General features: G+C 45.7%; 6 protein-coding genes across 15 annotated transcripts; 2 read left to right on the top strand and 4 right to left on the bottom strand.

Moving 5' to 3' along the window:
• Nucleotides 1–9,950: 9,950 nt before the first annotated feature.
• LOC128840277 (myb/SANT-like DNA-binding domain-containing protein 2) lies at nucleotides 9,951–11,829 on the bottom strand. Its single transcript, XM_054034095.1, has 2 exons — nucleotides 11,156–11,829; nucleotides 9,951–10,003 (listed from the first exon to the last, which is right to left on the bottom strand). Exons 1-2 carry the CDS (start codon nucleotides 11,700–11,702, stop codon nucleotides 9,951–9,953), a joined length of 600 nt encoding a protein of 199 aa, XP_053890070.1. The 5' UTR covers nucleotides 11,703–11,829.
• An 8,926-nt stretch (nucleotides 11,830–20,755) lies between these two features.
• MGLL (monoglyceride lipase) lies at nucleotides 20,756–109,176 on the top strand. Of its 2 annotated transcripts, none has more exons than XM_054034077.1 (8): nucleotides 20,756–21,051; nucleotides 22,462–22,600; nucleotides 48,263–48,369; nucleotides 85,820–85,956; nucleotides 89,157–89,267; nucleotides 95,950–96,039; nucleotides 103,755–103,970; nucleotides 105,841–109,176. In XM_054034077.1, exons 2-8 carry the CDS (start codon nucleotides 22,476–22,478, stop codon nucleotides 105,964–105,966), a joined length of 912 nt encoding a protein of 303 aa, XP_053890052.1. In that variant the 5' UTR covers nucleotides 20,756–21,051; nucleotides 22,462–22,475; the 3' UTR covers nucleotides 105,967–109,176. The 2 variants fall into 2 exon arrangements, with proteins under 2 accessions (XP_053890052.1, XP_053890051.1); XM_054034076.1 differs by lacking the exon at nucleotides 20,756–21,051 and adding an exon at nucleotides 21,478–21,918.
• A 21,793-nt stretch (nucleotides 109,177–130,969) lies between these two features.
• ABTB1 (ankyrin repeat and BTB domain containing 1) lies at nucleotides 130,970–174,802 on the bottom strand. Of its 5 annotated transcripts, none has more exons than XM_054033859.1 (13): nucleotides 174,617–174,802; nucleotides 167,967–168,061; nucleotides 166,144–166,199; nucleotides 165,523–165,643; nucleotides 162,128–162,297; nucleotides 159,331–159,490; nucleotides 158,153–158,198; nucleotides 156,922–157,038; nucleotides 149,321–149,436; nucleotides 141,760–141,858; nucleotides 140,602–140,769; nucleotides 137,068–137,268; nucleotides 130,970–135,229 (listed from the first exon to the last, which is right to left on the bottom strand). In XM_054033859.1, exons 2-13 carry the CDS (start codon nucleotides 168,027–168,029, stop codon nucleotides 135,023–135,025), a joined length of 1,524 nt encoding a protein of 507 aa, XP_053889834.1. In that variant the 5' UTR covers nucleotides 168,030–168,061; nucleotides 174,617–174,802; the 3' UTR covers nucleotides 130,970–135,022. The 5 variants fall into 5 exon arrangements, with proteins under 5 accessions (XP_053889834.1, XP_053889835.1, XP_053889836.1 ...); XM_054033860.1 differs by having other exon boundaries at nucleotides 167,999–168,061; XM_054033861.1 differs by lacking the exon at nucleotides 165,523–165,643 and having other exon boundaries at nucleotides 162,128–162,272; nucleotides 167,999–168,061.
• A 9,852-nt stretch (nucleotides 174,803–184,654) lies between these two features.
• Nucleotides 184,655–228,068, bottom strand: PODXL2 (podocalyxin like 2). The gene is made up of 8 exons (XM_054036081.1): nucleotides 227,420–228,068; nucleotides 214,447–214,740; nucleotides 200,375–201,300; nucleotides 198,511–198,585; nucleotides 192,823–192,979; nucleotides 190,920–190,981; nucleotides 188,663–188,842; nucleotides 184,655–188,002 (listed from the first exon to the last, which is right to left on the bottom strand). Exons 1-8 carry the CDS (start codon nucleotides 227,463–227,465, stop codon nucleotides 187,793–187,795), a joined length of 1,950 nt encoding a protein of 649 aa, XP_053892056.1. The 5' UTR covers nucleotides 227,466–228,068; the 3' UTR covers nucleotides 184,655–187,792.
• Nucleotides 228,069–236,705: 8,637 nt separating this feature from the next.
• MCM2 (minichromosome maintenance complex component 2) lies at nucleotides 236,706–255,435 on the bottom strand. The gene is made up of 16 exons (XM_054034648.1): nucleotides 255,274–255,435; nucleotides 254,195–254,379; nucleotides 253,231–253,406; nucleotides 250,646–250,909; nucleotides 249,433–249,652; nucleotides 248,854–249,061; nucleotides 247,978–248,112; nucleotides 247,503–247,694; nucleotides 245,983–246,076; nucleotides 244,809–245,059; nucleotides 243,751–243,877; nucleotides 243,387–243,499; nucleotides 242,037–242,279; nucleotides 240,922–241,104; nucleotides 239,113–239,268; nucleotides 236,706–237,958 (listed from the first exon to the last, which is right to left on the bottom strand). Exons 1-16 carry the CDS (start codon nucleotides 255,277–255,279, stop codon nucleotides 237,848–237,850), a joined length of 2,664 nt encoding a protein of 887 aa, XP_053890623.1. The 5' UTR covers nucleotides 255,280–255,435; the 3' UTR covers nucleotides 236,706–237,847.
• A 3,560-nt stretch (nucleotides 255,436–258,995) lies between these two features.
• TPRA1 (transmembrane protein adipocyte associated 1) lies at nucleotides 258,996–280,745 on the top strand. 5 transcript variants are annotated; one of them, XM_054034334.1, is made up of 11 exons: nucleotides 258,996–259,124; nucleotides 266,871–267,079; nucleotides 267,232–267,364; nucleotides 270,240–270,326; nucleotides 272,297–272,369; nucleotides 273,381–273,460; nucleotides 274,816–274,926; nucleotides 275,558–275,618; nucleotides 277,134–277,236; nucleotides 278,049–278,129; nucleotides 279,635–280,745. In XM_054034334.1, exons 2-11 carry the CDS (start codon nucleotides 266,883–266,885, stop codon nucleotides 279,867–279,869), a joined length of 1,161 nt encoding a protein of 386 aa, XP_053890309.1. In that variant the 5' UTR covers nucleotides 258,996–259,124; nucleotides 266,871–266,882; the 3' UTR covers nucleotides 279,870–280,745. The 5 variants fall into 5 exon arrangements, with proteins under 5 accessions (XP_053890309.1, XP_053890307.1, XP_053890308.1 ...); XM_054034332.1 differs by lacking the exon at nucleotides 258,996–259,124 and adding an exon at nucleotides 259,132–259,240 and having other exon boundaries at nucleotides 266,876–267,079; XM_054034333.1 differs by lacking the exon at nucleotides 258,996–259,124 and adding an exon at nucleotides 259,158–259,264.
• Nucleotides 280,746–281,759: the final 1,014 nt, after the last annotated feature.

Below are 281,759 nucleotides of genomic sequence, written 5' to 3'. Positions count from 1 at the left end.
TCCCCTGATGTCAGAGGCCAGGTCAATGAAGCTACAGTATACCCATTTACACCAGCTGAGGATATGAGCCAATATAGTTCCACCAGGGTAAAACAGTGTAAATTACAGGAGAATCTGAAGGCCCTCGATCAATCATTTAAATCTTAATGACAGGTTTCAGAGTAGCAGCCGTGTTAGTCTGTATCCGCAAAAAGAACAGGAGTACTTGTGGCTCCTTTATAAATTTGTTAGTCTCTAAGGTGCCACAAGTACTCCTGTTCTTAAATCTTAATATAATTTGAAGCAAGGACAGAAAAGATATATCTTAGAATTAAAGTCACACAATGGATTAATTTTATGCCTACAGTTTTACTTGAAAGGGATATTAAAGCAGGTCTCATGGTACTGAAAATCTTTTTCCCCCTCTTTTTTATTTTTTAAACACACGGTTGATTAATTGTAATAGCTTGGAAAATTGAAACTGAAATATGTTTCCTTATCAAGATTTTTTATTCCGCTACTTGCATTCAGTGGTTTGGTATCGTAGGTTTTTCAAAAGCACCAGGAAGAACACTCAGGCGCACTCAGCTGCTACCGCTGATTTTGTTTGCTTTTAAGATGATTGTCCCATCAGAAAACACATATATAAAAAATTGCCATAGAATTTTCTAGTTGAACTAAGAAAAAATTAAGCTGATAAAATTTTATGCCTGCTCCTCTTTTCTGTTGACCACATTGCATGGATATATGGTTGTATAAATTACTAGATTGTTCTTGTTAAAACTTCAGCTTTATCTTAGAAATAAAAATATCCAGTCTGACACCATATTTTTTTTTTTAGAAGCCAAGAAGGAACATTAGACTGGGGATGAAAAGCCACAGCTGTGATAAAAATGAACCATATCCCCCAATTTGCCTTGTTCCCCTATTAAATGGAACAATTTATAGTATCTTGGTGGTTAACACAGACTGCTTATGTAATAAATTATATTTATTTGAAATCATATTGCTGACAATAATAATCATGTTTCACTTCTGGGTGCATTTCTTGAGCTAATTTGGATAATGAGCCTGTTTCATAAAAACACTAACCGAGGCTTTTAAAACAAATTTATTTTTGTCATTAATGTAATTCTGAATATTTCTGTTGCAATTAATTGAAATTAATCAAGGGGCCTGACTCATCACTATAATACTCTAGTTTTATGCCAGTGTAACTCCACTGAAATCAGTGGAGTTTTACCTGTGTAAAGCTGGAGTAACATAGTGGTGAATCAGGCCCAAGATGTTTCTGCTTAAATTAAAACTCTTCTTCAGTGTAAACCTACCCTGTCTTCCTCTTCTTCATACAATTGAGTCATAATCCTTCCTTTATGAGATCATTATCTGTTGTCATGGTGATTATAAGTATAATATGACTGACTAAGGAGTGGGTGAGGACTAACGTTTTTACTTAACTTCAGCAAATTAGTAATAACAGCAAAAGGAAAAAACACTTGTGATAATAGGACAAATAAGTGATTCTTTTAACATTTTTAAAGTATAAATGCCTTTACAGGAAGGTGCAGAGGTTAGTGTATTATTTGATATTGATACATACATAGAAAGGCAGATGTACAGGTAAATATAAAGGAGTGGAAATCCGGGTTGGGTTTGGGGCTTTGGTGTGGAGTTTTGCATGGCACTGTCCATGTAGTACATACTAACTTCCATGTAACTGGCATGAACAGAGGGTTTTCTTTCTGATCATTGCTCATTAGTGAATACCAAGCTATATGGACCAGATCCTGCCCTCCTTTTTTAAGAAAAACACACATTGACTTCCAGGAAGTACATTTTTCTGAGTAAAGAGAGCAGGATTGAATGCACTATAGTTACAGTTCATCCATGAATAAAAGCCTATTTTGAGTGTAGCTTATTTGCTATACATGCAAGTCTTCCATACATATAGTTTTTCTCTGTGTCATGGTTAGTGACAGGTAGATACACAAGCAACTGTGACTTTTAATTGGTTTTTGTAGTGGGGTTTTGGTCACTTTTTATACCCGCTTCAGAAAATACAGCATAGTTTAATTTCCTTGCCAATCTAGGGTCATGACCATCTGATCACTTTCTTTTACTGCCACCATTCGAACATTCAGACCTACATGCTAGTTTAACCTTGTCTTCACTCATTATCAATCCTGTCATTGCTCAGTGGTTTTGTTCCTGCCAGTGCTGAGCTGACAAATTCATCATTTCACACAAGTGTTTCATTAAACTGGTTCACAAAGTTCTAGCCTAAAATTATAAGGCCCTAGGCTTCCCTCCACCTCTGTGAATGGCTCCCTAGCCTGTCCACTCCCCTCTATAGATCCCACAGAAGACTCTACACGGGAGTTCCTTGGGGCTCCAGATCTGTGGGTTGGGGTGGACTACATCTGGGTTCCATGTTAGTGAACATGGGTCTAAAAGGCCTAAGGAAGTCTAGATGGAGTCTAAATTGGTGCAGAAGGGGCTGCCCAGACTCTCTCCACATGTGGCCCAGGGCGACTGAATATTTTCTCTCTTCTAGAGTTCAAGTCCTTTTCTCTAGGACATGGGGCACGCTACTGCTTCCCCTGGGAAATCATCTACAGCACGATGGCCCCAGTTCAGCAAGGTGCCTAACTTTAAGCAGGTGAGTAATCCCATTGAAGACAATGGACTGCTCACATGCTTATAGTAAAGCACATGTTTAAGTACGTTATTGAACCAGGGCCGGTGTGCACAAGCAGAGTACCTGATGTTGTACCGGAGGCCAGCTGAACAGAGAAGGAGCAAGTCAAGGCAATACACTTACAATGTGAGAACACTAGAGGGTAGCAGAAGGAATGAGTGCGGAAGAGTATTATTATCTATTTGTATCACCACGAGCCTAGTCGTAGACCGGCACCCCATTACGCTAGATGCTGTACACACACAGATGAGTAGTATTAATTATTTATATTACTGTAGAGACAAGACTATTTTGATGAAGATATATTTTAGAGAGAAAGATTACTTGAATGGAGAATTCCAGTTCAATCCTGTTATCTGTTCTCCATTTCAAAGTACAAATACTGATTTTTTTCCCTAAGATAAGTGTTGACCTATACTGTAGACCAAGGGCAATTCTGAACCTGCCAGTGTCTACCAGTCCAGGGAGCAAGACCCCTAAGTCCCTCTGAATTGAAATCTCTTTCTAGCTCTGTCAACTTGATTCCCGGCTTGCCTTGCAGCTAATGTGGCATGCCAGCCACCCGCTGCTTTTTCATTTAAATAAATGAGAAAGTTGTGGCTAAATTAGCACCCCAGTGGTGGTAATAAGGACAGACACAGCAGCTGCCCCGAAGTATGCAAATTGCAGTTCTGCACTTTAGGGCTCGATGTTGTTTCATTTGTAGGTTCTTTCTGCCTATTACATGAAAAGGAGCCTCCATCACATTGAGGTGGCTTTAAAAAAACTGAAACAACCCATGTAACTGCCATGTATAGTAGTTCTTCGGGGGTTTCCTTTCTGAGCATTGCGGATAAGTGATTATTACTGAGTAATATGTGCTGGCTGAGGCTTATAGGCAAAACCTCCATTGACTTCCGCAAATGTGTAGCCTGAGTAAGGAGGGCAGGACTAAACCTTCTGTACATAAAGAAAAGTTTTCCTCTTCCTTGTCCCTCAGCCTGTTTCACGCAGGAATGCCACAATCCAGCATCTCAGCATCATGGTTCTTTCTCTGGAAATGACTTGGAATAGCACAAAGAACTGTGATGTGAGTGAACTAATCAGATAGCGGGAAGAGGCTGATGAGACAGGACAGACCAACTCTTTATATCAGCTGAGGTGGGAAAGGAAATGCAAAGAAGTTTACAGTGTAAGGTTAATGAGTTTTGCAGAAATACGTTTCTGTACATCATTTTTAGTGCTTTTACTATACGAAAGAATAGTATAGCTGCAATTGTATTAGACATATGGGGCCAAATTAAGCAGAACTATATTGAAAGTGGGGAGAGGAGGTGCACAGTCTGAAACAGCAGGAGCTGGAGGCATTATAACTCCAAGAGTGTATTGACTAACTAGCAGCCACTTAGAGTATGTCTACACTGCAAAGAAAAACCGCAGCTGGCCCATGCCAGCCAATTTGGGCTCGCAGGGCTCGGGCCGCAGGCTTCAACTCCACAGGATCCTAGAGCCCAGGCTCAGGCCCAAGCTCAGAAATCTACACAGCAATGAACCAGCCCTGCAGCACAAGCCCCACGAGGCTGAGTCAGCTGGCACAGGCTAGCCGGGGGTTTTCCTTTGCTGTGGAGACATACCCTAAATGGCCCCAGTACACTCTTGGAAGAGGAGTACCAGGAGCTTCCCCCAGCCCCGCCTTCAGTTGGTTGCTGTGGAGTTGGTTGTGATGAAACAGAGGATTATGACCATAAGTCATAAAGGAACAAAGAGTGGTTGTTTGGATAAGGTACAGTTAGGAGACTTGGGGCCAATTTGTCCTGGGTGTAATTCAGTTGACTCCAGTGAAGTTATACTGGGGAAGAATTTGGCCCTGGGTTCTGATCCAAGCTCTGCCTCAGCTTTCTCCGTGACCTTGGGTAAGCCTCTCACCTCTCTAGGCCTCTCTTCCTCATCTGTAAAATGGGGATAATTATACTTTCCTACAACACAGGGATTAATTAGTACTCAGAGTGCTGTGAGATCCTTACGTGGAAGATGCTAAAAAGGGTCTCCTGTATTCTGAAGTTCTGTAGCTACAGCACTGCCACAAAATCCACATCCTGTTGCAGATTTGAGCAACAGACTCTAAGCTTTCATTTTAAACAATACATTTCAAAATGTTGTTGTTTTGAAGGAAAACTACCAAATGTGAACCAAATTGCTGTCTCATCTTCCTGAGTCTGCAAACAGACTGGCTTGAAACAATAGCTCTATGATGTGTGATTTTCCTTAATTGTAGTGATGTGTTAACTCTGAAACTTAATGATGACTTAATTGTCAATATTGTTAACTGTTTCACTGTTGATCATTTCGGCAGCGATATCTAGCTAATTCTGCATAACCATAGTTGTTGATACAGGGGGAACTGGGACAATGTTTGTGTCAAGAGTTGCTGTGGTGGGGAATTAGGCGGGCACATACCATCCCAAAATTTCAAGTCCCTTCCACCCTTGTCCACAAGGAGGAAGAGAAGAAATGTAGCCACTCTCCATTGTGAAAGTCCCAACTGCATCCTGGGTGCCATATGTTCCCAGGTGCCAAAAACTCCAAGTTGCTGCCAAAATCTCTGGCTTTGTTCCAACATACAACTGTGTATTGTCCATACAAAAATGTACAGCAGACTGAAAATCTGAGGCAATGTAAAATTCATTTAAATATCATAAAAATGAACAGCACAAGGGATACTGCAATGAATTCATTATTCATACTCATATTTAAAATCAGTAGAAGTTGACATTAACTGAAGGTGCCACAGAATTTCCAGTTTTCTGCAGAATTTAGGCCCAGAGAACCTCAGAAACCAGGAGACCTTGCTACAGAAATTGGGTCCAGCTTGCCACAGAGTACACAGGCCCTGTATAAAAGTGTATTATGATACTAATTATTCAAGTAAGACATAACCAACAGAAGCCAATGAATTACTGATTTCAAAAACACAAAAATCATGTTTTTATACATATGCTCCTAGTAATAATAAAAAACACCTCCGAATATATATATAGCATACAGGTTTCAGAGTGGTAGCCGTATTAGTCTGTATCAGCAAAAACAACAAGGAGTCCTTGTGGCACCTTAGAGACTAACAAATTTATTTAGTTTCTAAGTAAAAAGCTTTTAAAATGTGTTGCACTGCATCCAGAATTATAATGAGCGCTTTATCCAGCCATCATGTCACTGCTGCCTTCAAAGATCAAAAAAGAAGGGCCTTGCTGTACATAAATGGGTGAAGTTCCAGTATTTCAGCGGAAATTGGTTTAAAAAAAGGTTCTCTTTGGAAGATGCAGGATGGCCCTTAGGCATGTTGAGATTTGGCATATGGTTCTTATTGCACAGACTGTTCAGCTCAAACTCTTTGAGAGGAAAAAATTCATTTCACATGGAATTAAGCAAACCAAAACAGGAAGATAGTGTTAAAACTTAGGGCTATCTGCACAAGTGTGCCCTCATATTATACTGAGACATGCTGGGCATCCTCAGTATATTTTCAAAAGTCTTAAATCCTGCAAACGCTTACTGCTGGGCATAGTGCTTAGACTTTTACTAAAATTACCCATGACTAAATCATAGCCTTAATTATCATTGCCATAGAATAGAGGGTTTTCTGCCCCAGAATTGATGGGTATCTGTTGCATAATTTAGGTCCATTGTGCCTTGGCGTACAAGGGGTCCTATCCATGGAACTCCAGTATGAATCCACATAGAGGCCAAGTCTATAACAGGGTTCAAAAAAGAACTAGATAAGTTCATAAAGAATAGGTCCATCAATGGCTATTAGCCGGGATAGGCAGGGACAGTGTCCCTAGCCTCTGTTTGCCAGAAGCTGTGAATGGGCGACAGGGGATGGAGCACTTGCTGATTACCTGTTCTGTTCATTCCCTCTGAGGCACCTGGCATTGGCTGCTGTTGGAAGACAGGATACTGGGGTAGATGGACCATTGGTCTGACCCAGTATGGCCGTTCTTATATTCTTACGATGTATGCCAACCCTCCAGCCACTGCGGATACTCTGAGTCCAAATCACTTACAAAACTACCTGTGCATTTGCTAGAAGAGTAATCAGAGATTACATCCAAGATCCGATATTCACTGCTAGCATTCTTTGAGCTCACACATACTGTAACAGTAGCTGTTGTTATTGGCAAATAATTAACAAATCGGCTCATTAAAGGAAGCAGTAGAGGCCTAGAGAGGTTTAATATCTGCCCTACTTGAAAGCCCATCTACAAGGCAGAATGATAAGATTTCTAGTAATACAACTGTATATTGTTTTACAACTGAGTAGAAGTCAGTCCAATACTGGAAATGTACTGGGCTCTTGAGAGGTGCTCTAGCTTGTATTTGACTTCAACATTCCTTGGTTAAAATTCCCTTTCTCAAAGGAGAGCTCCAGATTAATTATCACTTGTACTAAGGCAGTGTTGAAAGAATGTCAATGAATACATTTCCCAGGACTACAAATCACACAGTAAATTATAATGAACCCAGAACATTTTAGACACTATATAAATAAGAATGAATAATTTGGGGCCAATACTGCAAATACTCACTACTGAGTGCAGTGCTTACTACCAAAAGTAGTTTCACTTAAGTCCATGGGACTAGGGTAACGTGCCCACCACAATGGGACCCTGACCTAGTTGGCCTCCAGACCCTACCACAATATAAAATTATTAAATAATAATAACCTCACCGGAAAGCAATGTATCTGGTAGGAAGTGTTTGCTGGATCAGGCCCTAACACAGTATCCTACACCATCATGCATCATATCTGAATGTTCCCTGGTTGTTCTGTACCCTAATGCTTACTTTTCCTTTCACACCAGTTTCACACAGGTGTAACTCCTTTGTCTTCAGTAGCATCACTCCTGATTTACATTGGTGTAAATAGGAGCAGTCTAAGGGTATATCTACACTACGGGATTAATCCGAATTTAGATAATTCGGATTTGAAAAACAGGTTGTATAAAGTCGAAATGGATGCGGCCACACTAAGCACATTACTTCGGTGGTGTGCGTCCAAGTACCGGGGCTAGCGTCGATTTCTGCACCATTGCACTGTGGGTAGCAATTCCATAGCTATCCCATAGTTCCCGCAGTCTCCCGCGCCCATTGGGATTGTGGGTTAAGATCCCAGTGCCTGATGGGACAAAAAACATCGTCGCAGGTGGTTCTGGGTACAGCCTCACCTCCTCCCTCCCTCCCTCCCTGCATGAAAGCAACGGACGGCAGACAACCATTTTCGCGCCTTTTTTCCTGGGTGGGTGAACACTGCAGACTCCATACCACGGCAAGCATGGAGCCCGCTGAGCTCAAGACAGCAGTCATGAATATTGTAAACACCTCGCGCGTTCTCGTGGAGTTTATGCTCAGCCAGGACCAGAAAAACGAGGCGAGGAGGCAGCGGCGGCGGCAGCGCAGCAACAAGCATGATGAGGACATGGACACGGACACGGATACAGAATTCAGTGAAACCACGGGCCCCGGAGCTTTGGAGATCATGTTGTTAATGGGGCAGATTCTATCCATGGAACGCCGATTCTTGGCAAGGGAAACAAGCACAGACTGGTGGGACCGCATAGTGTTGCAGGTCTGGGACGATTCCCAGTGGCTGCGGAACTTTCGCATGCGTAAGGGCACTTTCATGGAACTTTGTGACTTGCTGTCCCCTGCCCTGAAACGCCAGAATACCAAGATGAGAGCAGCCCTCACAGTTGAGAAGCGCGTGGTGATAGCCCTGTGGAAGCTTGCAACGCCAGACAGCTACCGGTCAGTCGGGAATCAATTTGGAGTGGGCAAATCTACTGTGGGGGCTGCTGTGATGCAAGTAGCCAAAGCAATCACTCAGGTGCTGCTACGAAAGTTTGTGACTCTGGGAAATGTGCAGGCTATAGTGGATGGTTTTGCTGCAATGGGATTCCCTAACTGTGGTGGGGCAATAGACGGAACCCATATCCCTATCTTGGCACCGGAGCACCAAGCCACCGAGTACATAAACCACAAGGGGTACTTTTCAATGGTGCTGCAAGCACTTGTGGATCACAAGGGACATTTCACCAACATCAACGCAGGCTGGGCGGGAAGGGTTCATGACGCTCGCGTCTTCAGGAACACTACTCTGTTTAAAGGGCTGCAGCAAGGGACTTACTTTCCGGACCAGAAAATAACCGTTGGGGATGTTGAAATGCCCATAGTTATTCTTGGGGACCCAGCCTACCCCTTAATGCCATGGCTTATGAAGCCATACACAGGCAGCCTGGACAGGAGTCAGGAGCTGTTTAACTACAGGCTAAGCAAGTGCAGAATGGTGGTAGAATGTGCATTTGGCCATTTAAAAGGTCGCTGGCGTTCATTATTGACTCACTCTGACCTCAGCCAAAGAAATCTCCCCATTGTTATTTCTGCTTGCTGTGTGCTCCACAATCTCTGTGAAAGTAAGGGGGAGACCTTTATGGCGGGGTGGGAGGCTGAGGCAAACCGCCTGGCTGCTGATTACGCGCAGCCAGACACCAGGGCGATTAGAAGAGCACACCATGAAGCGCTGTGCATCAGAGAAGCTTTAAAAACCAGTTTCATGGCTGGCCAGGGTACAGTGTGAAATATCTGTTTGTTTCTCCTTCATGAAAACCCGCCCCCTTTATTGACTGATTTTCTGTAAGGAACCCACCCTGCCCCTTCCCCCAGCTTTCTTTCAAACCAAATAAAGTCACTATCATTTAAAAATCATTTATTCTTTATTAATAGATTAGAAAAAGAGGGAGGGAACCCGGGTGGTATTTGGGAGGAGGATTGCTGGGAAGGAAAAAGCCACAAAGAAAAGCTTAAAAAAATGACAGCCTTTTGCTTGGGCTGTCTACTGGGGTGGAATGGGAAGGTGTACGGAGCCTCCCCCCCCGAGTTCTTACACGTCTGGGTGAGGAGGATACGGAACATGGGGAGGGGGGAGGGGGGAACAGGGGCTGAAGCGGCAGTCTGTTTTCCAGCAGCCGTTCCTGAACCTCCACCAGACGCCGGAGCAGCCCCAGCGTTGCATCCTTCGTCCTCTGGTCTTCCTGCCGCCACCTCTCATCTCGAGCGTCCTTCCTCTCCTCACGTTGGTCCCTCCTCTCCTCACGTTGGTCCCTCCTCTCCTCACGTTCACTGACTTCTTTCCTATAGTTTGAAACTGTTTCCTTCCACTCATTCACATGAGCTCTGTCACTGCGGCTGGATTCCATAATTTCAGAAAACATCTCGTCTCGCGTTTTCTTCTTACGATGCCTTATCGTGATAACCTTCGGGATGGAGGGGGGAGGCTTGAGGAATTTGCAGCTGCTTTAGGGAGGGGAAAAAAGAGAGAATTGTTTTAAAAGCTACATTTTGCAGAACAATGCTTATACTCTTTCACGGTGACCAACACTATTCACATTACATAGCACATGTGATTTCTGTGCAAGGTTGCATTTTGCCTCTTAATGCTGAGTGCCTGTGGCTTTGCTGCTAGAGATCACAGGTCTGGGCAACAGAATTCGGCTTGCATGCGGCCATGGTAAGCTTCTGCCCTCCTTTCCCACATACCAAGCATAGCTTGTAGAGTGCTGCAGAAGCCTGGCCAATCTAAGCCAGTTTGGGGGGGGGGGGCAATGTGGGGGGGCTTGTCTGGGCCCCTTCAGGCAAGTAGAGTGCTGCGGTTTTTCTGTTAACATTCAGCAGCACCAGAAAACAAACTAACCACCCCCCCCCTCGCCATGAATTCTCTGGGATGATCGCTGTACCCCTCCCCCCCACCGCGTGGCTGGTATCAGGGAAGATCCCTGCAGGCACCAAACTAACCCCCCCCCGCCGCCGCCGCCGCCCCCCTCCCGCCATGAATTCTCTGGGATGATCATGGTACCCCTCCCCCCACCGCGTGGCTGGTAACAGGGAAGATCCCTGCTAGCCTAATGCGAAAAGCTCTGGGCCAATTCCCCCCCTGCGCTTGGCTAACTTCAGGGAAGGATTTCTTTTCAGACACAGGCAAACAGCCGAATAGGAACTGCCACCTCTGTCCCCTTAATTAAGTTCCCGTATTTCAACCAGGTTACCAGGAGTGATATCACTCTCCTGAGGATTACACAACAAGATAAAGAACGGATGTTGCTTGAATGCCAGCAAACACCGGGACCATACGTTGCCAGGCTTTGTCAGGCAATGATACCAGATTACTTGCTGCAAGCATGGCGTGGTCAAGTGTCCTACCATGGAGGAGGCAATAAGGATGCACTGCCCAGAAACCTTCTGGCAAGGCTTTCGGAGTACCTCCAGGAGAGCTTCATGGAGATGTCCCTGGAGGATTTCCGCTCCATCCCCATACACGTTAACAGACTTTTCCAGTAGCTACAGACTTTTCCAGTAGCTGAACTGACCGCGAATGCAAAGTCAGGCAAAGTAATCATTAAAAACCGTTTGCTTTTAAAACAAGTTTTATATTTTAAAAGGTAAACTCACCTGAGGTCCCTTCCATGGGGTCAGAGTCTTGGGTACTGGCTTGGGAGGCTTGGGAGGGTACTTCAGTCAGGGTGAGAAAAAGATCCTGGCTGTTGGGGAGAATGGAGTGCTGTGTGCTCTCTGCAAGCTCATCCTCCTCCTCCTCCTCCTCCTCTACCCCATTGGCAGAATCCTCAGGCGTCGCTGATGAGACTATCCCCGACCCAGAATCCACGAACACAGGTGGGGTAGTGGTGGCAGCCCCCCCTAGAATTGCATGCAGCTCGGCGTAGAAGCGGCATGTCCGCGGCTCTGACCCGGAGCGACCGTTTGCCTCCTTTGTTTTTTGATAGGCTTGTCTGAGCTCCTTCACTTTCACGCGGCACTGATCTGAGTCCCTATTGTGGCCTCTCTCCATCATGCCCTTGGAGATTTTTTCAAAAGTTTTTGCATTTCGTCTTTTAGAACGAAGTTCTGCAAGCACTGAATCCTCTCCCCATACAGCGATCAGATCCAGTATCTCCCTCACGGTCCATGCTGGTGCTCTTTTTCGATTATCAGCCTGCATGGTTACCTGTGCTGATGAGCTATCTGTGGTCACCTGTGCTCTCCACGCTGGGCAAACAGGAAATGGAATTCAAATGTTCGCGGGGCTTTTCCTGTCTACCTGGCCAGTGCATCCGAGTTTAGATTGCTGTCCAGAGCGGTCACAATGATGCACTGTGGGATAGCTCCCGGAGGCCAATACCATCGAATTGCGGCCACACTAACCCTAATTCGAATTGCTAAAATCGATTTTGGCACTACTCCGCTCGTCGGGGTGGAGTACAGAAATCGATTTAAAGGGCCCTTTACATCGAAATAAATAGCGTCGTTGTGTGGACGGTTGCAGGGTTAATTCGAATTAAAGCTGATAAATCCGAATTAAAGTCGTAGTGTAGACCAGGCCTAAGGCCCACAGTTAAATCACTAATGCAGCTGTTTTGCTGAACCAGCTTCCTGGGAATGTATCCAGTCAGCTGTGGATAACAAAACCCAGTAATAAAGATGTTAAAGATTTCATACATTTATTTTTTAACGTTGCAGAGTTACTTTTCCTACAAAATCTGTTATGCAGATGTTAGGAAGTAATTATTGCACATAAATTAAAGAAAATTCACATCTTATACAGCCATATATTGGTATGTGTAAGTGGATTAAGCAAAGAAACCAAATATGAATGCGGGAAAACCTAGAGAGACATCTGATTGTATTCCCACGGCTGGAATTTACACACATTTTTATAGGTAAGAAATAATGCATGGCAAGTTATCCAGCTATACTGATACTAGTGATCCATAAATATGTGGTAAGGACCAAGGCCATAAACCAGTTGTCTTTTTTAAACACACAAGAATGGCTGGTAATTGTACTCACAATTCTTTGGCTAGATATAAGAAGAGCTATATTTAACCCGGCATAAGTGAGTGCAACTTCCATCCACACCAAGGGAGTTTCATCCAGTTATACCAGGAATTAACGTGGTGGATAGTAACAAAAATTATTATTACAGCAGGTATATATGCCGTTCATACTGAAGGATCTCAAAGCACATTAGAAACTAAATGGACTACATTATTTACATATTTATGCATAAATGGAACTACTCACAGGAGTGGAGTTCCTCATGGTTGCCTGATTTGGCTCTGCTTATAGGAGTTATTTCACTATTACTATTATTATTACTGCTGAAATGCATCGACCCCTGGAATGGAAGGTAGCAGCTGTTTAACAGCATGCAGTAACAAACCCCCAAAGATCAGCCCAGAAAGTGAAACTATAGGAAGAATTAGAGGCAGCTGTGGCAGGGTGCATTCTCTAGAGCAGGGGTTCTCAAACTTTTGTACTGGTGACCCCTTTCAAACAGCAAGCCTCTGAGTGTGACACCCCCCCCCTTATACATTAAAAACACTTTTTTATATATTTAACACTATTATAAATGCTGGATCCAAAGCAGGGTTTGGGGTGGAGGCTGACAGCTTGCAACCCCCATGGAATAACCTCGCGACCCCCTGAAGGGTCCCGACCCCCAGTTTGAGAACCCCTGCTCTAGAGCACCGCCTCATAGCATGGAGTGGCCCTGCAGGCACCTCATCCTCAGTTCTTCCTAATACAGTAGTTCTCAACCTTTCCAGACGACTGTACCCCTTTCAGGAGTCTGATTCGTCTTGTGTACCCCAAGTTTCACTTCACTTAAAAGCTTCAGCTTCAGCCCTGCGCAGCGGGGCTCAGGTTTCGACTTTGTGCCCTAGGCCTCAGCGAGTCCAACACCTGCGCTGGCGACCCCATTAAAACAAACTCATCCACAGTTTGAGAACTGCTGATATAATAGATAGAGCAGTATACACAAGTCATTGTCTGTAGGAAATTTTACTTTGTACCGACTTGGCTAGGGCTTTTTACATAGCCTGTTGTAAAACTAGGCAAATATCTAGATGAGTTGATGTACCCCCTGGGAGACCTCTGCATACCCCCAAAGGTACACATACCCCTGGTTGAGAACCACTCTCCTAATAAATCCCACAGTCGAGTACGTAAAACAACACTCCCCTTCTGTCGGGGACAGGACAGGGGATGGCTAATTTACTGAGTCATTACAAACAGTTTTTGTTGGCCCTCTGGGGGCCCCACAGTCCTCTTTCATAGAGCTATGCCTTAACACTCCCTGGAAAAGGGATCAGTAAAGCCCCCCTCTGTAGGTCTGTGACCTCCCCACATCCCTCCTCCATGAGGCTGTACTCTGCTTTAGGCCAGCTTCTCCCAGCTGGCCCCTTTAAATCACCCTCATTCAGTTCCACCTGAACTGTCAACAAAGTCTTTCAAACAAACAGAACACAAAACAAAACCTTCCTAACAAAGTCCTTTCCACCCAGGCATTTCTGGTGGGGTGCAGTCTTCCAACCTTCCTCCATGGCTTGGAGACCAGGTCTCACCCACTCAGTCCTTTCTCCCTTGGGCTGGGATGGATCAGCAGGCAAACAGTCCTTTCCCTTCTACTGTCTTTTTGTTGTGAGGGAAGAGGGCAAGAGGCAGCATATATGGGAGAGTTGAGCCTTGCTCCATCCTTCACTGCAAGGCTCCTGGTCCCGGACCTTTAAAGGAACAGTAGTGTGAGTTTTCCCCCAAATATTCATTATTTCCCTAGGACTATTTCCTCTCTCCCAGTATCTGCCTTTGCCATTTCCTAGGCCCTCGTCAGAACTCCCAAACAGCGCTATGCCATGGAACAGGGATTGGCTGACCCCTAATCCCCATTACCTTTAAGGGGACAGACCACCCTGTTACATCATTCAAACCGTATTTTGGCCAGGACACTGTAGCAAACATCTCTACACTTCCAAAGAGTGCCAGGAGTGCGACAGGGTCACAACATTCATGTTATGTATGATCCAAAAGATGGAGTCTCATTTTGTTGAAATTTACTCCAGGACATGAAATACTGTGATACAGTGAACCAGTCACTGGATTGGTAGCCAGGAGACTTGATTCTGTTCCCAGCTTGCCTCTGACATTAGGAAGTTCACTTCACTGCTCCAGGCCTCAGTTTCCCCCTTTATAAAACAGAGATTATCACATATCTTCTTTTTCAAAGCACGTTGACATCCACTGATAATGGCTATGTAAGAGCTAAGTATTTTAATAAGGCCATATACAATATTGAAGCCTACTTCACATGTATCGCAGAAGCACAACAGAGGGAGATGGAAGCCTCTATTGTGATGATTTTCAGTCATTCATAAAATAAATTCCATATCAGTAATTATGATCCTATAAAATACCATGTCAGTGTTTATGGGCCTATAAAAGGCAATTCCACAGAATCAGCCTTTCAACACTTAAAAATTACAACCCAGCAAGGATGCTTAACATTTCAAGTACAAATTACAGTATAAAACAACATGGGTGCCACTTTGAGAACTGCTATGAAAGCACCAGGCTTGGGTGCATTTGAGAAGCAATAGCATCATTTGTCCAAAAAAAAAAGAAGAAGAAGAAGACGAAGAAGCAGAAGCAGCTTTAACATTTGGGTTGCTAAGGCAGAAACAAACACCGCAGACACATTTTTGCCCTTATGGGGATTCATCAAGGTTGTGCTGTGCAGCTGTTGTCTTAGTAAAAGAAAGTATCGGTCCCTGACGAGAAGAAACTGAAACATAATTATGTTATGATGAGCTGAGAAACATGCAAGGATAAATTGGAATGCAAAACATGATGGATGATGCTTTGTCAATTGGCAAAGCAGCAAGAGAACCAAGCCACACAATAGCACCTCTTCTTCAGTCAATGCTTCCAGTTTGACTACCAAAATAAAGCACCACTCCATCCGCCACAGAATTACCATGTCTTTTTGTTATATTATTTAGTCCTGACACAATTATGCCAGGTTTGTAAAGTGGATTATGTAGCCATCATCAGTAAAATGAGAAAAGAATAGATAGGCACTTTTGAAATACAAGGCTGTACAAAGAGATACAAGAGAATTTACCATGTTATCATATGCTTATTTTTATGTATTTTAAAGTTCAAAGATTAGAACCTTTTCCTTTAAGGCATCTTTCGATAACATACTATGCACTGAAAAACTCCTGTTTCTACTGTTAGGACTGACATCTTATCAATGTACTAATATGGCTATATGAAACCACACCACAGTAACACAGGAAATACCGTCCCAGAACAGATCTGTTAAGCTGTCTATCCTAATAATGGCGGGGACAGGATTTCCCTTCAAGTGCTTCAGTAGTAACATGGCAATTCACTCTCACAATGTGTGTGAATCATGCAGGACAAACAGGCTAATTATATAACAGGAAGCTTCTGTTTAGAAACAAATATTGGTAACGACACAAAAAGGGAAATACTGAGAAAGCACATGACAAAGGAAGGTTGTTAAAATATAGTCTTCAAAATACCCATATGTGCCATGGATAAAGAGAAGCTATTACTGTGCCTCTAGTGCCCAAGTACTTGCAGTATTTACCTCCTGCAACCTCTGAGTGTAACAGTCATGATACTTAGGGTTTGTCTACATGGAGAAATTGACCGGCGTAGCTGTGGCAGAATAAGTATTCCACAATCGCTATTCTGGAATATCTCCCTGTGTGGACAATATTCCAGAATAAAAGTGACTATTCCAAGATAATTACTCCTTCCACAAATCATTTTTATTCTGGAACAGAGTGTCCACATAGGACAGTGATTCTAGAATAACTAAATTATATGGGAATAGTTATTCTGGAATAGCTGGTCAATTTCTGTCAGGGAGACAAGGCTTTGGGGTGGAATTTCAGCCTTTAGCTTTGAATTGTCTATCTTTGAAGGGTGTGTGCTTCATGTTTTCTGTATGCACAATGCCTCTGATTCTCAGTAGGAATATTCTTCTATGGGTTTTAACATTTATTGCTTCTTTCATTAAAACAGCCAGCTCTCAAATTAGAACACTAAGTAGGAGGGGTCACCTTTTAAACATTAATGAAAAAGATTGAAACATATTCAAACTGTGTATTTTTAAACACAAGATTTTTTTAAAATATGTGTATTTAGGGAGACTTAGGGCCAGATCCTGCTCACCTTACTCATATAAGTAGTCCTGTTTGAAGTGAGAGGCTGTCTACATTACAACGCTATACCAGCAGCAATGCTGCTGTAGTGCTTGTAGTGTAGACATCAACAGAAGGGTTTTTTCTATTGATAAAGTTAAACTAACTCTCCAAGAGGCAGCAGCTAGGTTGACAGAAGAATTCTTCCATCAACCTAGCTGCATCTACATCAGGGGTGAGGTCAACTTAACCACAGTGCTGAGAGTGCAAAATTGTTCACAGCTCTGAGCAACATAGCTAGGTTGATCTAATTTTTAAGTGTAGACCAAGCTAGACTTTTGTTGCTGGCTTCAATGAAAGCAGGATCGGACCGTTGGCAAAAAGAATCTCTTCTCTGCTGCAAATACGTAAGACTCTTATGAACACTAATCATTTTCTTTCACAAAATGAGATTACTTTGCTTTCATATCCAGGGTCTTAGAGTGTTTTAAAGATTAAGTATTATTATTCCCATTGGAACACAGAGAGAAACAGAGACAAAGTGACTTTCCTAAACTTGGGCAGCAAGTCAATGGAAGAGCCTGGAAATAGTATTTCTGGTTCTCAGGTCTTTGCTCTAAACCCTCCTTCTAAAGTCAAACTGACTTTGAATTGGTGCATGGGCCCAAAGGACAGCAGGCCAGTGCAGAGCTAGTCTTTGAGGCCATCATTAAGCATGAATTTGATCAACAGAGAGATTATAATTTATTTATTTTTTCTTAACCCAGTTTGCATGGCACCAAGCCTATGTTTTTAATGAATATGGCAAGGAGTTAATATAAATATTTTAGGGTCAAAGAAAAGCAGCTCATCCCAACCCCCTTGCCTCTCTCTGTACATGTCTTTCTTATCCTGTAATAACAATAGTCAAGCTAAAGTAGAAAGCACAAAAGAAGTAGAGCCTGCTGACTAAACTCTGGATAGGGAGGAATAAAGAATTGGCCAAAGAGAGTGGCAAAACTAAAACAATTATTGCAAATTGATTGCATTTGCTACTTTGTCTTCTACTTTGTCTTTTCTCTTGCATTTTAATTTTTCTTCGTTGTCTTCTTTTTCCCCCATGTGCTCTGTTGGCGTACATTTTCTGTTGCGCTTTCCATCTGCTCTCTGTGTATTGTAACCTATGGCATATCTCATCTTTATAGTTAATTCTTTCATATCCAGATATGTCTTAGTTATGTTTTAATTCTGCTTCCCGAGATCCAATTTTCATCAATCATCATCAGTGAAGCTGGCTGTTTTATGATCCTATTCAGCAGAATTGCAAATGGTTTAGCAAAATCTCCAATTAAATCCACTTCTCAAATCAGACTACTCTTTTGCAATTAATGAGGATGTGACAGTCAACTGGAACAGAAGGATCTTATAAAATCTCTTTACCTGTGCATGCTAACAGGAAATAATCCATTAAAAAGTCATTCTGTGACTGGAAGTCTAATAGCAAAGAGAAACTTATGCCCGTCTCTGCTCCAGTGTCACTTTCCCTGCCCTCCATGCGTCCCTTCCTCCATCATCCTTCTCTCCCTCCTAATGTCTTTCAGATCTTCCATCCTCTCCCCTCCATTATCTATTCCTCATTTGTATGTGATGTTTTTCTCTTTCCAGTTCTGGATTCTTTTTCTGTCATTTGCCCTGTTTTAGGCCAAATCCATCTCTGTGTACTCACATATGTACAATTGGGATCAATGGGACTGCTTGCTTCCTGATAGCAAGCAGGGTTTGGCCCTTCCTACACGAAACAACTTTTCTGGTTGCACCTCGTAAATCCGAGCTGTTATCAAGTTACTGTAAAGATATAAACGAGCCTAATTCTATTTTGATTAGGAATTTGATTGCGCTTAAAATATATTTCCAAATTATGCCTCACTCTCTAGACTAGATAAAGCAAACGATGTGACCATCTGGCAATCATGGCACTCTCACAGCTCCCTTTGTTTTCTCACTGGAGACTAGCCTGCAATAATTGCTGAGTTGGGTTCTTCCATGTTGTGTTGATCTCAAACAGGTGGATCCCTCAGTCCCCATCCATGCAATTTTCCTCGGAATAATTTTCTTATTTAGGACTCAGAAGTCATGAGGAATATCAGACAGATAGTCAGATGCTTCTTTTAATTTCTACAGTTACATCACAAGACAGAAGGTGTGTCTACAAAAGAGAATTATCCCCAAATGCCCCAGAAGGCCTGATCCTACATTCCTTGCACACCCAGAGTTCCCAGTGAAGTAGTGGGAATTTGGGAGCATGCAGAGAAGGTAGGATTGGGCCCATGGTGCTGTTGAACTAAATGTCAACTGCTCAGATGGTAGCTGTATATATAATAATAATTTACACTTAATGGACCTTGTACCCCAAAAGATAATAAGATGTTTATATACATAAGATTGGTTCATCCACCCCTGAAGTGGAATGCAACAGCTGCTTAACAACACACAGCAACACTTGTAGAGTAGTTGAGCTAAGAAATCATATGCTATTTGAACATACTGTTCTCCAGGCTCTGAGAAGGCCCCCGCCTCACCTGGAGTCCTGAATCCTGCTCATTATAAACGTCCATGGATGGATTTCCATATATTAGCATTTCCGGAACTATATAATTTTGCCTTTGCAGTTTGTAATGAACAAACTCCTTTAAGGGGTTTAATATAAATGACAATAAGATAAAAATGTGCTTTTGATTTCCTCTTTAATATGTATATGTTTTGGCTCAGAGATTGCTGTATTAGTAGTTGATTATATTTTTCTTTCCTTTCCTCAGCCTTTGTTCCCACTGTGGGATTTATTTGGGCATGTTGCCTAGTTTTTAAACCATATTTTTATAGCTGCTTTTTCTTAAGATGCCAAGAGACTCTTGGACATCCATAGGCCTCCAGAAATTAAAGATTAAACGATGAAGCATAAAAGGCCTGAGTCTGCACTCTTAAGGTAGGCAATACACAAAGTACTCTATAAATGCTAAGTAGGGAGTTTTGCTAGTATTGGAACTGAAGGATCAAGCTCTTAAATTCAGTACCTGGACATTTGCCTTTAAACCCAGGAGATGATTTTCACTCAAGAGAAATTAGCTTTGACTGTTTTCCTAAGCATTTTTTATATACCATAAAGCAGGTTATAATTACAGAGGAGCCAACCAGGTGGTGTTGGGATACTGATCTGGACTCCAGGCACTACTTAGGCTTTTGGGTTTGGACTGAGTGGCTCCAAACGTTTTTAGAGCGTTCAGCCCCAAATGGCAGAAATCTCACAAGAACAGCTGCACATCTGAACCAGCACAACAAACTGGGCTGCTTCTAGTTTGGGATCAGACTAGAACCAGGACCCGGGGGTGGGATCAAAGCTGGGGAAATTTAAAAGGGTATTAGATTCATTCTCTCATTTCTCTTCAGCTTGTGTATCTTTCAAGTTTCCTGTGCATCTAACGTCTGCCTGCCTGTCCATACCAAGTGCATAGCTCTGGCATTAGAGCACCCATTTCTAGCTATGGAGCCTGAAGTAATGGAGGACCTGGCTAATTGCGATGAAAAGCTTCCCACTGGATTTGCTCCTGGGGCAGTTGCATGTTTAAAATGAAATATACACGAGTTAAGAGGGAAGGTACTTTACATCTGGGGTCAGGCTTCGGTTATGGGGGGTACAGGTATGGTTTGCAAGGATGGAAAGATACATACAGATCGCCTAACCTGCATAGACCCAGATTGGGGTGCAAGGGTTTTTAAAGTGTCAGTGGATAAGTGGGCTCGGGTAGCCACCCATGTACTGAGGCGAGCAATACACCGTGCGTGGGGATTGCCTCTTTCCTGGGGTTTCCCTGGCTCGCCTCGAAATGAGGTTAGTGATTATTAATTTATTATTGACTGAACGCCAGGCTGGAGGAGACACAGGCTGCCTTGCCGTCTGGATCAGCGACATGACTCAGAGCGCTGCTTGCGCCCTCGGGGAGATCCCGAGTTAAGTAGCGGGGTCTGGGTCTCCTAGGACCCTGGGGCCTGGCTGCGGCGGGTCCCTGCCTGGCCACACGTGCACCGGGCAGAGCGACCTGCCCTGAGCCGGGATCCTCGCCGTGCCCGGCAGGCTGCTACCGCTCCACCCTCCTCTCGGAGCCGGCCCCAGTGCGCCTGCCCTCCTGGGCCCCTGCCAGCCGGGGTTTGCTCGGCACCACCGCTCGGCTCTAGGATTAACTCGGCAGCGGAACCGCCGCGGATGCGTGAATGGAGCGGGGCGCCGGCGCGGAGCCAGCGAGCTGCTCCCGGGGCCATTGACTCCACGGGCAGCTGCGAACACGCCGCGCTTCTCAGCCACGGGTAACGTCCCTTTGCACAGCTCCCTCGCCCTTCACGTGCCGGGAGCCGGGGGCTGGGGGGTGCAAAGGACCCTGGTGCATTGGAAGCCAGGGGTGTCTGTTGCATTTGAAACCAGGGCTCCTTGATGCCTTTGAAGCCCAGGGGGGGTTTATTTTATTTTGCCTGTGAAACCTTGGCTCTCTTTGGCATCTGAGCAGATTAAATGTCTCTGAGTTCTTCTTCCTCTGCCCGGTCTCGCTACTAGAGAGAGGCAGCTGGGCAAGTTGTGGTTTTTTTCCCACTCGCGATGACTGCAGCAGGGAGCTGAGTGGAGAGCCCCACTTTCTCCCCCCCCCACCCCCCATGCCCCTTCACAGCAAGTGACAGGAAGGAAGTAAAGTTTGCAAGCAACCTGCAGCAACAGTAACTTTCTGTACAAGTCTCCCAGTGCCACACAGCTGCCTGTGCTCAAGGTGCCTTTGATGTGTGCAGCAGCTTCTGGAAAGTGGACTGCAGCTTTCCCATCCCCATCACCTCCCCTCCCACCACCACCTCAGCCCACACATGCGATTTGTTTAAGAAAAGTGATGAAATGAACAAGAAGTGATGAATTACGGGCGAGTTTCCCTAAAGAGAGATTGGAACGAGGAGCTTGGGGGAGCGGATCGCAGCCAGCACAGAAGCTTGCAAGGGGAAGAGATCTCTGTTGCCCTTTTTTTTTTTTTTTTTTGCAACGGAAAGGAATTGATCTGGGGCTGGGGGTGCTGAATGTTTGGCTGGGTGTTAATGTATCTTAGCGGCGATATGCACAAGGCTCTATATGCTTGTATTTGACTTGCAATGCCGGCGTCTCTCTGGGATGCAAACCCTTGCACAGGATGAAAACAGGTTTGCTGCGAATCCTCCTATATGTTTTCCTTTTCAGATGTCAGAAAGGAGCATCATAACCACACAGTGCCACCAGGCACCTCATTACTGCGCACCCTTCGCTGTTCTTTGGAGATGTTAAGAGAGATGAATCTTTTATGCAGCTGTCTCCTTGTATCCATAGTGGTGCTTTACAATTTGCACTTGATTGCAGCTAAATATTCTTTTTAAGAGCCGTTTTCCAAGACGATGTAAAATAAACACAGATGGGAGAAGGGGAAAAAAGCAGTAATGAAGCTGTGTGGTTGGGTTGTTATCTCCCCCCTCTCTAATAATGTGAACATTTTCTCTAAAAGAAATGTGAGTCTTCAGTCTCAGAGCAGTTTCAAGAAGCAGATGAGACTGAGCCCAGTTTTGTGGATCTTTGGTGGGGTGGGAGAAACATTTCCATCACTGTCAGTTGCCTTATTGACTTTCTTGAATGGGCTTACTTAGTAAATCCCTCTGCCAATATCTTTCCTGCCCCTCTTTAAAATATGTCCTGTTTTTTCCAACACCTTATAGGTCAGTCTTCTAGAATGCCTGAGGAAAATTCCCCAAGACGGAGTCCTCAGAATATTCCTTATCAGGACCTCCCTCATATGGTCAATGCAGATGGACAATATCTTTTCTGCAGATATTGGAAACCAGCCGCAACTCCAAGGTGAGCACTTTCAAATGATGCATTTGTTCTCAATAAATAAGACTCCATTAGCGTAACTTAATTATCTATAGATTATACAGTATCATAGGTGTTCATGGCGCTTTAGAGAATCAATAAAAAGGCATATCCCTGCCCCAGAGCGCTTCCAATGTAAAGATTAGAGCCTATAACTCCTTACTCACCCGAGCAGGCCTTACTGCTTGCATAAATGAGGACTACTTACTTGAGTAATGTTTTGCAAGATTTGTACTTACTTTCATTGCATGCTCAGTTGAACAGGGTGACATTTCAGTAGCCTTGGAAATATCATGCATATGATGCATTTCAGCTATAGTAGATATTTTTAATCAGATATCACCAACTTTCAGAGATGTGTGATATACACAGGCTTTCATTGCCCAGCGTTTGTCATTATTTTTAGTGTTAATAAATCAAACACTAGAGGTCTGATTCAGCTATAACAGCGGTGCTATAAATCCCAGTGCAATGACAGGTTTTTACACACTATATGTAATTTACTTCTTACTAAATTTATAGTTGGAAAATTACTTGGCTGGATCTTCCACTTTAAATTGTCTGTGGTTTCAAAGCTTAACTCAGTGATGGAACGTGGACAAATAATCAGATTAAGTAATCTCTTATTTATTCATAATCCTTTACTGTAATGGCTTCTGAGTTAGGTTATGTGTTTTTAAAAGTATGAATATGGTAGTGTGGTAGAAAATTGCCTCTGTATTTCTCTAGTTATTTATGATCTCACTTCTACCTGCCAGTCACTGTTACAAGATGCTGGCTTGATGTGTATGAATGCTAGCACTAGCTATACAGATAGCTACATATGAAAAGACGTCTGTTCCCCTGTTGTTTGTCTTTTCTGCAATCAAACCAGATTTACATTGCATTGCAGGGATAGACATTTGTGGGAAATGGCTGCCCAAGGAATAGCAGGAAGTTAAACTTTTCTGCCCCAGCTGTCCAACTCCTTTGTCACATTTCTGTTTCAGGATCAATCAGTGGGTCTTGCTGAGTAGTAGAAATGTGGCTGAGGTTAACTAGCCTTCTGCTTCAGCTCCCATAACCATTACCAAGCTGGACAGGAGTTATGTGGATGACACAAGTACTCCTGAAGTGCACACGTGGGAAAACCCAGTTTGCTGTCCTTGAAGCAACATCCACTGTTATCCTGTCACCAAACAGGTGAACTTTTGGGGCCTGATCCAAAGCCCATTGAAGTCAATCCCATTGATGTCAACAGTTTTAGGATCAGGCTATAACACAACTGTCTTAGCTTAAAATCACCTGGTCCAGGCAGCAACTCAAGCAGTTATTTCTAACCCCACTGTGTCTTCCAAACAACAGGAGGAAACTTTTTGGCATTGGTTTGTATATAGTTCCGGCACCAGCCTAAAGATTTCCTGTACAGAACAAATTTAAGAAAAACGAGCTGCTTCTGTGAAACCAGCCTGTCATGTATTATAATGCTAATTAATCATTAACTGCCCACAGTGTTCTTCACTCAGTTGTGGAATTGCATTCTCTTTTCATGTTTAATTTCTTAGAAAATTAGTGGGGAGCAGATGAGTCTTTGATCAAGAAATGAAAGGATGATGAAGTGGAAGTTAAAATTTGGTGTTTAATTCCTTGCACTAGCTCATCTTTTCAGGGCTGTGCGCACCAAGTAGTTAATTGAGAATGAGGTTACCCTAGTTTTGTAACAACAAAGTAAACAGGATCAGTGCTGCTCATTTACAAGTGGCTCTTAAGTGTGTGTGGGGTGTGTGTGTGTGTGTGTGTTTTAGCTTTGCTTTGTGTGTATGAGAGAGAGAGAGAGAGTGTAAGTAACTGAATAACAATTTACTACCTAGATCCAACTGTCATGAATTCTCTTGGAATGTATAGATTGAAAGAACAACAGAAAATACATTTATCTCTCTCTTCAAAAGTATTCAAGAGTTTTTCTCTTTTATATGCAGAAGCTCAGTCACTTTTATCCAACTTTAAACATTCAATGAAAATGAGATCAGGAGACCTCAGAGAAGGTTTACAGGCTCGTTAAGAATGTATTCGGTTTCAAATATTGATGAGGGCAACTATTGCAATTATTATTTTAGCTACAATAAATGTAGTGTTAGTCAACTGCTGACTTGCTTTGGGAACCTTAATATTAACATGTGCTGCTGTATTGCTCAAACAGAACCTTTCATTGATCAAATCCCAGCTAAGGGCTTTAGATAGCTGCACATGTCCAAAGGTTAGCATTGACTTGGGTTCCATTGGTAGAGATTTATTACCCTTGGTCCCTTCCCAGGGGAAAGAAACAGGAAATTTGCCAAAGGTAAAATAAAGTAAAATACATTGGCCAGGGGCCATGCTCTAAATGATGGCTAAATACCCCTGAGAACAGGGCCAGGTGACAGTTACTACCCCTTCTAAAGTGCCCATCTGTTACTCCTAGAAACAGGCACATTAAGGTGGATAACAGCTGCAGTAGACTGAAGGGCTGCAGCTTTGTGTCAAATGAGTTGTCAGGAAAATGGGGCGTTTATAGGATCTCTTGCTTAGTGGATAGAAATATATAAGGCCTGGTCCTGTATGGCACTGAGCATCCACAGATCCCCTTGGCCCATACTTGTGCATATGAATGTACAAATGAATGTAGGGAACCGCAAAGGCCAAGGATATAGAGAGTGAACCCCCATCCCCACTGCGAGAGCCTCAGCCAGGTCTGTTGTTTTGTTGAGAAGAGATTTAGGTAGTTACCTCCTATGAAGCAAAGGCACTCTGATGTCACAGTGATGGGTATGGGATAGATAGATTAGATAATAATGGGGCTAGCGAAGGGAGGTGGTGATCTTTTCCTCTCACTCCTTTAGGGTGGGATGTTATTCCCAATGGAGCAGCTTTGGAGTGGGTGTTTTGTTCTGCTCAGCTCTCTCTGCAAACAGCAAGGCAGGTGCATTTGGGTAACACCTGTAAGTTGTTCAACTTGTTGAACCTGTTTTATTGTAAATGAAGCTTTTGCATTGAAAATGTAATTCAGAAGCCAAGTTAACACCCAAGGAAATGTTGGGAAAAGGGTAGGGACATGCTAGTGTGGTTAACAAGATTGACTCAATCATCCTAGCAATACAATAGGCATATCTTGTATAGCATGATAATGGTTAACTCTTTTGCATCAGGTGCTAACCAACGCATTGAAAGTTATAACTGGACTGTGGCTGAGCACGTTCAGGACAGGTCAGCAGTGTTTGGAGTATCAGCTAGTCATTAATACCAGGACAGGTTCACTTCTGCCCACATGTAGGACATCATGCAATAAGGGAATCCTGCCTTAGGCCTTGTCTACACTATGGGATAAATCGGCACTGCTGCAATCAATTTAGTGGGTCTGGTGAAGACACCATAAGTCAATGAGAGAGCTCTCTCCCGTTGACTTAATTAATCCATCTCAACGAGAGGCAGAAGCTATGTCAGTGGGAGAGGGTCTCCCATAGACATAGCGCGACATAGACACTGTAACGTACGTAGCTTAAGTAGCATAACGCAGATCGACTTACATTACTAGTGTAGACAAGGCCTTAGTTAAAAAATAGTGCTTACAGTAAAAAAAACAAAACATAGCATTGTTAAGTCCCCGACTGGCTGTTTGAATAGAAATGAAGGCAAGGAGCTAAGAAACCCATGTTCTGTTCCCAGCATTCACAAATGTGTGGGCTTGAGCTACTCCTATAAGCTGACACTTTTGAAAGCATCCAGAGCAGTGATGGGCAACCACGGCCACTGGGAACTGCAGGGGGCTGTGCCTGCGGACGGTCAACGTCAGCCTAATGTCTCGCAGCCCGCAACCAGATTACCGTGATGGGCCGCAGGTTGCCCACCACTGAGCCACAGGTTTTGCACACCATCACGTTTGCGTGTACAAACTTGAGACAACTTGGGCTTTCAGAAGTGTTGAGTGGATGTAGTTCCCAGTGACTTCAGATGGTGGTAAGGGTGCTCAGCACGTCTAAAAAAAAATCAGCTCCTGTGCTTGTCAGGTCAGACACCCCAAGCCTGAGACACCCTAAGTTAGAGGACACTTTTGAAAATGTGGATCTTGTACTTCTCAATGCGTCAGGCAAAGTCTACATTTAAACGGCTGTAGCTGCACCACGGTCATGTTTCAACATAGACACTCATTACAGCGATGGGCGGGGTTCCTCCATCAGTGTAGGTAATCCAGCTCCCTGAGAGGCAGAAGCTAGGTCGATGGAAGAATTCTTCTGTCAACTTAGTGCTGCCTACACCCAGGGTTAAGCCAGCTTAACTATCTAACTCAGGAGTGTGCATTTTTCACACCCCTGAGTGATGTTGCTGCGTCCACTTAACTTTTTAGTGTAGACCTAGCCTCAGCTTCCACATCAGTAGAATGGAAATAATAATCTATCTAGCTATCTAATTGCTTATATGGCACGCATGAAGCTTATCCACCTTTGAGACGTGCCTTCCAATCTACAGCTGAAAAGAGTTAAATTACTATTAAAAATAACATTTAAAAAAACCAACAAAACGATTTTTGCATTTAATGTTTCTAGAGCCTTTATCCTTTGTAAAATCCCTTTTAATTCTTTCCAGCTCAACAGCACCAAAGGACCAACCCAATGTTAAAATAAATCCCTCTCCCTCTTGGGCTTTGCCCCTGTGGTGTAGAAATCCAAGCAGGTTTTATTTTGAATGGAGCCTTAAATCATTACATATTGCTTGCTGATTTTGGCAGTTCATTACCAGAATTTCTATAGCATTTCCAGAGAAACAGCCCAGCTCACAGCAAGGCCAAGTAATACGGTTTAATGAAACTTTCAGGCACTTACAAAATGAATAGATAAGCAACTAACCAAAGCAGAAAAAGAAAAAAAAGGAAGAATGTGACAGGGTGTATAAACCCCCACCCTGATGAGGAAGGTGCAGGGAAAGCTCCTTGTGCGGCAATAGCCCTGCCTCCCTAGCCTTTTCAATCATGTATTGGTTAGTTCCAAATTCACACTGGGTTCGCCCTCCCCTTTGCACTGTACAGTTTTCTAATGATGCCGTTTGAGCTGTATGGGGTGGAGGTGACCTTTCAGAGGTTAATGGATCAGATGCTCCTTCCACATGGGTGATACGCTGCGGCTTATTTGGACGATGTGGTCAGACCTCCACCATGTTACTCCGGCACTGCAGTAGATTGCCCAAGCAGGCCTGATCACCAACCCGGTTAAGAGCAAATCTGGAAATAAAATAACCATGTACCTGGGCTGTACGGTGGGAGGTGGACATATACACACATCTGTGGACAGGGTGCAGGCTTTGACCAACTACTCGATACCCACGCCCAAAAAGCAAGTTAGACAATTTTCAGGGTTGGCTGGATACTCCAGATGTTTTGTCCCTAATTTTGGCACCATTGCAGCCCCACATACATCCGTGACAAGAAACCACACAAAGTGTAGTGGTCAGACAATTGGGATGCAACCTTTAAAATGTTGAAAGAGACGTGTCATGATCCCGCACTCTTCAATCCAGACCGCTCGAAGGAGTTTATACTTCAGACAGACGCATCAGACAGGGAACGGGGATGCTCTCCTAGATCTCGGAGGGAGAGGAACTCCCCATATTGTATTTAAGTCAAAACCACATGAAAGGACCTTCTCTGTAACAGAAAAGGAAGCCCTGTTCCTTAAGTGGGCCATCAACGCTTTATCTCATGACCTATTAGGGAACCCCTTTTTGCTGCTTACAGATCATGCACAATGAATGACACAGACGTGAGAATCATACATTGGAACCTCTACAACCATACCAGTTCCAGGTGCCTCATTGGCCAGGCAAAGCTACAGTAATATAATATAGCACGGATGCTATAATGCACAAGGAAGGCAAACCCACCCCAGAAGGTGACACGCCTGTGTCATTTTTGGGGGGAGGGTATGTGACAGGGTGCATCGCCATGCTAATGAGGCAGGCACCAGAAAGGCCGTGGGGGAGCGGGGCTAGCCCTGTCTCTCCAGCCCTGTCAATCATGTACAGTAGAGAACAGGCCTTTCAAAAGGAGGAGATTGCAGTCATCTAGGGAAATGGTTCCCAAACTGGGATTTGTGAACCCTTGGGGGGGTCGCGAAATGTTACAGGGAGTCCTCAGGAAAAAATGGCAGACAGAGTTGTCCCTAGGGACCCCGGGCAGCACGGGGCCAGCAGCCCAGAACCCCTGGACTTCCAAGAGGTAAGCAGATCAAAACAAGCATATCTATTACACTGAGGAGATTTAAACTTCAAGACTTCTTATAAGAAATGGAAAGGGAGGTGGATATTTTTTGCTGTTTTTAAAATGAAATAGGCAGCTAGTGTTGTTTTAAAAATCATTATGAAGACCAAGTTTAAGCTTTGTTGTAACCTGCGTTGTTTGCCTGGACTGCTCAAGACCTGAATGCTTGTGTAGGAGGAATGATTTGAGTTGGCTTCTTAAATACCTTCATCCTGTTTCATCTGATACTCCTTGATGAAACATAGGAGCCTTGTCTTATAACAGGCTTATTCAAAGTGATACAAGCTACAAAAGTAAGATCTTGGAAGAGTGTTGCCATTTTCATAATGTAATAAAAATACTGTAATTATAAATAATAACTAGTGTGTAATAAGCCTGTCATAAAACAAATTTTATATTTCCAAGATCACTGCTTTTATCATTTATACTCAGGTAAGGGAGAAAATCCCTGGAAATATTAATTTTTAGGAGGGGGTTCGCAAGACTTGACATTTTAGTGAAAGGGGTTCACACGTTGTTAAAGTTTGGGAACCACTGCTGTACAGGAAAAAGCTACAATGGTATAAGCAGATGTATACTGGTATAACTGTGTCCACAGTGGGAGGGGGAGGGGATTGTGCCATTTGCATATGGTATACAGGTCTGTCTCATCTTACGCGGGGGTTCTGTTCCGCGGTTAGTGCGTAAAGCGAAAACCGCATATAGTCAAAATTACATTGAGTTCAATGGCGGGTGGAATCGCCCGCACTACAGGTACAGTATTAAAATTGTTATTTTTCTCTTGGTTTTTTTTTTGTTTTTGCCGACCACGTAAAGCTGAAATCGCGCATGTTAAATGCGCGTAAGATGCGACAGACCTGTAGTTAAAGCACTGCAACTTTGGTGTGTAGAGAAGGCTTACGGATATGTTCTACACTGCAAAAAAAATGTAGTCTTAAATTGGGTTAGCTAACCCATGCTAAAATAGCAGTGAAGACACAGCAATTTGCCTTGGCAGCTTGAGATCAATCCCAAGTTGCTATAAGCGTAAACTTGAACTCAAGTTGAGAACCCCAGTAACCATGTCTTCATCACTACTAGTTCAGCCCAAGTTAAGAACACATATTTTTTTGCAGTGTAGACACACCCTCAGAGTCAAACCCTACTCCCACACTAGTAATCCCTGTAATGTGAAATGCACTATTTGCATGAGTGAGGGGAGAAAGGTTTAACCTTAAGTCAGGGGCAGAACCCAGAACAGAACTCAAGTCTCCTGACTCCATGTCCTGCAAATCAACTACACAATCGTCCTTCTTCGCTTCTCGTCCTTCCTCCCCTATCAATCTTCACATGGCTGGGGAGCATGAGTCCAAGAATGTGTCAGGCTGGAGGCACCTGGATAGCTAAAATAATTCTGCTTTCATTTCAATTGCCTAAGGGCCAGCTTGGAATCCCATATCTATGGCATTCATCATGGAGCGCTCCTAAAAGCAGCTCCTGCTCTCATACAGGTATCCACAGTGCTGCATTGCTTTCATTTTGCATTCAAGAGTGTTGCACACCTGGGCTCAGAAACTGACCCTACTGGTGCAGGTGTCCCAAAGACACAGGCAGGATAATAATAGCTGCTATTCATGAAGCAGCTTGTTTGCCTTTTTTCTTGGGTCCCAGTGCAAAACAAAGACAGATTTGTTTATGTGGAATATTCTTGTGGTAACTGGTAAAAAATCATCCTACTAATGAAGGCGGTTGGAAACATCTACAGCAAGAATAGAAGCAGCCCTTCTGGCTGTCAAAGAGTCCCTCATATTTGAAGCTGGTTTGTTTTTTTTCCCTTGGAAATGAAAAAAGAAAAAAAAATCTTAAAAGGATGTTCCATTTCCAGTTAAGGTAATTCACCATGGTGCAAAGAAAGTATTAGCATTAAGGAGAAGCATAAATGATTGAGATATAGAAGAGGGAAACATTTAGAAATACAGGCAACAATACAACACTATAGTACATAAAGCCCTGAGTGTTGATTTGACAGTGTTAATCTTTAAGCAAAAATATGTTACTTCTTCTATGTGCTGCATATCATGTATGACAGTGGTTTTCAACTGTTTTTCATTTGTGGGCCCATAACAATTTCAAATGGAGGTGCGGACCCCATTGGAAATCTTAGATATAGTCTGCAGAACCCCGGGGGATGAAAACCATTGATGTCTGGTAAGGTGAGCTGAGTTCAACCCAGGTGTAACTGCACTGACATCGGCCAGCTTACACCAGGGATGAATTTGGCCCTCACATACTTTAGCTAAGGGCTGGTCCCCACTTAGTCCAGACTTCGGACTAAGGTACGCAAATTCAGCTACGTTAATAACGTAGCTGAATTCGAAGTACCTTAGTCCGAACTTACCGCGGTCCAGACGCGGCCGGAAGTCTCCCCCCGTCGACGCCGCGTACTCCTCTCGGCGAGCTGGAGTACCGGCGCCGACTGTGAGCACTTCCGGGATCGATCCGGGATCGATTTATCGCGTCTTAACCAGACGCGATAAATCGATCCCAGAACATCGATGGCGTGCCACCGGACCAGCTGGTAAGTGAAGACTAGGCCTTAGTTAAGTTTCTGTTCTCCCACCCCACCTGTAGAAATAAAACCCTTCCCCTTAGAAAAGTGACCTGTTTGGACGTCTTTAGCACTCAGGTCACCACCTTTTTTAAGAAGCAAAGGACAAAATAAAGGTGCCTAGTTGGTTGTTACCCGACTAATAACAACAAACTCTGCCATTGTAAAAATGAGGAATCTGTTTGTAAACGAGGCCCCTTAGATTTTTCTCCCAGATTTGGGAGACCCTGGCCATGCCAAGTTAGCTACACTGAGTGGCTTACATTGTGGTCCTGCTTTCTTAGTTTTAGCAAGGGAGACCCCGCCCTTTGCGGGCCTTCTTATGTCCCTTCCAGTGTGGGAATCAAAAGGAAAATAAATGTTTGAACACACCAGAGAATAACTTCTTCCTGGAGCTAATTCAGAGGGGAAAAGGTCAGCAGTATCTTCTTACTCCAGAACTGTCTGCATAGCGGTTTTCTAGGAGCCCTTCTGGACGGGTAGCTGAATCAGGCTCACTCTGTCACATACCCTGGGAGTTTGTGGCATTCCCTGTAGGGCTGTGGGCGGCCCCCTGTGGCTTCAGGTGTCGCTCCACCCATTGCCTGCTCAGGAAGATCTCTCCCCCTAGATCAGTGGTTCCCAAACTTTAACAACCTGTGAACCCCTTTCACTAAAATGTCAAGTCTCATGAACCCCCTCCTAAAAATGAATATTTCCAGGAATTTTCTCCTTTACCTGAGTATAAATGATAAAAGCAGTGATCTTGGAAATATAAAATTTGTTTTTATGACACACTTATTACACACTATTATTTATTATTATTTATAATTACAGTATTTTTATTACATTATGAAAATGGCAACACTCTTCCAAGTTTGGGACCCACTGTACAGGAAAGGTAATAAGGCACCTTTATACTAGGATAACTGCATCCACATTAGGACTTGTACTAATACAACTACATCAGTAAAAAAGTCACACACTCCCAACGGACATAGTTATAATGGTACAAAAACTGCTCTAGTGCAGGCCTTTTTCTGCGACCACCCAGTTACTTCACACCTGATCCTGCACTCCCTTACTGGCGCGGGGCGTCCCCGTGAAATCAATGGAACTGTTGTTATTATTGTAAGAAGTTGCTGGTAGTGCTCACAAAAACAAGATTTATTTTACAAGGACCTTTCTACACTGAGTAGTCCCATACGACACGAATCCTCCCACTGAAACCAAAGAGACTCCTTACTTAATGTAAGTCTGGGGAGCCAGGCTCTTCGTTCTTCAAGCAGGGACTTGTCTTCATACATGTTTGTACAACACCTAGCATAGTGATTGGGGTCTCTGGACACTACCATAAAAAAAGATGATGAAGGCACAAAGCCTCAGAAGCTGAAAAGACAAAACAGTCAGTCAACATACAAATAACATGGTCAAAACAGTGATCAGCTGTGTCTTAATACAGTGTTTGATATTGTAGTATTCCGGGGTTCATTTTTTGCAAGGACCTTACATGATCAATGGTTTGCAGGAGTGGGCCCTTAATCTCACCACACCTTAGTTTCCTCATCTATAAAATAGGTGTAATAAGCCTTAGTGATATTGTAAGGTTAAATTAATTATTTGTAACGTGAGCTGATGTCCTTGATGGAAGGTTCTGGAGAAGAAGGGAAAAATATTACTCAGCATTCCCTGAAGGTGTCTTGTTCTTGACGTCCTGTGATTCAAGGTGTGTACTCTACGTTTCAACTAGGGGCCTGTCTACATTTGCAGCAGTGCTGCTGTAGCACTTAGTGAAGATGCTATCTATGTCAATGGGAGAGCTTCTCCTGTCAGCGTAGTTAATCCACCTCCCCAGGAGGTGGTAGCTATTTTGACAGGAGAAGCCCTCCCATCGAGCTGTCTACAACAGAAGTTACGTCGGTATAACTGCATCGCTCAGGGGTGTGGAAATTCCTAGCCCTGAGCAACGTAGTTATACCGACATAAGTTGGTAGTGTAGACCAAGCCTAGGAATAAGTTGCCCGATAGTGATCAGATAAAGGAAGAAGAGCAAGAAGGTCAACAGAATTTTAAGGACTTCAGACACTCATAAGGAGTAAATCAATACAGTAATTGTGTACTCTATTATTGTGTATAGATTGTACCAGCCAGCTAGATAAAGAGAAGGTGCAGTAAACAAACAACACCGTTTACAAGGAAGAAAGATTAGTATTCTCTTTTCAGGAAACTCACTGACCTGAGCTGAACAAGAGGCTATTGTGTATTATCTCCTTCTTTCCTGTTCAGGCTTGAGACTAGGTGGGTGGAAAAGACTGTCCTATCTGAGAATAGAAAGAAGATTTAATTTGCGGTGTCTGTCAGCTCTCTGCAGCTATACAGATGGGCCTTTTTTAAACGTTTTTACCTTTGTTATTCAATGCCAATTCAGTGAGGTTTCAAACTCACCTGTCAAACTCCACAGATCTGTGGTGGCTTAATTTGCTGGGCTGAAGGAGTGAGAAGTGATGAGGAAGCAGTAAGTAATTAAGCTCCTCTAGAGATAACATCTATCTGACTTAGTGGTGAAGCTGTCTTTTTTGTTAATCTGACACGAAAGCTATTTTACAATATTTGGAATATTAAAAAACTGTATTATGAACTTAATTTATAATCTCATTTTATTAAAGGGATATTCAGTAGGTCAACATTTAAACCATCATTCAGGCTGACTATAAGGGATTTTAGCAAGGGACACCATAAACTTAAAAATACCTTCTATTGTAAACAAGTACATTTCCCTTTCTACATTACTAACACCACCATCGGTTATCAAAACAGAAAGACTTATAAAAATACATTTTGCCATTCGCTGTGGCCCAGTGGACAAGGCATTGGACAGGAACTCAGGTGACCTAGAGTGAAATCCTGGTGCCATTGAAGCCAATAGCAACACTCCCATTGACTTTAGTGGGGCCAGGATTTCACCTCTAGATTTTATTTCCATCTGTGCCACTGCTCTACTGTGTGACCATGGGCAAGGCATTTCACTTCTTGTGCTTCAGTTTATCCAGCTGTAAAATGGGAATAACATACTTTCCTCTTTTGTAAAGCACTGTGAGCTCTGTGGATGAAAAGCACCATATGGGAGCTAGCTGTTATTATTTATGCTAGTTGTTTACTGGTTGCATGCTCCCAGATAGGGCAATGGAAATCAATGAAGAGTTTCACTTTTGTTTATCTCCAGTTTTATTTTCAGGTTCTTGCAGCAGTGGTTAGGGAATGTTTATTTGTTTAAAAACTGCAGTTTCTGCTTTTACTGCTGCCCACCTTTTGGAGTTTGCATCAGGAAGGAGAGTCATGTCACACAGAGTAGTGTTGTCATACAAAATAGCATCACATTGTAATGCAACATTAAGACTGCATAACATTTTGCCAGCCCCAAATCATTTTCAGACTGAGAAAAGTGTCCTGCTTGCCAGACATGCATTGGACAATTCTACAACATTGGAGACAGATGGCAATCCTCTGGCCCTTCCAAACCTGGCGTGAGGCAGACTCCCCAGTGCTATCCCATATACTAACGATGACATGTTGGTATGCTGGCAGTCCTAAAGGAATGCTCCTTCCTTTCACCACAGCACAGAAGCTGGAGCAGAGTCCAGCAGCCGTTGAGTTAACAATCATAGTATTTTGATTGATTGCTTCTGACATTGTTATAGTTTTTAAAATGTGCAAAGATGGGCAGTATATCTCAGTTTCTAATGAAAGAATGCACATAAGACACAGCATTCCCTCAGCAGAATAACAGCTTGCCATTTCAATAAGTGTTGTTATTTCTGCTTTGCTGTAGCTGTGCATGTATGTTTTGGTTCAGTGATTGCCAGATACTGTAAATGAGTATTGATTTCCCTTTCTATTTAAAGCCATACTGCAGTAAATGCATCCAACGTGCCTTTAGCTTTGCTTGCATGTGCCCTAAGTAATTGCAACTCAGGGATTGTCTGCACTGGGCTTTTTCCCCATCATTGCTATCACTAGCTTTAGTTCTACCAGTGGAGCTTTAATGTGGACAGTGCACCATTCAGCTGCTGGTGTTCTAAGCACTGTAGCTAACCCTGTAGAAAGCCGATCTACCAGATCAGTGCTTAAAATGCCAATGGCAACTGGCTCCTTCTTTACTTAGTGTTGCCACCATTGTGACCACAGGTAAAGCTGACGTGGTGTTAGCAATGGTGGAAATGTTTAAGGGAACAAGTCTACAGTAGCTAGTCTTAGCTAGGTAGATAGCTGTGACCAAGGAATAATGCCGAGCTAGACTGACGTTGCAGTAGGCAAAAGTATGTAAAGTTTTGTTAACTGTAAATCAGCTGTAGATGGACTGTAATGTCTAATGTGCCAGTAACACAAGCTTTTGTATACCCAAAGCATGGAAAATGACTCAACACAGGGGTCGGCAACGTTCGGCTCGCGGCTCGCCAGAGTAAGCACCCTGGCGGGCCGGGCCAGTTTTATTTACCTGCTGACGCGGCAGGTTCGGCCGATCGCGGCCCCCACTGGCCGCGGTTCGCCGTCCCGGGCCAATGGGGGCGGCGAGAAGCTGTGGCCAGCACATTGCTCCCCCGCGCCGCTTCTCGCCGCCCCCATTGGCCCGGGACAGCGAACCACAGCCAGTGGGGGCCACGATCGGCCGAACCTGCCGCGTCAGCAGGTAAATAAACTGGCCCGGCCCGCCAGGGTGCTTATCCTGGCGAGCCACTTGCCGAACATTGCCGACCCCAACTCAACCCATAAAGCACATGTTTCAGTAATCACTGGCTTAACAGGATTATAAAATGTCACATTTAACTATTTACACTCAACAGTCTCCTCCTACCTCTGGTTTGTGACAGACATGGAGTATTCAGTTAATTGGAACATACCCAGACCTTTGGCACATGCTTTGCTGATGACATTACTAATTTCCCAATAGATCGGTTCCTAATATTGTTTTTGACACAGCGTGTAAAATACCCTTTCACTGAAAAGATTCTTTTCATAGATGACCAGGGCTGACATGCAGTTCTGGAATATGCTGAGAGAGAATTACTCATTTGAAATTACTGTGCTTAACCTCTAGATATTTTAAAAATACATAACTGCCTTACGCTTAAGAAATAAATCAGTCCTTCAAGTTCGGTCTCCAAAGCATATGGGATTCCACGACCTTTCCCTATTGCTTCTTTGAAATCAGTCCAGGAGAAATTGGATACATGGGGATTTGTATTACCCTGGAAATCTATAGTTTATAAAAAGTAAATTATCCACCTTGCTTGAAGATAACAGATGAAGATTTGTGTAGCCAGAGAGGACTGCAGACTAAGTTGGATTGGAAGGATAAATGGGAGGATGGATAACTGAGCCTATGCAGGAAATAATCAAGAGTTCTTTTTGCACATTGTGATAGAAGTTGCCTAGTTACAAACTGTACTGTTTGGTCCAAGTATTATAGTGCATTACATTTATATGTTCTACTTCAAACTGTTGCCACTGGGTGGGAATTGTGCAATCCTGCTTTATAAAAAAAAATAGATACAGACACTTTTGAAGTTCACAGGGGACAAAAACGTGAAATTCTTACTTGCTCAGAACTCAATAGGACAGCTTGCCTGAGTAAGAACTGAATAAATGACCACAGCACGTCCAGGGCCGGATTTCCAATCAGGCACAGTAGGCACGTGCCTAGGGGCACCGGGGTTCTGGGGCGCCTTAGCTCTCTAAAACTGTATGCAACACGAAGGTCAGTTGTAGGCAGGGGGGGCACTGAAGATGCTGTGCCTAGGGACGTGTAAGGTGTAAATCCAGCCCTGAGCACGTCCCCTGGACACACTCAACTACTGTGACAACAGGCTGCCTAGCGCTCTTGCCTACTCTCGCTGCACATGTGCATTTCAAGCACTTTGGCGTGTTAGGACAAACCATTCCAGACAGCTATACTCTCCTGTAATAGCTCGTCATTATTGCTTCACCAAAGGGTCAGTGGCTGCCATTCACTAGCTGAGATAAATGACAAGCAACTGAGTTCATACGCTTTGAACCCCAGCTGTGTGCAAAAAAAAAGTAAGAACCTGTTGATTTTGTAAAATGGTGTTTTTTCAGTGGGCTATAGCTCAGGATCTCCTTGCTTGGATGTCCAAAGTTTGGACCAATAGCCCTACACAGGTTCCCCGTGAGGCACAGAAAATTTCAAGCCAGTACAATTGCATTTTAGAGCACTTAGAAAAGTTAACCTTTAAACAGAAACCACTGCTCAACCTTAACTGTAATGGACCGAGCGATAGCACTTCAGAATAATTAACCGGGCATTTACAAATTACCAAGTGCTACCATTGGAATGCCTTACTGAGGGATGTGGTGGATTCTCCAGTGTTTGAAATCTTTAAATTAAGACTGTATGTAGGATGACCAGATAGCAAGTGTGAAAAATCGGGACAGGGGGTGGGAGGTAATAGGAGCCTATATAAGAAAAAGACCCAAAAATCGGGACTGTCCTTATAAAATCGGGACATCTGGTCACCCTAACTGTCAGGGCCGGCTCTAGGTTTTTTGCTGCCCCAAGCAAAAAAAATATTTGGCTAAAAGGAGCAAAAAGGAGTAAAAACTTATTTAGTAAGACGAGTCAGTAGAAATGGCTCTGAATACGCCCTGCCAGCAGATTGGCTGAGTAAAAAAAGGTCATTTTTACAGTCACTTCTCAGAACAGAACAACACTTTTAACCAGCAAAGCTTTTTGTCTGGTTATTAAATCAACAGGTTTCAATATTGAATTTGATTGGCAAAAAAACAAACTAGCCTTAAATATTAGTGATTTATTGGCATACAGCTTCTGGCCCTTTAAATGTAGCTTTCTCATGCCCTGAAAACTCAGCCTTTTTCATTGCATTATTCTTACTACTTCCTGGGCATCTACTCAGCTGGCACCCATTGCATTTTGATTTTAAGAATGAACCACTAATAAAGCTGACCCGCTGAACTGCAAGTTCTGTCCTTTCACAAACCCTTCAAGGCTGGCTACAAACCTCTTAGAAGAAGGAGGCGGAGGGGTTGGGTCAGTAACCTTCTGGCAACTATAGCTTTTACCCATTGCATGTGACAGCTGTTAGCTAGCTCTCACATTAGTCCTTTTCCATGGCATTGTGGCCATGCAGCTACCTTTCATCCATAACAACTTCATTTTAAGTGAAAATGAATGTGGCATAAATGTGATAGAAAGTTGCTTGTCATATTGCCTGTCAATGGGACTTATGTGCCTCAACCCCTCAGGCATTTTTGAAAATTTCCCCCTACATCTTAGTACTAGTGACAGGTCTCTGGGGAAGTTCAGATCCAGAGCTGGATTTTGCAGGTTGAGCCTATCTTTTACACTTGGTACATATGTAACAAGGTCAGCAGCCACCTCTCACAAGCACCCCCTCTGGTGGGATGTGTCTGCTTTCTTTCAGTTCTAGTGCTTTTGGTGGTTCTCAGGTGGTTTTTTCAGCAACTGGGCCCTTTGGCTGAGTCACACACTCTGCATAAGAACCAGAACAGCCCCCTTCGGGGGTATACAGTCCACTAGGGCCTATCTCAGCACCCCTCTGGTGATGTCTCTCTAGACCTCCCTGGGCTCAGTTTTTAAGTAGTCCCAGACCTGGCATGGGGCCATATCCCCAGGGCTTCCTCTCTGGAGACACTATCATCCTGTGGCCCTTCCTGGGCTCAGTCCCTACTTAGTCCCAGCAGCCAGTGAGGAGCTCCTTCGTTGCTCCCCCAGTCCCTGCTAGCAACTGTCTTAGCTCAGTTCTAGCAGCCAGCCAGCCAGCCAGCATCTCTCTCAGTCCCTGCCAGCAGACTGTCTTTGGTCCTGTTGCTCTTCCAGCCAGGCACATGGTTCTTTCTTTTCCAGCTCCAAGCAGCAACTAACTGTTGTGCTCTTCTGCAGCTCCTTATATATAGCTCTCCTGGCCCCCAATTGGCCGTTCTAGTAGCCCGTCTGATTGGTTGCTTCCCTCCCAATCACTCTAGGCTGCTCGGAGGACCTCTCCCACTGTTCCTTTTTGGGATGGGTGTGGCAGAACCCTGAGGCCTCCCTCAGGGGACCTTTAGGCCTAGTCCAGCCCATCACAAGATATCTATAGCCTCTTCCATCTGAGGCTCTCAGAGTGCTTTACAGATGTCAATGCATTAATCCTTATAGCACTCCTAGGAGATAGGCAAGTACGCGATCCCCATTTTACACACTGGGAGCGGGAGGCTGAGGCACAATTTGTGCCGCACAAAGAGGTAAATTGACCTGCCCAGGGTCACACAACAAGTCTGTAGCAGAGCAAAGAGTAAAACCCAGTACAAAACTGAATCCAGTCTGGTTCATAAATAACCAGATCCTGATGGGGAGGGATGGGTTAGTAGTACTGGTACAAAAAGTTTATATTAATGCACTTCTCAATTGTGTATGACCTGAGCCTGCATTTGTGTATTTAGATTTAGGATCCCTGATTCTTCTTTTAGTTATTCCAATGAAAAACTAAGGACTAACCCCATTGCAATCAGTGGAATTACAACAGCATAAAACTGGTGTGAGAGGCGTCTCAAGCACAAAGTCTTTTAAAATTCTGTCTATGCTGTCTGCGTTTCCAAAGAGCCCATCAGTCTGCCAGGTTTGGGGCAATGGACCTTGGAGTCTGTTCTGCTGCGGCAGATCCCACCACCTTGGTGGGGAAATGGTGGAAGGGAGAGTTGGGGAAGACTTTGTGACAGGATCCTTGTGACCCCTTCTTCTGGGTTTACCCTGGAATGGGATGGGAAGGGAAGATTAGGCCTAGGAATTTTACTTTACAACGCCACATAATTCACCTCAGACTTAAGCCCAATGTCTCCTAAAAGATAGTATCCTTTAAACAAAACATCTGTTATTAAAATGTTACATTGCAGAGATCTGCATGGAATCACTCTACTCATTCAGTTGCAGTGTCCAGAGAATCCTTCCACCGTTTGTTTCAGCTCTTTGCATTTTTTAGCTGATCAGTTGTGAGCACAGTGATGTTTTGCATTTTCAAAAGGCCCAATAAATCATACATTCCAAGCTGTTTCTCTGCATTGTTTCATGCTGGCTCTAGATGGATTCCGGTGGAGCCTTTTGTATGGAAATCTATCTGTACTGTGCAATTCTGTCTCAGCTCTATTGATTTATAACAACACCACTTTCTGGTATCGCTGAATAACCTATCGACGTTATTCTACTCTGGCGGTCGTGTCTGCTGTAAAAATCTCATCCCAACACTATGTAAATGAAGGAATTGTTGCAATCCTGGGATCCAGTATGATATTAGATCTGCAAACCCTTACTCGTGTGTAGTCCTATGAAAGTCAGAGAAACTGCTCATGTATGTAGAACGTTACACGTGTAGAATTGGGCCTGAAATTTCTATCATGCCAGGGGACTGATCTTACAGGGTTCCATGTGCCCTCAAAGTCCAATAAATCAAGTGACGCTTCGGGCAGGGAGAGTGTAGCTGCAGCCCTTCGATGGTGGAGTTTGTAGGTTTTTCACATATTCATAAAAATGGCTCTGGGGCATCGTGAGAGGGATTCTGGCCCCAAAACATTTCTTTGGCGAAGCATAGCAGCCAGAGGCGTCTCCCCCTGCCCCACCCCACATAAGAGCTGTGTGGGGATTCCATAGGTGGCCCTATGTTGGCACTCCATAAACTCCAGTGTAGGGGACAGGAGAGTGGGAGGCTTGCACCACAAGCCAGGGGCAGCAGCAGAGAGCAGCCCCTTCAGACTGCCTAAATTATGCCAAAGGCCATTTCGAGCCCCAGAATCAGAAGGACAAAAAGGTTTAAAGCTACCTTTGTCCCTTCTTCCCCCTGGGCTGTGGCTTGCATGCTGCCCTTCCTATAGGTGCAGTACAGACTTGAACTACATTTGCCTGACCCAGGCCTGTGCAAAATGCATATGGAGATGCCTATGAATAAGTAAGCTATTGCCTGTTAACATAAAATCAAAAGTTACTTACTCCGATGTAAATCTGGTGTGATTTCATTGGAGCCAGTGAATGACTCCAGAAGTGTACAGATATGAGAGCAGAATTTGGCCCACAGATTAGAATAAAGATTTCAGGGGATAACACTGCAGTATTTCACCAGTTTTGTTTACAATCCATATTCCTAAAATTCCTGTGTCTAGAGCTACAGGATCATATATGTCAAGACGACACCATGTCAGGGTCAACATTATTTCTGCCCTGTCTGCAGCTGCATGAGGCTATTCAGACACCGCACCACATATGATAAATATATATACACAAACGCTGTCTTAAACAAACGTGTAAGCTTGCACAGCCAAGCACTCAAAAGTTAGGAAATTCCAGAAATGGAAATGCTTGTGCAATCTTAATTCAGCCCCCTATGCATATGCATTATGATACAGTCTTTAAAGACATGATCACATGCCATTTTTGCACAGGCTTCTGTACACAAAATGGATGGCGCTCACTTAACAAGCAGCTATTTAATATTTTGTTTTATCCTCATTGTTCACTGTATGGCCCCAGGTCTTATTTACTGCGCCCTATTGAAACCCTGCTCCGAACACAGAATTATTAATTTCCTCGTGGGCTTTTCAATGGCACTCATCACTATAGTACCTGAGTGCTTCACAAACATTAATTAATTTATTTGCACAACATCCCTGCAAAGTGAGGGGGTGGTGTTATCCACATTTTACATAAGGGGGTTGGGGAGAGAGGGAGGGCTCAGGCACAGAGAGAGTTTGGACAAAAGTATCCACTGATAGTGTGTGCCCAATCTTAGATGCCTAAGATCTGATTTTTTTCAGAGTACTTAGGATGTAGTACTTTATATGTTCAAAGCACAGTTCTCATTGAATTCAGCTGCAGCTGTGAGTGCTCAGCACTCTTGCAAATCAGACCGCAAGGTATAAAGTAAGGCACTCATAAAATGAGGAACACACAATTAGTGATCACCTGGAAAGCTGGGTTTAAGTGACTTGGCCAGCATCACATAGAAAATCTGTAGCAGAGGCAGGGATACACTCTAGTTCTCCAGGACAGCATTCATCTGCCTTAGCCATGGGACCATCCTTTGTCTTCCTGCATTCCCCTGCCGCATTCACTACACACCTTCCAACCGGTGCCTCATATGATCAGACCTCCAGGTCGAGTTCTTCTGGGAAGTTCCCACTGACTCCTTAGACAACTTTGAGAAGTAGTGGATGCTGTCAGGGGTTTTCTTCTTGGTGTCCCCTTCTGGATCCTTGATATTCAAGATTTGACCTCACTCCTATTCCTGTTTTTCCATCTGTTGCCCCACATACTCAACTGCGGCCTGGGCCTAACTCTTCCTCCCCATTAGTTGAGGGGGTAGGTCTTTAGTCTTGAACAGGCCTAGACCCACCTGTCCCAGTCTTGCAAATAAGACATACCTTCCAACCTCTTCAAGAAATGAAGCAGGAGTCCTACAGACAACAGCTTCCTTCACTACACAATCCTAATTTATCTCAGAACAGGTCCATCCCGTTCACTGAATGAGGCAGGGGTCCTTTGGTAAAAACACTATGCGATCATGGAATTAACGACTGTATCACAATGGCTTATGCACCAGGACACTAAATTAAGGCTACCCAGACAACCTTAGTTCTAGCATTTCCTAACTCTTGGGTGTTTGATTTTGCAGCCTTAATAATGTTCTTTTAGCATAGCTTTTTTGTGTAATTTCGTAGGTTTGTAAAAAAGCAAACTGAAGAAATTCCATCATGTGGCATCATATTGACATCCACCAGGTTCATTAGCCGGGTTGGAACCTTTAGATCCACCACACAAACCTCTGCCACTTGAGCTACTGATAGTGGTAGATTGTTATTCTCTGTGTGGATTGCCTTAGAGGGGGAATGGGACACTTTGCCAGTGGACTTCACCGATATTTGCTGATAGCAGAAGAATGATGAGACTCAGGAATCTTGGGTTCCATTCCTGGCTCTGGAGGGGAGTGTTCGCTAGGATGAACTGACTCTTCTGCTCATTCCTCCCCCAGATATTACTCCTTCTGCCCTCTACCCTCCAACCTGTCCCTATCTTCTCTTCCCCACCCTTGGCTTCTCATCCCAGTCCCATTCTCCTAACCTAACCAGTCCTAGGCTCCACTCTTCAAGCTTCTCATACCAGTCCCATTCTTGACAAGTAAAAGGCAAATCCCGGACACAAAGGCCACCCCCTGGTCCAATTTCAAAAGCTTTCTCCAAAGGATAGGTGTTCAGAATTTTTTAACATGGGCAAATCAATGTATTTTTCATTAGCCTTGTTCTTGGAAATAAGTTTCAAAACAATAATTCAGCCTGCAGTTGACAGCCAGCATGGAAAATTTCAGCTGAAAACAGGGTCTTATAATGGGAAGTGTTAAGCAACCTTAATAATAGGCAATGCAACCAACCTCATCTATAGTAGGGCATGGAATGTGTCTTACCATATGTCTGTAAATTAACATGCAAATTTATGGTGCTATAAGTGATTTTAATAACATAATAGTAGAAAATATAGAAAAATCTAATAGTCTGTTTAAATAAGTTAACTGTTTGCACACTGCAGATATACATATGTATCCAACTAACTATTCACTTCTTGGGTAGTCTAGAAAATGCCATTACTGTAAGGTTTAATAAACATGAGTTTTAACTGTTCTTTCCACTTCTAAGAGGCAGGCTGATGTCAACTATGAAAGGGTTAATAAATCAGCTAAAGCAGTAAAATTAAATCTAGTATTTCCTTTCAGTAATTTTCCAGCATACCAGATAACTCTCTGGTTTCTGTTAGTTGATTTTGTATCTCATTAGGGGATTTAATTTCAAAGTTTTCAAACTGCAAATGTCAGTTAAACTGTTTTAAAGTAATTTTGGTTATGGTGAAAATGTATCTGATATATAGATATATATATAAAAGACAGACTTGTCTAGCATGGATTAACATGCCATAAGCTCAAGTCAGATGGGCTCTGATTCAGGAAAGCAGTTATGCGTATGCTGCAGACCATCATTATTCAGGACAGCATTTAACTATGTGCTTAACTTTAATCATGTGCTTAATAAGTCCTACTAACTTGAATGGGGCTTAGGCAGGTTGCTAAAGCATGTAGTTAAGTACTGCCCTGAGTAGGAATACTTTCCTGAATTGGGGTCTTGGCTTGTGTTTTTTCTGATAGTATAAACAGGGGGTGAAATTTTTCTTCAGATCACTGGTCTAGTTTCAGGGCTTGGAGACATTTTCTGGTCCTAAAAGAATGCGTGCCAGTCCCACTAAAATGCCTTTAGCCCTGTCTGGTCACAAGATAACAGATCTTACAGTCACATCATTCTGTTTACAGTCTTGCTTCCTCCCACCCCATCTAGTTCATACTTGTAGTGGTCTCTATCGTGATAAATAAAATAATACAAGACAGTAAATCTCATGGCCCAACTGGACTTGAATCCCAATTTTCTAATGGTATGAAACATTTATTTCTAGCCTTGGTAGAGGGTAGGGATCACAAGACACCAGCCCTTAAAACAGTGCCAGTCTCTCAGTATAGCAGTGTTTTCTTGGCACTGATCCAGGACTGAATACATTCCCTGCAAACTGCTCTCCTCTGGCACAGGGATCATAGTGTCCTAGACTTGAGACCAGCATAATTTAAATTGCTGGCTAAGAGTAAGAAATAACATTTTACAGGACGTGTAATTATAATGGTAAGTATACAAGTGTTCAAAGCGTTGAGAGCTGAGACCTCCTTTTGCTGTAATGGCTACAAAAATATGCCAAATAAACATTAATTTATACATTTTAAAAAATTCTTGACCAAACATGCACCAGCTTTCTCTGAGTAATGGCACAATCTTACCACTACCATCCATAATGACCCTGATTCAGCAAGGTACTTAAGCACATGTGTAGTCTCATTGATTTCATTGGGACTACATCCATGTTTACAGTTTGGCATCAGTTTAGGTATCTTGCTGAACTGAGTCCAAAATGATGTTTAATCACAAAGTTTAGCAACTACAGATCCCACATCCAGAGTCATTTGAAGCATCCAAAGCGCCACAAACATTCCTCTGGCTGAGCTCATGGAGCCCATGAAATTAACATGGTTCAGGCATAACTGAGTCTTCAGAAAAGCATTTCAAGCTGTGAGCACTGGCTTCTACCCGAGCCATGTCACTTCCAAATGGTCTTGTGGGCAGAATGACAATTGGAGATGAAGGTACATGCTAAGACCAATTTCCTAGGAGGCCAACCCTGCAGTTGTTGCTTGCCAGGTCCATAGACACTGCAGTCCTACAAAGTGCTAAAGCCTGCAGTTAACTTTAAATGACACAAAAAAAGGAACATTAAGATAAAAACTGAAAACCGTTTCCTATTTGCTGTATTGTATTTCTTCCCTTTCACAAGCATTATGATAGGAGGGAGTCCACGGTGATTCCAGAGCCCGGACTCCAGCCCGCATCTGAACATCTACACCACAGTTTTATAGTCCCAAAACCACAACCCCCCCGAGCCTGAGTCAGCTGACACAGGCTAGCCACGGGTGTTTATACCCTCAGATGCATTTGAGAATTTTATCCATGATGCTTTGCAGGCAAATAAAAGACAAGGTCCCTGCCACCTGACATTTAAGGATCCAATTTTGGAACTCCTATATCCTAGTTCCGTTGCGGTCATTTGGGACTAAGAATTACTTGTGAGTAAAGGCTGCAGGATCAGGCCCTATAGCCTTAATTTTGTGAAGCATTGAACTCCCTCTGTTTCCACGTATTTCAATAAGGTGCTCAGCACCTTAGCTGATCTGGTTCTAAGTCAGTGAGGCTGCATGGGTATGAATGAGAGCAAAATTTAGCCTCCAGTGTAATTGCAAGATAAAGTAGCAATTAATGTCTTCCTACAAGGCTCTCACTTTACCAGCTTGCTCACTTCACGAGGGATTTCATACCATGAAGGTCACCTGGTATGTGATTTTAAATGACTTGTCATCTGAGAAACTACATGTTGTGCCTGGAGACCATGGTGAGGGACACCTTGGAAATGCCTGATATAGACAGGCAAAAAATTCTCCTTTTTATTCCTTTACTTTGGTTTGGTGTTCGATTTGTAGACAAGCAAAGCAAGCAGGATCTGAAGCATATGCATTAGTCATCTTGAGTTTGCTTCAGAATTCTCCCCCACCCTACACCCCTTGTTCTGAAGGCTTAAGATCTCTTAGCCTTTTCTAAGGGAAATGTTAACTCAAGGCATTACTGCTGTATGACAGGTCATTTTGGAACCCCTAGTGTGGCCTATCAAATGCTCTCCAACGCCATGGGCTAGGGATGCTACATTTCCTGGACTTGTCATTACTGATTAGCGTTAATGAAATGTCAGGGTAACCTTATATAGCTGTTAGAGAATCTACTCTTTGCTTTGTGAAGCCTGTCTAGTTCAAATGGATGGTCTGTCAAGTTGCCTAGCATTAGCAATTATTTTGCAATCAGTGTTAATCAAAGAGATGGGGCAGTAATTACTACAGCATCTAGCATCTTCTCTAAGTTTAAATATAACTAAGATCAAAGCAGTTTCTTTGTGTGATTACATCTTTTACAGATGTATCAAAAACCCTTGTAAAAATAGAGTTGAAGATTTCACTAAATGTAAATTGTTGTTACCATTTATTATTAGTTCATCTTGGGATTTTTTATATATACTGAAAAACTAGAAGTATCAGTCTCTGGTATGGTTACAAGTGTTCTGACAACAGATTGCACCTTTAAATGAACAACTCAGATTTGTGACACTAAAATTTAATAGGGGTGAAAAAAGACCTATCAATCAGAGCAAACTTCACTCGGCCATAATTATTTTTACAACAAAATCAACATTCTTCGTAAATGTTGTCCAGTAAAGACACAGGAAAATTTCTCTGAACTCAAACCATTAATTTCATTATTTGATGATATTCCTCTGAACAGGTAAGAAATTTTGTAAAATGTGAATACTTAGTGATAGCGCCTTTCACGCAGCAGGATCCTAGAGTGGTTTACACTCTGTGAGCCTAAGGTTGCTGTAACTGTTTAGGAATCACTTCACTCATCTCTGTAATGCAGCTATTTCTGGGTTGAAATTGGAAATGGGTAAAACATTGATGTTGGGATCAAGTCCAGCATTCCCCAAACTTCGACTCAGGTCCTGGGTTCCGGTTTGCATCATATTTTTGTTGAAATCCAGTAACCATTTAACAGTGTGTGCAGCAATATAAGTCAGAACAATTTAAGTCAGAAAGTGAATAATAATATATCTGGGTGAAACTACAGAGAGAGGTCCTAACCTTGATCCCACTGAAGTCAATCGCAACACTTCCATTGATTTCCATAGGAGCAAAGTCCAGTCCAGAATGTAATTAGACTGATAAAAGAGAGTTACAGAGACCCACCTACAATATTGACCTGTAGCTTCCCATTGTGGCAGCCTCGTGCTGAGCCAGGTGGAAAAGTACAGTACATCCATCCAGTGTGCAACTGGCTCACATCTAGCTAAAGGCCTGCCGCCATCAAGCCATCTGTTAGAGGTTCGTTTGATGTTATTTCTTCTCATACGCTCCTAGGTCTTTATGGACAATCTGCTCCCTTTCTCACCATGTTACCATCAGTTAAATGCCACTTGGGCCCCACATTTACCTGGCTTGAATTTGTTGACGTCTGAGGTGCTTGTTGATAAAATGATGATGCTGTTTTTACCCACAGCTCTGGTGCCTTTCTAGGCTGATTTCCAAGTTAATGCTTTATACCTTGATGCTCCATTTAGGGCCCTCGTGTTTATCGCTCATGGTGCTGGGGAACACTGCGGCCGCTATGATGACTTAGCCCAGATGCTGACAGGACTTAACTTGTTTGTATTTGCTCATGACCATGGTGAGTATTATAAAAGAAACAGCATGTGACGTATAGCAGATCAGGGCCGTAGCAAGGTGAATGGAGTTAAAACTGTTCAGCAGGAAGAAAAAAAGAAAATCAATTAATTATATACCAGCGTAAAAGGGAAAGAATTGATTAATGCATCATGTAGTACTGCCTGTCTAATCTAGCCTATCAAATGGCCACACCAGTTCCTTGGGTTTTCTCAGCCTTGTCCTTATGGAGCCACCATTTACACTATTTTTATCCTCTCCTTATGGGATTGTCACTGTTGCGCCTTGTCTCTGGTTGTAGTGGGGATTTTTGCCCCTCCCTCTTAGGGTCACCATAGCTACTATCCTGAATCACCCCAAGTTGATGCTGAAATGGCAGTGTGTCTTTCACACTCTCACTGAACCTGAAGGCCTTCCCTCAGGACACAAACAGACAAAGGGTGAGTGACCTCTCTAGCAATCCCCAGGAACTGGGACAGCCCAACAATATTTTAAATGATTTGTTTCCTTGTCCTGCAGCGGTCCCCTCCTGCCTTTTCCTGCACTCACAGCTTGCCATTCTCCTGTCCCTTTAAGCCTTTGTTTTGTTTTTATCATTGCATACAGCTGCCTCTGTGATAGCTGCTATACAAATCAGCAAAATAAATAAATGGGATTGATCAGGGCAGTGGATGAGCAGCAGTGAGGCCAAATTCAGAGATGGGTGGTAGGAGAAGTGGTATGAATCTACGCTGATGTAACTTGGGCCTGGTTTGCACCTAACATTTAGGTTGTCCTAGCTACTTCACTCAGGGCTGTGAAAAATTCAGTGTAGATACTGCTAGGTATCTTTGGCTTTTCTTGACTGAAATCAAGACCATAATTTGTCCTGTAGTCCCCCGCCCCTCTGACACACACTTACTGACGTGTAAATTACATCTCTGTACACATTACCTCTGAATTTAGCCTGAGATGTCTCACAAATCTGACCACTTCAGAGTTTAGGAAATTTGAGATCCAGCAGAGACCCATCTGGTCTTCAAGAACAATGGTAAAACCTCAGCGAGACCCAATATCCACATTCTCCCTTTAGATATGCACTTGAGACTGTCATTGAGTTTCAGCACTGGCATCTCAGAGCAGAAATGGGCCCTAGGTTTCCTTAGGATAGAGATAGTCTGGTAGTCAATTAAATTGTCATATTTTTACAAAGCTGTGATTGTATGAAGAGTGAATGAAACACCACATACAGGGTTGGCTTTAACAACAGGCAAACAGGCAGTTGGCCAGGACAGAAAAATCTTTGCAGACAGTATGGGCCTGTTTCTCCTTTCACTTATACAATTTTAACACCACTGTAACGCCATTACTTTCAATAGACTTCCTTTTGAGTTACACCTGCATAAGTGGGGCTAGTCAGGCTTTATATATGTAGTTATCCAGGTGGAAAGTGTTTCTTTTTCTCACGTGGCATAAAGTTGATGAGAAAGATCATATAGTGTGTTGAGCAGACTCCCTATTGTATGTGAGGCTGCCTCTGTAGCCACCCAGATTTCTGCTATTATTCCACATACGAGCGATGCAGAATTTTAGTGCACACCTAAGTGATTTGTTTGAATGCCAGAGCTGTAAAGATCTGGGCACTCTGGAATGTGGGGCTGTTGTTGCTTTTTTACTTTAGTTCCTTATGCTCCTCACAAGAAAACTTTTAACAAGATTGAAGTAGCAGATTTAAAAAAATAATATTTAATGGGATGGAAATGGAAACAGCAACAAGACACAGCACTTTATAGTGTAAATTTAGTAGGGAGAGAATGCCACATCTTGAGACAGAAAAGGAGCTTTGAAAGCAAAGGTACCTGTCAGGAGTTATTGCACTATATAAAGAGAAGCGTATTCACTCTGTGTCGCCGTGAATATCTTTTAGGCTAGAGAACTGCAAATATTCTTTTATTAACAGAGAACAATTCCATTCTTTTCTTACATTCTTTGAATAGCAGTATCCAAATTAGAGCATCATTATTGACTTTGCAACCGGTAAAGATACTCAGCTAACTAACTGTTCTGAGAGAGACCAAATTTTGTTGGTGAAAGAGACAAGCATTCAAGCCACACTGAGCTCTTCAGAAAAATAAACCCAGAAACTTTGCCATAACATTTTCCATCCATAACAAACAGGTTTATCACATAAAGGACCACAAAAATCAGATACTGGAGACAATGTGGAAAACCTTTCTATATTACAAAGGAACTCTGTTTTTCCTTTTCCTTCAGAAGAGCTCTGTGTAGTTCAAAAGCTTGTCTCTCACCTACAGAAGTTGGTCCAATAAAAGATATTACCTCACCTACCCTGTCTCTTTAATATGGCTACAACAACACTGCAAATAACTGTTCTGAGTCAGGTTATATTATTTGGGCATACTCCCCAGCAGAAGTTTCCAAACACAGTAACAGACTGCTTTAAATGGTAAAAAATGTCCCTTATTGGAAAATTTCCCCAAATTGATGATAACTTAATGCCACAAGAATGCTTAATTCTCCATTACATCTCCCAAAATAGTCAGTCAAACATTACTTTGTTTTGAGCCTACGATAAAGCATGAGAGCATCTGGCAGAAGAAAAACAAAGAGTTCCTTTGTAATATAGAAAGATTTTCTCCATTGTCTCCAGTGTCTGGTTTTTGTGGTCCTTCATGTGATAAACCTGTTTATTATGGATGAAAAATGTTATTTCAAAGTTTCTTGGTTTACTCAGGGCATCACAACATGGGGCAGAGTTAAGGTTGTTTGGATGACCTTGCTGTGCATTTCTAGATGTTCATAACATTTGTGTTTCTTTGAAATTTAATCTCTGAATTTAATTTAAATTCTGAATTTCCAGAATTCAGAGTGGTTGGGTTTTGGGGTTGGTTTTTTTGATAGTTGTTTTTGTTTTTAATAACTGCAACATTCTTGTAAGGTTTTTGACCCTTACAGTACTGATTTGTGCTCTCAACCTTCCCTCTCACTTCATGAAGTTATTTTCCAAGTCCTGAAAAGTTTTCTGTGTTGCCTTCAGTTTAATTTAAAAAGAGGAAACCTATTTTTTTGTGAAGCTCTGATGATAGTAAAAAAAAAAAAAAGAATATGTCTACATTGGTTGTCCTGGAAGGTCTTTGATTTATTGGGGACACACTGAAGAATCACTCATCAGCAACAAATTTATGTTGGAGATGTTATGTTTTCTGTGGATTGGGGCGATTGCTGCCTGTTTTGGAGACATGCTTTAGATAGGATGTGATAGCCTTAGGGATCCATGAAACTAAGAGCCAAAGAAAATGAAGCTGAAGGATAGAGAACCTGGCTTCATTTTCACATGCAAAGCACTTTAATTTATTAAAGTTCAAAGTGTTCCATCCACTCTCATTGTAGACCCTATCCTGTTTTGTCTGTTGTGGTGAGTTTTATATTTACTTTGATTGCGTTACATGACCAGAGCCCAAAAGAACTACTATTTCACTTTTATAGATGGGTATCAACTAATAGCAGTTACCACGGTGTTTACATTTTTGTAGATAGCAACAGAATCTTGTATTTACTTATCTCTTATCCCTTTTCAGTATGTTGCAATATTTTTTTCCTTTTACATGGACTTGCTAGTGCTCCTTATGAGTGTAACATAAGTGGCTGTCATTAGGAGGAAGGATGAAATAATCTGCCCCCTCCCTCCATCCCCACTACGGGGAGGTTCCTAGCCACTCGGTTTGCTTAAGCACAATGTCAGTATCCAGTCCCTCGGTGCTTCTCGTCTGTGCAGGTATATTCAGAGCTCCCATAAAGTCTCCCCTTTCTGATGCACAGAATGTGTAGACACCTCCCAGTCTTTCACCCTGCTTTGAAACTTAGAGGACCACCAGGTGAATTGCATGCTCTAAATTATCTGTAAAGTCAGATCAAAATGAAGGGAAAGATGTTGCTCTTGTAGCTTATATAGATTCTTTAGAACTTCCTAACTGAAGTACCCTGCTGCTACTTTGTACGTGGTTTGCTTCTGTGGTGAGTTGGAAGTCCCCTCAGACAGAGATCCACTAATGCTTATGCTTTCCATTAATTTTCTCATCAGATTCCAGACTTGATAAAACTCTTACTTTAAAAAGAAGAAACCAGCTGGAGCTGTAGATTTAAAAATGCATCAAATGTTTGGGATTTTTCAGCAGGGTCGCTGTTTTGTTCTTGCAACTGTTGGTGAGTTGCAAGACCCTTGTTGGTGAGAACAGAAATATTCTATTTGTTCATAGCACTGGGAAGGATTGATCTATAAGGAAAGGTTAAAAGGACTAAATACATACAGGCTGGGGCAGGGGGGCGGAAATGATAGAGTGTCAGTGTTAATAAGAGCAAGGATTAGGGTGGTTCTGCAGGTGAGAAGCAACAGGTCATGTAATAAAAGGAAAGGAAAATGTCTGGCTAGCAACGTTCCCTAATAATAAGGTCAAGCAGACTCCAGTCTGGTCCCACACAGGGATGGTGGAAGCCTGGGCAGGAGTTTAGAGTTGGTTTGGACAAAGCGCTCAGTTCTGCAAGGAACAATCTTGCTATGGTTGTGGGTGAGCTCAGTGAGCCGTAATGGTCTGGTCTGTCTCTGATTTCTATGACTCAAAGACTGCTCAGTAGAAAAAAAAATATTGGCTTCTCTGCAGCAGGAACTTAAATTGCCATGAGGCGCAGTCCTGTATTCCCTCTGACAGTAGCTACTGTAAGATTTTTCATGGGAGGCTGTTTTGAACTCCAGAATGTTACTTGGACATTGCTGGGGGGGGGAGGAAATGTCTTTGTGATCCCAGCTGGGGACAGCTTGTGCCCAGAACTGTTAGGATTCCTGGTACCCAGTGATTTTATTCTCAACAGCACACCATAGAGGGCAACATTGGCAGTGGGCCAAAAGAGGGGGCACAAGGTCTGCAATTATGCAAATCAAGTGGTCTTAACACAGTGCACAAGTGGCATCAAAGGGCTGCAGACCTTGTGTCCTGATCTCGCTTTGTATTTCCCCGCTATCTCCATGCATTCCATCTGTATACAAGTATCAGGGGGTAGCCGTGTTAGTCTGTATCTACAAAAACAACAAGGAGTCTGGTGGCACCTTAAAGACTAACAGATTTATTTGGGCATAAGCTTTCGTGAGTAAAAACCTCACTTCTTATATACAGGTGAAGTTAATTTCACACCCGGATATCTTTCTTTTAATAACTTTACTAATGATTTGATTCTGGAAGGTCTCCAAGTCTACAGAGTCACAGAACTCATTCTCCTTTGTCAGATAGGGTCTATGGCAGGGTCATTTTCTCCTTACTCCCTTACTTTGAGTTGCTGTCTGCATAGTCTGGTAAGAGAAAAGTCTTATGAGCTTCAGGTTAGACTTTTCAGTATAGTCTGAGGGAGAAATAATCTTTATTCTTCAAATTACCTAGACTTGACTTGTCTCTAAATCTTTTATGATCACAGGATCATTTGGGTTGAAAGGGGGCTGCTAATGTGTTATTAATCCAGCCCCTGGGATCAAGGCAGGATGGATTTATGAAACCATAAATGTAAATCGTACCTCTTATAGCTATAAGAACTACAGCATAGAGAGCTTCTTATGAGAGCAATGGTAGTCTGAATATTTCCTCAGCTGCAAAAGCTCTTCGATAATATTTTGAATCTCCAGCCATGTTATTCATTATATGGGAGCCATACAACTCTCCCTGCAATTCACCACTGCAGCTCATCCATCCCCCTCCTTGTAAGTAAAAGAAAGACAGCCAGAAACATTGCTGCGCTCTTGAGAGGGCGGCAATGTTGTCTACTAGCTAGGACATAGAATAGGCAGTCATCCCCAGTTTCATTCCAGTTCTGCCACTGATTCATAGTGCAAGCATAACTTCCTTGAGCCTCACTTTCTCCATCTGTAAGATTAAGATAACAATACTGACCTGCCTCACGGGGGGGGGGGGGGGGGGGAGGCATTCTGCATGATATTTAACATATGTAAAGCAGTTAGAAATCATGGGATGAAAGGTAAACATGGAAAGCATGATCATCGCATGGCTCTAGACTAGATATTACAATAGATCATGCCATTTCTGGTTTGGAGAGCTAGAGACAAAAGGGCCCCTTGGTAATAACCTAGACTAAAATCCCCTGCTATTTGTTAACTCTCAGTTATGGGGACTCAAGCTGTGAAAGCTTAGCAAAGCTCTGAAATCCCCTAGAGCTTGGCTGAAAAGCTCTAAGGGATACATCTTGCCTAGCATGTGGCAAAACCAGCAGCTCCACCCAGGGTCCTTCCCCACCCCATGCAATAGGGTTTCAAGTGCAGTGTAGAGTCCCTATCCAGCAGTTCTTGTAACTGCAAGAGCAAGTGCACCCCTAGCGCAGCTCTGCAGATGCTGACTATTGGATTCCTCCCTCCCCGGCCTGTGTGGAAGCTCTAGGTCTAGCCAAGTGAATGAGGATGGGAGGAGGCAAGGATTTGGCTAACTGATTTTGATTACAGCAGAACCTCAGAGTTACGAACACCAGAGTTACAAAGTGACCAGTCAATCAATCACACACCTCATTTGGAACCAGAAGTATGCAATCAGGCAGCAGCAGAGACCAATAAAATAAAATAAATAAATAAATAAATAAAAAACACAATACAGGACAGTACTGTGTTAATTTTTTTAGTGGTTTACATTTAAGTTTTTAAAAAAAGATTTTGGCAAGATAAGGAAACTGTTTCTGTGCTTGTTTCATTTACATTAAAATGGTTAAACGCAGGATTTTTCTTCTGCATAGTAAAGTTTCAAAGCTGAATTAAGTCAATGTTCAGTTGTAAACTTTTGAAAGAACCATAACATTTTATTCAGCGCTACAAATATTTCTGAGTTATGAACAACCCCCATTCCCCAGGTGTTCGTAACACTGAGGTTCTACTGTATTTAAATATTAATTTTAAAAGTCCAACTTTAAAGTAGAGACTTGACCATGTCAGAGGTGTAAGAATGTCCTTTTCTCAGAACATAGTAGTAGCAGACAAAATTGAAGGAAAAAAAAAAAAAAGTTAAATTAACCAAAGATGATTTTGGAAGCCAGTTGCCTACAGCTGATGAGCTCCGGTCAGAATGAAACCTGTCATGCCTATCTCCAGCTGCTCTGGTAAGTGGGGAACTGGGTTTGTTTGACCCCCAAGCACAATTTAGAATGGACTTTTCTGGTACTTTGTACTTCAGCAACTTTGGACAAATAGAATTATTTATAAATAGCAGAGATGGTCCCAAACAGCCCTCGGATGCCAAGAGAGCCTAGACTTTAGCATTATGTTTCACTCGGCCCAAGCCAGGGCCACACTGGCAATTTGTCAGGAGTCTAAGGCCACGCCTAGTGCTCAATTCCCATTGACTTCAAGGCCTTTTATTTGAATGAAGTGGAGCATATGGCAGCCACCCTCCTCTTTAATACAGTGGTTCAGCCCATAGAGCCCACAGATCCCAGCATGCATTGGGTCCATCTTCTGTGGACATGGAGGTAGCCTCTCCATGTTGCACTTTTATTAAAGAGGTCATCTGCAGGCCACGTTCTAGACCTGCATACCCAGCTTCTTCTGGAGTACGGTTATCTCAATAGTGAATGTGTCTTTTAGCATGAGCAGTGTATAAGATCTGAATATGACCTATCAGGATCATATAATGCAAATTCCCTGCCTACATAGGATTGAGCCCCACAGTGTATTTTACAGTGCTTCCATTTGAAGAAGGTTACTGTAAGACAGAAGGAAAATACTTGATGAGTCATGAAAGCAAATACTTACAGCGTTTCTCATGCTGGAAGAGACCACATATTAATAGAGAAATGCAACTGTGGTTTTTATTTTTGGCTCAACCCCCTGTGAAGTAAGATGCAACAACATTGTCATACCAGGAACCCGTTGGACCACACTGAACTAAAAACCGACAACGAGACAGCATACAGCTGACAGTGCTGGCACAGGCTGCAGTGGAATGCTTACCTTGAAGCATCCAGATTTGGAGCATGGGCATAGATTTACTCAACATGTTTTGCCCCTCCGTTACTTTAGGGAGTGAAGTGAGGATTCACCTCTCAGTCTCCTGTCCAGCTGTTAGACCCAGGGAGTCTGATTCTCCTCTCACTCTGGTGAGAAACTAGGGTCACTCCATGGACTTCAGTGTAGTTACTCCAGAATTACACAGATGTAAATGAGAGGAGAATCAGTCCCAGGGACTGTTTTTCAGTCCAGAAAGATGCAAAATTGCACACCAAGGTTGCATGCAGCGTTACCACAAATGCACATACAACCAAGGGAGTGGAACATGTCAATTAAACATTAACATGTTCTTTTTTAAAAAAAAATCAGAAACAAATTTAGACATACTGTCAGATCTGGCTGGCCTGCCCCGGTGTTCATAGTTAATTGACTCTCAATAATGAACAAAGGAAGAAGTGTCACTAGGTTGTTCTATGAGGTGATGTATTTTCTCAAGAGCTGCTCCCTGGACATAATCACCTTGCTGTTGGTGCTCACACAAGGATGGCCAAAGACTGTAATACCAGATACTATTTAAAAAGGGGGAAACAACAACAGAAGAAACAAAGTACTGTCTTTTTAAGGCACATACCTTTCACCAGAGAGCCCATGGCTGCTGGCTAACTTCCAGACCACACTTCTCAACCTGCCATTGCCCCAATAGGGGGCACACTGCATGACAAAGATCCAGAATGAGGAACACCAAAACATGATTCATGCAGGACACTCAAAGGGATTCCATCTTTCCATGTAAAGAACTCCCTTCAACCCCAGCCCCAGGATTCTTTATATCTGAGATGAATAACTATCAGTCGTAAGATTAAGGGGATACCAAGTTTGTATGGAACACAGGCACCTTTGGGAATAAAATGAGGGAAATTTGAGAGGTGTGGGCCAGAGGGGAACTTGGGCCAAAGGTGAGAGAGCACTGTCAGACCCAGGCAGGCTCGCTCCAGCCAGGGGTAAGCAATATAAAAGGGAACTAAACAGTTGTAATTTAAAGCTTTTCGTGAGGAGTACAGTCAAAGGCATGTTTCTGTGGTCTTCCTGCCTTCTGGTCAAGGAGTCATCTAGGAGTCTCCTAGCCCTGCTCCCTCCTTCCCCTAGGACACTTCCTTCCCATTTACAGAACTGCTTTGATGAACCAGATGGGCGTCCTCTCTTTCCTGCTGGAGCAAATGCCCTGCTCCGTTCTCTTGGGAAGCAGTTAACTCCATCCCTGCCTGACACAGTGTGTGGGTACCTACTTCCCAGCATAGTTCTCACAGGCTCAGACAGGTCATGATTCTCAGAGCCAGGGGCTAAGCCTGAAAAGGGCTGAAGCTCCATTCCATGCTATTGTACCACGTGTGCAGTCAGGAATTGCGCGTTGAGCAGTGTGCCAGAAGGAACTGCCATGACACCACTCATCATGCTCCTAATCCTCAAGTGGAGATTTGCAAGTTACAAAACAGAACACTTGACAGCAGCAAAGGATGCTCAATTTTCTTTTCTAGAGGTTGATTTAATAGGCTTTTAAGTGAAATGTTATAATGCAGCCTTCTCCCCTGAATTGCAATACTACCTTGCCAGTGATACAAATCAAAGGCCAGATTCTGATCCCAGTTACTCTGGTGTAAATCCAGAGAACTCCAGTGAAGTCACTGAGCCTAATTCAACCTCTTACACCAATAGAGACTCTATTGACTTCAGTAAACTTGAGATCACATTCTGAGTCCAAATATGGGAACCCCCCCCCCCCATGTATGTAAATACAGTAGAACCTCAGAGTTTCAAAACATCACAGTCACAGACTCATCAGTCAAACACACACCACATTTGGAACCAGAAGTACACAATCAGGCAGCAACAGAGACCAGAAAAAGAAAATACACTACAGTGCTGTGTTAAATAAACTACTAAAAAAAATAAGGGGAAAAGCAGCATTTTTCTTCTACATAGTGTGGCAAGGCACCTTCTCAGTCTCCCCAGCCTCCACTGCTTTTAGCCCTGGCAAGACAGGTTTGGGTAATATATTCCCTCTTGGTGGCAGAGGGGAAGTCCATTCCTTCTCTCCACCAGTCTTTTTAGCTTCTTTTTCTCCCTTATAGAAGGGAAAGTAGCCTTTCCTCCTGGTGAGGCTCACTGTCTTGCTGCTCCTAACCTCCTGGAAGCAGAACTCCTTCTCTCTCTGCTCCTCTCCCTTCTTCCCCCAGGGGAGGGTTTAAAAAGGTCTCAGGCAGCCCTTAGTTGGAATCAGCTGATCCTAATTAACCTCAGGTAGCTCCCTCTCAGCTGATTCTAATTGATACTCTGGTAACCCCATCTCAGGTGAACCTGATTGACCTGTAGTTACCCCTCCTCAGTTGATAGGGAGGAAGGCCTTTTAACCCTCTGAGACTGATTTCTACCCCGTCCTGTCCCCCCTGCAGCTGTCTGTCCTGAATTTATCACAATAGTAAAGTTTCAAAGCTGTATTAAGTCAATGTTCCGTTGTAAACTTTTGAAAGAACACCCATAACGTTTTGTTTATAGTTATGAACATTTCAGAGTTGTGAACAACCCCCATTCCTGAGGTGATTGTAATGCTGAGGTTCTACTGTACACTGGCTATGACTCTCTTCTCATGTACAACAATATTAATTAGGTGAAACCTACCACTGAAGACATCGCAGATCCACCCACACAAAACTCATGTAAGTGAAAGGAGAAGCAGTTCCATTTAATTTTACAAGTTGTTGGTTTCAGGGAACCTCAACAATGTTGGCGCAAAGAGCTGGGCAAATGCCACAGTGTTGTGTTCTGGAGAGACCCCTTCAAGATGTAAATCAATTCCCATAGCAATTCATGTGCACTGGTGCATATCCAGAACAACTCCACCAAAGTGTCACAGAGAGTAGATTTTTCCCCATAATTTGTAACTGTTCCACATTTTACCATTAGCAAAGTACAGTTGACAGCACCTTGTCATTACATTTTCAACAACCCCCTCCCCGCCCCAAAATAAAACTGCACGGCTAGCTTCAGGAATTCATCTGCATGCTCCCATTAGAAGATGGAAATACAAGAGCCAGATGTTTCTGTTACTGGAGCTGCAGATGATTTAACATCACTAATGTCTGCTTCCCTAGGTTACTGTGCAGATGTCAGGTTTGCCATAAATTATCAGTCTAAGGGCTGGTGTGAATCAGTGTACCTGTATTGACTCTAAAGGTTTGGCTGTAAGAGTTTATTCAGAAGGACCTATAGCTTCAGACTAAAAAGGAAAGAAAAAGTCATAGGGCAAATATGGCATGTGCCCTGTGTAGCTTCGCAGATCATTCCAGTAGCTGGCAACAGGCACTTTATTTCCAAATTATATCTGAATATTTGGGGGGTGTAAGGAAGTGAACCCCTTAAAAATAGTCATTGGTTGTACCCATAATCATGGCAGATCCATTTTCAAGGAGCTGTTTTGAACTCGATTTCTTACTCGTCTGGAGTGTGGTATAGAAAGAAAAGTGTATGTGTTTTCACCTTTACCAGGACGATTTTTTCCATACCAACAGCATTTCATTAACATGATCAACTGACTGGTTTTCCTATTGTTTACTTGTCGGCCGTGTCTAATTTGAAAGGTTGTGTTTTATGAGGCAATTGTGGGTGACTCCTCCCATGTAAATGTATCTTTACACAGATGTTCAGTTTGTCATCTTAGCCCGGGAAAACTGGCTGCACTAGTTCCTTCTCTGTGTGTTGCTGAGTATCTCTTGCAGGGCACCGAGTACCCTCAAATCCCGTGGTGGCTGGTGGGAGCTGAGGGAAATCTGAGCGCTTTTTGGATCAGCCCCCCACTTATCAGCAAACTGAGGAGTAAAATTATTAGAGGGTCCCATGAGTGCTTTGTTATTCGACACAAGCAATGGAAAGGGAAGGGCTACTCCATGAAGCAAAGTTAAATGCTTCCCCATTGATTATATGGGCAGCTTTGCTGTTTCATCTCAGTTTACATTTTTATGGTTATTGTACCCTATGCTGGAAACTAACGGGTAAAACTAAGTTTTTCTGCAGCTGAACTGAACCACCACCACACTAAGGGAAGGAAAGTCAGGGGCGGGATCACATTTGAAAAAAAAAAAAATGGAAGATACACCTCTTCCCCGATATAACGCTGTCCTCAGGAGCCAAAAAAAATCTTACTGCGTTATTGGTGAACCCACATTATATCGAACTTGCTTTGATCCGCCGGAGCGTGCAGCCCAGCCCCCCCGGAGCGCTGCTTAGCACGTTATATCTGAATTCGTGTTATAGCGGGTCACATTATATCGGGGTAGATGTGTATTTTAGATTTCTTTAATTACAAATCAAAAGTCTGACCTACCTGCTCCTCAAAATCCAAAACAAGATAAATAACCAACAGTCATAGGTGGAGTCAGATCCTCACTAACCTTTAACTCGCTAAGCCCTATGCTTTAGAATTTGTGTAAAAATGTAGCAATCTCACTCACGTCACAGCAAGTTTTTAACAGGTGTGTGGTGTGATAAGACTTCATTGTTTTTTGCTAAATACAGTACATTAGCCTTATGAAGTGTTATCAGCAGATGAAAACGAAGGCCCCAGCCCTGTATTTGGATCCATGCAGACGGAGTTTCAAACCCCCACAGAGCTCTGTTGACTTCAAACAGGTTCTCTTCTCAGATATAATGGTCTTCCCACACAGATCCGATTGCAGGGTTGGGGCCTGAATTGCAATTGTCAAAATAAATGAACCCAAGCACCCTTTATTCTGCAGTGGCTTTGGGGTCTATTTTTATTGTTTATTGACTGGCTCATTCACAAAATATGACACATAGCTATAGGGCTCCCAGTCCTGAGTCAAATAAGTCAGTTTATTCTGTAAATAGCAGCCCAGAACTGATTTTCTATAAATAGTAACGTCTGTTAATTGTCATGAGAGCTTTTGAAGGGTCACTGATTTCAGATTTGCCCCCAAATTGTATTTTTTTTAAAACAAACTTCTACAAACCCTAAAACCAATAGAAATGTTTCATATTTTAAAAAACTGGAGACGGTTATTTTAAAAGAAATAAATATCCCCCAGCAGTATCTGCAAGCCAAGCACTGCACTTTGACCCCCAACCCCTCAAAACGTGACCGACAATAAACAAAAGTGAAATTCTTCCATTTTATAATCAGAAGTGAATTCTTCTTTTTTTAATAATCCTGGGTGCTGTTAGTAACACAGAGGACATTCATTTTGTTACAATGTCTAATTTTTAGGTTGACAGTGTCCCTTCCATTACTCAATTACTTTTGACTGTTAAGAAATAGAAATGCCATTTGTTTGTTTTATTAAATGTATTCATTGTTCCTTGGATGAACTTGGGCTTCTGGTTTAGATTGTCATCACAGCTATGAAAGGTTAGAGCAGGGGTCAGCAACCTTTCAGAAGTGGCGTGCCGAGTCTTCATTTATTCACTCTAATTTAAGGTTTCGCGTGCCAGTAATACATTTTAACGTTTTTAGAAGGTCTCTTTCTGTAATATATAACTAACCTATTGTTGTATGTAACGTAAATAAGGTTTTAAAAATGTTTAAGAAGTTTCATTTAAAATTAAATTAAAATGCAGAGCCCCCCAGACCGGCGGCCAGGACCCGGGCAGCGTGAGTGCCACTGAAAATCAGCTCGTGTGCTGTCTTTGGCACGTGTGTTAGAGGATGCATTCTAGGCACAGCCCAGCACAAAGACACCAAGAGGCATTCTTCTTCGGAGGGGCTGGCAGCATGCCCTCTCTGAGCTCCCCATGCCTGCCACTACACCTGTTCATGGCATACAGCCTGTGCACTTGCACCTCTCCCTCCTGCCAGCATGTGGAGGTCAGCCATCCCAGGTACCAATATGGCCCCCATGACCATGGTACCTGAGCACCTCAGAGTCTTTGATGCATTTAATCTCACAACATCCTGTGGGGCAGAGCTATTATGCAGATGGCAAACTGAGGCACGGGGAGACCACATGATTTACCCAAGGTCACACAGGAAATCTGTGGCAGAGCTGTTACTTGAACCTGTGTCTCCTGAATCCCAGAATACCACTCAGGTTCATGGCCCTGCCTTCTCTCTTCTCCCCTTGGGTCACCATGTGCCACCTAGGGAGTAGAGACAGAGCAGTACCTGCACTCCACTTATCACAGGGACTGCAAATCTGCCTGACCCTTATGCAGACCATGGAAGCGGTAGGAAGGCTTTTTGCACCATCCCCAAGTACCAAGCATGATTCTGGCCTTAAGCGTTTGCCACTCTCCAATTATGAGTATGGATTTTTGTACACACAGCTCTAAAAATCCAGGCCCAAATACTAACGATCTCACTAGTAAACAATGTACATATGCTGTAGACATTTTTAGTAGCAAGTGCCTTGAGGCAAAGTCTGCTCTCTTTTAGCGAATTGTAAAGTTCAGGTAGCATGAAGTCAGTAGAGCTAGCCTGGTCTTGTACATTATGAACAAAAGCAGGGATTGGCCCATCTATTTGAATGTTTCACTTACAGTTGAGATGGACAATTCTTTCTTACCCTATCCCTCCATCTTATTTTGTCCCAAAACCTGAGACCAGATGATAGGGATGTCACCTGATAAAGTTAATGGCTTGTAAATTTAGAAGAAATAAAAAGAAACAGTCTCACGCAGCATATGTTCAACTTATGGTACTCACTGCTGCCTTCAGTTAGAGTCAATTACCAGTCTGTGGAGGACTGTTTCTGAACACTAATAATATTGGGAAGATGGAAGCTGATAGCCAGGTAGATCAGGAAGGAATTTTTCTGCCCTGCCAACCTTTGCACAGTCAGCAGGTGCATTCTGGAAGAGGGTTTTTTGCTTTCCTCCAAATCATTGAGTTTTGAGGATACTGGACTCACTGGACCAATAGCCTTACCCAGGATAACAAAATTTATTTTCCCTAATGCTCTTAAAAACACATACATTGTCCCTCTTAATTTCCAGAGGGCCTGTTTCTGCCACCCAATTACATCAGGTTGGAGTGTCACCAGACAATTCAATTTGACTAGGGGGCAGCCTTTAGTTGCACTGCTGAGGAGCAGGGCAGGAACTAGATTGCGGCTCTGAGAATCACAATCTGATCTATGCTTGTACCTGTTGCTCCAGGAGGAAGGAATCTGCCCCAGCCCTTTTACTGGTGCAGATTACTTCCCCCACTGTGTCAGATGAGCTGGGCACAGAGGGAGATAGAAGGAGTCAGGGTTCTGCACTCTCCTTGTCTCTGCCTGCTCACACGTATGGGGATGGCTGTCTCCCTCTTATACAGGCTCTGTGGCACACACAGGGGAATAAAAAGCCTCTCTATGCTCCTATAATCCCCAGATCAGTTATGCAACCCTGCTCACGATCGAGCCCACTGAGGAGTGGTTTATACCATAAGTAGCCTCGCTGAAAATGGGCTGCTTGCAACGTAATGTGCATGAGTGAGGGCGGCTGAATCAGGCTCGGTGGGGTTTTAGTTATGAGATTCTTACTTGGGGGTCATGCAGAGAGTTTGTACTTTCAGGGCCAGAATGGATGAAGAGCACTGATCCACATAACCCTTTAGGAAGCCCCGCAGGTCACCAGTAGATATCGAAGAAGCCTTGAGATCCATATTTGAGCTTAAATTTGATAAATATTTACAAAGAAAATTGTTATAGCGTTTATAATGTAGGGTTTGGGGTGGTTTGTATTTGATTCACCTAGGTAGGCATTGTTGCTTTCCTAGAAGGTGAAATCCTGACCCACCGAAGTCAAAGGGAGCTTTGCCATTGACTTGAGTAGGACCAGGATTTGATCCAGGGATTACAATGTCTATTCTGTTATTTAAGAAAATAAACAAACATACTTCTTTAAAAATGTAGAAAAAATCCTTTATTTCAGTTGACGGAGGTGCACAGGCCGCTTTGAGAAACCAGGTTACGTTTATTTTAAAAGTTGGTTTGATGATTTGGGAGAGAGATTCCTGAAATTTTTTTAAAGTCTAATCTTCATTTTTTAAAGCTTTTGACAGTGAGAGTATCTTCATTTATGAGCCCATTAGTGACACTGAACAGAGCATCTGGTTAGCATCTGGCACACTTTCTAACCACCTGCAAGTTTCCAGCATCACAGCCACATTCTTTCTAGCCTGGTTGTACCTCCCTGTTCAATAGAACAAGAAAGTGAAATTGCGAAAGAAAAACATTTGATCTCACTCAGGCAGTGGCCAGATGTGATAAATCTCATTTGAAGGTTTATGCTGCCCCACGTTTTGAAATCTCCCACCAGATCAGCTGTGAGGCTGCCTATTCTGGTGGCGAATTTTGGGAAGTGGAAACCTGTTTGTGAAGTACTGGAATGAGAACTCACCAGCTCATTTCACAAAGGCCACCACTCATCCATCCATCAGATGACAACACTTTTTGGTCAGTCCCAACCAGGGCCAGCCCCAGTCTAATGATTCTGAGGTTGAAAAGCTTCATAACTCATTACTAGTCCTCTCAGTTGCACAAGTAGAACCTTATCCAAAGTCTATTGCAGTCAATGGAGAGATTCTCTTTGACTTAAAAAAATAAAAAAAAGGAGTCCTTGTGGCACCTTACATTACAGGTGCCACAAGTTGGAGACTAACAAATTTATTTGGGCATAAGCTTTTGTGGGCTAGAATCCACTTCATCAGATGTATGAAGTGAAAAATACAGGAGCAGGTATAAATACATTAAAGGCTGGGGGTTGCTTTTCCAAGTGTGAGGTCATTTGAGGTAACAAGATAAATCAATTAACATGATACCAAGGGAGGAAAAATAACTTTTGAAGTGGTAAGAGAATGCCCCATTATAGATAGTTGACAAGAAGGTGTGAGTAACAGTAGGGAGAAATTAGTATTGGGGAAATTAAGTTTAGGTTTTGTGATGACCCAACCACTCCCAGTCTTTATTCAGGCCTAATCTGATGGTATCCAGTTTGCAAATTAATTCCAGTTCTGCAGCTTCACGTTGGAGTCTGTTTTTGAAGTTTTTTTTGTTGAAGGATTGCCACTTTGAGGTCTGTTATTGAATGACCAGAGATATTGCAGTGTTCTCCTACTGGTTTTTGAATGTTATGATTCCTGTTGTCAGGTTTGTGTCCATTTATTCTTTTGCGTAGAAACTGTCTGGTTTGGCCAATGTACATGGCAGAGGGGCATTGCTGGCACATATCACATTGGTAGATGTGCAGATGAATGAGCCCCAGATGATGTAGCTGATGTGGTTAGGTCCTATGATAGTGTCCCTTGAATAGATATGTGATCAGAGTTGGCACCGGGGTTTGTAGCAGGGTTTGGTTGCTGGTTTGGTGTTTTTGTTGTGTGGTGTGTAGTTGCTGGTGAGTATTTGCTTCAGGTTGGGGGGCTGTCTGTAAGCGAGGACTGGCCTGTCTCACAAGGTCTGTGAGAGTGAGGGATCGACCTTCAGAATAGGTTGTAGATCCTTGATGATGCGCTGGAGAGGTTTTAGTTGGGGGCTGTAGGTGACGGCTAGTGGCATTCTGTTACTTTCTTTGTTGGGCCTGTCTTGTAGTAGGTGACTTCTCGGTACCCTTCTGGCTCTGTCAGTCTGTTTCTTCACAGAAAGATTTAAGAACGCTTAAAACTGCAATACCCACCTGGTGAAGTCTAAGTTTCTCCAGCTGTAAAGTGAGGAAAATGATACTGACCCACCTTTGTAAAGAGCTTTGAGATCTATAGATGAAAAGCACTGAGTAAGTGCTGAGCATGTAGCCTATAGATATGAATGACGTTTCAAAAACCTTAAAACAAGATATGGTCCCTGCCATAAATAGTTTATCGCCTAGGATAAATGAAATACAAATATTTCAAGGATGCAAGAATTACAGTAAAATGTTTAAGAGCATTACTCACAGTGCATCTCAGAACATCTAAACGGTAAGATTTTAAAATAATGTAAGCATGCAACTGCATGGAAAACATGTAAGCAACTGCATGCCCAACCTGTATGTGTAATTATCCAGATTACAAGAATGCATCAGGTAACTGCACGTACAAATGGTTGGTGAGATGCACAATTGGTTATTTACCTGCATGCCTACCCAGTGTGTTCATATAATTGCACCTCCATGCCCAATTTGTTGCAAACCAGGCACTAAAGTTATTCGGTGTTTTATTTGAAATGTGTGCTTTGGGCCTGGCTTTCTTGCTCCCATCTTCAGCTTTCTTTCCCCTGGGGTAAAATAACTAATATCAATCATTGGGCACCAGAGGGCAAGATTTCTCAGTGCGTCAAACAGATGTCAAAGAGATATGCCAACCCATGGCATGAAGGGGTTAATTTCTCGAAAGAGACTATCTGCTGATTCAATTCATAGGGAAAAGCTGTTATGCCAACAGCATCTCTAATGCTGTGATTTGTTCAGTGTTTGGCAGCAGTCTGCAATTTGAAAATCCTTGTTCAGCCTGGAAAAAAAAAATTGCTGAATTGTAGATGATACAAAGACTAATGTTACCAGCCGAGATCCCTTAAAACTGTCATTCTTTAAGCTGCATTTATTTTCTGGAGCTGAATAAAAAGACAAAGAGCTTTGGGAAGCCCTGGCATCTTGTATAATACTAAGGTAGAGAGGGCCAAGAGCCTCAGCTGTGCCAAGTTTATGCTCAGTACAGCTATGAGGAGGGAAGGGGAAGGTGGCTCCATGCCACCTTTCCAGTCCCCAGATCTGGGGCCATAAATAGCTTCTGGTGTAACTTAGAGCAGCCTGAAGGCTATTCTAAATTGCACTGGCTGAAGCAGTCCATTGGGACCCCATTCCCCCCTACCCTCGCATGCCTTTTCCCACACCTAGCATACAACTTACTCTGGTGCAGAGAGCAGCAAGATGAGGAACCCCCCTTTTATGGTTGTTATGGTCTTGTGGCATGGCTCTGGCAGCACCGAATAACAACATACAGGTCCCTGATCTTTGACGGTTCAAAAGCAGTAAATGTGGGTTTTCATGGTGCATTAAAGTAGCACAGTTTTGTTAGGTGCTATTCATTGTCTACAGCAAACCAACTGTGGTTTTAATTTGAGTTATAGGTCAGGGAAAGTTGATAATGTGTCTATTTGAGCCCAACTCTTCCGGTAATTGTATTGCCTGAGCATATGATGAAGTATTCAGAATCACAGGGAAGAGGTTTGAAGAGAAAGGAAATCAAATGCTAAAGACTAGAGGGAACAGTAGCAGTGAGATCAATCAGCTATAAGAAAGGAAGACAGTTTTGTTACATGACAAGGTGAATTGAGCTATTTTCTGCCATTCTGGTTCCCCATGTATTTACACAGTGAGAGGGGAATATTTCCAGACACCATTGTCTAATTAATCCAACTGCCTTGTGTACTCAATGAACTTGTGCAAAGTGAATATAAAATGCTACCAGCTCAGAATAGTGGTGTTTTACTTATACCTAATTCCATACTTACTTTGCACAGGTGTAAGTGACAACACAAGGTGCCAGGTAGTAGAGACTCAGGTCCAAAATTCTGGAATTTGAAAATGTTGCCCGGCGAACATACTTTTGGTGGGTTAACATATAAACTACTTTGCAATGCCCTGCAGCATTTTTTTGTTTTAAAAAGCATAAAAATTATTTACTAGTTGTTAAAATACCAACAGTGCTTAAGGCACACAAGATACACTCCCAGCCCCAAGAATCTTACCAGCAAAACAGAATGTACTAGGAGCCCTTGTTCTATATAAGCGCATGTGTTTATTTTTTAAAAATAAATAGTGTGGGTGAGTGACAGCTTTTTACTGATGTGGGTTCGTGTTGGGTGGTCTTCATGGAAGGAGAATTTTTTGACGAGGGCTTGAAAGAAGGCCCGAGATATTTGCATAGGGCAGGTGTTCCAAGCAGAGAAGGCAGCATGGATGAAGTTATTAAATGTGACTCCAAGTCCTGCTTTCTGTCTCCTCGCCTCTTGGTGCCTGTTCTGAAGTTTTAGCGGAGAAGAATCAGGACTGTCTTTCCTGAGATAATTGATTTGCATGTTGTCTCACTCAAAAATATTTGAGGCCCATTTATGGAGTCTGCGAGATTAATAGAATGCAGAAGGCCTAGCAATGCACTGGGCCGGGCTCCCCCCTCAGAGATCAAAAGGTAGGTCTTTAACTTGCAACTCTATTAGGTTGTACAGAACTCTCAGGCAGGGTGAACGAAACAGTCTTTAAGCAAACAGAAGAGTGAGAAATGAATGGCTTTTGTTGAGGAAAAATGGAAATGTTTTCCAGTTAAACAAGCTGTCATTTAGGACTTAATAGCATGCGCGTGTCGGAAAGCAGATCCACACACCAACAATGGCTGGGAAATAAAGGGGTGGTGGTGATCATGAAGTATAGTGCACAGCTCCACTACAGCTCTATTTTTTTTTTCCAGAGGAAACCCTGGTGTTTTGAGTTAGTACCTCAACTGTTTTTAAAGCACTTTTGTTTGGATTTTGACCAACAAATTAATGCAGGTAGATTTGTTTTCTCCTTATTTATAAATAGAAAAAAAGACATGCACCCAATTATGTTGCATGTAGTTCTAAAGCAACAAAAAAACTTGTCCTTTGTGCATTTTTTTCAGGTGCTTTTCTGGCAATCTTTCTAGATTAAAAATAGCAAGGAAATTTTGTTGGCTGCTGCAGACAGACATTCATTTTCTCTCCCTGTGGGTGTGAAACTCTCACGCCCATGAATGGAATCTTAACTCATGTGCAGGGAAAACAGAATATAGACCCCCCCCCCCACTGTTCATAAGAGATCTGCAGCATAGGGGCCAAATTCTGAACTGTTGTACCCAGTATGAAGCCAGAATAACTCCAATAAAATGTTCCTGTGTAACAGTAGAAATTGGTCCTTGTCACATGGGATGACAGGGATCCAATGAAGGTTGCCCCCTCTACTGCAGTCACAACATCTAATGCTATGGGTTCTCAGAGCCACCCTGTCCTTCAGGGCAGCAAGGCCTAGTGGAAAGTGTCTAAGGCAGTAACACCTCACATCAACAATCCACGGCTGTTGCGTTTAGTACCAATAGTCTCCAGCAGTAGCATTTAGCATCAGCAACCGCAGGCAGTAGAACCTAGTACCAATTGTGCCCAACTGTAGTGCCTACTGTCAACAACCCCACGCAATAGCAGCAGTATCAATAGTCCAAAGCAATAGCGCCTAGCACTGACAGTCCCTGGCAGTAGCACGTAGGTGCAGGGAGGGTAGGGGAACCTGGGCCCACCCTACTCCACTAGGTTCCCACCCAGGGCTCTGCAAAACCAGTCCCCCTGATGCAGGGTTTAGGTCTCTGTGTCACCCAATGTGTTCCCTGGGTTGCTTCCTACCCTTATGCCTGTCTCAGGCATCTCCTCAGCTGAGAGTGGCTTGGCATCCCCTTCAGTCCCCCCAGCCAATGGTTCTCCGCAGCACAGTCAGGGTTCCCCGCCTTGGCAATCTGGAATCTTGGCGGTTCTTCCCCAGAAGCCTGCAGCAGGTCTAATCTCCTCCTCAGCCAGCCCAGACTGAGTAGAGCTGCTTCCCTTTATATACTCTCTCCACCAGGAGCATGCCCAGGAAGGGCGAGGGGGTGTGGCCTCCTGGGCCCAAAGTAACTAGTGAACCCCTCCCTGCCTATTGCAGGGTTGGTTGGTACACCCCATCACAGTCCTGTGTCATCTTAAAGTTCCCAGGGTGATAAGTCATTGAAGACAAACTTGGGGGGGAGGGATAGCTCAGTGGTTTGAGCACTGGCTTGCTAAACCGAGGGTTGTGAGCTCAATCCTTGAGGGAGCCACTTAAGGATCTGGGGCAAAATCAGTACTTGGTCCTGATAGTGAAGGCAGGGGGCTGGACTCAATGACCCTTCAGAGTCCCTTCCAGTTCTATGAGATAGGTATATCTCTATATATTATATTATTTGATATTAGCCACTGTCACCCTTCTACCCTGGAGGCAATCAAACACTGTTCAGTTAGGAGGAATAAATCTGTGACATTCTGCTGAAGCAACAGTGAAAAATTGTTACAGGGCCTATAGTACAACCACTTAATGCCTGGATATATAGCTCCTTAGATTACACCCTAATGAGTGCATCGCTGATTATAGATCTTAAATTTATATAGAGATTTTCTTCCCGAGGAACAAAATATTTGATAGGAATCCCTTCACCTACTACTGAAATGCAGCTTCTTTTGGGGTGGAACTCAACAGCTATTTAACCACACGCAGCAGCATTACATAACAGTTTAGGACAACTGATCACAGTTAACGATAGACTTGGGCATCCATTCCTGTCAGCCTGTTGCCTTAATATGCGTGAAGGGAATGGGCTCAGTGCTGGCCTGAGAAACTACATTTCAAAAGTAGCTGAATAAAGAACTGCATCTCCCATGAATGTGAAGGGATATACTGGAAGGAGATAGAACAACATCTGCCATGACCCCTTCACAAGCCATTCAAAACTGTGCAAAGATTTTGCAGTGAATGTCTCAAAGGCAGGGCTGGTACAAGGACTAGCCAGCTAAACGATGCTTTTCACACCACCATTGCGTCCCCCATATTACAGTGCATTGCAGGAGTTAGTTTTAATATTTCCAGTTCAATTGTAGTTCTGTTTGCAAGTGAACTCTTCAAAGAACCTGTTACTTTGCAACATGCTCACTTTGAAGTTTCGCTGTGGGATTATCAATATCTACTTCCAATAATGTCCTTTAAGAAAACACAACTCAGGGCCGAATCCAGCCTTCCTTTTAGGAGGGACAATTCTACTGAACTCAAAAGAGCGTGCCTGCTAATACCAGAGCTGAATTTGATCCTTAACATTGACAGACATTCAGAACTACAGTTTACCTTGCTGGACTAGCTGTTGGAATTAACAGCTATTCTAATATACTAGGTCATTTTGTTTATCATCTGAGCACAGAAAAGACTTTAAATGGCTTCACAGGAGTTCTCAGATCCCAAGGAATAAGACACTAATAATTTTAGCCTAGAAAATTGCCCGTTTCCAATTATTTTTTTGCCAAGGCAACAAATAATAATGTATGTGTGCATGCGCTAGTCTAAAAATATCCTGGCTCTGCAAATGTGTGTCTGATGTGGGAGGAGAAGGCTCACAGTGTACTGCAGTGTTTGTGTGAGGAAGGAGATGGGAAAAAAAACATCCTGTAAATGCTGAAAGAAAATGGATCATCCTGATCCCGTAGGGGAAAACCCACTGTATTATAGAGGATGGATGGGACACATCTCCTATGTTCTATGCAGGTCACAGGCAGGATATCCTTGGTGTGTACTGTCCAGAGGATGAGTGGGATATTCCTAGTGTCTCTCTCCCTCTATGATCTTATAACATGCCCATCATCATAGCATCTGAGAGCACTGATATATTAGCGATGTGTGTGCGAGTGATAAGCTATACCAGGTGTGTTCTGTGCAGGTGAAAGATGACACCGTTCATTAAAATTGGGCTTTGAGAGACATTTCAGAACTAGACTGTTCAGTACACTAAGCAAGAAGAAAGGAAGGAAGGAAGGATGATCCAGTGGTTAGGGTTATAGCCTAGAATTTTGGAGACCTGCATTCAGTTCCCTCCTCTGCCACCGACTTCCTGCGTCACCTTAAGCAAGTCACTTAGTTTCTTTGTGCCTGGGTCCCCCGCCTGTCCAGTGGGGATAATAGTACTGCCCTACCTCATGTTGTGAGGATAAACACATTGAAGATTGTAAGGTGCTCAAATACTAGGGTAATGGGGGCCAATTAATTACCTAAGCAGACACTGGGGGAATCTCTTGCAGGGAACAGTCCTGCCTGGATTGTTGGAAGGTGGATGGAGAACAAGTTCACTTTGTGTTTGTTGCTAAGAGATGGTTCCCAGCGTGAGGAAGCTTGTTTTGCAGCTCCCCATCTTTCTGGTGAAGTCTGAGCTGCTTCCTGTGTGTGTTTGTTCTGTGAGTGTCGCCTTTGCTTGGCGTGATATGAAGGATATGGAACAGTCTCTTGACTTTTCCAGATGTTGATTGTCCTGCTTTGATGTTTGTTCCTGCTGCTTTAGTTGTTTGTGTCTGAATGGCAGATGAGGTATGTGACTTGTTAAACAAATGATGAAAACAGCATCAGGAGCTTTATGTTTAATTAATGAACTTTGCTCACTCAATAAAAAGTATCTACTTGATTCATTTTTAAAGAGTGGGTTCTGCTCTGTTCTGATGTAATTTCAAATGTTTACTAGTACATTTGGTATGTTTCCACATAAACCTTAAAAAAATAGGAAAGCACCAAGTCCTCACACAGCCCTTGCAACCTACATTTATGATTTTGTCTTTTCATTTTCTCACCCACATTCACTACCTGCGTGCCTCCTCCTGCCTCCACACAAAATGTGCAGCCTTAAATCTGATCACGTCATAATTATTGATTAGTTGTATTGCTGTGACACCTAAGGGCCCCAGGCAGAGTCCAGGTCTCCACCATACTAGGTGCTGCACACACACAAAAAGACAGCCGATGCCCTGACAAGTTTTAAATCGAAGTACAGATCATCTAAATACAGACATCAGATACTAAAAATACCCTACTTCTTCATAATTCCATTACCTAAATAATTCAACTCCTATGACTTCCAAAACTAACAAACACTTATGCAAACTATTTCCACTGCTATTGACAGTTATCCAGCATGACTCACTTCAGCATAACCATCAGCTAAAAATCTACACATTAACCATCAACTTCAGTACAAAACCAGTTCAACACTGAAAAACCAGAACACCTCAATTTCTAGCCACTCCACCTGGTCGGAGTTGAAAGTCACATGTTTGGTGTGGAGGTGGAGGGAGAGGCCATGTTTTGGGAGTAGGTGGATGTGGGCAAGGTAAAGTAGAGAAGAGAAAAATAATGGGTGTAGGTTGCAAGAGATGGGTGAGGACTTTACCAGTGATTTCATAGCTTTTTGATGGCTGTGTTGATGCTATGTGTATTTTTTTCATAATTATCGGTAATTCAGTTTCTGTTTGGTATTAGCCTGTCTGACTGCCAGGAGTTAAGTTCAAGGAGGCTGTTAAGGCGGAAGCAAACAGGAAATGAAACAATGGCAAAGATAAGGAAACAAGTGGGTTCCCGGAGGAAGCTATTAATTGGGGAACACCTTTGCCTGGCTCCCACCAGGCTAGCATAGTTTACTCCTTCCAAGGCTGAAAGCCAAGGAGGATCAAAGGGGCTCCTAAACCTTAAAGATGCTGACCTAGGGAGGAAGGGGGACTGAGTGGCTAGGGATGAGCCTCTGGCAAAGGGAACAAGACAGAAGCTGCAGAAGGGCAGTCTGATTCACTCATTCCAGAGATGGAGGTATCTGGGCTGAGGAGAACTTCAAAAGCTTGAAAGGTCAAGATTAAGGTGCAGGACTGTAGGTAATACCCAGGCATCTAGACCTTCCTTGTTTTTACCCTTTTATCTGGGTGCTATGTACCTTGGGTGAATAAATAATGCTCTGTTTTGGAGAGGCTGTTTTTTAGAGTCAATTTAATCAGCTGCTGTCACATGTGCCCAGAGGAAACAGCTTATGGGTGCCTGGGCCTGTCAGATAAATGCAGTTGGTAAACACAGGGCTGCTGTGCAGAGATCCAGTCTAAGAGTGGTTGGACCACGTGGTTCCACCTAGAGTGAGGTGCAGGAAGCCAGGCCTGTCCCCTGACGGGGGCCGCTCAAGGGAGCCTCAAAGGGGCAGCACACCCGATAACTGCGACAGCAATTTTAACTGGGTTTTAACCCTGCTTTTTGTTGCGGGGGGGGGGGGGGAATCTAATAAGGATAACGTGCTCCTACCCCCATAGGGTTTGGATATTCATCCACTAGATTACTTTGTAAGAAAAATGCCTCCCTGCTGTTTCTTTGGGTTCCCGCATGGGCTTATTGAGCCGAGAGGCAGTGGGGTAACTAATGAGTCGTACAGTTGGAACTTGGTTTGAGCTCTAATGAAACACCCTCCTTTGCACTACACTGAGAGCGATGGCAGGGTCCTCTGTAACGTACCTGCTGCTATGGCCCAGCTAGTTCTGAAGCAGTAAAACCGCCCTTTCTAGCCTCCAAAAGGCTCTGTTGGGAATTGAAAAGGAGCTTCTCAGCTGCACTCCAGCTTATTAAATCAGCCACACTACTGCTGCACTGAATCTAATTTCTGCCTTGCTGAAGGCCTTGTGGCATAATTAATAAGCATCCCTTATGTGTGGATTCTGCTTTATGGGAGATGCTCTTGACTATGTGGGTGATGACAGAGTTTTCACCTTTAACTACCTTTAAAAAAATCTCTGGATCCAAGTTTCTTTTTTAGTGCCATTTGGATTTAATATTTATTTATGCTCGGAGTGAGAACTGAGTTCTAGCTACAGGCAAAGCACTGCTTGGGCTGGTAGACTATGATCTTCTCCCTCCCTCCTTCATCTGTTAATAGCTTTCCCTTTGAACTGTAGAAGCGATAAGCCTAGAGGTTAGAGAAAGCCTAGTGGGAAATTGTGACCTAGAACATGAGTAAAAGGAGAGACGTATCTTCTTATTCTTTCCCCTTATTTTACAACCTATTGGATCAGGGGGATGTCTACACTGGCAGTGGAGGTGTACTTTCCAACTCAAATAGATATAGCTGCACTCGCTCTATTTTTAGTGCACTAGCAGGATCAAAGTTTAGCGGCAGCAGCATGATCAGCAAGATGGGGGAGCCACCCCTCGTAAGATCCTGTGTGAAATCTTAGGTACATATTGGGGTGGCTAGGCCATCCCATCACTCACACTGCCATGACTACACTTGTATTTTTAGCAGACTGGCTCAATCAGAGCTAGCATGGATATGTCTCCTCAAGCTGGAAATTACACCTTCCAGCTCCAATGTAGACATACCCTTAGGGACAGAGCTCCATCAGGGAGCCCTGTGATAATATCCTGCTCCCTGGTCGCTAAACAGCCTTTGTCTTAAGTAAAAATGGATGTAACCCAGACTCCCAGACCTGACCTCCACTGAACTTTGGATCCAGATTCAAACACCGCATCTCAGCTCCTCTCTAGGCTGAAGGTTTTTCACCCCATGCTTCCCAGTCTCATGGTTTTTCAGTGGTAAACTGGGAGTGAAGGGATAAAGGGCAGAATATGCCCAGAACTTCTGATCTCACTGACACCATTTCAAATCTGGAGTGATTCCACTAAATCAATGGATTTACCCCAGCACAACTGAGAGCAATATCTGTCGCTGCATTTTCCCTGACCACTTAGTCCTCCTGCAATGAAATGTTCTAGATAAAGCTGTGAAACGCGATTCACTAAAAACCAGAGTTAGGCTGCTGCCTTTATCTTAGAAGGCTTGATTTACAGGAAAGGATTAAAATAAATAAATATGTATGGCTTGTAAGTAAGTGATGATGAAAGTCTATAAATATTTGAGGGGTTTAAGCACCAACGAGGGAGTGTACACATAGGAATGCCTTAAGGGAGATAACAGAGGAATAGGATGAAATTATGATCGTGGGATCTTTTGGACTGTGGAATAATCTCCCAAGGGAAATAGTGGAAGCATCATCATATGAAAAACATTTAAAACTAACGAGAAAACTAACAGTCGTTTGATAAAGAACAATCCTGCATCGGGGGGAAAGTGGGCTGGTACGGGCCAGTACGGCGTACCGGTAAGAAGCTGGTACGGGCCCGTACCCAGCCGATGTTAAAGTGCTGCCGTGGCAGTGCTTTAACGTCATTGCCCCTTTTGCCCCCTCCCGGGCCACCGACAAAGGGGGCAAAAGGGGCAGCTGACCCAGGGCCGACAATTTAAAAGGGCCTTGGGCTCCTGGCCACCGCTACTGCAGCAGCGGCCGGAGCCCTGGGCCCTTTTAAATCACCACCGGAACCCCGGGCGGCACGGGCCAGGCAGTGCGGATGGGCTGGCTGGGGGAGGCTGACCCCCAGCCCTGCCCCTTCCGCCCGAGGCCCTGCCCCTTCCGGGGGCCCAGAGCTGACGCCCATACCGGTAAAAATTTAATATTACTTTCACCCTCTGTCCTGCCTGGACAGGGAGCTGATCTGAAAGACCTAGTGGGATTTTTCCATCAATAATTTACATGATTCCAGGGAGATTGGAGCCTTCCTTCCCCCAAGAAGAGATCACTTTGTGATGTGGAGAAGAAACCAGGTTATAAAAAGCACCAGCGCATTGCCTAGTTCTCTTTACTCCTCTCTAAGTTTGAAATGAAAGCTGCTAGCACCTTTTATAAAAAGCCTTTCAAAGGACCTGGTCTCTCCAGCAAACTCTCCACATCTTGACCTTGATGAGGTTTAAACAGTCTTCACCAACCCTTTAATACATCTGTGAGCTGTGAAATAATGTGACAGAGGCCCTAGGACCTGGGAGAGGCGAAGAGCAGACGCTACCATGATATCCACTGTGGCTAATGCCCTGCTGATCTAATTTACTGTATTTAAAGGCCTGATTTTTCAGCCATGCTGAGAACAGCAGCTCCCATTGACTTCAAGGAGAAGGCATCATGCTATATGTTAATTATCCCCAGGCTGTCACCAGCAGGAGCGTCAGGTGAAGCACATATAGAGTGCCCAGAAAGCAAGTAGAAGAACAGGAGTACTTGTGGCACCTTAGAGACTAACAAATTTATTAGAGCATAAGCTTTCGTGGACTACAGCCCACTTCTTCGGATGCATATGTGGGCTGTAGTCCACGAAAGCTTATGCTCTAATAAATTTGTTAGTCTCTAAGGTGCCACAAGTACTCCTGTTCTTCTTTTTGCGGATACAGACTAACACGGCTGCTACTCTGAAACCTGTCAGAAAGCAAGTGTGAAAAATCATGACAGGGGATGGGGGATAATTGGCGCCTATATAAGACAAAGCCCCAAATATCAGGACTGTCCCTATAAAATTGGTCACCCTAAGCACATAGCATGGTTATCGTTGTGGGTGATGGGTTAGTTCCTTCTAGGGTGACCAGATGTCCCAATTTTATAGGGACAGTCCCGATTTTTGGGTCTTTTTCTTATATAGGCTCCTATTACCCCCCACCCTTGTCCCGATTTTTCACATTTGTTGTCTGGTCACCCTAGTTCCTTCAGTGGTGGCAGTGCAGGGCTGTGCAAGTTCCTTGAGCTTACTCATCAAGAAGTGTCAGAACATAAGAATGGCCGTACTGGGTCAGACCAAAGGTCCATCTAGCCCAGTATCCTGTCTTCTGACAGTGGCCAATGCCAGGTACCCCAGAGGGAATGAACAACGGGTAATCATCAAGTGATCCATCCCCTGTCACTCATTCCCAGCAGGGCTGGCTGTAGGCACCAGCAAAACAAGCAGGTGCTTGGGGCGGCACATTTGCAGGGGGCAGCATTTGGGCCATCCTTTTTTTTTTTTTTTTAAACTCACTTCCTCCCCTCTCACAACCCTGCAGAAGTGGAGCCAGAGAGCAGCTGGGGATCCAGCATGGGAGCTGAGAACCCACGGGACCCTGGGAGCTGTAGTTCCTTGCCTGGCTCCCTGCCTATAGAGCCAGCTCTGGAGCAGGGAAAGAACTACATTTCCCAGCAATCCCTTGGCAGCTATCAACAGGAAAGGGGGGGAGGGAGTGAGGTAGCTGAGCCATGCTGCAGCTTGCCATGAGTTGAAAGGGGTGGCACTGTGAATGGGAAACAAGTGTGCCCAAGGAGTAGAAGGCTTTACCCCAGATATCCCCTTCAGAAGACTTTCCCAGACTGGATTAGGGATACTGGTGTGACCTCACCTTGCAGCCCCCAAAGAAGGAATTGAGTGGACTAAATGGACAGTGCCCCTCTCTATCTGAAGCCTAGCAAGGGAGGTACGTGGATCCCACTAGAATTTAAAATGAAAAGTAAGGGAGGGAAGACTCTGGACCTGGGCAGCTTTAGATACAGTACCAGGCACTTAGGAGGATTTCCACTTCTGAGCCCTGGAAGCAGAAATTTACTTTTCCTTTCCAGCTATAGCTAATATTCAGAACGGGAATCTAGCACCTGCCTTCCAGATTTGAACACCTCAAAATTCAGGAGTGCTCAAGCTCAGTTTGGGCAGCTGTTACTTCATTTCTCCCAAATCAAATATACTGATCCACTGTAACTTGCTGTAGAAAAAGTAGGATAAAATTGAGCAAGCAATGCTTCCCAGTGGTTATTAGGACTGGAATTGCTATTTTCAACAGCCATTGCCTTTTTTTTTTTTTTTTTTAGTTTTATTTGTTTAAAAGGAAGACAGTGATATTGCATTGGCAAATTCCCCATAGAAAGAAAGAGTGGAACAAAAGAATAATAAAGGCACCTCAACTTTTCCTCATTTATGTAGGACAGTCTTATAATATGCATCCAGAGATCCTCCAATCACACAAGCTGAAAATTGTTCCACTTTACTGCAGTTCTGTAACCATATGGGAACCAATCCTGTCTGTGTTCTGTGCACATCCAAAATTCCTGTTGAATGACCCGCCCTGGGAGCGAGTTACCAGTGACCCAGGGCTGGGGCGGCAGAAGGGTGCAGGTTGGGGGGGAGAGCCCAGGGCTGGGGCAGCAGGGGGTGGGGGGGAAAGGGGAGTGCCTAGCGCTGGGGCAGCAGGGGGTGTGGGTGGGAGAACCCAGGGCTGGGGCACCACGGGAGTGCGTGGGGGGAACCCCAGGGCTGGGGACCCCAGGGCTGGAGTGGGGGGCAGCCAAACATTTTTTTTGCTTGGGGCAGCAAAAACCCTAGAGCCGGCCCTGATTCCCAGCTACTGGCAAACAGAGGCTAAGAACACCATCCCTGCCCATCCAGGCTAATAGCCATTGATGCACCATTCACCCTGTATTAAAGTGTGTAAAGTTACACTGCATTTTTGCTGAGCACCTCGGCAAACTTGCCAACGTGTCAAGTCTCCTAAAGAGCGTGAACTCATAGCAGCTTGAAGGGCTTTGCTGACTTCACCTTGCAGTCTTTTTTCAAGAGCAAGACTCCATCAAACCCAGGGTTGTGAGTTCAATCCTTGAGGGGGCCATTTAGGGAACTGGGTAAAAATCTGTCTGGGGATTGGTCCTGCTTTGAGCAGGGGGTTGGACTAGACGACCTCCTGAGGTCTCTTCCAACCCTGATATTCTACGATTCTATGAAAAATCACATCAGGGAGCTGGGGGTCAAAGCAGGCAAGGCACTTGTAGGATGTAGGAGCAAGCAGAACTGCGCAAACAATACAGGCAGGATGAATATTTTAGCAAATCCTTGCTTATATGGTGGTAGCTCTCTTTCTCTTTCTCTCTCTCTCCATACCCCCAAATGCTCCCTCTTCCATCCCCCCACCCCCACCTTCCAGCAAGGCTAGTCAGCAGTTCCCCTTCTGCAAAGATGTGTAACAATGAAGGATCTACACTCCACATAATAGTTTAGGCTCCTGAAAGCTGTAATACTTTGGTCTAATTTTGGTTGTTGGCAGGGCTATAACCAGGATGGGGCGAGCGGGGCACAATGCTGAGGGGGCAGAAAAAAACGGTAGGGGATGCAAATATGCTTGCTTGCCCCAGGCGCCAAAATGCCTAGTTATGGCTCCGGTTGTTGGGTTTAGTGTGCAGGTGCTGGTAGCCTGTGATATTCAGGATGTTGGAGTAGATGACCTGGTGGTCCCTTCTGGCCTTAAATTCCATGGCTATGACTCTTGGCTGAAACTCATGTGCCCAAGGCCCCATTCAGACATGGTTGAGTTTGTCACCCACTCCTCTTGCTGTTTTGGTTTTGGACTCTAAGGTATCATTATAATCTGAACAGACTAGGTTAGGGAACAGTCCTGCTCTGGCCATGGAGGAGGATAAAATGGCCTAATGCTTATTTTCCTTTTCTAATGTCAGTGGGCCAAATCCTGCAATCCTCCTTCAGTCCTTACTCAGGCAAAACACCACAACATTTTGCACGGGTGCTTTTGCTGGAGTAAAGAAGGCAGGATTAGACCCTCTCATTTTAGAAATAACAATTTAAAAAAAGAATAGTGGCCTGATTTATTTAAAAAAAAACACAACATGCATGCAGCTGTACACTGAGTTTGTGCACTTAGTTACAGCCATTGCATTGTCATCTCTCTGGCTATTTGCATATGCAATAGTAGTGGTTGAGTAGGCAAATTAGACACACAATTGTGTAGGCATAATTTGGAAAATCAAGCCCGTGTTATAGAATTTGTGTGGTGATTACGTCTCTTCCATTATCAGCCCCTTCAGCTAAGCGTCTTGAAAGGCTTGTCATTAAAATGGCTGTCTGTCTCTGTACATTAGACAAAAGTTCTGAGCAAGGTGGCTTACTGGATCGTGTATTTTGGTATTTCTCGCCTCAAAGACAAGCTGTCCAAATCACAGAGCTTTGGAGCTTGTGGCGTTTCTGTGACCCACTATTGTGCTCCTCGCTTTTGAGCATCACTTGCTTAGTTTCATCCTCCAGACGTTTCACAGATGTAGCTTTTTTCTGCACCGACTTTTGTGAAACTGGCTTTTTAGAACCATTAGGCCAGATTCATCCCTTGTGTAACCCCATTGCAGATATTGGGGTTTCATCAGGGATGCATTTGGCCCCTTTACTCTCTCACAAACTCTTCCGAAGTCTGTAAAATTTGAAGGAAAAATATCAGCAGTCTTTACTGTATTGATGTTTGGTTGTGCCACCTCCTTTCATTTAGCTCAGAAGGTCTCAGCTCCCTGCCCTGAGCAGTTGTCAGTTGGGAGATTCTAACTTTTAATGGACTCATTACCGTTCAGAGCAGGTTTGGTTTCTCAGGGAGGAAAAGATAAAAGTGCAGTGACTGCTCTGTTAAAATAAAATGAAGGGGGGAAAAGAATGTCTTAGTGTAATCTACACATACTCTCTCATTAACACTGCTGGATCGCCAATTATAGTATCAATGCCAAAAATAAAAATATATTAACAGGGGAAGGGGGAGTCTGTTCTCCCTTTATTACACATGCATCACTCCTGTCACAGGCAGGGGGAAATCCCCCTAATCCGTTGTTTTATGAGATCTGAGAGAGGAATGCTTGTCTAATGGGTGAAAACAGGGGGAAGGGAATCAGGACTGCTGGGTTCTATTCTTAACTCTGCCATTAAATCACTGTGCCAGCTTGCAGAATTCATTGAATCTCCCCATGCTTTTTCCTATCTGTAAAACTGGAAATACTGACCTGGCTCGGGTTCCCCTCAGAGGTGTTATGAGAGTTCATTCCTTAACATTTGTGAAGTGCCGAGACGTCTTTGGATTTAAAGGTACCATTTCAGTGCAATGTGTTGCGACTTTATATGCATCATTAAACAAAATGCCATGCATGCCACTAGCTGTGTATGTAGAGGCGAAGATTCTCAGAGGCACAAATGGCAGTGGGGTGTCTAACTTCCTCTGAAAGTCAGTGAGCCCTAGACATCTAACTGCCATTTGTGTAGCTGAAAAATCTCTCCATAATGAGCAGTGGTCAGTTAGGGCACGTCTACACTGCAGCGTTATAGCAGCACAGCTACAATACCATAGCTTGCCGCTGTAGCATAGACACTTCCTACATCAATGGAAGGGGTTTTCTGTTGATGTGGTTAATCCATCTCTCCGAGAGGCAGCAGCTAGGTTGATTAAATCATTCTTCTGTTAACTGCATCTACGCCAGGGGAATCGGTCAACCTAAGGACGGCACTCAGCGCACAAAGTTTTTTACACTCCTGGGCGACATAGCTAGATCAATCTAGTTTTTAAGTATAGACCAGGCCTTAGACCAGGTCTATGCCAGAAAAGGTTTGCCAGGATGGCTATACCAATATATCTAGACCTCTGACTCTCTGAGCATAGACGCAGCTTATACCAAAATAGTGCTTTTCTTAGTATAGCTTATGCCAGTTCCCTGAGTGAAATATACTATACCAATGTAAGAGTGACTCACTGGCTGGCATGCCCCCCCTTGTGGCTGGGCACGCCATAGCAGGCTCTCCTACTGTAGAGCCCTCTGCAGACAACCAATCTGGCACTGCTGTGGTGGGCTTTGTTTTGTGACTCGCCAGATCCCCAGCCAGTTGACTTTTAGTCCCAGCCCGTCCCGGGTAACAGAGTCCTACAAAACAATAGTCCAGTGATCTTATGCCAGTCGGTCTTCGGCCTGACTTTGGGCTCTGTGGTCCTTACACCCCTTATATCAGGGCTTACATGCCACCTTCCTCACAGCTGGTAGGGAAACCCAGGCCCTCCTTGTCCTCTGGGTTCCTCTCCAAGGACCCTGTAGCAAACAGTGAACATCTGCTGCTTCAGACTCCTTGCTGCCTTCCTCAGCCTGTCTCTAGGTCTTTTTCCCTAGCCCCGACCTGGGCTCACTCATCCACAGACCTTCACCCCTCCCCAGGCTCTGCACAGTTCTTTGCAACTCCTGACCTGAACAGTGCCTGCCAGGGCTTTTGCCGTGGAGACCTGGCTCCTGTCTGCTTCTCCCAAGGCCCTCTGTGCACCTCTCTCTTTCCTCCTGAAATTCAACCTCTGGAGTCTTGTTCTTTTGTCAAGGCTCACCACAGGAGCTCACGTCATCCCCGTGGCTTCCCGGTATCTCTCCAAACCCTTTGCCAAAGCTCCCTTCTTGAGACAGGATCTCAAGGCCTACTCTGTCCCTCAGCCTCCCGATTCCCTTCTACTGCCCTGAAGGCCTTCCTTTATTAGTGACCATGGCTCCTCTCAGATGGGACTAATTAAAGCACCCCCACTCTGCTACAGCTGGGCCTAATCTTTAATTGGCCTGACCCATCCTTCAGGTGTAACTGAACGCACTAACTGCTCTCTGGCTCCACTGAATTCTTCTTGTATCACTGGGGTATGTACATCCCATTAGAATCAACAAAAGCATTTTTAAGCTGGCATAACAGCATCTACACTAGGACTTTTGCCAGTATGGAAATGTCATTAAAAAAAATAAGTCACACTCCAAACCAAGATTACTATAATGGCAAAAATTTCTAGTGTACACCTGGCCTAAGTGTGGTAGCATGCACCATGTGCAAGGAACTTTCCAAACACAGAATAGAAGATTGTACGCTATTCATGGCAGGATCTAGCATAAGAGAAAAAAAAATTAACTCCACATAATAAAGAGGGGACCCTCTGAGGGTCTGAGCCTTCAAAAGCCACCAAGCAATTCAAGAAATTCAACTCTTAGTACTCTTAGTAATGCCAATGAAGTCAGTGGGGCTACAGTACCCACTTAAGTGCTTTCCTGACTCTGAGACCAGGGCAATAAGCACTAAAATCAATAGTGTGTTTGCAGGATCAGCCCACGTGTTGGCAACATGCCAAATATATTACAAATGACATGGTACAGTACATCACTGTGCCATTTGTAGAGACAGTAGCAAGCATTTAGCATATTTCTCCCAAAGTATCTTCCGTACATCAGTGGACTGAAAACAGCTTTAAATGACCAATAAATATTAAAGTAAATGCAGAATTTAATCTTTTGTGGAAATGAAGCCATGTATAGAGTTAGTGATGAGATTTATTTTAAACTGATGTTTTTAAGAAAGAATATGGAATGCGAGCAAGTGCCTTTCCCAGCCTGCTCTACAAACACAGTCCACACACTGTGTGGAAGCCAAACTCGCCCTCTGCCTGGTATTTGATTTCAAACACAGAAATTAATAAGATCATATAAAGTGTTGCTCACATCTTTTCCCTAGACTTGGCTACTCCCAGGATTCCTCCTTCTGGCTTGCTCAGCCCACACCTTAGATCCTCTCTTTCTAGAGAACCTCCTCTCCACCTCCCTAACATCCAGGGGAGGTAAGAGACACCTGCATCACTGAGTCAGAAGGGCCCACTTAGCATTTCCCAGCAGGAGCAACACCTGCGAAGAGGGTGGGTGTTAGAGGCAGACATGGCCAGCCTGTAACATGGAACCAGTAATTTTTATTTCCCCCAAATCTCCTTAAATGACAAACTATATTGAACAGAAACAGCAAGGTTCTTTTTTGGGAAAAAATAATTATATTCATTATATATATCACACAATGTGTGTGGTTATGATAATCATCATATATACGCTGTTGTTTCCACAATGTGTGGTATACGTTTCTAACCTTGGCATGCTAATAAATGGACTTTGTACAGTGCTTATGGATGTCACTAATCCCTCCCCTACTAAAGATACCATTGTTTCCATAGTAACTAGTGTACTTCAAAGAGGAAAAAAAGGCAGAGGAGACTAAAAATTGATCAAAAACAAGACAAATGCTGTGTGTAGCATAAATAGACTGTCAGGGTGGGAGGCTGGGGGTTTGTGTTACCACTTGTTTAGGAGGAGAGCCTTGTTTACCCTCCCCACGCTTGTGGCCCTACAGTAAGCTGACATTTGAACTCAGCTCTCCATCGATGAAGGCTAGTGCACTAACCCATTGCCCCCAAACAGAAGAAGGAGAGGACAAGGCAGGTCTCTCCAAATATAAAAACTGTTTCTGGAACAGACGTGGCAAAATCAAAGACCAGAGTCCCAAGAGCCCCAGAATTCGGGAAAGTTTGTACACAAGTCTGAATTTTGCAGGAGACCTGCTATGCCTATAATAGTCTAATCCAGCGGTTCTCAAACTGTGGGTCGCGACCCCAAAGTGGGTCACAAGTTCGTTTTAATGGGCCTCCAGGGCCATCATTAGACTCCGTGCTGCCCGGGGCTGAAGCCGAAGCCCAATCAACTTAGCTTCGTGTAGCCCCTTGTGGTATGCGGCCCCAGGAAATTGCCCTGCTTACCGCCCCCTAATGCCAGCCCTGATTCTAGACTCTAGAATCTAGCGTAACACAAGGGACTGGGGTCACATAGTAATTTTTGTTGTCAGAAGTTGATCACAGTGCAATGACGTTTGAGAACCACTGGTTTAATCCAATATCTAAAATTATCTGTCTCTCTATGTGTATATACTGCACCCCTCACCATGGCATCTGAGTGGCTGCATCTTAACGTCCACAAATTCTGGGCAACTTTGGATCAGGATCAAACTCTGAACTTGGCATCTGCCTTCTGTCTCTATAATAGGCCAATCCAAACACCCAGAACTGAACAGCCCCTGAACTTGAGAGTAGTCAGAGACTAGATCTGAACTCTGTTAGTCAGGCCTATCTCTAGTGATGGGGAGCCAATGCATACGTGAAGAATTAACAACGCTCTTAGACAAGACCTAGGCAGCCATAAGCTTGCTTTTCTGTCCTGGGTGTTGTACTGCGTATTTCTACAGGACATTGAAGTTATCCATTATAAGGTATTGGGGAAGGAAGCTGGGTGGGACCGGATTTATGCAATACACAGTGTGTGTGGGAACTAGAACGTTGCTCACCTACTTACTTGTCTATCGCATTTCTGATGCACCCATATCTGGAGTATCTAGGTGCCAAGTAAAATGTTAATATTGTTCTGTGTAGAACAATGTTTTCCTTTCCCCCATACAGTTGGCCACGGGCAGAGCGAAGGTGACCGCATGGTCGTGTCAGATTTCCATGTTTTCATCAGAGACAGCTTGCAGCACATTGAACTCATGAAGAAGGATCACCCAGACATCCCAGTTTTCATTCTGGGGCATTCCATGGTAAGCATGATACACAGAACCTCAAAATTACAAACACCAGAGTTACGAAATGACCCGTCAACCACACACCTCATTTGGAACCGGAAATACGCAATCAGCCAGCAGTAGAGACAAAAAGGCTCCCAAGTACAGTACTGTATTAAATGTAAACTATTTTAAAAATAAAGGGAAAGTTTGTTTCTGTGCTTGATTCGTTTAAATTAAGATGGTTAACAGTAGCATTTTTCTTCCACAGAGTAAAGTTTCAAAGCTGTATTAAGTCAATGTTTAGTTGTAAACTTTTGAAAAAACAACCAACACATTTTGTTCAGCATTATGAATATTTCAGAGTTATGAACCACCTCCGTTCCTGAGGTGTTCATAACACTAAGGTTCTACTGTACAAGCTTCCCCTCACTGCCTCACCCCTAGAGGGAACTTCAGTCTCTGTGACCCATTCAGTCCTTGGCCTTTCTGTTGAGATCAGGATGCTAATTAGTGCCATTTGCAACAATGGGCTAATTCATGATGCACATCCCTACCAGCCCACTAGGAACCGGACTGAGTTCCTGCATTCCTCATGGGGGGGCACTGAACAACTGGCAGATGGTAACTTCTTTCATTCACCAACAACCAGGCTTGTATTTGAACCGGTAACCAGGAGGTAATACACTCTGTGGCCTTGTGAGTGGAGTGGGAATAAAACATGGCGACACACTATAGCCTCATTCAGTTACACAACTGTACTGGACAGTGTTTCAAGGATTAGGGATGAAAAACAAAAGAAGGATTGGTTTTGTGAGCAGATTTTAAGTGGGATTCTGACACCAGAGGCCAAATCCCGTGGATTCAGTCAGGCAATATTCCTATTGGTGTCACAGTGATTGTCCCTGCGTACAAAAAATGAATAAGCACTTCAGGATTTAACCCCATGTTCCAATAAACAAGAATTCTGATCTAAAGCACATGGCATGCTTTTAAGAGTTCACTGTGCTCTAAGCCTCTGTAACAAGGAGCTAATTTCCAAGTACCAAGCCAAATAAGGTCATTGAGATTCTTTTTGCTGCTGCTCCATTTAAACAAGCCAGTGGTTCTTCAGTAGCATGTAAGTTCACCAAGCATTTTCCTTAACAACTAATCCTCTGTGATCTTTACTGAGCAAGCGAGCCAAGCACCCCAGTTCCTACAATTCTCACACAGTTTCTGCAATCCTGCCAACACTTGGCTTGAAACTACATGGGAATGCGCCTCTGTTTAACTTGCAGCCCATGAGTAGGTTGTTGATTGTAGAGCTCTGTAACTGTTTGCTCGGGGGGGGGGGGGGGGGGGGGGGGGAATGAGGAAAGAGACATTTGCAAGAGGATAATTTGGGGCCTACAGTAATTATCCAAACTTCTATGGTTTCCATTCCCAGGTGACAATACTTTGTTACCCATGGATACCAGTATAACTCGGAAATACTGGGTAAAACTACTGCCTGCTTTTTCGCTATCTTTGTGTCCCATTCCTGCTCATCTCCACCCCTTCTGTCATGCAGCCCCCTCTCTGCTCCAGTCCCCCAAGTCCCCACTTCTCTTCCTTCATGTCTCATGTGAAATTTATATTACTTCCAAGAGACCTTTAATTTTTAGTCCTCCCCACAGAGGCTTGTTCAGGCCCTGAACCTGCAAATTTTATGCACATGAATAATCCAGTAAATTCCTGGGACTGCTCATGTGCATATAGTTAAGCACATGCATAAGTGTTTGCAGTACTGAAGCCTAGCTCAAAAAAATATCCTACCTCCACTCTCCAAAAGCTGCCCCCCCCCCCAAAAAAACAACCAAATCTACCCCTTTGCTTCTAGTTATTCCATCTTTTGCTTGCACAAAGTGTCTAGCTAATTTAGGGTTACCATTCGTCCGGATTTACCCGGACATGTCCTCCTTTTTGTGCTAAAAATAGCGTCCGGGGGGAATTTGTAAAGCACTCACAATGTCCGGGATTTCCCCCCTCCCCCGGAGCGGCTGGGAGGGCTGCAGGAAAGTCCCGGGCTGGACTCCCGAGCAGCTGGAGAGGAGCTCCGCCCTGCATTCTGAGCAAGTGTCTCAGCACAAAGTGCAGCCCTCCCCTTTTGCAACTGGGAGCGGTTACTGCCATGCAGCGTAGCAAAACGGGAGCGAGAGCACTTTGTGCTGATACAAGGGCAGCTCTCCCCTGCAACCCGGTCCGGGCCAGGGACCGGGTTTTGTTGTGCAGGGCCAGGGACCGGGTTTTGTTGTGCTGGGGAGCTTAGCCACGTGTCCGGCTCACACAGAGCCGAACACCCTGTTCTGAGCAGCAGGGTAAGGGGGGCAGGAGAAGGGGCAGGGAGGTTCTGGAGGGGGCAGTCAAGAAACGGGGGGGGCTTTTTGGGGGGAGTGGAGAAAGTTTTGGGCAGTCAGGGTACAGGTAGGGGGTAGGGTCCTGGTGGGCAGTTGGGGGGGGTCTTAGGAGGGGGCAGTTAGGGGACAAGGAACAGGGAGTCTTAGGTAGGGGGTGGGGTTCTGGAGGGAAGTTAGGAGCAGGGGTCCCAGGAGGGGGCAGTCAGGGGACAAGGAGCGGGGGGGTAGGGGGCTGGGAGTTCTGGGGGGGAGCTGTCAGGGGGCAGGAGTGGGGAGAGGGATCGGAGCAGTCAGGGGACAGGGAGCAGAGGGGTTTAGATGGGTTGGGAGTTCTGGGGGGGGCTGTCAGGGGGCAGGAGTGCGGAGAGGGATCGGAGCAGTCAGGGGACAGGGAGCAGAGGGGTTTAGATGGGTTGGGAGTTCTGGGGGGGGCTGTCAGGGGGTGGGGAGTGGTTGGATGGGGCGTGGGAGTCCCAGGGGTCTGTCTGGGGGTGGGGGTGTGGATAAAGGTTGGGGCAGTCAGGGGACAAGAGGCAGAGAGGCTTAGATAGTCCTGGGGGGCAGTTAGGGGCAGGGGTCCCAGGAGGGGGTAGTCAGGGGACAAGGAACGGGGGGAGGGTTGGGAGGTCAGGGGGGGCGGGAAGTGGGAGGGGCAGGGGCGGGGCTAGGGCGGGGCTTCTCCCGTCCTCTTTTTTGCTCGCTGAAATATGGTAACCCTAGCTAATTAGAAGCTCCCTGGAGCAGAGAACCTTATTTTGTACCTGCCAGTAAAGTGCCCAGCACATCACCATCTGTACAAATAATAAAGTATGATCATCTGTATTAGTGCTCAGGCTGCCTCTCACTTTTGTATTGCAGGGAGGAGCCATCTCCATCCTAACTGCCTGCGAGAGACCAAACGAGTTTTCAGGCCTGGTGTTAATTTCTCCTTTAGTTGTAGCAAGCCCAGAGGTAGCGACGCCTATCAAGGTAATAGCAATGGATGTAAAATACACACACACACACACACGGCCATCACTTTCTTCCTCCATCAGCCCCTGTTTCTAAGCAAATGCTACTTATTCAAAAAGGAGAATGAATTGTGGCCTCTGGTTCAGAAAGTTGTTTTTTTTATTAGTCAAATTGGAAAAGGGAAAAGTGATTTAAAAATCTAGATGGTTAAATTCTTCCTGCGCTGGAGCGGGAGGAGAGTCTGTGATGAGAACAGAGCATGCAAAGGCAAATGACTGGAGGCCCAATCCTGCCAGGCACTGTGTACCCTCAGCACCCAATGAAGTCAGCGAGAAAGGAGGGCTCTGGGCTCCCCATAGGACACACAGCACCTTGCACAGTAAGGCTCTAAAACTCTAGATGGAAACAAAGAAAAACAATCAGGTAATTTGTCTGCTCTTCTCCTCAGGAGCGGCTGAAAGTAACAGTGGTGCTTATAGCTCCTTGAGCTGTTATTACTTGTAGTGCCCGAACCTGCTCCCTGGTGACAGACCAAGGGCCATCACGCTCATCCTCTTGTGGCAAGAAGAGTTTGACGTGGCCTAGGTAAATAATGATCAGAGGGAACATCAGAGGGGCCCAGATCCCCCAGACACTGCTGCCATAGAACAGAGCTTAACCAGCCACTAGCATGTTAGAAGAGGGGAACAGAACAGTACTGCACCCGGGACAGCACCTGGAGGCATTCTGGCTGTGGAGGACAGAGTCAGGCAGAACAGCTCAAGGGGTGCTGGGGGAGCACATGCAGGAGTGGCAGCCACTATGCACTTTAAAAAAATGCAGCCGGTGTTATCCCCGTGTGCTCTATGACTCCCTCACACAGAGAATGAAAGCACCCGGCTACTCAATGCACAAGTGCACTTTACTCCCTTCTTGCTCACCTAGGTAAGAGCAGCCAGAATTTGGCCCTGTGTTTCCAAGCATGTGCAGGATGTAAAAAGCAAGAAGGCAAGGGATTATTTCTGGTGGCACGAGGAGATGGAACCAGGGAGAATCATGTAGAAGTATGGAAAGAGAAATGTAAGATGAATAATAGAAAGCATGTCCCTAGTAAGCCCTGGAATCTGTTTGCGTCCGAAGGAGGCTGCATTGCTTGAAACATTTATACCTGGGTGGAATAAACCCCTAGAAAATGTTCTGTAAGAAACAATCCCGCACTGGCCTCCCAGGAGAGGATTAGATGGGACCCAATGAGATTTTTCCATCTCTAATTTGTATGACCTGTGTTACAATTCTCCATTCCACTTGGCCTTTACTGACCAGGGCCATTCACTTTTCTTTGTGGCTGGATGTCAGCTGGTCCCAATAAACTTACAACTTCTCTGATCACTCAGGCCTTATTTTCACACAATAAAATTTCACTGGTTTGCTTAACTTTAACTAAATCTGTTTTAAACATGATGTAGTTGAACTGGGGTAAAACCCTGTGTAGATACTCTTATTTTGGCTTAAGAGTGGTTTGTTTCAGTTTAATTTAAACCTGTTCCTAATCAATTTAAGATAAATCAATATAAGACACGTATATATTGGTTTAGGCGTTCCCGCAAAGCCTTTTGCAACCAGGTTAACGAAATTGGTTTTAAATCACACTTCTAGTTAAAAACCCATACGGACTGGTGTGTAGCAAGCCCTCAGACTCAAAACACCTTTTTCCATCTCAATCTGGGATCTCTCTCTTACAGACTGGGGTGGAGAAGGGTAAGATTGAATGGTTTGCCATGCCTGAATGGATGTACTGTTCACTTCTCTTTTGTCCCAGACCAAAACTGCCTGATTACCGTCTTCTCCATTTTATTGAGTCTGGCCTGCCAACTACTCCCTAAATAATCCATATTGCATCACCTGCTGCTTCAAACCCGTTGGGAGATAAAATCTTCAGCTATCAAATGTAGCTAGGGTGTTTAACAACACAGTATTTTTAATTAAAAGCCCATTGTGTTATAGACCATCACCATGGCCCTCACAAAATCAATGATGCCACATTGGAACCTTTTGACCCTAGAAGCTCAGGTTTATAACATGAAAGAGTATTTTTCCAGTGGCAATGACCTTGGCTCTTAGAATTGTTGAGCTATAAGCTGTATTGACTGATGCCCCCTGCACTAAATTTACAAGGGTAATGTGGCTTTTCACATATATCTGAAATTCCTTATGAGGACGGTGTCCGAGTACCTCCTTATCACTGTCAGTCAGTCATTTTGACCCTAAGATTAGTGATATCTGTACATGAGTAATATTTGTGTATATGCGCACACAGAGGATGTGTGTGTGTGCACATGCACAAACGTACATTCACACACGGCCTGATTCTTCTCTCATGCAGTTGTAAATGAGTAACTCCACTAAAGTCAGGGAGCTGCACCAGTGTAAAACTGGAGGTTTGTGAGATCAGAACCAGGCCCATTCTAGTTCTGTGCTGGTTTGTTGCTATTGAATCAAGTTGGCGAGAGTTCCAGAAATGTGTGAAAGCTTTGAGAACATGTCCAGAGCATGTACCATCCTCAGGACGGGATGCAGAGATAAAGTTTCTTGACACCTTAAATCACTGCTTCTTGGGCCTGGTCTACACTGGGGGGGGGGGAAGAAATCGATCTAAGATACGCAACTTCAGCTACGAGAATAGCGTAGCTGAAGTCAACGTATCTTAGATCGACTTAGATTGACTTACTTCGCGTCCTCATGGCGCGGGATCGACGGCTGCCGCTCCCCCGTCGACTCCGCTTCCGCCTCTCTCCCTGGTGGAGTTCCAGAGTTGATGGGGAGTGCGTTCGGGGATCAATGTATCGCGCCTAGATGAGACGCGATACATCGATCCCCGATAAATCGATCACTACCCACTGATCCGGTGGGTAATGTAGACATACCCTTGGAGCAGCTAGTCCTGGAACCCACAAGAGGAGAGGCAATTCTTGTTTTAGTCCTAAGTGGAGCACGGGATCAGGTCCAAGAGGTGAATATAGCTAGACCGCTTGGTAATAGTGACCATAATATAATAAAATTTAACATCCCTCTGGCGGGGAAAACACAACAGCGGCCCAACACCGTAGCATTTAATTTCAGAAACGGGAACTACACAAAAATGAGGAGGTTAATTACACAGAAATTAAAAGGTACAGCACCAAAAGTAAAATCCCTGCAAGCTGCATGGAAACTTTTTAAAGACACCATAATAGAGGCTCAACTTAAATGTATACCCCAAATAAAAAACATCGTCAGAGAACCAAAAAAGAGCCACTGTGGCTAAACAACAACGTAAAAGAAGCAGTGAGAGGCAAAAAAATATCCTTTAAAAAGTGGAAGTTAAATGCTAGTGAGGAAAATAGAAAGGAGCATAAACTCTGGCAAATGAAGTGTAAAAATATAATTAGGAAGGCCAAAAAAGAATTTGAAGAACAGCTAGCCAAAGACTCAAAAAGTAATAGCAAAATAGTACATCAGAAGCAGGAAGCCTGCTAAACAACCAGTGGGGCTACTGGACGATCGAGATGATAAAGGAGCATTCAAGGACAATAAGGTCATTGCAGAGAAATTAAATTAATTCTTTGCATCAGTCTTCATGGGTGAGGATGTAAAGGAGATTCCCAAACCTGAGCCATTCTTGTTAGGTGACAAATCTGAGGAACTGTCCCAGATTGAGGTGTCATTAGAGGAGCTTTTGGAACAAACTGATAAACAAAACAGTAATAAGTCACCAGGACCAGATAGTATTCACCCAAGAGTTCTGAAGGAACTCAAATGTGAAATTACAGGACTACTAACTGTAGTCTGTAACCTATCATTTAAATCAGCTTCTGAACCAAATGAGTGGAGGATAGCTAATGTGACGCCAATTTTTAAAAAGGGCTCAAGAGGTAACCCCAGCAATTACAGGCCAGTAAGCCTGACTTCAGTGGTTGAAACTATAGTAAAGAACAAAATTTTCAGACACATAGATGAACATAATTTGTTGGGGAATAGTTTTGGAAATCATGTCTCACCAATTTACTAGAATTCTTTGAGGGGGTCAACAAGCATGTGGACAAGGGGGAATCCAGTGGATATAGTGCATTTAGATTTTCAGAAAGCCTTTGACAAGGTCCCTCACCAAAGGCTTTTAAGCAAAGTAAACAGTCATGGGATAAGAAGGAAGGTTCTCTCATGGATTGGTAATTGGTTAAAAGATAGGAAACAAAGAGTAGGAATAAATGGTCAGTTTTCAGAATAGAGAGAGGTAAATAGTGGTTTGCCCCAGGGATCTGTACTGGGCCCAGTCCTATTTAACATATTCATAAATGATCTGGGAAAAGGGGTAAACAGTGAGGTGGCAAAATTTGCAGACGATACAAAACTACTCAAGGTAGTTAAGTCTTAGGCAGGCTGTGAAGAGCTACAAAAGAATCAAAACTGTGTGACTGGGCAACAAAATGGCAGATGAAATTCAGTGTTCCTAAATGGAAAGTAGTGCACAGTGGAAAACATAATCCCAACTATACATATAAAATGATAGGGCCTAAATTAGCTGTTACCACTCAAGAAAGAGATCTTGGAATAATTGTGGATAGTTCTCTGAAAACATCCACTCAATGTGCAGCGACAGTCAAAAAAGCGAACAGAATGTTGGGAATCATTAAGAAAGGGATAGATAATAAGACAGAAAATATCATATTGCCTCTATATAAAACCATTGTACGCCCACATCTTGAATATTGCATGCAGATGTGGTCGCCCCATCTCAAAAAAGATATACAGTATTAGAATTGGAAAAAGTTCAGAAAAGGGCAACAAAAATGATTAGGGGTCTGGAACGGTTACCATATGAGGGGAGATTAATAAGACTGGGACTTTTCAGCTTGGAAAAGAGATTACTAAGGGGAGATATGATAGAGGTCTGTAAAATCATGACTGGTGTAGAGAAAGTAAATAAAGCAGTGTTATTTACTCCTTCTCATAACACAAGAACTAGGAGCCACCAAATGAAATTAATAGGCAGCAGGTTTAAGACTAACAAAAGGAAGTATTTTTTCACACAATGCACAGTCAACCTGTGGTACTCCTTGCCAGAGGATGTTGTGAAGATCAAGACTATAACAGGATTCAAAAAAGAACTGGATAAATTCATGGAGGATAGGTCCATCAATGGCTATTAGCCAGCGTGGGCAGGGATGGTATCCCTAGCCTCTGTTTGCCAGAAGCGGGGCATGGGCAACAGGGGAGGGATCACTTGATGATTAACTGTTCTGTTCATTCCTTCTGGGGCACCTGGCATTGGGCACTTTTGGAAGACAGAATACTGGGCTAGATGGACCTTTGGTCTGACCCAGTATGGCCGTTCTTATGTTCTAAAGATTAGGTAACCACAAGTGTGTGGAGCCATGACAACAAAAAGTGAGCCTCATTAGAGTAGCATGTGCTCACATGTGGGAAAATTCAGATTTACTCTCTCTTTGCAAGACTCCCATCATGAGGGCATAAATAAATACACACACACACAGAGCAAATAACAATGATTCTTAAATTAAAGAAGGCTAGAGGAAATTCGCTCCATCCCTAGGTAGGAATCTTATCTGAAGTTATGAGCTTGTATTTATACCCATGGTGACAAATTCATTCCTGGTGCAACTTCATTGACCTCAATGAAGATGAATTTGGCTCATGGGGTTGGAGTACCAATGGGGTATTCAGAGTACAAGGTGAAAGTTACATGATTTACATATCCCCCTAGGAATGGGGTTTCCTTGATATTTCCTATGAGCCTTCACTGCTTCCTACTCTTGGAGAACTCTAATTTCAGCCTGGTAATTTTCCTTTGCATAGTATCTTTGATACAAGAGTATCAGACAATCCTATGTAATGAATTACAGTCTATGCTTTCAAACACAAGCAGCGTATGCAGATTACAAATTAATCTTGCAGGTAGTATCTGTGGGTACAGTAAGACAGTACAAAGGCCAATTACACATTGTCATCTTTTCTACGCGGTGACCACTTAATTAGAAGACAGTTATCAAAGATCAGAGAAGAATCTTGCATTGGGCGCGGGGATTGAGGAATGTTACTGAAATAAAGGATATCCTTTCTCATGCTAGTGCTTTCAAGCTCAGGCTGCTGAACGCTTTTGTGTTTGATTCCCAGGAGACAAGCGAGCAATAGATTTCCTTAGTCAACGCATACACATTTTACTGTTGTTTATATGCAGACTCCCTGGAGAATGTGCTTAGCAAAGAGAGTCCAGCCTAGGCAAGTACTGTAAATTGCACAGAATATCACTTAAGTGCTGCAGCCCGAAATCAGAACTGAGCGATGGTAGGAAGGGGCAGCAGCAACAGCGATACCGCCAGCTCCATAAAACAATGGCTCTTAGCAGGGTCTTAAGCCAGGCCTTTCCCACATTGACGTGATCTCTCATTTGCAAGGGGAAGAAATGCAGAGAGTAGTGTCAGGGCAGTTGTGAATATTTCATAGTATTGTGCCCATTCTTGTAATTGATGCCGATGGATATCCAAATTCTTTGGTTTTGTGACAGTTTTGTAATTATAGGGCCAGCTCCCTAGCTTGTGTCAAATCGGGACACTCTATTGACTTCAGTGGTGCTATGTTATGCCAGTTTATGCTAGCTAAGGCTTTGGCTCACATATTTCTTCTCCTTGCTGCCCAGTTAATTCATTTCATTCATTTCCCACAGGTTTTTGCAGCTAAAGTGCTCAACTTTGTTCTACCAAATCTGACGCTGGGAGCTATAGACCCAAATGTGGTTTCCCGGAACAAAAAGGAGGTGAGGATGTTAATATCATTTTAAGTCACTGCTGGCCCTCTGTAATGGTGTAAACACCTCGAGCCAAATTCTCTGCTGGTGGAAATGGGTGAAATGCCCTTACAGTCAATATCTGTGCCCATTTACACCAGCAGAAAATTTGGCTCATAAACTGACTAGTCCAGTCTGGAACCATTCAGTCACCAGTTCAGTGCACGCTGCATCCATGTCCTGTTCTGGGAAGGAGATCTAAGATCTGGGCTGTGTGATGGTCACTATGGCAAAAAAAATGGGACCCATAATTCACCACCAAGTGCAGCTCCAATAGGGCAGCAGTGATAGAAGCTGTAGTTTAGGCAGGGCTCAGATACTTTGAAGACCATGTTGTCTAAATCTGCTTTTCACACAAATACAGTAGCAAAGACGCTTGAGTCTCATCTACACTTACTATTATTTGTATAGTACTGAGATAGTGGCTAGGAACTCCAGTCATAGAGTAGGACTCCATGGTGCTAGGTGCTGTACAAGGATGGTCCCTGCCCCATCGTTTAACCACTGTAACTAACTAATTAGAGCTTCTACCATTGTGAATTGTAGGCCCCCATTTTTGCCAGTCTAGACAAGGCTTGTGGGACCAGGCTGCTGTGTGGAAAAACAACACCCCTTCTCCTGCTTATAGACAGCCTGGTTCGGCAATACTGGTAAAACCAGATGTCTTGACAACTGCTGCAGCAGCACAACTAAAAAGGCTCCCACATCTTTCAGTACAAAACAGCCACATGTAGGCTTAGGTTTGTATTTGCACTGCTGAGAAGGAAAAAAGGGAATGAAACAGCTGTGTCTGGGAAGGGATCACAAATCAGGATTTTAGTTTTATTTCTAAGATCAACTGGAATGACAGAAGATGGCACCCAAGGGTCTCTAAAAAGCAGGAGCGCTTTGTAAGTGTAGTGAATGCTTACTTCTGTGGCAGCCCACGTGCCCCCGAGGCGTGCTGTAATTTTTCAATGTCTCTGACTGGTTAGATGAGCTGGATTCTTATTTTAAATAGATGCTAATGAATTCCCCAGCTGTGGGTGGCTAGGCGGGTCCCTGTCCATGCTGACATCAGAATGCAGGCTGACTAGATAAGGAGCAAAGAGGGTGTTAATACATATTTAAAGTACAGTCCACTTAACTTCTGTTTGCACATTCAACTTGCCAAATTGCCCTTTAGGTAAATTGGAAGGAAGACTGATCTTGTGGATAAACCACATGGACGCCTGGGTTCTGTACCTGGCTCTGACACAGATTTTCTGGTCAAGTGACTTATTCTTTCCATGCCTCAGTTTCCTTGTCCCGTAAAAGGGGATTAATACTTCATGGGGTTAAAAACATCACAATTGAAAAGCCCTTTGAGATTTTTCAGCTAGAGAAGAGAGAATTAGATAGGGCAAATGCAGCGATTCCATAATACTGGACACAGTATAAGAACCAACATAGAAAGCATTAGTATACATCCACTTTGTAATGTATATGTCCTCAGATATTTTGGTAAGCCTTATCATAACAAAAATGTACAAAACATACATAAATAAATAAATACGGTCAGATTCCATTATTATAGGAACACCATCATACGCGCTAGTGTTCCATCATATGGAAGGTGTTACCAATAATTCTCTGTGTAAGTAATAACAGGAGAGAAAAGGTACAATAAAATCATATGAAGGAAGAATTATATTCCTAGGTTGTAAAGGATAAGTGATACCAGGTTTATAAAGTAAAAGGCCTATCAAAGCCACAGCCTATATATTAGGAGACAGTGTGCCTTGGCTGTTACAGCAGGGACTCCTGGGTTTCCCTGCCTGGTTCTGCCACTGACTTATTATGTAACTACTTACACTCACTATGCCAAAGTTTATCCATCTGTTAAATGGTTGTAAAAATACCTACCTTGAAGGGGTTTGTCCTCAGATGGAAGATGCTAAGAACATGCTAAATATTGTTACAGCATGCTTAGTATTGTGCAAGATGGAAAGGAAAGATGCAGCCCCTGCCCAGAAGAAGAGCTTACAGTCTAAATAGATGGGCAACACCAAATGCACCAGGAGACCTGGTGGATGGTTCTGTCTTGAAGAGAATCTTTTAAAAAAAAGAGTTGGCAGTTGTGATGGATTCTACAGACCCCACTCCGAGCCAGGGCTGGAAAGGATCAATGGACTGAACTGGATCCAAATATTTAGACCAGATCCACTATGCAGACACTGTCCAAGGTATCTATCCTGGAAAGCGGGGCCCTGCTAGCTGTAACTAAGAACGAAGGAAGAACAGGAAACAGAGGAAGGAGGCAGAGGTGACCCAGGGTTTCCTAAACAGAGAGTGCAGACATGAGAGTAGGAGAAGGCACAAAGGAAGAGATGAGTCAGGATTCGCTGGCAGAGCGAAGGTGGACAAGGGGGGAGTGTTAAGAAACAAGAGCAGAGGCTGAGGTGGACAGCGTGATGTGGAGCCTGGAAGGTCACCCCAGTTTCTCTTATCCCTCCCTACAACTAATACTCAGCACACCCAGCGTTCTAGAGAACATTTCTTTAAACCTCATCCCCTACCCCATTACGAGTTGCCCTGCTGCACAGCGGAAGGGTTTCCCCTTTTCTCTACCTTCTTTTGAAGGCTCAAGATAAAGCCTTCTCCCTTTTTCCTCCTCCTTTCACCAAGGACTTGCCCTGTGCAGTGCGTTCGCCCCATGCACAGATCATTAACTTTCCGATAAGGATTGTTTTTCATTAGCTGTTTTTATCCCTCTCACAATGTCGATCATTCTCAAAGATCCCCCCATCTACACAAAAGATTTGTCTGCTGTTCAGTAGCTAAAAATTCCTTGTTTGGGGGGGGGGGGGGGAGGGGGAAGAAAAAGAAGAAAGAAACCCATTAGGCCATCTCTTGGCATTTATGGCACTACACGGGGGTGGGGAAGGGGGCAGCTCATATGAATTAATCTACATTATTTTACTCCATGGGAAGGCAACGTCTGTCAATCCAGCCACCCACCCCTCTTGATTTTTTTCCCGGAGTCCTTCATCTGTTGCTTTCAGTAAAAAAACAAAAACCCCTCAAAGCTGTGTTGCCTTAGTGCAGTGCTGTGACACAGCTCCAAACAAATAACTCCCAGATTAGGCTGAAGCCAGTTGCTAAGTAGCCAGAGGAACCCTGTGCTTTTGTTTAAATTGCAGATGAAAAGTCAATGGGTTTGGGTGAAAATGTCAGGTTACCAGCTGCTAAAGTGAGAGTTGACAAAATTAGATGCACTGGGTGTTCCAGAAGCCAGAGTGTAACTTTTTCCATGAGCCCGTTCACAGGCAGGGCGGTTCCTTCTCATGAAAGGCAGCCTTTCGGGATCGAGGCAGTTTACAGAACAGGACAGATATTTAAAACGAGCAGGGCTATATCTCACGAGAGTGTAGTCCCACTGAAAAAGGCTGCCTGCCTGTAGGGGATGCAGAGGAGGTTAGAGGTACCTACAGCAGCCATGGTGCCACCTTAGAGCTGTTCTAGAGAAGACTTCCAGACACTGAAGAGTCTGTGTGGATACTGACTGAGGGCCAGCTCAGCACGCTCAGCTCCTATTGACTTCCTGGAAGTCGAGGATGCTTACCACCTCCTCGGATCAGGCCCTGACAGCTCAACCTCAGCCAGCATTTCACCTGCCCGGGGGATCTTCCAAGCATTTCCCAGGGGCTAGATCTCAGACCCTCAGGGTGGGTGTGTCATCAGGATGAGGGGAGCCATACTGCATTTGTCTCCCCTCCAGTAACTGCCCCTCACTTTGGGATCCACTCCAGCATGCCCATAACTTGAGTTTCCAGTAATGGGGATTATGGACCTGCCATGGCAGGGGAAATAGACTAGAGCCCTGCACAGGACGAGTGTAGAGCCCTGCAACGGGTCTGGAATCCTATGGGTCTTGCAGGACCCGCTGCCATAATAGCGGGAGCGGGATTAAAAAATAGTCCTGTGCGGGGCTCTAAAAGAGACCCTTTGCTGCCTCCAGCAGAGTATGCTGTTTGAAAGAAGTTTAAGTGATTCCAGAGGAGAAGCCAAACTGCACCAACATGGTCAGGACAAGGATCCCATACTACCAGTAAAGTTACACAGATGCTGGCGCTCTTAATTAATCCAGTCAGAGGCTTGCCTCTGGGACAACCAGGGACAACACAAATAAATGGGCAGGGACCTCGCGGTCTGACTGATTCGCTCTCATTTCCTATAACCCATCAGGACAGTTGCAGTGTGGGTCACTCTTCTCAGTTCCTGGGGCTGAGCTCTCCAACCTCTGCAACATGGATGTCTCAGTGGCAGGACCATTCCTATGAAGCCTGCTCCCTGCAAGGGTCACCCAGAGCCCAAGTTTGGTGAGCTTCAGAGCTCCGAGTAAGACTTCTCTCTCTGGCCAAGTCTGTAATCACCCTCCAGACCATCAGCACAGCAGAGAATGAGGATTCTTCTTAGGCTATGTCTACACGGCGTACCTTACAGTGGCCTAGCTGTGCTGCTGTAAGGTCTCCCGGGTAGCCACTCTTTGCCAGTAGGAGAGAGCTCTCATGCCAGCAAAATAAAACCACCCCCAATGAGCAGCAGTAGCTTTGTCGGCGAGAGAGGGTCTCCCACCGACAAAGCGCAGTCCACTCCAGTGCTTTTCATCAGTAAACTTTTGTCAGTCGGGGGGTATTTTTTCACACCCCAGATTGACAAAAGTTTTACTGACAAAAGTGCAGTGTAGACTGTTTAGTTTGTGAGAACTCAGCTAGGGGAAGGAAAGGAAAAGAATCACCCTGCTAATCTATGGAATTAGGCTCAGTCAGCAAACGAGTAGAGGAGCTGCTCCTGTGTTGGATACTGATGGCAGATTCTCTCCTGCACTTGGTCCAGCCAAGCAGGGAGCATCAGGTAGCTAATTACATCTCCCCAATTCTCTGGGCCAGCCCTGGCAAAGATTAGCGCAGCCTAAGGGCCACTCTAACTTGTGCCTGCTGGATATGCTCCTCTAAGGACCACCCATCAACTAGGGATTGCTGGAGTGCATTGTGTCCTAGCTATTCTGTCCCTTCCCCAACGCATCTTTTGTGCTAAGAGTGGTGGGGAGGGAGGCTGGCTCTACATCCACTGGGGACTCCCCCCACACATGGGCAGTATCCAGAACAAGGGTGATGGTTTCCACTCCCTTTGTGGCACCTGAGCCCATCAAAGAGACCGGATTGGGAAAGAGAGTCAATCTCTGAGCCTTCTAATGCTTGGATGTGGTGTCTATGTAAGCACAGTAAGGAGGGAGTTTAGACTAACCTGCGTGCTCGTTGGAATTAGTGCAGGGTGCAATGGGCACATTTTAAAACAATTCATCAGTTAGAATAACTATCTTTGTAATGGACTGACTTTACGAGGGGCGTGTCAGCTGCCAAAGAATTCATTGGTTTCAGAGTAGCAGCCGTGTTAGTCTGTATCCGCAAAAAGAACAGGAGTACTTATGCATCCGAAGAAGTGGGCTGAAGTCCACGAAAGCTTATGCTCTAATAAATTTGTTAGTCTCTAAGGTGCCACAAGTACTCCTGTTCTTTTTAAAGAATTCATTGTATGTTGGTGTCTATTGAACTGTTACCATAGGAGGTTGCTGTGCAGGGTGGGGGAGGGGGGTTATTTTTGAATGGTCTCATACTAATCCACCAACTGCTTTTTGTAGGACCCATCATTAAACATAGGCACCCTCCACCCTGGCATTACCCCCCTAATCCAGGCCTGGTGCAGAGAGAGGAGAGGAGGCTAAGGGTGTACAAAAGCAAGCCTGCCCCACACAGAGCCCACAGTGACGGTTCCTGCCCCACAGGGCTGGGTGCAGCTCCCTGCTGAGAGCATGGCAACCTGGCACATTGCAGCATCACTCAGTTTGGCCTGGCTGCCCTTTCGTCATGGAGGGGCAGCCGTGTGAAACCCGAGTGGCGCTGCGACCTCATGCACTAGGTCTCAACGCCCAGAGTGGGGAGCGATGCCCAGCCCCGCAGGGCAGGCGCTATCGGTGCGGGGTGAGAGTAGGGCAGGCTTGCTTTCGAACACCCCCCCCCCCCCCCATTGGGGTCTCCCTCCGCACCGAGCTAGGAGAAGTGTATGTTTGCTTTGGGCCAGGGCCCGGTGATTGGTTAATCCAGCCCTGGATGTGGCGACCCATCTAGAACCTTCCTGCGACCTACTGGTGGCTCAGGACCCACCATGTGGGAAACGCTGCCTTAGAGAAGAAAAATTGGGCTTCCTTCAGCCAACCTACAAATAAATTATGATTTATTTTTTTTAAAACCGCGTCAGACTTTAGAGGAATCGGCGGCTGTGCCAGGGATCCACCTATAATCAAAACGCTCTGGCAAAGATTGAGCTGGTAAAGCCTGCGTAGGCGGCCAACGCTCGTTTCTCTATATACAGCATACAAATATTTACTGTAGATATGCCTGATGCAGTAACTACCCGTTCCTAGCTCCCAGACCCTGTGCTGATTAGTCCAGTGCCTTGTTTTCAGCACTCTCATCACTTCAGGTTATTCGTGCTGACTCTCCGCTCTTAGCCAGCTTGTAAGAGAAGGATACAAATTTGCAAGTGAAATGCTGGGGTATGTGGTTTTTTGGGTTTGGGTTTTTTTTTTTGTTTTTTTTGGGGGGGAAGGAGGGTGGCTCCTGGCACTTTATGTCATAGTTTAAACTAAGGAAAACTTTGCCCAATCAGGAGCTCAAGGCCCATACATAGTGAGCACATAAAGTATGCAGATTGAAGTTACCTTCATCTTTAATCCAGAGGGGTGGTCCCTGGAGACTACAGGCCCCAACAAGCAATGCTCCAGCGTGAGCAGAGCAGCCTCCATTGGGCTCAAGGCAGCACGACTTGTCAAGATCCATCATCTTTGCAGGCACCATCTCCACATACACACACTTAACACCAACACAGACCTCCTCATCTTAGTAGTGCTTTGGAAGCAGGAGCTAATCAGTACCGTCAGCCCTCCTGCAAGACAAGTAAATATCTTTATCCCCGTTTTGCAGATGGGGAAACTGAGGGAACGAGAAATAAAGTGACTCATGGCAGGGCCACTCAGCACCAGAGACAGAACTGGTACTCGGGAATTGTTTGTATCAATATCATCTTTGCAATAAAGCAGAATGAAAAACTGCCTATGGGGGAAAAAAGGCTGCCATCTTTGAGTAGTAGGAGACCAGGGCAGAGCATGAATAAGTGCAAAAAGGAGCTCTCTTGGGTAAAGTCTTGTTGATGCTGCTTGTTTGCCTGCCCCAGCATTTTAGACTCATGAACATTTTTCAGTGGTGTAAGTGAGGAGTTTGGAGTAGCCCAGTTTCCAGTTGCACAAGAGGTGATGGGCCCTGGCTGCTAACTGGGGTTATCATTCTAGGTGCAGGGGTAGTCAATAGGCAGACCCTGGGCCAAATCTAGACCACCAGGCACTTTTGAATGGACCTCAAAATCTATTTATTTATTATTATTTTCTCTGGAGTCTGGACCTTGACTGTACCTTGACCAAGAAATTTGGACCTTGACAAAAAATAATTGACTCCCCTGATGGAGGGTGAAATGGCACAGGAGCCCACTGAGGGTGGGAAATGGGTAGCCTAAGCAATAGATAGTAACAGACTCATCACACATGAAGGACTCTGCCTTGCATTTTCAGAACAGACTGTTGCTGACAATGATTTTTCCCCTCCCAATAGGTTGAATCTTACACCTCAGACCCCCTGGTCTACCATGGGGGCATGAAGATCTCCTTTGTCATCCAGCTGATGAATGCCGTTGCCAAAATAGAGCGATCCCTGCCTAAATTGACTCTGCCAATCCTGGTGCTACATGGTTTGCCCGACAAGCTCTGCGACATCAAAGGTTCCTACTTACTGATGGACACCGTGCAGAGTCAGGACAAAACACTCAAGGTCACCTTGCTTCTTGTATTTGAAGGGTGTAATGTTGTGCAGATCAGGTTCTGCTTTGCTCAGTGTAGGCTTAAGGATTTGATTGAGTCACTGTCAGAGCAGGTGCCAGGTGCTGTTGACAGAGTGCGGCGCATGGGAAAGTGTCCGATTCTGGGAGGTGCTGAACATCCAAGGGAATTGAAAGAACTTGGCACATTCCAGGATTGGGCTCCTAACCAGGTAACCCAGTGCCCCCAAACTCTGCAACAGGGCAGGCTGCTTTCACGCCAAGCCCAGCTCACGGCGTAAAGGTACAGCGAGAACGTTCCAAAAGCAACTGAACAAAAGCCATTCCACATCTGCTCATTTGGAGAGAGCACACAGCTGATTAACCAATTGTTAGCACATGAATGAGCTTGAAAGGGAGACGGGGAGACCAAGCAAAAGCTTTTGTGGTCAGAAAAATAACTATCTATACCAGGCATCAAAAGAGTGAAATTACACACGGGGTTGTGGGAACGCCTCCCGTTGCGTTTACACGCCAAGGGTGTGATTAATATTTCCTGCCTTTCGTTGGGTTGCAAGCTTGATATGCTACAGTTGGCTCACTGGATACACGGACTGGGAAGGCGGGTGTGAGACTCTGAGGGAATGGTTGTATCCACTGCTTAAATGCATGAAAGCAGCCCTCGCAAGAGACTTGTGCTTCTCAGCATACACACTGTATAGGGATTAAAATAAGAGTGACAATGGATCTGCATGGCTTTGATTCCCTTACTAGAGGGCACTAGGCAAAGGAATGTTCTGCCTGGGCACGGCAGGTCTAGGTTTGATAACATCACTGCCATCTCCAGAGTTTGCACTATTAAACTCCTCTTGCAACGGAGGGTGTGGAGCAGCATGGGGCACTCTCTCCTCTTGAAGCTCTTCCACTATGGATAAATAATCAAAGAGAATGATGGGAGCAGGGGGACTGGAGCCTGGCTCTCCCCTCTCCCAGATGGGTGCCCTAATCACTGGACTACAGAGTTATTCTCACTGTCTCTCTCTGGCCCAATGACTATTTAAGTATTTATCCACAATGGAACAATCATTGGGCCAGAGAAGGAGAGGGAGGGGGGGAATGACTCTGAGGTCCCATGGTTAGGTCACCTACCTAGGAGGTGGGAGACTCAGGATCCAGTGTTCAGAGGCCGCCTACAGGGTCAGGTCCTGCATGCGACTTAGACAGCCCAACACCCACCTTCCCCCAGTTTGTGAGTTGCTCCGGGGCTCAGGCAGGAGCTAGGTGGACGGACGCCTAGCGTGAGACAGCAGTGCAAATGCCCAGAGGCCAAAGCCTAAGCACAGAGGAACTTGTACCTAGAAACTTAAGCACCAAATGAGTTTAGGTGTCTAAACATTTTTGTGGCTCTGGGCCCTGGAGCCTGGTTTTTCAAAGGTGATGAGCACTCCCAACTCCAGCTGAAGTCAGTCAGTGCTTCGGGTGCTCAGCATTGCTGAAGAAAGGTGTCTCAAATCAGGAACCCAAAATCAGAGGCCATACATGTGAACGTGTGATCATATGTCACATTCTCCTGTTGGTGGGTCTTCCCTGCATGGTGAGGGGAGTGGAAAGAACTGCAGGAGGAGAAGGAATTGTGATTGCAACACCGCAAACGTGTGCAGGGAGGACAGGTGTGAAACAGGATTTCCCAGGTTATCTCCCTTGCTGAAACAGACTAGATCTCAAGTTGGTGGCGTCCTTTAATTTTCATAATTCACCATATCTAAGAAATACAGGAAGTCCGACGAGACGTGTGCAGGACATGTCAGGATTGCGGGTACCAGCGAGTGGGCTGCTTTGTTCTTGAGGGTTTTGTCTGAACCTGTGTTCTTTCTCTGATTGCAGGTGTATGACGAGGCCTATCATGCTCTCCATAAAGAGCTGCCTGAGGTCAGCACTGCTGTGTTTAAGGAAATACTAACATGGATTGGTCAGAAGGTCTCAGCAGCTGGGGGACCCAGCCACACTTGAGCCGCCTTGTTACCTTCTCAATGGTCTTCTGGGGATGGAAGTTTTTGGGGGTTTGGGGTTTTTTTTTAAAGTCTCTCTGGAAAAGATTTAACTTAGAGGGACTCTTAGGATACTTTGCTGTCAATAGACATTCCTGTCACATAGGAGGGAGCCACCACTCAGTCATTTAAAGAGGCCATTGCCCTAAAGCAGGAAAGGGGGTTATGGCAGCAGAAGTTGTCACTGAAAACTTTCCAGGTTGGTTATTGTACTACAAGGCTCCCGTTCAGAAAAGCCCCCTCGCCACCTCCCATGTTCTTTGTTTTCTCTGGAATTCCTGATGTGCCAAGGCTGTTTTTATTCTGCAATAATCTTTGGAATGTTCAGTAGTTCTGCATCTTTCATTTCATTCCATTTCTACTCCTGCGGAGTATGGTCCCCTTCCCTGCTCCCACAGTTGCAGAACATACTGTATAAGAAGTCTTTATCCTTGAGAAGGGAACATTAGAGAGAGTTAGCAAAGAGAGCTTGGGGATGGGGAGAGAGGAATAATTCCATTCCATACTTGAAGGTGAAAAGCTAATTTTCTAGGTCAAACCAATATGAAGCAACCTCTTTTAGCACATGAGGCCTGAAGGGTAGGGTCCTACCCTACCAGTTTGCACTCTAGAAAGACATGTTGTTTAACAGCTGTTTAATTCCCAGCACCAGAGCAGAGTTCACAGAGGAGAAGGACCAATGTAGAATAAGATACTTAAAACCTACTAAGCACACACAAACCGTGTGACTTCCAGATACCAAACCCTCTCCCCTCGGCAAGATGAGCTACTCTGTAAATATTCCTAGGGGCTGCTTTTTTAAAAAAATTACTTGTGCTACTGATACTTAAGATGTAAAGTCAAAATTTTATTTAAGAGGAAATATTAATATACTATATGATGTCTATCTCGGCGGCTCAGAGAGCTGTCACTGAGGAAGGGAGCAGAGTCTGAAGAAGGAGCTAACTGTCCTCACCCCTGCACTGTGGTAGCCATGGCAAGGTTGTCCCACCATGGTCCATTCCTCTCATAACTACTCTACAGCAATCATTTGGCCTTTTCCCCTCATCAGCTGGAGATGGCCAGAAATGCTAGTCAAGCTCAGAACATCTAGTGAAGGGAAGGGCATTGAGATGAATGACATGTACCCTCACAGTCCACTTATTTACTAAGAGCCTCATAATGTTATTAGGTTCCCCTGCAAGCACTTCCGATTCTGTGAAATGGTCATTTCTTGGGTGATTCTCCTAGACTTAGCAGCTGTGTCTTAGCTGGGTGGCAATGAAGGATCACACTTGCTTCTGAGAGGTAGGTGGGCAGTTAAAAGCAGATCATAGAGCACACTAGGTAGCCAAACATCTGTATCTGAATATTGGGGCTACATAGAACAAGCTGTACGGAAGGATATTAATGAACTACCACGAGGACAGCTGCCACCAGAAAGTTTGTAAATCCAGCAGATTCTGATATTGGTTGGAAGCTACAGATCCAAATGCCAGAGCTGACTGGTCTTTCATACCAGCAAGGCAAGAGGAAGACTTCTAGGAGAACTTTCCATGTGCAAACTCACTCACATGGCAAGTGAGCTTGCATCAACCTGTTAGCCTGTCTTCTGGTAGTTGTGTTACAGCTCGTCTACACAGGGAAATCTACTGCCAAAATTATACGGTTATACCACTGTGGTTATGCCAGTGTAAACTCCCTGTATGGACATACAAGTGTCCACACAGTTATACCAGTGGACACTCAGGGGCTAGGTCTACGCTACCCGCCTGAATCAGCGGGTAGAAATCGACCTCTCGGGGATCGATTTATGGGACGCGACAATCGATCCCCGAATCGATGCTCTTACTCCACCAGCGGAGGTGGGAGTAAGCGCCGTCGACAGAAAGCCGCAGAAGTCGATTTTGCCGCCGTCCTCACAGCGGGGTAAGTCGGCTGCGATACGTCCAATTCAGCTACGCTATTCACGTAGCTGAATTTGCGTATCTTAAATCGACTCCCCCCTGTAGTGTAGATGTACCCTTAGATCAGTTATACTGGTATAATTATACCAGTATAGTTTTGCCAGACAATGCCCCATGCAGACATGCCCTTAGTAATAGGCCTCTGCCCACATGCAGGTGGGAGTTTAGCTTTTTCCTCCCACTCCCTTACGTGTTCCAACAATAAGTCCATCAAAGTTCTGCAGAGGGTGGGGGAAGCATTTCACCACAGAGAAAAGCAAGTATCCTCCATGGCTCCCATTGTAGAGGGGGCATATACAGGCATTATACAGCAGCTGGAGCTATCACAGGTCCTCGCTGCTCCCTTTCCAACTCTGCCCTGGAGGAGAATAGGGCAGTATTCCCATCACGAGAGATTGCTGCTGCTTCAGTGGCTTGTAAGGCAATGTACCACTATTACACCAATATTTCACTTCCCCTTGAAACCCGTTCTGGCAGGACTCAGGAAAGGTAACCTTGTGCAATAACAATAATATTCAGAGACTGACTTTCATGACCTCAGACCTGTTCTCTAATAAGGGTTTGAGAAGTTAATGGAAGTCATCCTTGTGCTTGCAACGGTGTAGTGCATCTAATCAGAAATGCTGTTCTTTACAGATTGGCTCTGGCATTTGTACAGCTCTGGCTTCCTGGCTACAATCTGAGAAATCACTATAGATCTCAGGAGTTCAGCTGGACTTGAATTTAAAACCCTGTTCCAGCCAATCAACTGCTACCACCACCAATTGTAAACCCCTTCCAATGGCTTTTGGGTATCAACACAAGGTGAAGCTCACGCACTGCATGCTCCGGAGTTTCCAGTGAGCTGGCTTGTTGCAACATTGTTCTCCTATAGGTCGGTCCCTCCCTCCCGCACACACACTAACCATGAGATGGGGAGCATGGAGACATTACAGTGGTGGGAGACCCTGCCTACCTCTTAGGCCTCGCGCATGCATTAGGGTAGATGTAATCATACAGGGATGTGTGCTAGGGTAACATGGGGAGTACTAGACGTACTTATTTTATAAATAAAAAGAGGTGATTAGACGGTATGATTTTCAAAAGCTCCCAATGTTGTCCTGAGTCTGCTACCATTGACTTAAAGTGGAGCAGAATTAGTTGAGTGCTGAGCTCTTTTGGGGGGGGAGAGGAGAGAATCCTAAATGAACAAGCACTGGAAAAAAAGAACTAACCCTACAGCGTGATGGGCATACTAGAACCTGTATGTGGCCATAGGCAGGCCTGGGGTCAGTGCCTTTGATCAGTTCTGTTCTTTAGCCTGAGAGAGAGCTGCTTTCCTCCTGAGCTTGGAAGCAATATACAAGAAGCAAATGAGTCTGATGAAAGGAAAACCTGTCCTTCTGTCCAGCTAAGCTCAGCGAGGTCACAGGCAGGGGAAACTGTGTTTGAAAATAAAGTGTTCAGATGACATTTGGCACAGCTGAGCTTGCTGCCGCTTTCAGACAGTTTTCTGAAGCATTATCTTTTGGGAAATTGGGCCTCGGGCAGACCTAGCCGAGAAATTGAGGGCCAGTTTGTAATAGACTTGAACAGAACTCAAATCTCACTGTTTAATACAGAAACAGAGCCAGACCCTCAGCTGGTGTAAATCAACCTAGCTCTAGTGAGGTCATTTGTGCTACACTGATGGACAGCAATTAGGGATCCGCCCCACATTTAAACTCTTGCTGCTATGGTTCATCCATTGCCACGGGTCCAAACTGGCTTAAACGGGCACATTTAGTCTCCACTATGTCCTGGTAGAAATCCTTTCTTGAGCCACTTCATTAGCAGCAGGCAGATCTGCCACCAGCGGAAATGTAATTAAAACCTTTATTTTCAAATACCATGGACACTTTAGGGGGAGCACTGCTGGCCTTATGAACTTCCAGCTTGCTCTGCTGAGACAAATGGGGATAGTTTCCCTCTGAGAATAGAATGCATTTATGACAGAGCAATAGTATGTAACTACTGTATATATCACCACACGTACCAAGCGTAGCATCAAAAGACCATACTCATAATGTGTAATGCACACAGTTTTCTATTTAGCCTGCTCTTTTTATATTGGTCACCCTAGCACACCGTCAGCATAAACCTGTAGAGATCACTTATTTTTCCAAGTAAGTTCTGAGCCTGTCATTCCATTGTGCTCCAGTTTAATACAATATAGACATGTGCATACATGTATTTTCAGTGGGAAAAGTGTGTACAAGTTTAGGATTCTTTAAAGAAATACAATGTATATTGCAACTAATAATAAAGTTATGTTTTCTGAACGTGGTGTATTTGGGAGCATTATTTGCTGCTGTCATCAGATTATATTGAAAGAACAGTAGAAAGAAGGGAGGTTATTAAAACACTTCAGCTTTGGGGGGGAAATAGCGGAGCCACCGATATATTGCTGAACAGCAATCTCCAGTGTAGCAACATAGCAGGTGCAACCAACCTTACCACTTGTCATCGTGTCCTAAACCTGCAATGTAAAGGCCAGTTTATACTTGGGGTGGGAAAGTCTGTACCAGTGTAGCTATACCACAGTAAACCTAGGGACTTGGCTACACTTACGAGTTACAGTGCATTAAGGAGCCCTGGGCGCACTAGCTCACTCCCCGTCCACACTGGCAAGGTGTTGCGTTACTGTGCTCTGATTGGCCTCCAGAAATGTCCCATAATCCCCTTAAGGCAAGTGGCCACTCTTGTCATTGTTTTGAACTCGCTGTAGGAATGTGGATATGCCCTTTCAAAGCTCCATTTCTGACAGCCCGCTGCTTATCTGCTCTGGGACAAAGGAACCATTACTGAGGAATGCTGCTTGCTTTGAGTGAGTGAGACAGAGGCGTGGGGTGGGGAGGCAGGTCTGCTGCTGGCTGAACTTACAAGACAGCATGCTGACATGCTCTCAGCCCCCCAAAAACCCACTCTCTCTCCCCCCACATACACACAACACACTCCCTGTCACACTCCACCCCACCCCCATTTGAAAAGCACATTGCAGCCACTTGCATGCTGGGATAGCTACCACAATGCACTGCTCTTTGTGGCATTGCAGAAGCTGCTAATGTGGCCACGCCAGTGTGCTTCCAACTGAGAGTGTAAACACTCGGCAGCGTTTTCCCTGCTGCGGTCTCCGAAGGCTGGTTTAATTCCCAGCGCTTTACATCTACAAGTGTAGCCATGCCCTAGGCCTGGTCTATACCTAAAACTTAGACTGACCTAGCTACATCGTTCAGGGGTATGAAAAATTCACACCCTTGAGAGTAGTAGTTAAGTCAGCCTAAACCCCAGTATAGACACCACTAGGTTGACCGTCAGCCTAACGATTGCCTCTCGAAAGGGCAGATTTACTGTTGACAGAAAAACCCCTTCCATCACTGTAGTAAGTGTCTACACTACAGCGGCTGTGCCACTATAGCATGGACCTACCCTCAGGTTTGGATCAGAGACGCTTCACTGATGCAAGGAATCCATGTGTAAACAAGCCCTGAGCATTCCAGGGCAGGGCCTGGCCTTTTGTTACATGTTTGCACACCCCCTAGCACCCTGGGGACTGTATCCTGATTTTGTCCCTGCCACTACTGTAATTCAATAACCTGCCCTAATGCCTTCACTACACAGCAGTAACCCTCACTGAAAGGGACTGCTCATCTTTCCCTACAGGCCAGTTTTCAAGGGTTTATAAAAAGCTTTAAAAATATGACTTGGGCTGAAATTTACCAAACTAGTTTTTAACCCCATGGGAGCTGTTATTCTACCAATACTGAAAGCAACCTAGAAGAGTTTGTAACATTACAGTCACAGAAATATTTTAAACACTACCTTTGGCCATGGCTGGGACTCAGAACCATGCTTTGGAGACCAGGGGGTTCTCCTTTGAAACAAAGTTTAGGAGGCTGGAAGTTCCCAAGTTGAGGTTCACTTGGCCCCTTGTATTTGTTTACATTCCAGGGGCACCCTCAGAGCGTTAGGGGCTGCCCTCACACATGAAGATACAAGCCCTTCCCCCAAGGCCCTACCCATCTACTTGAGCGCCTCCTTTTGATAACAAAACCCTTTATAAACTAGGGCCCCAACCGGTTTTCAAGTCTGGTTGAAAAGAGGACCTGATGGTGTAAATCTGACGGACACCCAAAATCCAGTTACTGCAGGCAGAGGAGGGGGGAAGCACTGAGTCATCACCCATGCCATACCCTACTCAGCCAGGGTCACCTCCTACTGCATCAGGTGGCTGCAGCTCCCAGCCCTGGCTCTGCAGGCGAGTCCCTCCCGCCCCACACAGGGAGGGGATGGAGAGGGGAAAAGCCGTGAGCAACGGAGGAAGGGGGGAAAGAGGAGCGAAGGGGGAGCGGGGCAGCAGGGGGAAAAGGTGGGGCAGGGGAGGTTCTGGCTCTCCTGCTGGAGTGTCTGGTTCTTAAATATTACAGAGTTGGCAACCCTAGTTATTATTGCTGCTACTGTAGAAAGGGAAGTGCTGAATCAGCATTCCTAAGAATTCAAGGCTCTGGTTTGAGTAGTCGAAATATTTCAAACCTGATTTGTGACCGGGAACAAGTCATTGAATAGTTCTGGGCCTCAGTCCCCAGTCTATTAAATCAGGGTACTCCTGTTCCCTTTCCCCAGCCCCTTGGTCAGTTTGATGGGATGCCAGCTCTGCAGGACAGATACAATGGCTCATTGTGCATATGTGCAGCACCAAGGGCAGGAGAGGCCCGGCCACGTTCCAGACCATAGGCACTACTAGCCTACAAAGAAATAATTAATAATAATAATAGACCTTCACGTTCGCAATGACCATAGATCATAGAATCATAGACTTTAAGGTCAGAAAGGACCATTATGATCACCTAGTCTGACCTCCTGCACAACGCAGGCCACAAAATCTCACCCACCCATTCCTGTATCAAACCTGTGTCTGAGCGATTGAAGTCCTCAAATCATGGTTTAAGGACTTCAAGGTGCAGAGAATCTTCCAGCAAGTGACCCGTGCCCCACGCTGCAGAGGAAGGCGAAAACCCACTAGGGCCTCTGCCAATCTGCCCTGGAGGAAAATTCCTTCCCGACCCCAAATACGGCAATCAGCTAAACCGTGAGCATGTGGGCAAGACTCACCAGCCAGAGACCCAGGAAAGAATTCTCTGTAGTAACTCAGATCCCACCCCATCTAACATCCCATCACAAGCCACTGGGCATATTTACCGCTAATAGTCAAAGACCAATTAATTGCCAAAATTAGGCTATCCCATTATACCATTCCCACCATAAACTTATCAAGCTTAGTCTTTTGCCTCCACTACTCCCCTTGGCAGGCTGTTACAGAGCTTCACTCCTCTGATGGTTAGAAACCTTTGTCTAATTTCAAGTCTAAACTTCCTGATGGCCAGTTTATATCCATTTGTTCTTGTGTCTACATTGGTACTGAGCTTAAATAATTCCTCTCCCTCCCTGGTATTTATTCCTCTGATATATTTATAGAGAACAATGATATCTCCCCTCAGCCTTCTTTTGGTTAGGCTAAATAAGCCAAGCTCTTTGAGTCTCCTTTCATAAGACAGGTTTTCCATTCCTTGGATCATCCTAGTAACCCTTCGCTGTACCTGCTCCAGTTTGAATTCATCCTTCTTAAACATGGGAGACCAGAACTGTACACAATATTCCAGATGAGGTCTCACCAGTGCCTTGTATAATGGTACTAACACCTCCTTATCTCTACTGGAAATACCTCGCTTGATGCATCCCAAGACCACATTAGCTTTTTTCACGGCCATATCACATTGGCGGCTCATAGTCATCCTGTGATCAACCAATACTCCGATGTCCTTCTCCTCCTCTGTTACTTCCAACTGATGCGTCCCCAGCTTATAACAATAATTCTTGTTATTAATCCCTAAATGCATGACCTTGCACTTTTCACTATTAAATTTCATCCTATTACTGTTACTCCAGTTTACAAGGTCATCAGATCTTCCTGTATGATATCCTGGTCCTTCTCTGTATTGGCAATACCTCCCAGCTTTGTGTCATCCGCAAACTTTATTCCCACTTTTTGTGCCAAGGTCAGTAATAAAAAGATTAAATAAGATTGTTCTCAAAACCGATCCCTGAGGAACTCCACTAGTAACCTCCCTCCAGCCTGACAGTTCACCTTTCAGTACGACCCACTGTAGTCTCCCCTTTAACCAGTTCCTTATCCACCTTTCAATTTTCATATTGATCCCCATCTTTTCCAATTTAGCTAATAATTCCCCATATGGAACCATATCAAATGCCTTACTGAAATCAAGGTAAATTAGATCCACTGTGTTTCCTTTGTCTAAAAAAATTTGTTACCTTCTCAAAGAAGAAGATCAGGTTGGTTTGGCACGATCTACCTTTTGTAAAACCATGTTGTATTTTGTCCCAATTACCATTGATCTCAATGTCCTTAACTACTTTCTCCTTCAAATTTTTTCCCAAGACCTTGCATACTACAGATGTCAAACTAACAGGCCTGTAGTTGCCCGGATCACATTTTTTCCCTTTCTTAAAGATAGGAACTATGTTAGCAATTCTCCAGTCATACAGTACAACCCCTGAGTTTACAGATTCATTAAAAATTCTTGCTAATGGGCTTGCAATTTCATGTGCCAGTTCCTTTAATATTCGTGGATGAAGATTATCTGGGCCCCCCGATTTAGTCCCATTAAGCTGTTTGAGTTTGGCTTTTACCTCAGATGTGGTAATATCTACCTCCGTATCCTCATTCCCATTTGTCATCGTACCAAGTTGTTAACATTTGAAAATTACCCTTCTGCCCACGTGCAGCATTGTCCTGACATTAATAGAGGCATTAAGATCCTGACAGTTTCACAAAGGAGAATTAGGGCTCGATCTTCAGCTGGTGTCTGTCAGTGTAGCTCCATTGTGCTGATGGAGACTAGAGGAGGAGCCATTGTGGGTGATTAGGCACATCATATGCATTTCAGTGTTTGAAGTCAGATGTTCAGACTTGCGTAAGAGATGAGACCAGACCTCTGAGGCTAGCAGGAGTGAGCACCCTTTAATACATACCAGAAGAGCAATTCACCCATAAAAATGCTATAAGAAAGGAACATAAGTGTGCTAGGCTCAAGGAGTTTAGAGTAAAGGCAAATGCTTCTTCCTGAACACTTCATGTAAGGCCTTGGCAGGAGGACAAAAGGGAAAAGGCCTTTAGCTAATGGGAGATCACCGGAGGGAAAGCGACATGCACACTCAGCAGGCGCCAGGCCAACATCCTTTTAAACTTTGTGAGGAGCTAAAAGCACTACTTTTTTTTTTAAGCCAGTGACCATCACTGCACATAGATTTGGAGATTTGGACTACCTAGCAGGGCAGGGTGTTAGCATCCCTGCTTATTGAAGCAATAATGTAAAAGCAAAGGCTTGCGCCATGTTGCCACACACAGCACAACCCAGGCATGTGGATATGTGTCTGCTAGTCAGTTTTCCTGTGAAACTGTCCTGCCTGTTTCTGTAACACATTTATGAAAAATGTCTACACCTCAGGCGACCTCACTTCTGTTCCCAGCTCTGTCCTGACTTGTGATCTTGGGCAAGTCCCATCACCTCTTTGCCTCCATTGGAAGAAGGAGAATAATGCTGCTGACACAGCTTGACAAAGCACACGAAGAGGCTCAGCTGAAAGGTGGCATAAGCACTAAGTGGTATTATTGCACATTCAGGATCTGGGACACCAAGTCAGTTGCCTCTTTACACAACGCTCAGAGTCTCCCAACGTTTATTCCCATCTAGCAGATACAGTCAGACCTAGCTAACAGAAGTCAATTTGCAAATTTCCAGTTTTACAGAGCCTAGGGAAAAGCCAACTCTTTACTGATGCATTCAATTGCAACCTGATGTGAGCAGGAGGATTGGAGAATAGCTCAGAGTCCTGACATCACGCATCTCTGGCCTGCACAGCACACACCTGGAGGAGACGTACAATCGTTTAACAAAGCTCTCTGAAGCCAGGTAGGAAGTATCAGAATCATAAACTAACCTCTAAGTGCACGGGCTTCTTACCATCAGCGAATCCCCCATTCCTTCCCTAAAGGTGTCATTATGCTTTTTCTTCACCTTGTGTAGTTTCCCCATCAAAGCGTCACAGCACATAATATGACCCATCTTATTCGTCACAGCTTGGGCCTAAACACAAGCGTACAGTAATTAGCTGACAAATGTGCACAGTGGAGTGGGAGTGGGGAAAAGCTGCTTTTCAACTGCAGTGACAAGGAGGGCACTGGTTGTAGTGATCTCAGCTGCAGGGGGTTACAGCTTTGCATGCTAGAGTAGGGCAACAAAGAAAGACGTTAAAATCCAAGCCTGCTCGCACCACCAGAGTATCACCCCACTCAGTAACCCAGGTGTGCTAAATGTACTGACCAACATAAGAGGAAGCGCCTCATTCATTGAAGGGCAGAGGCTGGGGAACACCTTGAAAATGAAACCAAGTTCAGGGCCTCACCTGGGATGACTGTCCAGGCGTCTAAGCTGGTTTCAGAACACACATCACAAAAGGTGTGTTGAGGTCCTTTTGGTTTTGGATTATGTCCAGCAAAACCCTTTGTTTGGCTAGGGGGGGGAAAAAAAAATCTACCTGTAAAATGCTGTCAGGAACCCGGTATGGTCTCTTGTGTTGGTGAAGGCTGGAGAGAGACTGGGAAGAGAGTTTAGGGGGGAAAGGGTCAACCCAGTAAAATGTCTGGGATCTGTAAGGCATTCAGAGCCATTTTCTATCTCGCCTTTGCTAGTGAGGCAGCCCCCTGCATTCCAGTAAAAGCCCTTTCAGACCCCACTGAGAAGTCATGATGCGGATTTTCACTGAACTCGCCAGGTTCAAAGAGAAGATGGGCTGGGAGAGAGCTAGCCCACATTTTGTGTTTGTGTGTGGGCGTGCGGGCAGGGGAGGAGGACACTGCTGCGAAGGAAATATGTTGTGTCTCAAGGCAAATGGTGCACATGGGATAGCTGTTGTGTGATCCCCACTGAGGCAAAGCTGGAAGATTCCTGACAGGTTCCACTGGGAACCATGTAGCACTAGAAGGTCAATCAACCTGACTCAGACACCTCAGTGAAGAGATCAAAACTAAGAGCAAGTAGAGTGGGTGATTTCTATGGTTTCTGGATACTCACTACTTAAAGGACTAGACTGTGACCTTAGACAAAGCCCTGGGAAAAGGGGAGCACATGAGTGCATCACACTTCGGGGTATTGTGAGTCTGACTCACTCCTCTCTCACTTCCTCCTTACTCTAAGAAGGAACTATTTGCAGATGGTTTATATCACATTACAACCCACCCCACCATGCTGACTCAGTTACGCTGGCCAGAAGTAGCAAGGGTCAGGTCATAGGTTCTACATTCCCTGAGCACATTTCAGGGAGCAAGCAGGCAGGTTGTGAAGCACCTCTTACTTCTGTACCCAGACCCAAGGTCCTCACCACCCACACAGGGGTACAATGTGCACAGGGGCAGTTCTGACTCTGCTGCACAAGTGTTTAGTCCAAGTAAGAAGCTTGGTCTCCATGAGAAGCAAATGGACAGATACTGAAATCTGGTAAATCCAACCCCTTATGTCATCAGCCTGTCTAAAAAAAAGCCACAGAAAGTCCCCAAGGCCTGAGTCCAGGAGAGAATCCCTGAGCGAGCCAGATTCCAATTGATTGTGCTCATGTAAACCTGTGGAAACTGGAATCAAGGCAGGATCCAGATCAGACCTTGGCAGAATCCACACCACCATCTGAAGTAGATGCTCTCTAATAAATAAAAATTATAAATATGGAGATATACCTACCTCATAGAACTGGAAAGGACCCTGAAAGATCATTGAGTCCAGCCCCCTGCCTTCACTAGCAGGACCAAGTACTGATTTTGCCCCAGATCCCTAAGTGACCCCTCAAGGATTGAACTCATAACCCTGGGTTTGGCAGGCCAATACTCAAACCACTGAGCTATCCCTCCCCCTAAAGGACTATGAAAGGTCAACTGCTGTGTGGTCCTCTTCTATAATAATCTCTAGTATTGGTGCAGTGTCAGTGTGGGCAGGGAGTGTTAGTGTAATAGGCACAGTGGCACGAACTGCCCTTCTGTCCCACCACACTGCAGGCACTGCTGAGGTGCCGGTCTGGCCTGTTTTCTCCACTCTATGCTGCATATGCTATTGAGCTCAGTTGCGTGCTATTTTCTCAGCATCCACAGAACTGCCCTGCAATGAACTCCTTCAGTGGCCAGCGTGAGCATCTTGCTGGAGCAGGGTGTCACTTGGTTCAATAAGCATTACGGGGGGGGGGGGGGGGGGGGGGGCGGGGGAGAAATCAAGGGCAGTGTGAGGACACTGCGTGAGCTCTGAGCTCACTGCAGACAGACAGAACCAGAGGGGCTGCTCCCTCTTCTGTAATCTTAGAAATCTAAACAAGAAACAAGTGGCTCTCAGCCAATAGCCTTCTCTATAAACACGTGAGGTTGCACACCTGCCCCCCACAAGCAGGCATACGTAGAAGCCGCACTCTCAGAGAGGAAAAATAAGTTCCTGATAATTGTCCAAGAATTAGAAAGGACAGGACAGGAGCAGAATGCACATGCAAAAGCCTTTTGTGCTTTGCAGTTTTTCCAGCAGGCAGGCATGACACCATCACCACCTGGGGCTGTGCAATCTGTCACCTAATTAACCCTAGTTTTTTTTCCCCCAGCCTTTCTAATCTGATCACTGAGCCTTGATGCTTAACAAAAAAACAAAAAACAAAAAAAACCTATTTTCTCTTATTATTTTGATACATATTTTCTCTTTAGGTTCCTACAGTTAAAACAGCAGCGGCGATACAGAGGAGTTAAGTGTTGTGCCACTTGATATTAGACTATAAACCTTTGCACTACTATAGCACCAATCTTTGAACTGCCATATACATGTACATTAAACCTTTCTATGAGGTGGGGGAATAGGTTTTTCCCCAATCATACTTACAGGACAACTGAATCAGACCCCTAGTCTGTGTCCTGAAGGTGGCTTGATCAGCACAAGATCAGGTCATAAGCATCTTGCCCAAAGTCACACGCCACGTAGAACCCACAGACTCTGCCAGAGAACTGCTCTGATCACTAGACAAACATTTTTTTCCCTGTCACAGGTGGCTTCTTTGTTTACCACACCCCTCTGAAGCACAATGAAGCTCTCCAGCGTATGGCTAATGGAAGCTCGATGTTACCCATTTCCAAATGGACGCAGAGCATTTGACCGTTTACAACATTTCAGATTGCTTTGAAAAGAAGGATTGCCTCATGTGTTGTGTGGGGCAAGGCACTGCTCCTGGGCACAGGTGGAAGAGAAGAGAAGAGAAGAGAGCTCAAAGACACCTATTAACCCTTCCATTGCATACTGGAGTAGGGTTCTTCTGTCAGAGGAAATGCAAACTACACAAGCAGCTGCCTAATTATTTTGAAATTAGCTTCAGATTCCAATTACAGGCACAATTCTGTGATGGTAAACAAATTAGCAGGTTCTCCAGGGTCACTGGCTCTCACTTCCCAAATGAGGTTTTTAAGTACACAGTAGCAGGCAAGTTACGCATGCAAGTTCATTGACACAGCTCAAGGCTGCCCACTGGAGCCCCCAAAGCAGAAAAAAGGCAATGCACCAGGGTCACTGGTATGCCTGGCTCTGCTTTCCCACTTTCACTACCCAGACAGCGTGCACTGTTGCACATACCACACGGGGCCTGGCTCTCTACTTCCACAGGCAGAAGGAGCAGGAGCGTTCAGGGGCAGCGTTGCCCAGAGGATTCAGGGGGCTTGGGGCAAAGACATTTCAGGGGCCCCCCATAAAAAAAGTTGCTATACTATAGAATACTATATTCTCATGGGGGCTACTGTGGCAGGGCCGGCTCCAGGGTTTTGGCCACCCCAAGCAGCCAAACAAACATACAAACAAACAAAAACAAAAAAGCCGTGATCGCGATCTGCGGCGGCAATTCGGCGGGAGGTCCTTCGCTCCGAGCAGGAGTGAGGGACCGTCTGTTGAATTGCCACCGAACAGCTGGACGTGCCGCCCCTCTCCGAAGTGGGGCCTGGGGCACTGGATGGCCCTGAATCAGGGGACAAGCAATTGAAGAGAATTTGCCAAATTTTCCCAGGTCAACCGTGACAGAGTCATTGCCTAGGGACAGCTGTCAGGGGGCTTACATGAAGTGCTCTCTGTGCGGTTCTTTGCGGGACATCTGCCCACATCACAGAAAGTTTCCCCCACAAGTGATACCTTTATTGGCAGCCAAAGCAGCTGGGCAAATGAATGAATGGGCCAGAGAGAGTAAACAGCTATCTGGTGCCTACAGGTGATGGGGGTGTATCTGCTGTGAAGGACACTTGTACTCATACTGTGTGCGCTAGTCGGTACTTATCCGCGGATAATAGACAGCTGGCATGCTCCAGGAGGAACCTGCACAGAGGAAGAGGGGTTTCTGCAACGGTGGAGTCTTTTTTCTGGGCCCTTGTCCATTTAGACACCTGGGCAGAGTTCCACTGGATGGCATCTCCTGACTCCTTGGACACCTTGCAGCAGTGGGCCTTGTCTGAAGTTTTCTGCTCCATGACCCCTCCTGGTTCCCTCATTTTGATCCGGAGACTTGCACCCCCTCATTGTCTATACTTTTTTGTCTGCCGTGATCTGTTGATATCTGGGTTCTGTGACCCCTCGCTCACCCAGGGGGAATGTCATTGATTTGGTGAGCTCCACTGACCAGTCCCAGTCAAAGAGACTGGCATTTTGGGGGAGCATTACAAGTGTGCCATTAGAGGGGGGAGAGAAACTCCCCTACAGAAAGTTCAATTCTATTCCATTTCTCCTGCAATGTCCAGCTATAAACAGTATCACATGTACCTTATTGCCTATTTAAAAAAAATTCCCAGCAGCTTCTAACCCTCACTAAAAAGCATTTTAGTTTTCATGGTGTTCTCTCACCCCTGTACTTCCCCCCACCCATTAATTAAAGTCTGAACTCTGCCCACAGCTCCCAAGAGGAGTCCTGGGACAGAAGAGAAACAGAGGGAGGGCTAAGACTTTGTTCACCTTCCCCTAACGGGCAATTTATTAGAAAACTAAGGCAGCCTGGGAAGTTAGTCAGGGCTTTCTATAACGGCTAAGGGTTTCTGAAAGCCACACCCCACAGCTCTAGGGGTGAGGACAGCATCTGTAGATCTCACAGGCTGTTCACTTTGGAGCCCAGAGAACATAGCATACCCCCATGAAGTGTCATATGCATATTATAATTAGGGCTGTCAAGCAATTAAAAAAATTAATCGTGATTAATCGAGCTCTTAATAGAATACCATTTATTTAAATATTTTTGGATGTTTTCTACATTTTCAAATATATTGATTTCTATTACAACACAGACTACAAAGTGTACAGTGTTCATTTTATATTTATTTTTATTACAAATATTTGCACTGTAAAAAACAAAAGAAACAGTATTTTTCAATACAAGTACTGTAGTGCAATCTCTTTATCATGAAAGTTGAACTTACAAATGTGGAATTATGTACAATATATAACTAGGGCTGTCGATTAATTATAGTTAACTCACGCGATTAACACAAAAAAATTAAACACGATTAAAAATTTAATCATGATTAATCGCACTGTTAAACAATAGAATACCAATTTAAATTTATTAAATATTTTGGGATATTTTTCTACATTTTCAAATATATTGATTTCCATTACAAACAGATTACAAAGTGTACAGTGCTCATTTTATATTATTATTTCTGATTACAAATATTTGCACTGTAAAAATAATAAAAGAAATAGTATTTTTCAATTAATCGTATACAAGTACTGTAGTGCAATCTCTATCATGAAAGTGAAACTTACAAATGTAGATTTTTTTTTTTTTGGTTACATAACTGCACTCAAAAACAAACCAATGTAAAACTTTAGAGACTACAAGTCCACTCAGTCCTACTTCTTGTTCAGCCAATCGCTCAAACAAGTTTGGTTACTATTTGCAGGAGATAATGCTGCCCCCTTCTTGTTTACAATGTCACCTGAAAGTGAGAACAGGCATTCCCGTGGCACTGTTGTAACCGGTGTCGCAAGATATTTATGTGCCAGATGCGCTAAAGATTCATATGTCCCTTCATTCTTCAACCTCCATTCCAGAGGACAGGGGTCCCTGGTGATAATGGGTTCTGCTCAATAACGATCCAAAGCAGAGCGGACCGACACATGTCCATTTTCGTCATCCGAGTCAGATTCCACCAGCAGAAGATTGATTTTCTTTTTTGAGGGTTCGGGTTCTGTAGTTTCTGCATCTGAGTGTTGCTCTTTTAAGACTTCTGAAAGCATGCCCCATACCTCATCCCTCTCAGATTTTGGACGGCACTTCAGATTCTTAAACCTTGATCGAGTGCTGTAGCTACTTTTAGAAATCTCACATTGGTACTTCCTTTACGTTTTGTCAAATCTGCTGTGAAAGTGTTCTTAAAACAAACATGTGCCGAGTCATTATCCGAAACTGCTATAACAGGACATATATAGCAGAATGTTGGTAAAACAGAACAGGAGACCTACAATTCGCCCCCAAGAAGTTCAGTCACAAATTTAATTAACACTTTTTTTTTTTTAAATGAGCATCATCAGCATGGAAGAATGTCCTCTGGAATGGCGACTGAAGCATGAAGGGGCATACATACGTTTAGCATATCTGACACGTAAATACCTTGCAACGCTGGCTACAAAAGTGCCATACAAATGCCTGTTCTCACTTTCTAGTGACATTGTAAATAAGAAGAGAGCAGCATTATCTCCTGTAAATGTAAACAAACTTTTTTGTCTTAGTGACTGGCTGAACAAGAAGTAGGACTGAGTGGACTTGTAGGCTCTAAAGTTTTACAATGTTTTGTTTTTGAGTGCAGTTATGTAATAAAAAGAATCTACATTTGTAAGTTGCACATTCACAATAAAGAGATTGCACTACAGTACTTGTATGACGTGAATTGAAAAATACTATTTCTTTTGTTTATCATTTTTACAGTGCAAAATTTGCAATAAAAGTAATATAAAGTGAGCACTGTACACTTTGTATTCTGTGTTGTAATAGAAATCGATATATTTTAAAATTTAGAAAAACATCCAAAAATATTTAATACATTTCAATTGATAGTCTATTGTTTAACAGTGAGATTAATCGGATTAATTTTTTAATCACAGTTACTTTTTTTGAGTTAATCACATGAGTTAACTGTGCTTAAGCGACAGCCCTAAATATTACTGCGTCTCTTTTGCATATGTTTTTCCATTCTAAGCACCCAAAGGGTACTGGCATTTTTTAAATTTACCTGGAATTCCAAGGGTGTTTCTTTGTTATTTATCCTCACGTAGGAAAGGAAAATAGGAAGGAAAGGTTAAAAAATAAAAAATAAAAAAAAGATAGTGTTACATCCCTTCCCACATTTCTTTACATTGTAAGCCCCGTAGGACAGGGCCTGGTCTCACCTGTCATAAAGCACCATATGCACCTGTAGTGTTGTAATAAACAAGCAAGCAAATCTCTTTGATGCTGAAAAGCACAGTGGAGATGTTAACTAGGACCATCACACTGCTGTGGGGACCCAGTGCTTAGCTCAGTTGCTCTGTGAATATCCTCTTTGTAAATTCTATCCTCCAGTTTCATTACTAGCCAGATCTAAAATGAGAGCAAATGGCATCTTTGGTCCATAAGCGAGAGTTTGCTTGACAGGTTGTCAAGCATGCGACATGGGGAGAGGGGTGACAAGAGACTGACAAAGTAAAGGACAAGAGGAAGGATGATCCATTGATTAGAGCACTTGCCTAGTACTTAGGAGATCTGGGTTCAAATCAGCCTCTCTGTGCTTCAGTTCCCCGTTTATAAAATGAGGATGCCTCAGAGGGGTGCATACATTCATGATTGTGAAACATTCAGATACTATGGTAATTGGTAATGGAAGCCATATAAGTACCTAAGATAGGCAGCCTGGTGAAAGGTCTGAATTGCCACCATCTTTAAACATTGATGGAGCATTTTAATCTAGAAGATTCACCTATCATATGATATAAACCAATAACACTATACAGCAGCAAATCGTTTTATATATAGATATAAGGGCTGTCAATTAACTGCCATTAATGTGTGTGATTAATGCACAGCACAATTAACACGTTAATTTTTTTAAACACATGTTAAATCGCAGACCCTCTGGGCGGGAGGGCAGCATGAGCTGCTCTGGAGAACCTATGTCTGGTCAGGCACAGTAACTCAAGCCACCACTGGAAAGAGAAGAGGCTAGAGAAAGACGTGGTTCTCATCCCAGTTCCAGCAGAAAAGTAGAGATCTTGACACACGCACACCCCAGGGTGACCATATTTTTTAAAGTAAAAACAGGACGGCCAGGAGCTCGGCCAAACCACCCCCTGCCTTGCAGGGCTCGTCTGAGCCACCCTCCCCATGCCTCCTGGGGGTGGGGTTGACCCCCCTAGCCCTGTGCCGCTCGCAGCTAGGGTTGACCCCTTCCCCCCCCCCCATGCTGCCTGAGATTGGCCCCCCCAAGCTCAGGGGCTGACCCCCACCCCGAAGCTCAGGGGCTGACCCCCACCCCCAAGCCGCCCACAGCTGGGGCCACCCCCACAGCTCCACGCTTCTCACGGCTGGGGTTCAGTCCCCCCCCCCGTCCTGTGCCACCCACAGCTGAGGCTGATCTTCCCCCTGCAGCTCTACACCGCCCAGGGATCAGCTCTGAAACCAGCACTGCCCACCGGCAGCAAATTTCTCCACTTTCCTGCAGTGCTGCCTTCAGCTGACCCTCCAGCAGCAGCCGCCACTCTCTGCTCTTCCTTGCAGCCAGGACAAATGCCCAGTTTTGGCAAAAAAGTAGGGACAGCCGGGACAGAGTTGAAAAAGGGGTCAAGTATCAGGGGGTAGCTGTGTTAGTCTGTATCTACAAAAACAACAAGGAGTCTGGTGGCACCTTAAAGACTAACAGATTTATTTGGGCATAAGCTTTCGTGAGTAAAAACCTCACTTCTTCGGATGCATAGAGTGAAAGTTACAGATGCAGGCATTATATACTGACACATGGAGAGCAGGGAGTTACTTCACAAGTGGAGAACCAGTGTTGACAGTGCCAATTCAATCAGGGTGGATGTAGTCCACTCCCAATAATAGATGAGGAGGTGTCAATTCCAGGAGAGGAAAAGCTGCTTCGGAAGTGAGCCAGCCACTCCCAGTCCCTATTCAAGCCCAGATTAATGGTGTTGAATTTGCAAATGAATTTTAGTTCTGCTGTTTCTCTTTGAAGTCTGTTTCTGAAGTTTTTTTGTTCAATGATAGTGACTTTTAAATCTGTAATAGAATGACCAGGGAGATTGAAGTGTTCACTTACTGGCTTATGTATGTTACCATTCCTGATGTCCGATTTGTGTCCATTTATTCTTTTGCGGAGGGACTGTCCCGTTTGGCCAATGTACATGGCAGAGGGACATTGCTGGCACATGATGGCATATATGACAGAGGAACAGCAGAACTAAAATTCATTTGCAAATTCAACACCATTAATCTGGGCTTGAATAGGGACTGGGAGTGGCTGGCTTATGTATGTTACCATTCCTGATGTCCGATTTGTGTCCATTTATTCTTTTGCGGAGGGACTGTCCCGTTTGGCCAATGTACATGGCAGAGGGGCATTGCTGGCACATGATGGCATATATGACAGAGGAACAGCAGAACTAAAATTCATTTGCAAATTCAACACCATTAATCTGGGCTTGAATAGGGACTGGGAGTGGCTGGCTCACTACAGAAGCAGCTCTTCCTCTCCTGGAATTGACACCCCCTCATCTATCATTGGGAGTGGACTACATCCACCCTGACTGAATTGGCACCCTCAACACTGGCTCTCCACTTGTGAAGCAACTCCCTGCTCTCCATGTGTCAGTATACAATGCCTGCATCTGCAACCTTCACTCCATGCATCCGAAGAAGCGAGGCCTCCACTCACGAAAGCTTATGCCCAAATAAATCTGCCAGTCTTCAAGGTGCCACCAGACTCCTTGTTGTTTTTGAAAAAGGGGGACTCTCCTGGCCAAAACGGGACGTATGGTTACCCTCACATAGCCCAGGCCTATTGTTCTCGGCCGGTTCCTCACTCCTGGGACCAACCCCCTGCGCCATGCCCCATTGCCCTAGCCAGACAGCTTTCTCAAGCCAAAGTACTGTTTAATCTTAACCGTTGAAACAAAGCACACCGTAAGAGAAAAAAGATTTTAACACAATAAACAGGCTACACAAACCTAAAGCCCCATCACCCTGTGGCATCTGGCCAGGCAGGTTTTGCTGCTTCAGACCCTCCAGCAGAGTCTGTCTGTCTCAGTCGGTTCTCCACAAACAGCTCATCAACAACTGCCTCAGCCTCTCTCCAGTGAGTGACTAACAGTTTAGTGTCCTTTTGATCTTCTTACCTTCAGCCCTAGCAACACAAATCTTGTAACTTTGGCTAGAAACATTATCTTTTAATGACCCCTCCCATGTTTAGTGAGAGGTTGTTTATCTGGAGCTATTGTGGTGCCTTCCTGCTTGATTCTTAACAACATGACTATTCAACTAAGTAAGCATTCCAGTAATCCAATACAGCCAAACAGTAACTATCCCAATAACCAGGTCACATACAGTGTCTATACATCACCCCCCTGCCCTTCATGGCTCCGAGAGAGAGAGAGTTTAATTTAGGCATTGGATTAGCTTTCTCTCTCCCTGGGACTAAGTCAGGCTGTGGACGCTCTTCAACGCCTGGACTATTTCCAGAAATCCAGATGAAAAAATTCCTAAGAGATCAATTAAGAGTTTGTCTGAATCTCCTGATATGCACTAATGTCTAAGTACAGGAAACTTGGCAAAGAAATCTATTTAGCCCAGAAGGAGGTGAATAGTCCAGCTGAGGAAGCATTTACTTCATCTCCCAAGAAAATGTCTGCAGGGGAGAAAATTTAGTGAGGCAGCTAAGGCTACAATAAGAGAGAAGTTTTTGCTAATAAGAGAGAACTGTCAGGACAATGGCCAATACTATTCCTTAAGTATTTTCAAGTTTTAAGAAAGTTTCCCTAAATAAGAGAGAATAAAACAAGACTCAATCACTCAAAGGCTATGGACCAAATGCTGGTATCCTGAGTCAAAGTTACCCATCAATTCAATAGAACTTTAGGTTTACTGAGAACAGCAAGATTTGGCTCTATATTTCTTTCCACAATTCTTGTTTTTAATTTGAAAACTGCCTTTTCCTCTAGAAAATGGTGAGACCTGCACAGCTTTTCTAAAACCAAGGAAGCACTCTGAATAAGACTTCCAATTCGGAATGGATTATGTGCCAGATGCAAGCTCACATTACAAATATATTATCATTTGAAGAAGTTAGTGCTTTGTTCACTTTGGATTAGAGGGTTGGTTTTCTGGCAGGAAGCTTCACCACCGCGAACACCAATGGAGCTGCGTCTGCATTAACAACATTGGGATCCCTAATGGAGATCATCTCCACCACTCACTGACGTTTTTACCACTGGCTTCTAACCCTGCTCAAAGCAGGTGTATGTGACATGGTGTTAATGTCACTGGCTGCAGGAGCTTAGTCTGCACCGGTGCTCACACAACCTCAGGGGGGCTGGAACAATTTTTCCTAGTGGGGAGGCTGAGAGCTATTGAACCAAACTATAAACCTTGTATAGAATGGAAACCACTTCAAGCCAGAGGTGTGGCAACACCCACCACCCACCCCTAGTTCCAGTTCCTATGCACAGCACTCACCTGTAGGGGGGGGTACTGCACCAATGGGAATTTTTTTCCAACCCCCCCAGTGGAGACAAGGCCTTACCCACCAAGTTCTGAATTCAAGATTCTTACTGAGAGCACGATCACCACTTTGCAGCAGAGTAGGGGAGAAATCATTTTCTAATTCTGTTCCTTCGGAAGTAGAACATGACAACGGTTTAGCTAGCAGCATACACCATCACAACAAAGCAAGTTAGGTCAGGGAGTGAGGAATGCTGTGCCTACTTGACCCTCTGTGGGGAATCCAGGGACACACAATTTCAATTTCACAAGAGTTACCCAAGTTAAAACTTGTCCAGGACACTAAGCTCAATACACTCATCTCTTGCAAAAAGCATTCTAAAAATCTTCAATTACCACCAGTAATCAGGATCTGAAAAGCAAGAGCCCCTCTGACTCTCCTGTCCATCTTGTGTTGTGTTCTCAGTTTCTCAGCAATAGTGTTTTTGAGAAGAGGGGAAGGGAAATGAGGCCACTGATAAGTTACGTCTTAAAACTACTTGGTCAAGTTCTTCTGGTGTGGGGGCGGTAATCCATTCTAGAGCAGCAGAATGCTGGCTCCACTGTTATGGAAGCATTTTAAATTAAATTAATAGAAATATTAGTTTTTGTGCTGTTCTGTGCCTAGATTATATTAGAATGCTCACTTCTTTAGATGTTAGTTATTGGAGATCAAAGCTGATCTTTCCAGTAAGGGCTAAGATGATCCTACCATTCCATCTGAGCAGAGGATTTCATTCTACAGTATTACTTTATTTGCCTGAAGTGCAGATTTCTCTGTGTACAGATTCTCTCAGTTGATCAGTGTCACTTTTCATGCAATTCCCTGTCACTAACCATAATGGCATCAGGATGCTCCTGTCCACCCAAAACAATGGGATAAGAGACCCTCTTCATCCCGTCCCTTAACAGGGTGATTTTTACACCCTAACCCAGACCAGCTCCCCCAAATACACGATACAAATCCCGTTTCTTCAATACAAGAATACATACAGTCCAAATAAAAGCTTATTCAAGTATTTCCTACAAGTCTTACCTCCCAGGGTCTTCTCAGCCCAGCAGACAGCACTCTTCCTGGGTGCAGTTCTTCCAAGCACTAGCTGAGAAGGAGAAGAGCCTGAATTATAAAGGCCCAAGACTCCTCCCCTTTCCCAGCATGCCTAGCAAGAGCAGCACAATGGCCAGGCCTCCCTTCCCCCACTCTTAGAGGAGTGATTCAGACAGCCTCACCTGGCTTTCTCCTCTCTTTCCAGTAAAGAGCACCTGTTTTGAACCATGGCTTGAGATCAATGTGAAAAGAGCCTGGAGCTTTCCCTGGACTTGCTTCTTGATCTTTTCCAGTCCTGGAGCCTAGTCAGCCAACACTGGGGGAAAAGGGCAGCTCTCTCTTACACTCCCTCCTCTCAGAGATTGTCTCAGGAACCTGCCAAACAGACCCTTGGGAACATGGCTAGCTCATTAGCTGGCATTGAAGTCCCTTCCTCGAGTCCCCTTCTTTATTTTCCAGCGATTGCTTGCTGTCACACTCCCTTCAAGTCTTACTAACCTCAGTGTATTATAGGAGAAGTGCCTCATCAAAAAAAGCATGTGTAATACTGCAGGGCTTTTTCCCCCCCCCAAAATGTTGATCATTCTTAACTGCTGTCCTCTCTCTAGGCACCTCTGATTTCTAAGCTTAATTTTTCCTGTGCATTTAATGCTCATGAAAGGTGCTGGATTGAGAGTCCTGGAAACCAAAGTCCCGTTTATCTGCCAAAGAAGTAGAGTATGGCCAGGTAGGTATAGCCAAGATCTCTCTCTCTCTCTCACACACACACACACACCCCCCTCTCTATTTGACTCTGTCTTTTTTTCCAAGACAAACAGTTTGGAAAAGTGTAGACTCCTTGTTTAAACTGTGGTTCTACTCTGACAAGTGGGTCCCGGTGTGGACTCTGTCTCTTAACTCCATGTCAGATTTGTTTTGCTTCCAAGAACGGCTCTAACTGCCAGCCCCCCAAACTCCCTCTGGAATCTGGGAGTCAGAGCTCCTTCTGCCTTTAACTTCATCATTGCAGACTCCGCAACTAGAGTACATACATCATCCGCTGAACTGTTAACTATGTTTAACCCAAAACTGAATCCCGCTCCCAAAATTTATGGACTTTGCAGTGCAAATAGGAGCAAGATATAGAGAAAACTTCCTTTCAGTCAATAGACAGAGCGGAGGAATCTGTCAGCACACAGTGAATGAGATCTGTTAAGTGAGAACGTGCCATTTTTAAAATGCACCAACACAAACTACTCGAGCAGGTAAAAGATAATCCAATCCATGGCTTTTATTCCTGGGTCTCAGCAAGTTCCACTTTCCCCATGAATAGCCTTCTTAAACACTGTTGTCCTGCTAGTACAAATCACAAACTGAAGACTGATCACTGTCTGAACTTTTCAAAACTAGGTCCCTTCTGTCAGTTTCAAGTCATTCAAAGGCTTCTGTGCTTCTCCCAGGAATACTGTACGTTCTTACATAGAACTACCTAGCATGCTCTTGGGTCTTTACTTCTAGGTGCTGGGTACCCACAACTCTCACTGAAGTAAATGGGAGCTGTAGGTGTTCAGCACCTTTACAAGTCAGGTCACTACCATTTGCTACAGAAACAACATTCTAGCCATCTAGCTGCATATGGGGTCTGAATGGGAGACAAAAGTCTGATCTATTCTTAGAGATGGAGGTGGATGTGGCTGGGATACTTCTGTGATCTTGAGGTTTCTTCTGTGAAATTATTTGTGCCTCAGGGAGATCCCTCAAAGTACATTGTTGTCAAAAATCATCTCTGGCATAATTCAATGGAGTTACACCAGGGATGAATTTGGCACAGGCAGTGCAAAGTAATAAGGCAAGACATTCCAGGGATGGGGAGAAGAAAGCCCATATGTGGAGAAAAAAATAAAAACAGTCTCAATTGTTTGCTGTTGTGTTGTATCAGGGATTATCTGACTGGCCCACTCGGGAGTGGAAAAAACACGTTTTCCCCCATTGCTCGAGATCAGAAAAAAACTAGCTATTTGATGGGATGGGGAATGCAGGCTAAATGTATCACCTGGGTCTTTTCAGAAATAAAGTCATGCAGACATCATTAGGGTCATTAACAAACAGGCAGCAGCAGAGACAAGGCATAGTGAAATATACATTTTTTTATTGCTGCACACATGCTCACACATTACATTTTTAAATATTTTTATTATAATATATTGCTGCTCTGATAAACTTTACAATTTTCTTCTTTCAACAAATTGCTAATAGTAAATGAAGAAGATGGGGATAGCAGAACAGAACACAAAGAGACTAACAGAAGAGAAATCCTAATTTTTCATCTGGCAATAAAATTATTTGCAACACTAAAGTGAGTTCAACTCATGTTACAAACTAGTTTATTTATTTTTCAATTAAGGAGCTTGTTCTGTATGTTAAGCACATGCTTATCTGTTTTTCAGAGAGACGAAGGAGCCCTAGATACTCAGTAATTTGACAATCCAGTTTAGTTTAGAGATTTAGCCACTACGTACAGCTGGATAGAAAAGGTGTTCTGAATTCAGCACGTTTAACAGAACTGCATTACCAGAGAGGAAAATAAAAAGGCCACATTGACCTTTAATCCCACAAGTTACAACCTTCTAAGTGGTTCCCCACTTAAAGGGACAGGAATGGACACATTTAAGAACAGCCACATGGAAAATACTTACAAACTGTGTGGCTGCCATTTCACCCATTTTTGTACCACTGTCCTTTTTACTTTAAGAGTTAAGATACCTGCATGGAAAAAGGATAGTGTGTTTCTCAACAGTCCTGCTCCTGAATCTTACTTCCAACACACACCATGCTTTCAGGGCAAAGGCCAAATTCACTGCTGGTGTAAATCCATCTAAGTGGTGGCCCGTAGTCTTCTGGGTAGGACACGGGGCGGGGGAAATGTCACAACAGTTGCTGTGAAAAGGAAGGTTGTGTTGTAAGAAGGGTGATTAAGAAATTTATACAGCAGGAGCAGAGAAGAGGTGATAAAAACCTGAGCATCATGCTTATATACAAAGTCATCTTTAGTAATAAAGGAAGGAGAAAGGCAGGTGAATCGTACCAGTTTAGCTAGAAGGGTGTTTCTGAATAACATGTTTTGCGGGATCTTTAAAGAGCTTACACCTCAGAGGGTGAGACAACACTCACTCCTTCCCCTGACACAAAATACAAGGGATTTAGCATTTGTCCAACCAGCCCCTCCCCCCACATCTTAAATTGAGACACGCTTCACCAGCTCAGGTTACTTTTGGCTCTCAGAACTTCATTGTCCTGTCATTCTGTCCTTCAGCCAAAGCTAGTCTGTGCTCTGTAGATGGACGCTGAAGTACACAGACCTAGGGTGTTCTTAAATACACACATTTACGGAGCAGAACATACAGTTCCTCTTTCCAAGTCACTATTCTGATACAGGACCAGGCATGCACGCACGCACACTATGGAACCAAGATACTGGCACCTGCCTGCAAAAAGCAAGCCAGAAAACTCACCTGTTTCCCCAAAGGAATTTCTAACAGAAATAGAGGCAGATACTGCTCGAATAGCTCAACACCCTCCAGAGACACCCTCTTCCCCAAAGATGCCTGGTCTGCAGGAGACACCACATAAATATGGATAAGAAGAATCCGCTGGGGGTTGGGAGAGCCAGTACATAGCTGAAAACTCTCAGCTCTGACAACGCATCTTAGTCCTGACTGGCTACTCTATTCTTGGGCTTCACTCTGCCAATGCAGCTCAACCCACTACTCTACCGACACTGAGCCTTTTTGGAGCACAGTCTCAGCCAAACTATGTATCAACTTCACAATCATAACTAAACCAAGACCATCAACTGTGATTTCAGTAGCTGTCCAAGCCACTTCAGAAGCCAGGCTAGCAGACGGGAAAGGACACAGCATAAAGCCCACATAAAAGTCCTTGCCATACAGGCGAACTTAAATCCGTTCCCTTATGATGGAAAAATGCTACCAGAAGCGTGGCCAGAGGAGCTGTTGGGGACCCAGATCACCTATCTGCATGAGCAATGCACAGGGCCAATACACGAAAGCACAGGTCACTGGGGTGTGGTTTTAAACCCCCTGTATCATGCAGTTACTGTAAACAGCAACATCCACCAGTGACAGCAGCACCAACATTTTGATAGGATTCCCCATGCAATTAGTACAGCCCAATTTTCTCCCTCCCAGGCCCCAAGTACTGCAGAAAGAATCCACTTCCCTTCCCCTGACAAATCAAGACTCATGTAGTACATAATTCTGAGGAGACTTGGTAACACAGAGCACGCGAAGTCCTTGGCAGCATTAGATTTCCAACATTACGATACTTGCTCTGTCTCCCACCATTAAGCCACCTGCTTTCTATGACTCTCTAAAGGGTCAGAGCAGTTAAGTCTCCATGCTTTGCTCTCTGGGAAAACCTGACAGTGAATCCTTGGGACTCTGACGACAACTCTAGAAAGTCTAGCAACCATAGTGCATCTTTGTGACAAGAGGCAGGAGATTTAAGAAGAAAGAACAAAATCTGGGTGCAGGCAAGATTTTGTGACTGTAGATCCCCCTTCCTTTCTTTGGCCAACACCAAGAAAATAGCCTGACCTCACTCACAAGTTAACAAAGAGAGGATGTAATTGTCCTGCACTCTGGCAATACTGTCTCTTTGGAGTATCACCCAGTATCAGCACACAGAACCACTGAATCCAACTTGAAGTCATTTCATAATCCGAACATCCTGTAAAATTGCAACTTCCAGCCATGCTGTCACACAAAACAGAACGACAAGTAAAACTCTTGCTACACTTCCACCTCCGAGGGTGTCTAGAAACAAGGCAACACTAAAGAGGGATATCTAGTGAGACGGGATGGGTTTGTTTACAGGGCAGGGCTGTAACAGCAAGGGAGCAGGGTGTGGAGAACTAGTCCATATGTTTAGGTGTACTTAGTGCAAGAGTTGTAGCCCGCTGACTGATGTTGAGAAAAGAGGAAAAAACCAGCACCATCCCTCTCTAAAAGCCAAGGGACACTGGAGTTCTAAAGATAATGATATCTACTGCAGAGGAAGAATCCTCAAACACATTTGCAAGGATGAACAATTAGCTTCTTGAAGAACAAGGAACTCAAGGTTTTGAAGCCTGAAGAAAGCCAGAAGACGAAAGAGCAGGGCAGATGAACTGAGAAAAGCCTTGTAAAGCTCCCTTTTCCTTGTCACCCACCCTTAAACTTTGATAAGTCTTTCCTTCATCCTGACACAACAGGCCAAAAAAAGAATACGTGGCAATTCTGAGAGGAAAGGAGTTGCTCTCCTGTTAGAGTGAGACAAGGGCAGTACCTCTTCATCAGTGCCTTTGAAAAGTTACTGGCTCTTTAGGAGACTGGGTCTCTCTCCTGCTGCTCTCTAATGTATTCCTAAAGGTTTATATTTGGGACATGCATTAAACAAAGTATCCAGAAAAGAAATCATTCAATTTAGCCATGTCCCCCTGATCAAGGATACACTGTCACAATCTGTCAGAATATGGACTTAAAACCTAAACTTTCATACTACACTGAGGGTGTAAATCCAGGTGTCAATACTTGGAGGATCCCAGTAGTTTGTGACTGAGAAACAAGAAGAGCAGGTGAAGTCAGCTAGTGCCCCATAAGGCTACATTCCTGTGCCCCATTAAAATGCCATCCTCTCCGCTAACTCCCCATAATACTGACAGCGAAAGACCAGCCAGTTTAATTCTAATAGATTCCTTTACACTCAGTATAATCCATTTTTGTTCCCTTGATAACTATACAAGAACCCTGGCTTGAACCAGTTTCAGAAATGCATTGCTGGCTAAGAGAGTGGGGCAGCTCCTGGGGCCAGATGTTACAGAGTCCGTTAATACAGCTCCATTAGCCACATGCTTGTCAGTTCCCTCTCAGTGCTGTATCGTACAAGCAGTAACTATCAAACTGGGCTGCACTTTGGGATCCTATTAACAGAAGGAAAAAAGCAAACATGTGAATGTCCAGCCATGAATGAATTAAAAGGAAACCATGCCTGGGGGTGGGTGGGAAGGAGGAGAGAAAAAAGAAAAGTCATTTGACTAAGACTCATATGTTCTTGCACTCAGAGGCAACCCACTGGAGGTCACACAAGCTGCTCTCTGCATCCAACAGCAGGATTTACAGACTTCAGCACTCGAGTCCTATACTGGCCAGGAGGTTTTCCAGTGCCTCTAGTTTCTGGTTGGCCTCCTCGATGGCACTGTAAGTCTGCACATTGCTGGTGATGTGGAAGCGGATGTCATCCACCAGGGGGATGGAATCAGTCTCCTGCCGTTCCTCCACTGCCTCAGCATTCTCCTTCACAGCAGCCGCAAACTCCTCTAGCTCCACCAGCTGGAAGGATGAAGACAAGACATCAATTAGGGGAGCTGCAAGGCTGATGGGAAGTGGCAAAGTGACGTTCAGCCTTTTACCACTAAGTCGCCAGTTCAAATCTGGCTCAGGCCGGTAATGGGTGAAAGTCTGGAGAGTTCAGGAACCTGGGTTTGTGAAATGAATTCTCAGCTTAGTTACCACAGAGAAAATGACCAAAACAAGGTCATCCCCATAGTTGGCCTTTCTGATGAGACTTCCAACAAGGGGGATACAGAGTGCCAAGGACTGAATTCCCCTTTCACACTCTAGAGGGATCCTTCCAGGTTCAGCGTGAGGCACACCAGCAAGGGGCAGCCCATAGGAAAAGTTTGTCCTGCCATTGCCAAGACTGTATCTGCTCTACGGATAAACACAAGGATCAGTCTTCAGGGCTGTCAATCCTGCACCTTTAACCAACAGGAAAAAGACTCAAACGTTTAAAGAGCAGATAAAACCTGTCAGTAGGCTGCAGCCCTCCCGCCCCTCAGCGTATTATTATAAACGCACACTGACCAAATGTCTATCACTGAGTGTTTGGGCACCATTTACATGAACTCACAATATTTCCCCCAAAGCAGAGAGAGAGAGAGAGAAACCAGGAAACAAACTCCCACAGGGAAAGCCAACAGCTCCTGTCACGGCAGAGACAGACAAGAGATGGCCATTTTGCAATGGAACTTTAGGCCTGGTCTACACTACAGTGTTTTGCCAAGAACTTCCCATCATTGCCCATACCAATTCAGCTCTCCTAGAGAAAGCGCTACTGCAGACAAGGGACTGACATCTGCTGGCAATCTAACTACTGGGTCATCTCAACTTGCTCTGTGCACCACTAGATGACACAGTTTGCAGTCCCCTGGAGCCTTCCCTGTACCCGCACTTCCACCATTCTTAGCACTAGTAAAACAATGGGGGAATGCCCTAAAATTCTTATCTTATGCAAAGCCCCAGTGGCAAGAATTCAGTGTTCCCGATCACGGCTTGTACAGTTCATTCAGCCATTGGATAAAATCCCCTTTCCAGAACCCGGTTCTGGCCATATGCTGATCGGTTGGTTCCCTAATTTATATTGATCAATGGCACTTTTGAATGAGAAGAACTGTTTGGAAATTATTTTCTTCACTGTTTTCACAGGCAGGAAAGAGTTTCACACCTTTCTCCGAGCCTCTCAGCTGCAGGTAAAGAATATTACAGCTCATGTGGGAGTGTTAATTAGAGCCATTTATATAAAACTACTGACCCCGCTAGGAACCAAAATACTTAGTAGAAGAACTGAACTGTCTGTGCCATATGATCACTGTTTCTCTGCAGACATCACTGGCTCCTGGATCGCCAAGCAGCCGTCAGAGAGAACAGAGAAAATAGCAGTGGGAAGGAATGTTCAAATTGATCCTTGTAAATAGCATTCCAGTGTAATAAGATTTGGTATTTAGCTAATCATCAGTAATAAGTTTTCCCTATGGAAGCCCCTATAATCTGCTTTTGGGGGGTTGTAATGAATTTGAGGCTACAGTACAAGAGAACTAATTGCACCAGGAAGAGTCATGTATGGAGATGAATACTCCCACATACCCCCTTCACACAGCAACCCAATGCACAGCAGTCATGATCTGCTATTCCATACCTGCAGTCTTCTTCACCAGTCAAGTCAAACTGCCAGGTGGGTCCTATTGAGGACCAAAGTGTGACTACAAAATTCATTTCACTTATGACCCAACATCTTCAGAAGTGAAAAGTGCATACATTAAACCATGTCAACACTTAGATACACATTTAGTAGTCGCACCTGAAACATCTTAGGGAAGGGTTTTGCATACCTTCTCAATGATCTTCGCCATGTACTCCGTGCACTGGTCCTCCAGTCGGGTCAGCTGGAACAGCTTTGCAATCCTCCAGATGTTGACAACATTGTCCTCATCAAGTATCTGAGCCAAGGTTCTTCCGCACAAGCGTTTGAGGCCAGGCAACAGGTACATGTCTGCTACACACAGCACGTCATAAGCATTCTCAGGGGACAGCTGGTAATGCAAAGAAGAGAGTCACCATAAAGAAAGTCCTGCCTACACCACGTGCCTCTGGCACAGAGAGATTGCCCTGAGATTTAATTTCAGACATAATTTCTTGCAGTTAGGGGAAAACCACCAGCGCAGAGTACTAACCCTGAGGAGAGTGCTCTATGCCACCATTCGAGAGACTGAGGCTATGGGAAGTTTTAACAAGTTTACAAACCCTTGCCATGTAAATATGGGAAACAAAACAATAGTTACAACACTTGTCTTTTTAAACAAAAGCTATTATACACATATTTAGCAGACTAGGCACGTCAATCAAGATATTTGGTTACCTTTTGTTCAATACTCAGAGAAAATACATTCACCTGCAAAAATAAACCCAGCATACTGGTCTAATTTTTTTTTTTAATTTTAAACACTTGATCGTCATGCCCGGGCTGTGTTAAATATGTGTACATAGAGTTTTCACTCAGTTTAATGAAATCTCTAGAAATGAAGTGTTGTTATGATGCTTACTCTGTAATATGGCAACAGATGGTTAAATAGCAAGGTCTGAGGACTATATTCCTGTAGAATGTCTTTTTAAACAAAAGAGTCACATTCTCTTTTTTTCCTGGCTGGTCAAATCCTTGACATTTATTTTAATCAATCATCTATGTCACTAATCTGGAACTAGAGTTCTCTTCTGTGCAGTTTTGCTATTGCCAATATGAAAGGAATTGTGAAGAGCACTATTACCCATCTAGATTTGTGGGACATGGCAGGCACATGCTTTAGAAGAGCCCAGGTCACATAGGATTCTGAGGAGAATGAAATCTTGTGTGTTTATGCTAAAAATCTTCACAGGTGCAAGTTGCACAGGTGCAAGCTGCAGTGCCTCCACACGAGCCATTCTGGGCCAGGTGCACTGCTGCCCACATCCACACACAGATACAGATGATTATTTCAAAGTGGGGTTGCACTAGAAGGATTAATTGCACCATTGCCGCTGCAGTGCTTGCATGGCTATCCACACTGGTACTAGAGTAAACAAGATCACTCAGCGCGAGTGTGAATTGGAATGGGATTGGAAAGTTTGCCACAGTGCACAACTGTACATAAGAATGCCAGGTGCATTAGGAGGCACGTCAGAGGCTTGCAACTGTTGTTAAAGTGCTGTAACAAAGCTATGCAGCAGAAGCAAGGTTGTCAGGGTTATTCATGAAGTGCTGTTACAGACGCAGGTCTCCCAGATCTGTGCTCCCTCTCACTTTACTTACAGTCCAAAGCCATGTTTATACCTTTCTCAAGTTCATGACTTTTGCACATGAGGCTTGCACATCACCTACCCCCTTCCTTAGGAGAATTTGACCACACACTGCTTGAGTTTCACCCCCACAGTAACTGCAAGTCTCTCTACTGTAGCATCTAATACGATGCTTTGGGAACCTATAAGGTCATGAGCATTTGAATTGGACTGAATTGAAAACACCAATGCTCGATTGATCACTGTCCAATAAGAAAACAGAATCAGTTTGATGTTCCTTTTCAAACTTCCCATATATACACAAACACACACACACACAAGTTCCACTCAGCTGCTTATTTTTTCCACTCAGAAACCACACGAACATGGATAACACGGGCTGCTGTGACAGACACAACAGTGACAGAAATGTCAATCCTTTGAAAAAGGTGAGGTCAAGAAGCATGGGGACACTGGTTATGTCGGCACTAGACTGGACTTAAGCTTGGGAAGAAAAAACACTGTACGAAGTACTGAACTTTGAAAATCTGCCAGGAAAAATAATGAAGACAACGTTAATATAATTTTTCAAACAGATGGCCTCTTTCCACAAAAGCTCATTTGGCTTGAGACTCAAATAGCCACTGGAAAATATGAGTAACGATTTTTTAATGACAGTAAATTGTTTTTACTGAGGTGGGCCATCAGGCATGTGCACTGCACAAACAGGTAGCATCCAAAGAGCCATCTGAAAGGAAAGGCTGCAGCTACAGCTCTGGTTTGGAAACACTTCTACTTAGCAACAATAGAGAGCTAGCCAGATTCTGGAGCGTCAAAGAGGTGCAGCAGAACTGGATCAGGCTGCAGGGCTGTGACAAGATTCTGATGTGCCTTAGGGCTCCTCACCTCCCACTCCACCTGTCCTCCAGAGCGCAGACAACAGGAGGCTGTGAGCAGAATGAGTTAATGTGAGGAAGTTCTACAGGGTATTAATGACAGCCTCAGCAGGATAGCCAGTGACTTCCTGTCTGATAAATCATCTCCCTGCCTACCACAGATTCTATATTGCTGCCTGTAGCCAAGCTGGTCAGCATGAATAAGGTCACAGCTGTGCAGGTGGTCACAGCAAACCAAAACCAAAGGGTAACCCAGAGTAGGAATGGTACAGTCTCACTCATACAGGAAAGCCTTAAGCTTTGGAGAGGACACAAGCCAGCTCATCAGCATCATTAATCCCTTCAGTGCTGCCAAAATAATTAATAATAATAATTATAATTAATGGAGATATCCCATCTCCTAGAACTGGAAGGGACCTTGAAAGGTCATTGAGTCCAGCCCCCTGCCTTCACTAGCAGGACCAAGTACTTATTTTGCCCCAGATCCCCAAGTGGCCCCCTCAAGGATTGAACTCACAACCCTGGGTTTAGCAGGGCAATGCTCAAACCACTGAGCTATCCCTCCCCCCCCGATGTATAGTGTAAAAGATGTATAGTGCTGGCTGCACTTTTAATTAGATCGTTAGTTCTTTGAGGCAGGGGATGTCTTTTTGTTATGTGCTTAGCACAACGGGTCCCTAATCTCCGAGTGGAACATCTAGGCATTCCAGCGATGCAAATAATTTTTGTTTTAAATGCAAAGATAGGCTGTAATGCCAATAGTAAATGAACAAGCCTCCTAACCTTAGCACACGGGCAAATCTGTTTTCAGCCGCCATCTAGTGGCAGAATTCTGACTGTGTGCCATTGAGAGCAGTCAGTGCTGCACAATAGCATTCAGTGGGGAAGAATACACAGCCACACAAATCATGCATTATGTATCTGGCCTAAGTAACATGTATCCTAATTTACAGGATATGAATTTAGGATGAAAGATACACAAATGGCATATAGGAGCAGTTGCATTGATATATTCAGGAAACAAAGTCCCACCCTAGCCTACAACATGGATAAAATGGAGATACCAATATTTGGGTTACTGAGGTTCTTCAAGCCAGGTGGGAGAATGGGGGAGTGATATTTAACAAACCAGCAGTAGAATGCTATAGGATGACACTTCTGCAAAGACATTTGGGCATAACTTGAAGGCGATGAAAGGAGAGAGTAGGCTGGTCTCACCTCAGTGTCATCGCTGTAGATGTAGTAGAGGACCCTGATGAAGATGTCTTCTGAGATGTTATGAAGGGTCACCACAGGGATGGTGGGCTGAGTCTGCAGCTCCTCGCTCTCACTGAAATGATCCTCAAGGAGGGCTTTGAAGTAATCACTGCGGCCACAGAAAAATGCCTGCAGGGGATAGGAAAAATCCAACACTAGCATCTCCCTTTTCTGCTGCACTGAGCCAAACAGCACTAGGCAAGGGATCAACTTTCAGGAATTCATTAAGCAAGTTCCAAAGCACCGAGTCAGTAGCATATCCTCTGCCGATGCTCTGTGCTTTTATCCCTAAACTCTGATAAACTTGTTTTTTTTCTTATTTCTTTCATGTCTTATTTTTACACATTGCTGCCCTCAAAGCAAAAAAGAGATATTAACTAGAGTGACAGGGGGGAGGGATAGCTCAGTGGTTTGAGCATTGGCCTGCTAAACCCAGGGTTGTGAGTTCAATCCTTGAGAGGGCCATTTAGGGGTCTGGGGCAAAAATCAGTACTTGGTCCTGCTAGTGAAGGCAGGGGGCTGGACTCAATGACCTTTCAAGGTCACTTCCAGTTCTAGGAGATAGGATATCTCCACTAATTTAATTTTGGGGGGAGGGATAGCTCAGTGGTTTGAGCATTGGCCTGCTAAACCCAGGGTTGTGAGTTCAATCCTTGAGGGGGCCACTTGGGAATCTGGGGCAAAATCAGTACTTGGTCCTGCTAGTGAAGGCAGGGGGCTGGACTTGATGACCTTTCAAGGTCCCTTCCAGTTCTAGGAGATGGGATATCTCCATTTTTTTTTTTTTTTTTTAATCTAGAGTAGCAATATAGTTCTAGTCAGGATTCCTGAGTTCTGTTTCCAGTTCCACCCTTACACTGAGTCATCCTGAACTATTAAGGATCCAACACTTCCAATGACAGGCTCAGATTTGTTGCTGACAGCATGAGACACAATGTAGATGCCTCTTACGGCAATTCACGAATCTCCTTACCCTGTAAGGGAGTCAGGCTGGGTTGTTTCATTAAGAAGAGTGCTTTAAGTTTAAGCTTACCCCTGCAGTATATCTAATTATCTCGTACTAAGAGCGTGGGAAGGACATGTACATGGACCTTGATGTCTCTAAATGTATGCGCATACCTTATGGCATAAAAAGTTGTAATCCGTCACTCGAAAACACACATCAGGACAGCTGCTAAAGTTGTCAGTGCTATCAAACGGCAACTCCCCAAAACCCACCTAGAAAGACAAGTTAAAAGATAAGAAATGTCTGCAGTTAGCATCCATGGTATAAACATTAGAGGTGTTGACATTGATCTATAAAGTCCTGTGTGTCTTGTCTATCTGAGACACCCACTTTACCCATTTACGCCTCAGCAGCAATGGAGATCACCAGAGATGCCCTTCCTGACTGATCCTAGATTTGAACATCTGGGAGCTCAATGCCTGGTATTCTCAGTGGAGAGGCTTCTGAACTGAAATTTCTCTTCCCAGTTTGTCCAGCAGAGCCAAATGGCCTTCAAGCCAACATTGGCAGGCTCTAACTCCTCTCGGACTTCTAAATGAGGAGGTGGATTGCTGGGTGGGTATTTAGTTTACATCATGGGATGGGCATCTTCATATTGACACCAGTCAAGGAAAGGCATGTTATTTTAACCAGAGTATATGTTAAAAGTCATTTTATAGCTTAAATAAAGGAATGCACAGATCTGAAACAATCTAATTGAAACTACAATCTCATTCAACACAATACAAAGCTTCCCATGCACAGTTCAATTTCTTGTCACTTTGCCGTCTAAAGAAATTAAAGTTAAACTAATTCACTAGACTATTAACACAACTCCCTCCAATCCAATGTGCCAAACAAACCAGCATAAGTTTGTGGGCTTGTTTTTTTTTTTTTTTTTAAAAGATAGCATTATGGACACAAGGGAATCAATTGTGTGAATCTATATTCACAGCCATATAACCAGAGCAATTATCCCCTGAAAACAAGAGTTTCCTCTGGTTTCTCCTATCTAGGTATATACCCTGAGCAGCCTGGGATGAAAAGTTTGATCCCTACCATAAGTCTTTCCTCCGAGCAAGTCACATCAAAAACTGGCTCTAGGTTTCCCCAGGTGCAAGGGCTGGAAGCCAGGATGTTCAACATCCAGTGGAAGAATGGCAAATATTATCTCCTACCGAACCGCACTAGCAGAGAGCATTGGGTATAGTGGGGAATTAGTGAGATGTATCAGGCTCCCCCGCCCTGCAATCTGACTCAGCAGGAAACAAACAGAACTACATGCTGCTTTCAGTACCATCAGGCAAGCTCAATTCATACACAGTGGGGATTCTCTGGCACTCCTGGTCCCAGGCTGTGGTGAGCCACTGAGCTAGCAAAGGCTCTGAATTTCACAGTACTTCGGAGCATGGCAACCTGGCCCTACTCTCTGGGCTCTCTGTCAGTACTCATCACGATTTGGCAGAGTGGTTTCTAATTATAGTACAACTAAGCCTAATGATAGTCACAATTTCTGGGTGATTAAACAGCAAAGCCACCTTCCCAAACTCTGCAGCAACCCTGCTTGGTCTCTCTCGTCTATGACTTTAGTTACAACCTATTTACTCTTTCTTTTTGTGGGGAGCAGGACAAAGGGAATTTTTACAGCTCCTGAAAGTAAAAGATCTGTAGCACTTCAGAGTTTCTGTCTCACCCCATCTTATCCCCACGGCTTTTCACTTGCTCTGTTACCTGCTCTGTATCTTATACAGCACCAGAGGAGACATGCGTGGCACTTCAAGAAAAATCGGAAACCTAAGTTCCTGCCCCAAAGAGAGTGCTTCTAAATTCAGACAAGAACAACTGGCGGGGACAATAACGTGCACAACCAACAGGGAGAAGCAATTTGCTCCTAGATAGGAATAAGCAGAGTAGAAAAATTCAGCCGTAAATAATTTATGACAACCTACAGAGGTCCATTATACCCTAACAATCCATAATGGGATTACCAGCGGAGAATCAGACTCAAGATTTTATATCCAGCTGCATGTTGAGTCATCAGGGTTCTATGACACAAGGAACAAATTAGAGCATCTACAAAAGCACAAAGCAAAGCACCAGAAAATGTACTGTAGCAACAAGCCTACACTGGTCAAGGGAAAGACTAGGTCTTTTGCATCTCTAATTTCTAGGAATTAAAAAAAAAAAAAAAAAAACTAGCACAGTGGCCAAAGGTGTAACAGATGTTCACAGCTCACCTGCAGCACCAAGCTGGGTGGAGAAAAGGGATTTAGTTTCATGGAGGATTTCAATATTTTGAAACTTGGCTTTGTTCCAATCTGGAATGAAAACCAAAATTTCAAAATCTTCCAGGAAATGGAATGGAGCCCCACTCCGAGACAGTCTATCTGGCAGGCTGACCCAAAGCAGCAGCCCCTGAAAGCGCGGGCATTCCCGACTCTGATCGGCTACCCTGGAGCTGGGCATGTGAGCTGGCAGCAAGCTAGGCAGGGTTCCATCAGAGTCTTGCCTGGGTACTGCTGGAACTTGATCAAAATTCAACTACTTCCGTAAAACGTTTAGATTTAGATAAGTCAGCAAATTTGAGTGACAAAATGTTTCCTCTGAAGTTTTCCGATCACACTGGTCTACAATTTTGAGAAGTCATCTGCTTCAGAGATAAAATGTGCAATTGTGTATTTTGATGTGCTGAATTCAAATATGACAATTAAAACAACTGATTGGCTACTGTTTCTAAGATATTTAAGTTTTTACATTTTATGTCTATGTATATTGTGTAGATAGTAGTGTTTTAATCAAATTGTAAACCTAGGTCTTTTCATGTGTTTATGGTTGCTTTACATGATAATATTTCACCTGTCCTGTTTATGGAACACTTTAAAAATCAGCAAAAGGGTTATATAAATAAAATGTATTATGAAACAAAACGGCAAAAAACTATTATGTACATAGTTTAGTCCTATTCAGTGTCTACTCAGCGCTTCTTGGCTTGTCTCTTGTATTCATTAAAATGGAGCATCTCTTGTCACTGTCCAGCAATAGTCTGCAAGCATTGATGGCTCCATTTGCCCTGATAGCGTTTCTCCATTGTTGCAATGTCCTGGTGAAATCGCTCGCTGTGCTCGTCGCTCACTGCTCCGCAGTTCGGTGGGAAAAAAATCTAGATGAGAGTGCAAAAAAAATGTATCTTTAGTGACATGTTGCAACCAAGGCTTTTGTATGCCTTGAGGAGGTTTTCCACCAACAACCTGTATTTGTCTGCCTTGTTGTTATCGAGAAAATTTATTGCCACTAACTGGAAGGCTTTCCATGCCGTCTTTCCTTGCCAGGCAGTGCATGCTCAAATGCATCATCTCGAAGAAGTTCACGAATCTGAGGACCAACAAAGACACCTTCCTTTATCTTAGCTTCACTTAACCTTGGAAATTTTCCACGGAGGTACTTGAAAGCTGCTTGTGTTTTGTCAATGGCCTTGACAAAGTTCTTCATCAGACCCAGCTTGATGTGTAAGGATGGTAACAAAATCTTCCTTGATTCAACAAGTGGTGGATGCTGAACACTTTTCCTCCCAGGTTCCAATGACTGTCGGAGTGGCCAATCTTTCTTGATGTAGTGGGAATCTCTTGCACGACTATCCCATTCGCAGAGAAAACAGCAGTACTTTGGGTATCCAGTCTGCAGACCAAGCAAGAGAGCAACAACCTTCAAATTGCCACAAAGCTGCCACTGATGTTGGTCATAGTTTATGCACCTCAAAAGTTGTTTCATGTTGTCATAGGTTTCTTTCCTATGGACTGCATGATCAACTGGAATTGATGGCAAAACATTGCCATTATGCAGTAAAACAGCTTTAAGACTCGTCTTCGATGAATCAATGAACAGTCTCCACTCATCTGGATCGTGAACGATGTTGAGGGCTGCCATCACACCATCGATGTTGTTGCAGGCTACAAGATCACCTTCCATGAAGAAGAATGGGACAAGATCCTTTTGACGGTCACGGAACATGGAAACCCTAACATCACCTGCCAGGAGATTCCACTGCTGTAGTCTGGAGCCCAACAGCTCTGCCTTACTCTTGGGTAATTCCAAATCCCTGACAAGGTCGTTCAGTTCACCTTGTGTTATGAGGTGTGGTTCAGAGGAGGAGGATGGGAGAAAATGTGGGTCCTGTGACATTGATGGTTCAGGACCAGAAGTTTCATCCTCTTCCTCATCTGACTCAAGTGAGAATGATTCTGGTGCATCAGGAACCGGCAGTCCTTCTCCATGGGGTACTGGGCGTATAGCTGATGGAATGTTTGGATAATGCACAGTCCACTTTTTCTTCTTTGACACACCTTTCCCAACTGGAGGCACCATGCAGAAGTAACAATTGCTGCTATGATCTGTTGGCTCTCTCCAAATCATTGGCACTGCAAAAGGCATAGATTTCCTTTTCCTGTTCAACCACTGGTGAAGATTTGTTGCACAAGTGTTGCAGCATATGTGTGGGGCCCACCTCTTGTCCTGATCTCCAATTTTGCAGCCAAAATAAAGGTGATAGGCTTTCTTAACCATAGTGGTTATACTGCACTTTTGTGATGCAAAAGTCACTTCACCACAAACATAGCAGAAGTGATCTGCACTGTTCACACAAGTACGAGGCATCTCTGCTCACTTTGGCTAAACAGAAATGTGTCCCTTTGCAAAATCAAACACTGACAAATAAGAGAGCACGCCACTGTATGATTTCTAGAGCTGATATAGGGCAATTTGTTCAGCAGAGTGATGTAAGCTTCGTTATGATTGTATCATCCATGACTTCTAGGAATAACATGATGCAATTCATATGTATGACGCAATACCAGCTTCAGATTGCATCATTCATTGTTTTGCCTAAAAAGCAAGTACTGTCCAAACCCAGTCATAGATTTATTCATAGATCCTGTCAAAGATGTATTTTAGTCATTTCTGGTTTAAATTCAGATCCCTTCCCTTTATAACTCACTTATCCTCCGCCATTCCCAAGTCAAGGGTCGTATATACTGACCCAATAGCATATCTTGAAAACTAGAGCCAATCAACAATTTTAAGCATCATTTTCGTTCTCAGTGACCCAGAATTAGTAAAGTTAGACTACATTTATTTCAGAAGCATTTTGGCTGTAGAGCAGTGTCATCGTTAATCACTACTGAAAACATCACGTTTCCATACACAAAAAGCAATGGAGAAAAGGCAAATTTCAAGTATAAGCAGAAATGACAATCTAAGACATCAAGATTTTAACTGCATTTAACTTGTAGTGACTTTGTTTAAAGAAATTGCTCTTATGGTTTACCAAACTATAAAATAGATGGGTGTCTGAAACAGCCTTCCAAAAACTAATACACCCCACAGACAGCTTCCATATATTCGTATTGTGCAGTGCCATGAACTGTACTAACACTACACAGCACTAGAGCAGATGTCTCAAGTATTGCAGCAGAATTTCCAGGTATTACTGTTTTATATAGAGAGAAAATTGTGAAAGCTCAAAGAATAGACAGTTTTCACTTGAAAGACAGAAAAAACATATGTGGGATTATAAAATCCTACATTTAATGTCCAATATCAGAGTATTATTAAAACATTATCTGGATCAAAAGTTCATATAACACAAAGCTGCCTGCTGTCTAGTGACTCAGAACTTTGCTTTTGTGATCAATCCTGTTTGTTGCTTAAAACAAATTTGGTTTGTATCTTATAACCATGTATTGTTTGTTGTTTCACATATTCCAGGAAGTGTTTGGTAACTTATTACAAGAAACATCATGTTTGTGACTGACTGATAAGTGTTCTTTGGCCTCGTAGAATAAGTTTTTTGTATTATATTATTTGTATGGTATCAGAATCTACTAGTGAGGTTGCAGAATCGCTGCTCCTGGGACTCAAATGCCTATTTCATGGGATGATCCCAGTAAACGAAGATTTAGAAAAGATGTAAATGATAATTAAGCAGTAGAAGGCAGATTAAAAGGCTACAATCCTGTCTTTAGGATCTTTATAAATGGCCAGGAAAAAGAGCTTTTAAAATTATCATGTTAAAACAAGGCAATTAGGGGTAATATGAACCCTGATTCCATGGTTATGGGTGCCATGCAGATGCTCTAATAATTTTTTTCCCATTCCTTCCTAGCATTCATGAAAACACACACAAAGTAGGACAGTAATATCAGTGCAACATGTTTAGATTGGATTATAGTGTACTTTTTTCTAAGATACATAAAACAGCTGGAAAAAAAAAATCAGGAAATTTCAGCAATGCTAACTCATTATTTTATGCAGATTCTCATGATATTTGGGGTTTTTCTTCCTTAAAGAACCAGTTCCCATACAACTATGGAGGAATCTCTGTTTTCATTTTTAAATAAGTGTGTTTCTAGCCCTTACGATTTTGGAAAAAAGCTTGAAAATGTGACCCAAGTGCACCCTAAAGGCTCAGAAACCAGAAAATAAAAACAAAGAACCTGATTTTTTTTTTTAATTGCATGATTTTTAAGTCAATTTCATTGTATTTGGGCACCCCACACATGATTTTTAAGCGCTTGGGGTTGACACTACTGGAATTCATTCTACACTACTCTCCGGTTTTTGATTTTTCCAAGTACCTAATGATAAACAAAGAAAACCACAACAAAGGTATACAAAAAAAGCAGCTTTCTGCCTTGACAGAGGGAACATCAATGGGCAGAATTCCCTCTTTAAATCCCTCAGTACTTAGAATAACTGGATCACTAAGAGCCAGCACAAAATACCTTGGCACATCTTGCTTAAGAAACCTAAGCCACCAGCACATAAAAAGACACATGACAGAGTTTCTACCTTGCTTCAGACATTTCCTTGAGCTCTGCATCAGGCAGTTCTATTTCGTGCAAGAAAGCAATAAGCTTTGTTACACTGTTCAGTTACACAGCCCACAGGCACAGAGCTGCTTAAAATGAGTCTGTTATTAGTTTTACTACTCAATGTGAAGAAACTGGGACAAACATATTAAAGGAAGGAAAATATAAGATGCAACTATCGGTATTACAGAGATGAACAAAGGCAGGAAGAACTGGGGTCCACCAATATCTGCCCTGTTCACTTGCATCGCTGGGAATCGATTGTGTGGAATACACATAGCTGAGTCTAGTGGGTAATCCTGACTCAATGCTTCTGAGAAAAGTAACAAACCAACTCCCTGCACTACCACGGGGGTCTATTCTTAACCAGGGATCAGTTAAGCTCTGTGGACCGATAACCCCCATTAGGCATCCCATTCCATCTATACATATCCGAAGGTACTGCTGTCATCCAAGGAATTTTTCCCCCCTTTCTTGCATTCCAGTAATATATTTAACTAGGGGCTAAATCTTGTCCCCATTGAAATCAATGGGGAAACTTTCATTGACTTGGATGAGACCAGGGATCTGACCTCTACAAATCTCTGAGGGAGGAATAATCTCGCTGCAAGAATGAAAACCGGCAGCCTGGTTATGAGATTTACAGCATCTCCCTGTGCTATACATGGCTTCAGTGTTTGGAAAGTCAGTTTGTGCCATTACTACCAGCAAACAAGTGACCACAGAACCCAACAGAGAAATTGAGCCTAAATGTGTGTGAACATACAGCTCTCCCTGTGACTCAGTCCGAAGGTCCCAGTGGAGTGTGGGAAGAAATAGAAACACTCCCTACCCGCAGTTCAGCCGGCAGGGCGCAGTCTGCTAGTAGAGCCAGATCCTCCTGCAGCCGGCAGTTACCTGGAGGCTCAATCGTCAGCACTTTCACACAGGTCCCTGGCTTGGAAGAGACTGGAAAAGGCAAAACAAAAACAACAAAACAAAAAGCATAGATGCCTAGAAAAAACTAAATCTAAAAACTTTCCCTCCTGTTAAAAAAAAACTCTCTCTGAGGAATGTTTGTTTGTTTTGTCTGGCTCTTAGTTTCCTTCAGAGAGACATACACACGCATGCACCTGCTAGCAGTGATCAGGGCTGTAACTACCACTGGGGAGGAAGAAAGAGGACACAGATTCCACCGTTTCCCCTCTTACAGCTCCACTCATCCCTCGCCTCCAGAACATCAGTTACAGAGACCATGGTGAGGAAAAGGACCAGCTATGTGCCTGTTCTGTCCTCCCCTCTGCTTCCCCTCCCTACAGACATGATCGAGAACTGCCTTATGGAGGCTGCTTCCCAGCCGCTGGAGTCGGCCCTAGGTGACACAGTAATAACAGAAGATACATCCCTGCTAGGCAAGGGGGCGAAGCGTATTTAACTACAGACACGCTTCCACACCACTGGTGCCCCCATTGATTATTTATTTAGAGTGAAGTCTGGCTTATGCTTTCCCTCTGCTGCCCCACAACTCTCCTGGATCAGGTGCTAGTAGTGCTGCTGTGATTTAATCCCATGGAGAAGAGGATTTATAACCTTTAAGACCAAGTTCTTTGGGGCAGAGACTGTCATTTTCTATATATTTATATAGAGCCTAGCACAATGGGGACCCTATATCGATTGGGGCCTCAAGGTGCTACTGCAATGTAAGTCTTAAATGCTAATAATAGCCACCAGCAGCAAATAAAGAAAAGACTAATGAAGAGTAGGTCTGGGACGCTCCTTCTCAGTTATCCTCCTGGCTAGAAACCTCAGTTTCTGGTCCTGTCAGGGTAGCTAGTTAGTCTACCACAAGGAAACACAGTAAGTGCTCCCCATTTTGGGAAACTATGGTATTCCCTTGATCCAAATCATACAAAGGGCTCCCAGACAACACTGCGATGGGCACCTTATAGGCAAAGGCCACAACAGGAGACTCAGTTGAAGCTAGTCTGGATTCCCTGTAGGGGTTTAATTTAAAATCTCTCCTCTGGCCCTTCTTCTCCAACAGCTTTGTCTCTTTAGAAAGAGCTGCCTGCCGTATCTTTAAACTTTTTGTTCCACTGGCAGGAACGATGAATGCAAGTAGTATGGCAGGTCCCTAGCAGAACAGGTAAAATTAAAGGTCTCAGAGGTCTTCACAACCTCTTTCAGGTACAGCTGTATGAGCACAGATGGAAAGGAAAGGCTTTTAAAAAGTTAGAAGCACTATCAAAGTGTGTACATGCATTACTGTGTAATCTTTCCTCTCCATGATCATTTATGAACCTCGTTTGCTGTCTCAAGTCCAATTTAGATTGGCCTTTGCCAGATTTTGAGAGCTTCTTTAGCGGGGAATGCTTGTAAAACACAAAGTGCAGTTGAAACTATGAACGTTGCTGCAATGAAATCTTATGGATTCCATTGGAAGCATAATGAAAGAGACGTTAACAATCTGTGATTAAAGAGTTAAACTGCACTGTACTGGGTGTTACAAAGGCTTTTTGACAGGCGTGATTCACTGCATTAAAACCCCTCTCTTCTCAGGTGAATCACATCACCATGAGACCTCATTTTTCCTGACATTTTGCTCATCATTACATGGGCTTCATCAGATGACTCCATCAGATGGTGGGCGAAATGAGACCGAGATGTGCCACAATATGAATCCTCCGCCCCCACCGCCAAGAAAGCATTGCACCCATCAAGACGGGCCACCATGACACCTGAACTGGCTGAATATCCCAAATGGTACTGGAAACAGTAGGGTGCATAAAAACCCAATCCACCAATTAAAGAGACTATTGATTCTATGATCTATATCCAGAGAGGTGCTCTGGAGAACAAGCTATGCAGTTTCTATTTATAGGACTGAATGCAGATGCCCTTGTCTTCAGCAAACAACCATACTTACTAGAGGGGCAGGACAGGTTTGGCATAGACCCAAGCCGAACTGACAAAGCTGTCAGAACAGAGTCCCACAGAATTACAGATCCGCATAAGCAACTGAGAACACTTTGTCCCTTTAAGGTAGGTCTTCACTGCAGAATTAACACAGGCTCTTAATCAGGTGTTTCCCCTAATCCCCCTGCTGTCCACACACAAAATCTTCTCACCCAAGTTCAGTGATGCTTACAGACTGGGCTTGCTGGCTTGTCTGGGGCTTGCTGGCTAAAATTCGAGAGGCACTTTCACTCAGACTGATAACCCACCCACTTTGCAGTGACAATGCAGGCTAAAATCATTAGAGTGCCAACACTCCTCCAATGCCTTCCCACAATTTACCTGCCAAATGTGCCTAGAAGGACAGACAAGATCTTCCAAAATTCACTGGCAGAGAATCAGAGTGGCTCATCTTATTGCAGCACAAAGAACCACGGGATAGGCCCCCAGAAGTCCTAATACCACACATGGGTAAGTGTAGCACCAGTGAGGACACTGTAATTCTGGAACGGCTACACAGCGTGGCTGCTTACGCCCAGCCCAGGCTAACTCAGGTGCTCAGACCTGGCCACCGATCACCCACCAATCACCCACGTTAACTCTGCAACTGAAGACATACACTTAGACTAGATTTCTACTCCTCTGTGAAGACAGGTTACGGGGACTGTGTGATAATAACGATCTCTTCTATGGGTGCCTTTCATCAGAGGCTCTCAAAGCACTTTCCACCCATCAACCTTTGATGGACACAGAGGTCTTGTCTAGACTAGAATAAAAAAGTTTGTTAGAGCATGTTCACTCTTTTTACCCTACTGTAAATAAGGCTGGCAAGAGCTTTGTGCTAGTTTAAAGCAGAGGTTGTGTATGTAATTGCTCTAAAAACATATTTTGTGGGCGTCAACCTACCAATCCCACCCAAGAGACATCTGGAAACAGCAAGTGAGATTAAAAGGGTCAAACAGAGAAACTATCTGAAGCTCCCCTGTAACTGAAGAACTCAGACACCATGGTGAAGGGCACACTATAAATACTTGAGAGGAAGACAGAATTGACCAAGAAATCCTTCCCTCACACACACAAGGCTCATACCACATCAGATGTGCCTACTCAGGGTTATCACCAAGAAATATGGCAGACACAATGGTAAGTATCCACACCCTAGGTTCTCCAACATAACTAGGCACTTCCATAGAACTTGAAAGAATCTCTGATGAGGCTCACACCAGAAACAGTGGGTTTTGGATGATAGTGTTGTCCGTATAAACCAATTCAGACACTGCATATTTCAAATGCACGGGCACAACATTCCACTGCTACAATTTTTTTTGCTTCTAAAAGGATGAAAGAGACAAGATGAAAGAGACAAAAAATAGATTGTTGGCAGCCGCAGGCAGGAGGGGCCATCATCTGATGTTTGTGAAATGCAAGAAATGCAGGGAATACAGAAGACAGCAAGACAAATAATAAAAGGAGCTGGAGCGACTTATCTAGCTAGGAAGGAAGATTAAATGAAGCAAATCCATGTGTAGCTCAGCTAAAGAAGAACAGGAAAGCATGCTAACCTCCTGCAAACGTTTGCCAAGTATAAGCACCAAGGAGGGACAATAACCATTTAAGGCAAGCTAAGGAATTGTAATAGGTATGAAATGAAGCAAACAAATATAAATTGAGTATTTGGGAGGAGAGTTGTAGAATGGTCTCAAGAGAAGACACTCAAGTCTAACAAAAAGGTAGGCCAAAGCACTGGCAAGTACACTGTAGGGAATAGTCCTGCACTGCCTGGAGGGAATATACTGTTTAGTCATTAAACTCCCTTCTGGTACAGCTGCACAGTACATCACTGACTGCTTCATAATCGGTCTTTGTTCTCGACTAGCTTAATACTTCTTTGTAGTCTTTACTAATACACCACTGGTTTAGCTGGGTTAAAAGAAAACTTTCCAAGATCATACAATACATGGACATCTGCATTACACATGCACTTGTACAATGCTGTGCATAACCACCGCCACTGGCCCTTTAGATCAGGGACCTGAGGTCTGAAAATAGGTGTTCACAAATCCAGACCTGAATTCTTATGCTTTGCAACATACAGAAAATGCTCCTGAACTTTTTTTTTTTTTTTTTTTTTTTTTTTTTTTAAATGCCTCCAGTTCCATAGCAAGGATTATGACTTAATCTGGACAAATCCTGTCTGAATTCTTCCAAATAGTGTAACAGGTTTTTGTGGCGATATCCAGAGCATGCAGGAAGGGAAAATATGGAAGTAATTACGCTCAGCATAGCAGATGCCTGTCTGCCGGCTGGCCTCAGATATAATGGAAGACATCAGACCAGTTCCTGCTGCTGTTGTTGTCTTTTTAATACTCCTCCACAGCATCAAGATACAAGGTGCTTTAGAAATATGGACTAGACTTAGATAATGAGACTAGAGAGAAGTGTCTGCCGTGCAATTACGCCCTGGAACTGCACTGGCTACAGTGTGCATTTTTGCTTACATTAAACATGTTGGATATATTTTTGTACCATGGATGGTGACACTGGACCCTGACCAGTGTAATTAGGCCAGACACCCAGATGGTGGGGTGGGGTGCGGTGATAGCTCAGTGGTTTGAGCATTGGCCTGGTAAACCCAGGGTTGAGAGTTCAATCCTTGAGGGGGCCACTTAGGGATATGGTGCAAAATCAGTACTTGGTCCTGCTAGTGAAGGCAGGGGGCTGGACTCGATGAGTCCCCCTTCCAGTTCTAGGAGATAGGAGATCTCCATAAATTTATTATTTATTTGTTTTACCTGAACCAGGTGCCTATTTTCTAGAAAATATTCTGAGCAGAAACTTCTAAATATACAATAGGGAACAATAATGTTTTGGCAAGTAAAGGACACCAGGTGACCCAACAGGGCTTTCCCATCCCTTAACTTCTATGATTCTTTCATATTAATTCTCTCCTGGGGATTCAACACTAGTTCCCCTGGTTCACCTAGAACATGTCTGATTTGACAGGCACACATTTAATGTTACTAACTACAACGCTGCCAATTCACCACAGTCCTGCTCTGCCACAAACACATAACCCCTATCACTTATATCAGTGCTTTGCAAACACTGATTAAGCCCCACAATACTCTTGTGAAATAAAATCATCATCCCCATTCTACAGAGGGGAACACAGAAGTTAAAGTGATTTGCCCAGTGCCATATAGGAAGCTTACACCAGGGTGGGATTAGAAACTATAACTATATATAACTATATCACTCATGATTTTATATACCTCATCATATCCCCTCTTAGTCTCCTCTTTTCCAAGCTGAAGAATCCTAGCCTCTTTAATCTCTCCTCATATGGGAACCATTCCAAACCCCTAATCATTTTAGTTGCCCTTTTCTGAACCTTTTCTAGTGCCAGTATATCTTTTTTTAGATGAGGAGACCACATCTGTATGCAGTATTCGAGATGAGGGCGTACCATCGATTTATATAAAGGCAGTAATATATTCTCAGTCTTATTCTCTATCCCCTTTTTAATGATCCCTAACATCCTGTTTGCTTTTTTGACCGCCTCTGCACACTACGCAGACATCTTCAGAGAACTATCCACGATGACTCTAAGATCTTTTTCCTGACTTGTAGCTAAATTAGCCCCCATCATATTGTATGTATAGTTGGGGTTATTTTTTCCATTACTTTACATTTATCCACATTACATTTCATTTGCCATTTTGTTGCCCAATCACTTAGTTTTGTGAGATCTTTTTGAAGTTCATCACAGTCTGCTTTGGTCTTAACTATCTTGAGCAGTTTAGTATCATCTGCAAACTTTGCCACCTCACTGTTTACCCCTTTTTCCAGATCATTCATAAGTAAGTTGAATAGGATTGGTCCGAGCACTGACCCTTGGGGAACACCACTAGTTACCCCTCTCCATTCTGAGAATTTACCATTAATTCCTACCCTCTGTTCCCGGCCTTTTAACCAGTTCTCAATCCATGAAAGGACCTTCCCTTTTATCCCATGACAACTTAATTTACGTAAGAGCCTTTGGTGAGGGACCTTGTCAAAGGCTTTCTGGAAATCTAAGTACACTATGTCCTCTGGATCCCCCTTGTCCACATGTTTGTTGACCCCTTCAAAGAACTCTAATAGATTAGTAAGACACGATTTCCCTTTACAGAAACCATGTTGACTATTGCTCAACAGTTTATGTTTTTCTATGTGTCTGACAATTTTATTCTTAACTATTGTTTCGACTAATTTGCCCGGTACCGACGTTAGACTTACCGGTCTGTAATTGCCAGGATAACCTCTAGAGCACTTTTTAAATATTGGCGTTATATTAGCTAACTTCCAGTCATTGGGTACAGAAGCCGATTTAAAGGACAGGTTACAAACCTTAGTTAATAGTTCCACAACTTCACATTTGAGTTCTTTCAGAACTCTTGGGTGAATGTCATCTGGTCCCAGTGACTCGTTACTGTTAAGTTTATCAATTAATTCCAAAACCTCCTCTAGTGACACTTCAATCTGTGACAGTTCCTCAGATTTGTCACCTACAAAAGCCGGCTCAGGTTTGGGAATCTCCCTAACATCTTCAGCCGTGAAGACTGAAGCAAAGAATCCATTTAGTTTCTCCGCAATGACTTTATCGTCTTTAAGCGCTCCTTTTTTTGTATCTTGATCATCCAGGGGCCCCACTGGTTGTTTAGCAGGCTTCCTGCTTCTGATATACTTAAAAAACATTTTATTACCTTTAGAGTTTTTGGCTAGCTTTGGCAAACTCCTCTTTGACTTTTCTTATTACATTCTTGCACTTAATTTGGCAGCGTTTATGCTCCTTTCTATTTGCCTCACTAGGATTTGACTTCCACTTTTTAAAGGAAGTCTTTACCTCTCACTGCTTCTTTCACATGGTTATTAAGCCACAGTGGTTCTTTTTTAGTTCTTTTACTGTGTTTCTTAATTTGGGGTATACATTGAAGTTGAGCCTCTATTATGGTGTCTTTAAAAAGCACCCATGCAGCTTGCAGGGATTTCACTTTAGTCACTGTACTTTTTAACTTCTGTTTAACTAACCTCCTCATTTTTGCATAGTTCCCCCTTTTGAAATGATTCAGGCGTTTCTAACATGCAGAGAAAGCATGAGCCACCACTGTAACCCACTAGCTCTCTGATTATAGGGACTTTGAAACATGCTCCTCAGTGCTCTGTTGTGGTTGCTGGACTACTCAATAAACCCTTGCTGCCAGGGTCCCCACTACTATGATGTACACTTGTTCACTGTTCAGACACGGAGCACTACAGAAGTTGCCCCACAAGGAAGTGAAAGACCTATTCTGCTAACAGCTGTGCATAGAACTACTCGGGGTTTCCCCCCCCCCCCCCTTAGTTTATGAGTGCCGCAGGTGCCCCATTGGTGGAACGTCCATTGTCATGATCTCCCTTCCCACTCCAAAAGGAAAAACAAACATAATGAAGAGACGCAGCCATTAAAGGGGAGCTCACCAAATTCATAGACCTTTTTACACTTGATCTCCAAATCCTCGATGAGATCCTGAAGCCGACACTGTTTGGCTAGTCTCTTGCAATCATTCACATATTCTACATCAATGTCTAGACGACCTGCCAAAGAGAAACACCAAGATTCTATCAGCCAGTTCCTTGACCTCGCACCAGTCACCATTTACTTACTTAGGCATAAAAATGGCTAATCTATAGACAAGGGACTGGATTGCCTGACGGAGTGCTAATGGGCTATGCAGTCTCACTTCTGGATCACTGGTATGAATCTAGCTCAAGTGTCATTACAGCAGTGCAAATTACTATCTGTTGACTGCTGAGTGGCTGAACCAAATTTGGTGAATATCAGCTCAATTCCTCAGTTGTCCACACTGCAGCTGGACCCACACTTGACAGTCTCAGCAAAGAGGCCAAAAACTGAATGGATCTCGGAGACAAAATTTCATTTTCTCTGGAAGAACAGAGATGAGGGGCAGGGCGGTGGAAGCTTGCATTGCTGCTGCCATCATGTTTTGGCGTGAGAAAGGACTTTGGTCTCAATCTTTCAGAAGCACCAAATTTACTAAAAAGCATTTTAAAGTGCGCACTGAGGAAAGCTAACCCTAAAGAGATAAGCAGTTATTGTTTTCTGGTGAAGAAACTCAGATGCCTTAGTAACATTTCCCTTACAGTACATATTGGAAGTTTAATTTAGGGCACCACCCTGTGGTCTGAGGGAATATTGCACTTGCATTCCCTAGAATACAAAATACTTGGTTAATACTGGCTGAAGGTTTAAGAACAACAACTTCTGCTGGAACAACAGTAACAAGTTGTAGTCAAACCATTCAGCAGTCAGGACTGCCAGTTACAAAATGCTCACAAGCCAGTGTACAAAGGGAAGATCATCCGCTTAGATGGCACACGTATTTTTATTATCCTAGAGAAGGTACATTTCCCACATCTGTCCACTCAACCAAAGTTGATTTTTATTGACTCCCCAGTTACTGGCAGAACCACAACTGGTAGGAGGTACAAATATGCATTTACACCAGCTTTCCACAACAACATGGAATTGCTCATACTCCTTATATCTGCCAGAGATTGTGTCTAAGCCATGATTACCCACCCAAACAAGCTTGTCTAGAAGCCTTTGCCACCCAAACAGTGCCATGGCAAAGAGGCGCTGACTACTGCATTCCAACATGCATGCACATGTCAAGCAGCAGCAACATACCTGTGTAAAGATACTGCAGGAGGGAGCCAAAGGCCGCTGGGTTGATCTAAAATAAGACATGAAAAGGTCACCTATATAAAGCACACACATTTATCCAAGGAGCTTGAAACGTCAATACAGATGTATATATATGACCTAACTAAAGTGATAGTACATTACACACTAAGGTAAAGGTCAGGGGATTATGTTCAAGAAAAGGACTCTAGAATGCAAGGGAGGTAAGTGAGGATGCCTCCTTTGTGGAAACTCCAACTAGTGCAATAATAGCATTTTGATTACACACACCATTCCTCTGCTCCCTCACATAACTAGAATTCCCTCTCTATCCAGCTTACATAGATCTGTAAATATATTAACTTTTTGCTTTACCTACCCCCACCTCATGTTACACATCAGAGAATGAGGTTTCTTGCAGGGAAAGGCACAGAATCTGTGCCTGCAGAGTTGGCAGGTAACAGAGACATTGCGGCTCACATCTAATAAGGCAACTACAGTAGAAGCACTATCACAACAAGTCATCCATTAGTCCCCACCACTTCCAACCTCCCCAGTTAAAGAGGAACTCAAGTTACAGCCTAAAGAGCAACATGGCTGGAAGGTGATGAAAACTAAGGTTGTCCTGAGAAACAGGAAGGATGTTTGCAACAGGACAAAATCTGAGGTTTACGACAGACAGCCAAACCACAAAAACATATGCTGGAGAGCGTTGGTAATGGACAAGCAAAATCCACTTATGGCCTATTTAATCCTTAGCTTTTCTGCTGAGGCAACAAGTGGGAGCCAATTAGTGCCAATTACAGTGGTGATTTCTGTGGTGTGGACCACCTGTCTACTGGGAATTAGACAAAGGCTCAACTCATTTCACATAAGGGTCACCAAACAGCTGGCAGACCGTAACAGCTCTTTTATTACTGACCTGAGCTGAATTTGAACCAATGCCAGAGGTGAAATGAGAGGAATCTGACAGCATACAGCCTACAGCTTTCAGTGTATCGGAGTAAGAAGCCATTTTAGTGCACAAAGTGTTCCATCTCCCTCTGAGTTCTGGAACTGTTCTGTGTTATGGAAGGAGTCAACTATGGAAATTACCCCTGAAACTTCCTTTTCAACCTCACTTTCCTCAGAGAAAAAATATCTAAGATGTGGGGGGAAAAAACCTGAAGCGTGGTTCTCCTCACCAATGGGTGCTTTAATGCTATCATGTTCTTCCCTTTCCACTTGGTCTCAAACATTTCTGCAAAGTACACGCTGCGGGCACTAAGGATGCAGCGGTGGGCACAGAAGGATTTCCCATGGACGATGAAGACAATGTCGCTTTGGTAACCCTGTTCCAGAAGCCTGGAAGGGAAAAAGAAAGAGGGGAAGATAAAATCGGCTGCACCGAATGAGGAAGGAGAAAAGTGAAGGAGGAGAGGGAAGCTTTCACACACTGGGGAAACAGGCAATTTGTGAACATCTTGCTCCTTAAGGAGACACTGTTAAGATTAAGAGTGTTGCAGTTTTTCTTCAGTACTTATATAGCCCTCATTATCATAAAATCTGAGTGTCTCACAATCTGTAATGCATTATCCATACAACATCCCCACAAGGAAGGCATTATCCCCATTACAGATGGGGAACTGAGACAAAGGGCTGGTCCACACTAATCCCCCACTTCGAACTAAGACACGCAACTTCAGCTACGTGAATAACGTAGCTGGTCGAAGTATCTTAGTTCGAACTTACCGCGGGTCCACACGCGGCAGGCAGGCTCCCCCGTCGACTCCACGTACTCTTCTCGCGGAGCATGAGTACCGGCGTCGACGGCGAGCACTTCTGGGATCGATCCGGGATCGATTTATCGCGTCTAGACAAGACGCGATAAATCCATCCCAGAAGATCGATTGCTTACCACCGGACCCGGAGGTAAGTATAGACGTACCCACAGAGAGGCAAAGAGGCTTGCCAAGTCCACACAGGACACCAACCATTGTACTGTCCTTCCTACTGATATCTCACCTAAGTACAAATGAAAGATGAATGAATTTACTTTTCAGCATTATTGCCATTTGTTACAATTTTAACTTTAGCTCCATTTGAAAAACGAATGTGGAACGTAGCCGGTTTCACCCTGGTTCTGGTGAATTAGCTCAACAATGCAACATCTGAGATATTTAAATCAACTTTTCAAAATTGTACTTACCTGGGGAGAGTAATTTTTTGCAAAAACAATCAAGCTATTTTTTCTGGTTTCCCTGCAGGGTTAAAAATGGAAACTAAGGGGGAAATTCCCAGCTCCCAATGGGACTCATTTGCTTCCAGTATTTGAAGGTACCGACTTTAAAATCATGATTTTTTTTAAAAGTCTATTAAAATCTATTTTAGATCAGTTTTAGACATACTTATGGCTCCGTTGAGCCCCTTGTAATTGGATTCATTGTAACTAAAGTAACATAATATATAGAGACTATTAAAAGATTTTAAGATTATTGTACATTCTTTTTATGTTCTGTAAAGTAAATGGCATACAGCGAACACATAACAGTGCAGTATGAAGGTCTTATCAGCTGGTTGGGGATGCGTGGCTCACTTGTGGATTGCCCATTTCCCCACTAATGTGAGAATCCCAAATTCGTGCTAACAAAGCCCGTATGCCACATCTCATTATAATGCATTCCCTACGTTTTTTGTATTTAGCGAAATGGGAGTACAAGGTGCACTTGGGAACTTTTAGTGTGTAGCAGCAGGGTCCACACAGACACTTAGGCTACATCTACACTATGAGCTGGGGGGGTGAGTGCCGGTGTGCAGAGACATACTTGTGCTAGCTCTCATGTGAGCTAGCACACTAAATATAGAAGTATAGCTGCAGTAGCACAGACAGTGGTGAGCAGTGGTACTCTGAGTACTCACCCTTCTGAACCCCAGGGGTACGTACTCAGCACAGCTAGCCTGTGAAACTGCTCCCCATGCTACTCCAGCTATGCTATTATTTTTAGCACACTAGAGCTTGATGAGCGCTAGCATAGGTATGTCTATAGGAGCTGGGAACCCCAACCCTAGCTCTACCACGGATACAGCCTTAGCGCACAGCATGCTACAGTGGGGAAAATTTACACCCCAGCTTGTCATGAACTAAGTGTGTGTACAGACAAGCCTTAAGCATTTCCATTCTAATTGGCCTTTTTCAGGTGCTTAGAACCTTCATTTATCTTTGAAGCTGAAGTTTTCCCCATGTTTCTTCTCAGCCCAAGAGCTATATTTTTTGGAAGACTGAGCAAAGACAATTCTATCATTTTTTAATACAAAAGAGAGTGGGGAAAATCCCACACATTTGCCATTCTAAAACAAGCTAAAATTTTTTGTTTGTTTGTTTGTTTGAAAATTTAGGCCAAGATTTTCAAAAAGGACTCCTGATTTTGGCAGCCCAACTGGAGACATCTTAAAGGAGCCAGATTTTCAGGAAGTGCTTAGCATCTTCTTTCTGAAAATCAGGCTTCTTTAAGAGGCCACAAGTTGGGCACCCCCAAAATAAGGCACTTCTAATCACTGCTCACTAGTGAAAATATTGGCCTTATTACCGCAGCAGGTTAGGGGCGAAACTTAAATTTGTCTGCCACATCGTTCCAATTCACATATGCGTTTCTTGGCAACCTGATGAAAACGTGTTTTGATTTGGCAGTCAAGGGTTCAAAAATGTACGTTGCATATGTCATGCTTTTACTATGCTCTCTCAACATTCCACTGGCCCTGCCTCTGTGTGTGTATGTAAGCTGATGGAGGTTTCTTTCAACACCCAGATGTATGTGGTAAATGATCCGTAGGGTATGTTTTAAGCTCTGCCTAATTTGACAAGATATGTAAAAGTGTGTATAGAATGAGGCAGGGCTCTGATCAACCTGCAAATGGTTTAAGCCAGAATAGCAGATTCAAGTGGCCTAGCTGACATACAGGCTGGGATTCTGAAACGTGCTGAATACTGTCCCATCACCTTACCGTTGCAAGAAGACATCGTAATAATCTCTCTTCATGCACTTCGCTGTGATCTGCTTGTATTCCTTCAACACACGTCGGATGGCATCACTCAAAGCCCCATACAAACAACGCTCCCCATCAAAAGTGTTTGCTTCACATTTTGCACCTGCAAAATGGCAACAGGTGTAACACTGCAAGACAGACACAGCACATACACCTCTAAAAGATGGCTCCCTCGCTAAATAGAGGGAATTGTCCTATGGCTGACTATATGATTTATGAGAATCATCATCCCATACAGAACTGGAATTCAATTGCCAAAATTAGGCTCCCCATCCATCCATACTCCAAGTTTCACCTCCCACCACTACCGCACCTTCATGAATGAGCCAGGAGATGTTTCATGTATCTTCTGTGACAGCAGGATCTGGGCCTCAGCCCTGGCATAACTCCATCATTCAAGGAGGAAGAAACTCACTGTGTGAATGGTGCTATTAGCCACAGGATACTTAAAGACCAATTTTCTGTTTTACACAGAAAGCAAGGGACCCTTTTTAAAGGTGAACCACAAAAGTTTTATTAAAAAAGAGAATTAGAAGGAAATTTATTAGATTTCAAGAGAAATTAATAAGCTGTTTAAGTGCATTAAGTGTTTAAATACAGCATTAATGACAAATCATCTCCCTGAGATCTTGAACTGCAAGTGCCCTGGTTTGTCTGCCAGAATGAGGGATGTGACGGGTGCCTTAGTACTGAATGGACAGTCACTCATTTTGGCACAGAAAGCAGGAAGTTTGAAGGGTGTTTTGGTTTGTTTTTAAGAAAAGCTTTTGCATTTAGACTTTGGGCTTGTCTATGCTGCCTGCTGATCCGGCGGGCAGCGACTGATCCAGCGGAGGTCGATTTATCACGTCTAGTATAGACGTGATAAATCGACTGCTGAGTGCTCTCCCGTCGACTCCGGTACTCCACCAGAACAAGGAGCGCAAGCAGAGTCAATGGGAGAACATCAGCTGTCGACTTACCACAGTGAAGACACCACAGTAAGTAGATCTAAGTATGTCGATTTCCACTACGTTATTCACATAGCTGAAGTTGAGTATCTTAGATCGACCCCGCGTGGTAGTGTAGACAAGCCCTCAGACTTGCAGACTTTAAGGTCAGAAGGGACCATCGTGATCATTTATTCTCACTTCCTGCACATTGCAGGCCACAGAACTTCACCCATTCCTGAAATAGACCCCTTACCTCTGGCTGAAATCCTCAAATCATGGCTTAAAGACTTCAAGTTACAGAGAATTCACCATTTACACTAGTTTAAACCTGCAAGTGACCCGGGCCCCATGATGCAGAGGAAGGCAAAAAAAACAAACCCAGGGTCTCTGCCAATCTGACCCAGGGGGAAATTCCTTCCCAAACCCAAATATGGCAATCAGTTAGACTCTGAGCATATGGGCAAGACCCACCAGGCAGATACCTGGGAAAGAATTCTCTGTAGTAACTCAGAGCCCTCCCCATCTAGTGTCCCATCTCCAGCAGTTGGGGACTTTTGCTACTGGCAGTCGCCGATGGGCCACATGCCATCATAGGCAGTCCCATCATACCACCCCCTCCATAAACTTATCAAGCTCAGTCTTAAAGCCAGTTAGGTTTTTTACCCCCACTGCTCCCCTTGGCAGGCTGTTCCAGAACTTCACTTCTCTGATGGTTAGAAACCTTCATTTAATTTCGAGCCTAAACTTGTTGATGGACAGTTTACAGCCATTTGTTCTTGTGTCCAGATTGGTGCTTAACTTAAATAACTCCTCTCCCTCCCTGGCATTTATCCCTCTGAGGTGTTTATAAAGAGCAATCATATCTCCCCTCAGCCTTCTTTTCATTAGGTTAAACAAGCCAAGCTCTCTGAGTCTCCTCTCATAAAGTAGGTTTTCCATTCCTCTGATCGTCCTTCTCTGCACCAGTTCCAGTTTAAATTAATCCTTCTTAAATAGGGGAGACAAGGATTGCACACAGTATTCCAGATGAGGTCTCACCAGTGCCTTGTATAATGGTACTAACACTTCCCTGTCTCTACTGGAAATACCTCGCCTGATGAATCCTAGGACTGCATTAGCCTTTTTCATGGCTACATCAGATTGATGGCTCATAGTCATCCTGTGATCAACCAATACACCCAGGTCTTTCTCCTCCTCTGACATTTCCAACTGATCAGTCCACAGTTTATAGCAAAAATTCTTGTTGTTAATCCCTAAATGCATGACCTTGCACTTTGCACTATTAAATTTCACCCCATTTCTATCACTCCAGTTTACATGGTCATCCAGATCTTCTTGTATGATATCCTAGTCCTTCTCCGTATTGACAATACATCCCAACTTTGTATCATCTGCAAATTGTATTAGCACACGCTCACTTTTTGTGCCAACATCATTAATAAAAATGTTAAATAAGATTGGTCCCAAGACGAATCCCTGAGGAACTCCACTAGTAACCTCCCTCCAGCCTGACAGTTCACCTTTCAGTATGACCCATTGTAGTATCCCCTTTAACCAGTTCCTTATCCACCTTTTAATTCTCATATTAATCGCCACCTTCTCCAATTTAAATGATAATTTCCCACGTATGTCTTGCTGAAATCCAAGTAGATTAAATCTACTGCATTTCCTTTGTCTAAAAAAATCAGTTATCTTCTAAAAGAAGGAGATCAGGTGGATCTGGCACAATCTACCTTTTGCAAAACCACGTTGTATTTTATCCCAGTTACCATTCACCTCTATGTCCTTAACTACTTTCTCTTCAAAATTGATTCTAAGATCTTGCATACAACTGAGGTCAAACTAACAGGCCTGTAGTTTCCTGGATCACTTTTTTCCCCCCCTTTCTTCAAAATAGGGAATATATTAGTAATTCTCCAGTTATAGGGTACAACCCCCGAGTTTACAGATTCATTAAAAATCCTTGCTATTGGGCTTGTAACTTGATGTGCCAGTTCCTTTAATATTCTTGGATGGAGTTTATCTGGGCCCCCTGATTTAGTCCCATTAAGTTGTTTGAGTTGGACTTCCACCTCGGATGTGGTAATTTCTACCTTCATATCCTTTTTGCCATTAGCCACCCTGCCACTACCCTTAAGCTCTTCATTAGTCTCATTAAAAATTGAAGCAAACTATTTGTTTAGGTGTTGGGCCATACGTAGATAATCTTTAATCTCCACCCCATCCTCAATATTTAGTGGTCCCACTTCTTCTTTCCTTGTTTTCTTATTGGTTTTAATTCCCTTTGCAAGGTCAAACCCTGCTTGGCTTTTGGCAGGTCTCGTTTTATCCCTACACTTTCTGACCTCTAAGAGGAAGCTTTCCTTGCTGATCCCTCCCATCTTCCATTCCTTGTAGGCATTCTGCTTTCTCTTAAGTCACCTGTTCAAGATGCTTGCTCATCCAGCTTGGTCTGCAACCCTTCCCTATGAACTTTTTCCCCCTTGTTTGGGATGCAGGCTTCAGATAGCTTCTGCCTTTACATACCGTGTCTGGAGCAAAACTTCAACAAAACAAAACAAAACAAAAAAAAGAAAGAGTAGAAAGCCACAAAGGAAGAGAAGGAAAAAGCTCACCCAGGTGATTCATTGACTAAGGTGCAGTTCTGACACGATAACAACATTACACTCCTGCAAAAGTCTGCTGTAACTGTAGGCAGCCCTCACTAGAGCCTCTAACTCACCAGCTTCATGTGGTGAACTTACTGCCACCGGGAAAACATCCCCCACCCCCCACACACACACACACACAAAACCTTCCCTGTAGGAAGCCCAAGAGGTAAGTGGTCTGTAAAGGGGACATTAGTAAGTTCAGCCTGACTATGGAGTCCCACAACAGTCAAGGTTTTTTAATCAGAGGTTTGATTATATTATGATGTGGCTCTGCAGGCAACAGTTAAAGTGATACAGGCTTCTACACACATCAGCAGCAAATGATAAACGGAAAGCTAGCAATGGGACAGATACTTGAAGAGAACAGCATGATCTCAACACCCTCTCTTACCACTGGCTAGAAGATAGGATACAAGCTCCTCGTGTCCACAGAGACAAGCGTAGTATCTGTTAATTAACAAGAGAAAGAAAGTCAGAATTACAACAAGTGAAACCTTTGTTGCTTTGAGAGTGTATCACAATGCCTCAAGAGGCCCCTATTTTCCCCAACAGGCCCCACACTGCACTAACCTGTCCTTCCATCAGTGGTGGGGTGCTTATGGCTCCTTCTGGGGTTAAACATTGGTCCTCTCTTGGAGCGTAAGGAGATTGCTCAGGAATGACCCCAGGTGCCCCCTCCATACAAAAGGCTGGACAGGTTCTGTTCTCAGCACACTCAGGTCCTCTTGGACTGCCAGGAGACCTCAGGGTCCAAACCCTGACTCAGCCCCTCGTAATGCCTCTAGGCTGCCAAACTTGATTCATTTGTTTATTTCACGTGCACCCAGCAATTCCATGCCCCACTGCCCCAAACACACTCCTGCTTCTTCAGCAGGCACATTCATTATTGCATACTTAGAATGCTGTAGGCTCAACCCCATATGTCAGATGTACAGTAAACCAATGTCCCCAATTCCCTTTTAGGATGGATTTATTTTCCTTTTGGCATCTTTTCACAACCCAAGTATTTTATGCTTCTCTTGCACCTTTCAGTTGAAGATCTCAAATTGCACTATAAATATCAATTAAGACTATAACCCCTCAATGTAGTAGGTATTATCCCTCTTTTACAGACAGATAAAACTGGCCCTTATAGAAAAGTCCTATAGACTGAAATACATGAGAAGCTTTATATAGGTGTTTTGAACTATCCAAAAAGCTACTGAAGAGATCTCAGTCTCTATTCAGTTCTACAGATCTTACAGTCATTTTAGAATCCTACTGGTGGTTTGGTCCCCATTGAATTCTAGAGGACTTTTCCATCAGGAAAGCAGGGAGACAGGAAATGACTTATCCAAGGTCACACAGCAAGTCCGTAACAGAGCTGGAAATTAAACTCGTAAGTCTTGACTCCTAATTCCCCAATAATCACTAGACTATGCACTCCCACTATTTCACGCTGATCTCCACATCATCTTCCATGCCCTGTCTACCATGCCTCTGCTCTTTTCCCTGGAGTCCCTCTGCAAGCACACTTCTGCCAGGAGGCCTGTAAACCTTCATCCTGCCTTCACAAAAACATCCAAAAATAGTTCTAAACTGTCATGGAACAAGACACATGCTTAGCCTCAACTCGCCTTCATTCTTATTGCATCCCATCTCCCTTCCTTTGTCTATATGTTGCCTATTTGGACTGTAAACTTTCAGGGACTCATGTTTATTACGAGTGTGCCTGGGGACCAACTGAGATCATGTGTCTCACACACTTTGGGCACTCAAACACCACCACCTCCTTCATCTTTACTGGTTAACTTTTGTACAAACTTTCTGGAAGATATTTAGTCTTCAGAATACACTGCAGATGTCTCAAGGCACTTTGGAATCAGCATATTATGTGCACAGCGCTCCCACCAGACTTCAATAGTGAACATGGTATTCTTCACTCCCTGTCCCACACTGATGTGCAGAGTTCCTGTACACCTCTAAATCAGTCACTACGCCCCACTCCAGAGGCGGAGGCAGTGATCCATTGTCTGCCTTGGGATTCTTCTGACACTTCCATAGCATGTCCCATTCAGATTATTATATCCACTGCCTCAGTGGCTAGACAAGGAAGCACCTGGCTGCACAAAATGCACAAAGGGGAGAATAAAATATTCAGCAGAGCATCCAACCAGGCAGGATTCCTAGAGATTTCATATATGTAATCTCCCACCTTCCCCCCCACCCAAATACCTCACACTGGAGCTCTAGTCTGTAACACTCACAAAGGGGTACTGTCCCATTTATCCCGAACATTTATTTCCACATCTCTCTGTTCAAGAAGATATCTGAAAGAGAAGAAAGAAAAAGCTCGTAAGTTATAACTTCTTCTAGACACTTGTTATGTCACATTTTCCCCTCTAGAAGATGTAGCTTTGGGTTTGTACAGTAATAACTATCAAAAGGTTCCCTGGATTCTTTAACTTCCAACTGGGCAACCACTAGAGATGGTTAGAAAGGATCTCAGTTTAACACCCCACTTGAGGGACAGCAGCTGTACCCATGCAGTCTGTTTCAATGATACGGCATTGTGGTGTCAGTGCTGGCTCTGACTTGAAGTTCTGATAGTGGACTCAAATCCACAACCTTCTGAGCCTAAGGTGACAAATCACTGACCAAGCCAGATGATTTAAAAAACCACCTCCAAGTTCTTCTGCAACAGTTGTTGCTGAGCAATTACTTATAACTGAACACACACACACAAAATCTTAAAACATAACATAGCCAAAACAGAATTTATTTTCTTCCTGCCCACTTCCAGAATTCTCTACCACAGTTGACAACAATACCATCCTCCCGGTCACTAGGGGTTATAATGGACTCCTCTCTCCCTTGCCCCACACATCCAGGCCATAGCCAAATCCCACCACTTCTTGCTCCTCGACATCTCCAAGAGCGGTCCTTTTCTTTCCATTCCCACAGACACACCTCCTATTCAGTGTCCCATTATAGCCTGCCCCGACTACTGCAACATACTCCTCTCTGGCCTTCTGAGCACACATCGGCCCCCTTCAGTCCATACAAAACATTCAAGTCATTTTCCTTGCCCATCACTCCTCTCTTTGATTCCTTCCATCTGCTACTGCACCAAAAAGTTGATTCCTCTAACCACCTTCAAAGCTCTACATAACTCTGCCCTTCCTTACTTAGCCACTACTGTAAAGCTTCACATTACCTCCTCATCTGCTCCACTCTGCCAGCATTCCCAGCCTGGTCCACTTCTCCCACAACTGCCTCCATGCCTTCCTTCATGCAGTCCCTGAACCTGGTACAATTTCCAAGAGCTCATCTGGAAGGCCCCACCACTGTCCACAATTAAGTCTCTCAAAGATCCACTTCTGCTGCGCTGCTCACAGTAAGGTGTGCTAACTTGCATACGAACGGTCTATTCTTGTTTCCCTAACCTCTGTCTATTTGCCTGTTTGTCCTTAGATTGTGTGCTCCTCAGAGCAGAGGTCACCCTTCTGGAGCATTTGGAAATGACCTACGACATCCTGGGTACTCTCATAGATAAACAATAAAGTAGAACTGAAAGACATGAAACAAAATTATGGACTCAACTCATAATCAGTGCTGTTACAATCCATAACAAAATGTGGACCTATGGATTTATCATTATTTATCATTACAGTAAGCAAGGAAGGCAAAGCGTCATGAGAGCTGGTAACAGTACAGAATGCTTCCTTTGCTCTCCAGCTGAGCCTGGCTCTTAAATTAACAAGTTTCAGAGTAACACCTCCTACAAGACAGGCCCAACAAAGAAAATAACAGAACACCACTAGCTGTCACCTTCAGCCCCCAACTAAAACCTCTCCAGCGCATCATCAGAGATCTACAACCTATCCTGAAAGATGATCCTTTACTCTCACAGATCTTGGGAGACAGACCTGTCCTCGCTTACAGACAACCCCCCAACCTAAAGCAAATACTCACCAGCAACCACACATCACTGAACAAAACCACTAACCCAGGAACCTATCCTTGTAACAAACCCCGATGCCAACTCTGTCCACATATCTATTCAAGTGACATCATCATAGGACCTAATCACATCAGCCATACCATCAGGGGCTCGTTCACCTGCACATCTACCAATGTGATATATGCCATCATGTGCCAGCAATGCCCCTCTGCCATGTACATTGGCCAAACCGGACAGTCTCTACGCAAAAGAATTAATGGACACAAATCTGACATCAGGAATCAAAATACTCAAAAACCAGTGGGAGAACACTTTAACCTGTCTGGTCATTCAGTGACAGACCTGCGGGTGGCTATATTACAACAGAAAAACTTCAAAAACAGACTCCAAAGAGAGACTGCAGAGCTAGAATTGATATGCAAACTAGACACAATCAACTCCGGTTTGAATAAGGACTGGGAATGGCTGAGCCATTACAAACATTGACTCTATCTCCCCTTGTAAGTACTCTCACACTTCTTATCACACTGTCTGTACTCGGCTAGCTTGATTATCACTTCAAAAGTTTTTTTTCTCTTAATTAATTGGCCTCTCAGAGTTGGTAAGACAACTCCCACCTGTTTATGCTCTCTGTATGTGTGTATATATATCTCCTCATTATATGTTCCATTCTATATGCATCCGAAGAAGTGGGCTGTAGTCCACGAAAGCTTCTGCTCTAATAAATTTGTTAGTCTCTAAGGTGCCACAAGTACTCCTGTTCTTCTTAAATTAACGTATCCTCTTCTAGTTTTGTCTAAGGCTGAACAGTAGGGTGAACTGATTCACAAGGTACTGTGCTATGTAACTGTTTCATGTACAAGGGAGCAGATTTACTTTCAGAACTAAAGTAACTGACTTTAAAACTGCTTGCTATAGAAACCACAGACTCTTCTCCATCCCAAATGTTTCTGCTGGGGATTAAAAGGCCTGTTCTCTTTTTTACAAGCATAACACATGATTTAACAAGAACGTTGTTGTTTCTGCTCACGAGATTAATAAATTATCCATTATTTATATTACAGCAGCACCTAGAGGCCCCAACTGAGACCAGCACTCCATTGTGTTAAGCACTATATATATACAAAGTGGGAGACAATTCCTGCCCCAAAGAGCTTACAATGAAAATACACAAACCGAGGGAAAACTGGAGGGGAAACCGAGGCACAGAGTAATATAGTGCCTGGCCCCAGGTCTCCCAGCTGGTCAGCGGCAGAGCCAAGAAAAGAATGTTGGTCTGCTAACTAGTTCTGGGTCCCCTGCCTAGACCACACTGCCTCACTACAGGAGAACAGACTTGAGCAATTTCCCCCCAGGTCAGATTGGCAGAGATTCTGGAGGGGGGGTTGCCTTCCTCTGAAGCATAGGGCATGGGTCACTTGCAGATTTGAACTAGAGTAAATGGTGGATTCTCTGTAACTTGAAATCTTTAAATCATGATTTGAGGATTTCAGTAACTCAGCCAGAGATTCAGTGGGTGGGTGAGGGTCTGTGGCCTGCAATGTGCAGGAGGTCAGACTAGATCATCACAATGTTCCCTTCTGACCTGAAAGTCTATAATTTTGAATTTAACATTCCAATGCTTCACAGAGTTACTCATACCATCAGCAAAGCAAATATTCAGCCTTTTCTTTAGATAATGGGACTGTGTTATTGATCATCATGCAAATATCCTAATAATCATTTTCCAATATTGCAGTAAAAAGTAAATTATATTTGCACTGGTATGAAATTATTCTAGAAAGAGACCAGCTGGAGAGAAAGAGAGGACTACTACAAACGGCTGCCATAGATTGGTTGCTTGTGAATGATGCACACTAGGACCAGTTGATCTGATGAGATGCTTGATCTTTAAAGAAATATATCAAACTAAAGCTAAGCCAAATACATTAGAATAGAAAAACACAGTACACCCAACAACTTGGGAAAAACTGATCTTTAAAGAAATATATCAAACTAAAGCAAAGCCAAATACATTAGAATAGAAAAACACAGTACACCCAACAACTTGGGAAAAACATGTTTATAATTTTAAAAAGTGACTTTCCCCTTTGCATCCATCTCTCTCTTGGTGTTTTGACTGCTATCTAAAGTCATCAGCTGTTTCAGGCTATGAGGTCTAGCTGATATCCAGGGCTAGATAAATTAAGAATTCTCATAAATGCTAGCGCCCATACTCTCCTGACCACAGACCCAGTCAGGAAGCAACATGGTAATGGTATATTACAGGGGTCGGCAACCTTTCAGAAGTGGTGGGCCGAGTCTTCATTTATTCACTCCAATTTAAGGTTTTGCGTGCCAGTAATACAGAAAGAGACCCTCTAAAAATGTTAAAATGTAAGTCTGTAATATATAACTAAACTATTGTTGTATGTAAAGTAAGTAAAGTTTTTAAAATGTTTAAGAAGCTTCATTTAAAATTAAATTATAATGCAGAGCCCCACCCCAGACTGGTGGCCAGGACCCGGGCAGCGTGAGTGCCACTGAAAATCAGTTCGCATGCCACCTTTGGCACGCGTGCCATAGGTTGCCTACCCCTGGTATATTACAAAGTCAGACTGTTAAATTTAGGCAGCCCAATTAAATGAGCATTCAGTAATAAAGGGAAAATGGCATGCTGTGTAATAGGAGAAAGAACACATTTCTTAGTATCCTCTTACAAAATTCCTGGTCCATTTTAGAGTTATTTAATTAAAGCAAAACTATTAAAATAGAGAGGTGTAGAGAGAAAGTCAAACATGCTCATGGTAACAAACTTTACTGTTACATGGAAACTATCCTAGAGCACTTTTTGTAAAGGAAGCACAACTCTGGTTCTAGCTAGCAGGGATAACACTGTTACAGATGCAAGGAACTCCTTGGAAAAGAGAACACAATCACAAGAAGTTGTTCTATTTACACACCCATTCTTCTTTGTTGTGCATGTGAATATTTCTATATTAATATTTTGTGACATATCTATTTAATTAGAATCTTCTTTAGCGCCTCTCATCAGATATCAAACAGTTCATTCCTCAAAACCAGTGGAAACTAAGCAAGTATTAGCCCATACAAATAGGTAAGACACAGAGTGTACATCTATACTGAGATAAAAAACCTGCAGCATGGAGTCTCAGGTCTATATTGCAATTAAAAAACACATGGCTGACCCATGCCAGCTGACTCGGGCTCACAGGGCTCTGGCTGTGGGACTGTTTAATTGTGATGCAGATGTTCAGGCTCGGGCTGCAGCCCAGGTGCTAGGACTCTGCAAGGTGGGAGGGTCCTGTAGCAGGGGCTGCAGCCCAGCCTGAGCCCGAACATCTACACTACAATTAAATAGCCCCACAGCCCAAGCCAGCCGCAGGGTTTTTAATTGCAGTGCAGAGATACCCTGAGAGCCTGGGTCAGCTGACTCAGGTTCAGGGGGCTCAGGCTGTGGGGCTAAAAATAGCAGTGTACACATTCAGGCTCGGGCTGGAGCCCATGCTGTGAGACCCACTCCCTCAAGGGGTCTCAGAGCCTGGGCTGCAGCCTGACCCCAAACATCTACATTGCAATTTTATAACCCCACAGCCCAAGCCCTGTGAGCCTGAGTCAGCTGCGACCCTGCTCCTGGTCTTTTATTGCAGTGGAGACATACCCAAAGGGATTAGATGTCTTCTCCAAGGTCACACAGTGAGCCAGTGTCAGACCTGGGGTAAGTACTCAGAAGTCCCTCTGCCTACCCATCGTACCTCAGAGACAGCATGGGACTAGCAGCCAGGATTCTTGGGTACTAACCCCAGCTGTACAACTGAATCACTGGGGGTGACCCTGGGCAAGGTATTCAACTTTTCTGCGCCTCAGTTCCTGGGCTGTAACAGGAAAGTGTTGATGCTGACTCCCTCACAGGATGTCAGGAAGTTAGTGCACATAAAGCATTTTGAAGGGATGAAGTATTATAGAAATGCCTAGTAATATCATACCACTGCTTCAGCTCAGCCACCTCCTACTCCCTGTGCAATGCTCCCACCTCTCTGATCCCCAGCCTATTCCCAGAGGCACAGGGAGTTGATACTGGTTTTACAGAATGGTGAAAAGTCACATAACAGGAGTGTGCCACACACCTACCCCCTCTTGACTCTATATGTGGGGGAGGTGCTCACAGCTATCCCACAGACCAGCAGAACTTACTGGGAGCAGCAAGCGGGACTGCTCTCTCCTGGCCCGTTTCCAGCTGTCTTTGCCACCAATAATCCCAGCTCCCTATTGCTCTTTGCAACCCCTACCTTCCATTTTCTGCTGCCTCTCCCCGCTTCTTTCTCTATGACGCCCCCGGCCCTGCCCACCCCATGTCCTCTCCCCCTATTACCCTTCAGCTCCAACTTCTGCCCCTCTCCGTGTGCCCCCAAGGCCTTGCCTGTGTCCCCCGTGCCCTGGCCCATACCGCTCTCCCTGTGTCCCCGCACCCTGGCCTTTATCCCATGGGCCCCTCTCCCAGTGCCCCCACGCTTTGGTCTGTATCCCCTGTGCCCCTCTCTGGGGGCCCCCACAACCTGGTCTATGTGCCCCTCTCCCCGGGGCCCCACAACCTGGCCTGTATGCCCCTCTCCCCGGGGCCCCACAACCTCGCTCATATGCCCCGTGCCCCTCTCCCCAAGGCCCCATAACCTGGCCTGTATGCCCCACTCCCCGGGGTCCCACAACCTGGCCCGTATGCCCCGTGCCCCTCTCCTCGGGGCCCCATAACCTGGCCCGTATGCCCCAGGCCCCTATCCCTGGACCCCCCCACGGCCTGCTGGCCTGTATCCAAGTCCCAGCCCCACGTTTCCTGCACCCCCTTTTCCCAGCCTCCCCATAAGGCCCGGCTCCCCGTGCCCTTCCCCCGACCGCTCCGGCCCCGGGCCCTGCCCAGCCTCACCGCACTCGGCTCACGTCCCCCTTCTTGCAGCTGGTGAACAGGTCGCTGGTGTCCATGGCCGGGGCGAGGGGCGGCGGCGCCGCATTGGCTCTGCCTGGGGGACCGGGCCGGGGACAGGGACGGGACGGACCAGGCCAGGGCAGGCGAGCGGCGGCGGATGTAAACACTGCGGCGGGCGGAGGGGCGCTGACACCGCGAAGCCCGGCCCCGCGTCCCGCCCCCGTCCCGCCCCGGCGCTCGGGCGGAGCGAGGAGTCCGAGAACCACCCCCTCGTCCCGGGGCGGGCGGTTCTAGAACGACGCCGCTCTAGAACATGGCCGGGGGGGGCCTCCCGGTTTGTTCTAGACCGTGCGGGGCTGCAGCGAGCTCTAGAATGGGCTGGGAGCGTTCTGCTCAATATCGTGCCCCGTGGGAGGGGGCATTGCTCTGGAATGCCTTCTGTTGTACTGGATCTAAAACAACATACCCCGCGTGCCTTCAGCCAGCTGTAAAGAACCACAGACGTTCTCGAAAATGGGGGAATGGATGGGTCTGCTCTAGTCCATGATGTGGTCTCTAGACATGCTCTAGATGAGCATTTGGGCTCTACTCGATCTCCACACAGTTGTCTGCTCATTGGGTTAGAATATGCCACACAGGCGCTCCAGGCAGCATTCTAGATAGGGGTTCTGTGTAAATGCTCAGGAACATGATGTTCCCAAAAGGCTCTATACAGGTTTCTCATGCGCTGTGCTCCTACAAGGCATATAGCTGCAGTCTATATAAACCGCAGCTATCCTGCTTCACTCGAAGTTGATCTTTCAATACCCAAGATCTGACTTTGCTTTGATACCCAAAACTTGTACTCTCTTTAACTGTACCATTATAGTTAAACCGTACAGCTCCCCCTAGTGTGGTCACAGTTATGTCAGTGTAAAAGTGCTTATGTGGGTTTAACTTATTCTAGTATGGGAAGGGGAATAAATTAACCCAGGAGTATGTCTACACTACAGAGACTACACTGGCATAGCTAGGTTCCCAGAGCTATGCCAGAATAATCCTGTAGTGCAAATGCAGTCTACAAAGACAGAAGAGGTGGGTTTTTCCTTCAGTGTAGGAACACTACCTCCCCGAGCTACTATAACTACATCAACAGAAGCATTCTTTCATCAACATAGCTGCATATACACTGGGGGTTAGGTCAACATAGCTTCAGCACTAGGGGTGTGTGTATTTTTCACACCCCTGACTGGTGTCGCTATGTCAGCATAATTTGTAAGTGTAGACTAGGCCCTAGTGCAGTGGTTCCCAAACTGGGGTTCGCGAAATGTTACAGGGGGTTCTTGGGGAAAAAATCCCTAATGGTGGACAGAGCTGTACCTAGGGACCCCGGGCAGCACGGGGCCAGCAGCCCAGAGCCCCTGGATTTCCAAAAGCAAAGCAGATCAAAGCAAGCATATCTGTCACACTGAGGAGATTTAAACTTCAAGACGCCTTATAAGAAACGGAAAGGGAGGTGGATATTTTTTGCTGTTTTTAAAATGAAATAGGCAGCTAGTATTGTTTTTAAAATTATTATGAAGAACAAGTTTAAGCTTTGTTGTAACGTGCGTTGTTTGCCTGGACTGCTCAAGACCTGAATGCTTGTGTGGGAGGAACTCTTTGAGTTGACTTCTTAAATACCTTCGTGCTGTTTCACATCTGATACTCCTTGATGAAACATAGGAGCCTTGTCTTATAACAGGCTTATTCAAAGTGATACAAACTACGAAAGTGAGATCTTGGAAGAGTGTTGCCGTTTTCATAATGTAATAAAAATACTGTAACGATAAATAATAATTAATAATAAATAGTGTGTAATAATCATGTCATAAAAACAAATTGTGTATTTCGAAGATCACTGCTTTTATAATTTATACTCAGGTAAAGGAGAAAATCCCTGGAAATATTCATTTTTAGGAGGGGGTTTGTGAGACTTGACATTTTTGTGAAAGAGGTTCACAGATTGTTAAAGTTTGGGAACCACTGCCCTAGTATGAGTACAGTAACTGTGTCCATGCTAGAGGTTTTACCAGTGCAACTATTACTCCTGTGGGAATTCTGCGCCACTGCACGTGCACATAATTAATGAGCCGCACATATTTTTAATGTTTTGCACAGATAAAAATTTCTGCTGGAAAGTTGCCCACCAGAGGGAGCTGTGGTGCTAGAACAGAGCAGCCTCCCCCTCCAAACCCAGGAGAAAAAACTTCGGCTGGAAAGTTGCAGCAATTCTGCCTTTTGCCCAACAGAGGGCGCTGTGGCAATAGACCAGAGCAGCAGCTACCGGCCAGCTAGGGAAGAGAAAGAGCCTGTAGTGCAATGGTTCCCAAACGGGGGTTCGCGAAATGTTACAGGGGATTCTTGGGGAAAAAATTCCCTAATGACGGACAGAGCTGTCGCTAGGGACCCCGGCACAGGGCCAGCAGCCCGGAGCCCCTGGACTTCCAAGAACTAAGCAGATCAAAGCAAGTATATCTATCACACTGAGGAGATTTCAACTTCAAGACTCCTTATAAGAAATGGAAAGGGAGGTGGATATTTTTTGCTGTTTTTAAAATGAAATAGGCAGCTAGTATTGTTTTTAAAATATTATGAAGAACAAGTTTAAGCTTTGTTGTAACGTGCGTTGTTTGCCTGGACTGCTCAAGACCTGAATGCTTGTGTAGGAGGAACTCTGTAAGTTGGCTTCTTAAATACCTTCATGCTGTCTCACATCCGATACTCCTTGATGAAGCATAGGAGCCTTGTCTTATAACAGGCTTATTCAAAGTGATACAAGCTACAGAAGTGAGATCTTGGAAGAGTGTTGCCAATTTCATAATGTAATAAAAATACTGTAATGATAAATAATAATAAATAGTGTGTAATAAGCATGTCATAAAAACAAATTTTATAGTTCCAAAGATCACTGCTTTTGTAATTTATACTCAGATAAAGGAGAAAATCCCTGGAAATATTCATTTTTAGGAGGGGGTTTGTGAGACTTGACATTTTAGTGAAAGGGGTTCACAGGTTGTTAAAGTTTGGGAACCACTGCTGTAGTGCCTTCTTCACAGCGCCTGTCAGGCCAGGGCAGGAGACAGGGGCTATTTGGAGACAGACAGCATGGGTCTGCTGCAGGGTCAGACAGGGGCTCATAAGGGGTAGTGTGGGAAGAGAGACTGGGTCAGGGGCTAAATGGGCATGGAGGTGCAGGGCCACAGGGAGAGGCAGGTGCAGGGCCACATGGTGATGGGGGGAGAATGTGCAGGGCCACATAGGGACAGGGTGTGGCTGAGTGGGGGCACAGAGACACATGGGGACAGGGGCAGAGGGTGCAGGGCTATATGGGGAAGGGGGGAGTGGGTGTTTGAGTGGGGGTGGAGGGACACGTGGACAGGGGGTAAAAGACACATGGGGGTGCAGGGACACATGGGGAGAGGGGCAGATGTGCCTGACTGAATGGGAGAGGCTAGGGGTCAGCCAGGGTCTGCATGGGGGAAGCTCCCTAATAGTTCATCCCCGCCCTCCAAAAAAACCTTTCCATACTTTTCCCACCCATACCCAACAACCCCTCCAAATTCACACCCACGCTCCTTCCCAGCAATTACTTCCCTCTCCCTCAGCTCCTCCATTATCCCTGACTCCCCCAAGTGTTTGCACTGCTTCTGAGGGGTGCATGAAATACGGTTCTGTATTGTAGTTTAAATGAATTATTACTCAGCGTTCTGTATCAATATGACTAGTAAGAAATCTGTTTGTCAAAAAACATTTCCTGAATCTTTTTTGTTGTCTGTATTGTTACAGACATACTCACTGACAGGTATTTTGAAATAAATGACCAAAAATAATTGAAACTGGTGTGATTATATTGTGTTATTTTGACAAATAAAATATGCAGAATTTTACAGAATTTGAAAATATTGCATGCAGAATGGCTTTTTTCTTTTTGGCACAGAATTCCCCCAGGAGTAAACTATATTGGTTAAAAAAAATCACACTCCTAGTTGGCAGCGATAGTGTCATAAAATATGTGCCTAGACCAGGCCTTAATCTCCAGTTTAGCTTTCCCTCCTCAGAGCACTTAGGCTGGCCAGTCTCCCTACATTTTAATTAAAGTCTTTTTCTCTGAGGGATCATAGTCTTTTAGTAAATTCCCTTAATGAACATACATTCGTAGATAAGCTGATTATAGAATCATAGAAATTAGAGACAGATAAGATCTAGGTACTCAGATACAAGAGTGTGGGAGCCATATAAACATGTAGATAGGTTGGTCAGTTTATCCATCCCCTGGCCAGTACAGGATCATTCTCTACAGTATACTCTCTAGTGCTTTGTCCTGTCCCATTTTGATGGATCATCCACCACTTCCCCTGTAAGACGCTGTTCCAGACTCTGTTAGATCTCATTAGTAGACATGTTTCATGATGGTCTACATTTTCCTTTGCTTATTTTAGTTCCATCACTCCTAGTTATAGCCTCTGGGCCTTTCTAAATTATTCCTTTAGCTCCTGGATGTTGCGAGCCTTCAGATATTTGCAGGTGGGTTTCTGTTGTTTTTTAGCCAAGCAATAAACAATGTAACATACATGACATACATACATGTGCAATATGTATGCACACAGAGGTGTGATACACATGTTCAGATCCAGAATGATTCCCCTATGATTATGAACTGAAACTTTGGAAAACCACAGATGCAATGAAATTCTATGTTTTACAGTTTATTCCAGAAACTGAAAAATCCACTTGCCAGTGGTGAGTAGGAAACTTTCCCTTGTAAGTGGGATAGAATTTAAACTTTGATTAAAAAAAAAGATATCTAGCCCTTATGATTTAGAACATTGGCTCTCAACCTTTCCAGACTATATAAGTGGGTAAAACAGATCAGGAGATATAGAATTCTTCCCCAAGGAGTTCAGTCACTAATTTAATTAACGCATTATTTTTTTAACTAGCATCATCAGCATGGAGGCATGTCCTCTGGAATGATGGCCAAAGCATGAAGAGGCATATGAATCTTTAGCGCAGTGGTTTTCAAACTGTGGGTCACGACCCAGTATCAGCCAATGGGAGCTGATGGAGGCAGTGCCTGCCGGCAAGAGCCACGTGGAGCCACTTGCGCGCCTCCACCGAGCCAGACCTGCTGGTGGCCGCTTCCGGGCTGCAGTGTGGTCCACGGTGCCAGGACAGGCACGAAGCCTGCCTTAGCACCCCCGCTGCACCGCTGCCCGGGAGCTACCCGAGGTAAGCCCATGCCCCAATCCCCTGCCCCAGCTCTGAGCCCCCCCTAAACCCGGATCCCCTTCCTGCACCCCAAACCCCTCATCCGCAGCTCCACCCCAGAGCCTGCACCCCCAGCCCAGAGCCCTGACCCCCTCCTGCACCCCAACCCCCTGCCCCAGCCCTGAGCCCCCTCCAAACCCAGAGCCCTTGCCCCCGCACCCCACCCTCTGCCCCGGCCCTGAGCCCCTCCCACACCCCAAACCCTTCATCTCCAGCTCTGTTGAGAGTCACGGGCATCAACAATTTTCTTCAACTGGGTCACCAGAAAAAATGTTTGAAAACCACTGCTTTAGCGCATCTGGCACGTAAATATCTTGCGACGCCAGCTACAACAGTGCCATGCAAACACCTGTTCTCACTTTCAGGTGATGTAATTAAGAAGTGCGCAGCATTATCTCCCGTAAATGTAAAAAAACTTCTTTCTCTTAGCAATTGGCTGAACAAGAAGTAGGACTGAGTGGACTTGTAGACTCTAAAGTTTTACATTGTTTTGTTTGAGTGCAGTTCTGTAACAAAAAAACCCTACATTTGTAAGTTGCGCTTTCATGATAAAGAGATTTTACTACAGTACTTGTATGAGATGAATTGAAAAATACTATTTCTTTTGTTTATCATTTTCACAGTGCAAATATTTGTAATAAAAAATAATATAAAGTGAACACTGTGTATTCTGTGCCTTATTATTATTCTGTGCTTTGTATTCTGTGTTTTAATTTAAATCAATATATTTGAAAATGAAGAAAAACATCCAAAAATATTTAATAAATTTCAAATGGTATTCTATTGTTTAACAGTGCCATTAATCACAATTAATTTATTTAATTGCAATTAATTTTTTGTTAATCGCATGAGTTAACTGCAATTAATTGACAGCCCTACTAAAAATACAAAAAATGTCACAGCACGTTATTACTGAAAAAAATGCTTATTTTTTCATTTTTATCATAAAATTATAAAATAAATCAATTGGAATATAAATAATGTACTTAATATTTCAGTGTATAGTATATAGAGCAGTATAAACAAGGCATTGTCTGTAAGAAATTTTAGTTTGTACTGACTTTGCTAGTGCTTTTTATATATCCTGATGTAAAAGTAGGCAAATATCTAAATGAGTTGATGTGCCCCCTGGAAGATCTCTGTATACCCGCAGGGGTACATGTACCCCTGGTTGAGCACCATTGGTTTAGAAGAAAATCTTTCAAATGAGACCATGGAATTCTGTTTTCCTGAGTCTGCACACAGGCAGCTGCAGTGTCTCTGCTCCTGCTCATAACTTTCCCAAGAAGCATCAGTTTGATGTTAACACCTTTGTGGTGAGTTTCAGTGCTCTGATATTCAGACCAGTATGCAGCAAGGAAATTAATGAGAATTATGTTAATTTCACTCTGCAACTGCTACTTTAGAAAGCCCGGAGCAGGATCAGACACTGAAGCTATTCATGAGAAAGAATGACCCAAAAACTGAAGGCTGAGGAAGAGCAGTGCCATATAGACTCTCTCTGTAAGGAATAATAGGCAGACAGCTAAAGGAACAATAGATTAGCAGAGACACTCTGTACTTATTAGCAGCCAGGAGGCCGGAAGAGGATAGTATAGTTATTCTTCCATCCCAGTAGATAGGAGGCTGGGAACATTGGTGGGGTTGAGAGAGCAGCACTTCCACCCGTGGGAGAGGAAGGCTTTATGTTTATCAGACACCTATGAGCTGGAGACCCATATGAAAGATAGAGCCCCTGCATAGGATCCATGAACAGCACCCTGGTAGGAAGTGTGACGCCGTCTCCCTTCCCACCTGGTGGGGAGTAAATTGAATGGGCTTCTCACTAGAACATTTCCACAGATTGTGTTGATGTGTCCCATTCCCTTATCTTTTATCCCGGACTCTGCCTAGGAACATTAGCCCTCTGGTTAATAGGTGGCTGGTAAAAAATTTTCAACATGTACATTCTGGCCAGTGAGACAGGGACCCACAGAGATTTCTCCATTAGCCTTCTGATTCTGGAGATCCCGTTTGAAATCCTGAAATAAATTTGGAAAGGAGTTTACAGGATCATCCTAATCCCTGGTCCTGTAGATATCTGTCCACACCATAAAGCCACTCCAACAATATACAAATATCAATCTTTACGTGAACAGGTTCAGGCCCCCTGTGATGCTGCAGTCAAAGCAGAAGTTGTGTTAGCAGAATAGCGCAGAGGGGTTTGCTGAAGAGCCGCCTCTCTGCTCTGTAGTGGGCCTGGGCTCTACCTTTTGTGTTTGTCACTCCCACAAGAATTAAAGTCACTCCCACATCTTCTTCACGTTAGTTTACAGCTGTGCTTGAAAAAGAGACCAGGTGGAGACATTGCAGCAGCATCTCTCAGCTTCTGGTGTTGGGGTGGCTGGAAGGGGTGAGCTAACAAAGGAAAACAAAGAAGTAACCATTGTAAAGTTAGTTTATTTAGTGGAATGGTGAGAACACAGGAGAGCAGAGATGAGAGCTGCAATGCAAACCACAGTCCAGACTGTGCATTTGCTGCAGATGATCATAATCCCCTGGAATACAGGCAGGGAAAGGGTTAATGTTACCAGCACCCAGAGACCCCCTTAAGTCAGACCTTCCAAGCCATGTGGCAGAGCAGATAGGAAAATCCCTTTGCCTGGTGAAGGAATTATAGGATGAGAGGCGTTCCAGGCAAAGTTGTATGGACAGAGCCATATATTTGTGTTTGAGGCATGAGAGTTAGACTGGATGGTCCAGTAGGTATCTTCCCACCCTATCCCCTAGAAGCCAAGCCTTTGAATAAAAAGGATCAAAGAGCAGAAACAGTGTACCTAGCTTTGAGGGTTAGTTAATGTAACAATCGTTTCAGCTTAGAGGAACTAAGATTTGGGTAGCTTTATTTTTTGTAAAGACAACGGGTGTATGTAAATGTCTGTATGCAGATGCAACAGAAGCCAGTTGAAGCCGGGGTGATCAAACATGGATTCTCACACCCTTCTAAGTGTTCAGACACCCGGAAGGTATTTTTATTGTGTTTAATAAATAAACAAATCACCGCCACAATCCTGCCCATTTAAGGGTCAGCCCCAAGGGCTTCTCAGGGTGTGTCTACATTACAGACACCATATTGGCATAGCTATATTGGCATAGCCCCATACTGGAGGTACAGGCTACACCAACAATAGTTTTTCTGTCAGTGTAGGAACACCACTTCCCCCAGCAAAGCCAGCTGTGTTGATGGAAACCCTCTTTTGTCAACATAGCTGTGTCTGGGGGGCGGGGGGGGGGGAAGGGAGGGATCTGTTGGCATGGCTGTGTTGCTCACAGAGGGGTGTGGTGGTTTAGGTTTTTTACACCCCTGGCTGATGTAGCCGTGCCAATATAACTTTTCAGTGTAGACCAAGCGTAAGCTTTCTTCAGCCACGGCCCCAACAAATACAAAGGGTGGCTTGCTTCAGCCAAGTCCAGCAGGAACAATGAATTTGAGAACACTCACTGCTGTCTAAGCTAGAGGCTGTTGGCCCAATTTTCAGTGGTGATGAGCACACACTGCTCCCACTGATGCAATGGGAGCTGAGGGTGCTCAGCACCTTTGAAAGTCAGGCCCATGAACCCCAACCCATTGCACAGGAGAAACTCTTGCTGCTGTATTGCCGGGAACTTTGTCTGTGGACAGGACACAGGTTATTGCCACAGAGAACAAGCAGCAAAGGGTAAAAATGATCCATTGTTGCTCTCAAAATAATCATTCTAATAACTTCTATAATAATATCCCTACGTTTTACGCAGCATTGTTCATCCAGAGGGTTCTCAAGGCAATTTACAAACTATAATTGCTGGCTCACTACTCAGGGCCGGCTCCAGGCACCAGCTTCTCAAGCAGGTGCTTGGGGCGGCCGCTCCGGAGAGGGGCGGCAGGTCCAGGTATTCGGCGGCAATTCAGCGGATGGTCCCTCACTCCGCCTGGGAGTGAAGGACCTCCCGCCGAATTGCCGCAGCAGATCGCGATCGCAGCTTTTTTTAGATCACGATCGTGGCTTTTTTTTTGGGGGGGGGGGGTGGTGTTGGCTGCTTGGGGCGGCCAAAACCCTGGAGCCGGCCCTGTCACTACTGGATACCTTCCCCGCACTCTACACCTAGAGATGTAGCCTATAGCTATGACAAGTCTTAGCATACATCTTGATCCATTTGGTTTCATCTCTAGCTTAAACAACATGGTGGCCGCAGGTCCCATTCCAGACACCCCTGGCCTACATTTGGCTAGAGGCCTGTACTTTGACTCCCCGCCCCCAAATTAGATTTTACCCCACCAAATATACAGGCTGTAGCTCATTATGTTTCTGGATAGCCATTCTTCTTTCTTCCTTCCTACTTACCCATCACTCCAGTCAAGCACCAACTCACATCTTTTCTTCATGTATGCTGTTCACCACCAGAGACAGCTATTTTAAAAACCTCCTTTATTTCCATGCAGATGCATCTCATTTATGAGTATGTGTCCTGTGGTGTACTGCAACATCTACTGCTGTCTATAGATCTCAGCTCAGAATTCTGCACTGTGACCCCAAAGAACAATAGATCAGCTCCCTGTTGCTTTGCAGAGGTAAAGCAGGGGTGTGCTTACATAGCATTTGTCTCACTTCACCTCATACCGAACCCTCTGATCACAAGTGATTTCAACAGCTACAGAGTATCAATAAGATGTGAGTGGGTTATCAATTGAAAGTGCTAATAAAAATCACAGGAAAAACGAGCATTCACAGGTAAGAGAAAACTGTCCTTTTTATTCATTTAACCTATAACTACCAGAAGCCACCAGGTGTCAGTGTAACCTAATACGTGGCAGACAGGACTACAAAGAAACCTTACTGAATGCGAAGTAAGTTTTTCAACTGTCAACTTATCCTCTGTCCAGTTTGGTGCCCAACACTGAGGGTTTACGGTAAAAATAGAAGTGTGACAAAATTATATGAACAGAAAAGTTTCCATGATTTAAACAAATAATCAATTAAAAAAAAACAAATGTTTCTTTTCTTCCTTTAAATCTCCCTTTGCAGCATTAGAAACCCAAAACACAAGACCCAGAGTAAAACTGACTAGGAATACACGGCCAAATCCTGCACATGGATGTCAATAAGAGCTCTTTGCTCATGGAAGGATTACAGGATCAGGCCCATGCAGTGTAACTGATGCATGAAGTTTCACCCCCCCCCAAGATCAGCCAAATGCAAATAGTAAATTAAGTGGGGAAGGTAAATTTTAAAAATTTCTCAGTTTTAATAGTAAAATGCTATCAGCCACAAGACCTTTGGAGACAAGCTGGGATTCCAAAGCCAAGCCACACCTCCTCTGAGACGCTTCCGAAGCAAGTGATCTGGCCACTGTGACAGACATCCAAAGACCACTCTAGACGTTTGGAGAAAGAAGAACAGGAGTACTTGTGGCACCTTAGAGACTAACAAATTTATTAGAGCATTTGTTAGTCTCTAAGGTGCCACAAGTACTCCTGTTCTTCTTTTTGCGGATACAGACTAACACGGCTGCTACTCTGAAATCTAGACGTTTGGAGAGCTCCTAAACCTCAGAATTTGCCTCCTGAGATACAATCATGGTGCTACTCTAACCATAAGGAACTGGAGTAGCAAGCCACCAGAGCTTGGTAGCTGGCAGCTTTCACAGCTAGAGCTGCTAATTAATAAGCCTCGATGACAAACCTTTAACAATTTAAAGTTTGGTGGCTCCCTGCCATCTCAACAAATGGTGACTTATGTCACCATTGGACTTGAGTATTAGCTGACCAGCTCTCTGCTGTCTCTGTACATGGTGAGAGGATATGAAACAAAAGTGGCAAAGCAGCCCAGCACTGAAGTAACAAGTGAGGGAAACCAACAAAGGAAAAATGTATTTTGTGTGGGTGTCCTAATCCATGTTTGATTTAATATGATTTTTTATAGTAGCTACTGAATATTAAACATATTTAATAAGGATTAGTGGCTATATTATTAATATTATACTGTGGGCTGCTTAAAGGCCACAGGCAGGTTAGCCCCATTGTGCTAGGTGCAGTATAAACACATAACTGAACTCAATGTTTTATTTATTCACCATATAATGTCTTACATTTTATATAGCATCTCTTCAGCCTGAAGAACCTCAAAGCATTTTAAACATAGTGGTTCTTGATTCCATAACATAAACTGATTATAGTCCTGCATTATTCAATTCAGTTGATTTGGGAGTCAGTTTGTATGGAAGATGCTATGCAAAAAGGAATCTGTATTAACAAGATCATTTATATCCTCACTTTCAGCACTCTGATATCAGTGATGAGCATCCTACAGACATAGATAGATAGATAGATAGATAGATAGATAGATAGATAGATAGATTTGAATTACAAGTTAATTGCTAATCCTCATTAAATACATTTGGATCTTTTTGTATAGTTATTCCCTTAAAGACCAAACTTTAATAGCATCTTGCCGCAGGCAGACAGCTAGCCTGAAAATGGAGATATGCAAAACAGGGTGAAGAGGGGAATTTCTTATGTATTTATTTTGGACCCAAGTCCATGAAACAACGAGGAGAAAAAAAGGGACAAAACATTTCAAACTAAAGAGCAGTAATTTTGAGCATCATGATTTAGGCAGAGCTGGGAGCATAGTTATGAATGTTCAAGTTCATTTTATCACATCCTCAGGGAGATGGGGCCTTAAGGTTTGCCCAAGGCATGCCTGAGAAGCACTCGTATGCGTGTTTTTAGGCTTGATTCTGACCTCACATTGACTTTTATACTAGTTTAAATGCAATAACTTCAGTGGAGTTACTCCTGCTTTATACCGATGTGAGTGAGACTAGAATCTTCTCCCTTGAAACAGATCTGGTAAGGTCCCAAATGGAAGGGGGAAGTTTTCAGTCTCTGGATCTTATTTTCTTTCATTAAGATGTCCTAGCTGCTCTGTATGTTCATCTCACAAGATCAACCACAGCTGGAGGCCACAACCATGGAAAATGGGATAGGAGCAGAAAAGGCCTCCTACTCTGTGATTTAGACAAGGGATCCTTTTGCTGATGTGACCTCCCAAGCTGCCAGGAGGCAGGTAATTGTCCTTTTCAGGTGAATTCCCACCCCACACTGATGTACCAGCAGAGGCTCTGCAGTGCAGCACTGAATTCTCTGCAATCATCCAGCCAAACCAGGCTAGGTTAAAGTGCTCAAACTTTTCAGGTTCAACGTGGTGCTTGTGGAACCGAAAAGGGATTGGGGGTATTAGGCAGAGGTGAGAGCTCACAGGAAAATGTTTTCATCTGAACAACACAACAGCCCATCCCATCAGAAGCTAAAGCAAGGGCACTAGAGAATATCTGACCTTCATACATGCACAGAATGCAAACTCTCTGCCCAGGACATCAACTGAATCTTTGCTTCCCAGATCCAGAACAAGACACAGATTTTCCTATTGCACCTGCTGGGACAGATTCTGATTCCAGCTCCAGGAGCCAGTGAGGTCAGGGTCTGGCCTGCCATCTCCCTGCTGGGCACCCAGTGTGAGTTGACTCCCCAGTCACTTGGAATCCATCTTAGCCTCATCATTTTATTTCTCAAACCCAGCCATTCTCAACCGCAACCGGAGAGCTAAGTAAGTGCATTTAAAAGTGATGAAAAAAGCATTGGCGCTACTGATAGCAAAAGACACATACACATACATACCCCAGTGCCCCACCCGCCTCCCTCCACTCACAGTGACCCTTCTCGCTCCAGGATTCGGACGCAGCCTCAGGACCACAACAAGAAAGAGTCGCTCTGTCCCAAGCCCTATAAGAGGTTCCTGAGAAGCTGCCCCTCACCTCACAGTCCTTAAGTCAAGATAGGATAGACATATATTTAAGCTGTTTCTCTTTTTAAAGATGTGTATCTTCCTCAAAGACACCTGCGTCCTCACTCGCCCGCTTGGTGATCAGGACATCCCAGCCGTCGGGGCCATTGATGGCACCTCCGCCATTCACACTGGTCTTCTTCTCCTGCATCTCCGACTGGCTGTCACTGGCCACGTCCAAGGTGGGGTTGTCATGGCAGCCGTTCTCCACAAAGCGCAGCTCCTCGCCGTGTGACTGGAAGGGGGAGGAGGAGGAGGCAGGATGGGACACAGAAACTGAGAAAAGATCCCGATGCTGTAGAGGCGCAAGGCCAGGGCCAGATCTTGCTCCTGTTCAAGTCAATGGAGATTTTTGCCATTGTTTTCATGGGAACAGGACTGGGTGGAGTTTGTTCATGGCCCCATGTGAAGGTCAACTAGCCCTCGTGGTGGAAAGGAGGTGGCACATGCCAGGAGCCCAAAGGCTGCACCTATTCTATATAAAATGGAGCCACCTGAAGTCATAACTTTAATATCAAGGGGTAAATTATGGTGGATAACATTGTTGCCAGCATGCAATGCACTCAGGCTGCTTGAACCAAGATGAAGCATGGCATGCTGGGATCTGCAGGCAGCACCTTCATATTAAAGATGGAGGTGACTGCACTGAAGAACTCTTTGAGCTGGATCTGGCCCACTTCAGGCTATGCTTCATGCTATTGGGTTAGATCCAATAAGAGAACACTATCAGGGTCCCAAATTCTAATCTGGACACGGCCATTGACCCATGGTGATCTGGTCCAGGTGCTTCTACCAAACTCATCTAGAAAGATGGACATGGAGAAGGAACCACTCCTTCCATCCTAAGGGATAAGAGCCAAGTCCAGATGTCTTCCCCCACCCTCCATGTGCTCACCATGTTCTTCATCTTGGGCAGGCGCCTCTGCCAGCAATTGTAGATAAGCCCCATGATGATGATGATGGCACAGATGGAACCAATGATGACCAGCACCACAAAGAGTTTCCCATAGTCGCTGTGGGTCTGGCTGGGCCGTGACTGGCAGCTTGTGGTGGTTGAGTAGTTCTGGATGCCAATCTAAAATTAACCGAAAAGTAAGGCATGCTCAACCACTTGGGGGTTAATGGAGCTGCAGTCACTGTCCTGTGCAGAATCCCAGAGCTCTGGCAGTGTGCACAGGCTCACTGTGACCAACAGGGACAAGAGCTAGACTGGTGGGATCCGCTCTGGGATTGTGCTGCACAGTTGGAAGGAAGGAAGCACATCTCAGTCTAATACTATCTACAAATCTTCCACCATGAGGTCATAACATCTTCCTTCTAGGGAGTGACAGTGGGAAGAAACCAGCACACCAGGTGTTAATCCCTGCTCTGGGCTCACATAGGTGTGCAGAGTGGGGTAGCAAGGCAGGGGCTGTGGCTCAAGGCCAATCAGAGGGAGGAAATGCTCTAGAAACAGCTACCTAGCGGGCAAAGGGGAGGAAAGCCTGTGGGGGAGGCAGAACTACTCACTCAGCTGAGTGTAACCTGGGGTGGGGCGTTACATGTTTAAGCACCAACCTGCTGTTTCTTTTGCTCTAACTTGGGCTCACAGGAGGGCAGGAATAAAGTTTTGGATAAAAACCTCCTTCCATGGAAGACTGGCGTTCTGTTCCTACGCGAGTGACCCACTCCACCAGCTTCTACATGGGATACTGAATATTATAGAGGCCAATCAGACACATGGGGTCTCTAAATTATAGCTGGGAGCGAGCCTCCCATCCCGGGCAGACAGACTGGTGCTAGCAGCATTCGAGCTAGCACGCTAAAAATAGCCGTGTGGAAGGTGTGGCTCAGGTGGAGACTCGTGCAGCCCACCCAACTCTGCCTACCCGGGCTGGGAGGTTTGCTCCCCACTGCAGTGTAGACACACCTATGGAGTGTTCACAGAAATGATCTTAGCACATTAAGACTCACTTCAATCTACAAAACTCCTTGGTGGCAGGAAAGGCCCCACTTTACAAGGGAGAAACCCAGGTTAAGGGTCTTGCCCACAGTCACAATGGCAGGTCAGTGTCATAGTTGGGATTAGAACACTGGATTTCCCGACTCCCTGTCCTGTGATCACTCCCCCAGGCCACACACTGCAGACAAGCATGATACCAAAACTTTAAAAAACAAAACCAAACTTTGCCTGCTAGAAACGGCATGTCAGCAAACGAAGCTGAACATTGCTGATTGGTCTCAGTGACTTGGCAGATTTCAAAAAGGTTATGTATCAATTCAATAGTATATATGAAGAGTGTAAAAGAATGTCCTCCCTCTTTCTTCCAAGCTTATGATTACACAACGTCTCTGTGATAAAGAGTCTGTTTCATTATTGATACGGCTGGAGAAAGAATTACAGGTGCTGAGGTACAATATAGGTTGTGTAAGATCTCTGCAGGTAGCTTTATTGTTCTCTCAAACAACACCAAGCAAGCCTTGAAGTCTCCTCCCATGTTTTCCATGGAAAGGACAGTTCAGGGTGCTAGTACCTTGTTTACACAATTTCAGCAATGCCCCTTATAGGGCTTTTAGCACTTTCTCTGGTGTAAGCCAATCAATACCACATTGAGCACTTATTTTGCTTTGTCTAGCTGCACTGGGTTGTTAGGTTAGGAGAAGACATGCATCTGCCAACACATTCTGGTCTGACTCTTCCCTAGGAAACAGAGGGCTGAGAAACCCTGGAGGGCATTCTGCCCAGTGCGGGAACTCACCGGGACTGTTCAGCAGAGGCTGAGCAACTACTGGCAAGAAGAGCTCTAAGTGGACAATATGGGGAGCTGGACAGATCTCAGGTCTCATCTTTCTATAAAAAAATCCTACAGACAAAATCTGCAACCCATCCTGGCAGATGGTGGTGTGGGGAGCAGGGAAGGGATTGGTCTATGCAGGATCCCCGAAGTGTGGACAGCAACTTCAAAGAAGCCTTCCAGAGACAGCAGATGACCCCATAGCCAGTCACTCTTAATGGGAACTGACATCTGATCATTCTGCAGTCATCAGGGAGGGAATAGGGGGTTCTGGCAATTTGCTTATGAAGGGTTCAGAGCCCCCTTAGACTGAAGCATGATCCCATTTTAATTACACTGGCTGCCTTCAGCCTGTAGGTTAAGCAGACAGGTTCTTACCTCGGCTAAGCTCCTCTGAACATACCCCAGTGCCATCAGGACATCTTTTGTAGGGACGACACCTGGTGAGAGGAGGAGAACCAGACAGAAGCGGTCAGCCCTACATGCTCTGCTTTGGTTCACGCATTCAGCACATCAGCATTCCCTGGGAATTCCAGGGCAGGATGTGGAGGAGAAGGGGACACACGTTTTATTAGTTTACAAACTATTTTATGCGGTAAAAGCAATGTTTGGCCAGGAATTCCGGGTGCATGCAAGTGTGATTGAAAGTGTGGACTAACTGGAATCCAAAAATCATGGGGCTAAGCACTGTGCTACTCACACATACCTCCGCTAATGCATTTCAACCCTGACTTGCAGCACTTGCTACTCCTGAATGCTTACTCAGCTCTGTCAATACACCTCTCTCCTGACCTGCAGCATCCTTAAGGACATGTGTTGTGCTCTGCAGGGATCCCTAGCAAGGCAGCCTACCAGGCATGACACAATTGACTGTCAGGAGGCATATTGCAACAACTTTGTTCCTGGCAGAAAGAAATCTGCAAAAGCCTCCCTGCTAGGGAGTCACTAGCCATCACTGAGTGGCCCCCAAGTGGCTTCCTTCCCACATAGCTCACAGGATACTCTCCAAGCTGGCAAGCCAGAAAAGCATCACCTGTCAGTAGGATTTAGAGACCAAGGAGAATTGTTCCCTCTCCAGATGCCTCTTCAGTTCGGTCCAGCAACAGAGAGGGAACCTAACAAGAGCCTCATTCTTCACAGCAGAAAATGATTCAGCCCTTGACGATTCCAGGGTTCCTAACTGGGCACAGAACTCCATTTCTGACAGTTGCCCAGCCTGGCTGTGCTACTAGCATTACACAGCCCAGCTTCTCGTTCCCAAGGGGATCCCCTCCACTAGAAAGAAAGGTTTACATTAGGGCCGCATGTGCTTACAAGAGCCTTTTAATGGTACATGGCATGGTCCACAGTGTTGGGAGAAACACACTAATTTAAACAAGCACGTAGAAGATACCTCTTAAGTATCAACATTATTTCCCAACATCTGTGGTGCATTTTATAATATTACTTCTTACTTGCCCTGGCATTGGCCTGCTAAGCCCAGGGTTGTGAGTTCAATCCTTGAGGGGGCCAGTTGGGGATTTAGTTGGGGATTGGTCCTGATTTGAGCAGGGGGTTAGACTAGATGACCTCCTGAGGTCCCTTCCAACCCTGATATTCTATTCTATGATTCACAGTTATAGGGCCTTCCCCATCAAGCCTATACCCTAAACAGACTACAGAACAGAGACAGCCCCAGCTGATTGGAATGTTCCCATTGGGACTGCTTTTCAATGGACACGCAATAGTTCTTCTAACCCTCACTGGGTAGCATTGGCAGGCTCTGCAGATCTGAACAAAAAGCAGACGATCTCACCTTCTGCAGCAGAAGAGGGAGGGAGACACAGAGGCAAGCATGGGAAAAAATGCACAAAGATGAATGTGTGCAAGGATAAAAAGGGAGGGGGTGAAGCAGGAGGCCCTGAAGGAGTGAAGGGAGGAGAAAGATGAGAGCAGAGTCTTGAAGGTCAGGAGGAGAAGCTGGAATCTGATGTGACTAGCAAGAGGGAAAACCACCGCAGGACTGTACATGGGAGGTAACATGGTGTGTGGTGGGAAAGAGGCTTATACTCTATGTACACACCGACAAGCCTGCAATCACCAGATATAGCTAACAGAGGCAGCATTGTACTGTATAGCAGGAGAGATTATGTCACTATAACCAGGAGAAAAATTGGGGGTAACAGGGCAGAGAAAGCGCTTTCCAGCATCACTGGAAATCTCCACTGGAAAACAATCTTGAAGCCAGATACACCTCTTCCCAGTTCTCCCACCACCACTCCGCTTTTTTACCAACACTTACCCTGCTCCCCTGCCAAGGTCATTAGCAGGTGCTTGTCATTCTCATTGGGTTTGCTCAGAGAGATCAGCCACTGGGCCTGCAGTCCATCTGTCTGCCTGGAGAAGGCATCCTCCACCAGAGCCAGCAGCTGGGGACCCTTCTCCAGCCGAAACTCCTCCTGCAACAAGGAACGTTGAAGAGCATCTTACCCTACTTCGTGGCAAGGTAGAGTAAAACCAGTGGAGTGGAAAACCAGGGACAAATGAAGACTTGGTGTAAGTGAGTGCAATGCCACTGACTTCAATGGAGTTAGACCTGTTTACAGCAGGGCTGAATGGGGCCGTTGGTGGGATTATTTTGTGGGTGGTGGGAAGGGAACCATATAGGCTTGAGGGATGGTTTAAATGTACGTGTAAATTAAGTCAATTTAGCACTTCTGAAAGCAAACCATCAATGTGCTTGTTCCACGTCCAGATCTGCAGTAGCTCTTCAATCAAGAATCACAGCGTCTCCTTTCAGTCCAGTCCTGGCCCACATAGTTGTGCTGAAGCACCTCTGTCCTAACCTGTACCCTCACTTTGAGTTTGTCTTTGTAGCATCCTCCAGTCTCAACTGAGCCCCTCCCTGCAGCAGGCAGGGATCCCAGAATCACTCCCATGTGCAGAGCTGTTTTCTTAGCCTAAAGTAAAATTGTTTCAGAAGCCAAGAAAAAGTGCCAGATCTGAAGGGAAGGCCTCAATTCTCCCAGCACCCGGCACCGGGTCAGGGGGGCCCAGCTCTGCCTGACATGTGCCATTGCCTGGCAGCTCCTCTGCCACTTTCCCACTCCTGTGTTTCTATTCTTGTCTGCAGTTGCCATGCCAACCCAAAGGCCACCCGGATGATTAATAAATGCTGGCGCTCCTGGTTGCCATGGCAATCCCAAGTGCTCAGGGCAGGCACAGGCCTGAGCAGTGAATGGCCTAATTGGAAAAGACACCTAGGACTCAGGCCTGAATCACAAGAGCCCATCAGTGCCATGTCTCATCAGGCGAGGGTTATGGATTTCAGCTGAGGGAGCGTATGCAGCCAGTCAGGAGAGGCATGGGAAGAGGGCACGGGTGGGAAACTGCTCCACAACTTTACCGCAGGGGCCTCCTGCTCAGAACCATGCACAGGGGCCATGCAGCCATCACTGTCCTAGTGGCCAGCTCTCCGCATTGTGACACAACCACCATCTATGGCTCAGCAGGGGCCTGGGGATGCTGAAGGGAGGGGTAGCACGCTCAGCCTGAGAAGAACGGGGGGGGGGGGGACGCAAGTAGCGGGGGAGAGAATATTTAAAGTAACGGAAGCAAATGAGACAGAAGAGGCCCCGACAGCCCAGGCAGTTCTCCTTGGCTGAAAAGACGGCGGCCATGACATAGTTTTAATCCAGCAAAAGGATAACTCGCAGTGCTAGAGAGACTTCAGGTTCTGTGAATGGAGGCAGGGCCCTGAATGGACATGCATCATTGTTAGGTCCAATCCTGCAGTCCTTACTCAGGCAAAACTCCCACAGACGTCAATGAGAGTTTTGCCCAAATAGAGACTGGGCACTTAGACCCCATTAGAAGGATAAAGGGACCAAGCCAACTTGGGTCTACAATGGAGATCTTGGTAAATGTGTGTTTGTGGTAACGGGTACAGAATCCTCGGGCCCAATCTTGCAAGATGCTGAGAGGTGCCCATTGATGCTCAGCACGTCATAGCATCAGGCCCTTAAAACAAACAGAAATATCTGCATGTTTTTTCTAAACTAATTTAAAATATATCAATAAATCGCTTAAAAATGCAAACACACTCCTGCAGCATTGAAAACCCAAACAAAACCCAGCAGGGACCTAGTGTACAGGAGCCAGAAAGCAAAACTGATATACTCAAGGGAAGCCAGCCTGTCTACTTCCACTGTCCAACCTGAATGAAGTTCAACAGACAGTAAACAAACTGCAGCAACTGTGATGGCGGGGGAGGAGGGAGTTTGACTTAAACAACAAAAATCCTTTCAGTTTCAATCATATAAAACACTAATACAACACAGGGAAGGGAAACATTTGTGTTAGATATTTAAGTTGACAGGTGTTCCTTTGAATAAGGTTGAAGACAGCATAAACCACTTATTGGGAATATTTGTTTTGAAACATGAAGTCAAGTAGAAAAACAGTCCAGTCCTGCCTGCCCAAGGGCGGCATCTATGTTTGGCAAGGGAATAGCCGAGGATTACACCTCCAGTCCCCCGCACTTTTGCTTTCACTTTTCATCTCCTTCCAATGGTTAAAACTCAATGATTGCAAATGGCAACAGGAAGAGATGAGAGCTATTACATACAGCAAAATTGCACTTGTGTAGTACTCAGATGAAATGGGGGAGAGAGGGATGATGACCGAGGTGGATAGGAAATGAGCCATCACAAGCTTATTTTCAAGCGCTGATGTTCTGAACTGTAAATGTTAGTTGTGACAGAAGCACTTAAAATGGTATGAAGGACAAACAGTTCTCTGTTTGAAGGGGCAATGCTAACGTCAGGAGGCTTACTGAAAGGAACATATTTCTTATACCCCTTTAGAAAGTTATCATCATTCATTCTCTATATTTATTGTTTCTAAACCAAATCCTTCAGGGTTTCTCTTTTTTAAAAAAAAAAAGACCAATGTGCATAGATCAGCGCTCAAGAGCAATCCCGCAAGAACAAAAACAGCACGCTTAGTCCAGTGCAGGGACCTATGATAAAAAAAAACAGATACGCAGAGAGGAGAAAATATTTCATCAGATAAACATTGTTTCAAATTTCTAAAGTAATCATGTATTTTAAAAATCAGTTTAAAAATCACAAAGGACAACCTGACCCTGTCCTCTTGATAACTGGTCTTTAAGAGTTTGATAAATGGCCCATGGGAGGTTCCAAACGTGAATGGGCCCTTTTACCAGAGATACCCAAGGGGCTTTGGGTTCATCAATTAACTGCAGGTTTCAGGGATTGATGGGTGAGTATTGGATTAGCAGAGCACTTCTGGTTAACAGAACGAGAAAGAAAACAAGATAAGGGGGAAGCGAGGGGGACAAGAGGAGAGGCACTTAAAGAAGATTTAGTGACAGTCTGAACCTGTTTACTCTGGAAACAATGAGTCTTTATTTGCAGAATCATCAGAGAAACATGAGCAGAGACATCATACCCCAAAAGTGAGGAGAAGAAAAAAGTCTCGGTCTTGGGATCAGACCCCAATCTTGCCACTTCATTGCATGATTAGGGAATGCAGTGTTACAGGTACTGTCCTGCAGATGAGATGGAAAAAAAAAAGGCTCCTTCCCATCTGGTGGTCATCCAGGTGGAAATTAAAGATCCCAAACCTGGTGCTTTAGGCCATGTTCCTACCTGCAGTAAAATAGGTTCTGACCTCTCAGGCTGTATTAGAGCTATTGCTAAGCTAAGAACAGATGCTGTGCTTGCTTCCACAGTGACTGCATTGTCAGCATAGAACCCAGTATGGCACACTGGTTTAGAAGGTATGAGTGTGAAAGAGAAATATGACCTAGTAGTTTGAGCACTGGACTTCTACCCAGGAATTATTGTGGTCTAAGTCCAGATCCGACACTGAACAAAACACTTTCGCTGCCAACTCTTTCCCCATCAGTAAAATGGGAATATTAACCTTCTTCCCATGGGGGTTGTGATGATTAGCAGTTGTAAAAAGTCTGGAATATGAAAATGCAAACCAAGGGCTATATATTATAAACCCAATTTCTATCCTTCTGGATGGATGGGCTTGAGGCTAAAAGCACAGGATTGTGAATCTGAGATCTACTCCCAGCTCTGCCACTGACTTATTGTGTGTCCTGAAGCAAGTCACTTCACTGCTCTGTGCCTTAGTTTCCCCAGCTGTAAAACTGAGATAATGCTTACCAACAACACTGGCCTGTTGAGAGACTTGATTCAATTAAAGGAACACAGTCAATTTAAAACATCACATTTCTCTCTGAAACTATTATACCAAATCTAGTTACAATGAACATCCAAGATCACTAAAACTGAAATACAACAAAAAGCTATTTTCAAATTTATATTGATGATACACAAAATGTTATTGAATGGACATATCATTGTTCTCTTGTTTAGCCAGTTAACAAAAGAGAAACTGCCTCACTGAAGAGGCCCATCTAAATAGCAGAAAATAATCTATAAAATGTAAGGAATATATGTATTTTAATTTCAGGCACTCCTTAGTACTTAAAGGGGTCGCTCTATTGGAAATTGGATTTAAAAAATCAATTAAAAAAATTCAGTTTTAAACTGTCCAGTGAATTTCTGAAAAGTAAAGTGCTTTGAGATCCTCCAATGGAAAGTGCGATGAACATGTATCAAGTATCATAACCCAGGGAGGATGGCCTCAGTCAAGGTTCCCACTCTCCCTACACAAATTTCTAGTTATGTTGACTGAGAAACAAGAGGAACAAGTGAAGGCTGCACATGCAAAACTTGCAGACACTTTTTTAAAAGCCCATTTGAAGATCTGGGACAGACATTCTATGAAAATCTGGGTTTATACCTAAGCCTAGGATCATCTTGATTCCACTATCTTGCCTGCTAACCCCCAGAAAAAGAAGAGGATGGAAAATGCACATACAGGTGCATGCAACACACAAGAGCTGCAGTTTCTTGACAGCAGTGCTGATGATAGGATTTGTGCTGGCCCTAGAACAGAGGTGGGCAAACTACGGCCCACGGGCCACATCCAGCCCGCGGGACCCTCCTGCCCAGCCCCTGAGCTCCTGGCCCAGGAGGCTAGCCCCCGGCCTCTCCCCTGCTGTTCCCCCTCCCCCGGAGCCTCAGCTCACTGTGCTGCCGATGCAATACTCTGGGCGGTGGGGCTGTGAGCTCTTGATGGGCAGCGCAGCTGCAGAGCCGCGGCCTGATGCAGTGCTCTGTGCTGCGCGGTGGCATGGCTGGCTTCAGCCGGGCGGCACAGCTGCCTGTCCTGGTGCTCTGGGTGGCATGGCTGTAGCACCGCCAATGTTCCAGGCAGTGTGGTAAGGGGGCAGGGAGTGGGGGGATTGGATAGAGGGCAGGGGAGTTCGGGGTGATGGCCAGGGGGCAGGGGTGTAGATAGGGGTCAGGGAGGTCAGAGGGCAGGGAACAGGGGGGGTTGAATGGGGGAAGGGATTCCGGCGGGGTAGTCAGGAAGACGAGGGGAGGTTGGATGGGGTGGCGGGGGCAGTCAGGGGCAGGGGTGGTCAGGGAGAAGGGGTGGTTGGATGGGGCAGGGGTCCCGGGGGGGGGCAGTCAGGAATGAGAGGACGGGTTGGATGGGGCAGTGAGGGGCAGTCGGGGGGGGAGGTCCAGGGGGCAGTCAGGGGACAGGGAATGGGGAGGTTGGAGGGGGCAGGAGTCCTGGGAGGGGTATCAGGGGGCAAGAAGGGGGGGGGTCAGATAGGGGGCAGGGGCTGGGCCACGCCTGGCTGTTTGAGGACGCACAGCCTCCCCAACCAGTCCTCCATACAATTTCGGTAACCCGATGTGGCCCTCAGGCCAAAAAGTTTGCCCGCCCCTGCCCTAGAAAATGTCCTATGAATCCTAGGATCGGTCACACTAACAAATATTTTGCTGCCCTGTATAGCAGAGCCAACCCCCATGTTAGTATTCTAGCTATTTCCCATTTACTCTCATTCTATTCAGGTCTCTTGTGTCTGACTTACGCAGTCGATGTTATCAGACATGTTCAGAATGATGTAGTTTTTCCCTGCCAGGTTACTCCAGTCCTTGCAGATCACCTGAAAAGACAAGACACATACAGCTGGGTTTGGAAGGAGAATGCAGCTTCCTGCTGACGGCACAAGAAGCTTGAGCAGAGCAAGTGAGGGGTTGTATTGTACGCTGAGCAGGGGTTTGAACTTTTGGGAAAGCTCTGGAGGAACTGCATGTTCTCCAATATGGAGGGGATTCTCCAAAGACGGGATACTGCAGGACATGCCCCATTCTCCAGGCTGTGACATACATGCATAGAAAAGAAATGTCTTCTTTTTCATTTGAGTGCTAGTGGATTTCGGTACTGTACTCTGTTAATCCACAGAGCAGGGACAGTCCGATCAGTGGCCGGGTAAGCTCCCTACAGGCTGCCATGCCAATCAGCCTTGCTATCCTGAGGCTATCTAATGGTGCATTCAGTCCTTGGCTCCCTTATTCAGAATAAGAATGGGGGAGGGGACAGGCAATTAGTGCTAACTGCCAGACTGATTTGTGTGATAGGGACACCTGTTTACTGCGTTATATCGTCCAAATGGAGCTAGACACTCTGTTAGCTGGATCCGCTGTTTAGGTGGCCTGCATATTATCACAACAGACTGCATCCAGAGCCTCACGGTCCTTAAGAAGCAGCTCTGTAGGCAGGCTGAAATGGAGCCCTTCTCCTCAGCTGAACTCCTAGAAACTGCAGATGGTTTCAAAACTAGACAAAGTCCAGTTCCACAGCCATCAGATAATAATGACCTGGTCACCTCACTCACTACCAGCTTGAGTGGCACTGAAATTGGCTGACCTAGTGGTGAAAAGCTCTGGATCTCTTTCTCCATCTACCCCTTACAGAAAATTTTGCAACACAGGAGAAGCCTCAATAGACCTCAAAGCAGGTGCTACTGCACAGGTACCCTGCAATCGCACAACCACCGGCAATTTTACTGTACTGCTATCTTGTAACCTCCACCCCCATCTATCTTGGCACTTATACGGCCTCTATTACCATAATATCTTTGCACCTCACAATCCTATCCTCACAGCATCCCGTTGAGGCAGGAAAGCACCATGATCTCCATTTTAAAGATGGGGAACTGAGTCACAGAGAGACTAAGTGACTTGACCACGATCAAATGGGATGTTTGTGGAAGAGCAGCTATTGAACAGGTCTCCCACAGGCCAGGCTAGTGCTCTAACCACTGGACCATCCTTCCTCTGAACCCTCCCTGCAACTCTATTGTATGTCTGTCCTGCAATTCCCTCCCTGCAATTCTCCTGTACTAACCTGCTGACAAAGATCAGTGTACTGCTGCCCTGCTCCACGTGCCCTGCATTTGTCCAGGCACCAACAGTTGCAGCGCAGGTAGCGATGCAGGTACTGGTGATATAGGCACCTCCCAGAGTTGTCTGGGGCCATTCACGCACTTTTATTTCCAATAATGCAACCTGAAGAAATATCACTGGACTTGAAAGGAGCTAACTATTAACCCTTTCACTGCTGTTTTCCGCCCAAAGATTACATTAGATATGCATAGACAGCAGGGTAGGAGCAAAACTGTGTGGGAAGGTTTCTTGGTGCATTGACCCCCCCACACACACTCAGTATCTGAGATGTCTCCACAATGTGCCATGAAAGAGGGAACAATCCCCTACAACCTTTAGTGAGGTCATGGGAAAAGTCCCAGCAACTATTTCCACCAGACTGATGATGGGGCATTTGAAAGCAGGGAGAGGTGAGTATAAGTTAATATCCACACAACATTGGGGGAAGAAGGGTTAATACCCAAACATATTCCATAATGAGTCCCCCTCCCCCGCACAATGGGATACCTGTGCCGAGTTCCAGGGCAGTCCTGTTGACAGCACATCCAGGTGGGTGTCCCCAGTCTGTGGCACAAAGCTCCGCTCTGCTGCCGTGGTCTCAATAGCCAGCTTCGTGCCATTCTGAGCAGGAGTTGCAGCTGGCTCGTCAGACCCATCCAAGGAAGCCGCCGAGGAGCTGGCATTTGTGGGGCCATCACCACTACCAGAAACAATCTTGGGATCTTGGGGGCTGCCTCCAGGAGATGTTACCTCAGGAGCTTCCTCTGTTTGCTCCATTCCAGTTAGCACTGTGGGCCCCATTTGCTCCCCACCCTCTCGTACTGTGGACTCAATGAGCTCCCCTCTCACTGGGAGCTCTGTGGTCTCCACTCCAGCTCCCACCAGGGTCTGTGTGGACTCTGCTGTTGCCACGGTCCCTGCTCGCTCCATTCCTACTCCCACTGTAGCCCCAATATTTTCTGAAGTCACCTGGATGGCATGCTCTGCGACACCTTGGGATCCTGCAGTGGTGACCGACAGGATGGAGGACACAGGCAGCAGACTTGGCCCTATGCTGCTCCCTAGGTCAAAGCCCAAAGAAGTGTGCTCAGGAACAGAGTCCTCCTCTTGCCTTTCTACAGCTGCCTCAGTCACAACACCCAGTCTGCTGGAGGCTGTGGAGAACAGGAGGGAGAACAAGGAGTCCTCCTGGCCAGCTGCTTCTGAAGATATGTCCTTTGGCCATTGAGTCTGGCTGCTCTGTTGCCCTCCCTTAGAATGGTTTATGGGGAGCAGCCCTTCCTCTTCCTCCAGAGCACCGGAGAAAGGCGTATGTGGGTCAGGCTCCACGGAATCCGATGACGGCTGAAGGGGGGCGGTTTCCCAGTTGTCTTTAACCTGCGTCCTGTTTCCCTTGGGCAGGGCCTTATGAGAGGTGACTGGAAAACTGTAGTCTAAAACAAATCCAAGATGCTTCATGTTAGGAGTCTATCACAAATGATCATGAACGCTGAAAGACTGGGGGATGAAAGCAGAGAGGAGGGAACAAGCCCAGGGTCTATCTACTTAGGGACACAGATGACAGAGGTTGGAGGCCCTATGAGAGTGTCCTGGTGTTTGCCACCAAAGAGGGAAATGGGTTCATTTAATAGAGTTAAGTTCATATGTTAGCGAGAAGAATATGATTGGCAGATGCAGCTTGGGCAACAGCAGTGCAAGCTTCCCATGCATTCACCACCAGGCCTGGAGGAACCCTTTCAGGGATGACAGGCGAGTTCAGACTTCACAGACCCTTCTGTACCAGGCCTCTCCACTGAGCCTGCCAACCCAGGGGCCAATCAGTGCCAGTTCTGTTGGCAGTGTTCATGAGGTGCGTTTGCATGCTCTAGGAACTAAGCTGAGATCCTGCAATTCATTTAATACAGGGGCCCTCAAACAGATACCAGTCTGTACCGCCATTTAGCCACTATCAGACTAAGGTGGAAATGATAGAGATTAAGGGGGAAAGGAACGACAGAATGATAGGCCTGATTCTACTCTCAGTTACACACAGGTAACGCCACTGAAATCTGGATTGACTCGGATGTCACTGAGAGCAGACTCTGGGTCAGGAAAGCATCTCACAGCATAAAATCACCTCACAGATGGTTCCTGGGTTTCCAAACCACCAGGTTATTGAAGAAGCTGTTTAGCCGAGGGAATAAAGGACAGAAACAGGGACTGAGCTAAATCCACACATCCCCAACCGAAGGCTCACTAACTGCAGCATGGTGCTGTTCTGGAAGGCCAGCATGTGCGGGGTTTTGAGGGGAATCCAGCAGCTTGTGGAATATGAGGGCAAGGGAGCACTAGGCCTCACAGCAGGAAAATCAGACCAGTCAGTGGCTCCTCTTGGAAGCCCAGCAAGGACCTCTAAGATGTCCTGGACTGACACAGTAACAGCAAGATCAGCTACTGACAATTGACAGGCCACATGCTCCAGCCACACTCATCCCTGATGCCAATGGAAACCCACCATCCTTATCAAGAAGCTGCCAATAACAATGCTGCTGAGTACTGGGCCGCCCTCCTGAATAAGTCCCCTTTCCCCCACGCCTAGCGCAGTGCACGCTGGGAGCCAGAAAGCGGTCTTGCTGCAGCCAGAAAACACCGGCCCTCCCACCTCCCTGGGCTGTGGTTATTCTTCATAAATAAATAAGCGATTGTCCGACATCCCCAAGCCCATGTTCTTGCCTGGCTGCCAAAGTGGATGCTTCATTAAGCACGGTGGGAGGCAGCCGTCTGGATGCCTTACAGTGCGCATCTGTGAGAGGAGCCTCCGAATGACACCCGTCCCCAAACCACCGCTTACTGCTGCTGCGTCTGGAGCTCAGTTGGGGGGTGAGAGCGGGGGTGGGGAGAGTGTGTTGTCAGCAAGAGTCGCTTGGATACTCCATAGCAGGCAAACCTCTCCATGCTGCCAGAGCAACTCATCGGTCTCAGCCCCCATAGTCCCAAAGCAGGAAGCAAGTGGATCCTTTCACCCCTAACGGTGACCACAAACGTGTCACAGACAAATTCCTACCCAGCTGGTGGTTGATTTACATGACTCTCCCACATCAGTAGCTTTATATTAAAATCAGCCCCCAACTCTCCCTAAGGCTACTTTATATGCCTGTGATGGCTCAGTGCTCCCCACCCCCACTGCGACAGGGAGCTCGTGACTTTCTCCTGATGCTTTCCTTCAAAGTGAAACCAGAGCCTGTCAAGCTCCTCCAGGCTGCTGTTAACTGGGCTCCCATGGGGCCTCTCCCACCTCTGGCCCCATACAGGGCACCGGGATCTATTGTCACTTGGGCCACCTGGGGCTCTTAGGCTCAATCCGAGCTCTGAAGGGCATATGGCATAAATCCATGTTACTGGGCAAGTGCCTCTTCACTAGCAAACGTGCTCTAAAACCCCTGAAACGGGTTCGATAGACTCAAGAGTTCCAAGGGCCAAAGGAGACAGTTGCCACCTGAAGCTCTCCACCACCGCTCTTTGGCTAGCAAAGAGGTTATGCCCTGTCATGCAAGGTGGCTGCAAGAGCAGTGAGCTAATGCCCAGGCAGAGAAAACCTCTCCCTGGCTGCAGTCTGGCACCAGCCTTTCCAAGTGCCCTGTCGTCATCCTCCTGTCTGAAGGTATGCAGCAGCCACTGCCTCACTAGCCAGAGGCAGGAATGACCATGGGATTGAGGGCACTGGGCGGGGGAGGACTAGCCCACCTCACCAGGCTCTCGGGCTTCCGCTTCCATTGAAACGCTTGGCATTTGCATTCCATACAGTAGCCCCATTGAGAACTGTAGGAATTGCGCCTGCACAGATGCACTATGGGTGTGGAAGGGAGGATTGGCCTCCCCCGAAGCGTAAGGCATTGGGCACTGTCAGAGATGGGACACTGGACTACGAAGACACGCAGCAGGAAAGCAGGCAGATTCCTTGCACAGGGCTGGAACTGGCCAAGTAGCAAGCAAGAGCACTATTCCCTGACAGCTGGAAACCCTCCTGGCACATCAGCCTCCCTTGAAACCTGCAACTGACCTTTTCTTAAACTGTTAGAGCACCTGGGAATTAGCCAGTTCCCTAAGGGTTAAACCTCCCACCTGAGTCAGCCTGCCTGCTATCCTCTGAACAGAGAGCACTCAGGGTGAGCGAGCCCTCAGGGAAGCTGATGGATTGCAGCCTCCTGTCTCACCACCGAGATCAAAGCTGAGAGAGAACTGATCCTGCACCTCCCAGCAGGCTCCTGTTTACAGGGCAGCCTACAACTGAAACCTGAGCTGCTTCTCTCCAGCAGTGAGTCAGTGAGATGGAAGCAGAGGCAGGAGTCCTCAGGCTCAGTGCTAATCGATTTAACATTTCCACTCCCCACCAGCACCACCTCCCTGCATGCTAAGCCCAGGGTCCTACTACATGTCTGGCCCAGCAAGAACCTGACATGGATTAAAACCTAAATGTTCCTAAAATCCTGCAAAGAACTCTGTTCTACCAGTTACTTTACAGATGAGCAAAATTCAGATCTGGCCTCGGACTGCCCCTAAGTTCAGGGGTTTTTAGATCTGGCAGGCACTGGTTTTGCCCATTATAAAGATATTTGCAGAATCCCGATCCCAATCGGGATTCAGACACCTCTAGAATTCAGGGATCTGGAGTGATGGTTCAGCCTCTCTAGTTAGTGTACATCAGGACCTAGATCTTCAAAAACAACTATTGATTTTAAGTTCCCCACCTGAAGCACTTCAAAGGAGTCTGATTTTTTAGAGGGCAGGTGTCCAGCACTTTCTGAACATCTAGACTTGATTTTAACAAATAGGGAGGAACTTGTTGAGAATTTGAAAGTAGAAGGCAGCTTGGGTGAAAGCGATCATGAAATCATACAGTTCACAATTCTAAGGAAGGGTAGAAGGGAGTACAGCAAAATAGAGAGAATGGATTTCAGGAAGGCGGATTTTGGTAAGCTCAGAGAGCTGATAGGTGAGGTCCCATGGGAATCAAAACTGAGGGGAAAAACAACTGAGGAGAGTTGGCAGTTTTTCAAAGGGATACTATTAAGGGCCCAGAAGCAAGCTATTCCGCTGAGTAGGAAAGATAGGAAATGTGGCAAAAGACCTCCTTGGCTTAACCACGAGATCTTGCATGATCTAAAAAATAACAAGGAGTCATATAAAAAATGGAAACTAGGACAGATTACAAAAGATGAATATAAACAAACAGCACAGAAATGCAGGGGCAAGATTAGAAAGGCAAAGGCATAAAATGAACTCAAACTGGCTATGGGAATAAGGGGAAACAAGAAGACTTTTTATCAATACATTAGAAGCAAGAGGAAGACCAAGGACAGGGTAGGCCCACTGCTCCGTGAGGAGGGAGATATTGTAACAGGAAACTTGGAAATGGCAGAGATGCTTAATGACTTCTTTGTTTCGGTCTTCACCGAGAAGTCTGAAGGAATGATTAACATAATGAATGCTAATGGGAAGGGGGTAGGTTTAGAAGATAAAATAAAAAAAGAACAAGTTAAAAATCATTTAGAAAAGTTAGATGTCTGCAAGTCACCAGGGCCTCATTAAATGCATCTAGAATACTCGAGGAGGTATCTGAGCCTCTAGCTATTATCTTTGGAAAATCATGGGTGACAGGAGAGATTCCAGAAGACTGGAAAAGGGCAAATATAGTGCCCATCTATAAAAAGGGAAATAAAAATGACCCAGGAAACTACAGACCAGTTAGTTTAACTTCTGTACCAGGGAAGATAATGGAGCAAGTAATTAAGGAAATCATCTGCAAACACTTGGAAGGTGGTAAGGTGATAGGGACTAGCCAGCATGGATTTGTAAAGAACAAATCATGGCAAACCAATCTGATAGCTTTCTTTGATAGGATAACGAGTCTTGTGGATAAGGGAGATGCGGTGGATGTGGTATACCTAGACTTTAGTAAGGCATTTGATATGGTCTCGCATGATATTCTTATTGATAAACTAGGCAAATACAACTTAGATGGGGCTACTATAAGGTGGGTGCATAACTGACTGGATAACCATACTCAGAGAGTAGTTATTAATGGTTTCCAATCCTGCTGGAAAGGTATAACAAGTGGGGTTCTGCAGGGGTCTGTTTTGGGACCGGCTCTGTTCAATATCTTCATCAACAACTTAGATATTGGCATAGAAAGTACGCTTACTAAGTTTGCAGATGATACCAAATTGGGAGGGATTGTAACTGCTTTGGAGGATAGGGTCATAATTCAAAATGATCTGGACAAATTGGAGAAATGGTCTGGGGTAAACAGGATGAAGTTTAACAAAGACAAATGCAAAGTGCTCCACTTAGGAAGGAACAATCAGTTTCACACATACAGAATGGGAAGAGACTGTCTAGGAAGGAGTACGGCAGAAAGGAATCTAGGGGTTATAGTGGACCACAAGCTAAACATGAGTCAACAGTGTGATGCTGTTGCAAAAAAAGCGAACATGATTCTGGGATGCATTAACAAGTATGTTGTGAGCAAGACACGAGAACTCATTCTTCCGCTCTACTCTGCACTGGTTAGGCCTCAACTGGAGTACTGTATCCAGTTCTGGGCACCGCATTTCAAGAAAGATGTGGAGAAATTGGAGAGGGTCCAGAGAAGAGCAACAAGAATGACTAAAGGTCTTGAGAACATGACCTATGAAGGAAGGCTGAAAGAATTGGGTTTGTTTAGTTTGGAAAAGAGAAGACTGAGAGGGGACATGATAGCAGTTCTCAGGTATCTAAAAGGGTGTCATAAGGAGGAGGGAGAAAACTTGTTCACCTTAGCCTCTAAGGATAGAACAAGAAGCAATGCACTTAAACTGCAGCAAGGGAGGTTTAGGTTGGACATTAGGAAAAAGTTCCTGTCAGGGTGGTTAAACACTGGAATAAACTGCCTAGGGAGGTTGTGGAATCTCCATCTCTGGAGATATTTAAGAGTAGGTTAGATAAATGTCTATCCGGGATGGTCTAGACAGTATTTGGTCCTGCCATGAAGGCAGGGGACTGGACTCGATGACCTCTCAAGGTCCCTTCCAGTCCTAGAATCTATGAATCTATTAATCGGGTCTCTGTAAGGCACCTCAAGCTGAGACCCAAGATCACCTTCTCTTGTAGTCTGAGTCACAGAACTTGGATTCAATAGAACTGTTAGGTGATATCTTGTCCACCTCCCCAGTGTGCCGAGCTGCTAGACTGCCCCTGCCCCCGCCAGAGTGCTACTGAGATTTCTACAGTAACTGCATCCTGTCACCCTGCATCATGGAATATGAAGTCCAGATTGACTCAAGTTACTTGCACTCACCCTGGCGAGGAGGTGCTGGGTATTATGTTAACAGGATGGGTATTAGGTAGCTGGCTGCAATGCCAGATTCGTCAGGCTGGTTTATGAGTGCATCATATTTCAACAGGGAAGTGGAGACCTGTTTATGGAATAGAAGGATGCAAGAGAGAGGGGAAGAGAAGAGGTCAGAAGTGAGCAAGCTGCAGTCTCATCATTAACCCCTTCACAGCTAGATCTCCGTTCTACCGACTGTGCTGCTCTGCTCTATGGGCATTCCATTGAAGTCGGTGGTAGATTAGATCATACCTGGGTACATATGGGCCGTGTTCAAAGATGAGTTTTTCCTTGTGGAAGGATCTACTACATTTACCAGTAATGAAGATTTAAGAGACAGTAGAGCAGCACAGCAGGGTGAGTGACACAAAAAGGCAGCCGCCCAGAAGCCTGCTGGTTTTCAGCCTGCATGGGACCCCCCACCTGTATCCCAGAGGAGAATGGAACAAGAGGACAGCATGTGGAGAGGTCTGCAACTCCAGTTTGAGGATGCTAACATCTCCAGGTAGCAGGACTTACCCAGTCTGGCTTGGGGCCAATTTCACCTTCTTCCCCAGTTAAGAAAGCTTCACACAGCAGGTGCTTTCTCAGTCACTCTCCCCTTTTAGGAGTTTGGTTTATTTTGCTTTATCAGGTCTTTATACATGCGGCTGTGGTTCATTACAGTGGCATATGGCACTTTAAAAAACCTTTTCTAATTTCCCACATATTCCCTGCTTAACGGAGACCATTCCTAGAGAGAGAGGATGCTGGAGGGTAACAGGAGAGACAGGCTGGACACTGTATTACAATTATAAATTCCAACTACACAATCAGGGAATTAAGGTCTTTCCCACCTCATCGCCCTTTTATTAAGAGCCCCCTTTCTCCTGAGTGCATTAATTGCCCTCCGCCACAGCTATCCCCTCCTCTCCCCTCCAGGCACCAGGCTCATTGAAATGAGCCACCTCCCGTTCCAGACTGACAGCAAATCTACAGCTCTTAATCCCATCTTCAGCCAAGGCATTAATGCAATGGAGCACCTGGTAAAGACCATGTGTAAGAGGCTTAGCGCTGACCAGCCTCCTGCCTGCACTCAGCTCCGGGATGCCGCTTGTTTACGTCCTGGTTTAACGTACGCTAACATGTTAAGCGACCCTTCTCGGAACAGACTTTGCTGCTCGGCAGCCGGGGAGCACAGAGCTGTCCCTGAGCCAGAAGGTTGGGTTGGCCCAAACTGGAGCCTTGGCGGGAGAGGAACAGATGGGGTAAGTGGAGGATTTTAGAGGCCTACACTTCCCACCACTGGGAAAAAAATCAACAGGAAGGGCAGTGGGACTGATTCTGATTGAGCCTAAGAAGAACATATCGATTTGTGATCCAGGCAGACACACCAGGGATGGATATGACCCAGTGCAACTCTACTGGTGTCAATGAAGTCAGAGAGGTCAGTGGGGTTACACCAGGGATGGAGCTGAAGCCTTTTTTTTAAAAAGCAGACCCCATTCTTCTTTCTCTTAAGTTAGCGAGGAAACCCCATTGCTTGCCATGGAGATGCAATGCCTTAGGAGGAAACAGGAGGGGATAGAAGTCATTTGGGACCCTGCTGCAAGTGCCTGCAGGAGTCACTCAATCCAATTTTACTGCAAAGGAGAAATTAAAAAGTCAAACCCAAATGACAATTTGAACAGCTTCTGGTTTCCTCATGAGCTTTGGGGATACCAGGTCATCTAGCATTAACCTGACCAATGGAGGTGACCAGGAGGCAGTTGAGGACAGCTGGGGAGGGAGGTCATGCCTCCTGGTCCTTTAGTCTGCAACATGCTGTCATAATTCAGAGCAACTGTGCCTGTACTCCTCTCTGTGGTCCAGCAAGGGCAACCACTCTAGGCTTCCAGCTTCTCTGCCATCACCTGTCTTGGGCAGAGACCTGCATCTCTCCCTCCTGATCACAGTTTTTCCAAGCAGCACAGTCCCCTGTGAAACTGTGCATTCCCCTATAAGTCAAACTGCCTAAGCAGGTCTGCTTTGCTTTCTCCTCAGAGGCAATAAGCAGCGTAATTGCCCACATTTAGAAGGTACCGCCCAGCCCTTTCTAAGCAAGCACATTTATTCATAAGGTAAAAGCATTATATATTAAAACAACCAAAGAACCTACATGAATACTAATAAGCTTACCAGAGGTCACCCCCCAACTCCAAGATGGGCTCTGGGAGGTGATCAGTCCTTCAAACCCCACCCAGGGTTTTTTCTGTGGTTACAAGTTCATAACACCTTTTGCTCAAAACAAGAACACCCATGCATCTGTGAGTTGCTCCTTCATACAATTGGAGTCTTTGATCTTGGGACCCCGGGAACAGATGATGAGCAGACAATGGATTTCTCCTCAGGGTCCGGAAGTGGGACTTTGCCTTCCTCTCCTCTCAAGTATGTTGTAGGAAACCCACTCAACTAAAAGTTCATTCTCATCTGGCACATTGTTTAAAAGAGTCCTTTGAAGCTCATAACACTTCCCAGGGTTACATTAGTCATGAGACATTACACACAATCCCACAATAATACAGAAACATTTGCATTTTTAATACAATGAACTCATAAAACACTTAACCTTAGTTCAAAAGGGTTTGTCCAGGATATTACAGGAAATTGTCATATATACACATGCCATGTGGAACACAGCACAGTCCATTCACCTCCCCATGCTTACAACAGGACCAAATCAATACTGTGTTACACACAGAGCTTTGCTGCTGACAACAAGAAGGAAGCTCCAACATTACAAGGGCTCCTCCTCCCTTGTCTATCTTTCTGACTTGAGCACTAGCCCTGCCCTGACTCTTCCTCCACTGGTCCCTCCTTGTATGCTAACATCTGCTCTCCTTAAGTAATCCACCCCAGGGGTGATCTGCCTCCAAGTCTCTGCTCTGGTCCTTGGTCAGCCCTGTAATGTGACTCTCATGCACAGCACTGACTTCTTCTTCCCTGGGCCAGAGTATCAGCTGCATTCAGAAACAAAGACAGAGAAAAAGGCCAAGCACATCATCCTCGAGGGAGAGTTTTAAACTTCAAAGGTCAGATCCTGTTCCCATTGAAGTCAGTGACCGAAGTGCCAATAACTTTAGGCCTTGGGTGTACTCATCCTCTGGCTGGGGTGCCATATGTTCTACTGCATATACATATCAGTCACCCTAATATCATAGGAAGACCCCCAATGCTTCCCAAGACATTCAGAATCATTTAATCATGCCTTGGAGACCATTTACAGCCACCATTCCAGCAGGAAGAGACTCATTCTGCACTTGGGAGAAGCAGGAAACTCTGGACTCAGTCTCCAAACACCCTGCGTTGAAATATTCCCCAGTCCTCAGTGAGGCACTGATATATTACAAATTCTCTTTACTTTTTTCTGCACATCCTCTGTGGGGTTTTCAAACTAAGTCAGATAATTAGCACTGGTCCTCACACACACACACGCAATGAAATACCTTCACACTGATCCATGCCCCTGCACTAGCCCCCAGACACCTCTGTGCTCCCCAGCGTACCTGCCAACCCACTAAGCAAAGGCTAAAGGGGTGACACTTTTGGTGCTGTGGGCTGAGACTCCAGCCACTGCAGGGCTGCTGCAATGGTGTAAATCCAAACCCCATCTCATGCACAGCCCAACAGGCAAGGCACAGATGTTGCTCCACTGTGCAGGAAGGCTGGATTCAGAGAAATCATGCCCCCTTCCCCATCCCCCATGCTCTGCAGGCCATTTGCCTCAATGCATGTACGTGGAGAGGGTTTTGAAAGCAGGGCAAGGAAGAGTTAGGGGCACGCCTAGTGGGTCCACAAATACGTGAATCTGCCAGTCAAACCTTCCTGTGCAATTGCTGCAGTCGTAGCTGTACAGCAACTCAGCTGCTGCTCCTTGTCCTAAGGAAAAAGCATTCCAACGCCCACCTTGACCCCCACAGAAACCCCTGTGCCAAGCCCCATTAATTTATCTTGTAGAGTCGAATACTGAGTAACTGATGGGTAATGGATGTGCATATATAGAAAACACAGGGGGTGCCAATGGGCTAGTGTGGAGGACTGTGCATTTCAATGCACAGTCATGGAGGAGGAGCATGGATAAAATGGATTAAAATCCAAGACAGTATGAGACAAATCCTGAGGTCCTTACTCAGGCAGGGACCCACTGAAGCCGATGTAAATATATTGGGGTGTGGCATGAAGATTTTAATCAGCAGGAGCGTGTTACTCAGGAGAAACAAAGCCACAAGGTGAGTGATGCCAGCCGTCCCAAACAAGTACCAGGTGTTCTCTACGTCACGTGTTTGCCACGAAAAGCACACATGTTTTAGGAAAGTTTGAGAACATTACAAAGAAATGTATTGGGATTACATTTTGTATCCCCCACCTGCAAAGCCACAAAAAGGCTGAGCTAAGTCCAAGTCTACAGACTTCAGAGGGGAAAAAATTAACACAGCTTTGAAATCTCTAGAAATCTGGCCTATATCAGACTGTTAATTTGAGGCCCAATATCTTTACACTTTACAGTGAAAGAAGCAAATGTTATGTGTCCTGTTACAAAGCTGGGAATCATTCCTTTCTAATAGTATCTCTGACCCATTTCTAGCCTTGATTGATACTAGACCTCAGACCTGTCACTGCTCCAGAAATGGGCCTTACTCCACCGTAATCTTGGGAGGAAATTTTACATTTGGTGAATGAAACAAACATTTCTCTGGCAGGTTGGTTTAAAAAAACAATAACAATCCATCACTCATGGGTTGGTATGTTAGAAGTAACATAATAAATGCAACTGGTTACACAGTTCCATAGGGAATCACATGGCACTTCCATCACACATGTGGCATGTATATCATAGACTTGTAGACCAAGTGTGATTGGGGAAAGCTTCCCGTTTTAGGGACGCTATTACTATATCCTTTATTATGAAATGACACACGCCAGGTTTCTAATTAAATTTTAAATAGAAATGAGCTCCCGAGCTGTTGAATAATTCAAGGAGTTGTATTAACTGAGGTTCTGAGATGCGAGCTGCACAGAGCAGTGGCTGGCAGAAGGCCAGCCCTCAGAAGTACTGCAGCTGTTTGGTGGTGAGTCGATAAGGACGTGTGTGTGTAAAGAAGAGCAAAGAGAGAGCGTGTGAGAGACTCTGTGTGCGAGAGTGGGAAGAGGGGGTGTGCTCTGCATGATGAGTGTGTGCATGGGATGAGGCTGTTTTTGGTGCTCTGTGTTTATTGCTGTTAATGTGCAAGTGTGATGAGGAGGTGAGATTCTTTGGCTAGATATACAAAAGCCAATGGGGATGTGAGGGGTGTGTGTGTGTGTGTGTGTGTGTGTGTGTGTGTGTGTGTGTGAAGCTATTGTGCGTGCTTACACATGTGTGAAAGTGCTTCTGAGTGACAACGAAGCGTGTTCTCTATACATGTGAGAGGCTGGGGGCTGAGCATACAAGAGATGGGGCGGTGGAGTGTAAACGTTTGTGTATCTCACCATGAGCACAAGTGCCTGAGGAGCATCTGCATGATCCATGAGTGTCAGAGGGGGAGTGTACATGTACAGTGTGTGATGTGTAGGAGTGCCTGTGACTCTGTGTGTGTCACCATGTGTGAGACTAGGGCCTGGTCCCCACTAAGTCCCCAAATCGGACTAAGGTACGCAAATTCAGCTACGTTAATAACGTAGCTGAATTCGAAGTACCTTAGTCCGAACTTACCGCGGTCCAGACGCGGCAGGAAGTCTCCCCCCGTCAATGCCACGTACTCCTCTCGGCGAGCTGGAGTACCGGCGCCGACTGTGAGCACTTCCGGGATCGATTTATCGCGTCTTAACCAGACGCGATAAATCGATCCCAGAACATCGATGGCGTGCCGCCGGACCAGCCGGTAAGTGAAGACTAGGCCTAGGATGTGTACAGAGCACAATTAGTGACCATGGTGATTTCAAGTCCTAAGACAATGACATCCATGCCCCAAGGAGCATACAGTCGAGTACAGTGCATGCAGGAGCAAGAGTATGAGCACGTGTGTGTACTGGCACAAATGTGTATTTACCACTGTCAATTAGATTGCTGCTGCTGCTTGCTCCACGCTCATCCCAGTAGAAGCGCACGTCTTTTTAAGGTCAGAGGAATCAGTGCAAAGAGAAGACTAGAAAGACTTCAGCTTTCTAATTCCAGACCTCAATCAAGCCAGGAAAGTGCCTACTGAGAAAGAGTTGACGACACAGGATGTGGTGGGGGGGCTGAAGGTCAGTCTCCTGCACTGTATTTAAACATACCCAGCCTGGAATTTAGAGCAGGATCATGTGGGATAATCTCATAAGCTATAGGAAAGCCTGCAAAACACTCCCCCTCCCTATCCCGTCCCTCTCCCAGTGGGCGTCTCAAAAGTTAAGTCGTCTTCTGCTAAGAAGCTCAGGGAGATTGAGGAGGGGGCTAAAGTAGGAGCCATGTTTACATAGACAAACACAGGCAGGTTAGTTTCAACTTGATTTTTGTAATGTCAACAGAGAGGAAGCTCAGCTTGGATACAGCAGTGGGTTCCAGTGGGCCTGGAAGGAAGGCGGGGGCGTGTATAGATTTATGTTCTCCAGGGGAGGCTTAGCCCAGGCACGGCAGTGGGTTCCAGTGGGTCTGGTATGGGGGTAAGTGGGAGAGACTGTGTATATTACATTCTCCAGAGGAACTTCAGATCAGACATGGCACCCAGTTACAGTCAGAGGGTCCTTGCTTTTTGTCCCAGTTTTCCAGCTAGCCTGACAGGCTGCCCAAGAAAGTTGGTTGAGTTACTTGACAGGACACAGCCAGCCCATACTCTGGCCAAACTACTACTGAAGTCAAGGCTTAGAATTGGGCCTAGTGAGTTCAGCTGGGCCTCAAACCCAGGGCCCTGCCTGGATTCCTCAAGGCTTATGCTCAGAGGACTGGATTGCACTTAGTTTAGTTCACAGTTGCAAGGGAAAAGAGAGAAAGGTGGTTGAAGGGAGAATAAGAGACAGAGACAGGAAGGGGGAGGATGAGGTGAGCAAGAGACAGAGATAAAAGTGATTCTTTCCTCACACCTTGTTTTTTAATATCCGCCCATGCCCAGGGTTCCCTAGGGACACATCAGATACTGAGGTGAGATAACAGAGTTGATGCTTAATCCCAGCTCCTCTTAGCAAGAATCATGTCAAGGGAGGAGAACAGAGTCTCCCCCAGAGGAAGGAAGGGAAGAAAGGGATAAAAATAACCTACCTGTTGCTGGTCCCAGATCCAGGCTGGAATCGTTGAGATCTCCCCCATCTTCCCAGAAGTACTGGGGGGGCTGTAGGATCTTGGACTCCTCATTCTCCTCACTAGCAAAGCCTGATCCCGCGGAGGCATGCAGGGCACTGAGGACGGGGTCAGGCTCCGTGGCCTCTGGGTTGCTTTGCTCGCTGGAATCCAGTAGCTCCAGATGGGACATCATTGTAAACTCCACCAAGGAGGTTGAGGTGAGACCCTCAGCGGTGGGCTCCTCTGATGAAACAAGGCAGAGGCACAAGGTCCCTACACAATGACAGGGAGACCCATGTCAGAATAACAGAGTGAGAGGCAGTAGTGGGAACTGATGAAATGAGACACGGGTTTTGATCTCACCACAGGTTCTGTTGCTCCAGACACAGCTGTACTGGGTCAGACCAACAAGACCATCTAACCCAGTAACCTGCCTCCTGTCAAACCACATCAGCCCATCTAGCTTCCTGATGCAGTCTCTGAAATAGCCCCCTCTCCCCCCTCAGGCTGAGGGCACTGTTAGCTTAGGACAAAAACAATCATGGCTGTTTAAGAAACATACACAAGAAGCTACACAGATAGAAGTTCACCTCCGGACTCAGCTAGTGTAGAGCAGTGTCACTCTGCTGAGGTCAGTGGTGCCCCAGGCACTTACCCCAGCACAGCTCCATGGACTTCAAGGGAACTAGGCCGATCTACCTCAGCTGAGGATCTGGCCCCACTGAATTTATCAGACGCAATGTGGCTGGGGCCAAAGTTGCCTGACTGCAGTGGACCCAAAGAAGACTCTGTGTGGCTCAAAAGCTTGTCTCTTTCACCAACAGACATTGGTCCAATAACAGATATTACCTCGCCCACCCTGTCTCTCCAATATCCTGGGACCAACATGGCTACGACTACACTGCATGAATGCAGTGGCAACATTTAAAATCCTCAGCCCATAAGAAGGCTCATGTTCTGGGAGCTTGTGTGTCTGGTTTTTCTACATTCGTTTTAAGTCAGTTTTATGCTAAATGACAAATAAGCAGGGAAGGGATAAAAATGCAACGCAGTTTGTCTTGGGCCAATGGATCTGAAGAGAGGCTGATGCAGCCATCAAGTTCAGAGCCCCATGTGGTGGTTGTCTGATAACCTAGACAGGTTGGAAACACAAACTATATTGCTTCTGCAGTCCTACCCATTTTCTAAATAATACCACCATATGTTATATCCCTAGAGGGTCCTCTGTCTCAAACGGCTTCCTATGCTGTACAGAGACAGCACCTCTGAAATGTACCACCTCTAGGGCAGGTTGCGTCACCACTTTGAACAGCGGGAAGGATGGGGAGGGAACAGTTTATCCAAAGGCTCCAACTTAAGCCAGGGCATCTTGGTGCATGTTACAGAGACTGACAGTTTTACGATCTTCCCTCAACTGCACGAAGCTCAGTTATTTATGAGAAGGATGAATGGCTGAGCTGACCCAGGCAGTGTTGAACCTGTGGTTCTAGACATTACCAACCTAGGGCTTACCCTGCTAAGCCACCCTCTCGAGGGAACAGTTCTGTTAATGCATTCACTTACTGCCCAGCCCCACCAAAGTGTGCCCCTGCCTGCTCTTTATTAAGCACAGAAGCATCTTCGGTCAGATATAAACCTGCAGTCCTGGAACCTTAAAAATTCCATTTGTCCTGAAGGGACTCGGTGTCGGTGGAATCTCCTAACCAGGCTAAGAAGTGCCCAATACTCTGAATATGAGATAACTACCTTCATCACATCAGGTTAGAGAAGATACCAGTCATTATTTACTCTGTGGGGGTGAGAGAGATACATCCTCTGCATGTGTATATACCTCTACTGGTGGATCCCCAGGAGATGTATACAGCAAACCAAAGTAACTGCATGACCTTATGATTGTAACCCTCCCCTTCCTTTTCCCCACCCCAATTGCTTGTATCATCTGCTGTGCTGCAACTACCATTAGACTGGGAGGTATTCAGGGAAGGGAACATGGCTGTTTTCATTTGTCTGCAGGGCCTGTGGCACACTGTGGTCAATGACTAAATAAATAAATAATAAGGGGATGTCCTGCCTTGCAGGCTGAAATCGATCGACAAACCCTGAATTCTTGTTAAACACCCTTCCTGGAGAGGAGGCAGAATTTTAAACACTCGGGGTAAAATCCTGGCTCCACTGAAGTCTATCGGAGTTTTTCCATTGACTTCAACAGGGCCAGGATTTCACCCCAGGTCTGACTCACTGACACTGACACTCTCTCTCTCTCTCTCCTAGGAGCACACTACGTTGTACAGGGGCATGTTACACATATAATTCAACTCACTCACATGAGCCTTATACAGCTCTCTCGCTCACTGCTACAGCCCTCTACAGAAGCTCAGCTCTTCCCTATAGGAACAGAGGCAAGGGGCTCTTCCCCGTAACTGAATGAGCGACCCTTCTATTTTGAAACACCTGGGGAGTGGAGAGCTAACTGCCATTCACTGTACCTACATGGAACAAAGATTTTGTGGGGGCACTGTACACAGGGACCGAGATGCTCTCAGATTTAGGGTAGAAGAACATATCCAACATGGGACCTTGTCAGTTTCTCTTTCATACTTTTAAATACAGACTCAGCCTGTCTATAGTGATGGTCATGTTCCATGCACTTCACAACCATCTAGTTAATTAATCATCACTAGAGCTTTGGGAAGTGGTTAAGTATTATCCCCATTTACTTACAGGGAATCTGAGGCACAGAGGATGTATCACTTGGGGATATTCCCTCTAGACTCCAGATCAGATCTCTGGAACAACCAAAGACAAGGCCAGTCCTGCCCCAAATTCCATCCACTGAGCCCAGTGCATCCTGGGACAGGACTCTGGGCCTTTAGCCAGTGCTATATGAATACCCATCTAGTGCACAGGGGATCAATGAAGCCCAGAATCATTTACTAGCTAATGAGGCTCTGTACTTTGATTTAAGGAGCTCCTAGAAACACAGGTGACTTGCCCAGTTGAGTGCTCAGACCACCCCTCCCACTCCTGTACAGAGCTCTAGAATGAAAACACTTGCCATTGTTGCTGGGAAACTTGGGAATGACAGGCTGCATTTCTCAAGCATGCTGCCTGTGTTTGGCCTCAAGAGTCTTTTCACTACTGATGTAGGAAATATTTATTCTCTCCCCCCACCTGTCCCCAAGCGCTGCTTGGTTTTGCTAATTTTGTTCTATTGATCTAAGACAAGATCAGCTCAGCCCAGCACAGATAAATGGAAAGAAACTATGATAGAAGCAACTGCATTATGGAAAGGAAAGCTACTGCAGCATAATGCAGCCAGTGGAGATACTTTTCCAGGCATCCCAAGGGATGGGCAAACTCATCGGCATGTGGCTGAGTCACTCAATGGGACTGAGACATCCTGAGCTTTGCAGCACAAGCCCAGACATGGGATAGTCCCTGACAGGCAATGACTTCACGGGTTCAGTTCTACTGGAGTGCTCTCCCCTTCTAAAGAGCTTAAACTGACACAATTTTGTTCAGGATTTTCTTGCTGTCATGCAAAAACAGCTGGTAATTTATTATGTGTATTAGAGTAGCACCTTCAGGCCTCAGCTGAGAAGGGTATCCCACTGTGCTAGGAGCTGTACACACACACAGTAAAAAACAATCCCTGCCCCAAAGAGCTAACAATCCAAATGGACAAGACAGTCACAGAGTGGGAGAAAGGGAGTGTTATTTTCCCAGTTATAGAGGTGAGGGAGCAGAGGTGCAACAACATGCCCAAGGTAATGCAGTGAGTCTGTGGCAGAACTGGGAAAGGTACCCTGATCTTCTGAATTCCCACGCACTGCCTTAACCACAAGGCCACCCTTGGTATCTCTAATGCCCAGGAAGTTCTAGCCTGGTACACACGTGGTTTGCTGGGGCAATACCAAGAGGAGGAAAGCACAGCTCCTTTTTTCCATAGGTCCCACAAAAATGGCTGCTATTTATTTGGAGTAGAGCATTTCCACCCTTCCCCATTACTTTTGCTATAGCAAAATGGTGGTGGCAGATAGACATTCTTGGACCTTCCCCACTAGGTGGCTATAACTAGGCTGGGCAGGATTTGATTGAAATCATCAGTAGTTGGTAAACATCGACTTTATCTGACACACAGAAATAGGGTGACTATTTTCTCAAAGGGAAAACGGGACACTGCACAGGGCCAGCCTGAGGCCCCCTGCCCCCGCATGAGCCTCCTCCCAGCCCTCCTTGCCACCCACGTGGGGCCGGCCTGAGGTCCCCCTCCCCTTCCTGAACCCTCCTGCCACATGCCCGCACGGCTGGCTGGAGTCTCCCTGCCACCCACCCTGGGCCAGCCTGAGGCCTCCCTCTCCCCCTTCCCGCGTACGAGACCGGCCCGAGCACCCCCACCGCCCGCTCTCCTGAGCCCTCCCTCCTGTGCAGGGCTGGCATTGCTGCTTGCTCCACTCTCCCCCGCATGTTCCTCCACTCCCTGCTAGGGGTTGCACCCCACTTTTTTGGCAAAACTGTGCAGGATGATCAATTGGCAAGCGCAAACAGGACAAATGCCCAGTTTTGCCAAAAAAGTCGGGACGGCCGGGACAGGGCTAAAAAAGGGGACTGTCCTGGCCAAAATGGGAGATATGGTCACCCTACACAGAAATCAATGAACAAAACATCCATCGACAGCAGCCAGCAAGTGCAGCCTCCCTTGCATTTGGTGCCCTCAGGGATCTGGTATCCGGGTCCCGTGGCCACACAGGGGGCCCTCTGCAGCCCCACTGTCACGGCCCCATTTACTCATTAAACAGCTAGGAGTGCAGGGCTGTCCCTGCGCCGGAGCCGTTCAGTGATAGGGTGGTCTCCCTCATGGCCAGGGACTTGTCCTCCTCCTCACAGTCCTAGGCAGGGAGGGTTTCTGCTCTGCCCCACCAGGGCCACAGCCTGCTCTGAAACTTGCACTTGCAGGGATCTGGTGTCACCAGCCCCACAGCGAGCCCCCTGCGACCCTGCTGTCATGGCTCTGCATCCATGCAAGGAGCTCCCCATAGCTCTGCTGTGAAACTGTGAAAATGTATTAGCATTGTTTATTTTTAACCTTTTCTTCCAATTGTTATCACTGATCTTAACTGTGGAATTTACCAAATAATAAAAATCAAATTCTGCTGAGCCCAGAGTTCCACTACCCTCAGCGCAAGATGAAATTACTCTGTCCCAAACTCTGCAGTGAGTTGTCAGCAGAGATGGTTCCTGTGGGCACCACCCACTCTCTCTAGGGACATCTGCCAAATGCAAGTGCGCCTCTGGGTCTGTCAGAGAGCATGGCAGCGAGAGAAGTGACTTCATCCAGCATCAGGTGAAAGACCAAGTAGTTGCTTTAGTCCCTGGGAAAGCTCCGGGTCTGTTGCAGGGTGTTTACTTTTGTAATAGTGTCACAGAGGGGTTAGATGGAGGAATGGGACTCAGGACACCTCCCAGCCCTGGCACACACTCGCAGCCTAGTTCTCTGCTATCCTGCATTTCTTGTATTCATTTACACTTGCGCATAGTAAGTATAAAATGCAACCACCTCACTCACATGCATGGGAATGTCTTACATCCACTTTGCACAGATGAAAGGGGCAACACAAGGGGCAGGGGCCTGGAGAATCAGGCCCAGGATGTCTCTTTGGAATCTTTATTGACACACCCCTCACATTCTCCCAAGTGCCTCATAGGGAGACCCATGGCAGTTGTCAAGACAGGCAATGGATGACTCAAAGCAGAGGCAGGAGCATACCTTGAAGGAAATGGACAATGGCTGGAGTGGAGATCCAACACCCAACAAGGCTGTTCCTAAGCCAGACTCCTTTGGAGAGCAAAGGGGGAACAAATGATTTCCATTTGGTGTCAGTTTTCTGACACGGTACTTTAAATATAGATCAACTGATAGGAGAACAACACACACAAGCAAACAAAACACCATGACTGCAGAAGAGATCGAGTGGGGAGTGTTAGCCAGTTTCTTCAATAGGGGCATGTCTCTGACTGGCAGATTCTGTACCATAGCCTCCCAACTGGGTGTGTGACAGGCACCACAGAGGGTCAGGAGGGTCTCAAGTTGTCCCCAACCAGAAAGGGGGCAGCCATGACACAGTGAAGGAAAATGAAGTATTCAGGGCTCCAGCCGTGTTTGGTCCTGCTGCTGTCCGGCTTCCATTTCAAGCTTTACCCCAAACAGGTCCAAGGGTTTGCCCAGCAAATGTTATTTACCAGGGTAGCCGGGTCAGGAAAGGGTCACTTACTGATAATCAGTTAGGACAGGAGCACAATGACTGGTGGAGGGAAGCATCTGCCAGCGATGTCCCCTCCCCCTCCAATCCAAAAACACTGTGTAGTCTGGAATAGCTGAGGGAGCGAGGCCCAAGGGCATTAAGAGAGGAGGGAGGTGTGGGCACAGGGAGCTGAGGAAGGAAACGGATCTGGAATTAAGGCTAAAACTTACAATGTCAACCAACTATTGTCTCTGCTCAGTGCCCAGCTATTATCTGGGTTCTTTAAAGCAGCGTGAAACACAGAATGAAAACTAACTGAGAAATCACAAGGATCATTCTGATCCCAGGTACTGATGGTGGAGGAAGAGAAGGAGAAGGAACGTGACGCTACTCTCAGATGCTCCCCTCTATCATCTGCATCAGCAGCAGCCCCACGGAAACTCAGTGACTTGCACTAAGAAACATACGAGAGGCTCAGACCCCAGCCAGAGTTAATCGGCCTGATGTGTGCTCATTGTTACAGATTATCTGACCCCTGCTCCTTCCCCCTACAAGATTCCCTGCCTCCCCCCCTCACTCTATCCCTCCCCCTTGCTGTGTCGCTCTCATTTACTAGTGGAACATTTTAAATTGAATGCTGGATTAGGAAGCCATGGGGAGCTATCACTTCTAATTAGGGTTTCGGAAAACACAGCTTGAAGGCTGGCATATCTCTGGCACAGTCCAAGGGGTAAGCACACAGGTGCCTTACCAAGGGCTCTCTCTAACACACTTATCTTCCCTGGACTCCAGTATGTTTTCTGGACTATTGCGATGGATGTATGTGTGTGGGGAGGCCGGGGTGGTGGTAGTTTAATGACCCATCATGGGAACAATTCTCCATTGAGTGGAGAAGGATGAGCAAGATGTGGCCTAACAGGTCTTTGTGGTTGGAGAGTTCTTTGCGGGGAGGTTATAGAGGATGCAGGAGCTCTATGGGAAGGGGTAAATCTGTACCACCATGCTCCTTTTCCACACCAGAGCCACCAAACCAAGACACCAGAGCCACCAAACCAAGCAAGACGGGTGCTCTTGTTCTAAGACGACCTTGGAATGCTGGGAGGGATTTGGGGGAGGGGGCACCGCAGTTAACAAAGAAGTGCACACCAGAAGGTAGCGCCACTGCTGTTTCAGGGAGGATGCAGGAGAGAATCTAGGCCTACACGTGGCAACTGGTTCTGCTCAGGCACTGCTGTAAATTGCCTCTCCTTGGGCAGAGGCTACCTCGCCTCAGAACCAAGCGGCCCTGATCTTGGGGGCTCATTTTCAAAGTTGCTGAGGACCCTCCCCGCCCCCAGCTCCCATTGACCTCAACTGGTTGCAATTTTCAATCCGCAACACAGACGCACAGCCCTTCTGAAAAGCCAGGTCCTTAACACTGACCAACTATGAAAGGTAGGGAATGCGCCCATCATCAGCATGTGTCACTGATGCTGAGCAGACCATTGCCCAATGCCTCCTCACACATACAGCGAAAACTGATCCCATCCACCAGCATCGAACAAACCCGCCTCGCCTCCCTCCCCCACCCCATTCATTCCAGGATCTAGATCAGGACTTCTCTCCTTGTTTTCAAATCCTCACAGACCTGGTTTCCTTCCCCCTTCCTGCTCCTTCCATTCTTCTAGTAGCTGCCTTTCCACCATCTTCCTTCTGCACCTCCCGCTGTCTGAGAAAGCCCACAGATCCTTCTGCTCCATCACCATTCCAGGGCATTTCCACTATCCACTGAAAAATCTCTCTTTGTCCTGGCCTCTTATTTTTTCTCACAGTTACAGCATAACCCCTCCAAGTGTTATATGATCTGTGGTGTACCAAACAAAGTTGCATTATTGGCTCCAACAGCACAGCTGTTGCAGAGCCAGGGCTCCCTGACCAAAGCACAGAGGAACAGGTTTCTAAGAAACACGCTAGCCAAACTATGCTAGAGGCCCCATCAGCACAGTCAGCCAAATGGTGTTTACACTGATTTTGCCACAACTAAGCTTAAACACAGCAGTTAAATTCAGTTCCAGCCCGTGCTTAACAAAGGGTCTTCCAAGGCTTCCTTCTGTTAGATGATGCACTGGTTTGGGCCCCTCTACTATATTTATATCCAAGCCACAGAATCCAATTTCAACAGTTTCATGCTGTAGTTTAGTCAGGACCTCATCCATATTCCTTAACTGGGCTAAACCTCTGGACATGTTCAAGGGTTCAGCGTAGCTTGGGGACACCATTTAAAACACTGTTCGTTCCACGCTAGACTACAACATTGACAGGAGCAAACCAAGACAGTAGTGTAACCAGGCTTGGTTGTAATTGTCATGTTGAGGGAGAGCTCGAACATCTCTCTCTCTCTCTCTCTCTCTCTCTCACACACACACACAATCTCTCTCCCCCCACCAAGGAATCCATGCCTGAATCCTGCCAACAACTGGATTTAACCAGGGACGTGAACAGCACGGGTCTGATCCTAGCTAAGCAGGGCACAACTGCCTTGCCAGCATCCCTACCCCATAAACAAATGGCTGCATGTGTTTGCTTTGCCTCCGTTGTGCCTCTGCCCAGGCCGCACTCGTGCGGGTGACAAATAGCTTGTCTCCATTCTTTTGGGATTACGTGTTTAAATAACCAATGAGAACTGGCAGCAAATTCACACGGTCGCCAGCAGCAGGACTCAGTGCACCTTCACCCCCTTACACTGTACTCTGCAGTCTAGCCTGCTTTGTTGCTACCGTTGGCTTATTTTACCCACAAAACTCTAGAGCTGCTTCCCACTCTGAGCAGAGGGAAAACTTTTATGTGTTCTGATCTGTAGCCTGTCGCCTGGAGCTTCCCTTCGAGGGCTCCATGTAATTATTTCAACCCCTGATGCCTATAATTAAGTGAACATTTCCTTATGTTACTGAAGAGGCAAAGGAAAAATTGACTGCAGGGAATTTTCATCCATCCTGATTTATGCTCCCTAGGCATGGGTTCATTTATACAGTACTAACGAGGAATTGTCTAAGCGGACAGACGCAGAGGAAAGAATTATCTAATAGAGCCTGGCACTCACACAGCCACATGCAGACAGACACCTGGGGTGATATGGGGAGGAGGAGGGAGATATTTTTCTCTTAACCTCATGAAAGCAAAGGTCTTAGATAACTGGCTAGAGTAAGGCAATGCTCAGGCAAATGGCATGCTGACTACCTGCCAGATCTGACAGTGGACCTCAATTCTGACCTGCCACCGTCCCAGAGCTCGGCCAGTGTACCTTAAACACAATCTGTAGCAGATAGTATTTCAGTCCTGGAGTCTCAAGCTGAAGCTCCATCAATGCACCTTGTTCCTGACCTGCAGCCTCCCGTTCTATTCCAGTCCAGGGACTCCCCTGCTACACCTCATTCCTGTCCTGCATCACCCCCAGTTATCCCAGACCTGAACCTCTCCTCAGCTGGGACTGCCAGTCATGAAAAACTATGCGCTGGTTTTGCAATGTAGACTCACTGCAGACTCCTCATTCTTCACTTGTGACCTCTACACTAAGTAAGAATCCAGGTTTCTAGAGGCAGCTGGCTAATGAGTTCACCCACTGACCCCCCACAACACCAGTTTCACTAGCCTAAGGATTCAGCTGGTACTAAGTTGTGCCCATCTCAGCATCTCCTCCCATCCCCATACTATCTAGGTGCTGTTAGAGGGAAACAATCGGGAGAGTTCTAAGGACCAAACCCCTTTTTGTCGCTGTCAGCTGGAGAATCACTCTAAAGTTACAAAGCTGCATCTCAGCAGAAAGAGAGGCCCTTCCAGAAGTTGAAATGAAACTTGGAAGGTTTCGCCGGTCTATGCACCTCCACCTGATATTGGTATGATGTAGCCCAACTCCGGTAGCTCCCAGACGTCGTTTAACGCCACCAACCAAGGGCCTGTCTGTGTAACCAACGTAGCTTTAAAATAATAATTGTGAAGTTAGTGTTGGTGAAAGTTGCTGGCTTTACAGCCCAAAAGACAGCTTAAATGCATAGACCAGTTACAGCCTGGGAAGCAGCAGGGCAACCATCCCACATACGTACTGCTCCACTCCAGGGACCTCCCCACCTCACCTCCCAAGGACAAGGTCATTGTCTCCATCCTCATTCACTGCTGGGGTCTCCTGCAGATATGCACAACAGGGAGGTCCCAGCTGTGGTGGCTTTCTATGCTATAGAGAACTTTTCACTAGGAGATGGGCTGAGACCTGATCCTGTAACAGTTGGATGACCCCAGTGGAAAGAGGGGTAGACACTGGATCCCTCCTCCTCCTAACAAAGACACACTCTGGTGGCATAATTTAAACCACATTTTGTTTCTGAGTTCCCCACCCCACCATATAACCTCACTGGTGGTCCCCTCTTTCCCAGTTTTGCCCCACTATCATCTCACCAACTTGGGATGGGGACAAAAGGGTACATAATCACTTCTGGATCACCATGAGTATCGCTCCATAAACTGGGGTGGGCTGCATAGTCAGCCAACCAGCAAAGATTTGCCCATTTACCCCTACCCCCACATCAGAGCTCTGCTGGTTTAAGATGCTAAGAGTACTAGGGATACCGCTGAATCTCTGGTGGTACAGGGCTCCACACTCACTCCGCGATGCACTCTGAGCTGTATTTGCAAATCAGAGTGCCAGCACACAGAGGTAAACAGCTGAATCAGAAATCAGAGACGCAGAAGAACTGTTAGGTTGCAGCTTGTCTATCTCCCTTCACACAGAGCGGGAAGGTTCCTTACAGCACATTCTCATATGACTGGTGCAGCTTGGTTTGAAATGTATTAAGTGATGGGATGTCCACCCACTATGGGGGCAGGAAGAAACCACAAGTATTTGCAGTTGGGACACCACTGATGATTCAGCACCATGGTGGGAGTTGGTACTAGTCCCCTAAATAGGCCCTCTGATCCTTCCTGTCCTATAACTTCTTACCTCCTTATTATTTAAAAAAAAGATATTCTTTCTGTTATTGTAATGCCACGAGACCTCAACCAGGCGTCCAGGACTCATTGTGCTAGGCACTGCACACAAAGAATCAAAAGACAATTCCTGCCCCAAAGCACTTACAGTTGATAGCTCTCCTTCGGCTGTTTTGGGGGTGTACCCTTGACTGACATCAGGAAGTGGGATATTACTGAGCCCGCAGTGCATCATCTAGTGCAAACGAGCTCCCTTTTAATGAAACTGGCCCTTCATTACACTCAGGGAGAGATGCTCCCAGATCCAGCATAAGATGCCTTCAAACCTGGCTACTATCAAATGACCCCAGACAAAGAAGGCTTACACTTCTAATGCTCCATTCCAAAGTTCTGTTTTCACAGCACTACCCCAAAATTCAAACGAATTTTCTTTTAAAAGGCAAAACTCTCTTTCCCAGAGTTCTTTGAGAGGGGCCCCTTGTTTGAAAACATCTCCAAGCAGATTATATAAAAATAGCAGCACAGACCTCATAACTAGTCTAAGTATAATTACTTATGTGCTTAATCGGCTTTAATTAATGCCCCACCCCTTCTCCAAATTTCAAGATTAGGATCTTTGGGGCCAGTGGACTTGTTTCTATTTAGTCCCCTCTTCCTTTTTATTTTGGTAACTTCACAGTAGTTGGTAAACTGAAAAAGCCCATAAATAAAGATGGTTTTTGTGCAGCACAAAATAGTGGCATCTCTACAGCCCCCTTGGGGAAAACAACAGCATGCAGGAATCCCAGCTCAAGGAATGGCATGCAGAAAGCATGCTACATTCAGAGCTATTTCCATCCTCTCCATAATAACACCACCTTGTTTACTTCAGTTGGACAAGTGCTTATTGTAGCATATACCTTCCCTGCCCAAAGACATTTTTAGCAGCCTTGACACACATTCTTCTTCCTAAGACATAAACTTTTAGAACATACAAGTAGCAAATGATTCCCCCCTCCCCAAAAATCCCCACACTGCATAGTAATAATAAAATGATTCTTACAACTATCCTGGAGTGGACGTGCACCCTTCATAAAATCAAATGAAGGAAAAAGAATAGAAGCCAAACTTGGGTCCCAAAATCCAGACTTGAAAGGGTGAGCTTAATCTTATATCCCTAAAAATAATGGTTTAGGGAGAGAAGAAGCTGCCCAGCAAAGATCTCAAAGCTGCACAGAAGTAAAGAGCGCACTGCGTTGAATATTCAACACATAACTCAAACTCCAGGGAAACATACAGAAGAGGGGAGTTACTCACTAATAACAAGTCATGTTCCCTTCTGGGGAGCTACCTAGGTTGTTAGAGGTGAAGGACCGGCAGATCAGAGTGGTTTTGGTTTCTTTTCTCCCTGGATGTTCACATTCACACCCAGCGAGTTATTGTTTTATTTAATAATTACTAACAGAAGGGACAAGAGGGAAGGTGCCATTTACTTCGCCAGGTGCTGGGGACCCGAACCAGTTTGGTCCCTACGGTCTATTCCCCAAGACTTTGCTCCCTAGTGATAGAGAAATCCTATCTAGTCCACCCCACTGGTCCCCAGACAGGATCGACCCCACTAGCCTATTCCCAGGGCTTTGTCCAAGCCGATTTAACTTAGCAACTCTTCTGCAACGGACAGAACTCTGCTGGGATTGTCAGCTTCTCCCCGCGATTTCATTAGCTCTCCCGCAAACAAATCACTTTAAAATCAAAGCAACAAAGGCACTCACCCCAGGCCAGCAGCACCGCCAGGGCCTGGTGCAGCCGCAGCTTCATGGTGCTGTCCGTTGCACTTCTTCACTTGGCCCTGGATTCTGCAGCTGCCCACGGGGCTCTGCCCCTCCTGGACACAGCAACCACCTCTCTCCCCTGCAGGTCAGCCTCAGCCTGCATCTCCCCACCACCAGCAGCTGAGCTGCAACTTTCCTCCGACCCCCTCCTCCCGCTGGGCTCGACTTGCTGCTGTCAGGCTCCCTAGGGTAGGGGATCTGGAGGGGGTGGGGTGGGGAGCTGCTCAGTGGTCAATCAATGCACAAAGGGAGCCAGCCCAAAGCTGGGCGAGAGCCGCAGTCTCAGCATCCGCCCCGCCAGACGCAGCCCAGGTCTGATGCTTGCATAAAATCAGCCCAATCTCTCAAAGCCACGGCGTGCGGTGCATCCTCCTTCCCGGGGCAAGGGGGGCCGGGGCAAAGGGGGCCGGCCCGCGGAGCGTGCACAGGGGCTGCCTTGCTCCTAGTGGCCAGCTGCAGTGGCTTTGCTCCGTCTCCCGCAGCCTCTAAGGGCAAACCTCCACCCCGCCTCCATGGCTGCGGCGGCGGCTGCTCGGGATGCCCCAGGTTCCCAAGAGGTGGGATTCGAATTCATACATCTCACGCGTTGCGCAGGGGCTGCATTCCGGCCACTGCCCGGGATCAGCTTCCCCCGGGTCCTAGAGGGAGTCCCAGCCGGTGCCCTGCTGAGGGCGCTCACGAGCGACCAGCCTGCGGGCCAGGCGCTGTGGGAGGCAGGAGCTCTGGCTGGGGGGAGTTTACCCTCCCTCCCTGCTGCGTGTGTTACAATGAGAAGCTCTCCGGCAGAAGCGCTCCCAGACCACCGCTAAGAGGCTGCCTGCTGGGGAAAGCGTCTTGTCGTTTGTGCACACAAAAGGCTGTTTCTGGGAGAAGGGAGGTGCTATTAACAGCACAAGGCAGAGCTACAAATATCATCATCATCGAGCTCTTACATAGCACTTTTCACTGGCAGTGGGTACAAAAACTGGCACACTCCAAAGCTGGGGTTTGAGCCACCCATTATAGAGACAGGGCCCTAGCTGCAGAGTTCAGATTCCCCCCAGTAAAACCATCAGATCTGGGCCCAGCGCTACATAGAAGCAGAGCTGGTGGAAAATTTCCAAAGGAGATGTTTCCCCCAGTGAAACAAGAGCCTGTCCTCAAAGCACACATTATTCGCTTCCCCCACCCAAGAAAGCAACAGCTGTAGACGATATCAACCCAACATTTTTCACATGGGAACTCTTAGTCCAGAGGTTCTCAAACTGTGGTCCATGACCTCCATACCATGAGGCAGTGGTTCTCCACCAGGGGTACACAGAGGTCTTCCAGGGGTACTCAACTCATCTAGATCTGTGTTTCTCCACCTCTGGTTTGCAGCCCCCAGGGGAGTCACAGGACGGGTTTAGAGGGATCGCAAGTGTACGGCTGGCATTATGGGGTAGCAGGCAGGGCCCAACATCACAGGGGGCCCCTGCAAAGCTAAATTACAAGCTTCAGCCCCACCGCCTGGTGCTCGGGCTTCAGACAAGGCTCACAAGTGAAAAACAGGCTCAAGTATCACATTGAAATATAAGTACAATATTTATATTCTAATCAAATATATTTTATAATTATATGGTAAAAATTAGAAAGTCCGCAATTTTTCAGTAATAGTGTGCTGTGACACTTTTGTATTTTTATGTCTGATTTTGTAAGCAAGTAGTTTTTAAGTGAGGTGAAGCTTGAGGTATGCAAGACAAATCAGATTCCTGAGAGGGGTACAGTAGTCTGGAATGGTTGAGAACCACTGCTATGAGGGATAGAAATGTACTTTAAAAAAATGAAAGTGGGGGTTCTTATAATCACATGACTCCAGGAGCTAAGACTTTATGAAATTAAAAAAACAACAACTATCAATAGCATGAGATTAACAATAAAATCACAAGAGTTGGCAAATCTGCAGTCCTTTCACCATGGGGTGTACCATGCATGAAGGGATATTTGTGTGTCTGATTTCAAGTGTAAGCTCCTCAAGACACGCATCAGGTCACTTATAAATAACTCTCTACAAACTATTCTCCATAATAAGTGAAATGCACTTTGAAGATTATGACAAGGGCTGCTGAGGCTTTTAATTACCTAGTTTATAGATGTAGAAAATTAGCACAAAAACAAGGAAAGTGACCTAGTGAGTCAGTGGTAGATCGGGGAATGGTGCACACAAGGCCCAATTCCTTGTTCCTAATCCCATAATTTTGAGAATGAAGCCAACGAATTAAGTGAACAGCACAGATTTACAACTAGAGCTGATCAACATTTTCTATTACATTCTGTGATTTTTCAACCAAAGTTTAAAGCTGACAACAAACAAACAAAAAACGGTTCTCTGTTTTTCACTGGGAAAAACATCCAAAAAATTGCAAACTTTTTTTTAAAATGAAAACGTTTGGAATTTTTTTCACAAAACATACTTATCAGCTTTTGACATGCTCTGTTTAGAACAATCAAATGAGGCAATCTGATTTCATGTAGCAAAGCCTGCAGCGCTCACTGTTAGTCAGGGTCAAATAGTGAACCAAGGCATTTTTAAAACATGGATAGCCTTATTATTAACCCAGGGTAATTCAGTTCCCCTCCTGTATGGGAAAATTACAAGAGTTAATGCAATCCTTCAAACTCCACATATCTCCCCTCCCTCCAAGACCCCAAACTTTATTTATATGTTGGGTCCAGATTTTCATTCATTTCACTGATAGTGATAAAAGAAAGCCCATCAATTCAGATCCAAGTCCTGATCTACATCCTTTTATGTTTTGGGGTCTCTGCCCTGGGCTTATAGAAATAACATGGGCAGAGGAAACTAATTGAGCAATGCACATGCCTATTTAAAATTTCTAGTGACATGATACTCCTGCCTCTGGATGGGCTGAAAATTGCCCCTTATTTTGGCACTTGTGTGCTGGTCTCAGACTGAGCTGTGTAAAGGCAGCATAAGCGGGAAAAACACATTTTAAAACAGAATGAAATGACTATGTCACCATTCATCACTAGCTTCAGGCAGCCAGGCCAACTCTGCCAATCTGGGGAAAAATAGCTGTCAGCGGTGGGCAAACGCCCAGTCCTAAGATAGCATACAGAACTTATATTCAGCACCTGAGCTACACAACCGTAGACAAGTGTGGTTAACTGAACTTTGCTCTAAGAAGATTTAGACAATGCTACAGGTGAAGGTTTATATAATTGCTTATTTGATCTTCAGCTTCCTAGGTGGTTGATGTTCTCAAATGATGTTAATGGCTAGCAGTAGTGAAAGGAGTTTTGTGATTCAACTACAGTGTTGTGGATCCTTTTTTTTTTATGGCAAAGTGAACTCCAAAATTGTGATGAAAATTGTTAATGGGAGCATCCAAATGTCTCCCCCACCCCCTTTTTTTAATTAGTGTCTTTACCTGTCACTTTCTGCCCTTCACATAGGTTGGAACACTAAAATTGGTCAGGTCAATTCCACTTTTCTTCCTACTTTCAAGTTCCTTCTAATGCAGGTGTGTTGAGGTACATCATTGCTGTGGAAAACTGAAGATATATATATATTTTTTTGCATGCTTCAAGTTAAGTATACAGCCTTGTTCTTATGAGCATGTGTCACGGACTCACAGATCGTGCCCACTCGTGGCCCCGTGCGGTCCGTGGGGGGTGCCCCTTTCAGTGCGACAGCCCTTCTCGGGGGTCCACTCTCTCTCGGGGTCAGGCCCCTCCACCTCCTGGAGCCGCACCTCTCTGAGCCTTAGCACGTCTGTCTCTGCCATGGGCCCCTTCAGGGAGTCCACTCGCTCTGGACCCCCGGGGTCTCCACCCCCGAAGGGGTTGATGCAACCCTGTTCTCTAGACTGGAGTGACTCTCAGCCAGCATAAAACAGGAGGGTTTATTGAGAGTTGAACACAGCACAGGAAACTCTCAGGGCCTCAGGCCTGGCCTCCCTCAGCCCAGCACATCCCAGTCTCTCTGCATCCAGGTGGGCTCTGCCTGCTCCCCCTCTCCAGCCCAGAGCCCCCCTGCTTCCCAGCTGGGCATCTGAGATCACCGGCCCCAGGCCCCGCCTCTGTCCATTGTCTTCTCTCCAGGTCAACAGGGTTGTAAACTGGGGCCTCCTCTCCTCGCTTCTGTCCTCTGGCTGGAACTGGCTGATTAGGTCACTGAGTCCTCACTCTGCAGCCCATTGTCCGCCCTCTGGCCAGAACCGGCTGCGTCTCCTCAGCTGGGCCTCCGGGTCGCCAGGTCACCGGTCGCTGCGGTATCCATCCTCCCGGCCATTGGTTGGGGTCCCAAGTTCCCTCTCCGGTCCTCTGTAACAACAAACTCCCTCTCCCCTCACCTCGTTAAACCAGTAACACCCAGGGAAACTGAGTCCCACCCCCTCCGCATGCAAACCATTGAAACCCCACAGAAAACAAGAAAACCCCCCACTTCGTCACAGCATGCATAGCTTTACAGTTCCAAATTTGGGGTCAAGTTTTGGCCCAAGATATTTGCATACAACTTCCCTGGCAGTAGACAGAAGTAATGGGTGAATAGCTGAGGGAAGAATTTCGTGACTTAGATCTGTTAAATAAAATACACTGAACAAAACAAATGTTACTTGTTTTAAAGCTTCAATTAAAAAATTAATTTAAAATATGCTGGTAAGAGATTTTAGGGCCCAACAAAGCAGCATTGATCTAATCTGAGACCATGAAGGTGAAACCAGTCAGAAGCCAGATAATCCAACCAGTCTGTTACCATTGTCATGCTGAACAAAAAGTAAACTACTGCCATAGTGAAGAGTAGAGAGATGTTTTAATATTACTTCAGCATTAACAATCAGAGGTGTTAACTAGTAACAGACCAAAGGATTTTAGTAAAAAAAAAAAACCAAAAACCAAAAAAAACCAAACTACTTACTGTTTGTATTTCAGTAGCACCTAGAAGCACCGAGTGGACCTCATGCTAGGCACTAAACATGCAGTAGTAAGAGAGAGTTTCTGCCCCAAAGATTTTACCATCTAAGCAGGCTAGACAGAGAGTGGGAGAAAGAAACTTCCTTTTACAGTTGGAGAATGAAGAGATAGAGAGATTAAGTGAGCTTGCCAAGGTCACACAGGAAAGTTGTGGCAGACCTGAGAATTCAACCCAGTGTCCTGCCACACAGTCTGTTTTTTTTAAGCCACAAGACCATCCTTTTTCTCATAATAGGAAGTGGTGAGGATTTATTTCCCTTTTGTCCCAGCACTAACCCCTTCTCTAAAGGAAAAAGTTAATCTTGTGCTGTTGCAGCACACAGAAGTTTACTTGAGCATGTCTCTTTCCGAACAGATTTATATAAGAGATTTATTTTGCTGACTTAGCCTTTCTAATGCTGGGATACTGTGAAACATTTTGTGACTTGTACTAAGCAGGGGCAGGTACTGGTTCTATTCTTACATCACTGTGGATGTGAGGTTTGCATCTACTTCCCACAGATGCAGCTTCAACACTTACTGGGGCTTGTGTGAAGGAGACACGCAATAACAAAGTCTTCAAGATAAGTAGCATAGAAGATGGTCTACATCTAGGCTGACCTCACTGTATAACACAGCCCTGAGAATTTCACCCCTTTACCCCTGTATTTGAGTCACAGGTGCTTGGCTTCCTCTAGGACACCAAGATGACAGTTGGAGCGTCAGTGCAAGAGACAGTCAAAGCCACAGGTATCTAAGTGTGCTAAGGGGAGTTACACTGGGAAAGAACCTCTGCTGATTCACTGGAGCCCTGGGGAAATGCAGAGGGATGGGCAACCAACTTCTGCCCAGCTATAACCCAGGTTCGCCATGGAAGATTTTGAATCATTGTTAGGCCAGAGGCACTGTATGTTCTAATCTTCCCCTTACTGTGTGAAAGCCTTTGCATTACAGCTGTAGTTGCTAATGCTGGCTGTCATCTGTCATTTGACAAGCATGCTTAGACATGTCTACTATCCAGCATGCAATTAACTTTGAGAGAGTTTGGGTGGTGGTGCTTTGGGGCCATGGTGAAAGCAGAAGCTAACACTGAACTGCTAAACCTTTCTGCATATAACAGGGGTAACACTTCTAGTGGAGAGCTTACAAGACTGGAGTAGATACTGAGGTGCCATTAGTTTTATGGAACTATCCACAATACTTCTTCACCTATGAAAGGAGCTGGTTACTTACAGCCATCTGCTCACCCAGACCCAGAGAGCATTCTCTGTGCCTAGAGAGTCAAGTTCATCCAGGTCTCCCCTAGGTTGGGCACTTGTGCATTGTTCTCCAAGCGAGGCTGAGGCTAGATGGCTGTTTTGTAAAGTGCATGCAGACGCATTGTTCCATCTCCAAGCTTACACACAAGGGGGTCAACTTGCACTGGATCAGAGTCTGGGCAAACCCTCCCCTTTTCACTCATTGTGTTTTGAAGTCACACTGGAGACCCTCCCAAAGCCAGCCTGACTCAGCATTCACAAGCAGCCAAAGGCCCAGCAGGGGACTTGGCAGACTGTAGTGACACCACCTTGCCTGTGTATTTCTTAGAAGCAATATCGAAGTAATTCTGCATTTCAGTACAAATCCAAGCAGGGCAGTGGCCTCTCCCATCCTTTGCTACACGCAAGACCTGCAGGTTTCCAGAGGTGAACGCTCATGTAATGTTTTAACCTTTACAGCTTGGAGCAGAGTGCCCAAACTTGGCTAACCCCAGTGACTTTCAGTGAAGCCTATTAGGGAAGGCAGCAGCTCCCAGGGAAACACTCCGGAGAGGAGCGGAGTGCTTTCTACTGAGCCCTGCAGTGCCATCCTTGCTGCAGTCTACTCATGTACGCTTCCCGGCAAGGCAGCATCAGTTTTCACCCAGTGCACCGTCCCAGCTCAGACCAGCCACCTGCTGTTTCTGAGGGCCCGAGTTCACTCCAGGGACCCTGGATGCGCGACAATCTTAAGAGGAGGAATATGCCTTCAGGCCAGTGTTAGCGAGGAGAGTCAGAGTGCCACAGGAACTGGAGAGGAACCCCCTTCCCTACACCCACACACTTCTATTCTGTTAGGGATGTCAAATATTAAACAGTTAACCAATAAGTATTAGTCTTACCGTTAATATATTGCAGTTAACGTTTAGAACAAATTGGCAGCAGCCCCAACCCCCCTACAGCGTGGGGCTGGGCAGCAGCCCCAGACCCCCTTGTGCAGGGGCGGACAGCAGCCCCAGACCCCCATTGTGTTTACGATTAAACGGTTAACCAGTATAATTAATACCCCTCTACTCTGATATAATGTGACCCGATATAACATGAATTCGGAAATAAGGTGGTAAAGCAGTGCTCTGAGGGGACGGGGCTGCGCACGCCGGCGGATCAAAGCAAGTTCGATATAACGAAGGTTTCACCTATAACGCGGTAAGATTTTTTGGCTCCCGCGGACAGCGTTATTTCGAGGTAGAGGTGTAGTTTACACATGTACTTTTTAAAACAATACTTACATCCCTAGTACTGATACACCCACAGTGTGGATACTTCCCAAAGGGGGTAAAATGTGAGTTCCTGACCTGTAGGGGTCTTCCACTAGTGACCCTATGTCAGCTGTAGCAAGGGCCATAGATTCAAGAATTGTCCTGCACAGCTGGGCTGGACAATGCAACAATGTGAAGGGTGAAGCCCAGTAGCTCATGGTATGTGTAGCATTGGGGGCAGGGGTAGCAACATCTCAAACTGAAGGTCCTGGACTCCTTGCCCTCTTCCAGTGGAGGCATCTCCTGCCTTGAGTGACAGAGAATGGCTGAGCCAGCCACAGAATTCCCAGCTGCTCTCCCAGGCCATTTGTCCCTCACTATGCCTTCCCCACCACCTCAGGCAGTAGCAGGTGAGGTGTTCAAAGCCCTGTATGCTAAAAATCACAACAAGCTTTGGGTGCTACTGGGACGCTGTTCATGCTAAAAGGTTACCGCCTTTAGCCATGATTATGAAAAGAGCTTTAAGCTCAGATCACCCCAGCTGGTTACAAGTTATAGGTTGTATCCACACCCCAGCTCTGCCATGACAACCACATGGGTACATCCACACCTAGCGTACTAGCTAATCATATTTATATCAGTACATTGTGGAGACAAAAATCCTCCAGCAAGGGAGAGGGTGTCAGGAAGACATGCCCATGAGCCGCAATGGGAAGCCCTGCCACATAGAGCCCCAGGGGAAAGTCAAGCCAATTATACTAACACCGGGTTGGAGTCTGGTTTACACTGCACAAAGGCAGCAAGAGTCATGTGCTAACCTAGATCACTGTTAGCTGCCCTGCTGCCAAGAGTTATAGCCAAGCTGTGTGGGGATGTGACCTATGGGTAAGGAGCCACCACCGCCAGTAACTAGGGACAAGTTCTGTGAAAGGCATCTAAACACCAAGAAGTTTGCCTGGACCCCACACGGCGGGTACAGCCATTTCCAAGACACGTTCTAGAGTAGGTGGGGGCAGTCTAAACCCAGGTTTGAGGCTGTTCTACACCAGCTAGGCAAATTGCACTTAAAGCCAACTAGCTGAACTGCTCTTGGACATAGTCTAGGGCTGTGCCACAGTGAAATGTAAGTAGCAGCCACTCAGCCAAGACTGCAGATTGACATGGAGGCTGTATATTAAAAAGGAAGGGAACCGGGGTTGCTGGGCTGCAGTTTAAGGCCACGATCACAGTGCAGTTCACAGGAGAGGCAGGAGCCTACGGAGAGCCAGTGGAACACAACAAGGGGTTGAGTGGTTTAGAACAGTGGTCGGGCCTGGCCATCAGACCCACACACTCTATAGGAACCAGAAAAAGTCCACAGACCCAGGTATCATTCAAAGGCCCAGCCACTACTGGCCTCGGGCAGAAATGGTAGACCGTCGATCATTCTCCTTGCCCTGTGCAGCAGTCTCCTATTGTCTCATCATGGTGAGGAAATGTTGAATAGCCTAGAGAAAACTACTGCATGCCCAGTCTGTTCCCCACCCGCCCATCCCCGGTTCTTCAATAGGTGCCCAGTCCATTCCCACCCCTCCTCACAGTGACAGTTACCTGGTAAGTGCAAGTACAAAAGCAGGGCCAGGATATCAAACCCCAGGAGATAAAATGGCTCCTCCCTCTCGCTGTGAGCCTCCATTTTGAATGGTGGAGAAGACACATAGCAAGACAAAGGATGAGAGCAGGCAAGCCGCTCAGTCATGCTTATACTTCCTTACTGCAGTGGGGGAAATTTCCAGAAGAATATGAACACAGGCATATTCAAAACACATGTATTCAAACACACAGTAAAAGAGCACAAGACTCGCAGTCGAATATACAAAAAGCAGGTGTGACACAGGAACGTGTTCAGACTATCCGTCCCCCAACAGATTTCTTCCTGCATGTTGTCCTGCTGGGGTTCTCACCCCCACAGCGCTCACATCTGTGGCGTCTCAATTGACTTTGCCCTTAAGAACACTGGAACACTTTGCACTGAAGACAGGCTCGCCAGCCAGCGTTCTGTACAAGCTAGGTTGCTTTAGGACTGGCGGAGGAAGGGGGGGGTGATGCTTCATTCCTAAGCCCACAATATAGCTTAGGTTCTGCTGCTTGTTCCAGTTCTGACCTGTACCCCTACGTAAGGCAGAATGTGCCACCCACCAAGGCATTTAACAACCCACTAGGGACTTTGGACCCTGCCCCATGCAAGACAGATGCAATACCGGCCCCCTCCTTTGCCAATAACCACTTAAAGAGCTCTAATGTTTGAAGCGTTCGTGTTCTACGTGCCATGTTAAAGTCTCACCAAGCCCCTCCAGCTGAGCCCAAGCACAAGGTTGGCCCATGAAGGGGCCTAGGGAAACGTCAACTGTCAGACCCAAGGGATTCAGCCTGGGAAGCCAGTTTCTCCCCATCTCCCAAGGAGTCCATTTCAGATCTCCACACACCAGTCCTGATTGCTATCCATTAGGCAGTAACCAGAAACAGGAGGCTGACGGCTATGGTGATCTCACTGGAACGTATCTGCCAGCGAAGGAACACCCTTCTGCTGGTACTGCTCCAGCCGTGCCTTCAGGGGGAACCTCAAGTCGGAGCTCGGCATGGAGGAAGTGGGGAGGGTGTAAAACATCCAGCCCATGTCACAACCAGCAATTCTCACCTATCAGGTTCAGCTAAGAGACAAAAGAGTTACCAAAGCTGCTAACAAACAGACTTAGCTGGGCCTTTACCTATTTAACTCTATTTACAAGTCCTTCTGCAGCTCAGCACTCCTAAGGCACTCCCTTAATCCATAAGGCACAAAGCAAGCAAGGGAATGGCTGAGTGCTCCGGTTCTCCTATTTCCGGTTGCGTTCCTGGGTGGGACACATGCCGACTTCTCCTCTCCCTTGCACACAAGGCAGTTTCTGCCGCTGTCCTTAAAATTGCTGGACGATCACCTTCCGTTTCACGTCGCGGCTGAACTTGTTCATCTTGAACAGCTCGCTGTCGTAGAAGGCAGAGAGGGTGTGAATGTTGATCTGGCGAGCCTGGGAGAAGAGAACAGAGGGAGGCGTTAATGCTCATTTCAGAAAAGACTTTCCACTGCAGAGGGCTCACACCATTCATGAAAATGAGCAGTCTCTGCTCAGCTGAGGCCCAGGCTTGCAGGACTGGGGAGAGCTGCATGGAGGATGCTAGTTCAGCAATTGCCTGCTTTCTGCCTGTTCTTTACTTCCAGTTGATCTAAAATGCAACCATAACTAGGGAAAGCGGAGACCCATCATATGCAGCATGCACCGAGTTACCCTGGGATTTCTGATCTGCACAAGAGCCTTCTCTAATAAGAGGGGCTGAATTCACAAGCCACTCTGGTGGACCTGACATTTGAAAGAGGTACAGTTATTAGGCACGTTCCATGACAGTGACCAAGACGAAAAGAAGGAAGGAACGGGAAATTTGATACTCTCCTGGTGCCATGGACTGTTCAGAGACGTCCTCCGTGAGGGCCAACAGTTCAGTTTGGTTAAAAAAAAGCTTACAGGCAGACAGGGAAGCCGTAAACACTCAGTGACTGGGGCAGTGGAGGGGAGGGAGGACAGGAGTAGGTATGATCTTTACTAATCACTGCTTGTATAATCACTTGCTTTTCCCCATCCTGAGAGCTCATTGTCCAATCAGACTAAACTCCATGGGGCAAGCACCAGCTACTCTGCAGGCTCTGCTGTCCAAATACTGCAGCAGTATTTACTAGCGCACGAGAACCAGAAAACAAAACTAATCAGGAATAAGTGAAAGCCACTATTCTATTACCCAGATGGGAGAAAAGCGAAGAGGCAAGAGACAGACTGAAAGCTAGTCTTCATTTAAAATGGCTTATGTCTAATGCCACATTCTTCTGGTGCAGCAACTCAGGCAAGGAGGTTTTGAAAAACATTATTAGTCTGACAGTGTCCCTTTAAAGGCACCTATGACCCTCTGGCAGATTGACAGTGGTAATAGAGTACCCTAGAGAAGACTTCAAAATAGACACCCCAACGCACAGTCTGCTAGGGCTGGAACAGCTGGTTTCTTGCTCCTCTCTGGTATCACAAGCATCTCCTTTTACATACAGCAAGGAGAACTCTGGACCATTAGCACTGAAGGTTAATGGGGAGCCCAAGGGTCCAGGGGCAGAGTGCAGTGCATAGAACCTATCCCATACCTTATCCACCAGGTCTTTCTCTGGCACCTCGATGGTGTCCTGCTGGGCCCCATAGCGGTTCCTCTGATACATCACCTGTTCTGCCACAAGCTGTTTCAGAATAAACAGCAAGAGCTCGTTGTTGTCTCGTCTGAAAGCCAGGTAACGGGAAAAGGTCTGGGAAGCAAAGGAAGATCCAAGAGGGTTAGAGTCAGAGGGCCACACAACCTATGACCGGCACGCAGGACACAAGTGTAACAGCTGGTCTACACTTAACAATTAGATTGACCTAGCTACATCCATCAGGGCCGTGAAAAATTTCTCTTCGAGGGCCGGGGTTAGGTCAACCTAATCTCTGGTGTAGGCAGGGCAAGGTAGAAGGAAGAACTCTTCTGTTGACCTATTTAATACCTCTTGGAGAGGTGGATTAAGTACACTGATGGAAACCCCCCTTCCGGCAATGTAGGAAATATCTACACTACAGTGGCATAGCTGCAGCTGTAGCGCTTGTAGTGTAGACATACTGCGTGGGACGGTGAGGCTTAAGCTGTCAAGTAAAAAATGAAAACATTCATTTCCATTTCACACCCTCCTTCAGGGTTCTGACTAGCCTTTGCAACACAGGCCTTTGCCAGCCACGTTAGTGGCTCAGGAGACATTTACAGAATCCATAGGGTGAACATATTTACTTTAACCAGGCTGAGGAACCTCCATCAGGTGCTCTCTGATCTTGCAATATAGGATATCCCCACAGGCTTAGGACCCAACCCTGATGCTCCCCAAAGGCTGGAAGACAGGGCTTTTGGGGGAGGGCCCGCACTTGGGAGAAAGGTCTATATAGCAGCATAGTCTATATATGGCCTGGAATTCTACAGATTTCACAGCGACCTCCCAAGCTTAAAACTTGCTGATCACAGCCCCCAGCCCAAGAAAGTGGCCAGGAGTCTCACAGATCCAAGCAGTAACTTGAGCTGAGCCAACTGAGCTGAGCAGCCAGCCAAAAGCAGAGCATAATTCAAAGCCAGGATCTTTGGCTCTTAGGAAAAGCATAGACACTTGCATGTTAAAACCAGAGTGACCAGGGTGCAGCCCAGGGTACCTTCCCATATGAAGAGAGAGAGAGAGTGAGTGTGTGTGTGCGCGCGCGCCAAGATGCAACAAAGGAGATTGTACAATTGTCTACTTCTGTTTGGTCACCATTAAGCTTGTGGCAACAGGATCAGAGCCCAGTGCCAAAGCAGGAAGTGAGGAGAGGGAAAGAGGAGAACGAGGCAGCACAATGCTCCTGGTACACAGAGGCTGGATCATACATGTCCCCTTTAAGGTACCTTTTTAACATTTCTCTAGATCTGGTTCCAACCTTGGCACAGTGTAGAACAGGCCAGGGGGTGCTCTAAATTACACCTGCTTGTAACAGCTTTCTATGGGCCATTTCACTAGCCCAGAATAGCCATAGAGCAGTGCACTCTGGCCATATCGTCTTTGTCCCCCAAGATGCCCTGTACATCAATGCTAAACCCCAAGATGGGTTTGTTCTGTGGAGGTGGTATAAGCTCCTTTACCTTACCAGAGCAGGCAAAAGGACTGCACCATAAAGCAGCCAAGCCCAAGCTGTAGCCAGCCCTTTGTTTTCAGTCGCTGTGGCTTCCCCACATCCCTGCAGAGTAACACGGAGCTGCTCACTAAGGCCCTGCTCGCACTGGGGTCAGAGGTAAAGATCAGTGTTTTAGCCACTGTCCAAACCAAACTGGTTTCCAACCCGATCAGCTCAGATGGAGCCTTAATCTAGCTGGTTAAGTGACTCCAACCCATGAGCCCCTTCCCACACACCTTCCGCATGCTCCTCATGACGCTGAACTTCTGAGTGTCAATGAAGCTCTCCAGCATCACCCTGATGGCCATGTTGACGTCGTCCTCCACCACATAGTCCCGCAGGTGAATGCGGGCGTGGGCCTCAGCCATGCGGATCATGGACTCGATGTGACGCACCGTGATGGGGATGCTGCCAGTGGCCTATGGAGCGAGGGGAGGGACAATATTACAAGGGCACACAGAACATGAGAGAGAGCAGACCAGGCTCTTTACACAGGCCCTTCTCAGCCCATGCATGTCTGCTTGAGATGCAAGGCTACCTACTGTAGGTGACTGGTCATGAACCCTCATGACCAAGAAGCTTCAGAAACCAAGGAAACTGCACCACCTGTTGGCAGGCATAGTGCAATATGGGGAAAGGCAATTGATACTTATGGGCCTAGACAGACAACACCATTAATTCACTTAAAGGTGAGCTATAAAGGTGCCTTTGCCCCTTATTTTGCTTTTTTTATGATGAGAGGCATGAAAGGGTTATTCCCCCCCCCCCCCAATTCTTAGTAGGGAATTTAAAAAAAAAACAGATTAAGTCAGACATTAAACTACATTTTCCCAAGGTCCATGAAACTCCTTGTGGCCCCATCAGATTCAGTTGAGAAGAGGAAGATCCAGGATCCCTCGGGAGGAGTCCATAGGCTCAATGGGAAAGCACTGCAGCCATAGCGCTTCCCTCAGCCCCCAGGGGTGAAGGTGGAGAATGTGACCACCTCAAAGGAAGTCCAAAGACGCAGCAGGAGCTTATGGGATTCCACAGCAGCAAAGCCAATATATTTAAGATATCTCCACTGATTCCTACCAGAGAGCGCAATGGAGCAGAACGTATTAGCCTTGTGGCATACAAAACCTCACTACTAACCTATGTACCTTTACATTCAGATGAGGCAGAACCACTTATTTACCAGGTGTTTCTACAACATTGGACACAGTCCAGTCCTTTTGGCAAGGCGACCCAGAGCTTCATACCCAGATACTACGATGAGGGACACAACATGAACAAGTAGGAAGATCTTGGGGTAGTCCACTCCTGATCCAGGTAGATCCCCCCATTTAGCCCTTTATTTAAGTCTACTCACCATGGACTCCTTCCGGAGATCACTGTACATCCGGGCTACCTTGTCTTGGTCCATCTGGTTTAGCTTAGGGTGGACCTTCTCCTTGGCATAGATGATGTATTTCTTCAGGATCTCTTGGGGGATGGGATCCACGCCATAGGTGTTAGGGAGGATAATCTCCTGGGCATCTCCATTCACTACGTCTTTGCTGCCAGGGTGGTGTTTGATGTGGCTTCCCACGACAAATCGGGCTAGCATCTCGTCCTGCAGGACAATGGTAGGAGTAACAGGCCATCGCTGCTACTGCAGCTGAATTCAACCACGCAGCTGTGTGCTGCAGATAGACAGCTCAGTGGTTTGAGCATTGGCCTGCTAAACCCAGAGTTGTGAGTTCACTCCTTGAGGGGGCCATTTAAGGATCTGGGATTTCATGATTGGTCCTGCTTTGAGCAGGGGGTTGGACTAGATGACCTCCTGAGGTCCCTTCTAACCCTGATATTCTATGACCTAGCAGAAGCTTGGGGATAGATGCGCAGTCGGCCAATGGTTGTACTCAGACAAGGGGACCCAGACTGATTCCCAGGCCGTCACAGGCTGGCTAAGACTTGAAGAGTCACACTCAGTCTTTGGAAAAGGGGAGCAGGGGCCTCATGGCATTCGACAGAGACCCCAGTGCATGTTGGAGCCATGTGCACTGGTTCCAAAAAGGAATCTCAGCCAGTTGCTGGGTGGAGAGTGTGCTGCAATAGGGACAAGTCACATTTATAGAAGCAATGTCATTCTTTTTTGGGGCAGGGTGGAAATCCTCACTACGCTGAAGGGGAAGTGCCCCAGGAGGAGAAACAATTAGAGGAGCTCTCACAGCATGAAGGATGGGGCTGTACACAGCCCTGATAGACACCTAGGTTTGAGTAAGGCTCTGGATGATGCTGGGAGATGTTGTGGCGTCTTTGCGGAGAATGGGGGGATGAAGCTGTCTTGCCTCGAGGGAAGGGGTGTGGTGCAATCCTCTCTCCATGCCCTGAATGGCCAATTCAAGGAGTTAGTCACTCAACTGGCCACAGGGTGAAATGGAGACAGAGGCAGAGGCATTCAAGGAATTGGATGAAAGGAACGTGGCTGGAATGAGATAAGTCTTAGGGGTGGAGGTTGGGGCCCCCAAGCGGCCTGTAGTCAATGACCTGCTGAGGCTTGGGAGACTTTACTTGGCAAAAGCACCAAGGCAAGGGGTAGCTCTGCCCTATGCCCCTCTTCCCACCACTTCAGTGCTATCACAGCATGGTAGGCATCAGAACCCAACCAGCTCCCTGTCAGCATGGGCAGTGGCACCCCCACCACCGCATAAGCTGTGGGTCACATTTTGGCCTGTACCTGAACTGGGTCCACCGTGTCTCTCACCACACACAGGACATCGAATCGAGAGATGATGGGCTCCGTCAGATCCACATTCTCTGAGAAAGTCAGCGACGGGTCATAGCGCCCACCTGCATCACAGACGGATTCCCTCATGGTCAAACAAGCTCATGTGCCCCCCCATGAGACCCTGCATCCAGCATCATAACCTTGTTCCTGTGGGTATGGTTTCTGTCTCCAGACGGCACATGTAGTAACAGAGTTAGAGGGTCTGGTGACCAGAGGTACATAAAGAGGCAGTGCAGCAGTTCTGGTGACTGCAAAACTGATACCATGGGTCTGAGACAGGGACTCCCTGCTCTCCTGGTCCCCAGGTACTTACCTATAGGGTTGGCAGCAGCAATAATTGTGCAGCGGGCCTGCAGAGAGGTGACTATGCCAGCCTTCGAGATGGAGATGCTTTGCTGCTCCATGGCTTCGTGGATGCTGGTCCTGTCCTGGTCGTTCATCTAGGAGAAAGCAAAGACTTTAACATACACTGGTGCCCTCTATCCTGCAGGAGGCCAAGAGTGAAGGAACATGTTACACAGGGCCTCATGGTCCAACTTCCATGAGCCTACACTAGGTGCGTGCTGCCAGAGTTGCAGCGGGAAGGGGGGGAGGGGGGGAAATCACCAGTCCCCACCCACTTCACAAGAGCTTGCCATACAGAGCTGAGAAACTTGTTTTAACATTTCCCTGGGCAGGAGAGGATGTAGGGTGGATCCATGAGCCCTAGTTTAGGGGGCACAGATATTTCAAGGTCAGGAGGCATCTGCTTCCTTCACTGCTACAAACTGCCCTTAGATCCTCAGATTCATGCCTTACCTACCTGCTGCTGGACCTGTGGGGAGCTCAGCAGATGGCTCGGATTCAGGCCAGCCCCCTCTAGTCAACTGTGGTGGCAAATCCAACTTTCACTTACTCTTAGGAGGCCCATTAAAATCTGGCCCAGCTCAGTAGCAAGTGATAGCTCACACCACCTGATGAGGTCTCAGTGGCCTATGGGAAACGGTGTCTCCATGCAGGTCCTAATGACACTGGCACCACACCACCAGAATGGGCACTCGTTAGCCCCAGATACCAAAGAATGAATGGGAGACAATCTGAGCTCCCTTCATCCCTCCAGGTCAGGGATGAAGTGCTTCAGCGGGGGACACTGCATGAAGGGGACTTTGATAACTTTCCTGAGCATCACACACACACGTGAACTGCATTGTGAGCCTAGCTGGAGCCTAACAAAGGGCATCCACACCAGCCTGGGTCATTCTCTCCCACAAGCAACAGATAAAACATGGGAGGGGGGGGGAAGGTCATGAGCCACTGAACTCCTCAGCCAAGAGAGCCCCTAACCCACACCCCATTAGCTCTGCTTTACTGCGTAGATAAGTCGGTACTCACCTTGTCAAACTCATCTATCAAGCAGACACCCCTGTCTGCCAGCACCAGTGCCCCTGCCTCCAGGGTCCACTCTCTGCTGACTGGGTGCCTCTGAACATAGGCAGTCAGACCAACAGCAGAAGCACCCTGGCCAGTGGTGAAGATGGCTCTGCTGGACACCTTCTCCACATACTTGAGGAACTGAGATTTGGCTGTGCCTGGATCTCCGCAAAGCAAGACATTGATATCGCCACGGACTTTGTGTTTGCCACCTACAGCCAGGTCAGAAATAGGAGAGGACTTAGGGAAAAGTAGCTTTTATACACTTTAACAATGATACTGCCCTCTAATGGAGCAGTATGTAATCGAAAGGAAACAAGAGCACTAGGAAGGGGTGAGTGTTTGACAGGGAAACTTAAGAAATACAGCATTGGGTGTTCAGGGTTTGTTAGAGTTTGGCAAGAACCGTGAAATCTGATGGTTTCCCTCAGACCAGGAATGTGCAAGTGGGTCCATCGGCACTCAGAACACTACTTCCTGAGCAAAAGCCAGGAAGTCTTGTTTAAAGATCAATTCCTTCTGCCTCCCTCTTCGCCTCCCACCCGCCGCCACCTTCAGTGTGAGTTTGAGTTGTGAATATTTCGAGGGGTTCCCAATTCACTCGCCAATGGAGTTACGCAAGTGCAAAAATCCACCCAAATAGATCTGCAAGAGATCCAGGGTCACTGAGCTCTAGTACACATGGCTGGCCCAGGGACACATCTAGTACACATCTCAGCCCTCCCCTTGTGGAACCTGGTTCTTTTACATCTAGGTGTGCGATGTCGCATTTCTTCCCCCAGTTGAAATAAGACACTCCGTACACAAGGAGGAAGCAGTGAGGGTTCCCCAGGCATCAGACCTGCACAAGGACACTAAACCCAGAATACTTGGGGCAGAGGTATGTTAAACCCATGATGCTAGCGGCCTAAATTCTAGCTCTTCAGAGCCGGGACCTCGTCTTCACTATGTGTTTCTACTCCGGTAGAGTGGAACATATGTTCCTAGTTCTATTCACAGAGACATCCCCTTACTCTACTACTCCTGATCTTCTTACCCAGAAGTCACATTACAAAAATAATTCCTAACTTCCTTCACTGCACCAGTAGAAACAGGTCTGGAATCACACACTGAATACAACTGACAACACACCTACCAGGGTTTTTGGGTTCACCACCAAACAGGGCAAGGGCCAGGCCTCTCTTGATATCTTCATGCCCATAAATAGATGGAGCAATGCTGGCAAAGATCTGAAAGGAAAGGCAGAAGAGTTTTCAGTGGCCCATTGTATTCAACATTTAGCATGAAAAGCAGCAAGACTCATTAGCTACACGGCTATTCTAATCAGTGGTTGAAGTCACCCTGCTGACATCAAGGATTCCTTTATTATACAGAGAGGAACATCGCATCAATGCAATAATACGACCGATACGCCACAAAGGTTCTATGATAGCCCAGTGTTGATGAGCAGGACACAATGTGCAATCCAGTGCAGGATTCGCTATTACCACTACATTCATACTTCACACTAAATACAGCGAAGAGACTGTATGCGTTACTTTGTGTTCTGGGTTAGAGATCCTGATTCTGGCTGAAGCCTGTTTAACTGATAGTCAAATATTAATGTATTATCAGCAGGAATAACTAAGACTGGTGATCTGCTGTGCAGATTAATGGCTGAAGACCAAGTATTTAGATTACAGGCAATTGTTTTTTTGTGTGCCCAATGAAAGCAAGTTCTGTCAAAATGTTGGATATTGGTCACTACTGATTTCAAACCTACTTTTTTTTGGACAAAGAACTGAAGTTTTATTTCCAAAACTCTGGCTTTATAGATGTATCAGCTCCACCCAGTGGAAGTAAAGTTAAAAACATCAGACTCTGCAATTAAAGACAGGATAGAGATGACCGAGATCTCATCCTTGCTAAAGGATCTGAACCCACCACATTACGCTTCCTGCCCTATAGGTGTTTAATCTGGCTCTGCGTCCTTTAGTGTATTAACTCGGGTCTTGGCAGGTTACAGGGTTGCTAACTGAACAGTTTAAGCCAGTCTTATTCCTTGCCAACCTGAAATCACAACCCTCCTTTAAGAAGGCGCAGGGACAGAATGTTTTAAGGGGAAGATGCTCATTTTAGGCACTTGCCCTTAGAAAGCAAGGCAAGAGAGACAGGAGATGAGATGCAGAACATTGGAGCTAGATCTTCTTTCTGCTCTCTCCACTAGGCAGCCACTGCTTCAGGGAGACACCCATCAGCTGGCATCAATCTCGTTTCAGAACTGCCCCTGTGGAGTCTCTCTGTCGAGTCCAGTGGCTTCCTCAGTCACCTTTTCCTATTTTATCCCTGTTGTGGTGTGAAAGGCTTGTACAAACAAGATGGGAATTAACTATCCAGAAGGAATGGTGAAGTTGCCCCTACACAAAGTGCTGACAAAAATTTACAAAGCAAACTAAGTTTCTCATCCACCTCTCTTCAGTTTCTCATTCTCGTTGACAGCTATCTTAATACTACAGAGGGCAAGACATTTTCAGAGAGAATCTGATTTTTGAGCTGATGGTGTCCCTCTAACTTGAGATGTCCCACTATAATATCACACAGTTTAACTTTGTTCTCTGATCTGGACTCATGCAAACAACTAGCTGCCAGGAGGAGAAATGTTTCAAGCAGACTCACTTTCTCCCCAATTTGCTCATCCTTAGACAGGCCTATGATAACCTTCATGTCCTCATCGGTCAGTTCCCCAACTGCCACCTTGTTATCTTTCTTGGCAATGTGATTTGCCATGATCACTGTTGCAAATACTGGGAATCCATTGGCTGTGTTCAGTGAGCCATCGTAGTTGTTGTGATAGATCCCTGTTAGCTCCTAGAAGGCACAGAAAGGGACAAGGCAGATTAATGTCTAGGTAGCAGGAAAGTACCAATTTACATGGCCCGAGACTGTCTCCTCCTCCCACTAATGCTCCATTCTGAAGACACTGGAAACACGACTTTCAAGCCCAATCTGACATGTCTTAGAGCTAAGACAGCCCCCAATATCACCCCTCTCCACATACACACACGGAAGTGACAGTCCAGGTTCTCACAATGCCCCCCACAGGGCTGAGAATAAGTTTAACTGCTCCACGCTCACCCCCCAACGGACTTACAATCTCATCCCCTGGTTTGCAGCTGTCGACCAAGTCAGCAAGGAGAATGGCATCCTTGGAGCGAGGCAGCCTGCCAGCTGCCACCTTCCCAGGGCTCTCCTGGATTTTGATGCGCTGGTAGTTCTGGTAGACAGTCTGGGATAACAAACGCGAGTTTGCACAGTGAGTCAGACACCCTTAAAGCCTGCACGAGTGCTTTTCAAAGGGCCTTTGCAGAAGAGGCCAGGGAGAGTGCTGGAGCAGTTAGTTTAGACTTTACTAGGCTCTGAGTAAAGAGCGGGGGCCAGGATTGGCTGGGGATTGATTAGAAGTAGCTTTAGGGCTAGAGGCCATCTGCTGGATAGACAGCTCTGGAACTGGCAGAAGCTTCTGCCATGTTGCCCTGACCAAAGCATTTCACTCTCCAGCACCCAGCACTGCATGACGGAGAGCTTAGTTGTGTTTACCCATCCAGCTCCTGGCTCCATTGTTGAAACACTTGGGTAAAGACACTCAGCTTGTAGGGAAGAGCATGGTATAGTGGTTAGGTCAACAACTGGGAGCCAGGAGCTTTGAGTTAGTAGTTCTGCTATTATCTTGCAGTGACTCTGTGGCTCAGTTCCCCTAGCCATACAATGAGGAGAGGAGGGTGGTTTGGAAGGCTCAGTGTTTGCAACCCTGCAGCACCTTCAGGTATCTACATAGCATAGGGATCAACATGTTGTCAGACATGCCCTTACACCGGCCAAACAGATAAGGACTCTCAGGCCCAGAGACAACTGGATCTAGATCCAGGGACCAGACCTGTCATCAATCCAGTTCCTCATTGGACAGAGGTGGGAAGAAGGTGCCACTGCAGGAGATGTGTCAACATTGTATAAAGGGTTTAAATTTTACCTCTTCCATGTTGATTTCAAAGGGGCCAACCGACTGACACTCTGGGCAGGAACCGGGCTTCACCTCCTGGTTCTGGGACTGGAAGAAGGGCCCTAGGATGAAGCTGCACTTGCTACAGTTGTACTTGACCATGCTGAGCTGAGGCAGGACCCCTGTGCAGCTTGTCACTACGCCACTGGTTCGGATCAGCTGGTTCAAGTGCAGCTGCCTAAAGAGAGAAGGGAAGACATTGGCAGGCTCCAGGGAAGGCAGAAAGACCTGCCACAGCCTCCTTGCAGCAGGCACTGCAGGTATGATACCCAATGGGGAACACTGATCAGTGAGCCTATTCTCACAGGTTTGTGGTTTATCTTTTGGGGCATCAGAAACATCATCTCTGAGCAACTTTAATAACAGAGCCCATCATCCTACTGGGACAGGCTGGATCCATTGGCATCCTTCCCCCAGCATAGCCCAGAGTTCCTATTTTCTCACACAGAACTTTAGTCAGTGTAGCTCCAGCAAGCCTCACCATCCCAAACACGTGGTCCAAAGGCCCTCACAGGACCAGCCATCATCCATACCAACTCCATTGCCTACCTGAGTGACCGCAGCTCTTCCACCAGAGGCAGATGCGAGATACGGACATGGATCTCCTGAGCAATCCGGTCGTATTTGGGGTACATGGCCAGCACCACTTCCTTGGCTGCTTCGTCAAAGATCTTCAGCATTTCAGCCGGGGCCTCTGGCAGGAAGTAGGCAAGGACATGCTCCCGGGCAGCCAGATCTTCATAGTTCACCACCAGGCTCTCTCTGTTCTCTGTAGAGGGGACAAGTAGGGTGGATTTCATCTGTAGTCAGTGTTCTCCTCTAGCCAATGTTCTACTGCATCTCTCCTCACCAGTATCAGATTTCTGATCGCTGAGTTGACAAAGAACAGGGAAGCTTCCCAAAAAGCGCAGAAGTCCAGTGCAATGTTTTCAAGACTGAATGGCCTTGCCACAATGCCTGGTCATACAAGCATCTCCAAAAAACTAAATCAGCGACTACTAGCCCCTGGGATGTTGTGCTTGATGACGGACCCCTAAATCTGTGGCTCATGTAAGCTCTATGGGGCAGGGACTGATGTTTTGCTTTTTCCCTGTGTTTGTACATCGCCTAGCACAATGGGGTTAAACTAATAACACCTACAGCTACATGAAAACATTCTTAGCAGATTCAATGAATTTTGCCTTTTCTATTGGCCAACTATTCTTTTTCTTCTTCAAGATCAGTCATCAGCATTTGTGGCTCGCTACTACAAATTCTAGGCTGCACTGCGGAGATGAGACTGTCTCCTAAGTCATATGGCACTGTTTCTGTTCCCTCTTTGAACGATCTGGTATCCTGGTGCAAATGATGCCAAGAAACAAATAAAAAATTCCTCTTCGTCTTGTATCAGAGCCTGTAAGCTTCCAATCTGCACCCCTATGCAGCACTTCCTGCTGGCAGAATTCAGCTGCACAATGGAAAGTGAACACAAAAGGGGCACGAATTAAGAAGTTAGAGGAAAGTTTGCAGCAAAGTTCTGCATTATTCAGCCAGTTCCATCAAAAGCAACAAAGCCCCTAAAAAAGCTGATCCAGCATTTGGGGTAGACAGGCGAGGAAGAGGACATATGGAACAGACAGCTGTAGAGTGCCACAGCCAAGGAAGAAGGGGGAAATGCCGTATCAGACACCCCAAAGTGTGTTCTACTGCAAAAAAACCAATAAAAAACATCCAGGTGGGTCTGCTCATCTGCCACTCCCACCCACCCCACAGTCAGCCGTACCTTTGCACATGTCACTGATCCGCTCCTTGAACACATTGTGCCCATGGTCATCCACATGGGTCTTCAGGAAGTTCTTGAAGCGGTGGTAGATCTCAAGCCGGGGAGCCGCCATAGACACCCACTCCCTTACTGAATGTCCCTTCATGTCTTCCAGATTCTCAATGCTCTCAATCATGTCTTCATCCTCCTCCTCTGCCCCATCTGCAGCCCGTTCCGCCAACCGCCTCTTCCGGGAAGGACGATCCTCATCTTCATCATCACTATCTGAAAGTTTAAAGAAAAAGAGACGTCACTCAGAGCTGACATTCCTGCTCTCTACACCTCCCTGCCCCACTTCTATATATATAAAAATATATATAATGAATGGACCATAATGTCTTTGCAAGCGTGGTCAGAAGTTCCCAACACATAGCCAGACCAAACTAAGCTCTATTCTACCACCACAGAATCATAGAATTGTAGAACTGAAAGGGGCCCCAAAAAGTCTTCCCAGTCCCCACTCAAGGCAGGACTAAGTATTATCTAGACAAGTGGTGGGCAACCTGTGGCCCGTCGGCCACCGCTGCAGCTCCCATTGGTCGGGAATGGCGAACCGCGGCCACTGGGAGCTGTGGGCAGCCGTGCCTGTGGACAGTCAATGTAAACCAACTGTTACACAGCCCGCCAGCAGATTACCCTGATCTAGACCATCCCTGACAGGTGTTTGTCTAACCTGCTCTTAAAAATCTCCAATGACAGAGATTCCACAATTTTCCTAGGCAATTTATTCCAGTGCTTAACCACCCTGACAGTTAGGAAGTTTTTCCTAATGTCCAACCTAACCTGCCCTTGATGAGATTTAAGCCCGTTGCGTCTTGTCCTATTCTCAGAAGTTAAAGAGAACAATTCTTCTCCCTCCTCTCTGTAACAATCTTTTATGTCCTTGAAAACTTACGTTCCCCTCCCCAGTCTTCTCTTCTCCAGACTAAACTAGCCCAATTTTTTCAATCTTCCGTCACAGGTCATGTTTTTTAGACCTTTACTCATTTTTGTTGCTCTTCTCTGGATTCTACCCAATTCGTCCACATCTTTCCCGAAATGTGGCGCTCAGAACTGGACACAATACTCCAGTTGAGGCCTAATTGGAGCAGAGAAGAAGAATTACTTCTCGTGTCTTGCTTACAACACTCCTGCTAATACATCCCAGAATGATGTTTGCTTTTTTTTGCAACAAAGTTACACTTTTACTCAAATTGAGCTTGTGATCCACTATAACCCACAGATCCTTTCTGCGGTACTCCTTTCTGAGCAGTCATTTCCCATTTTGTACATGGAGTACTTTGCATTTGTCCTTATTGAATTTCATCCTATTTACTTCAGATCATTTCTGCAGTTTGTCCAGATCATTTTGAATTTTAATCCTCTCCTCAGAAGCACTTGCAACCCCCCCAGCTTGATATCGTCCGCAAACTTTATAAGTGTACTCTCTATGCCATTATCTAAGTCATTGATAAAGATATTGAACAGAACCAGACCTGATCCCTGCAGGACCCCACTTGATATGCCCTTCCAGCTTGACTGTGACCTGGATAACTACTCTCTGGGAACAGTTTTCCAACCAGTTATGCATCGACCTTATAGTAGCTCCATGTAGGTTGCATTTCCCTAGTTTGTTTATGAGAAAGTCACACGAGACAGTATCAAAAGCCTTACTAAAGTGAAGATATACCACGTCTACCCCTTCCCCCTCCCCCCCCCCCCATCCACAAGGCTTGTTACCTTGTCAAAGAAAGCTATTAGGTTGGTTTGACACAATTTGTTCTTGACAAATCCATGCTATTACTTATCAACTTGCTATCTTCTAGGTGTTTGCAAATTGATTGCTTAATTATTTGCTCCATTATCTTTCCAGGTACTGAAGTGAAGATGACTGATGGTCTGCAATTCGCCAGGTTGTCTTTATTCCCCATGCCAAGCCAAGCTCTGGTCTACAGAAGCCCCCAAGCTTTAGGTACCAAGAGCAAGTTACAGAAATATGGTTTAGACACTGGCTTTTCAGAGATTATGGAGGTAAAAGCAAGAGCCCCAGGCAGACTCCAAAAACTGTACACAGAGGTTGACCTCAGAACCTGTGTCCAGAGAGAAAGAAGGGGGACTGGACTGGACATCAGGGTTAATAATTATCCTTCCTCTAAAGGGACCAGGGGACAGCCCATCATTGCTTGCTTTGAAGTCTCCATAAACAGGTGTGCAGCAGTCTGCCCAGTACTTACCAGGCATGAACCCAAATCCTGATGTGGACCTGGGAGCCGTGGCTCAGCAGCAGCCACGGCTCAGCAGCAGCCACATCAAGTGCACCAGGCTAATATCGCTACTGCCAGAGCCCCCGAAGTGCCCACCACAAAGGGATTGTGTATGGGGGGGATTCAGGTGAGCCCACTGCTGCACGGGCCCCTCAACACCTAGCTATTCAGCAGGCTGTGGAGCTCCTACAGTGGTCAGGCTATCCAGGCTGAGCAAATAACTCTGCGCTGCAGGGGAGAGGCTAGCTTCTCCCGAAAGGGCAGGTTACAAACCATCACTTTTAAAATCTCATTGACACGTACCGTACAGCAGCCCCCTCCTCATGCGGCCCAGGCCACGGTCCAGCTCACGGTCCCTCTGCCTCATTGCCTGTTCCGCTGCCTCCCTCTGGCTGGCGGTCAGTTCCTCCACATCCTCATCATCCAAGGCCAGGCCTTCAGGTTCATAGACATCCAGCTCTGGAATCGGGCGGTAGTCCCTACGCACACACAGATCTAGCTTAATCAGCTTTGCGCTTTAGCCAAATGACAGTGTTTTTCCAGACTCTTTACTGTTTGGGGCAAGGTGGTGTCAGAAGGAGCCACCAAAACAGAGAGGAATTTTACAATTCCACATTAGCAATGGCAGAAGCTCCAATACTATGGTAATGATACCAATATACAAACCCAGACTAACAGTCTCTGTACCACACAGCTCCCTGGTTTGTTATTGGACCTGGGGTAGATGACGTTTCTTTTTAAATCCAGTTGCAAAGGTTCCAATACTTGTAGAGTGAACAGTGTTGCTTAAGAAGTAGGGTTGTGAGTTTCATGCTCCCCTGTTTGAGGGGCAAGTGCTGATCTGAGCCAGACACAGTCCAGGCAGGAACTGTACAAGTTCACCCCCCACAGCTCACCCAATGCTCCTCACACCCCTGCTATCCTAGCCTTGGGTGCCTGTCCATACCCCTCACCAGTGCTATGCAGCCCCTCTGCTGTTCCCATCCCAGGCTTCTCTTCAGCAGACACATCCCAGGGTGCTGATGATGCCTATAGAAACACCTGCATAGTTTGAACATGCTGAACTACAAAGGGCTATTCTGAAGGATGCACAAACGAGGACCAGGCTGAAGACAATGAGTTCTCTCCCTAATGCCCCTGAGAAGAATCTGAACCTGTGTCCAGAGGTGAAAGGCAAATGTACTGTCCCCTTTGCCAAGGCGCTGCCTGCACAGAACAACCCCAGGAGGCTTCTCACATCATCGCCTGACTGCTGCACACTCCCTACCTTTCCATCCCATCCCCAATCAGCTCTTCCCCATCCTCCTCCTCTTCGGGGAGCCCCTCGGTCCCCAGCAGCCCCTCTGACTCATCCTCAAAAGGAGGCAGGTCTCTGCCTGGACTGGAAGTGAAGGCATCTCGCCGAGAGCTACGGGCAGGACTGGTGGCCACGTTCTGGGACTCAGAGGAATCCTACAGGAAAGGCAGAGTCACGTTAGAGGCTGGCAGAAGAACAGACTGTCCCATAAAGCATGCACAGGTCTCCCCTCTCTCCCCAATGCAGGGGCCACAGAACTAGGTAAGGTGGAAGGGATGCTTAATGCCCCATGGGTCTACCCTCCCAACAGGCCACATAGTGCCAGAACAGATCTGGGAAGGGACAGACCATCTCCCCCAGGGGAAAGAGTTAAAATAATCTTCAAATTACCCATTGGGCAGATCACGGTGTGTGTGACAACAGAGACACATCACCTTTATGGGCCTTCTCCCCCATGCAGAGCCCAGGGCACGGGGGGGGGGGGGGGGGGATTCTGTGCCCCACGGCCTCCTCCCCCATGCAGAGCCCAGGGCACCCGGAGGAGGGGGGGGTTCTGTGGCCCAGGGCCCCCTCCCCCATGCAGAGCCCAGGGCACACGGGGGGGGGAGGGCTCTGTGCCCCAGGGCCCCCTCCCCCATGCAGAGCCCAGGGCACCCGGAGGAGGGGGGGGTTCTGTGGCCCAGGGCCCCCTCCCCCATGCAGAGCCCAGGGCACACGGGGGGGGGAGGGCTCTGTGCCCCAGGGCCCCCGTCCCCCACGCAGAGCCCAGGGCACACGGGGGGGGGGAGGGCTCTGTGCCCCAGAGCCCCCTCCCCCGTGCAGAGCCCAGGTCACCCGGGGGGGGGGGGGGGGGTTCTGTGGCCCAGGGCCCCCTCCCCCGTGCAGAGCCCAGGTCACCCGGGGGGGGGGGGTTCTGTGGCCTAGGGCACCCGGAGGGGAGGGGTTCTGTGGCCCAGGGCACCCGGGGCGGGATTTCAAGGCCCCGGGAGTCACCCCCATCCAGACACCAGCTCCCAAGCGCTCATCCCCAGCCGGGCCCCGCCGCTCACCGCCATCTCAGCTGCAGGTTCCTCTACCGGCCTGAATCCCGCGCGCGAAAAAACGATCCCACGTGGTCGGCAAAAGCCCGCGAAACCTCATGAATAATTAATGAGTCGCTCATGAATATTCATCAGAATGTCGTAGGCGAGAGACAGGCGGTATTCGGGAAGGAGTCGGGCCGTTACGGGCGGGAGGAGGAGGAGGAGGAGGCTGGGCTGGGTGGAAGAAAATGGGGTGGGGGGACTGGGAAGGGAAGAGGGGTTGTCCTGGGTGGGAGGGGATGGGGGCTGGGCTGGGTGGAAGAAGATGGGGTGGGGGACTGGGAAGGGAAGAGGGGTTGGGCTGGGCGGGAGGAGATGGGGGCTGGGCGAGGGGCTGGGCTGGGCTGAAGAAGATGTGGTGGGGTGGGTGGGAGGAGATGGGATGGGGGGACTGGGAAGGGAAGAGGGGTTGGGCTGGGTGGGAGGGGATGGGGGCTGGGTGGAAGAAGATGGGGTGGGGGGACTGGGAAGGGAAGAGGGGTTGGGCTGGGTTGGAGGAGATGGGGGCTGGCCGAAGGTCCTGGGGAAGGAAGGGCTGGGCTGGACTGGGTGGGAGGAGATGGGGTGGGGGGACTGGGAAGGGAAGAGGGGTTGGTGTGGATGGGAGGAGTTGGGGGCTGGCCAGGGAGGAATGGGGGCTGGTCAGGGTGGGTGGAGCTAGGGGGACTGGGAGGAGCTGGGTGCTAGGTATAGGGTGACCAGATGGCAAGTGTGATCTTTTTTCCTCTGGGAGTGATGGATAAACAAGATAACCAGATAACCAGAGATCAAGGGAACTTAATGTTGTAGTGCATTGGTCTCGCCACAAGGTGACACCTTATTCCCGGCACAGGACAGCTGGATGGGGTAAGCAAGTGGCATTTCCCAAGGAGACAGACCGATGACCGCATTTTTACAAGTGTCCACAAGAACCCAACACGTTTTTACACGTACCCAACTTCAGACACATTGCGCCTGATTTTCAGAGATGTCCGAATAAAATCCATGGGCTCATCCATGGGTGCTCAGCACCTCTGAAAATTAGGCCCTTAGGTGGCTTAGGTTGGGCAGCTAAAATCAGTGGCTAGTTTTGAAATGGCCCAAGTGTTTGGATCCAGGTTTGTCCGTCTCTAGGTGAGACTATGTATTGGGAAGTACCATGGGATTGAGAAGAGTAGGGAACCCTTCACACCCATCTGCTGGTCTGAATCCTGTTTTTTACCATCTGATAACTGCCTGGTGGTTTGAGTGAAATGAGTTTTGTGAAATCAGTCTAATTCCTAGTGCAGCGATTCTCAAACTGGGGATCAGTTCGGGACCCCTCAGGGGGTGGCGAGGTTATTACATGGGGGGGTCGCAAGCTGTCACCCTCCACCCCAAATCCTGCTTTGCCTCCAGCATTTATATGGTGTTAAATATATTTAAAAGTGTTTTTAATTTATAAGGGGGGGGGTCGCACTCAGAGGCTTGCTATGTGAAAGGCGTCACCAGTACAAAAGTTTGAGAACTACTGTCCTAGTGGAATGGTGACCAACAAAATAACAATATCCACCACCACCAGGATTGCACTAACTGACCTCCATTTCTGGCAATCCCAGCCAAGGATTGAATGAGCCAAGGAGACTGAACTCCCCTATCCAAGGCAAGGATGAGGCACATGGGTTGGTGAGAGCGAAGCTTGCCCTGCTGCAACTCATGCTGTCCCTGTCTTGTGGATATAGGGCTACAGTCTCCAGGGTCATCAAGTCAGCACCTTCCACCAGCGCTAAAATATTCCAATAAAATGAGATTTCCTAGAACCAAAGTAGAGTGAATTGGAACAATTGGAGATGCCCCTGACAGCTCTGCCAGGGGTCCACCAGAAGCTAACAAGGTTATACAAAGGCTGCTAAATTTCTCATCCTCTCAGGCAAGTACCTGTTGTCTCACTTGATATTGTAAAATGCTTTGAGATTTATGGATGAAAACACTATTGTTAATAATAATGCCTATGTTCCCATTAGAAAACCCAGGAAGCAAAATGAAAATGGTGATGACAACGTTGGAAAGATGAAGAGGTAGCACAGTGTCACACCTTTGAGTGTGCCCCTATGTAAGCCGCAGACCTAGGCGCAGAGGTGTGGAGAGCTCAATACTTATTGAGTCTAGACAGTATTTATTAAGACTTAGGCCAGAGGACCTGTGAGAACAATGCGGCAGTATGGGTCAGCATGGTAGGCAGTGCCTTCAATGCACCAACAGTCTAACCATTGTCAAATTTTTGTAGGCTTCATGGCAGAGGAGAGTTTTAAGGAGCAATTTGAAGGAAGATAATGAGTTCGTTTTGCAGAGGTTTATGGGGAGCTCCTCCCAAGTGTGAAGGCAGTATGGGAAAAGCATGACCGTGCTTGTTTGAAAATGTAACAAGTGGGCAATGGAGGCTGGTTGACATCTTGATAGTGAATGACAAGGTTAGGTGGGAGGGGATGGTGATTGGTTGTCAAAGGTCTTGAAAGTGAAGAGAAGTATCTTATGTTTGCTGTGGCCAATTTTTTTTTTAAAGTAGTCAGTGACTGGAGGGATTCAAAGAAAGGTGTGAAATTGTCAAATCAGCAGGGAACTTCTAAAGGTGTGGGTGCTGGCTCAACTGTATCCCGAGCCTCTGCCGACCACAGGCTCAATATTGCTCTCAATTAAATCAATGAGAATTTAATTATACTTCCAGAAAGCAAGATATAAAGATCTGAAGACAGTAGACAGACATTCTCCAACCCTTTGGACTATATGAGCCTAGTTAATAATTCTTATTATATTGTATTGTGGCAGTGCGCAGAGACTCCAGTCAATATGATGGTCCCATTGACAGGGATCCAGCCCCGAAAAGCTTACAGTCCAAGAAGAAATGACAATGAATGGGTGGGGTGTGGGAAAAGGAATACCATCAAAAATGGATAAAATGTGTACATATGTTCTCTCTCTCTCTATGCAAATATTAGCTCAACTGCCTCCCAACTTAGTCACAGTAAGCTGGTTAAAGTCTTGTAGTGATCCCAGCAGAAGTGGGTGTTGATAGATGAAAGGGCAGTTGCCTCAGTTAGGGCTTTTGCCTAATGACTGAGACTACAACACAAATTATTCAACACCCCGTTCCTCTGGCAGCTTCCGTCTGGTGATCTCAAAGCATTTTACACATAACATCCTATGCAATCAAATTGTTTTACCCTGAAACTGCCCATGGCTCTCTCACATTAAGCTGTTTGGTTTAGTGTTGGGATCCATTATATTATCCTGACCTTTCCATCTGATTTCCAGTATTTTGCTTCTTTTCTTTTGCAATCCTAACCAAGTTCTCTCCATTAGACCCTTGTGCAATAGATCTTCCAGTTTGTACCTTCCATTCTCTCCCCAGAGCCTCTGCTTTCTCTTTACCCTCCATCTTCATTGTGGCCCAGATTCTGCCACCTTTGCTCACCCTAGCGCCTTACTCCGAGTTCCCCACGCACTCTGCCAATACCCCTCGGTGCTTGGCAGGAGAGGGGTGAATTGTGTCCCTGCACCTTTTAGACTCTGACAGTCTTGCAGGTCAAGTCCCGCCTCCCAGGGAACTCCATTGGTTCCTGTGGCCGTTTTGTTTCTCTTTTTGGCGAGTCTCTTGACCTAGGCGCCTCGTGATTGGGCGAAGAACTCCGGCCCAGAGATCCTCTGTAAAGTCCAATTCTAGGCCCAGACGAATAGGCCATTCCTTCCACCTCGCGGGAAGTTGAGTCCTCTCTGGCTTACATGGGCTCGTCGAGCCGCAGGAGACCCCACCCGGAGGGAAAGGGGGTGCCAGCGGAAGGGGGACTGGCTAGCTGACATGGGTAGGGTTGCGGTCCCTTATGGTGTGGCTCTTTCGCGACGCTCCCCGGGCCCGCTGCCGGTGGAAGCGGTGGGGCCGGAGCGGCGGCTGGGGGATGGCCCGGCTGGGTTCCCGCGGGTGAGCAGCGCCTGGCAGCAGCAGGTAACGGGGGAGCGCGGCCGGGGCCCCGAGCCCGGGCGGGAGAAGGGGCTCCCCGTCGCCTGGCCGGCCCCGCCGGGAGAGGGAGCCCCGCGGCCGGCTGCCCGCGCCGGGCCCGGTGCCGACCCGGGAGGAGGGTTTCCCTGGGGCCAGCTCCGTGAAAGGGGGAGCCCTGCCCGGGAGCTTGTGGGGCTGCAGGCTGGCACCGAACGAGGCTGCTGCGGGTCTCTGCCAGGCAGGCAGCCGGGGGGGGGGGGCCGCTGGTGTCCGAGGGGCCCTGTTTGGACGCGGCTTGTTTCCGTGTAACTCGTTCTAGGCGAGGCCTCGCGGGGAAATAAGGAAGGGGCGAGTCGCGGCGGAGCTGGTCATTTCGGTTCCGGGTGCTGTGTAGCCAGGGCCCTGGGGACACCCTGGGCTTCAAAGTCTTTTCTTAAACGGAGGTCTCGAGCCTGGCTGGTCAATGCGGGGCTGACAACAATATTCAGCTTCGTTAAGGGCTGTCAGGACTGTGGACAATTGTTCTCCATGTCCAGTGGAGGTAGGGCAAGAAGCAATGGGCTTGATCTGCAGGAAGGGAGATTTAGGTTAGATCCTAGAAAAAACTCTCTAGCTATAAGGGTAGTTAAGCTTTGGAATAGGCTTTGGAGGGAGGTTGTGGAATCCAGGTCATTGCAGGTGTTTTAAGAACAGGTTGGACAAACTCCTGTCAGGTTTCCTTTGTCCTGCCTCAGTGCAGGGCCCTGGACTTGATGACTTCTCGAGGTTCATTTCAGCCCTGCATTTCTGTGATTCATATCCCGTCTCTTCAAGCCTTCCTGTGAGGAGGTACCCGCTAATATGAGAGCGATGAGCTTCTTAGGGGTTGGTTACATGCAGAAGTTGCATCTGTTTTTAAAATCACTTTTAAAAACTAAAATAATTGTTGCAAACCTCCATGTGGACACACCTGTATCAGTTAAAAACAAGTTACATAGGTTTAGTTTGTGCCTATATATTTACTAATACAAGCTAAATTGATATAATCCAGGTTTAAACTGACACAAGGATGCCCATACAAGAGTTTTTATGGGTTTAACTACATCGCTTTAAAACAAACCTTTATAGCGAGGTAAATTAGGGTGTGTTTGGATAGTTTTAACATACTAGCGGGAAGCCTAGGACTCATCCTGATCAGCTAACACATGTTAAAACTATAATTTGCTCTGGCTACATTAGAATTTTAATGTAATGTATTACAGTTTAACAATACACCGTTTTTCCTGGTCTAGACAGGTTCTTTGTGCGTAGGCAGGTTTCAATGGGAAATACCTGTTCAATCTGTTTATTCTGGGGATGTGTGTATGTTGGGGAGGTTGTTGCTGGTCTCAGGAGTTCTAAAGAAGACGAGAAATACTCTCTTTTTGCTAGTTGTGTTTTTTGAATGTACACTGGGTTTCATAAACCAGTAACTTCTAGCAGCACCTGCCTGGGTGCTGCTGACACTGGGAGCTTTCAGTGTTGTTTTTGAGAAAAACTGAAATTGACTGCAAACTTCTTCCATGAGGAGTGAGTATTTCAAAATGGAAATCAAGCAAATCTCCTGGGCAGATGGAAGGCAGTGGCAGCTTGGCCTAGCTGTTGTTGGGAAGCATGAAAAGCTAACGGCATCGTGTGTGAATTATAGCCATCATTGGGAGCCTTTATGTTAGCCTGCATATTGAGGATCTATATGTACAAATCCTATTCTTTTAAAAGCCTTTACTAAGAGGGAGTGCAGCTTTACTGTATTAAGTGGGAGAAGTTTGGGAGAATTCTTTATGATGATTATTAAACCCCTATTTGAAAATCTTTGGCATACCCCTGTGTTCCCAAACAAAGCTATTGTTATGACTGTAAACAGGATTTGACAATGATCTCTAACTGGCCTTCAGACTTGGTCTCTTAACTTGGGAACAAGTTTTACTTACAATTTAAATTTTAGGCCAGATTTTTCAAACTTGGGTGCCTCAAGTTCGATGTCTCTTTAGACACCTCATACGTGGCCTGATTTTCAAACTCTTTTGGGAGTGGTGGGTTCTCAGTGCCTCAGAAAGTTAGGATACTTGTTTAGGTGCCTAAGTATGGAATTAGCTGTTTAACATGAGGCATACACATTTTAAAATGTTGGCCTGAGTTTCTTTCTTAATGGTAAGGCTTTGATCCTACAGTGGGGCTCCATGCACACCCAGGACTCTGTTCACTCAGAACTCATTGCAGGATCAGGACCAAACTTAAGATTTCTCAAAAAATTCTTTTGGATTTTGATACTGTTTTTAGGTTATTTTGAAGGCAATTGATGTGTTGGCCTTTAAATCTGCCAAGGGTGCACAAGCAGTCTTTCTTATTGAAGCTTTTTATTGTGGTACTTAATATGATCACTCCACAATGCCGTTTGCAATGTAGTTGAGCTCCAGGTAATCCATTGTGAACGGAAACTAAATTCTAAATATTCTATAACATATGATCAACTAAAAAATACTCATCGCTAACATGGAGCAAAAAATATGTGTGTGGTAATAAGGGTGGGATACCCAGGAAAGAGAAATTGTTGAAACAGATGGCAGTGGTAACACTTGTGTGTGAGAGAATGTTGCATCTATTGTTAACCCTCACATACATCAGAAAACACTAGCTTTTAAAAACTAGATTGTTTTCTAAACCAGTGGTTTTCAACCTTTTTTCATTTGCAGACCCCTAAAAAATTTCAAATGGAGGTGAGGATCCCTTTGGAAATCTTAGATGTAATTAGGGGTCTGCAGATCACAGGCTGAAAACCACTGTTCTAAACCAAGTCTGCTCTGGCATAGTCAAGTGAGCTCAAATGGCAGAATGCTAAGACCTTTCATCTCCAGTGTACGTAATATTTTGCAATTCTCTAGGTGTCTCTCATCAAAAGATCCTGAAGTACCTTACAGAATGTAATGAATTTAACCTTACAGCCCTATTGGAGAGGCAGATGAGGAATACCCCATTTTACAGATGGGGAAGCTGAAACATAGAGAGGCTAAATGCTTTACCTGAGTTGTCCAAGTGTTTGCATGACAGAACTGAGACTATAACCTGAGGTCCTATTCTCTTATCTGGTACTGTTCAGAACTTGCAGCTGAAGGGTGGGGGTGACTAAGACAGCTATAAGTTGTGCTCCAGGCCACCAGCATAACACAGGCATAGGGGCCTGAGTTACCTAGCCTTCTGGGGCTGCAGTGCTTTTTGGGACTAAGGGGGGTTGGTAAGGTGGCCCTTTGGAGGCATCCTTACTGTCTGCACTGGGACAATTTTCTTGTGGCTGGAACCAGGGTTTCTAGGGCCCATTTATTCTACTCTGGTACCTCTGATGCGTGATGTAAAGAGGCTGGAATGGGGGTGAGGCTCTCCGGAGTCCTTCATTTGCTTTAAGCAGGTGGTCATCCTACCTTCCGTCCTCTCCTACATGGGGTATGTTGACTCTGTTTACTGCGAGTTTCTTTGCTACTCCTCTCACCCCTCCACGAGAAGGCAACACTACCTTCCTGTCTGCTGTGGTAAGCTAAGGGATATTTATGAAGGACTCTGCTCATAACCTATGCTTCATTATATTGTGGGTTTGGGTCACTGTTGAGGCTTCTGCTAATTATTTTTTTAGCATTGTGGTTTTCATTTCTTTCTTTTTAAAACTTGCTTCAAATTCTGATGTGAAATTGAAACTGGGAGGGGAGAGGGGAATTAAGTAAACATATTTCTGCCACTGGGTGGAAAAACCCATCTTGTGAGCTTGTCCCGTGGACAAAATGAGGATGCAGGAATTTTGAAGCAAACATTGATATGGTGACTCTTGAAAAGCTGTGTTTCAACCTTCCTCCCTCCACCCCCAATTCAACCCCCCCCTTATTTTCACCTTTAAAGACATTGCAATAACAGTTGCCTTTAAACGTGGTGTTTGTTAGCATAGTTTTCTATGATCAGGGCTGCCTGTATGTGGAAAAGGCCGCTTATCGTGCCATGTAATGGATAAACAGGGGTTTCTAACATGGTTCTCAGAAAGGAAGAAAAATATTCTTTCCTCACCAGTCTGGGAAACCAAGCTACAACTCTGCTAGCTGTGTAATTCAGCTGTAGAGGAGATGGGCCTTGAGAGATCAGACTACTGTCCAGTAATTTCAGCCACAAACTTCATCTATCTTTGAAATTGTTAGAATGTCCTAATTCAAAATAAAATAAAATTTTAAAAAATCTACCTTTTTTTAGTGAGGGGGGCAAAAATACCCACCATTTTTATGTCACACCAACAATAACATGAGTGATCCATGCTTACTCCGTGACTAGGGCTTCCAGGCCTAGATCAATAATAATGGTAAGATCTAATAGCCAGGCACACGTTCCTGTTGCTGTTGTCCCTTGTGAGTCTAGGGCTTCCTGGGCAGAGAAATTGATGCAGTTTAGGTCAGAATGGCTTCAGCTCTGTCCAAAATATGGGGAAGGAAGGGTGTGAATTGATTTGCTGTCTGACAAAGAAACATTTCCTGTAGGAGAAAGAAGAGGGACCTGGACTATAGCACAATTTTTTTTCTTTTACCTGGGTATAATATAATTTTTGCCTCATCTACACAGCCTGGGCCAACCTAGGTCAGCCTCAACAGAGTTTAACAGCTGTGCAGCATGGTGGTGTTGGCAGTGTAGAAGGTCCTAATGAAACATCTCTCTCAATACATACAGCTGATTGTATTTCAGACTAGACTGGACAAAGCCCTGAGGAATATGCTGTTAAGGCACAGTCCTGTAGTGGATGAAGGAGCTAAGACAATGTAGCCTAGAGACTGTTCCTGCTCCCATTGAAGTCAGTGGCAAAAATGCCCAGTGCTTCAATGAGAGCAGAGCAAATTCACTATACTGATGTTCCTTACTATAACCCCTAACCACTATAAACAGTGCCACTTAGCCTGGCTTGTTCCTCAGTGCTAGATGTCTTATTACTTTGCTTTTATATTGAGCGTCTTTGGAAGAAAAATACGACAACTAGCATTTGCCCAGAACTAGTAGCCTGGTTGAGAGGCAGGCTCAGTATTGACTTGCCCTTCAAGGCTTTGTGACTGTAGGTCTTAGATCTGGCCAGCCCGGCTCTGCTTATCACCACTGTGTTGTATTTGCATGATACCGGTGATTTTTAAGGAGAGGTTCTGGCGTCTCTGGGATGCCCTCTACAAGAAAGATGTTTGTTCTTTCCTATTTAACTCCCAGACAGACTGATTTCTACCCAGGCTCTTTCTGCTTGGGGAAGGCAGGTCAGATGCTGTGTCCCAGAGCGGATGTCATTGGGGTGTCATGGTTCACAGTTGTTTTCATGACTCTCTCTCCCATCCCTGCACTCATGGTGCTGTTTCTCCTCCCTTCCGCATACTATTTAAAAAAAAAAAGTTAGGCAGAATCTCTGCTATGTGGGTAAGCATGACGGTATCCACCCTTTCCTACCCAATTCCTGCCCTTCCTAGAGTGAAGAGGTCTGTCACATGTGTTAGGCTAGACGGATAGAGCAAAGTAATTAGAGAAAATGCCTGCTCCAGTTACTTGTCTACGCTGATTAGGAATTGTGGGAAGTGGAGAAGGTGAAATGTACCTCTTGGGGGAGGAGAAGGTGTCTCCATAATCCGAAGGTCACTCGTTGGAACCTCTGCCAAACTAGGATTTCTGGCACAGAAATTGCCACCTCAGCACAAAGTTAATCTTCCCAAGAGTGTGTTTATTTAATATTATGTACCTAAGGCAGTGAAACATACAGTGATCATTAAAGAAATCCCCAACCCAACAAGTACCTGTTAGAATGTAGGGATGAAAAGTGGGTCTGTTAGCAGAGAGCTCCCCCACTTGCCTTGCCTTGTAAACCCTGGAAAGGATCCCAGTTTTCCAGAAGAAAGAACAGTTCTGTGTATGAAAGTTTCAGGCAGAACCCTGGAAGGGTAAACCCTAAATGCTAAAGGTTCGGCAGATGACACAGAGCTGTGCCTCTCCTCCTCCCATCTGTGAAAGTGTCCATCTGCTGACTCCTGCTGCCAGCATGTGGCAAAAAACCCTACCTTCCTAAATCCACTCATCCTGTCTGCTCACTTTCACAGTACTGGCTGTAGCTTGAAGCCACACGAAGGGGAACTTTGTTGAGATTAATCCTGGATTAGCTACAGCAAACTGGCTGCCAAAGCTTTATCCGTACGTCTACACTGCAAAAAAAAACCCCACCCCAACCCCAATAACCCTGCGATGGCACGTCTCTGAGCCTGGGCCAACTGATTCGTGCTCATGTTCCAGGGTTAAAAATAGCAGTGGAGACGTTCCTGGTTTGGGCTGGAGCCCAGATTCTGAGACCTTCCTCCCCTGAGAACTTTCAGCGCCCGGGCTGCAGCCTGAGTCTACACTGCTATTTTTAGCCCAAGAGTGTGAGACCCACGAACCTGAGTCAGTTGAACCAGTGTCTGAGACTGGCTACTGTGAGTGGTGGGTTTTTTTCAGTGGACATACCCTACCAGGGACATGTGGCGTTGTGATGACAGTAGGCAGGTTTTCTTAATCTCACTGTGCTCTGCGATGGCTCTGCTGGGGAGAGCTGGGTTCTAGAGAGAACAGGACTTTGCAGTTGTATTGCATCTTGTGTCTGTGAACTGTAAAGCACATTGCAAGGGTCGGGTTCTCATTCACATGGGGAAACTACTGTGTAGAGAGGGGATTGGCTCAAGGTCATGCATCACTTCAGCTGCTGGACTAGTGATGCAATCCAGGTCACCCGTCTCCCAGTCTGCTTTAATCCCATGACACATTATGTCCCATGAAGCATAGCATGACGCTGCCTTCCAGGCTGCATTTCTCTGGTGGTGGACTGTATATAATTTGCATGTCTGTTTGTAAGTACTATGTGTATGAGCCCAGTTAGGACTGTGGTATGGTTGAGTTCTTAGAAGAAATCATGGAGCCAGTTTCTGCAACCCCACTGAAGTCAGTGGCCAGGACTTGGGATTTCATGGATGTGAGTGCAGAATTTGGCCCAATAACATATGAATGACAACTAATAACCCAGCAGGAGCAGCCCCTGGTACCGGAGTTAGGTCAGGCATATAGGCAAGGAGAGTGTGAGTATGCATTCAGGGAGGGCAGGTCATATGATAACTGCCCACTCCCCTGCTGAAACCAATCTCATCTTCCTTCAAACTGCTAGGGAGAGGGGGTGTGGTACAATGGACAGAAGAGGTAACTGTGACCCTGGGCTCCAGGGTTCTACACTTGGCTGTCCCCCAATGTGACATTGGAGAAGTCATTGAATAACTGTTCTTCAGTTTCTATATTTATAAATTAGGGACAGTGATAGTAATCTATATCCGAGAAGCGGTGAGGGGTTTAGTTTGTTGATGACTGCTTGGAGATCCTTGGATGAAAAGGGCTGATGTTGGTAGTTTGCGGTAGTGCGTAGGATTCAGTTACCTAGGATCTAATGTCAGGGACGCTCTTTGCTGATCTTCCTGCTCAGTTGATTTAAGGTTGCTTTTTGCCTTCATCTTGGTTGTTCTGTGTTGTATCATGCTTGGTCTTAGCACCCATTGTGTGTGACTCTAACTCTCTGTCCCATGTCCAGAGCAGAGGCAGGATGTCCCAGTCCGTGACGTCTGTGGTGAGGTTCTCTACGTATGACAATATCACCCACTCTGTTACCAATGCCCTGGTTATGGCCTCAGATAATGTGACAGCTCTGCCCCAAACAACAACATGGGCAATCAACGACACCAACATCACTGTGCCACACAAGTGCCTGCTCCTGCTATATGAAGACATCGGGAAGTCCAGGTGAGGTATAGGAGCTTGTCCAGGAAATGATGGCTTTCCCTCTCAAGTGTGGGAGCAGGGGAAAGTGAGGCTGGCGCCTGTCTCTCGGGGGGGGGGGCGGGAGGGGGAATCATGCAAATGCACTTTTAACTATTTTATTTTACTTTTTGCAGAGTTCGCTATTGGGACCTTATGCTTCTGGTTCCCAATGTGCTTTTCTTTGTCTTTCTTCTCTGGAAACTGCCCTCTGCCAGGGCCAAGATCCATGTCACCTCCAGCCCCATCTTTACTACCTTCTACATACTAGTGAGTACCAGCACTGCTCTCTGAATTGATTGGGGAGTGTTAAAATGGTGTGTGTGTTTTTTGTCTGCCCTCACCCGCCTTCCCAGAACATTTATCGTTCGGGGAGAACCTGAGTCAGATCCCTTGGAGGTAAAGCCCTTTGGCTCCTGCATAAACATATAGGTTTTCTTTTTAAATTAAGATTCACTGTTAGAAATGGGCACAGAGCTTCAGAGTTTGGATCCAGATCAGGATTCCACTTCTGTGAGACTTGGGGGACGTTTGGATCTGGGATTTTGGGTTGGGTCTTTCTCTACCATTAAGTGACTCGTTTTTAATCTAGCACAATTTTTTTTACTTCACCTTACTATCTAGTATCTTATATCTTCCCTACTCATTGCCTCTCTTACCATATGTCACATTTAAAACAACACTAACTTTTCACTGAGATATAGTGGAAGCGAATCCCCTGAAAAATGAAATGCATGAAGCTGCCAGAAAGAGACTGCACATTAGTTAACCCTCTATAGAAAATCCTGATGTGATGGGTTCCAGCTGAGCTCCTGAAACCTAGAGATCCCCAGCCTGGGAATTCCTCTCTGAGGCAGCGGGAAAGGAGCTGCTTGTTCCAGTTGGATGGCCCAGCTTTGGTTTTGAGAGCGTTCTTATGGATTCTTGGTGATGTGAGGTTGGAGGGTGAAAACAGAACATGTGGATGAGAACAGTCCTAGTTCTCAAATATGTAGGATCTTCTTTCCCGTTCCACAGTTTAAAAAGTCACATGCAGCCGCTAATCAGGATAGGAAAGTCTCTGTAGTAGCTATTGTTTCTGTCAGCCGTGCTGCCATTGGTGCATGGTGTAAGTGCAGCTAGGGACCTGGCTGGATTAAGTGTGTGGATGAGATTCATGAAGCTACTATCACGGGTGTGCAGTAAGGCCCCTGCCTGCCTCAAAGCAGCATGCATATGTCTGTTGTCTGTCAGTGGGAGTAATGCGGCAGCAGTACAGTGCCCTGCTGGACAAAGTTCACCTTGGTAGAGAGAAATGCTTGTTTATACATGAGCAAGAGGAGAGGTGTCTTTCCTCAAACTAGGAATGAGTAGTAACAGACAAAAACCAGGAAGTGTGAAAAACTGAGGCCAAGATAATAGCAAACCTAGTCTCAATCTGTAATTGGAAGTTCTGAGCTGTGGAAAGGGGGTACAGTCAAGTAATGCAGGCCCAGAATGTCAGGGAGCGGCCGGTGGTGGTGGTGGTGGTAGGAAATCTTAGAACAATCTAATAATTAGAAAAATGTTCAGGAATTTTTAAAAGCATTATCAATAGTTTAAAACTTGGATTTAAACCTTTCCCAGTGCAACTGGCTCAGCAGGGAGCAAGTGCCATGGAACAGAAAAGTGCAACTGACCAGAAACTGAAGGAAAGAAACAAAAGTGAAACTTGTCTAGACTGTTGGCTTTGGGAGGAGCAAAAAGGAACCCAGCAGCAGAGACAGTGAAAAGCTTATCTCCATTTTATAATCTCGGGTATACTGGTAGGAAAAAGAGGCTATAAAATGTTTCCTTTGAAATCAAGATTTGTAAATTGACAGTGTCCCTTCAGACAACTCTCTTTGTCTGGTTTCTAAAAAGCGAATGAAGGTTCTCCTTTCTCAGGGCATGGTGCAGCCTGTTGGACTGGTGACAGGCTAAAGACAGCCTACATCTCCTCTTGCCTCATCTCAAAACCCACCCGAAGAGTCACATTAGTACGATTTACTGCTTCCTCACTGAGTTACTTTATTGTTAAAAATAAGTATGGGCTTTGAAGAGAGGCCGGTCTTTTGCCCCTTAGAGCAGTAGCAAAGAAGATCCAGTTCCCATAAAGGGGAGGAAAATATGGCTGCTAAACTGGTGCCATGGAGCATTCAAAGATTTTACTTCTCAGAGCAACTTTTCCCCAAACCTTGCACTCCAATGAGTAGCAACACTGCCTTCTCTCCTGGGGTTGCACTCCTCCCCACACCTCACTGCAACGGTGTCCTTCAGAGCACCCACTGGGATGTAAAGCTGGAATGCTCAGGAAGGTGCTATGAAGATCTGTAGTAGGTGGTACGCTTCAAAACACCTGTGCAGTATGCTTTATGATATAGTCCCCCCGGCTCACCGTCACTGTGGAAAGGCCAGTACAGCTTGCGAGCTGGTTAATCAGATTTGACCTTTTCCCCCTATTGGGATAGGTTTAGCCACTTCATATCCCTAGAAGATTAGCATAATTTAGCCCACAACGCTGGCAACTCTTCTTGGAAAGACTTGTTTTCAGAAACTTGAAAGCCCTTGGCCTCAGCTGATTTCCCATCTTCTGCATTCTTGAGGGCTGCCAGTGTTTAATGAATGGACTGTGGAGCTCTGCTGTATAACAGATCTGAGGTCTGTTAGCTGATATCCTGTGGTATCTGTTATCTGGTGAGCTCTGTATACTGAGTCACACTAGGCCCTTGCCCTCATCATTGGGAGTGGTATTTTTGCTGATTGACTCTTTACCTGGGCTGAGGTGGTGGGAATGGGGAAAAAAAGAATTAGCTTCTTGGACCCTGGAGAGCCCCCTCTCCCCCTCCCCCCCCCCCCCCCAAGACTGGAAGAGGCTCCTTTCACTGGTTGCTGAGGGAAATTATGCGTTCATTCCTTCACAGGGTCTAAGCCTGCTGCCTATGCAATACTCACACCAACTACGCCTGGGGAGAGGGAGACTAGCCCCTGGACTCTATCTTGGATCTCTGACTCGGAAGTCCCCGAGTATTAACTGTTAGGCTTCCAAGCTAAGGTGGAAACTGGTTCCTAGAGCAGAATTCCTGATTATTATCTTGGGCAATGTGCAGCATATGGGCACTAGCTCACCTTTGCTTTCTTTTCCTAGGTGTTTGTGGTGGCTTTAGTTGGGATTGCTCGTGCTGTTGTCTCCATGACAGTCAGTGCCTCTGATGCCGCCACAGTTGCCGATAAGGTGAGTACAGCACTGACCCTCGACACTTCTGCATTGCACAGTTATGGCCCTTGTGATTAGTAGCTTCCTGTTTACATGTATACTGGAAGAATATTTTTATCTGCAACGTTCGTGGCGTGTGGATACTGTGGAGTCTCATTTTGATAACCATATCCAAAGGATCACAGCATCCAGATCTTTGAAACAATGAACTTCCTAAATAACACATCAATAGTAGCGAAATCTCCATCTTGCAAGGAGAGAATGAATCAGCGAGGCATCTTGATGCTAAGCCAGGTCCTCCTACAATTGTCTAATGACTGGCAACACCCAGACTTTAATGTCCCTGGCTGCAGCCTTGTGAAAAATGTCGGGTACTTTCCTGTATGCTGAGAACAAACAACATTGAAGTCCATTGTGACCCTAATAACTGAATGTTTCTGGATCAAGCAAAGGGCAAACAGGAAATGTGTTTGTAAAGTAAATTTTGTTCTAGAGAGGTAAACGATTACCACAAGAGGACATCCCCTAAATCAAATGCTCTGTAGCTCTTGTGTTGTTGGAGGCAGAAGTCCAACCTAGAAAATGTAGCCTTCTCTAGTCAGAGTTCCCTGGGTGCCCTTGTAGTTTCTAGGTTCCCTTTCTCCCTGATGTTCCTTGTGGCAGATCACTGCTTTTTAACACGCTGCTTGTCGTGAGTGGCTAATTAGATCACAGTAATCTTTTTCCTGAGCCTCTGCTGCGTGCATCAGGGTCTGAACATTAAATAAGGGATGAGATTTCATGAGAGAAACTGTCTGTGCCTCTGTTCAGCTCTCTGCTGTTTGTGGTGCTGGGAAATCATGGAGGGACATAGATATCCTGTCCTGTACTCCCTACAGGGGATGTGCTGTTACGTGGCTTTGCAAGATGGGGTGCTATAACAGGAGGTGCATCTTTTTTTAATTAGGAATTGCTGTTGTGGGACTGGTTTCCGAAGTCTATGAGTATCTTCCCCACGGGATGTACTGGCTACTTCTGAAACTCCTGGGTCCTAATCCCAGATATGCCGCTGCGTCACTGTAGGGGAAATCATTTCATCTCTCTGTGTCTTGGTTTCCCTGTCTGTGAAATGGAAATAATAATTACCAGCCCCTTAGGGAGCTTTAAGGGTTTATTATACTTTGAGATCCCTGGATAGGCAGCACCAGAGGAGGGCACTAGAATTTTTGCCAGCCATAGATTTGCTGCAGAATAGCCCCAGTTTCTAAGGTGATGAAGACACATGTTGTTTGGGTTGGCAGTGATTGGGAATGCAGCAGAGATGACACCCCCTGCCCCAGAGGGAGGGCTTTAACTATGCTGAAGTGGGGCCACTTTCTCAGTCCTACAGATGGTGTATCATTCATTCCCACTCAGTCCTGTGCTGGGTGGGCAGTGTGTGCAGTGCTGGGCCTTGTGGCAAGGGGTATAATTGGGGGGATTAGTTAATTTTTGGCACCTTCCTCTGCAAAGGGTGAGGAAGGTATATGGCAGGGGTGGCCAAACTGCAGCTTGTAAGCCATTTGTGGCTCTCTTATAGTTACAGTGCGGCTTGCAGAGCCCCACATTCTCCACCTACCAGACTGGGGTGCGGGGGAGAGGTCAGGGCTTCTGCCCTGAAGTGGGGTGGTGGCGCTAGGGGCTTCTGCCTCATGGGGAGAGGGTCTAGGGGCTTCAGCCCTGCTCTCGCTGAAGCCCCGAGCACTGGCAGGCACCTCCCAGGGGTGAAGTCCTGAGCCCCACCACCCTGCCGCAGGGCAGAAGCCCTGAGCAGGTGCGCTCAGCTCTCATACTTCTGAAGATTATCATGTGCGGCTCGGAGGATCAGTAAGTTTGGCCACCCCTGGTATATGGGAATGATCAGCTCCATCTGAAGAGTGTCTTCCCCCAGGGCAAGGGGGTGGAGTATCGCTGTATAAACTTCCCCTTGGCTCCTGGCCCTCCTGACCCTGGTCTTTGTTGTCTCTTAGATCCTGTGGGAGATCACGAGATTCTTCCTCCTGGCCATTGAGCTGAGTGTGGTGATCCTAGGCCTTGCCTTCGGTAGGTGCCAGAAGGCTTCCTGCTTTCTAGTACTCCGGATGTGTCTCCTCCCTCCTGTGAGGTGGTGTGTGCAGCCTGGCCTCTGCCTACAGGGGAGCGGGGAGGGGTAATCCTGTGAAGCGAGGCATCACTAGAATAAAGATGGGAGACAAGTAAGACTCTCGTTATTGGAAATGACCTGAAGTGTCATTTGTGCCATTTCCTGTGTGGCTCATGCAGTTGCCAGGACAGCACATGAGTGTCGGAGTCACACATGCGCTTGTGGTGATGGTGCATGCAAATTGGGGGAAGGAGAGGATGCTGGTGCACAAGCGGACGTCTGAAAATGTCCCCTCCAGCATGCAAATTCTTCCCACAGGCTTCTGAAAGTCATTACTATATTTGCTTTAACTCCACTGTCTTTGGGTGGGAGATTCCTCCGGGGCCCTTTTAACCACCTCCTTTTGCTGCCTCTTCCCTGGCATGGGCAGGATGAAGCCTCCTCTGCAGCTTGTCAGAGGTGCTTTCATTCGAGCCCAGGGAGATGCTCCTTAGTGTCGAGTAGTCCTCAGGTGCATGTGTGCACTCATAGATGTTTCTGTCATGCTCATCACTGCAGTATCTAAACACTGGATCTCCCACCCCGGAGGGCTCACAACCTCGATGCAGGTTCTCCCAGATGACGGTGGCCCTGACTTGACTCCTCCTTTAGCTGTTCTGTGAAGAGAAAAGTTTCCAGCAGTTCTGTGTAGATAACATTGCTGCTTATTCTGACTTGTAACCGTACTGGAAGTTGCTTTTCTGGGGTGGGAAGGAAGCGGAGTCAGTGTCCTGTTTTATAGATATGACGTGCTGAGCCCTGTGAAAGGCTTAAGCAGTCTGGGCAGTAATACAGCTGCTGTGCGTTAAATGAGCTGTAATCCTCCTACTGGGGGTGCAGGTGAACAAGGGCTTTCTAGTGTGACAGCAGCTCCTGGAGACAGCTGATGTAGTGAGGGTGACTGAAGTATGATCTCTCCTTGCTCTTTTCAGGTCATCTCGAGAGCAATTCCAGTGTCAAGCATGTACTGGTGATCACCACAGTGTTGTCACTAGCTTACTCTGTTACCCAGGTGAGCACACTGGGGCCTGCCGGCTAGTGCTAGCGAAGGAGAGCACGCTGTTTGATGTTGAGCAGTGTTTGCCTGGGAAGAACTGGCCAGCTGTGTGGAGAAAGGGGCCTGTTGCTTTGGAATCTGGGGAGGAAAGAAGCGTAGCTACGAGTAATCTCCATTCTGCAAGACTGGAGCCTTTCCCCTCTAGTGCAGTGGACTGAAAGCAACCCAAGTCAAGGGGACTGGCTGGCTCAGTGGTGGGTCAGGGAATCAGATACCAGGTTAAGGCGGGGACTGGCTGGTTGAAGGGATTGAGGAGTGGTGCTGGAGCTTTTCACATCTAGGGAATTACTTCCAAATCCAGTCTTTGGTTCCATCCTAACTCGAAGGAGAAACGGGACATGCTTATTGAACTAGAGCTGTCCAGTGGGCCCTCATAGCCTCAACTCTCCTGCCTCTTCCTGAGCTGAGAGCTGCCACTTCCCATCACGTTACCACTTGGTATATTAGCAGTGTCTTGCTCTCTCTGAACAATGTGCTGTGTGTCTGGGCATGTTCTCATCTTCACTAGTGGCAGCACCAGAGTAACAGGGCAGTCATTGTTCAGTGTTCGGACTCTCACGTACAGAGGCAGTGAGCTGATTGTTACCACATGATACGCTGGAAGAGCCTCATTAAATACCAAGTGGCTGAGCTGTATCTGGATTCAGTAACTCCCTCTTTCTCTTCATTGTCTGTGCAATCAGATTTCTGTCTAGCCTGCTTTCAGATGGGCTCCAGGTATATGAGACTGGGTCTTCTTTCCCAGCTGTGCACAAGTGCAAGGGTTTTACAGATTGGATCTTACAATAGGAAGTGTCAGTTCTGGAGGAGGGAATACGGCACTTGCCATTCCCGGTCAGACCAGTGGTCCTTTGAATCCAGTCTCCTGCTTCCCATCCGTTCTGTCTTCTGGGACATCCCAGGAGCTGTTCTCCTCCAGACCCAAGCACTGTGGCTGGTCCCCTGGCTTGCTTGCTCCCCAGGCCCCAGAGGAGAAGTCTCTCCCATTGCAATAACATGCGATTGCACATACATTCAGATGGCTGCTTATCTATTGCTAAACAGACACCTACCCTTGCCACTTCCTCCCCCCTCCTTCTGCTCTGTTGGAGTCCTGTGGCTCCCCAGCTTCTTACCACATCTCATCCACTGTCTTCCTAGATGAGGCTGAATTGCCTTGGGGCGGGGAAGAATGTCTGAGCAATGCAAGGTGCAGGGTTCAGTGGAGCAGTTGTCTGAGCATGTGTAAATGCAAATATACTTTGTCTGGTGTTCTGTGGTGGTGTGTGTGTGGGAGACAGAGGGGTCTGTAATGCCCTTCTCTCTGTTAGGGGACACTGGAGATCCTCTACCCTGATGCTCACCTCTCAGCGGAAGACTTCAACATCTATGGCCATGGAGGAAGGCACTTCTGGCTCGCCAGCTCCTGTTTCTTCTTTCTGGTAAGGACAAAGCATGTTCTGACCCTCCCTGAGACACATGGAAAGACAGTTTGGAGAGGTATCAAATTGATATCTCTTCTCTGGTAAGTGTATCTATTATCTCTGCTTACCTAGCTGCTTGATGGCTTCTAAACAGCATAGTGAGACTTGGGTCCAAGTAGTCAAATGCAAAACCACAGGCACTAGACAGCTCCCAGCTCCCCAAAGGGACCTGTTTATTCTCTTGTAACTCCCTGTGTGCAGTGCTGGAACTGGGAACACATGGGACTTGATGCCTCTCAAAGGGGTAGGGAGGGCAGATAAAGATTGGGTAGGAGGGGCTCCATTTCTGGCAGCAAAATTCTGGTTCTGCTTGACGCCTCTTCCCAGTGTTCCAAAGTGAAGAGCCCCTAAAGGCCTGAGCCAGCAAGGTGCTGAGCACCTCGGGCTCCTACTGGCTTCAGTATCAATGGCTTTGGTTCCCTGTATCCCCTTCCTTTTCGCGGTGAATTCATATTTATATCGTGCCAATGGGGTCCCTGGCACTTTGCACACCCACCACTCCCTTGAGACTTTAGCAGTTTAACCCCAAGCCAGCGGTAGAACAGTTTGCAAGGGGCAAGGACCTAGCTGTCTCCTTCTGCCTCAACAGGTCTATTCCTTGGTGGTGATTCTTCCAAAAACTCCCCTGAAAGACCGGATTTCTCTGCCATGTAAGTGGACACACCAGGCTTCATGTGGCATAGCCAGTCAGTGCTGGGACAGAACCATGTATTGGGGGTGGGGGTTGGTTTGCACTTTCCTTAGGTATTCCCTGTAACCAAATCTACAGCAAATACACACGCCCCTACTCAACCAGTGACTGGGACATTGGGTATGTGGCAGGGGATTGAGTAGAGGTTCGCTGCTCAGTGGGATCTCCATTTTCTGGGTGATTTGGAGCTACTGTAGGTTTGGTATAGCTGGTCAGTATTAGCCCTCCAGCTGCCAGCACTTTTTCATACTGGCAGACAAAAATGTCCTAGCACAATGGGATGTATGTAGGCATCCATGGTAAATGAGGGTTACTTTGGGGTTCTGTAAAGCACAAGTAGCTAATTCTTGAGTGGTGAAATCCCTGCACAGTGGCACGACTTGCATTTCAGTTTCTCCCTCCTGAGATGACAGAGGGTGAGAGGGCATGTTTGTGTCCTCGCTGTGACCATCAAGGCATTGAATGCAAACAATGGGGCTTTCCCATTATCGTGGGAGTGGGGAGAGGTGTAATGTGTTGTAAGGTGTGATGAATACCATAAGGAAGGGCTTGGCTTCTGAAAGGTAAAGCCCCTTGTATAGCACATGAGGTTACATCATCTTGGCATACAGCTGCTGTCTGGCCACTTGGGAAGGAAAAACTCTAAGCTTTCCAGACTGACTGCTTGGGAGTTGCTAATCAGTCTTGTCTGGTTTGGCAACTCTGCCATTTTTGTTAGTGTGATACATCTGTAGCATCCTGAAATGGCTGCAGTATCTGAACTAGGGGATGGGTGTTCAGGTTATTGGAATACTTCCATTAGATTATTCATTCTTTAAATGAAAAAAAATTGTCAGGGTGATGCTCACCAAAGCAAGAGGACATGCTGGGCATGCTGCAGGCAGGTGCCGGGCAGGCTTCGCCAGGCCACAGCTCTGCCAATGCACCTTGCTCCAGATCTGCAGTATCCCCTGCTATTCCAGTCTTTGCCTCTTTCAGTTCTGCTGATACCCTCACACCTGATGCAGAGTGCCCCTTATCTGTCCTCCATGCAGCTTTACTAATGCCCTTCATTCCTGACCCACAGCACCTCTTCCGGTTCAATCACAGGCCGTTGTGTCCAAGATTGCCACCTGTGCTACCCATTTGTTTGCCTTGTGACCAACACCGGGTCAATGTAACAGGCTTGCATGTGTTGCCTTGACACCACCCTTTTTAACTCCACCTTTTTCTTGATGATGCATGAGCCTGTGGTTTCATCCATTATACCCTATTAATCTCCTGGCACAAGATGTGGTCTGGGGAAGAAATATGGGACATGGACTTCCTGCATTCCAAGCATTCCATAGTGCTTTCTCTTTAAATGTTTGACACACTTGCCCTCCACACGCGGGTTGTGTCGCTTCCATCAAGCAGTGTGTCTCTATCATGATCCAGTATTCAGTCAGTGCTGATGGGGTTAGATTTCATCCTTGTGTCCTTGTCTGTCTTACAGCTAGGAAGAGTTTTTATGTCTATGCTGGAATTCTCGCTTTGCTGAATCTGGTGCAGGGCTTGGGCAGCGCCCTTCTCTGTGTGGATATCATAGAAGGATTGTGGTATGTATGCAGGGGGCCCCAGCATCCTGCCTGCTACTGTAGATGGGTCCTTGGGTTGGCAGGAGGAAGAGACGTCTGTAGCCCAATTAAGACTTATTTAATGAGAGCCTTGCATCACCTTCTCCCCCTGCCCTAGGCACAGTCCTGGGATAATGAGCTTCCTGACTGTTCTTAAAAAGAAATAAAGCAGTTGGCATGAATTAAACAGTACTTCTGTTAAGATCTCCCTGTAGGAGACACCAGGAAAAAACAGTGCAGGAAGCTACTGGGAATGAGGGGTTTGTGGATTTGTTCCTTAGTTCTCTACACACGGGCCTCTTGTGCTACAGTGGGGCAGCACCTTGTTTCCATTGATGACTAGCCATTGGCTTCGTCTTGTCTGGGGTTTTCACAGTGGGCGAGACCATGTTCAGTAGATATTAATAGAAGACATGGAGACGGACAGTTTCCCCGAAGTAGAGTGGGGACACCTCTTGAGTTGTGCTTTGGAATTGGCAGGATCTGCTATGGGGTGCAATGCCCTGCTATTAAGGAGCTCCCCCAGAGTTTGAATTGTGATGTATTGGACTGAGACACTTGGGGCCTGCTGGTTCTGTCCTTGGGGGCCTGGGAGTGGTGAGGCTTTGGTGGCAGAACTCGTTCATTTGCACCAAGGCCATGTACTTGTTTCATAGAAGGTTCTTCCTGCTGTTCTCTCCTCCGCGCCCCCCCCCCTTGTATGTCTTTGACACTCTGGATAGAATGGGGTGGCATGGTTGTGTTCATTAGACAGCAGACGCTAAATGGCTGCTTGTTTCCTCTTGCCTCCAAAGCTGTGTCGACGTCACCACGTTCCTCTACTTCAGCTTCTTTGCACCTCTCATTTATGTGGCATTCCTGAAAGGCTTCTTTGGGTGAGTAGCCAAACCAACAGGGGGTTTTGATGTCAGTTGAACTTTGTGCCCAACTTGCCCCATTTGTAAAATAAAAGCAGTGGAAGGAGCAGTGGGTAAGGACTCAGGAGAACTGGGTTCTGTTCCTGGCTGTGGCGGTTGTTCCCTATGGGATCATGGGTAAGTTACTTCCCCTCTCTGGGACTACGTTTCTCCATCTGTATAATGGGAATAATACTTAAAGTACGCACAGGAATTTGTCAGGATTAAGCTGTTAATGTCTGCAAAGCACCAGTAAGAGCTAAATTGTTGGTCACTGAAATGAATAATCGATTGATTAGTGGGAGCCTGAGTCCCACAGCAGGATTAAGTCAGTATCTTGGCTCCTGGATTTTCTGATGGGTTTAGAGAAACGGTTTGTGGATTAGCTAGCACGGGGATTGGCAACCTTTGGCACGTGGCCCATCAGGGAAAGCCCCTGGTGGGCCGGGCCAGTTTGTTTACCTGCAGCGTCCGCAGGTTTGGCTAATCGCAGCTCTCACTGGCCACGGTTTGTCATCCCAGGCCAATGGGGGCTGTAGGAAGGGTGGCCAGCACATCCCTCAGCCCGCGCCGCTTCATGCAGCCCCCGTTGGCCTGGAGCGGCAAACCATGGCCAGTGGGAGCTGCGATCGGCCGAACCTGCGGACACTGCAGAGAAACAAACCGGCCCGGCCCTCCAGGGGCTTTCCCTGATGGGCCGTGTGCCAAAGGTTGCCAATCCCTGAGCTAGCATGATGGATCCCAAAACCAGAGGCTGGGAACTCCTTGTACATCCCTCTGCCCCTCACTAATGCTCTCTGAGTAACTGATTCTTGGGCTTGAGGTGCCACTGTGTGGCCAGACCAAGGAAGTGCAGTGTCTTCATCTTAACAATGTTTCAAGAACAGGACACAACAAAACACACAGGCATGTTTGTGTGAATCTTGCCAGTGGGGGAGGAAGCAGCAGGTTCTTAACCCCATTTAAGGGCTTGAAGTACTCTCAGAGCAAGTAAAACTGTCTCTGGGGCCTCATATGCAGTCTGGAGGGGGCTAAGTTTGGTTTGGAATCGGCTGTAGATGGAAACTGCTGGTTCTTCGTATAAAAATGCCTCCTTTCGGAGCATGTCTGAAATCCCCTGGAGGAGCCTTGAGGGGCAAGCCTGGCCTCATTTAAGTCCGTGGCAAAACTCCCATTGATTTCAGTGGCGCCAGGATTTCACCAATGGTCTTTAGGAGCTAAATGTGCTATGATGAGAGCATATTCCTCTACACGCCGCATTCCAGCCATGGCTGTTCAATTGTAGCTCTGCCGATGTACCTCATTGCTGAGCTGCAGAGCCCCCTGCTGTTTCGATCATGGAACTCTCCCGTTGGTAGCACCATGGGGTAGTGTGGTCTGGCTGACTGTCCTTTAGGACAGTGCAGGTTCCTTGTAGCTACTGGTGCGTCTCTTGTGATACTGCAGCACTTAACAAGGATCTTAATTCTTTTCCCTGACTCCAGGTCTGAGCCAAAGATCCTTTTCTCCTACAAATGCCAAGTGGACGAGCCTGAGGATGTAGATGTGCACCTCCCCAATGCCTATGCTGTGGCCAAGAAAGAGGGCGTGGATTCCAGCTTCTACTCCAGCACCCAGATCGACACCACAGCCTACCTGGATGATGTCGCCTCAATGCCCTACCACGTGGGCAGTGTCAACAGCATTGACAGTGACCGCTGGAAAGCCATCAATGCCTAAATCAACCCAGACCCCCAGCACGATGCCACCCTCCCTGATCACACAGCTGCTAGGATGTGCATCACAGATGGTCCTCAGTCACTTGATGTGGCTTTTCCCTCTTCCCCTGGGCTTTAAAAAACCCATTGTGGAACAAAATGGCTCCAGCCCTCCCAGAAGGACCTTTTGTATCTTCATGTGATAACAGCCTAGACCAGCTTTGTTCATAAATATCTAAATGCTGAACCTTCCTGATCCTTGGTGTTCCAGATGCAGCCGTGACCCAGAAGATGGGCCTGGCTGGCACCCGTTCCTTTTCAGTGACTGAAAACACTTGTGTAACTGGGAGGGGAGTGGGATTTTGGGGTGGGCGAGTTGAGATTGGCTTCTCCAGGGTGCATATGTGCGAAGCATTCAGCACATGGAGCCAAAGGCACTTTCATGGGCTGTCTCAACAGGTCCCATTTCCCCAGTCATATTGCATTGTATTGTAGGAAGAGCGCTGTATGGAGAGAGGAAGCCTGGGAGAGCAGGGCTACTCCTCAATTCCAGCAGATACTGATGGAAATCATGAACTGTAGTAAAATGAGAGTTACAAAGAGTGTTTTGGGCGTGTATGGGAGAAGGCTCACTGATGAGCGAACTGTTAAATATGTCCTGTGACCATTACGGGGGCACTGTCTGGGATCTGGCAGATCAGCTATATCCTGGGTCAAGGAAAGAGACTTTTAAAGAGCCAGCATTGCTGTCTGTTGGAGAGACAGTGGCTATGGAAGGGTCTCTGAAGACCATGCTTATGCCCAACTGAACTCATACTGTGAACTTGCGGTGTCAAGCGGCTATGTATTTTACACTGAATTAGGGTTGAATTTTAAGAATAAAATTGGCCCAGTATGAGTTTTTCAGATCTGCACTCTGCTTTACAATCCTGGCTGAATTCCAGAGCTCTAAGAGGGCTGTAGAGGAGGAAGCTTTTTGGCTCTGAAGATGAAGGCTCCAGAGGAGTTCAGCTGGTTGAGGCAGAGCAGAAGCCCCAGATGAGTCCTGGCTGCCAATGACCAATAACTGGTGAACTCTGGGAAGCCACCAGAGTGCTAGGATCAAGGTGACTAGTATTTTAGGTTGGGAGGTAGATGGGATGCAGTCAGACAAACTGCTACTACTTCTGTGGCAGCTTCCCTCTCCTGACCTGTGGTGCATTACAGCTTGCAGCCTAGCACAGTCACACTGGCCTGAACAGATTTTATAGCTGGATGTATTGAAAATATTTCCTTGCACTTAGAACATGGTTCTTTTAAAGACTATCCAGGACCTGCCATTAACCTTCTCACAGTGAAAGAACAACTTGCATCTCTCCAATCTGGCATGGCTTTCCTGGACCTCATCATGGTTCAAACATGTGGCTGTTCCACTGAAAGCTGCAGCAGCCAGTCTTGTGGCACCTCTGTGGTTGGTTTGTATTCACTGTTGGCAAACAGGTTTATGCCTGTAGCACTGAGGGGGTGTGATTCCAACTGGGAGCTCTGGGGAGGTGGAGGCTCTGACATAAGAGATGGCTGCATTCCATTAGAGATGGCAGGGTGAGAATGTATAAACATTTGAGGATTGTGTGTGTGTCTCTCCTATAACTGCTTCTTGTGCCTGGCAGCCAAAGAAAGTGAAGGAGGTGAAGATTTTAGGAAATGCTCATCCTGTGGTGTGGTGGTGGTTTGAATTGTGAGTAGGAGGGGGGCAAAGGTGTAGTACAGCCAGCTTCCAGAAGTCTCCAATGTGGGGTAGGGGAAACACCAGGAGTGAGAACTGGAAGTTAGTGCAGGTCTTTGAAGCCATGTAGACACCTGGTTTCTCTCTTGTTAACGAGCAGCGCAGCCTCTCTATGGCCAGGAAGTTCTGCTGCCTTTGGATTCTGCC

Source organism: Malaclemys terrapin, chromosome 7 (assembly GCF_027887155.1).
Source record: "Malaclemys terrapin pileata isolate rMalTer1 chromosome 7, rMalTer1.hap1, whole genome shotgun sequence".
Classification (NCBI taxonomy): domain Eukaryota; kingdom Metazoa; phylum Chordata; order Testudines; family Emydidae; genus Malaclemys; species Malaclemys terrapin.
Note: the sequence above shows the minus strand (reverse complement) of the source record. Positions and strands in the feature narration are given on the sequence as shown.

What these genes read in the sequence shown, in the direction of transcription:
- MCM2 (XM_054034648.1), bottom strand. An exon ending in TGATAGATGAGTTTGACAAG is followed by an intron (nt 243,878 to 244,808) that starts GTGAGTACCGAC and finishes GCTTTCTCCTAG; the next exon opens with ATGAACGACCAGGACAGGAC. An exon ending in ATCTCCGGAAGGAGTCCATG is followed by an intron (nt 241,105 to 242,036) that starts GTGAGTAGACTT and finishes CTCGCTCCATAG; the next exon opens with GCCACTGGCAGCATCCCCAT.
- MGLL (XM_054034076.1), top strand. An exon ending in TGTATTTGCTCATGACCATG is followed by an intron (nt 48,370 to 85,819) that starts GTGAGTATTATA and finishes TCCCCCATACAG; the next exon opens with TTGGCCACGGGCAGAGCGAA. An exon ending in GTCAGGACAAAACACTCAAG is followed by an intron (nt 103,971 to 105,840) that starts GTCACCTTGCTT and finishes CTCTGATTGCAG; the next exon opens with GTGTATGACGAGGCCTATCA.
- TPRA1 (XM_054034332.1), top strand. Translation starts at nt 259,143, where the DNA reads ATGGTGTGGCTCTTTCGCGACGCTCCCCGGGCCCGCTGCCGGTGGAAG. An exon ending in GCCCGGCTGGGTTCCCGCGG is followed by an intron (nt 259,241 to 266,875) that starts GTGAGCAGCGCC and finishes TGTCCAGAGCAG; the next exon opens with AGGCAGGATGTCCCAGTCCG. An exon ending in TTACTACCTTCTACATACTA is followed by an intron (nt 267,365 to 270,239) that starts GTGAGTACCAGC and finishes TTCTTTTCCTAG; the next exon opens with GTGTTTGTGGTGGCTTTAGT.
- LOC128840277 (XM_054034095.1), bottom strand. Translation starts at nt 11,702, where the DNA reads ATGCAGGCTGATAATCGAAAAAGAGCACCAGCATGGACCGTGAGGGAG. An exon ending in CCCCATGGAAGGGACCTCAG is followed by an intron (nt 10,004 to 11,155) that starts GTGAGTTTACCT and finishes CCCTCCCTAAAG; the next exon opens with CAGCTGCAAATTCCTCAAGC.
- ABTB1 (XM_054033863.1), bottom strand. Translation starts at nt 166,433, where the DNA reads ATGGAGGGGGCACCTGGGGTCATTCCTGAGCAATCTCCTTACGCTCCA. An exon ending in TGAGCAAGCATCTTGAACAG is followed by an intron (nt 162,298 to 165,522) that starts GTGACTTAAGAG and finishes TCTGTCTTGCAG; the next exon opens with TGTTACACCTGTTGCCATTT. An exon ending in TCTACAGCGATGACACTGAG is followed by an intron (nt 137,269 to 140,601) that starts GTGAGACCAGCC and finishes TTGCATTACCAG; the next exon opens with CTGTCCCCTGAGAATGCTTA.
- PODXL2 (XM_054036081.1), bottom strand. Translation starts at nt 227,465, where the DNA reads ATGAAGCTGCGGCTGCACCAGGCCCTGGCGGTGCTGCTGGCCTGGG. An exon ending in GGCGGTGCTGCTGGCCTGGG is followed by an intron (nt 214,741 to 227,419) that starts GTGAGTGCCTTT and finishes GTCATTGTGTAG; the next exon opens with GGACCTTGTGCCTCTGCCTT. An exon ending in TTCAGAGGAGCTTAGCCGAG is followed by an intron (nt 188,843 to 190,919) that starts GTAAGAACCTGT and finishes GGTTAATTTTAG; the next exon opens with ATTGGCATCCAGAACTACTC.